This window comes from Schistocerca nitens, chromosome 7 (genome assembly GCF_023898315.1).
Source record: "Schistocerca nitens isolate TAMUIC-IGC-003100 chromosome 7, iqSchNite1.1, whole genome shotgun sequence".
NCBI classification, from domain to species: Eukaryota; Metazoa; Arthropoda; class Insecta; order Orthoptera; family Acrididae; genus Schistocerca; species Schistocerca nitens.
This window is the reverse complement of record NC_064620.1, coordinates 240,017,571-240,305,928: the sequence shown is the minus strand read 5'-3', so window position 1 is coordinate 240,305,928 and position 288,358 is coordinate 240,017,571.

Below are 288,358 nucleotides of genomic sequence, written 5' to 3'. Positions count from 1 at the left end.
AGAAATGTGCAGATGTGGCGATACTCTAACACCAGCAACAGCGTCCCAAGACTCAGGAGAAACGGGTGCAGCGACAGAGGTGCACGAATAGCCTCTTCCGAGAAGACGGCTGTATTAATGGGATTAAACGAATTACAGTGTCGCAGAAAATCAATAAAAGGGGGGAGCCCACCCAACAGCCACAGCGGAGGGAAGGACAGGAGCAGAAATTGAATTCGCGCCGGGTATCGTTTCCGAAGGCATTAAACATTGAAATTATCGCCTCGGAATGCTGCATACTCAAACCGTAGACACTGCTGTTACTTCGCCGTCTACTTTCGCTGTGGCGAGGAGTGCCCCACCCTATTTGTGCTCGTATGCGTGTTCGTCTGTGTCGCTGCCATTAGGCGGCGCTAGAGCTGTCGCCAAGTTGGCTCTCCGCGAAATTTGGTTAGCAGGGGTAATCAGTTTGCCGTCACGTGAACTGAAGTGCAGCAGTATCGCTGGCGGAGGCCCGCGCATGCGCAGTGGCCGTCGTGCCGCTTGGCGCACTGTCGCCGCGCTGGGCTGCGGACAGGGCAATGCGGGAGCATGGCGACGATAACAGACTGTACAGAGCACCTCATTATTACTGCCACTCAGCGGCGTTATAATGTCCCGATATCGTCTAACAAAAATTTCAAATTTCGGCCTTTACAAACACGATTCGGCCGTTAATAATTTATATTAACGGTGCTATGAGAGACTGGAAAACTACATTGAAACATCAAACTATAATTCAGAAACTGTTGCAAGTAATATTAATTCCACCGTTATAGAGCAGCTGATAAACTTCTCATGTCATACCTGGAAAGTGTTTTGTAATAGGAGCTTCACGAATCATGTGATATTATACAAAAGCACAACTGAAGAGATCTATATTTAAAAATCAAAGAAGGGTACTTACCAGTACTACTAAAGCAAATCTTTGACGGCTGTGCTTTCACACTAGTTAAATAACAGGTTGCTATGTATAATACAACCAAGAAGTGGATACTGACCATAAACTGGAAAATTTCAGCTATTTGTTTTAAACTGTTGGCCATTGGGTAGTACAATGATGCAATAGTGAAACTATACCAAACACTGGTTATTACCGAACGAGGTGGCGCAGTGGTTAGACACTGGACTCGCATTTGGGAGGACGACGGTTCAATCCCGCGTCCGGCCATCCTGATTTAGGTTTTCCGTGATTTCCCTAAATCGCTCCAGGCAAATGCCGGGATGGTTCCTTTGAAAGGGCACGGCCGACTTCCTTCCCTAATCCGATGAGACCGATGATCTCGCTATCTGGTCTCCTTCCCCAAACAACACAACGCAACCCAACTGGTTATAACCGGCTACCTAGACAATGTGAGCAAAGCAGTAGTTCAAAAGCAAAATCTAACTTGAAGAAACGAAGTTTCTCAATCTGCTTTGTGCATTTGTGAAAAGAGAGATTGAGCTTAACATGAAAAAATGACTGCAACTTATATAAACGAACTATAGAACAACAAGTATTTGAGATGAAAAAGAAATTTTAGCAAAAGATATAGACAGGATTCGTTTTTTCCTATTTTCAGTTATTTAGTCACAAAAAGAGGAAGTTGAAAATTCAATAAAAGTAAGGAAAACATATAATTAATGTCACGAAATTTAAATTACAATGTAAAGGGAAAGAATTCAAAATGGCTTGTATCGAAACAAAATACGATTCATTTGGGTGATTTTTAGAACACGTGGACATCAAGCAAACGATAGAATACAAAGTGATCAAGACAGTGAACCGAGGTGACAGAGAGAATTATCTTGGATTTTCACAGTGGTTGTTTTTCATGTAGACAACACCATTTTGAAAAATAAGAATCCTCAGAACTAGACTCCATGCCGGTGAAAGAACTAAGAGAAAAGCAGAAGGAAAAAGGAAGTCGTTCACGTAAACGGTACGAATAATTTCTTACCTAAATATGCAGGAATTTTGATTCCTAGACGAGGGGTGCTGGAGTAACTACACAATCCAAGAAGAATGGCGCCAAGCAAAAGTAATACTTATTTTTGAGATCAATCAGTTTAAAGTCTAGTTACGCAAAGGCATAAGCCTTATATACAGGGTGAGTCACCTAACACTACCGCTAGATATATTTCGTAAACCACATCAAATACTGAGGAATCGATTCCACAGACCGAACGTGAGGAGAGGGGCTAGTGTAATTGGTTAATACAAACCATAAAAAAATGCACGGAAGTATGTTTTTTAACACAAACCTACGTTTTTCTAAATGGAACTCCGTTAGTTTTGTTAGCACATCTGAACATACAAACAAATACGTAATCAGTGCCGTTTGTTGCATTGTAAAATGTTAATTACATCCGGAGATATTGTAACCTAAAGTTGACGCTTGAGTACCATTCCTCCGCTGTTCGATCGTGTGTATCGGAGAGCACCGAATTACGTAGGGATCCAAAGGGAACGGTGATGGACCTTAGGTACAGAAGAGACTGGAACAGCACATTACGTCCACATGCTAACACATTTTTATTGGTCTTTTTCACTGACGCACATGTACATAACCATGAGAGGTGAGGTACACGTACACACGTGGTTTCCGTTTTCAATTACGGAGTGGAATAGAGCGTGTCCCGACATGTCAGGCCAATAGATGTTCAATGTGGTGGACATCATTTGCTGCACACAATTGCAATCTCTGGCGTAATGAATGTCGTACACGCCGCAGTACATCTGGTGTAATGTCGCCGCAGGCTGCCACAATACGTTGTTTCATATCCTCTGGGGTTGTAGGCACATCACGGTACACATTCTCCTTTAACGTACCCCACAGAAAGAAGTCCAGAGGTGTAAGATTAGGAGAACGGGCTGGCCAATTTATGCGTCCTCCACGTCCTATGAAACGCCCGTCGAACATCCTGTCAAGGGTTAGCCTAGTGTTAATTGCGGAATGTGCAGGTGCACCATCATGCTGATACCACATACGTCGACGCGTTTCCAGTGGGACATTTTCGATCAACGTTGGCAGATCATTCTGTAGAAACGCGATGTATGTTGCAGCTGTTTGGGCCCCTGCAATGAAGTGTTTGTTACAACACGCAACTGAACGTCAGGGGTTTCCAGCGTCAACTTTAGGTTACAATATCTCCGGATGTAATTAACATTTTACAATGCAACAAACGGCACTGATTACGTATTTGTTTATATGTTCAGATGTGCTAGTAAAACTAACGTGGTTCCATTTAAAAAACGTAGGTTTGTGTTAAAAAACATACTTCCGTGCATTTTTGTATGGTTTGTATTAAAGAATTACACTAACCCCTCTCCTCACGTTCGGTCTGTGGAATCGGTTCGTCAGTATTTGATGTGGTTTACGAAATATATCCAGCGGTAACGTTAGGTGACTCACCCTATATAATACTATAAATTATGTACTAGAATTTAAAATAAAGGGTTAAATTCTGTTACAGATAATTTGGTCCCCGATGAGCGATGCGATTTTATGGAAATGCAGGCGTGAATATTTGCGTTCTTCGTACAGTAAATAACCTTCGAAGAAAGAAGATAGATTCACTATGAAACACATTTAGCATGTATAGCTTCTGAAGAACAAGAAAACTGTTGACAACGTGAGCAGGAAAATTACGAAGGATTAAAAAAGTCGCCTCGTACCGACGTAATGATCTTCGCACGAGAAAGCCACCGTTGTTTTGGATATACTGAAAACCTTGGTAATTCTAGCTATTCCCCACGAAGAAGTAGATCACGAGTGCGGTGTATGATTAACTTTGTTAATGTACACACGTATGATGATATGACACGTTCAGAACATCAAAATTGAAATTTCATCCTGGGATTTGTATAGGAAAAAGTATTTTAGTAAATAACACGGTCTGTGTGGTCAACCTATCCATTATGCTGGATTATAAAGACAAGCTGCCATATGAACTTCTTTCGAACGAGACGTTATCATCAACTTCTAAAGGCTATGATTTATTGATGTAACAATTCTTTGGTATTTTACACTGTCCTCACCATTTATTAATATTTGTGCTGTTTTGTGATAAATTATTTTAAACATTTTTGGAAGGTAACTATCAACAGCCGTCAAGTAATGTAATATTTACAATCCTGATCTTCTCTTCAGCACTGCTCTGTGTACACTTATTATTAGTATGTTTGCTTCCAAAAGTCCTGTGTCGTATATTGATATTCATGTAATGTGGCTTAAACCATTTTAACCTTCATCCGTGAAGATGGCCCATGACTGAAACCGGTCGATACTTGGGTTTAAATCAAAAGCGGCTGATGGTCAAACATGCATTTTAAACATAAACTATTTTCATTCATGGTCTCGTAGATATAATTTGTTAGAAACTTATTGTGTCAAAGGCCCAAAAACAGTGTTTCACTGTTCTCAATACCCGCTATGAGGTTTCTACACGCTATGAGGTTTTTTCGGTCTCAGATTTGTTTCAGAAACATGTTTATTGGATATCCTTTCTGTGCTTGTGGATCTCGTTATCCTTGTCTAAGTCTACATTCTATCGCTTCTTAGCGTTTCCTGTCCGCCTTCAAAAGAGTCCAGCTTTCAGAGCAATAAAGGACTGCACCTGTAATTAATGTTTCGAAGAATTTCCTTTTATTTTTTTTAAGTGTAATAGACTTGTTCATAAATCGTTGTTTCCTTTCATTGACAGCACTTTTTAGTGTTGCAGTTTTTCTCCGATTTCCTTCCCACATCTGTTACAGTCTGTAATATGTCTAAATACCAAGACATAGAATATTATTTTAAAATTTCTGTGGAGATTAAAAATGAAAATAGCTTTTACTATAGGAAATCGCAATAAGAACAAAAAGAACTATTGAAGGTTAGTTTAGAGAAATTTAAAATATTTAACTATTTAGGACGTTATTTCCAACACTTGTCGAATGCAATGAGAAGTTAAACAGTTTAACAGTAGCAGCAAATTATACACAACAATTTACAAAACACAACTGTTAGGAATCCATTCGTTCAGTGCAATTGCACGTCTGTATCTTATGTGACGAAGGGAAAGATGACTTGAAAGACAACTGAAGGCGCAGTAATGGAAGTCTTTAGAAGCTCGTTTGTAAAGATCTTGCTGAAATGATATTGTGAGAAGTACTGCAACTAGCCACAAGTTTTTTTGAAATGATTTTATAGTACCATTATTAGTTCGGGACTGAGCTCATTGTCAGATGGTAGCGTTGGCCTCTTCGGTAGTTTTGCATTTGTATCCTTAGTCAGTTATGCGTTTTTACTGTTGTTCTTGATGTTCACTTCGAAATACTTTGGAATCACTTTTTCAGCAACAACCTTATGTTAAATGCTGTAGCAAGTACTATTTTAATTACATGAAGCTTCCAAATTCTGAAATCTTGTGCAATTCTCTTTTCCTAGCGGAGTAATAACGACATTATTTTATCCATTTTGATCTGAGAACATCGCACAACTTGCAAAGGACCAAATGTAAAACTTGCAAAGAATTCAACGCTACCATCGGACGATTGCCTCAGACCTCAAACTAGTAATTGTACATAAAATCATTTCAAAAAAACTTTTAACTTGTTGCAGTATTTCCTACAGTGTAATTTACGAAGTTTATATGCCAACTAGCTCTGCAGATGACGAAGAAATTGAAGAAATGTATGATGAAATAAAAGAAATTATTCAGATAGTGAAGGGAGACGAAAATTTAATAGTCATGGGTGACTGGAATTCGAGTGTAGCAAAAGGGAGAGAAGGAAACGTAGTAGGTGAATATGGATTGGGGCTAAGAAATGAAAGAGGAAGCCGCCTGGTAGAATTTTGCACAGAGCACAACTTAATCATAGCTAACACTTGGTTTAAGAATCATGACAGAAGGTTGTATACATGGAAGAACCCTGGAGATACTAAAAGGTATCAGATAGATTATATAATGGTAAGACAGAGATTTAGGAACCAGGTTTCAAATTGTAAGACATTTCCAGGGGCTGATGTGAACTCTGACCACAATCTATTGGTTATGACCTGTAGATGAAAACTGAAGAAACTGCAAAAAGGTGGGAATTTAAGGAGATGGGACCTGGATAAACTGAAAGAACCAGAGGTTGTACAGAGTTTCAGGGCGAGCATAAGGGAACAATTGACAGGAATGGGGGAAAGAAATACAGTAGAAGAAGAATGGGTAGCTTTGAGGGATGAAGTAGTGAAGGCAGCAGAGGATCAAGTAGGTAAAAAGACGAGGGCTAGTAGAAATCCTTGGGTAACAGAAGAACTATTGAATTTAATTGATGAAAGGAGAAAATATAAAAATGCAGTAAATGAAGCAGGCAAAAAGGAATACAAACGTCTCAAAAATGAGATCGACAGGAAGTGCAAAATGGCTAAGCATGGATGGCTAGAGGACAAATGTAAGGATGTAGAGGCTTATCTCACTAGGGGTAAGATAGATACTGCCTACAGGAAAATTAAAGAGACCTTTGGAGAGAAGAGAACCACTTGTATGAACATAAAGAGCTCAGATGGAAACCCAGTTCTAAGCAAAGAAGGGAAAGCAGAAAGGTGGAAGGAGTATACAGAGGGTCTATACAAGGGCGATGTACTTGAGGACAATATTATGGAAATGGAAGAGGATGTAGATGAAGATGAAATGGGAGATACGATACTGCGTGAAGAGTTTGACAGAGCACTGAAAGACCTGAGTCAAAACAAGGCCCCCGGAGTAGACAACATTCCATTGGAACTACTGACGGCATTGGGAGAGCCAGTCCTGACAAAACTCTACCATCTGGTGAGCAAGATGTATGAAACAGGGGAAATACCCTCAGACTTCAAGAAGAATATAATAATTCCAATCCCAAAGAAAGGAGGTGTTGACAGATGTGAGAATTACCGAACAATCAGTTTAATAAGCCACAGCTGCAAAATACTAACACGAATTCTTTACAGACGAATGGAAAAACTAGTAGAAGCCGACCTCGGGGAAGATCAGTTTGGATTCCGTAGAAATACTGGAACACGTGAGGCAATACTGACCTTACGACTTATCTTAGAAGAAAGATTAAGGAAAGGCAAACCTACGTTTCTAGCATTTGTAGATTTAGAGAAAGCTTTTGACAATGTTGACTGGAATACTCTCTTTCAAATTCTAAAGGTGGCAGGGGTAAAATACAGGGAGCGAAAGGCTATTTACAATTTGTACAGAAACCAGATGGCAGTTATAAGAGTCGAGGGACATGAAAGGGAAGCAGTGATTGAGAAGGGAGTAAGACAGGGTTGTAGCCTCTCCCCGATGTTATTCAATCTGTATATTGAGCAAGCAGTAAAGGAAACAAAAGAAAAATTCGGAATAGGTATTAAAATCCAGGGAGAAGAAATAAAAACCTTGAGGTTCGCCGATGACATTGTAATTCTGTCAGAGACAGCAAAGGACTTGGAAGAGCAGTTGAACGGAATGGATGGTGTCTTGAAGGGAGGATATAAGATGAACATCAACAAAAGCAAAACGAGGATAATGGAATGTAGTCGAATTAAGTCGGGTGATGTTGAGGGTATTAGATTAGGAAATGAGACACTTAAAGTAGTAAAGGAGTTTTGCTATTTTGGGAGCAAAATAACTGATGATGGTAGAAGTAGAGAGGATATAAAATGTAGACTGGCAATGGCAAGGAAAGCGTTTCTGAAGAAGAGAAATTTGTTAACATCGAATATAGATTGAAGTGTCAGGAAGTCATTTCTGAAAGTATTTGTATGGAGTGTAGCCATGTATGGAAGTGAAACATGGACGGTAAATAGTTTGGACAAGAAGAGAATAGAAGGTTTCGAAATGTGGTGCTACAGAAGAATGCTGAAGATTAGATGGATAGATCACATAACTAATGAGGAGGTACTGAATAGGATTGGGGAGAAGAGGAGTTTGTGGCACAACTTGACCAGAAGAAGGGATCGGTTGGTAGGACATGTTCTGAGGCATCAAGGGATCACCAATTTAGTATTGGAGGGCAGCGTGGAGGGTAAAAATCGTAGGGGGAGACCAAGAGATGAATACACTAAGCAGATTCAGAAGGATGTAGGTTGCAGTAGGTACTGGGAGATGAAGAAGCTTGCACAGGATAGAGTAGCATGGAGAGCTGCATCAAACCAGTCTCAGGACTGAAGACCACAACAACAACAACAATTTACGAAAACGACCAAAATGGATAAAATAATACGTTGCTTGTTACAGCGAAATAAGAAACTTTGTTGGACAAGAATTTAAAACAGAACAACTTACGTTTAAAATACACAGTATATGGTGATGTCAATGCATGAATATGAAGTTTGAAGATTACAAGCACTGGTCAAGTGCTACTCTCCGGAAGGAAAAGCGAATTAGAAGGCAGACAGAAATGGCCATCAGGACTGGTTTCCTCACAGTCTACAATTTGAGGAGGAGGAGGGAAAATGACGACGTCTGCGACGGAAATTTATGTTAGATAATTCAGGTCTTACGTGTGAGCACCTCACACATTTCTGAAAATCAAGTGCTCCAGAGTGTTTTTCCCGCTATTGTTCCTTCAAACACAGAAGACACTATGTCAACTGTATGCAGCCAGATAAACCAATGCGAAGTTGGAAGTAGTAGAACTTCGGGAAAACTGCAGAAGAAAGTAGGATTGTGTGTATTGAGAGGTTTGTCTAAACCGTTGGACATAGGGATAGTCATTACGTGACAGCTCTAACCAATTCGTTTCCTCACGCACCTCCTCTAAACTGTTAGTGTTGACATTAAATCGTAATAACGGGATTTCGTTTCCAGTAGAGGGGTAAAGTGTAACCTTACTAGATTTACAGCTCACACACATTTTCCGTGGTAAACTGTGGAGGAACGCTTTATGCTTGTGAAAGGTGCATTTCACTTAAAGTGAAGCTAGCTTATCTATTTTTAGAACCTTGAACCAGTACAGGTTTGCTTCCACTGTAGGTCCATCGACATTAAATGATAAAGAGGAGCTTGATGAAAACATTTAAAAGTGTTTATGACTAATGCATTCTCGTTATCTGTGAAACAAGGAGCCAAATTGAAGTCGCGCTGACTCGTTGTTCATGTTTCAAGTTTTATTTTGGTCCAGTGTTTAGCAGAAACTGTTACTGTTAGAATGCCGTTGGGAGTTACCAATAATAAAATAAACAGTTGTAATAAGCGAAAAAGCAGGGAGCTATGACTGAATCGAACGCCGGATAAACTTGGTAAAAGGTTAAACGACCCAGTACTTCGAACTTATTGTGTAATCAAACAGAGCAGTTATTCATATACTCGACTCTAGGATAAGCTCATTCAAAACTGTACGACTGAAATCTCATGTGAGTTAAAAGGTGCCTAAATAAACACAAAATAATTTTATCGGTTAGAAACTATCTGGAGGAATAGTAATGAAACAAAAGAAATTTTTTAGTATAGATATAATGAATTCCACATAAAATTTTAATTTATTAACTGATAACCTGTCAGAAAGACCACAGTTCGTAGCAATTGACGGGAAGTCATCTAGTGAAACAGAAGTGATATCTGGAGTTAGCAAAAGCCGGCCGGGGTGGCCGAGCGGTTCTAGGCGCTACAGTCTGGAACCGCGCGACCGCTACGGTCGCAGGTTCGAATCCTGCCTCGGGCATGGATGTGTGTGATGTCCTTAGATTAGTTAGGTTCAAAATGGTTCAAATGGCTCTGAGCACTATGGGACTCAACATCTTAGGTCATAAGTCCCCTAGAACTTAGAACTACTTAAACCTAACTAACCTAAGGACATCACACACACCCATGCCCGAGGCAGGATTCGAACCTGCGACCGTAGCAGACCCGCGGTTCCGGACTGCAGCGCCAGAACCGCACGGCCACCGCGGCCGGCGGTTAGTTAGGTTTAAGTAGTTCTAAGTTCTGGGGGACTGATGACCTCAGCAGTTAAGTCCCATAGTGCTCAGAGCCATTTGAACCATTTTGAAGCAAGTTTAGCAAAATGCTTTAGATAGGAGATCTGTGTTGTGCGACAAATGGCAGTTGAACCTAAAAATAAAAACTGAGAGGTCTTCCAAGTGAGTACTAAAGAAAATCCGCTGAATTTGAGAGTTGCACGATAAATTACAAAAGCACTATGGTATTGCCAACATCAAAATTGCCTATACGCTATATTAGATGTGTGTTCACATTAATGTGCGTATTCATGTGAAAATTCTGTCGTTTCAGTTCCGCTCGGAAATAATGTGCAGGAAAATTGATGATGACATGTCTGATTAACTTCAACAGCAACTGGACACACAGTATGCGGCCACAGTATGAAAACTTCCATTTCTTGCGGCGCACTAAATGGCTTCCGCAGGCGGTAAAAAATCCTGACTTACAACGACTAAGCGTTGTGTGTATCTACTAAGTCGTCTTCCCTGGATCACACAAAAAGTTTCTGTGTAGATACTCTATGTTTGTGTTTATTTATCCTCTCTACAATGAGACTGTTAGGCAAGGGAAATGAGTTTGGGGTCGCCATTAAAACTGTGCGTCGGTTATATGCGTGTCGACATCCTCACTCTGATTTGTCATGCCCGAGTGTGCTCCGTAACTGCCATGATCAGTAAGGAACCGACGCCAAGTGAAGCGCTGCCAACTAAAACACGTGTGAACAAAAATACCTGCGGACGCGCTGTGTCCGCGACTGCCAATTCACGCTGCATTCGGACAACGGTAAATAAATAAGCCGATATTTGCCTGACAAGGCCAACTGTGCTCCCGGACGAGAGGCAGCACCAGCGTGTTTACGAAGGAGATGCGGAACAGGTACGTTCTGATTGTTTTGAAACAGCAGCGCTGTCACCCACTTGTCGGGCAAATTGTGATGCCTGATACAAACTAGATTTGCTTAGCACCACGAAGGCGGCATGCAACAAATGTGAAATTGGCATGATGTGTACTCTGTGCTAGGATATGCAAATGAATTATCAGTTCAGTGCAACCGCGTAGAGTAGGTACGAGGGGGGCCATCTACGTACAGTGTACTAGGAAAAACTGCGGAGCGTATTTTTTGTTCTGTAAGGAGGAGAAACGTCTTACAGCACGTGTCTGAATTAGACAGCGGCATGATTGTATGATTACGGCCCGACGATACTGCTTGTACATCGTTCCGCGATATCGGGAATCGCGTTGGACGGAAACCCTGACTGTCATGCAAATATGGAGTAGATGGATGTAGGGCGGCCATGCTGAGTGCAGTGCAGCATTACGCGATTTTACTCGGACGTGCATGATCTCACAGCAACGTCACGTACTTCGAGCCAGATAGCGGACTTGTTTGCAGCAAGACAGGTTTCCATAGGCAGAGTGGGAAGACGTCTGGAGACTACCGACTTACCAGCGTGACAACAATTGTTGCAGTTTGTGTGACGCAGCAGCAGTGGCGCGTCCAACGACAACACTGTGCATAACTATGGCACCGCGTCATCTCTTCAGACGAGTCCATGATTCGTGTACAGCATGATGACGGACGTGAGACTGTGAAAGAACGGACGTGGCTAGATGCCATTTTTCATTGTTATACGGGTTCAGCGTATGGGGTGCCATTGAGTACACAACACGTCTGGTTCGCATACCCAGTAATTTCGACATCCCTAACGTGTTAGGCATGACCAGTCTTCGAGGTCTACTTGCTGTCCTGACCTACCTCCATACAGAGGCTTTTCGACTGTTTTCCAGACCTGCACGTTCTCCAGTCTCTCACCCGCTGAAAAACTTCTGGTCATGGGTTACTGGGAGACTGACATGCAAAGCGATTGATGAACTCTGGTATAAAGTTAAAGCAGCGTGGAGTGTTGTACTTCTGAAAATGTTTCATCCCAGCTCGACTCGATAGCCAAATGGGTCAGAGCATTGTTGCTGCCGGAGGTGACAGCTCTGTGTAACCTGGACACTCTTTCTACTCTCAAATCACGCATCAATTTAACCACGGATTCTTCCTACTATACTGTATATGCACAGTTAGTAAAATTTTATTGTTTACTATCCTTCCTGGTGTTGCATTTTTAATGACCTGGGCACGCATTAGCTATACCACACGCCCTATTTTACCTTTTGATGAAATTGTGGCTATTGCGTTCAAGAAACTGAACTCCACCTCATGTCTCAGTTTCTGTGTCATGTAGCTAGTACGTCGCTTCTTTGCTTCTTTGTTTGTTTGTTTTCCTTTCTTACAGTTGCGGGGTTAATAGCTTAAATGTTACTCCTGTTGTTGTTGGTGTATTTTGTGTGATACTAGAGATATCAGAAGCAAGTTCGTCAGATGATGTTCAGTAGGCCTACAAATGTTAGACATCGCTCTCTTGGCTAACGGATTGCCGTGAGAGGTCGTCGAGAGAAACGGCTTGCGCGTAACGTTCCTACATCGTCAATAAATGTTCTGATGATGATGGTGATGATGTGATAAGACGCGTAACATGGCAAAGCGAGAGTAGGAGATGATGGGCTACAGCGTCGAAATGTCGAAGTAAGCGGTAGATTTAAAATGATAGAGCTTATAAAGTTAATCTCTCTCCATAAACAACAAATTTTCCATATGTGAAATCGACTAGCTGGCAAAAATGTAAAGGCCTACTTAATAATTCTAATAAAATTACTACGACTGCAGTCTTACCACTCGGCAACGAGCTGTTAGAAAAGTTAGCGCTAAAGATAGCAAGAATGCAGCCAGTAACACGCACGGCATCATGGAGAAAGCATGGCAGAATGAAACTATTTAAAAGGGATTCGCTGTAGGAAATGCTGCGTCATTAAATAACTCGTGCGACTGCGACGAGATTAGCCTAATCTGAAAATTAAAATTGACTTGAGCGTAGCTGCTCTAAATTCTGACCACTGCTTTTTCGCAATGTAATTTTACGATTCTTCAAAGTTTCATTCTGATGAAGAAATCGAAACCTAGGTCGGTTGTACCAAACAGTAATGTGCAACCGACCGGTTGTTAAATTATATGTTTAAAAATTGTTTATGGTTGCTGAGTAACTGCCATGTTCAAAACTGTAGTAAAGCTTTATTACAAAAATTTCATAGTACCCATTGTGGTTAGTTTAGAGATAAATGGAAAGTTTAATCAGAAAACATAATAACAGTTTAAGTACAAACCTAGCGGTCTGCAGGGAGCGATGACCTCACAAGTTTGGTTCCATATAACTTACCACAAATTTCCAATTTTTTCTAGCGGTCTGTCATTGAAATCTAAAGGGTGATCACTGATGAAATGGACGTACTCTTTAAGATTTCATTCACATAATGTTTTGACCTAAATTCTATAAGAAAAGTTTCCCGCGTATTGCCTTCAAAAAATTTTTGGCCATAAATAATACTAAAATGAAACAGAATTGCAGCTCTTCCAGAATGTACTGTTGCCAGTTCCATCACTGTCAATAGAACCATTTGCTAGTCGCAACCATTTGAATGAAATGTAGGATCTCATATTCGGTCTGTATTGCATATGGCAGCTCAGCTCCGCATCTCCACGTATTCCCGCTGAAGTGTCAGGCCTAAAGTAATGTTGAAGAGACTATATAGTCGCAGCCGGATATGGAACACGCTGTGTAATATAGTAGACGGGACCAGAGAGTTGCCCAAAGTAAATTACGACGAGTCTCTACCCGCCCTTTGAAGGGAAGCAGTAGGTTTGTCTTTCAGAGGCAGTATCATATCACAAATGCTTAATACGCTGTTAATGGACGCTGATCACTGGCTGATGATGTAATATATATGAGAGAAGTCGTAACGCTAGAAAATTGTAGGATGCCTTGCAGAGGTTCGATGCACGGTGGGGGGATTGGTAGTTGAGCCTCAACGTAAATAGGCGTAGAGAGAGATGTTTTATATGATTACAAAATTGGTGAATGGTCACTGCGGTCTATCGCATCTACTAAATATCAAGGGATATATTATGTGCTGCGCGATTGAAAGCGAACTATCTACATAAACCTGATCGTAGGAAGTGTGGGTGCCAGACAGGTTCATTGGAAGAATGCTCGGGAAGCAAAGTACACCCACAAAAGAGGTAACTTTAAAAAAACTCACGTTCGACCTATACATTCGAGCAGGGATTCTTATACACTGTTTCACGGAACTGTTCTACGCGAAAAATTGTTAATAACATACTTTTTTCACCTTTTTCTTATTTTTTTTAAAAAAGATTTTGATTTCTGTGTTATCAGTTACGGTTTAAGATTGAAGTAATCAATTAATGAAACAAGTTTTTTTTCATTTTTAAAATTACTTTAATTTTATTAACCTTCAAACTAAACGAGATGTTCCATCAGAGTACCAGGATTTTCGAAGTACTCCGTCAGAGGAAAAGCTTGAGAACCGCTGACTTGCGGTATTGCTCCTCAGTCTGGTGCCGTTACCAGGTAGGGCTGACAGAGAAAACCGAAAAGACCCAAAGATCAAGTACTCCTGTGGCAGATACTGTAAGAGAGCCATTGTGGATAACGGTGTGATTTACTTTTAAAAATTGCGAGATATGAGAGATTAACAAGATACTTTGAAGTGACAAGTCGTGGGACAGCGTTATACACATATATAGATGGCGGTAGTATCGCGTACACTACCTATAAAAGGACGGTGCATTTGTGGTGAGGTGATTAACGTGAAAAGGCATCCGCCTTGATTATGGCCGCACGAGGGGAATTAACAGGCTTTGAACGCGGAATCGTAGTTGGAGTTAAACGCGCGGGATATTCCATTTCGGAAATCGTTAGGAAATTTAGTATTCAGAGATCCATTGTATTAAGAGTACGCCGAAAATAGCAAATTTCAAGCATTACCTCTCACCACGAACAACGAAGTGGCCGACGGCCTTCACTTAAGGGCCGAGAGCAGCGGCGTTTGCATAGAGTTGTCAGTTCTAACAGACAAGCAACACTGTGAGAAATAACTGCAGAATTCAATGTGCGACTTACGACGAACGTATCCGTTAGGACAGTGTGACGAAACTTGGCGTTAATTGGCTATGGCAGCAGACGACCGACTCAAGTGCCTTTACTAACAGAAAGACAGATCCTGCAACGCCTCTCCTGCGCCCGTGATCGTATCGCTTGGATTCTAGACACTGGGAAACCGTGGTCTGATCAGATGAGTCGCGATTTCAGTTGGTAAGGGCTGATGGTAGGGTTCGAGTCTGGTATGCACCGCACAAAGCCCTGGGACCCAAGTTGTCAACAAGGCACTGTACAAACTGATGGTGGCTCTATAATGGAGTGGGCTGTGTTCACATGGAATGGACTGAGTCCTCTGGTCCAACTGAACAGATCATTGACTGGAAATGGTTATGTTCAGCTAGTTGGAGACCATTTGCACCCATTCATGGTCATCAAATTCCCAAACAACGATGGAATTTTTATGGATGTCGGTGCACCATGTCACTGAGACACAATCGATTGCAATTTCTTTGGAGAACATTCTGGCCAATTCGAACGAATGATTTGGTCCCCGATCGAACATTTATGGGACAATCGATAAGTCAGTTCATGCACAAAATCCTGTACTGGCAATACTTACGCAATTATGGATGGCTATAGAGGCAATGTTGCTCAGTATTTCTGCAGGAGACTTCCAAAGACTTGTTGAGTCCATGCCACGTCAAGTTGCTGCACTACGCCGGGCAAAAGGAGTTCCGCTACGCCATTAGGAGGTATGGCAGGATTTTCGTTACCTCAGTGTGTTCATTCCTCCTACGGATATCTTGCGAAAAGACCATGAAGATAAAGTTAAATATATTCCTGCTCACAAGGGAGCTTAGCAACAGTCGTTCTTCCTGAAGACCATTCGCTACTGGAACAGGGAAAGGGGGGGGGGGGGAGGGAGTGATAGTGGTCCACAAAATACCCTCCGCCATACACCATAAGATGGACACCACGATACAGATGTAGACATCACAGTTGTTTGTATTTCAAGTATCTTGTTCAGTTTGTGTGTTCTCCCTTTGTTTACTCAGTAGATCGCTGCTCTTTCCCTAATATAGTAAGGGAGCAGTGGGGATAAAAGCGAAACCGTTCCTGCAAGGAGTCCCCCTACTCACCCCCGCCTCCTGCAGCGTACTCCTTGATCACCTTCGGCCTCGAAACAGCACCCAAGTACAGCGGACGAGACATGCTGTCGCCCGCCGTGCCTCTCTGGGCAGGGCATCCTTCACGGCCGCCCAGTCGTGATTCACGCGCGCGTGCGGCGACAGTTCCACACCGTGGGAAAGGATGCGTGTGCGTGTGTGTGTGTGTGTGTGTCAGAGATTGCGCGCAGCGCGCGGTTCGCCACCTCCTGTCGCTGTGTTCACTCCCAGATCGGGCCGCCGCGGCTAATAAGTGGAGAGGACGTTCCACGCCTCAGGCATTCCAATTCAAGTGCAGCCGATGACAATCAACCCGATTTAAATAAAGAAAGCGCCGAGGTCTTAATACGCGCTTTACAACAGATCTTTCTGGGAACAACATGCTTCCTAATGACGAATTTAACTGATAAATTGATTAGTTCAAAAATTACGTCAGGTTTTTAAGTCCGAGAGCCTCGGTGTTTTTCTTTCGAAACAAAATTAATTATTTCTCTTTTTCATAAAAGTTTCACGTCCATTAGTGCTCTGCTTCACATTTGTATGCATTTAGATATAGTTTTAAGTATGTACCGGACTGATATGCCGTTTCTTATACATGTAACAGCGTCATCTGTGGAAAGCTGCGAGATTGCAGCTATAGTATCCGCCAGCTCCACAATTCGAGTATTATAACGCATTAACGTAACAGCTGTAATATTTCACAGTTCAAGTTACCAAAGCGAGAGTTTCCATTATCTGTACCATGTTTTGTTTTTTGTTGATACTGGTAATACAACACGTAGAAATGGCGGGGAAATGTGCCTAACGTGAGGCCAAAACAGCTCGTTTTGAAGTAAACACTGCTTAACGGGACAGAAAGTGCACTGTGCTGTCAGCTTTCATCAAACATTTACCGCATTTCTGTGCTGTTTCCGGTAATGTTGATTTCAGTAAGAGAGAAAGGATATTTGTTGTATCAGTATACTGGGAGGTAAAACGTACCAATTTTAATCATTAACAGTGAAATAAATTGCATGTTTCAGTACAACCTCAAATCGAAAACATTGTTTCGACATAATGAACTGTAAATTAAATATTAAATGGCTCTCCCGTAGCCGAGGTGGCCGAGCGGTTCTAGGCGCTACAGTCCGGAACCGCGCGACCGCTACGGTCGCAGGTTCGAATCCTGCCTCGGGCATGGGTGTGTGTGATGTCCTTAGGTTAGTTAGGGTTAAGTAGTTCTAAGTTCTAGGGGACTGATGACCTCAGCAGTAAAGTCCCATAGTGCTCATAGCCATTTGAACCAACCTCCAATCTCACATTAAGTTCTCCTCTTTGCGAAATTGGATCTTTCTTTCTGTGATCAGAGCAATGCTCACTGGCATACTGAGTATTATATTCGCTACACAGTCGTGGGATATTTGAAATCCTTTATTTTTAGGATGTGATTATTTTCAACGTCCCATAGTGCTCAGAGCCACCATCTCCCGTATTTATGCGTAACACCCTTAGGCACTTTTGTATTTGTATATCCACTGTATAGGTCAAGAAATTCTCAGTCTAGTCAAAGCTACGGATACATTTCCTGTATGTACATATTGAGGGAGTTCTGAATAAGAACTTTGCCGTAAGCCTGTGTAGACCCAATCCAATCTAGTATAATAAGTTTCGAATATTACTGAGATCACGTGCTCCACAATTTCAACTAAGTTGAATTTCATACTGTTATAATGCTTGTGTCCGCCCTTCGTGGTCTCGCGGTAGCGTTCTCGCTTCCCGAGCACGGGGTCCCGGGTTCGATTCCCGGCGGGGTCAGGTATTGTTCCTCCCTCGAGATGACTGGGTGTTGTTGTGTCGTCTTCATCATCATCATTCATCCCCATTACGGTCGGAGGAAGGCAACGGCAAACCACCTCCATTAGGACCTTGCCTAGTAAGGCGGTGCGGGTTTCCCGCATCGTTCCCCTACGCTCTGTAAAGTAGCATGGGACTTCATTTCCATTTCCATTCCATAATGCTTGTATTGATTAACAGTTTTTCAGATACCATGTGTGAAGAGCCTGAGTTTAGCTCCACTGCTGAATACTTTTGGAAATATGCCTAGTTGAAATGCAAAATACATATTGCTCGAAACGTGTTGATTGTATTTCAAGATTTCGAATCTATTCTTATGTGTTTTATAAAAATCAGTGACACAGTGGAAAAGTTACTGGTGTTATTCCAGGTGGGAATGCCGCGTAATGGATTCTGATTCCTAGAATAACTGTCAGCAAAAGAGCAAAGCAATAAATTGTGGTTTAACGGTAAACATGATAGGAGCCTCAAACTCAGCACATTCTGTGCATACTTTGGCGGAAATACCATCAGGCGCTGGAACTAGTTTTGTTCGGGCGAATTGTTGAGCTGGTCCTCAGTTTCCTCCGTGAAAGTGGTTTTTATTTCCTGATATAAGGTTCTGCTGTAGTCTTGGAGCAGGGGCAGGTTGGTTGTGGTTGGTACTTCTTTTAGTCTTCTCGGTCCGTGACTCCATGACTGCCCCGATTTTTTCCAGTTTTTAGATTTGGTCTCACCTTTTATGCCTTTACTGTGTGTGTTTAATGTTCATTATTTTATAAATTGACTCCCTTGACTAGATACGTCCACTTTCAGCAGACCCTCTTTCTTCTTTAAGTCACTTCAGAATCGCGGAACTGCTGACCTGTCCATTTGGTCCCACAACCCCTCTCAGTCTTTCATTCAATCAATCGTTGGGACGATTTCCAACTCGTCAGTAGCATTGCAGTCTGTGTCACCCAGATTCGCTAGCAGCCTATACAAGAGTGGAGCAGGATTTTTTCAGCGACGGGGAGCCAACAACCTCGCGCTGTTGTTGAAAAGATTGCAAAATTTTTTCCGAAGTCTGCTAGCGATACACAGGATCGTGTCAAATTAGCAATCGCTTCGTGTACGTTCTCTTTCGCCGCGGTACATTTTTTATGTAGCAAGTATCGTTTTGTCTCAATGAACGTACTAAAAATGCAGCAGCGCATCATCATACCTCCCTACAGCTGTTAGTGCGCTTTCAGCACTGTAGTTTCGCATAAACGACTTACTTTTTTCGCCATTTACACCCCACCTATGTACACGTGCTCGTGTATTACAACTAATCAGAAAACTGTGCCACACAAAAGTCTCGTCTCCCTGCCATCTCCATAGTTCGCAACCAACTCTCAGTGTTCTGTTTCTCTTGTTAAGTACGGAAACAAGCTGCCCAAACGCTTCTTCTGAGCCTACAGCCTATCGACATCCTTTCCCTAAAAGTGAGGCCTTTCACGCGGCAAGAGATCGTTCCGCGAAAGATCAGCGGGTAGTCTGAATGTCACTGCTGTTGTCCCGACAGAGCGGACGATAAAGGTCCATGTGGTGTGTCGGCATGTCAGCGCCTGCTGCCGGTGTAGCGAGGCACAGGGCAGGTGCTTGGCGGCGGGTGCTTTCTGCGTAGATGCGGAGGGTAGCGGTTAGTGGTCGTCTGATGCACTGGCGTGTCACTCAGTGTTTGCCGAGTGCATGTATTCTTGCGGAACGGCGAATACCATAAACAGAGGTGCCCGGTATAAGTCCACTCGTTTTATGACAAAAAAAAAAAAAGTCCTGAGGCCTCGGGGAATCGTCAGATTGATGATGGAGAGACGTGCATGAGATAAAAACTGTGGAACGAGACACAGGGTATTACTACTGTGATCAGGTTTAATTGATTTACGTTCCAGTAGCTGTTTTTAGAGGTGATGAGGCTTGCACAAGATAGACTATAGTGCAAGGAGAACTGTGTCTAACCAGTTTTCGCATTGAAGACAACAAAGACGTTGGACACTTCATGCAGGAAATTTCGAAGAGTATTTTTCCATTGCTTGTGTCGTGAAACATCCACCACTATACGAAAATAATTTTGAAAGGTATTGTCAAGGACGGGTGCACGCCTCCCTGCCCCCCTCCTCCCCCTCCCCCTCCCCCCCTTTTACATCCGCCACCAGCCCTACATCATATCCAGAAGACTATACTATGGTAATCATTTATAGTTTTTACTTAATTTGTAAATTTTTTGATAACGTTCGCAGAAAAAGTATCATAAAAGCTTGTATCTCTAAATTGGCAAGGTTTTCTAGAACCCTGCAAGTTACATTTGACACAGGATGCTTTCTAACTGCTTGTCTGAAAGCTAGATTGGTTTGCGACCTTGCCGTCTACAGAAAACATTGGAGCCAGGTAAAGGCTGCCAACAAGAAATGCGACGCGGTAGAACCGGCTAACCACAGGAAGCTGAATTCGGCGAGACGGAAAGAGAAACACCGTTGACAAATTAAAAGAAAAAAAACTAAAAAAGACTGGCCTTTCTAGAAGGAAGGTGGTAACGATGCAAAGAAACACAATTCTGTTTTCATTTACCCACCCACACAGTCATAGTGTACAGGGCTGTGTTAATCTTGCTTGTGCACTGTGAAAAGAGTGGTTATGAACAATTCAGAAGAGAAGGATGAAGCAGAATGATAAAAGTAACACAAGCGGAGGGGAAGAACGAGCAATTAGTAAAATTCGATAATTGTTGTGGAAAGGAAGGAGGAGGGGACCGAGGAAGTGCAATGTAGAAGGAAAGTTATTTGAGAGAAGAAATGAGGAATTTTTGTGCCGTTGAACTGTAATAAGAGAGATTGGTTATCTGCTTTATTCTGACGAAATTGCTAAGACGATAGCACAAGGGGCTTCAGCTTCACGTTAAGTGTACCATGGTGCCGGGATCATACGTAAAGTGCGGGGAAGTTGATTTCAGTGGTGGATAGGACACGGATGGTACCATTTGGAGCTGAACTGCTTATCTTTCACGAACTCGGTTGTGCAGATCAGTACGTCTGCTTTTGTGTGGCCGTTACACATTCCGAAACTATGCAGTAGCACAGTTATCCGCGGCCACAGGTCTGTAAATGTGGAATGACTCGCCGCGACCCGAGCTCAGCTGTCGTCTTAAACGCAGACAGTGCGTCTTCCATCAAGCACCGCCACCATCCTGTGAATCACATGTTTGCGGGTTCCTTTACTCGAATGTTTATTTGCAAGCGCTGCCTTCTGAACTGCTGTGCAGGTTTCTTGCCCTCCGTTCTCGTTGAAGCTCGTGATTATTAGTCGTGTTCTACGCAGTGGGTGTCGGTATTCAGGACATACAAGTGCAAGCAGGTTATCGTTAAGATCTCAGATTACGTTTATTAAATCATGTTGCAGATTAATATTAAAACAAAAATCGTGTTAAGTAAGCAGGCAGCATGGTGCCTTGATTTGACAGAGAAAAGTATGTCTTTTGCAAACCTGACATATTCTACATCATGGCAAATCATAGCGTATGTGACCTACGAAACATGCAGTTAATAAATAACACCTCGGTTTGAGGAATGGTGACATGCCTCAACATTACGAGCCTTTAAAATTCAGTAAATTATGCGTTGCCATAGCTACTTCAGTGTTTGCAATGAACGTGAAGATCCGTGCAGTTAGTCCGACAAGCTATTACACCTTTCGTCCATCAGTCTAAAAGTGTAACTTTATTTATGTCTCCTTGCCGTACATCTTACATTACCAAAGAATATACACAACATGCCTCATGTAAATATTTGCAAAGGAATATCTCGAGAAGTATAATATTGTGTTAAATATTGTTTGAAATAAAACTTGTTGTCGACAGAGAGGTTCACAAAGTATTACAATTTATTTCACCATAGTTTTCTATTTTGTCAAAATGAATTCAATTTCATTTGGTTAATGAGAACTTCCACTTCTTCTTACGTATTAAGATATTTTTGAAAAGTAAGTTACTTTGATCTGGGAGCTTGTTTTCATTGTCCTAGTAAGTGGTGCTGCAATAAGTAAAAATAGTATTCCTTCATTTATTAATAGGCCTCCTGCGGTGTCTGGGGCGAGACTAGACGTGCGGCCATTCCTTACTTGTCGCAAGAGACAACTAATAGGGGTCTCTTTATTTGGAAACTTTTTATCGTTGTATTTTAGCTGTTCTTTCGACTTTGAAGGTTTCACTCTTTTCGCTTTTTTAAACGCTTTTTCCCCTGACCTTTTTTGGATTTTTAAATTCTGGTCCCCATTTTGTGTTTCACCTCCACTTTCGAAATTTTACAGAATTGCGGGCCTTTTAGGGAAGGACGCCTTACTGTGGTGCATTAACTCTCCTTTTGCACCTATCACCGAAGTGGATCTGTCTGTGCACCCGAAATCCAGCGCGGTAGCGAGTCCGTCATGGTGGGGTTCTCGTGTACACTCCCAGTGGTAGCCCCCTAACAATCCAGGGATCGCAGTGCCGATGCCTGAGTCGTAATCTCCCCGTTTCAGCCAAGGAGTAGAAGATACCGATCCAGTTCGGGGTACCAGGACTCCGGGCAACGGGTACTGTGCCAGGTTGGCCTTTGCTTGGCGGGGTGGCGCCCACGGGGAGAGCCGCCGGTCGGAGTAATTGGCCTCAGGGTGGATCATCCACAAGGAAACGGATTGAACTTAATGGCGGCCGTGCCAACACGGCCGTAACAACAGTCGGGAGCAGTGATTTTAATGCAGAGGTTTACAGTTCTATGGCATTTCCCTCTTTGACCATCCTCAAGACGATAGCTTGGTAAGGAGAAATGGAAGTGGTCAGTTTGCCGAGTTCCTGGTTTGTTCCCGAACTGACGGCGAATCTCTCGCTAAAAGGGAACCACTACTTTACGTTGAAGACCTGTTTGGGGAGGTAGCTGCAATAGAGAATATGAGAAATGGATCTTTGCTGATCAAAACATTGCACGCCAACCCATCAAAGGCACTTCAGGCCTGTGTCAAGACAGGAGATGTACCAGTCACCATTTCTCCCCATAACAAGCTCAATAGAATTCAAGGTGTTATGTTCCATTGGGACCTAACACTACAAACTGGTGAAGAACTGCGTACTAATTTGGAGCAGCTTGGAGCCCATTTTGTCTGCTGCATCCAGAGGAGACCAAAGGATAATAGAGTGGACACTGGATATTTTATCCTAGCCTTCGAAGTCAACGTCATGCTCATGGTTTATAGCTGTCATATAGGCCTTATTTTCCTCCTCAAATGAGATGTTTTAGGTGCCAAAGGTCCAGACATATATCATCCTGATTTTCTAATAAGGCTATCTGTATGGCACGCGGACGGACATCTCATGAAGGCAGTATGTGACCAACACCCTCATTCTGTCAACTGTTCAGAACCACACCCTCCACGTTCACCGCAATGCTCAGTGCTCAAGAGGGAGAAGAAAATTCAAGAGTATAGTAGAATGCTTGACCGCCTGTCTTATCAGTATGCAAAGAAAAAGTTCGAAAGACTTCTTCCGAGTGGTATGGTCTCAGATTTTGCAGTTGTTGCGTCACAGTCCATACCTCACGCGATGACAAGGTCTCTGACGACACCTCCTGGTCCTGGTCGTATTCGAGGCTGAGGGAGGGAATGTCAGCTACCTCGTCCCCCTACACCTGTTGCACTGGTGGTTCCCACACCATTGGTGCGGCCAGAGATTCCTAGTCATCCTCTGGCGTCACTCCGGACGAGGACGCCTGTCAAGGTGCCCCCTCTCAAGACAAGGACCAGCAACCACAGGCTACAGGCTGAAGAAAAATATGGTCTGCTTCGCTCCCGGAAGATAAAATGAGGAAATCTTCATAGAAATCAAAGTCTCAGAAGGATAAGAGGAATAATCAGGAAGATAAAATACTTTCTGAGGCTTCGGATGTTCCGCTGCTCATTCCTGCAGAGGTCGAGCCTATGCACACTGACAACGGATCACGCACTCTGGTGGACTACGACCTGCTAGCAGAGTAATCACACCTGTCTTTTCGATTCGCCACGTTCTCAGACCTGACTCCAACGCTCCTTCAATGGAACTTTAACGTATAGTATCGCTATCTGGCAACTCCGTCATTTAATGGCTACTTATTCCGTAATTTGCATACCATTTCAGGAAACACAGTTTACGTCAACACACTTCCCTGCTCTGAAAAATTACAAATCCTTCTGTCCCAATCACGTTAATGTCGAGAGAGCATCTGGAGGGGCCTGTATCCTAATACGCTCTGATACTACAAGTGAGCTGGTACCCCTTTCCACTGTACTAGAAACCATGACCGATAGTGTCTATCTGCTCGGATGACAATATGTAATGTTTAGCTACCCCCAGACGAACCTTTCCAAATCATGAGCTGTTAGGGTTAAGGTACATTTACCTCTGTGCGCCTTGCACCTAGTCGCTGTGCGACTATGCTTGCCCCACACGCAAGCAGAGGCACGCGTGTAGGTTGCGTGCCTCTTCCTCAGTAAGTGCGTGCAAGTGATTCCATTCGTACCTGTTTTCATACGGGCACCTCTACTTCCGTGTGGGGGAAGCTGCAGCCGCGCGGCGGCGACCCAGAAGGCGCACAAATGTAAATGCGCCTTTAGTGGAACAGCTGCTTCCCCTCTTCCTCATATTGGGGACTTTAATGCCCATAATCCTCTGTGGGGCGGACACACTATCTCGTAGAGGCCGAGTACTAGAACACCTCTTTTCAGAATTGGACATCTGCCTACTCAACACCGAGCGAGGTGGCGCAGTGGTTAGACACTGGACTCGCATTCGGGAGGACGACTGTTCAATCCCGCGTCCGGCCATCCTGATTTAGGTTTTCCGTGATTTCCCTAAATCGCTCCAGGCAAATGCCGGGATGGTTCGTTTGAAAGGGCACGCCCGAGTTCCTTCCCTAATCCGATGAGACCGATGACCTCGCTGTCTGGTCCCCTTCCCCAAAAAAACCCAACCCAACCCCAACCTACTCAACACTGGTGCTGCAACACATTCCAGTGCGACTCACGGAACATACCCAACTATTGATCTTACAGTTTGCAGCCCGAGTATCTTCTGGCTGATTCAGTGACACGTTCATGGTGATCCTTGTGACAGCGACCATTTTCGTGTCGTTCTCTCCCACTCCGCTCTGAGACATCTGAGACATGCCCCCCGTTGGTCCCTTCGGAAGCTGAGTGGTAGACTTTCTCCTGTGCAGCCACTTTTGCAGTCAGTCGTGTGACGGATTCGATAAAGTGATACAGAATACTATTCATACAATTATTCAAGTCGTAGCAGCAACGATAACCTCCTCCGGCTCATCTCGAAGACCGCCGGTTCCATGGTGGACGGAAGACATATCCACAGCTATCAGGGAAAACCGCAGGGCACTTCTCCCTCTATGGATAATTTAATAGCATTCAAGAGACTTCTGGCGGGCCGGCCGAAGTGGCCGTGCGGTTAAAGGCGCTGCAGTCTGGAACCGCAAGACCGCTACGGTCGCAGGTTCGAATCCTGCTTCGGGCATGGATGTTTGTGATGTCCTTAGGTTAGTTAGGTTTAACTAGTTCTAAGTTCTAGGGGACTAATGACCTCAGCAGTTGAGTCCCATAGTGCTCAGAGCTATTCGAACTTCTGGCGGAAGCGCTGTTGTTAAAGAAAAGGAAGCAGGAGTTGGGGGCAGTATGTATCATCTCTGCGATCCCGCACCCCATCGTCTCAATTATGGACTAAACTCGCCGCCGCATTTGCCGCCATCCACAACCCAAGGCGGTTCCTGGCATCCTTGTCAACGGTTACATCTTCACTGATCCTGTGGTACTTTCCGAATGTTTTGCGGCACACTTCGCAGAAGTTCGCTTTGGCCGAGTGTCGAGATACGGCCTCTGGACCCGACAAATCCACAACCAAATACTCAAACATCTCTGTGCTGACGGCATAAAACATATCCGTGGACTTTCTAATCGTATTTGGCAGGAAGCAGAATTTCCATCTCAATGGCGGGAAGGTATTATTATTCCAGTCCTAAAACTGGGAAAGGATCCACATACTCTGAGTAACTACCAGCGAATCTCTCTGACGAGTGGGCTCTGAAAGCTAGTCGAACGAATGGTCAGCCACCGTCTTCGTTAGTGCCCTGAAGCCGGAGGACATATATACGAGTCCAAAGTGACTTACGGGCTTTCCGCCTCACCACAGACAGTCTTCGCGCATCGCCAACATCTGATTACTGTGTTCTTTGACCTACCGTAGGCATACGATTCCACTTGGCGACATCACACATATCTACACTGCATGAGCGGGGTTTCCGGGGCAGTTTACCCATCTTTATCCAGAATTTCCTATCTCTCCGAATTTTTCGGGGGCCAGTAGATTCGACACTCAGCAGTCAATATGGACAGGGAAATGGAGTCCCTCAGGGATCGGTTCTGAGCGTAACGCTGTTCGCTATCGCCATCAATGGTATTGTAAATGCAGTGGGCCCCAGTCTCTCCGTCACTGTGTGTAGATGATCTTTGCCTGTACTATGCCTCTGCGTCACGGCGCACTGCTGAGAGCCAACTTCAGGGGGCTGTCTGGATCATGACTGGGCCCTGAATCACAGCTATCAGTTTTCTCCTACAAAATCAAGAGTTGTGCATTTCTGGCGACTCTGGACTGCGCATCTGCACGCAGAAATTTATCTTGGTGACGAGTTACTTGAAGTCGTTGAAACTTTTCAATTCTTAGGTATTTTATTTGACAGCAAACTAGCTTGGCGGCCCAAGGCAACTTGCATAAAGAAGCTAAGTGCTTTTCGTGTTCTTAGTAACTCCTTGTGGGGCATGGATCGCATAGTTCTCCTGAGATTTTACGAAGCGCTGATTTTATCCCGCTAGTACTATCGATGTGTTGTCTATGGGTCGGCAGCACCATCTGTTCTGAGATTGCTGGACTCCGTTTACCACACTAGCGTGTTCGGTCACAGGGTTGGCTACCCTTTGCAATAAAAAAACTGAGTGAACGGATCGACGAACAACCTGAACGGGTGTCATTAGACGTCCGCCCCGAACATATACAACGAACAAAATTGAACAAAATGGGATAAAAAAAAGTCCTTCAGTATGAGCCCTGCTTACTGTCTCCTGGAGGAAGCCGGTGTCCACTGCTGCGAATTAGGCAACAGCAGCTTCTGGTAAATTACGCAGTCACAATCTTCAGATGCCTACTCACCCATGTAACTCAACTCTGTTCCACAACCCACAGTTCAAACGGTCCGCGCATCGCTCAAAACTAGGGTAGATCAGCAGGGATCCGACTTGATACTCTACTGAAGGAACAGCCTCCTTTAGTCTGCGTTCCTAGAGCTCCCTCTCACCCCCCCCCCCCCCCGACCCCCCATCTCCTCCTCCTCAAGCCACCTGCGGCGCTACAGCCCCTGGTTCAGTATTCAGCTAACCAGCTTTTATTTGGTTTAATCTTTCCTGACCTGTTCGGATTTCTGTTACCCAAAGTATAAGACACAATTACATTTTTGAAGTTTTTGGATAAGCAGATTCGAACATGGAGAGTTTATCTTGAGCGAAAACACTTTTAATTGTTCTGATAAAAATGTCAACTTCGCCGAAAATTGTCATTGATAAAGTGCATCTCTGGAATGTGTAGCGCCGTAAAGAATCTGTGGCTGAATGTCAGATTTTCGTAAATCATTAGTTTCGAACGATTTTCAGTAAGCTCTTGCAAAATAAATAATTATTGCATTCTTCTTGAATGAGATCGGACAAAACAGTATAAATTACATCGTAGCAAGTAGTAAGGTGTTATCAGCATACTGATAATATTCTCTTACATGTCAGTCAGTTAAAACGATATTCATTTATTTTTCGTAAGTAATTCTGTTGAGGGCTGCGAGCTGCAACAGTCGTCGTCGGGATCCTCTTCTCCGCGCGGGCCATCGGTTAATTGGTGGGAATGGTCGGCTTATTATCTCTGCCGGCACCGACGAAGATGCGAAGGGGAAACGCAACAAGTCTATAAAGGAGATTGCTTACAAATCACTCGTGTGACCCATTATGGAATACTGCTCAAGTGTGTCGGAACCGTACCAAATAGAACTAACAGGGCATATTGAACGCATACGGAGAAGGGCAGTACGCATGGTCACAAGCTTGTTCCACTCGCTGAAGAGTCTCATAGAAATGGTGAAGAAACTGAACTGGCAGACTCTTGAAGATGGATCTAAACCTCCCCGAGAAAGTTTGCTTTCGGAGTTTCAAGAATCTGCTTTAAATGACGACTACAACCCCTACGTATCACTTACATAGGGACTGTAAGGATATGGTTACATGAATTACAGCACTCACAGAGGCATTCAAACACTCATTCTTGCCGCGCTCAATACGTGAATGAAACGGGAAGAAACCCTAATGACTGGTGCAATGGAACGTACTCTCCGCTAAGCACTTCTCAGTGGTTTGCAGAGTATGTATGGAGATGTAAACAGAAATGCACATGCTGCTGTCAGCGCATTGCGGTACTCTTTCTCACGACAAGAAATAAATAGAAACAAACGTTTAGAACAACATAGATAAATAAGAAAAATTCAGAATTCAGTAACTTAATAGGTGTGGTATCATTATTTTATCTCTTACCAGCACACACTGGGTCGGTAAGAAACCTGGTGTAACTGCCGCTAAATTCTGTCACACAACAAATGCCAAACGTGGAAATTTTTCACGTATTATGAAGATTACTGTATTCTATGTAAATACGTCAGGAGCTTAGTATGGAAGCGAATCATGGACTTTGGAAAAAGTGGAGAAGAATAGAATCGAAGCGTTTGGGGTGTGGGGCTACAGAAGGGTTTTGGAAATTAATTGGGCTGATAAGAAGTGAAGTTCTCCACAGACTCAGTGAGGACAGGATCGTACGGAGGACTCTAACAAGAACAAGGGATAGGATGATAGGACAATTGTTAAGGCATCAGGAAATAACTTCCTTGGTAATGGAGGGAGCTGTACAGGGTAAAAACTGCTGAGGAAGACAGAGATTGGAATGTTTGCAACAAATAATTGTAGATCTTTGCTTGTAAGTGCCGCTCTGAGATGAAGAGGTGTTGGCACCGAAGAGGCAGTCGCGGCGGACTGCAGCAAACCTGTCATAAGAAAGATGATACAAATTTTTTTACGTACAATAGTATCACAGTAACATTTTTTTTTGTCTGGAAACACTTCTTTGTTCATTTTGAAGACTACATCGTATTCGTTGTCAGAAAGGCGACTGAGAATCAGGTCGTTGAGCAACCTGAAACAATCACCACTGTTATCATTAGCACCATCATCACGTTAAGTATGCTATGTTAAGTACCATCAGAACCCATGGTGAATATTTGTCACTGCTTTTGGAAGTAAAGCTTGGATATGGTGATGTTCTATGCACGTCGCTATGAAGGGCTGGATAGTTAACAATGCGCAATGGCGGCTCTTTATCGTTGTTGCTGTGCTACCAGCAGGTAGTTGCAAGCAGCAACGTAGGGGAGCTCAAAGAGGCGATGGCAAGCGGACGTACTGCCACGAAAATCCTGACACAAGGCACGAAGCTGCTCATTGTCATGTATTTTGATTTGGCTGTCGCCGTCATAGAACCTTCAGACCTATATGATTTCTATGGAATAAAACAAATATCTTGAATTTTTACGCAGGTACAGCATGTTTCTGAGTCTGCGGAGCAATATCGTAAATGGCATGCTGCAGTAGGCACTGTAGAGCTAAAAGGGAAAGGAGGGGGTCGAACTGTAGCAGCTTCCACTTCTGACTCTCGTCATGTACAGATGTAATTTTGTAGGGTTCTCAACAGCGAGGCTTTGGTTATTTTATTTAATGAGGTAAAATGTATATCCCTAAAATCCCCAAACTAATTTACAAAATGCCGAAAACCTGAGTAAAATAAACTGAACGTTTTGCGTTCGGTTTAAGCTCGTGACTTTGGGGAAAAAAGTTTTATTATTCACAGTTACCTTTATCGCATTTGGTGGACTTACAGCAGTTTACTTGTTTTCACTCTTTATGTGTCATCATCAGAACCAATGCCTTGTTGCAAAAGTAATACGCCAGTCACCAAGGGCCCATCGTGGCCACCTAAAATTAACAAAACAACAACATCAGATCAGGGCAGGTAACAAAATATTGTTACTAAATGCGTGGAAACATAATAAACCTCAGTGATACGAAAACCTAATGTGTATACTTCTTGTTCTGGGCTTTCGTGCTGTAGTTAAAAAAGGAAGGCCTTTCTAAAGCTCGGCTGTATTTACTTCTCGTTCTTAAATATTCTCGAGATAGTTACTACTTTGCTTAGATTTCATTGACGTGCTTTTAGACGTAATGCATTAAAAACAGCGTAGATATTTCCATGATACATAATTCATATCTCTGGTAAGGATAAACACTACGAGTCATTAGGAAGCGCGTGTGACGTATCTTCCGGTGTGTGTTGTGAACGATTAAGGAATATTCATACTTTGTTGTTTCAGAGGTTCAGCAGCTATCCCGTCCTCATTGACGCTTTCTGTTTCAGACGACTGAGCGCCCTTGGGATGGGTGCGTCTCCTTCGTCTGCCCTCCTGACTCACGGTTGTATTTCTTGCTGTCTGTTGTCTAGTCTACTTGTGCTCTCATTTGCTTCCATCCACAGATTTCTCGATCTGCACCTATTATACATAGATCGTAACGGAATAACCGAAGTACTGGATGCTTTACTGTTCCATTTGTAGTGCGTTGGATACCTATCTTAACATTCCACTCTGCCAGTAATCGTAGGGGTGCAAAAATATTCCCAAATCCGCGTACAGTGTTTGATCACCTGCTTGCAAGGTGCGCCTGTCAGTACAATATGTAAGACCGTAGTTCTATGTCATTTGATTATGTTGACACCGTATGTATAAATTCTATTATTACTTTAGACATTCGACTCTTCGGAATCACTAATTCATTACTTCCGGACTAAATAATGCATTAGCTCTTATACATTAATAGGTAAAATCTTTGCAGCAATTTGGTTACCTTGAAATTCTCACAAACGCTAGAGTGACATAATTTCTGGCGTTTTTACGACGTGATTGATGAGCAGTGTAATTTCGGGAGAAGGACGTAGCCCACAGAAAGAGCACACAAGCTCGATTTCCCACTAAAGTTAAATTTTTTAAAGGAATCAAGCAGGGGGAGGCCACATAATTCCCTGAAACGCGTAGCCTCTTCACTCCTGTTCTTAGATTTTATATATTGCATCCTTACCATTGCTGAAAGGTTCAAAGAAAACTGGAGTCTAATTTCAAACACGTGCCCGACTCACACACGTGGCGACTTCAATTTAGCATCGGTATGTTGGCGAAAATTCATGTTTAAAACTGGAGGTACGCATAAAACATCATCCGAAATTGTGCACTATCTCAAAGTTTTTCCAAGCAATTAGTTCGTGTGAACCCACACGAGTAGTATACAGATACGAAAACACAGTTGATCTTTTAGCACCAAATAATCCTGAGCTAACAACGAGCATCAAAACGGATACAGAGATTTGGTAATACAAAGACTAAATGCCGAACTCCAAAGCCACCAAAAATAAACGAGAAATATATCTATTAAAAAAAAAAACAGATTAAAATTCGCTTGACGCCTTTCTGAGAGATAATCTCCACTCCTTCCAAATTAACAGTATAAATGTAGACCACAGTGGTTTGAATTAAAAGAAATAGTTTCTACAGCAATTGAGAGACAAATACCAAAGAAATTAACAAATGACGGAGCTAATCAACCTTGGGACGTAAGATAGGTCATAAAACTGTTGCAGAAACAGTGAAAAAAACATGACAAATTTAAACGAACGCACAGTCCCCAAGACTAGCGATATTTTACTGCCCTCGAAATTTAGAGCGGACTTCAATGCGAGATGCGTGTAATAGTTTCCACAACGAAACTTTGTCACGGAACCTGACAGAAAATCCAAAGAGAATATGGTCGTACGTAAAGTATGCTAATGGCAAGACAGAATCAGTGCTGTCTGCGCGATAGCAGTCGAAATACTATCGATGACAGTGCTGCTAATGGAAGTGTTACTGAAGACGGCCTTCCAAAATACCTTCACCAATGAAGTAGTAGTTCATATTCCAGAATTCGAATTAAGAACAGCTGACAAGATGAGTAACTTAGAACTATGTATCCTCGGAGTAGTGACGCTACTTAAATCACTTAATAAAAGCAAGTCTTCCTGTACAGCTTGTATCGCAATTACGTTCCTTTCAGAGTATGCTAATGCAGTAGCTGCATCCTGAACAGTCATATATAACTGCTTGCTCGTCGAAAGATCCGTACTCAAAGACTGGAAAGTTGCACAGGTCACATAAGTATTCGAGAGAGGCATGAGGAGTACTTTACCAAATTACGGGCCCAAATCATTAACGTCGATATGCAGCAGGATTTTCGAACATACATTGTGTCCAAACATTACGAATTACCTCGAAGAGAAAGGTTTATTGACACACAGCCAACACGGATTAAGATAACTTATTGTGAAACACAACTAGCTCTTCACTCACACGAAGTATTGAAGGGATTTCAAATTGATTCCGTATTTCTCGATTTACAAAAGGCTTTTGGCACTGTAACACACAAGCGGCTTGTAATGAAATAGTGTGCTTATGGAATATCGTCTCAGTTATGCGATTGGATTCGTGACTTCCTGTCAGAAAGGCCACAGTTCGTAGTAATTGTCGGAAAGTCATCGAGTAAAGCAGAATGATTTCTGACGTTCCCTAAAGTAGTGTTATAGGCCCTATGCTGTTCCTTATTTGTATTAATCTGAGTAGCCGTGTTAAGTTGTTCGGAGATGATGCTGGCGTTTAGCGCCTGTTAGTCGTCAGAAGATCAAGACAATTTGCTTGAACGTGTTAGATAAGGTACCTGTGTGGTCCGAAAATTGACAATTGAAGCTAAATAATGAAAAATGTGAGGTCATTCACACGAGTGCTAAAAGGAATGAGGTAAACTTCGTAGACACAATAAATCAGTCAAATCTAAAGGCCGTAAATTCAACTAAATATTTAGTAATTGCAATTACGAACAACTAATATTGGAAATCAACAAAGACTGTGTTTTATTGACTGAACACTTAGGCGCTGCAACAGATCAACTTAAGAGACTGCCTGTACATGCCGGCTGTGAAAGTCGCTCGAGTTGTCGTCCGATGGTTTCCCATACGTGCTCGACTGGACGCAGATCTGGTGATGAGCAGGCCAAGGTAACACGAGACAATCGGTTGCAACATGTGGACACTCTGTAGAGCTTATTGGGTTACAACAGTGTAAAGTGGGCGAGCGTTATCCAATTGGAAAACACCCTCCCTGGAGTGCTGTTCGTGAATGGCATCACAGCAGGTCGAATCACCACACTGGCGTACAAATTTGCAATCAGGTTGCGTGGGATAACCACGAGAGTGCTCCTTCTGCCATACGAAATCGCAACCCAGACCGTAACTCCATGTGTAGGTCCATTGTGTCTAAGCCACAGATAGATTGGTTGCAGACGCTCACCTGACCTTCTAAGCAACACATGGCCATCATCTGACACCGAGGCATAACCGGCTGTCATCAGACAACACAACAGATTTCCGTCCGGCCCTCCAATGAGCTCTCGCTTGACACCACTGAGGTGAGAAATGGCGGTGGTTTGGGGTCGGTGGATCGTACGCTACAGGGTGTCTGGCTCAAAGCTGTCCTTGAAGTAACCGACTTGTAACAGTTCACTGTGTCACTGTGGTGTCAACTCCTGCTTAAATTGCTGCTGCAGATGAAGTACGACGCGCCAGAGGCATATGACGAACACGATGATGTTCCCTCTCTGTAATGCTACGTAGCCGTCCCGAATCCGGTCTTCTTGCGCCCGTACATTCTCGTGACCACCGCTGCCAGCAATCACGTACAGTGGTTATATTCCTGCCAAGTCTTTCTGCAGCATCGCAGAAGGAACGTCCAACTTGTCGTAGACACATTACACTACCTCATTCAAACTCAGTGAGGTGTTAATAATGGCGTCTTTGTCGCCTTAAAGGCATTCTTGACTAATATGGCTCACCACATCCAGTTGCAAAAGTAACTATCGCTCACGACGGCTACAGTTTGTGTTTAAAGCAAAGCTGGTTTGCTGCCTCATAGTGGCGCTATTAGCACCACTCTTATGCGACTGGCGCGAAATGTGAAGAGGCATCATCTTTCAGATGTAGAAAACACCTGCCAACTTTTTTCTATGTCGCACAACTCGTCCTTGATGATGCGATTTTTTCCGTCAGTGTATTTATGTTAGAAAATAACGGAATGTGTACGGTACTCAGACATCTCAATATTAGGCACCTAAAAAATATGGAAACAATGCCACTGGAATGTGAGGTGGTTGCTGAATGCAGTGACAGTTCTACATCGAAAAAATACATCACTGTATTGTGATGAAATAAACACTTATTCCATTGTGTGTGGTATATTAGAATTTTACAGCATATTATAAACTCATTCTAGTCCAAAATTACAAAACAAACACATATTACCTTTGTTTCTTGAAGATCTGCTGACACTGCCAAAAACAGCCCTTTTTTAAGCAGATGTTGCCGTCTACTGGGAACACGTAGACACGTTACCAAGTGATGACGCACTAAAAGCACATGGTGTTAAGTACGAGTATAAGCTGCAATCAGGCACGACGTTGTTTTCTTTATTCCGTGAGGTAGAGATAAAGAAAGTTTTGAATGTATCATATAGGCTACATAAGGACTGTGAAGGGTAGGTGATTCGTGTAAAATAGTTGTGATGTTTTACAGTTACTTTTTCGTTCCTAGTTACTTGAGCTTTGCCTTTAAGCATGAGTACGTCGAAACTCTGCGAATCACTGTGGCGTGCCTGGCGGAGCGTACGTTTTATTGTTACGTATATGAGGTTTTCTTCAAGTTCCACTCACGGACTGAGCTTGAGGAAGTTGGTTGCTTTAACGTCATTGTATGAACTGTTATCTATGTAATTTTACTTGCACGGTCTCCACGGGACAAACGGTTAGGGGACTGGATAATACTCACCGTTTCCGCTCCGATGTCGTGGAAGGTTTCGCGGGTTGCACACTTTCTTTCTTGGAGTGTCTGGCAGTAGAGATTTGCCAACGCTGTACCGCCGGTCAGATCAGTCTGTTACCCGTCGCACATTCCTTGTTTGTACGCATTCGACGCCCCCTTTTAGAGTGCCATATACATGAACAGTATTCAGGTATTGGCTCACACAAAGTTTTGTACGAAATCTCTTGTATATAAGCTGCTGTTCCTCTGTGTCGCACCAATCAACTCTTTCCCTTATGTACATACTGTTACTCCAAAATATTTGCACGACGTGTCTGGCTGCAGCTGTTGCCTCTAACGCACTAGTTGGAGGATACCGCGCTTTTACGTGTCGTTAAATGAAATTCAGAATTTCACTCAGAGCCAGTTGCACTAATCTGATGTTTTGTTGAGATCAAGCTGGATTTTACAACGACTTTTACAGGATTAAATTTCGTTGTAGGCAGGTCAGTCGCATGCAAGAAGCTTGATATTGCTTCTGATGCTATCCGCCAAGTCATTGATGTGTAATGTGAATGGCAGTGATCCTGGGACACACCAGGTATTAGTCTACTTTAGTGTCTGTAGATCAAGGATAACGTTGCTGCCTCATGTTTCAGCAGAAACACATTTTTGATACGGTTTTACTCGCTTGTGTCATTCAGTCCATCATCTTGAATACCTTTCACTTACAAAAATGTCATATGCGTTGCCTTCTCGGACCCTAAAATTTACACGAATCAATTTAATATTTCCCGTTAGGAATGTATCGTAACGGTTATGATGTTCTTACAGTAGTAATTGCTAGCATTCAGCCGTACTTATGTCCTACATACAGTTTAAACTGCACGTTTCGGGAGACAATGGTCTCGTCATCGGGTTGCAAAAACTTGACTGACGAGTGTAAAACATTTGGCGATCCATCTGTTTGCCATCTTCAGGAGAGACACACATGATACGACATAGACTTTGCGGTTCAAAATGTATTTTAAATTCTCGGGGGTTTAGCCGGAAATACTCGACCATATAGCACCAATCAGATTTAACGACTGCACTTGGCAGAATATCAGACAAGTACTTAAATAACCTTTGGTATTACAAACCATGTGCTGTCTCTCGTAGTTGTGTCACTGATTCTGTACTGATTTTGGGGCTGTGCCACATATAGTTCGAGGCACACAATATTACTCCGCAAGCCACTTTGTGGTGTGCGTGTACTCCACCGTACCTCTCCCATTTTCCTGGTCCAGTTGCTAATGTGCGCGGAAAGAACAATTATTTGTAAGCCTGCGTGTGAGCTCGAATAACTCTAAATTTACATTCATAATCTTTCGGAGAAGTACACGTACGAGGAAGCAGCATGTTTGTTGACTCCTTTAGGAATGTGAGCTCTCGTAATTCTAACGATATGCAACTCCCTCCTGCACAACCACTCTCTTGTAGTCTCTGTCACTTGATAGTACAGTCAACGATGGAAATATAGGGAAAAAAATTTCGTATTGTCGCAAATGTTTGTACAGTGATAGGAGGGAGGACTATGAGCAACATACTAAGAAACCCCACCGGTGGAGTGTGAGCGTGGGGTACTGAGTGGGGGCGTTTAAAGCACATTTTTTCCAAGTTTTTCATTATTAACTCAGAAACTGTGCCTTCTAGCGAAAATGTTTCGCATTACAAAATTAAACTACGTTAAATTTCCTATAAGAGGGGTCCTATTCATTTTTGCTATAAAAATAATAGTTCCCACTTAGCAGGGGATGAAATATTGCAGATAATTAAAAATCTTGTTTTAATGGTATAAAATTAATTTTATTGTTGAATGTAATGAATTAAGAATAAATATTAAGTGTATGTACGACATCTAAGTGCAGTACAACCATATTAAACGATAAATAGTGTTCTGTGGATGTAACAGGGCTGGGGCGCATCCTTCATATGTCTGCACACTGAAGAGCGTGTAGGCGATGCCCCACTCTCTTTACCCCATTACATCACAAGAAGCAAGTATTGTGTGTTTCGCAAAGTTGTACGAACCCTTCCACAGCTCGCCTTTTGAATCACGAGTGTCTTATTTTCCACACAGTGCCTTAACTTTACATAGAATACAGATATGAGTTGCTAACAACACCAATGCAAGAAATGCATGTGGTCAAAATCTAAGTAAATCTCTGCACTCTGTTCTACAACACTAGAGGGGAAATTGATTCTTAGTCATGCTGTACAGTAACTGTTGCGTTTTACAGGGAAAGGCAACTTCACATAATGTGTGCTTGATTTTCAGTTTACAGGCAGATTATATTACCCCACAAATTCTTACCCAGTTCTCTTATGTGAGTGCACAAAATAACTTCACTGAGGTCATAGTTACACAGTGATGTTACTTTAATGAATTCTTATTTGCAGTTGATGAGTGAGCTTTTATGTAAAGAAGCTGAACAGATGAGCTGTCAACTGTCTACCGTACTTATGAGCTTGCTCCAAATAAAATATGCTGTCAATATGTATACGACAGTGTCGATTTCATTGTCTCCACTACCGATGACTGGAATAAATTTCACAGCATGAGGGGTATGAAATGTATCAATCCGGTCTCAGCTCTCCCAATGTCTGAATAGGCTTGGGGCATTAAATTGGCCCACTCTGCTACAGAAGTAGGTCACCTAGGTTGTAAGGAACTTAAGATATTTTAACAATAGTCAAGCATTGCATTACAGCAGATTACTATTCTACGCTTGAACATGATCATTCCCATTCCATCAGACATATTCATACCTACCTTGCAAGATACGCTGTGGATGTATCGTAGGTTGCTCCATTCATTGCAGTCTACTCCACAAGCGCCAGCAATTCCTGAATGGAACAAATTTAATACCGTTTAAGGTGAGAGAAGTTCAGTGCCTTCCTGGTCATTCATTAATTCATCACCAAGCCACCACAGCACAGCAGGAAGGTGCCGCATTTACCAATCCAATCCCTTTTCTATCAATACTACATAGGTCACTGACAACATCACACAAATTAAACATTTCTCAGCCACTGTTTATAGGAACATGCTTTACATAAAAGCTCATTTAAATGCTGCAAATACTCATTTAATAAACTGAAAAAGCTGAAATATGTAAACACGAGTTCAGACAAATTATTTTGCCAACTTACATAAGAGAACTGTACAGGAAATGGAGGGGGAGAGGAGCGAGAAGCAGCTTTACCAAAGAACACTACAACTGCCATACAGGATGACTAAGAATCAATTTTCCCTCTAGCTGTGCAGAACAGTGTGCAGAGATCAAAATAAAATCAGTCCGTATCCGCCTCTTGTGTCATTAGCAACGAAATGTTGTCGCATATTATAAAAAATAAACACACACCCCTCCACCACCCACATGCCAGATCTGTCGGCGCCTTGTGTATCCAGTGATTCATAAGGCAAGCTCCAGAAGCGTCGGTATAACTTCATGAAACAACCTATAGTTGCGTCTTGTGACGTAGTGGGGTGGATAAAGTAGGGACTCGCCTGGTCGCTCTTCAGTTCGCAGACCTACGAAGTAGGCAAGTTCGTGACTGCTATCCGGCTACCCAGCTCCGCTCCTCACACGTCTACCCTCCACCCACCCCGGCCCCATCTAGCCCCACATTCCCCCAGAAAACAACTTATCCCTTAATGCTGTTCTACTGTTCTAAAGGTGGCAGGGGTAAAATACAGGGAGCGAAAGGCTATTTACAATTTGTACAGAAACCAGATGGCAGTTATAAGAGTCGAGGGGCATGAAAGGGAAGCAGTGGTTGGGAAGGGAGTAAGACAGGGTTGTAGCCTCTCCCCGATGTTATTCAATCTGTATATTGAGCAAGCAGTAAAGGAAACAAAAGAAAAATTCGGAGTAGGTACTAAAATCCATGGAGAAGAAATAAAAACTTTGAGGTTCGCCGATGACATTGTAATTCTGTCAGAGACAGCAAAGGACTTGGAAGAGCAGTTGAACGGAATGGACAGTGTCTTGAAAGGAGGGTATAAGATGAACATCAACAAAAGCAAAACGAGGATAATGGAATGTAGTCGAATTAAGTCGGGTGATGTTGAAGGTATTAGATTAGGAAATGAGACACTTAAAGTAGTAAAGGAGTTTTGCTATTTGGGGAGCAAAATAACTGATGATGGTCGAAGTAGAGAGGATATAAAATGTAGACTGGCAATGGCAAGGAAAGCGTTTCTGAATAAGAGAAATTTGTTAACATCGAGTATAGATTTAAGTGTCAGGAAGTCTTTTCTGAAAGTATTTGTGTGGAGTGTAGCCATGTATGGAAGTGAAACATGGACGATAAATAGTTTGGACAAGAAGAGAATAGAAGCTTTCGAAATGTGGTGCTACAGAAGAATGCTGAAGATTAGATGGGTAGATCACATAACTAATGAGGAGGTACTGAATAGGATTGGGGAGAAGAGGAGTTTGTGGCACAACTTGACCAGAAGAAGGGATCGGTTGGTAGGACATGTTCTGAGGCATCAGGGGATCACCAATTTAGTATTGGAGGGCAGCGTGGAAGGTAAAAATCGTAGGGGGAGACCAAGAGATGCATACACTAAGCAGATTCAGAAGGATGTAGGTTGCAGTAGGTACTGGGAGATGAAGAAGCTTGCACAGGATAGAGTAGCATGGAGAGCTGCATCAAACCAGTCTCAGGACTGAAGACCACAACAACAACAACTGTTCTTACACGAAGTACATCTATTTAATATTTATTCTTATCCCACAAAACATTAATTTTGTAACATTAAAACATTTTTTTTAATAATCTAACAGTTTTTCATCCCCTGCAACACGGAAACTATGAGTGGTAGAGAAAAAAAAATGAATATGATCTTTTCGGTAGGAAATTTAATGTAGTTTAATTTTATACTGGGAACATTTTCGAGTTGTTAAAGAAAAACATAAAAAATGTTTAAACACCCACCTCCGCCCCACGCTCACAGCACACAGGTGGAGATTTTTAGTATGCTGTTCATGGGCTCTCCAGTCCGACTACCACTGTACAAAAAATTGGCGACTACATGAATATTTTCCCCTATTCGACCACTTTTGGTCTTCGTTGACTGGGCTATGAATTTTCATGACCATATCGGTGACGCTGTGGCGCTTACTAAATGGTCCTGTGGCGAAATGGGAGGCTTTTCCTTGGATGTTCTTTTCTTCTTCTATCAATCCTATCTGATACCCCAGACTGATAAGCGACACTCACGTATCGGTCGAACGATGATTTGCCTCATACGCATGTGTAGGCGATATTGTAATAGGCTCAGAGGACATCACAAAGCTACAAGAACCAATAAACGATATGGAAGATTGAGTGTCCAAAACAACACGATCCAGACTTGTATACCTACTGGACATAATCCTTCCTCATTGAAGATCTACGGAAAAACCCAACACCATCGCTTCGGAAAGTCTAGTAAAAACATTGGAGTAGAAAAGGGAAGACGTACCTCCAGAATTTTCAGCACAGGCGCCAAGAGTGACCGAACACGGACAAAGGAAATCTTCGAGAAGAGACACGTGATTACCACAATGGCAGTCCATGGTTTCCACCAACTTATTTGCAGCAACACGTCATATCACGAACCAAACGGAATGTGTGAGTTTAAAGTGTCTCATTAAATATGCAAACGTTACCATATAGAACTCTGTACCAAAAGGACATGATCAGTGAGTGACTATGCGAACCACAATACGCAAAATTTCTAATTTAGTGTATTATTATAAGTGTACTTTGAATTTGTATGGCTATTTGGCTGCAGTAAACTTATTATTATAAGCTAACTCGTTCTTGGGTAGACTATGCTGCCATGAGGATTCTTCCAATGAATCGCTGCCGGACATCTGCCCTTTCTACGATTAGTTTTATGTGGTCGCTGCATGCTCATACTGCCAGAAGCTTAATGGATGTGATTACTTCCAGTGATTGTTCTACAGTCGTGTAATTAAGCATTTACTGGTATTTCCGCCTATTTGTAAGCAGTATGTTACATTGGTTTTTAGGACTCAGAGCAATTAAAGTCATAGTCTGCAAGTGGGCATTGATTGAATTCAATGGGGAAAGTATAAAATTTGTGCCGGGCAGGGATTCGAACCAGGGTCTCTTGCTTACTAGGCAGATGCGCTGACCACTAAGTCATCCGGACGCAGTGGTCATTGCAACTGCACGGACTAATCTAGCACGCATCTCGTCAGTCCTAAATTCTCATCTTATCCACACAATACTGATGTAGTGCCCATTGCCCATTCCATTATCCATGCAACACACGTCAATCGTCAGTTCTTCATGCATTACGCAAAAATTTTGAAGCGTTGTAGCTTGTCTATTTTCTACGACATCGTCCGCGGACAGCCTCATTGAAAAAAAATGGCTCTGAGCACTGTGGGACTTAACTGCTGAGGTCATCAGTCCCCTAGAACTTACAACTACTTAAACCTAACTAACCTAAGGACATCGCACACATCCATGCCCCAGGCAGGATTCGAACCTGCGACCGTAGCGGTCGCGCGGTTCCAGACTGTAACGCCTAGAACCGCTCGGCCAGTCCGGCCGGCCGAGCCTCATTGAGCTTCTGTCGTTACCTGTATAAATAGTAATGGTACTTAACACACCCGAGGGGTACAACCGAACTTACTACTACGTTTGAAGGTACGTCTGCGTTAAGACCGAGACGCTGTACTCTGTTTGATAGGAACTCTTGACTCCGGTCGCCAAGCAAAGCAAGTGCTACAGAACCCCGTCGCGTCTGGCTTTCTCTAGGTGTACACGTGTGGATCGGACGTTCTGGGAGAACAGCAGTCGCGATCCGACTCGCGCCTCCCGGCCCACTTCGCTCTCCCTGCAGAGCTAGAACCATCTGTCCAGCTGTCAAACGACACGCGTGCTTCGGCAGGCGCTGCGGCTAGCGAGTTTATAGGTATGGGACTGGCGCGTCTCACAAAGGGATCCCCGGTCCCGGCAGCAAGAGCCGAGCTAAAAGTTACGTCACACGAACCGGTTCTGCGGGGCCAGAAAATAGCAGCGAGCAGCCACCACACGGTATTCCGTGCTCGCTTTGCATTGCATTCTCGCAGCCCGTCTCGTCCCCTTCCACGCTAGTTAGATCCCGTCCTCTGGGACCATCGGCACGGCATTCTTTAGCACTGATACGTAAAAGTAAAGGCGCATATTGTTAAAAAGAACTGAATTACACACACACACACACACACACACACACACACACACACACACACATACATATTAATAGTCTTCATCGGTACACAGTGTGAACCCGAACCCCAGAATGTTCTCCAGGAGCATTTTCTGAGTATTTTGACATTAGGGAACCGGTGCTCTCCGGTTGATCATTAGAGAATAATAATGTAATTGTGATTTGTTCGGTTTGTTAGCCCATTTATCTTAGTTTCTGTCAAAACACCTTCACAACATGAAAAAGCTTACAAGATGCTATCACCAAAACGTTACGGCGTGAAGTCAAGCACCGGCACGCCAGCCGGGAACGAGAGAGCACAGAGGGCTGTGAAGAAGACGTCATCCGATTGCACGCTGACCGATCCCTTTCCAGGACGACAACGCGACAGGAGCGGCCTTTATGCAAATAGAACATCAGCGCCGCGGCCCAGTTCTACAGCAGCGTCAAGACTAGCAACTAAGACAGAAGCGTCAACACTCGTTACTCTGCTTGTACATTCTGTGTAGCTCAAACTTGGAATTGTTATACTGGAGATATTTCTCATTTGTTTGTCGTCCTGTGCTTGCGACACATCTATGTAGTTCTCATTCACTTTTCGTAATAAAACTCATTAATACGATTTGCTTGAATTGTTGCCTAGCAATGCGAAAAGCAGGGTTCCTAGCCACCCCACAATTTGACGGGTACTAGACTGAATTCAACACAAAAATTACAACACAAAACCGAGTAATGGAATAAACCTCAGAGACAAGTGTCTCTGTAAGTCAATTTTTATAAATACGGTTGTAGGACCTCGACTGTTCAGTATCAAATGCCTTCAGCCGTCTAATTTTCCAGTTATTTTATTTGAGTGACCAGTTTCATCGCCACATAACGCCATCTTCAGGCCCCCTGACCGACATCTAGGAAGACTCCCATATCTGGTCGAGTCAAAATAGGGGCCAAAATTCAGTGACCGGTATCCGTAGAGTTGTTCTTGACAGCGATTCCTTGGGTCATCACTTGCCTACTTAGTCAAGAAGAAATCTACGGATACCAGTCACTGCTGGCCCCTAATTTGACTGGACCAGATGTGGGAGTCCTCCTACACGTCTTTCAGGGGGCCTGAATGTTGCGTAATGTAACGCTGAAACTTGTTGGTTAATAAAAAACTGGAAATTTAGACCGTTGAAGGTGTTTTGATTCAACATTTTTTTTATGCCGAGACGGAAGTACGGGCGTCCTTCTCTTCGGAATGTAAAGCCTTATGAAGGTGCCCTAATCGGAGGTAGGGCAGGATCACTTCATCCTGACAACAACATCACATCTGTTTCTTTAGCACTGATACGTAAAAGTAAAGGCGCATATTGTTAAAAAGAACTGAATTACACACACACACACACACACACACACACACACACACACACACACACACACATATTAATAGTCTTCATCGGTACACAGTGTGAACCCGAACCCCAGTGTAGGAGTTTCACCGTGTCAACGGGGTGGCTGTCGCTGCAGGGTTCGGTTCCGCAGGGTGCCATTGTGCGCTCTTCCATTGCATTCAGTGAAACCGTACACGAGTTGCGTATCGGCCAACCCTTCATGAATGAATCGATCCATAGTACTATTGTGTGTCACTATTAGCGTACAACTAACACTGCCCGAAAAACAAATCCGAAACAGAATCGAGCAGTACGTAACGTAAGCTTGAGGGCGAAGAGTAACTTGGGCATTCTTGTTGTCAACAGCAAGTGCCGTGAATGAATGGCTCACGTTTGTTCCAAACGTGACACACAGCGCATACCGCCCACATTAATAACTGTCTTGTATATATTTTCGGTGCAATACTAATACTAGGATAAACAGGGGCAAGAAATCAAGCGAAATGCAGTTAGTCTGTAACGAGCAATCGGAGGCCATGCGTTTCTTGTGCCAAAATACTCAAAAAACATTCCTGAACTACTTTTACCCTGTACACAAACTTTGTTCTTAACAATTTCTTAGACGCTACTCTCAGATGCAGAGTTTGACGAAAAGATAGGACCCAGTTTCCAGGACACATTCGTCGTACATGGAAGAAGAAAATGTTACGTGGACATTTACTGGAAACGCTTAGTTCCCTTGTTGGCAGCGATTTTGTACAATTCTCTCTGGTACCGTTAATTAAGGGAAACACACAGAAACGGGCATACCACATGAAATTATTCCTTACATGAAATAATCGAAATGCTCCATCAGCATCGATACATGCATTACCGCACGTCACATTGAAACCGGGATGCGCTGGTACATTCCTGCAGTATCCTGTATGGTTTCGCAGCCTTCCACACGCGAACACGTGGACGCTGCGTCTCATTCCGGCGTTTGCACCTTCCAAATTCCTCCACAAATGAAAGCCCACTGGGTTTAGGCTAGAGGGAAGTGTAGGTCAGGGCGTTGGTCGGCTCTTCCTGTGCTGACATGACCACACCTAAGTCTGCGCGGCTATGAGATTTCGTTGCTGTGGAAACTATCATTGGTAGAGACACTGAAGGATATGTCCCGCCGTAGCTGTGTACTACCGGTATATAAGCAGTGTCCCAAGAACATGTATTTGGATGTCATCCTCTGCTTTCCATTTTATTTTCAATTTTTTTGCTTCGAGATCATTGCTTTAATAGGTGTTCAGCATTTTAAAAAAGGTGTGTGTATTTGCTTGTTGTCGTAACTGGTATGTTTAGTAAGGCGTGACGGTGTGTTTAAGGCATTGTGCTCTGGTCTGGAAGCTTTGCAGTGCAAATCATGTTCCAGTCATCGTGACTAAGAGGATGAGGCGAAAGTAAGGTTAGCATTAGCGTTCTGTCTGCAACGAGATCATTAGAGACAGAGCACAAAGTCGGATTGGGAAATTGGCCGCGTAATTTTGGAAGGAATCATCCTGGCATTTGCCTTAATCGGTTCCCGTAACCAAGTCTGGCTTGACGGAGAGGCATTTGCGACCAGGCCCTCCCGCATACGATTTCAGTGTCTTTAACAGCCAAGTCATCACGCTTCATATTTCATAATTTGCATTACGCGCGGCTTCCACCGTAAATGAAGAGCTCGACTGTAAACAATGAGAAGTCACAAATTGGTTGTTTTGAGAAATTGCGCAGTAAAGTTGCAATAAAATCTCGTAAATGAGATATTTCAAGTCAGGGTGTATACGACCCGGGACAACCAGGAGATCGGCCGGCCGAAGTGGCCGTGCGGTTAAAGGCGCTGCAGTCTGGAACCGCAAGACCGCTACGGTCGCAGGTTCGAATCCTGCCTCGGGCATGGATGTTTGTGATGTCCTTAGGTTAGTTAGGTTTAACTAGTTCTAAGTTCTAGGGGACTAATGACCTCAGCAGTTGAGTCCCATAGTGCTCAGAGCCATTTGAACCAACCGGGAGATCCGGGAAAAACCCGGGAATTTTTTCATCCGGGAGAAAACCGGGAAAAACCCGGGAATTTTTTAGGATTCCGGGAATTTTTCGCTGTTTAAGTTTTCATTTAAATTTTTGTAATTTTGACTGGTAAGAATCGATACTCTGACAAAGGATATTACTGTATCCTGCTACTGCAGAATAATACTGCAACAATAAAACGTGAACGAGAAAAAAAGGAAAATAAAATATAAATTGCAAAGGAAATGTGCCATATACAACAACTAAGCACAGTGATCATACAAGCTTTTGCCAACAGCAAAATGTGTCAAAGGCTTTAGGAAGACCATGCAATGCTTCATAACAACAAATTGCCTCCGATGAGCGTGACGTCACAACTGTTTACATTAGATTCGTTTTAGCAGTTACTAACGAGCTCATGCGCATGCGCAGTTGAGTGGCGTTGAGTGGTACCTTCTCCCGTTTCTGGCTACATAAATGTGGCTGTTGGCTGTGTAAGTAGTTGCAGCAAGCAGCTAGATGCAACCGGGAAAAATTTTACTGCTGCGCCCAAGCCGCCAGATTCACGCATTCATCTATGAGGGGGGGCGCCAAATTCATATTCTTCAGGAGAACAAACTTTGTTTCACAAAGCGCCTAGCATCCAGCATTGGTTTTTGAACACACTCTGTAAGTTGATTTCTGAATGAATCATAAGCCGCGCCGGCTAGCCGTGCAGTCTGAGGCGACTTCTCACGGCTCCCTCCGTCGGAGGTTCGAATCCTCCCTCGGGCATGGGTGTATGTGTTGTCCTTAGCGTAAGTCAGTTTAAGTTAGATTAAGTAGTGTGTAAGCCTAGGTACCGATGACATCAGCAGTTTGGTCCCATAGTGAAAAAAAAAATCATAAGTCGATTTTTGAATGCGTGCATAGCGTGCGTGATCTCTCTGTCAGGGGAATCCTCGCCGCATCTAGAAATAAAGTTTCTTGCAGGCAAAGGGGACCAGGCTATTCAATCTGAGCGGAGTAAAGCCGAACGAGTGAACACCAATTTCTGTCTGATTATGTTGTTGTTTGGGTTTGCGAATGATCAGCGTTGTTATAATTACTAGGGAAATCCATAGATTCAGACTACTAGAGTGGAAATAAACGACTAACAGGAAGAACAGGTAAGAAAGATTACGTATTATCTTCTCAGTGTATCCAGGAAAATGAAGTTCTGTCAGAAAAGTTTTCGCCAGATCGCTTCACTGGTGAGGGTCACTTGTACAGTCCCCGTCTAGCAGCCGCTTAAGTTCTATTCTGGAAGTAGCGCGGAAAATGGTTTGTTTGAACATAACAACGCCTAACCGGATAATAATCAGTGATAACTTAACCGGTGATTCTGGCTGGGTTAGTGAAGTTAACCGGCGAATATGTTTTGACAAATGCAGGAATAGTTCAAGAATTAGTCATGATAAGATTGATTGTTAGAACGATGTTTTACACGTACGAACATACGGGCTTCCTGTGTTAAAGCAGCTGCCAAAGCACGGTGGCGCCTGTTATCTGACGACTACTGAAACGAACCTCTTTCTAACAGGCCACGGGAAAATATTGCGAATGGTGGTTTGAAAAGCGTTACTCTCAAAGTAAATTTCCTTTTACGCAAATTGAACTATGTGCGAGAATGTAAGATGAATTTCGTAAATCACAGTCTGTTTGACTCTCATTTAAAAATCAACTCTTTGATGGCGAGCCATTTAGAAGTATTTCGAGCCCAGAAGATCAGACGTTCATGTCGTTATTATGAGCAAATTGGTGTAATGCTACGGGAAGCTCTCTCTCCTCTGCGGTAGCTAATTTATTTGTGGAAAACTTTGAGGGCAAGTCACTGGACTCGGCTAAAAATTTAACTCGCACATTTGTGTGATATATCCTGAAGTGTAACACGCGCAAAAAATATCAACATTATATGTGAAAGCTTAGCTTCTCTTGAAGCTTATTAATCTTAGAGACCAATATTATATGTGAACGCTTTGCTTTTCTTGTCGCAACACTATGTATATTAATTTGAAGCATTAACTTTTCCTGTTTGTGTATCCGCGCTACTTAACAATGATGTTGCTATTAGCTGACTACATCACGGGTCCTGTGGTCTGAATATCCGGTGTCATCGGCTGGCGGGATCACGTGACGTGAGCTATGACTGGCTTACAAAAGCGCGTCGCAATCTCGATTACAGTGGTTCAGAAAGTAACATGCGGTGTTTGATGGAATCCGAATTTATACTTTCGTAATACGAAAATATGCAGCGTACATGTTGCTGCACATCAAAAATCTTTCCAAAGGAGTTTCCTTCCCTCACTTTCGTTTTCTAAAGTGCCAGAAAATTCAACGCCCGTGTATAAAAGCATAACCATTCAAAGGATTGATAAGTTTTACAGTTCCGAGGGAAAATATAGTGTCACTTAATAACACGGAAAAAGTGTGTCTTCATCCGGGAGAAAGTGTATTTTTAACCGGGAAATCCGGGAAAAATCCGGGAATTTTGTTTCCTTGTCCACGTATGCACCCTGCAAGTACACGCAGTGTGACCTTTTTTAATTCAGATAAGTCATCGTTTTCAAATATATCAGCAGTAACGAAATTTTATAAATGGTAAATTCTCCTCGAAATTCTATTCTTAGTTGCAAACTGAGTGCATTTAACAAGGGTTAGTAGTGATTTACCATTGTCTACTTTCTGTGCGAATTAACGAAGTTTTACTCCGAAACCTACCAAAAATAGAAACTTAAAAGTTCCGTAATGTTCCATTGTTCAACAGTAAGATTTCCATTAAAAAAATGTTGCGGTAATAAAGTGTAATAATCACAGAGATTGTGTCAGCCAGCTCGATATAAAATTAATTTTATTGTCACCTCACTACAGGACGTAAGCAATGTAAACGATGCTCCTTAACATTTCTGCCATCGCACTTTTACGCAAAATGTAAATAAACTGTGGTAAGGACACAATGTTTACTTCCTTAAATGAATATTCACAATTACCGTATCAGCAACAGCTTTTGAAGCGCAGTTACCTAATGGAAGGTGCTGATGATCTTCATCTGAGGCGTAGCTATACTTAGTTTCTTACAAATCGTCTCCGAAAAGTATTTTCCTGACGCGAATATTGCATGGCTTACTACTACTGGCAGCTATGTTTTTGGTACTTACCACTGTTTTACAAGCACACATCCTGACAAAGCTACCGTTAGCAAGTATCTGAAATTCGACATATAGGTGTCATATCTGAGTTTATTGTGGAACTGTCAGCTAATATGAATAAGACACGTCATCTTCCATGTTTTACCTGCAATAACTGTGTTTCTCATAGACTGTCCCTTACCAGTCTTTACAGCAGAGGTCTCCAAATCACTCGAGGCAAATGCAGGCGTAGCTAGTCTGGTAGTCTGGAAAATGCCTCTGCTCAATCCCTCCGCTACATTTGTACGATCGTAGGTGGTGCTTCGTCTGTATTGACGTTGATGTGGCGTTAAACGATAAATTTCGTTGTAATGCCGTCAGTTGTTCCATGTGCCATTAATTCGTACTGCTATCCCAATTTCTGGTGGATTACTTTGGCGACTTCGTCATGTATTTTCAGACATTCTGCTGGGTGCCAAGGATTTACATCCAGGTGTAATGTGTAGTATCGTCTCCCTTCGATCCTCACTGTTCTTGCAGCGGTCACCTGTCCCTCGCTCCCTCTGGACACACATACGGTACTCCGCGTAGCAACGACCTAGCATTGCATCAGTGTCAGAAATCCCTCAGTTTCTACGTGCAAACATGCGTGCGTTGCCCAATTGTTGGGTGCTTGCAAATATACTTTATCCTGGCTGAGGCCGCTTGCAAGTTCCGCCTGAAGATCGTCTCTAAGCTAGCCTCTTAACTTGATGTAAGTTATTTCTGCCGTAGACTGTGCGTCAGTTCCGGATGCTTCTGCGAGATTGAGTGGTGTGTAATTGATGCCTGCAGCTACTGTTGCTTTACGGATTGATGAGTCGCTATTGTAAGAATGCTGCTTCAGCTTCTCGTGCTGGTGGTCAGTATCTCCTAGCCCCCTGCCTTATTTCTAACCTGGAATAACTACTGATTTAGGATGATGGATGCCATACTTAGTTAAAATTCTCCATGTTTTCCTCTGTTTTCGTGTAGTATATGCGGCGAAAGACTTAGCACTGGACTGCATCTGTGTTAATGCTGCTTGAAGGTGTTTTTTCCATTTATGTTAGATTTCAAAACTGTGGAAATTCTGCTTAGATATGTAGTCTCGATGCGTTGTTTATAATTGTATGCAAACGGTCTTCTTCCTTGAAAGAAGCTGAGATATTTGAACGTGTCGTATTCTTTCATATGTGCTATTATGTTTCAGTCGCTCATCTCAAACGCAGTAGCTTCGATGGTGTCCTTCCTTATGTTCATTCTCCAGCATTTAACCAGGCAAAATGACATGTTAATGTTTCCAGAAAGCATTTCTGCTGCCTTCAGGGAATGGGTCATTTGTGTTTCTTTTGAGTTTGGTCTCATCCATGTACATCAGATGATCTGGCACGTAACTTAAGGCGTTTCTGATTGTGATGGTAAGCCCATAAACGGGTGAATCTAGTATGATTGAAAATGGTTTATTATTTATTATTATTATTATTATTATTATTATTATTATTATTATTATTATTATGCAACACTAAAACAGATACCTAGCAGATAAATGTGCTAAAACAGCCAACAGAAAGAGCAAGATATCAAATTTTGTTTGGGAAAATAAAGACAAATATCAAACCCATCCCTCGTTTCCGGAAGACACGGCGTGGTAATTTAGATATAACTGACAGCTTCAAATCTCTTGATGATGATCGTGCTTCGAAGAACCCAGAACCCTCTGCCAGGCACCTAAGTGTGAATTTCAGAATAGTTATGCAGATGTAGAAACGGTACAGTTGAAAAGTAGTGAAATAGATGCCAACAACATCATGCGATTAAAAGGCAGTTTCTGTATGATACCAATGAATGTCTCGAAATGGTTGCAATATCAGAGAGTCAGAGAGAGAGGGAGAGAGAGAGAGAGAGAGAGAGAGAGAGAGAGAGAGAGAGAGAGAGAGAGATAACGGGTCCACAAATCGTGTTGGACAATATGGGTTGCGAGGAAGTGAAGTTCTGTAGCAGGAAAATGATAAATTAGCCAAGTCAATTAGAAAACTAAGACCAAAATTTTACGAACGTGTGTTTAGGATGAATGAGAGCATTAGCTGAAAAACAGACCGTTAACAGACTTGGAAACACGCTTAAGGATCCTGATAGTTCATTCAAGGAGGTGACAAATAGATCTTGAACGGACTGGATTAAGTGGAGGAGACATCTCAGGCCAGACAAAGTAATCGACAGCTTTAAAAGCTTCCCTGATGAGGAGAAGCCAAACAGGAGATGGACAGAAGAAAAAAGGCTGTCAGTATTGTGTAACTGCCGTCTAAATAATAAAGAAATGCCGTTATCGAATTAAAAAAAAAAGATTATACAGTGCATTCGTGCTGTATAAATACTGCAGTTTAATTAAGTTAATTTATCGTAGATGACTACAGTATTAACCGTAACGAGAAGTACGGAAACCTAATTGTGAAGTATTCTCATGTATCTTTCAGCGGGATGATTGATTTTCGACGATATGTCATGTCAGCCTGAAACTGAGTTCCATTTTATTACTTTCAAATGTAGCAGTGTATCTCTACTTTCCTCTCCGATAGATTCTTACTCGAGTTTCTAATTGAAATGATCGCTGCTGTAATGATATTAATTCGAATGGATGTAGTGTCACAGCTAATTAAGAACGGAGAATAACTAAGTAGGTAGTCTTGTCTTGCAGACTTCTGGAAATGAAGCAAGGAACTACAAAAAAATAAGGGTGGTGGGAGGGGATGCTGTAGATGATGGAAGGAAATCAAGGGAAGGGAAGGAAGGCTATTTGCAGGGGGAGCTGAGTCGATAATCGCTTTTAAAGTCGCCGCTACTGCTCTGCCCCAGTGTTTTTTTGTCGCAGAGCAAGACGGAGAAATATGGGGGCGGTAGAGAGAGAGAGAGAGAGAGAGAGAGAGAGAGAGAGATGGCTTGAGAGGAATCTGTGATTCGTCGCTGAGCAGCCGACGCTGCTGCTGTATCCCTCGGTCTTTGAGAGCCTCAGTAATTAATAGGAAGCAGGTGCGGGCGCCGACTGCGCTAATTCCATTCTCTGCGCTTCTATCGACTTCACTCGGTGATGTAGCTGCTGCTGTGTGTCAAAACACGCGCTGTTAATTGGAAGGTGCATTAAGCCAACTCGCCAGAGCACGGACCACTCGATACGTCAACTACTTTCATGCCTAACGCTGACCAAGTTCACATCTCTGGCTCACACCTTTATTTAGGCGAATGGCGGGATGGCCCGCATAATACGAGCAGATTTCGTTCCTCGTCGCTACTTATCTACATAAGTAAGTTCGCAGGCGGCGACTGCTCGGCGTTCGCTCAGGTTGATTTTATTAGTCGCTAGTAATGAATCATTCAAATCTATCCCATCAGTTAGAAGTAACAGTTTTACATAATTTAAATAATAAAGAAATGCCTCCTTTACGTTTTTTCATTCGCAGCGCGATGCGTTTCAGTAAATTATTACCACTTTGAAGTGCTGTAGGAGTTAAATATTGTGTGTGACATTTGCACGTGTGTTGCTATGTTTCTCTTGATCTGCAGTCGTCTTTTCATGACCTTAACTGGAATCGGAAAATTGCAAAATATAAATATTGGAGGTTTTAGACGATAATGTTAGAAAATAGCATTTTTTGAGTATTTACTTTCAAGTATTTTGCCTCATTCATTACACACACACACACACACACACACACACACACAAACCGCGCGCGCGCGCCTCAAACTGACACCATTATTTACGTGAAACCATAATTAAGATATTGCGACAGTATTGCTCCCCAACGAGTTTGGATACAGTCAGAGGTGTTGTGTTGCAGCAGATTATCTGTTACAGGAAAAACAGTCACTATTTAAATTAAGAGTTGGGCTTAATATGCTATTTTAATACTATTTTATTGCAAATATTCAGAGGTATGTCCATACTGGGTACTCGGAACGCATCAGATGTGAAACGCAGAACTAGTTCACAATTTCAGCCATAGCAAAAAACACATACAGGGTGTTTCAAAAATGACCGGTATATTTGAAACGGCAATAAAAACTAAACGAGCAGCGATAGAAATACACCGTTTGTTGCAATATGCTTGGAACAACAGTACATTTTCAGGCGGACAAACTTTCGAAATTACAGTAGTTACAATTTTCAACAACAGATGGCGCTGCGGTCTGGGAAACTCTATAGTACGATATTTTCCACATATCCACCATGCGTAGCAATAATACGGCGTAGTCTCTGAATGAAATTACCCGAAACCTTTGACAACGTGTCTGGCGGAATGGCTTCACATGCAGATGAGATGTACTCCTTCAGCTGTTCAATTGTTTCTGGATTCTGGCGGTACACCTGGTCTTTCAAGTGTCCCCACAGAAAGAAGTCACAGGGGTTCATGTCTGGCGAATAGGGAGGCCAATCCACGCCACCTCCTGTATGTTTCGGATAGCCCAAAGCAATCACACGATCATCGAAATATTCATTCAGGAAATTAAAGACGTCGGCCGTGCGATGTGGCCGGGCACAATCTTGCATAAACCACGAGGTGTTCGCAATGTTGTCTAAGGCAGTTTGTACCGCCACAAATTCACGAAGAATGTCCAGATAGCGTGATGCAGTAATCGTTTCGGATCTGAAAAATGGGCCAATGATTCCTTTGGAAGAAATGGCGGCCCAGACCAGTACTTTTTGAGGATGCAGGGACGATGGGACTGCAACATGGGGCTTTTCGGTTCCCCATATACGCCAGTTCTGTTTATTGACGAAGCCGTCCAGGTAAAAATAAGCTTCGTCAGTAAACCAAATGCTGCCCACATGCATATCGCCGTCATCAATCCTGTGCACTATATCGTTAGCGAATGTGTCTCGTGCAGCAATGGTAGCGGCGCTGAGGGGTTGCCACGTTTGAATTTTGTATGGATAGAGGTGTAAACTCTGGCGCATGAGACGATACGTGGACGTTGGCGTCATTTGGACCGCAGCTGCAACACGGCGAACGGAAACCCGAGGCCGCTGTTGGATCACCTGCTGCACTAGCTGCGCGTTGCCCTCTGTGGTTGTCGTACGCGGTCGCCCTACCTTTCCAGCATGTTCATCCGTCACGTTCCCAGTCCGTTGAAATTTTTCAAACAGATCCTTTATTGTATCGCTTTTCGGTCCTTTGGTTACATTAAACCTCCGTTGAAAACTTCGTCTTGTTGCAACAACACTGTGTTCTAGGCGGTGGAATTCCAACACCAGAAAAATCCTCTGTTCTAAGGAATAAACCATGTTGTCTACAGCACACTAGCACGTTGTGAACAGCACACGCTTACAGCAGAAAGACGACGTACAGAATGGCGCACCCACAGACTGGTTGTCTTCTATATCTTTCACATCACTTGCAGCGCCATCTGTTGTTGAAAATTGTAACTACTGTAATTTCGAAAGTTTGTCCGCCTGAAAATGTACTGTTGTCCCAAGCATATTGCAACAAACGGTGTATTTCTATCGCTGCTCGTTTAGTTTTTATTGCCGTTTCAAATATACCGGTCATTTTTGAAACACCCTGTACATACACACACACACACACACACACACACACACACACACACACACACACACACACACACACAACAGGTCATTCATTCAGACACAAAGATATCCAATCACTTCCAGAAAGCACATACAATGGATTTAATGGAAGAGTTAGAAACATCTGTACACCAAAAATGGCACGAGATAAAATTCTTAATACCAAGCTCGATCGTTTAACTACTTCAAATGCTCCTCTTGCATATAGCAACTGTTGTGAATCCGTAAATATTTTCAGTCTCATAATTTCTCCCAATATTTTCAACAAAGTAGTACAGAAATCGAATGTAAAACATAACTGTTACTTTAAGTACTCTTTGTTGTTACTGATAGCAATTTTGACAATTTGCTGCCAATGCAGATGTTATCCTTTAAAATAGAACGCCTCTTACACTATACAAACGCTTTGAGGAGCAATGATGTCGTAATATCTTAGTTTTGATTTTACGTAAAGGAAATAATGTAAATCATGATTGGCGCGATAGTGAATTTGTGCTTAATGACGGTGGCACAATACCTATAAATAGCTACCCAAAAGACACTATCTCCTGACATAGGCGTAAAAAAAATTCCAAAGATCTATATTTTCGAGTTTTTCGCTTGCATTAAGACCATAAATGGACGACTGCAGAGCAAGAGAAACAAAACAACACAAACGCAGCTATCACATAACAATATGAAACTACCGCTGTACTTATTGGGAAAATTCCTAAACCGCTTCGTGCCATGGATGAAAAAAAAGGTAACTGGTGCCGTTGTTTTTGGTCGCGCGGTTAGAGGCGCCATGTCACTGATTGCGCGGCCCCTCCCGCCGGAGGTTCGAGTCCTCCCTCGGGCGTGTGTGTGTGTGTGTGTGTGTGTGTGTGTGTGTGTGTGTGTGTTTCGTTCTTAGCGTAAGTTAGTGTAAGTACTGTATAAGTCTAGGGATCGATGACCTTAGCAGTTTGGTCCCATAGGAATTCACAAACACTTGAACATTTTTGCTGTTCTTTCTACATAGTTGCAAGCCTTCGAAAAACACCGTTTATGATACCTGAAATTAATCAGTATTACAGTGCAACAGGCTAGGCATTAACATTTCTACAGCTGCGTGCCTAAAAGACGGGCGTTTCTAGGCACTTGGCGTATCAGACTTCATACGAACTGCTTACAGTACCAAGCTTGCGTTTTCTGCTATAAGGCAAAGGCCTTATGGACCATGCTGCTCCACAGGCCCTTTCTTCCATTTCTGCCTGTCCTGTGCATTGGATACCCATTCGGTGTGGATGTCCCGGTTGCAGTCCTGTCATCTGCCTCTGTGTTTCGTCTTTCCCGCGTCCCATCTGTTGTTATTATAGGAACCTAGATTAAGCGTTCTTATAGTATTATCACCCCAGATCAGCATTTTTTAAGTCGTTTGATGACCTTACGATGTTTGTACCACTCCGCAGCTCATATTTTTATAATCCTACCTGGTATGTTCATTGACTTTTTCTCAATACTTTCAGTGTTAATGGCTATTTCTCATTTTCCCCCAAACGATAAAGCTTAACGGACATCGAATGATGTCGCCTTCATTGTTGATTAAGATAAGCGAATTTTGAAGATGATGCGAAAAGCGAACTTTGAAGACGATGCTAAACATTATTTCCCTTTCAGTAGTAGCTAAGTGTAGAATGTTCTGCTAGCAGCTGCTAGATGTGTAAGAATATATTTCTACGCCTTTTAAATTGTCCTTACTGAAAGGACTGTGAGTACTTGAAGCAGTCAAGTCTGTTGAAAGTTAGTCCGTCTATAGCGATATTCTAAACTCCGACCGTTTCGTTAGCGCATAGGTGACTCAGTGCAGCACCGTGGTTAGTGTTGTTTGATGTGGCAACTGGAGACAGGCTAGATTTGTTACGACCTCTGAAGCGCGGCAGGCTTTTAAAATTGGTTCAAATGGCTCTGAGCACTATGGGACTTAACATCTGAGGTCATCAGTCCCCTAGAACTGCTTAAACCTAACTATCCTAAGGACATCACACACATCCATGCCCGAGGCAGGATTCGAACCTGCGACCGTAGCAGTCGCGCGGTTGCGGACTGAAACGCCTAGAACCGCTCGGCCATCGCGGCCGCCGGCAGGCTTTTATTCGAGTGTGTCTGCGCGGATGAGGATTTATTCTCGGGTATCCGCAGTAGTAAATACTTAGCGGATATATGCAGGCATCCCAAATAACACACAACTCCTGAAGATAGTCGTTGACTGTGGGTATTGTATCACAGACACAGTCCCTTTGAGTTTCAGATATGTCACTAAACCCACCCAAAGATGTAAACAACCATGCATGAGCAGTGCCTATTCGATGGAGGGGGTCCGACAGCCGATCAGTTCCAGTCATCCCACCAGGAAGAAGGTACATGGCTAATGTTGTCTGTAGTTCATCCTTGCCTAGACGGTGAATACCGCGCTTCGATCGCGTCCGCATTGTTACTGTGTGCCAGGAAGGGCTCTCAACAACGGAAGTTTCCAGGCGTCTCTGAAAGAACCAAAGCGATGTTGTTCGGACATGGAGGAGATACAGACAGGAACTACACTCCTGGAAATGGAAAAAAGAACACATTGACACCGGTGTGTCAGACCCACCATACTTGCTCCGGACACTGCGAGAGGGCTGTACAAGCAATGATCACACGCACGGCACAGCGGACACACCAGGAACCGCGGTGTTGGCCGTCGAATGGCGCTAGCTGCGCAGCATTTGTGCACCGCCGCCGTCAGTGTCAGCCAGTTTGCCGTGGCATACGGAGCTTCATCGCAGTCTTTAACACTGGTAGCATGCCGCGACAGCGTGGACGTGAACCGTATGTGCAGTTGACGGACTTTGAGCGAGGGCGTATAGTGGGCATGCGGGAGGCCGGGTGGACGTACCGCCGAATTGCTCAACACGTGGGGCGTGAGGTCTCCACAGTACATCGATGTTGTCGCCAGTGGTCGGCGGAAGGTGCACGTGCCCGTCGACCTGGGACCGGACCGCAGCGACGCACGGATGCACGCCAAGACCGTAGGATCCTACGCAGTGCCGTAGGGGACCGCACCGCCACTTCCCAGCAAATTAGGGACACTGTTGCTCCTGGGGTATCGGCGAGGACCATTCGCAAACGTCTCCATGAAGCTGGGCTACGGTCCCGCACACCGTTAGGCCGTCTTCCGCTCACGCCCCAACATCGTGCAGCCCGCCTCCAGTGGTGTCGCGACAGGCGTGAATGGAGGGACGAATGGAGACGTGTCGTCTTCAGCGATGAGAGTCGCTTCTGCCTTGGTGCCAATGATGGTCGTATGCGTGTTTGGCGCCGTGCAGGTGAGCGCCACAATCAGGACTGCATACGACCGAGGCACACAGGGCCAACACCCGGCATCATGGTGTGGGGAGCGATCTCCTACACTGGCCGTACACCACTGGTGATCGTCGAGGGGACACTGAATAGTGCACGGTACATCCAAACCGTCATCGAACCCATCGTTCTACCATTCCTAGACCGGCAAGGGAACTTGCTGTTCCAACAGGACAATGCACGTCCGCATGTATCCCGTGCCACCCAACGTGCTCTAGAAGGTGTAAGTCAACTACCCTGGCCAGTAAGATCTCCGGATCTGTCCCCCATTGAGCATGTTTGGGACTGGATGAAGCGTCGTCTCACGCGGTCTGCACGTCCAGCACGAACGCTGGTCCAACTGAGGCGCCAGGTGGAAATGGCATGGCAAGCCGTTCCACAGGACTACATCCAGCATCTCTACGATCGTCTCCATGGGAGAATAGCAGCCTGCATTGCTGCGAAAGGTGGATGTACACTGTACTAGTGCCGACATTGTGCATGCTCTGTTGCCTGTGTCTATGTGCCTGTGGTCCTGTCAGTGTGATCATGTGATGTATCTGACCCCAGGAATGTGTCAATAAAGTTTCCCCTTCCTGGGACAATGAATTCACGGTGTTCTTATTTCAATTTCCATGAGTGTATTTACGACAGCAGTTTCCGCTACAGTGACAGTCTCGTATAAAAAATTTCACAGGCCAAGAATTTGCGTTACAAATGTGTAGAAACAAAATCCTGTAAATATAACAGTGTCCAAAAAATTTTCGCCAGCATTGTGATACATTCACGCATATACACACATTTCATAACCCTTAAATTACGATTCTTGGTTTCCAACATCCTTTTTCACAAGTCAGAGTCCCTAAACACTATTCATTATTCCGTACCTTATTATACATATACATATTCGTCGACACTTCTTCAATATTTCATCATATGAAATACGTAGCATAATCAAATTCCTCATATATGGTAGCATCATCTTATTGATCATAAACATACCTCAATAGCATAATACACATCGTCGTCGTAATAATAACATCATAACACCTCAGTCAAATCTTGAAAACGTCGTAGCTTTCTGCAATAATTAAAAAACCTAACAAAAATTCTCTGCTCATTTCAATGGTGTCATCTACCTCAAACGTACTTTAAAAATCATGATCTCATACCCAATACATCATTCAAAGCTCTCATAGTATCACAATGGTTCCGAAAAAATTTGAACAGTTTACAAAGTACATACAAAATACAATTTCATAAATGTGAAGTTACCCAACTGTGTAATTGTGTAAACATGAGTCACTGATGTAGTAAAAAAAAAGTTTATCTCTTAGTTAAATGATCAGATAGCTGTGTAATTTGTGTGTTAGAGAAATATGGTACCGATGTGTAAAGTTGTATAAGCAAATACCATATTAGCTAGGGCTCCTTGTGCTTGCCAAACACATGGTACACAAAGTAGGCGTGTACCCCCCTGAGGATTAATGTAATTATACCCTCAGGTGTTACAGATTACAGCAATGGAATGAAATGTATCACGGAAAACCTTCTTTGCAATTCAAAAATCTTGAAAAATAAATGGCTTAAGTACAAAATTAATCTCTCAAATGCGTGTCCTGTAGTGCTAAATGTGCGTCTTGCTGTAAGATAATTCTGTGGAAGTGTCGTAGATATCGTCCTCCGAAAGCTAAGTTCTGCAGAAGTCAATGTACTTACCTCACAACACACAAAAATGAAATGCTTTGCGAATAGATATCTTAGTTATTACGCTTATTGCCGTGATTAAGAAAGTACTGTGCTGTAACGTATTGTTGTGCTACGGAAAAGGCGGTCTCATTGTAGCTATACCACAAAAGTTACTACTAAAACATATTTTACTTTCCAGAATAATTCAGAAAAAACTGTGCAGATATAAAACAGATACACCGCAAAAGCAACATTGTAAATTGTCACTCATTAGTAGCGTCGTGATAAAATCGTGTAGCTGTCACATAAACTAACCACTGTGTCGTCTGTTCACTATAACAATGCATTCGTAATTTCTGTTTAAAAATGTTCCCTAGGTTCTAGACTGGATATTTAACTTCAACCATTGTTGCATGTTAACAGTTTCGTAAGTCTGACAAAGCATACTAGAAATGTGAAGTGAAAAGTTTTATGGCAAAGACTAAGTTAAAAAGCAGATTATCTTCCAATAAACGGTTTTACATGTGAAATGTGGCGTAAACCTTTACTCTTCCTAGTACGCAGAGTTTCAACTTCAAAGTAATTATCATGTTGTATACGTCGGTAAAGAATACTGGAATTTTTCTCAAGGTTAGCGTCTGTGTTATTTTCCTCTAAGCCAGCCGGCGCACGCGGCAGCCTGCGGTGCGAGTCATTGTCTGTCTCTTTGTTGGCGTGCGTCGTTATTGGGATTAGGAGACCTGTTGTTGTTGTTGTGGTCTTCAGTCCTGAGACTGGTTTGATGCAGCTCTCCATGCTACTCTATCCTGTGCAAGCTTCTTCATCTCCCAGTACCTACTGCAACCTACATCCTTCTGAATCTGCTTAGTGTATTGATCTCTCTCTACGATTTTTACCCTCCACGCTGCCCTCCAATGCTAAATTTGTGATCCCTTGATGCCTCAAAACATGTCCTACCAACCGATCCCTTCTTCTAGTCAAGTTGTGCCACAAACTTCTCTTCTCCCCAATCCTATTCAATACCTCCTCATTAGTTACGTGATCTACCCATCTAATCTTCAGCATTCTTCTGTAGCACCACATTTCGAAAGCTTCTATTCTCTTCTTGTCCAAACTGGTTATCGTCCATGTTTCACTTCCATACATGGCTACACTCCATACAAATACTTTCAGAAACGACTTCCTGACACTTAAATCTGTACTCGATGTTAACAAATTTCTCTTCTTCAGAAACGATTTCCTTGCCATTGCCAGTCTACATTTTATATCCTCTCTACTTCGACCATCATCAGTTATTTTACTCCGTAAATAGCAAAACTCCTTTACTACTTTAAGTGTCTCATTTCCTAATCTAATCCCCTCAGCATCACCCGATTTAATCTGACTACATTCCATTATCCCCATTTTGCTTTTGTTGATGTTCATCTTATATCCTCCTTTCAAGACACTGTCCATTCCGTTCAACTGCTCTTCCAAGTCCTTTGCTGTCTCTGACAGAATTACAATGTCATCGGCGAACCTCAAGGTTTTTATTTCTTCTCCATGAATTTTAATACCTACTCCGAATTTTTCTTTTGTTTCCTTTACTGCTTGCTCAATATACAGATTGAATAACATCGGGGAGAGGCTACAACCCTGTCTCACTCCTTTCCCAACCACTGCTTCCCTTTCATGCCCCTCGACTCTTATAACTGCCATCTGGTTTCTGTACAAATTGTAAATAGCCTTTCGCTCCCTGTATTTTACCCCAGCCACCTTCAAAATTTGAAAGAGAATATTCCAGTTAACGTTGTCAAAAGCTTTCTCTAAGTCTACAAATGCTAGAAACGTAGGTTTGCCTTTTCTTAATCTTTCTTCTAAGATAAGTCGTAAGGTTAGTATTGCCTCACGTGTTCCAACATTTCTACGGAATCCAAACTGATCTTCCCCGAGGTCCGCTTCTACCAGTTTTTCCATTCGTCTCTAAAGAATTCGCGTTAGTATTTTACAGCTGTGACTTATTAAACTGATAGTTCGGTAATTTTCACATCTGTCAACACCTGCTTTCTTTGGTATTGGAATTATTATATTCTTCTTGAAGTCTGTGGGTATTTCGCCTGTCTCATACATCTTGCTCACCAGATGGTAGAGTTTTGTCATGACTGGCTCTCCCAAGGCCATCAGTAGTTCTAATGGAATGTTGTCTACTCCCGGGGCCTTGTTTCGACTCAGGTCTTTCAGTGCTCTGTCAAACTCTTCACGCAGTATCTTATCTCCCATTTCATCTTCATCTACATCCTCTTCCATTTCCATAATATTGTCCTCAAGTACATCGCCCTTGTATAAACCCTCTATATACTCTTTCCACCTTTCTGCCTTCCCTTCTTTGCTTAGAACTGGGTTTCCATCTGAGCTCTTGATATTCATACAAATGGTTCTCTTATCTCCAAAGGTCTCTTTAATTTTCCTGTAGGCAGTATCTATCTTACCCCTAGTGAGACAAGCCTCTACATCCTTACATTTGTCCTCTAGCCATCCCTGCTTAGCCATTTTGCACTTCCTGTCGATCTCATTTTTGAGACGTTTGTATTCCTTTTTGCCTGCTTCATTTACTGCATTTTTATATTTTCTCCTTTCATCAATTAAATTCAATATTTCTTCTGTTACCCAAGGATTTCTATTAGCCCTCGTCTTTTTACCTACTTGATCCTCTGCTGCCTTCACTACTTCATCCCTCAGAGCTACCCATTCTTCTTCTACTGTATTTCTTTCCCCCATTCCTGTCAATTGTTCCCTTATGCTCTCCCTGAAACTCTGTACAACCTCTGGTTCTTTCAGTTTATCCAGGTCCCATCTCCTTAAATTCCCACCTTTTTGCAGTTTCTTCAGTTTTAATCTACAGGTCATAACCAATAGATTGTGGTCAGAGTTCACATCAGCCCCTGGAAATGTCTTAAAATTTAAAACCTGGTTCCTAAATCTCTGTCTTACCATTATATAATCTATCTGATACCTATTAGTATCTCCAGGATTCTTCCAGGTATACAACCTTCTTTTATGATTCTTGAACCAAGTGTTAGCTATGATTAAGTTATGCTCTGTGCAAAATTCTAGAAGGCGGCTTCCTCTTTCATTTCTCTCCCCCACTCCATATTCACCTACTATGTTTCCTTCTCTCCCTTTTCCTACTGACGAATTCCAGTCACCCATGACTATTAAATTTTCGTCTCCCTTCACTACCTGAATAATTTCTTTTATCTCGTCATACATTTCATCAATTTCTTCATCATCTGCAGAGCTAGTTGGCATATAAACTTGTACTACTGTAGTAGGCATGGGCTTTTTGTCTATCTTGGCCACAATAATGCGTTCACTATGCTGTTTGTAGTAGCTAACCCGCACTCCTATTTTTTTATTCATTATTAAACCTACTCCTGCGTTACCCCTATTTGATTTTGTATTTATAACCCTGTAATCACCTGACCAAAAGTCTTGTTCCTCCTGCCACCGAACTTCACTAATTCCCACTATATCTAACTTTAACCTATCCATTTCCCTTTTTAAATTTTCTAACTTACCTGCCCGATTAAGGGATCTGACATTCCACGCTCCGATCCGTAGAATGCCAGTTTTCTTTCTCCTGATAACGACGTCCTCTTGAGTAGTCCCCGCCCGGAGATCCGAATGGGGGACTATTTTACCTCCGGAATATTTTACCCAAGTACCAGCACAGCAAGGCCGTTTTGGTTAATGTTACAAGGCCAGATCAGTCAATCATCCAGACTGTTGCCCCTGCAACTACTGAAAAGGCTGCTGCCCCTCTTCAGGAACCACATGTTTGTCTGGCCTCTCAACAGATACCCCTCCGTTGTGGTTGCACCTACGGTACGGCCATCTGTATCGCTGAGGCACGCAAGCCTCCTCACCAACGGCAAGGTCCATGGTTCATGGGGGAAGACCTAACTTCTACAAATTCGTCTTGTCGAGAGGGCCCCTGCTCTGTTTGAATCCCGCCAGTTCTGATGCAGTTCAGCTCGGTCGTTACGATCATATCGTCTGTCGTCATGTCGGTAGTTGCTGTAGTTTCTTTCTTGTCGGTTAAGTGGTGGAGAATTTCTCCCTGAATTATCACTGCACAGTGGACCGTTGCGTCTGAAGTTATTCTGTCTCCCGTGATAGTAATTATTTTGGTTCCCATATTGTCTGTTTCTCTGATTGTCTATGTGATAACCATTACCGCGGAGAGGTGATCTTTCCCTGTAATTATTACTACTCTGCCAACGGTTGTCGTACGGGTGGTGTCTGTTTCGGTCACGATTTGTGTTGTGAGAATAGCCTTGTCGCGTCCAGTTATTATTTCTTTCATCGCGGAATTGCGACGGATGTGATCTGTAATTGTTGTGCTCCTGCGTTCCGCGATTGTCAGTGTCAATTTCCAGTTCTTGTAACAGTCCCTGAAAAGCTTCAATGTCGTCTTTGCAACGTCCTGCCAAAATAATATGTCGTAAATGTTCCGGTAATTTGATTAAGCAAATGCGGATGAGTTCTGAGGGGCTGTATGGGTTTGACAAGTACTGATTCTTGTGCAACATGTCTTCAAAATCTTTGAGAAGACTGGAAAATTCAGATTGTTCAAAGTGTATCATCATCATGATGCTGTGTTTTACTCGGTCTTATGTAGCTTGAGACCAATATGCTGAGAGGAAGGCATGATAAAAATCTCCTTCACTGTGACAATCGTGAATGACCGATCGCATTCTTACAGCTGGTTCATTCTCCAAGTAGCCACACATAAATTCTAACCTGTGCTCCAATGACCAGTTGGGAGGAAAACAATGAGAGAATTGATGGGGCCACGCTTGTGGATGAATGTCGTTGGCAGAATTCTTAAATGTTTTGAATTTACGTGTAGTAATGAACAGCTTATAGTCAAAATCATCGTGTCGGCGAATAGCATATCGGTCATTGTTACGTCGTTTCGGCGGTTCCATTTCAAAATTCGGTGCACCTTGCCAATTTCTTTCATAGTTTCCGAAATGCCCTGTGTTATTATTTTGTGGCTTTTCCGTATTTCTATGTCCCTCTTCCCGTATTGGGGCGCGAGTGTCCTGTGAAATACGTAACTCTTGTATTACCTGTGTCAGCAGCTGATCTTGTACTTCCCGGATTTCTCTTTGGTGTTGCGTATTTATTTGATTCTGATTTTGTTTGAATTTCCTAATTTGTTCGCTTTCTTCTGTGTCGTTAAAAACTACCGGTCTTGTGTCATTCAGATCATCATCTACCTTTGTAGATAAGTTAGTGAACTGATCCGAAAGTTCGGCTACTTTCTCCGATAGTGTACTTATTTCCTCAGTGTGTTTTTCTGAACCAAGTTTCAGAGAATTTACTGTGTCCTTTAAATTTTCCTGTGTTTTTGCAAGTTGCGTAACCGAATCGGTAGATGCAACTGAGTCAATTTTAGCTTGCAAGGTGTCGTGATTCTCATGAACAATGGTTTGCAGTTCTTTTATGGCTGCTTCGTGATTCTGTAATGCATTTTCATGCCGCGAAAAAATAGGTTGAAAATGCTCACAAATTTGTGTTTTTACGTCATTACAGACTTTTTGACATTTCGATTCGATGTTATGTAACTCAGTAGTTAAATCTTCACGTGTTTGTTCAAGCTTATGTTCCACTGAGTCTAACTTTTGAAGCTTTTGTTCCATTGCGTCTAATTGTTGCTGTGTTTGTCTCTGGTGTTGTTCCATTGTGTCTAAATTTTGAAGATTTTGTTCCATTGTGTCTAACTTTTTAAGATTTTGTTCCACTGTGTCTAACTTTTTAAGATTTTGTCCCATTTGTCTCTGATTTTGTTCCATTTGTTGCATTAATTGCAATAATAATGTATTAGTGTCTGGAATCTGTTTCTCTACGCTTTTCGGCAGTGCATTTGCACCGGCAACATTCACATTTTGACAAGCAGAAAATGTGTCTTGACTTATTTGAGAAAACGGTGATGACCCAAAACCTGAATCTACAGTATTTGCGAAATTGTGTCCTGTCATTTCGGATTCCTGAGGCGAGGTGTTGCCGACCGACCGATCGATAATGCTTCCCTGCTCACTAATTGTTTCACTGTCTACGCCATTGTTTGCCGCCCGCTCCATTTCCCTATGCGCAATTACCAAATTACTACTTTGAACATCAGTTAATTCATTACTCGGTGGCGCTAACACACTGCTTTCGTTTTCACTGTCATTTCTCAGTTTACTTTGGAGCCTAGTATTACGTTTTTCACACGCCATTATTGTCACAGTATTTCACACGACAACACAGAAAAGCACAGTTTGAAGAGCAAAAATAAGAGAACACATTAACATAACACTGAAAATAATATCTAGTTAATTGCAGCTGCGAAATACTTGGTGCAAATCTACATGCATGCCACAACTGTTTTACTGTACAACAATGAAAAACTATAACTACAATGGAAATTCTCTCTATAATTACATGCTGGCAATAAACAAAAGCTACACTAATTACACAAACTACAAGAAATAAATCAGAAGATTCCAGTGAGGTATCCTGGCAGGGTCGCCATATGAAACGTCCCCTTTGAATATTTATACAGGACTGTGCTTAAAGTGACACACAATATTTTTAGCGCAACGCAATCTGACTTTCAAAAAATCCCTACAAAAGAATGGCCCTGACTAACATTAACCTATGCGTTTCACAAATCGCTTACCTCACAAAAATCTTGGTTACTCGAACTACTGCAATATAGCTGGCGCCACTACTGCCAGCTAAATAAAAGATTCAAACTATGGAAGGCACTAACTACTGATAGGGATAGTTAGCAAATGAAAGATATTAATAGAGAACAAACACTGTATTTACCTTAATAGTCATATATATAGCAGTTCATGACAAATTACAAAACTCCGCCATCTCTCTCCCCACATCCACCACTGCTGGCGGCTCACCTCCAACTGCGCAACGCTACGCGCTGTTCAGAGCCAGCTGCCTAACACTACAATGGCGAGTATTACAACAATGCAAAGCAGCCACAGACTGCACACAGCACAGCCAGTGATTTTCATACAGAGGTGACGTTACCAATAAAAAAACCTAAACAGCCTACTCACAACGGGTATAAAAATAAAAAAAATTCAAAGTTTTTATTAATGTAAAAAACTTCAGTTGCAACATAAAATTGACGAGAGAGAATTTTTTACAAATATTATTTAAGCAGTTATTGTTTTCTTTTTATATTCATTTAAAATTTAAATTTTTTATGTTTTTCTGCGTTTCGAGGAAGATGGTCCTGGTGAGGAAATGTCGTCGTCCAATTCTTCATCTTCTTTTGTCATAGGATCTAACTTGCTTTCCTCCTCGACGACGTCAATCTCATCGTCGGTTTACGTCGAATCAAGAAAGATGCCCTCTTGTATTAGAGGGTTAAGGCATGACAGTCTCTTGCAATCGCTTTCCTACAGGAACAAACTGCTTGGCGTCCCTTCTCGCGCGTGCGCAGGATATTGTGTTGAGCAGTTCCTGGGGGCGCTGGTGGTTTGGTGGTTGCAATGGGGATCAGAACGTTTTTTTGATCTTTCAGTCAGTGGACCCAGATGATTGTTCGCTCAGATCTGAAAGTGCAAGTAGATCCTGAGGAAGTGCTGGCGAACGGTGGCTTCGGCGGGAAGTTCTCTGGAACAGCTGCAGACGACTTTAATTTAAAGATTTGGAGCTGCCACCCATGTACAAGCACACAGTGCACTTCACTGCTGCCTCGACAACCTTATCAAGCGTGGTGTCGGCATCCATGAAGTCGGTGCATAGTGTTGGAGGTTCGCGTTCTTTTAAGTAGTTATAAGCTGAAGGGGACTGATGACCTCCGATGTTGAGTCCCATAGTGCTCAGAGGCATTTTGAACGAATGTGAATGATTCGTCTTTCAAAAGTAATTTGACTTCCCAAAAAAAGTCGTAAGAGGAATTAAGCGTTACTAATACTTCCACATTTTTATTTGAATCTTTGCAAAGGAGTGGGTGAATCCTAAAATTTAGGAGCTCTTTTTATGCGGAAATTTATGCTCTACAACTTTAATGGCTCACGCTTCTTATTTGGAGTAGCCCTTTGTGAGTTATAGGCGTTGGGACACGAGTGTAACTGACTTTTTCGCCAAGATGGTAAAATTGCCGGTCTTTGACGATCGTTTACGACTAAACGGCTCAATCAGTTCTAACTTTGTCACTCTACATGACATTTTATGCTCTTTCAATTTTGATATCTTGAGAATTTTATGCAGTACGTAGCGTTTTCGAGTTGTAAGCGAAAAACTGAAAACAAGTAAGATTTCGCAGTTTCTCGGCTCTCAAAAGTTTAGCGTAAGCCAGAAACCGTCGCAAACTCATTTAACTCTTATTTTGGACGCCTAACGTTGATTAAAATTATTTCCAGCTTGTGCAGTAATAATAATAATAATAATAATAATAGCAATAATAATATAATGTTGTTGTTGTTTTTGTTATATAAAGTTCCATTATTAACCATTCTAGACAGTATGCCACAGTATTAATTTCAGTGTGCAGTGTAATGGAAAGGATAGTTGTGTTGGTGGATTCCCGCACAATTACACTTACATTCTGCTTGCGTTGTAGCAGCAGCTGCGTTCGTCTTGAGTCATTCTTTTTCCGTTCGTCGAAATGGAGATCGCATACGCAATTTCCAAGAGGCATCACAAAACTGCCTGAAAGCTCTTCTCACATACTACCTTTATTAGACCATCGTTTCATGGTCTGATTCGCGTTTGTGCATCGCTTACGTCACTTTCAGCATAAAGCCAATGAATGTATCAGAATTCCTCTTAAATGTATTTGCAAGTGCAAAATGCAGCGCTTGTTACATTGACAAGCGTAGCAAGAAAACAGATCTAACATACCGAAGCATTAATGTATATTAATTGATAAAAGAACTATATCACTAAACTTAACAGCGTGCAGTGTGTAACAATAAGTTGCCACACGATTTCATTTGACTTCCAAATGTTCCGCACAGAGTTTCACAAAACCCGTTCCATGAATTATGATAGAAAGTTGTAAGTTATGGAACTTATCAATAACATGAGAGGCCATGTTATATTAAATTGCGGTGTTGATCGACCTCTACGTTGTTAGGTAGTGGAAAGGGACTTACGTGGTCCTTTTAAAGCAGACGAAAATTTAGGCCAAGGGCGGTCGCAGCTTTGGAACTGCGGTGTACCGAGCACGTTGAAAGGTTAAGCAAAGTATTAATTTTCGTACGTCTTGTATCTTTACTCTGTTAGCTGCGTCACGCAATTAATTTAGTTTTTAACAACGCAAAAACGCTTGGAGTCCTCACAACATAATCTTTAATAGTCGTAATTGATAATGTACTCCACCTGTCAGATGTAGCGATGATAATTTTTCTTCAGTTGTTGTGAGTTGGGCAGTTGCTCCTGCATTATCTCCAGTGACGTGGAATGTACGCTCCGGCATTACAGCAGCAGCTTTCCTGAAGGGAAACACTTTCTCTGGCCTCATTTCCAAACTAGAACGAATCAAGGAGCAGCGCGGGTTACCCACCGTGCCAGTTGTTTCCGCACTCACACAAACATCTCCAGCGTCCGAGACCGCGTCCCATTTCCGCGTTATAGGTGGACTACACATCAATCTCGCGCTGTTTCTGTTGCAGTGCTGTTTGCAGTTCTTAAGAGGGCAGTAGTCTTCACACAGCCAGTGCCGTTCCTACCAAGGATTAGGGGAGTTTAGGGTCCTCAGCGGTGTAGTAAAAGTCATTTGCCACTTACATGCTATTGATGAGTTTTGTAATAATCTGTAAGAAGATACGCACTACCGTGCGTGATATAATTACTACGCTGTTGTCACGTGGCATCACCACAAGAAATACTGACTGTGCTGTCTTACAGAGAGTGCATTATTTCACTGTAGACGTGCTGGAGTCCAGATTATATTCCACAACATACGCCCTATGCCTGTTGTTATTAACCAATAAATCATTTAGGCTCATTCTAAACTGCACTACACGATACAAGGTATTGAAATGTGTCTTCCTGAATAACGTACCAGAGAGAGTGACTTTGTCTTCATCAAGATTGTTGTTATTGTTAGTATTGATTCAGTGAACTTAGCTGTCTGTTTGAAAGGGAAAGATATTACCTGTGGTAAACTTCGTTAAAGAAAAAAAAATGCTTGAAGTAGGAGTCACTATACCCAGTTCTTTGAACAGCCTTCTCCAGTACTTTATTGAGTTCCTACCACAAGAAGTTAATTTACAAGCATTTTCAGTCGGTAAATCTAGCTTGACTTGATGAGTTCATTCGGAATATGATATTTTGTTGTATGTTTTCGCCGACAAAGCTTACTATTATTTAGTAATTCCAAGAATTTAACACTATGAATGTCTTCAATCTGAACGTCTTCACATTTTATTCATCTGCTGACTGGAAACCTTTTCCACGTTGTGAAGTACATATAGTGAGTTTATTAAAGTTTAATGTGAAGTAATTGGAGACAAACAGTCTATCCGTAAAAGTTTCGTTATCAGCTCTTTCTAAAAATGCTCTTGATTAACTGTTTCTTGATTTACTGTTTATCACCATATTCCTGTCAACTGCGAATAACCTTCGCATCTGGAAATGTCCAGGGATGAAAGATGATAGCCCTTAGACTGAACCATGCGAAACCGCAATGTTATTAGGTCCCATTCCAAGAAAAACTGGCAGGATTCGTTCTTATTAACGAGCTTTATATTTTGTGAAACCATAATAATCGCCGGCCGGTGTGGCCGTGTGGTTCTAGGCGCTTCAGTCTGGAACCGCGTGACCGCTACGGTCGCAGGTTCGAATCCTGCCTCGGGCATGGATGTGTGTGATGATGTCCTTAGGTTAGTTAGGTTTAAGTAGTTCTAAGTTATAGGGGACTGATGACGACAGATGTTAAGTCCCATAGTGCTCAGAGCCATTTGAACCACAATAATCTAACTTCGTTAGGAGGATGTCGCAGATAATAGAATATATCATTAGCCTGTACTTCAAACCTAATGAGTTAAATACGTTCTGATTGTATATGTAAATACCCTTATCGTTATTGGAACTCTTTAGAAATTCAAATTTTGTCTTTGACAGGCCGTTATTTATACTCCCTCGATTGAGTAGCTGCTGATGTATTACCTTTTCTAAACTTTTGAAGGAAAGTGAAATTTGACGGAATTTTAATGGTATTTATACAGTGTATTGACTTCAGCTTATTTCTGCCATTTAGGAACTTTTCCAGTGATAGATGACTGTTCATACAAATAACGTGAGATGTTAATAAATCCATAAGAATCAACTTTAAATAAATTTCTTGATGTTTTGTTGTCCACAACAGAATTTGTCAGAGGTTTTACGGAGAACACTACTTTTTCTGATGTAGTAAATTGGAAATTTGTGCTAAGTCCTATGGGACCAAACTGATGAGGTCATCGACCCTAAGCTTACACACTACTTAATATAACTTAAACTAAGGACAACACACACACCCATGACCGAGGGAGGACTCGAACCTCCGACGGGGGGAGCCGCACCTCTGTGGTAGTTCAAAATGGCTCTGAGCACTATGGGACTTAACTTCTGAGGTCATCAGTCCCCTAGAACTTAGAACTATGTGACCTAACTATCCTAAGGATATCACACACATCCATGCCCGAGGCAGGATTCGAACCTGCGACCGTAGCGGTCGCGCGCTTCCTGACTGTAGCGCCTAGAACCGCACGGCCACTTCGTCCGGCTCTGATGTAGTGCTGGTCATGTTATTGCTAAGTAAATTACTGATACAGTCCGGTATTATGTATTCCAGGACGTCATTTTGTAAACAACAGATACAAAGTGTTTATTAAAATGTTCTGCCACACTCCAGACATCTGTTACTAAACTGTCATCTGTTCTTAGAGCTGTCTGCTCTACCTCCTCCTCATTTAGTACCGGTTTCCTCCTTTACTGTATTCGATCTATTTGTCGCCTGGTGCAACTTTCTGACTTCCTTCTTCTCATAATACATGCACACCGGTGTCCAGATAAATTTCTTCAATATTCTACACTTCGTTTCATAGTGGCTACAGTATAGGCACGAGAGAGGACTTGCTGACCAAAAGATACAGTTTTGCTTGTGACACAAGACACCTTCGTTCCTTGAGTAACCATAGTTTTCTAGTATAATTTGGTCTAATCTGAGTTACATTTAGGGGAGAGTAATTTTCATTAAATTGAGGATTTTTTTTCCAGTAAATGCGTTGTATTACGTTCTAGTCATATAACTGTAAAAAACCCTGCACTGCTCTAATCAACGTCGCGCATTCCCGATTGTAATCAGTGATTTCTGGAGTTTCAAAACACTGCCGTGATACAGAGTGTTGTGCCAGTCGCTGGATTGCTCTGTTACTGACCATTGTATCACAGTAGCTACCGATGGTCACTCGTTCGTGAAGAACACAGTTGAGTTCAGGACTCCGTACCTGTTAGTTAATGCATTCAGACTTGCTCGTTTCCCTGTTGGTTTTATGTGGTTAATGCAGTATGTGCTCATTTATATGCTGCCTGTGTGAATTATCTTTACCGATGAAAAATACTGGATGTAACTGATAGCGCAGACTGCCAAGGGTGAGGGACTTGAGGTGGGCGTAGTCGTGTAAACCGTTATGGAATGACAGTTCGTGGTAATATGAACAGCACAGTTCATACTACCTCATAGCAGGAAAGTGTTGTACAATGTTCTTCACAGAACTAATGAAGATAAACAGAAATGAATCAGTATGAAGGCGTAGATGTTGGCAGGGTAAACGAACGCATTCCTGTTGACACCGTGAGCAGGATTTTAAAAGAAGTGTGTGTACGTGTTTTCCTGCGATTCTCGCATTACCACAGCGACCCAAATCCAGTTAAACTGATTTGGACTTTTATTAAACAGTAAAATAGCGGCAATAAACATCAACAATATTCCGTGGAAAAACTGAAGTAATTGACGCAGAGCTGCATAAAATGCGTAATTCTATATTAAAATTGGTGTAAAGAGAATATTAAAGAAGAATGCAATGCAGGCGGGACTTCCGTATTGTGAAAAATGAAGTTACCAGGACACGGACATTATTATGTCCAGCGATATCTGAAGTAAACGGAGTACGGTGATAAAGGGATGGACTAAACTATTAACTACGAGTAATAGATTCCAACGTTCCGGCTCCTGTCAGGAAATAAGTTCCAGAAACGTATTGATCATTTAGTGAGGTTCCATGCAGGCCGTGAAGCAGACTGAAACCACCGAAGTAGTTCACATTACTGGAATAATAAATTTTCTTGCTTTCGTCTTATAAGCCCACAAATAGCTACAGCTCTGTCTGTTATTCATTACTGACTACACGCAAAACTGAGTGTAAAATTTCTACAGTTCAGTATCCTATAGCATAACTTTTACAGAATAGGCGAGTACTTCAGTAAACAGCGCCCAACACCCTTGGAACTGTGTAAAAGTGTCACGGTTTCGCGTTGGAAAAGTGGCGCTGTGCGTTTTGGAACTACAGTGTACACCTGTACTGCGCAGTCTGCCCGTGTTACAACTATTACCCATGGAAAGACTGCGTTCTAGTTGCGAGCTACACCATGACTCGGCAGAGCTATTACTGAGTCATGGCTGCTGTACAACGTTCCGAAGGAACCAACCACCCTCGAATAACTCTCTGCGTCAATACGTAAAACATGGCAAGACGGAATTTTAAGGCAGGAACGAATGATATTGATTTAGTAATATAGTCCTCACTTTATATGAAAACTGTTCTCCCCTAAACATAATTCAGATCAGAGCGAAGTCTACTAAAAAACTGCGGGTATTCAGGGAACAAAGGTGTCTTGTGTAACAAGAACGAAACTGTATCTTTCGTTCAGCAACTGTTTAAAAAAATGGCTCTGAGCACTATGGGACTCAACTGCTGAGGTCATTAGTCCCCTAGAACTTAGAACTAGTTAAACCTAACTAACCTAAGGACATCACAAACATCCATGCCCGAGGCAGGATTCGAACCTGCGACCGTAGCGGTCTTGCGGTTCCAGACTGCAGCGCCTTTAACCGCACGGCCACTTCGGCCGGCTCAGCAACTGTTTAGGCCAATACGAAACGAAGTGCAGAATATTAGAGAAATTAATCTAGACATCGAAGCAGATGTTTTGTGAGAAGAGGACAGTCACATCAGGTAACAGAATAGACATCATCGAGTACAGTGAAGGAGGAAATTGATACAAACGGAGGAGGAGGAGCAGACAGCTTTAAGAGTAGATGGTGGTGTAGTTACAGATGCCTGGAGCGTGGAAAAACATTTTAATAAGCACTTCGTATGTACTAGTAATTTACTTGGCAGGAATATGACCCTTACTACACCAGTGAAAGTAATTTGTTTAAAATTACTGACTTTTTAACAAACATGAAAAACTTCCTGATAGGAATTTAAAGGAAGTGAATAATGAATAGTCGGTTCTCTGTTGTGAATCCTATCTTATTTAAAGCGTCGAACGTACTGCGTGCCACTGAATGATAGTGTTACTTCAATTCAATAGTTACGTCAAATATCGTTCGTCTGTACAGCTGGCGGTAGGTTTATAACAGCTTACAGTACTCGACTAGAAGCGCTGTTTATAAGTACCACATTTGAAGAGTGGGGATTGAAAACGTTCTAAGTGTCATTTCTTCACAAAACAAATTTTCAATGCTGCTGTGTTCTCGCTATTCTGTTGCAAGTCCGTAGACATGATCCAGGTGCCAAGTCATGGTGAAAATGTCTCAAACATCCGTCAGTAGACGGCGCATGGTGTATGTACTAATAAGGGATCCTCCCCATCGCACCCCCCTCAGATTTAGTTATAGGTTGGCACAGTGGGTAGGCCTTGAAAAACTGAACATAGATCAATCGAGAAAACAGGAAGAAGTTGTGTGGAACTATGAAAAAAATAAGCAAAATATACGAACTGAGTAGTCCATGCGCCAGATAGATAACATCAAGGGCAGTCTGAGCTCAGAAGCGCCGTGGTCCCGTGGTTAGCGTGAGCAGCTGCAGAACGGAAGGTCCTTGGTTCAAGTATTTCCTCGAGTGAAAAGTTCAGTTTTTATTTTCAGACAATTATGAAAGTGCAGGCACTCACACATAATCAACTTCACTCTCCAAAATTCCAGGACATGTTCAGATTTGCTTGGACATATGCAGGATTTGACGGTCTACACCTGGAAAAATTTGAAAACGTTAAAAACATATGTTTTGACAGAGCACAGGGAAAACTGTGCGACTGTGAAACTGTTGCATTCATTTGTTGCAGTTTATGTGACAAACTCTTATGTTTTCATCACTTTTTTGGGAGTGATTATCACATCCACAAGGAAACCTAAATCGGGCAAAGTAGAAGAATATTTTTACCCATTCGCCAAGTGTACACGTTAGGTGGGTCGACAACATATTCCTGTCATGTGACGCACATGCAGTCACCAGTGTCGTATAGAGTATGTCAGATGTGTTTTCCTGTGGAGGAATCGATTGACCTATGACCTTGCGATCAAATGTTTTCGGTTCCCATTGGAGAGGCACGTCCTTTCGTCTACTAATCGCACGGTTTTGCAGTGCGGTCGCAAAACACAGACACTAAACTTATTACAGTGAACAGAGACGTCAATGAACGAACGGACAGATCATAACTTCGCGAAAATAAACTTTTCACTCGAGGGAAGACTCGTTCTGCAGCTGCTCACGCTATCCACAGGACCACGGCGCTCCTGAGCTCAGACTATCCTTGATGTTGCCTATGTTACGCATGGACTACTCAGTTTGTATATTTTGCTTATTTTTTTCATAGTTCCACACAACTTCTTCCTGTTTTCTCGATTGATCTGTGTTCAGTTTCTCAAGGCCTATCCACTGTGCCAACTTATAACTAAATCTGAGGAGGGGCGGGGGTGCGATGGGGAGGTTCCCTTGTAAGCAGTGCTTCCTTCTGGAGTTGCAAGTGCCATGCGCCAAGGTCTCCTCCATTTAGCCTGCGATGGGTTGAAGAGATGACGCACCACATTTCTGGTGAGCGGGTGCACCTTTTTGAGCTGAAGTACTGCGGTTGCAAAGAAACGCAGATCAGAATAGAAACAAAGGCCCTTGTTTCGCAAGATTTACACAAGATTAGTGAGTCAGCTAGAACTATGAACCCATTTCATGTAATTCCAAGTGCATACAACTGACGTCAGTGCTTTTAAAAATGCTATTGAAACATGGTTGGCCGGCCTGGGTGGCCGAGCGGTTCTAGGCGCTACAGTCTGGAACCGCGCGCCCACTACGGTCGCAGGTTCGAATCCTGCCTCGGGCATGGATGTGTGTGATGTCCTTAGGTTAGTTAGGTTTAAGTAGTTCTAAGTTCTAGAGGACTGATAACCTCAGATGTTAAGTCCCATACTGCTCAGAGCCATTTGAACAATTTTTGGAAACATGGTTGTCAACGCGGTATGAAAGGTCTCCAAACGCAGTACGGTCGAAGTATCGTACAGTAATCCATCTCATAGCTTTTAAAAATTACTATTCCGAAAGAGAAGAGTGGAAAACTGTCAGTATATTCAAAAAAGGGAAGACCCTGGCAGTCTATACCATGCCCTAATTCATCTGAAAGATCAGCCATGTTTATTAGTAGCTAAACAGAAATATCTGTTGACGATGTTGGCAGTTCTTCCTCAATGGCACGGGAGTTTTATACTACACTTTACAACACCTGATCTCAAGAATGGTGTTAAATACAAAACAAAGGTTCATACTGACAGATTTTTTCCTTGAATTTAATTTTGTTCTTATATTGTAATAGATTTAAAAGATCTTAGAAATGTTTTTGAGAGAGAGAGAGAGAGAGAGAGAGAGAGAGAAAGAGAGAGAGAGAGAGAGAGCTGTAATTTGGTGTTGAGATTTTTTTACATCTGTGTGTGTGTGTGTGTGTGTGTGTGTGTGTGTGTGTGTGTGTGTGTAAAAAAATATCGCAACACCAAGGAGGACTAATGCGATACAAAAACGAAAGTTGGTATGCGTGCTTCTACATCTGAAAGATGACTATTGAAATTTCGCGCCATTCGCATAAGATGAGTTTTTTTCACATACACGCTGTAAAGGTGGTGAGCGTTAGTTACCTTTGAGAGTGTACGTGGTGAGTTGACGTTAGTTACGATTGCCTTTAAGGCGACAAAGACGCTGTTATCAACGCCCCACCGAGTCGGAACGAGGTCGTGTAATAGGGCTACGAGAAGCTGGGTCTTCCTTCTGCGATACTGGAATGTAGCCACTGTACACGATTCCTGGCAGTGGTGGTTACGAGAATGCACTATCGCAAGAAGGTCGGGTTCCGGACGGCCACGTGGTACTACCGAGACAGAAGACAGTCCATCATGTGCGGTGAATGGGTCTGGGGTTCGTACTACATCTGCAGCAGCAAGCTGAGCAGCAGTTGGCACCACAGTGATACAACTAACTGTTACAACTCGGTTACCGAAAGGACAGCTGCGAACCAGACACCCTGTAGCGTGCATTCTGCTGACACCAACCACCGCCATTGGCGACTTCAGTGGTGTCAAGTAAGAGCTCTCTGTTGGGCAAGGTGGAAGTCTGTTGTGTTTTCTGATGCAAACTGGTTCTGCTTCTGTGCCAGTAATGACAGGGTGTTGATTAGGTGGAAGGCAGTTGATGGCCTGCAACCAAGCTGTCTGTGTGCTGGGCCTTCATTTGGAGTTGTGGTCTGGAGTGCGATTTCGTGTGACAGCAGGAGCGTTCTCGTGGTTATCCCACGTACCCTGGCGGCAAATTTGTACGTCAGTGTGGTGATTCGACCTGCTGTGCTGCCATTGACGGACAGTATTACAGAGGGTGTTTTCCAGCTGTATAACGCTCGCCCATATACCGCTACATGCTCTACAGCGTGTCGACAGGTCGCTTTGGCGTGTTCGATCACAAGATATGCCTCCAATGAAGCACATACGGGACGTGACCGGACTTGAACTCCAGCATCACCCACCAAGAACATTAACCATCCTTGTTTGGCCAAACAAGTGCAGTAGGTACGAAACTCCATCCCACAAACTTACATCCGGTAACCGTACAACACAATGCATGGAAATTTGCATGCTTGCATTCATCATTCTTGTCATTACAGCGGTTATTGATGTACCAGCATATCACATTTGCAATGGCGTATCTCACGCTTATATTGACCTATGACCCTGCAGTGTCAGTCACTTAAATATGTTACCTAGGCAAATGTATTCCCGTAATTACATTACTCTACATTAATTATTTGCCAGTGTAGCTCTTTTTGTCCGTCGTGACGAGGTGGACACCATTAATATTTTGTATCGGAATAACTTCTCATTTTTTTCATACGAATAAGTTATGTTCAAAGACAGATGAATTACTCTTGATTTCTCCTGACAAAGGTGATATTTGACACTTGGAGCCCCTGCAGTTTCCACTCGTCATTTGTGTGTTACACATTGATATGTACCCTTAATGTGAGTGAGTAATGGTCTGGAACGGAATGTAGCTGCAATCCGCAAGCTGTAGCGCCGATTTCTGTGTGAACAAACTCCAGTGCCCTCGCTTCCCAGCGGTAAAGGTTCTTACGCCTACCTGATTCTCAAACGCAGCGAGTCGAGTTGTTCTGGAGTCTCTGGCCACTTGTGGTGTGCCGCCTGTTGTAAAAGACATTGCAGTAAAGCCTCAGTTGTGGAGGGCAGAATCTCTTGAGTCATCGGACGTTGAGTGATTGTGACTACAAAAAGTATTAAATCGGCTAGACACTGTACTGAGTTTATATCTTTCACACGTTGCTACTTTGGGGTCGTCGTACCATAAATGTTGCAAGAAGGGCCTGTTTTGGTGGGTTCATGAAGTAAAAGGGGCGGAACGGCCGCTGCGGATAATTTACGTTCGTGCGAGACGACATCCTTGAGATACTGGAACGAAGAAATTCCACGTATCGGCTACGGACGGGCTGCAGCATCGTTTTATGGAGAAGTTACGAGCAGTCGGCGTACTGCAGGACACGCAACGGTCGTCGAGACCCCCGAGGCGAAGTGTGAGTACGGCTGCAACCCATTCACAGCTCGCGCTGCGCCGTGGTGCTTGTCGGTCGATTGCGATGCCCGCGGCGTAAAAGTGGCCGCAATTACCGCGGCTGTAGCGGCGTGAGGCGGGCGCAGGTCCCGGCCTGGGCCGGTTCCCGTTGTACAGAGTACGTAGTGAGCAGGCAGCCAGGCGCAAGTGTGCCGTGACCCGGGCAGGCGAGCAACCGCTGCTAGCTTGATACGATACACACACTTCGTCCCGCGGGACTGCACGGCGCGCCGCGGGCGTGCTGCGCTACACGGCTGTTCAGAAACAGTCAACACAGTGTCGCACGAGTCTCTGAACAGCCCGCGGTTGAAGGTTCCGTCACTTAATCCCACCTTTCCCGCTAATATGGGTACCGAGAAATATAGGAACACGCGAGGTAATAATGACCTGCGACCTATCTTAGCAGGTAGGTTTAAGAAAGGCAGACCTACGTTTATAATACTTGTATATTTAGAGAAGAGGTTCCCAAACTTTTCCTCTGACGTTAATCGTTGATGGATCACCTTGTTTATGTCTCTCAGCACTATGGGACTTAACTTCTGAGGTCATCAGTCTCCTAGAACTTAGAACTACTTAAACCTAACTAACCTAAGGACATCACACACATCCATGCCCGGGGCAGGATTCGAACCTGCGATCGTAGCGGTCGCGCGGTTCCAGGCTGTAGCGCCTAGAACCGCTCGGCCACGCCGGCCGGCACCTTGTTTATTTTGAAGGTTAATAAAATTTTTAAAAACCCGAAACATTAATTTTATCCAATGATTACTTCCGTTTTAAGTCACAAGTAACAACACAGAAATTATATTAAAATTTTAAAAAAATAATTACTATCGGCAAAATACTGAAAGAAAGAAAAGTCATGCTATTGACAAATTTTTTTATGGAGAACTTACTCACGATGTGCGGAACACGGTTTTGGAAACCTTGATTTAGAGAAAGCGTTTTGCAGTGTTGACTGGTAGGAAAGATGTTAATAAGATGAAAATCAAAATCATCAAGCATTCTCAGTGTGAAACTGAAAGGGGTTTCATTCACAGCGCATTGTTTTACTTGTTACTACTGCCTGTTGAGCCGGCCTCTGTGGCCGAGCGGTTCTAGGCGCTTCAATCCGAAAACGCGCTGCTGCTACGGTCGCAGGTTCGAATCCTGTCTTGGGCATGGATGTGTGTGTTGTCCTTAGGTTAGTTACGTATAAGTAGTTCTAAGTCTAGGGGACTGATGTCCTCAGATGGTAAGACCCATAGTGCTTAGAGCCATTTGAACCATTTGAGAGGGGTCTATGCACAAATGTTTAAATGCGAATTGCTGTTCCAGCCGAGAGACGTCCCTTGTCAGCCCTTAGGTGGCCAGTTGATGAGATGCTTGACCGAGAAGTAGCGGCTGCTGTCACAATAGCTGACAACGACCAGGAGAGCGGTGTGCTAACCACATACCCACATGCCCCTCGATACCCGCATTCATTGACGCGTATCGCCTGAGGATGACACGGCGGTCGGTCGGTAGCGTTGTACCTCCCGAGTTCTGTTCGGGCAGAGTTACTTCCTGTTGCTTTCTCTTGTCTTCATTTATTTATTGTCTTAGGCAACAGTTGCTTCAAGTAATGAATAAATCCGCACTCAGAGAAAGGAACGAAGCCAAGGAGGAATATAGAAAGAGAATTAAAGTTCGATGAGGTGAAGTAAAATCTTTTAGCTTTGTGATTCTGTCGCAGACGGCAAAAGACATGGAAGAGCTGCTTTGAAAGGAATGAATAGTGTTTGAAAACAGGTTATGAGATGAAAATCAGCAGAACAATAACGAGTGTAATAGAGTGTGCCCGAATTATACGAGGCGATGCCGACGGAAATAAAGTGTGCTACGAGAGAACAAACGAAGAAGACGAATTTTGCTGTTTGGCCAGCAAAGTAACTGACGATGGCAGAACTAATCAACGTAGACAGGTAATTGCAAGAAAAGTTTTTTGTGAAAAAGAGAAATATGTGGCAACCGAGACTATGTATTAAGAAATCTTTCCTGTAAGTATTTATCAGGATTGTAGCCTTATTGGCGATAAACAGTTTAGACAACAAGGGAACAGAAACTTTTGAGATGAGGTGCTACGGAAGAATGCTGAAGATTAGATTCGTAAATTGAATAACAAGTGAAGAGGTAGGGGGGGACGGGTATTATGGGACAACTTGATTAAAAGGTTTCATCCGATAAGACACATGCTGAGACGTTAAGGAATACTTGATTTAGTGAAGGAGTGAAATGTGTCGGGGGGAGGAGGGAGTGGTGGTAAAAGTTGAAGACGGAAACCAGACTTGACTACAGTCGGTTTCATTAATGAAAGGCTTGTGCAGGATAGACAAGTGTGAAGAGCAGCAAAATTACGTCATCACACCTTTAGTACTTCGACTAAAGGGTCACGTGCATGAAATAATTAGAGATATCAGCCGTAGTATTAATGCACTGGCTGCCACCTCACATCAGATTGAAAGCTCTGTGATGACCTGAAACTATGCTTCTAGACTGGTCTGTGTTACTGTCGAGAGCAGGTGCGGTCTCATTACTAGCCTGGCCTCATACGACATTACCGAGTCTACCATGACGTTCCTTAAGATAGCGGCTGCGTTGTTCACTCTTCCGGTGACCCGTAATCGTCGTTTGGTGCTCAGCAGAGCTGTGTCAGATGATGTTGTCTCCACTCGGGCGCTGGCAGCGCATTCGGCGGTTGCTCTGCTCCCTCACTCCACCGTGCTGTAGATTATTCTGGCTCGCGGCCCGCAGCTGTAAGCAAGCAAGACGTCACGTCTTGTTCAGTCAGCGACCTTCGCTGCATTTCTTCGGCGGCTTCGCCACTAGCTTGTACATCTTGTTTATTGGATGACGGCGGAGCGGGGAGGTTCGTGTGCTGCTACTATCGGCTTGTTGCGTAGATATTTGTGTGTGTGTGTGTGTAACATGCTGAAAGGCGTGAATGCAACGCTACAGTGCATAGAGTCTTTAATGTGACGGCTGTTCTATACGATGGTTCCGATGGGTTTTGCAAACAATTTTTCGCATCCTTTTTCTACCTCATACCTGTGCTGTCAGGTAGCCTAGAAATGTGAACTCAGTGTAGAAGAAATTAAACGTCGTACAATGAAATATACATAAAAGAATACTAACAAAAATATGCAAAAAAATAGTCAGTACAATCTACTATCGTTGCTGACATCAGGGGCGGGGCATCGGTGCAGAGTTTTGTCTTCAGCCTCTATAAAGAGCAGCGACCGCATCGCTAATCCAGTGTGCCAGTGATACGCTACTAAACACGCGTTTCAACTGATTAGATGTCGAATAGCTCAGTGGAGTGATCTGTCTTCGAAAATTAGGTAGGCGGGAAGACTTACCAACAGTACGAGGCGAGAAAGCACATTGGTGGAATGCAGATCACATTGGATCGTCAAATGGCGTATTTCCTTTGCTCTTTACGGGTAGAACATAAAATAATACTGACTGCGTAGTTCGTAAATGTGTAGGCTATGAAAGGCTTCTGGACGCAAAAGAGAAACAAGGAAGTTGCCTTCTTTGCTGAGCACGTGAAGATTACAGACTTCTTACAGTAAACTATTAGAGTAACACAATTGTTTAAAAGGGTCTTAACCAGCTCAGAAGCAACTGAAATACTTGTTGTCAATTGCAGTCTCATGTATAATACCACAGGTATTACGTTACGAAACAATATAATTATGTGCTCAACGGAGGAAAGTGCATTCAGAATGGGTTCCTTAGACTTGTCGAAGAGTGAAATGGACTCAAAGTATTAGTAGTGAAATAATAACAAAATTTAAAGTCAGAAAGCCTTTGGTAGCTAGTCGTGGTAGTGGATACTTGGGCGTGCTCGGAAAATTAAATTCCGAAAATGACGATGCAAGAGAAAGGGGTGTGGGCGTGGTAGTGGTATAAGTGACGAACAGAGGTACAATACAGCTGTTAAGAAGTCTGGCACCTAGAAGAAAAGGTAAAAACAATAACAGGAAAAATGAAATCCTTATATAAAGACAGACTCTTCGTTACCGGCATGGTAGTGTACTGTCTCTCTTGATCGTATTAACGCATTTTGATGGTCAGAGGAAGCACAGAGAATGGTATAATCAACCGCAGGAGAAATAGCTTTGTGAGAAAACTCTGTTGTGCTGTAACCATTGCAACGAAGAAAGCATTGAAGATGAGAACCTGGATGATATGGGACAGGATCGCGTGTGGACTCGATCAAATACGCGTCGAACTTTCCCGTCCAAACGATGCGATTCCATGAAGAAACTGACTTACGTCCTGTCTGCTCGGTGAAAGCCGTCGCTGACAGAGGTATTTGTCCACACGTGTGCTGAAAAATGACCAGCACTGTAGGGTAAAGTACTGAAAATACGGTAGTTCAAAATTCACTTCACTTTAGTCACATCATTTCTTACGGAGCGTCCCCACGAACTTCACAACAATTACTGTGCATGTCAGAAGGTAACTGTTCTATGCTATTGAAATCACATGCTTACCCGCTGATACTAATCTGGAGATGGTAGGGACACGAGTTGCACACGAACAAAACAGTGTTATGCATCAGTTCATTACGAGAATCCGCGGTCACGTTATCACCATCAGCGGGATTGCTTTGCGTTACATTAATGACAAACGCACGCGACTTTTTTTACAGCCGATGTTATGAGTGAAAGGCTGGTGACTACTTGTACTGACGTTAAATACGAAACTGTGCCGCTATACACACTTAATAATTATAATACGTGGTATGTGATACCACGGCGCCACTTGCAGCACATGCGAGTCACTGCCAATTGCCAGTACTTATGTTTCAGTTGCATTTAGAAAAACGAATCCTCTAAAAGTATCTTTATTTTGCTTGAATATTGCTTCCATCGAACAAAAACCCATCGTCGCATGGCAGGTTGGTGAAGTGAATAATCGTCACACGTGCGATTAATGAGGAGAAGAAGTCGCGCAGTTCTGGGTGTGTGCTATTAATGGCCCGCAGAGGCTGCGTAACATATATATCACCATGATCACGAATATGTAAACAGTAGAGGTGTCCGTTTACGCAGTCCGTGTTTCCGCCTACGTTCGTTGTCGGAGGCAGATCCAGCCGTCACCGACTGCATTTATAGGGACAGTATAGTAGCATCGAGTTTCCTGCGTTGGGTTCCTCGCGCCAGAAGAAGTCTCAGCAGCTTGATGCCAACAATGCAGTGGTAGATGTTTACCGCAAGGACTTGCTGGCCACTAGCCGTGCGCGTGCCCACAAGGCACTTTCCCTTTTCTCCTCGCCCCTCTGAAAGCGGTCACCTCGTGGAGCGACCACAGTACCTGGCTGGCGGTACTTGAACGATCACAAACGCCGTGCTAATGTTCTAGACTAGATCTAGCAGACAAGAGCATGTATTTACTTTCACTAGCAGGCACAGCGGAAGTTGATTTCGTCTCGTGTACGGAACTCACATATACAATTCCCTGATGATCTCTGCGAAAAGTGGCTCGTGCTCTTACGTATTCGCGCTGTCACCCGGCGACGCATTGTTTTAAAGCGGACAGGAAACGGTGAGATTTTCCGCGCATATGTCCCTTGGTCGCTTCAGCTGCAGTGAAACTGTTCAGTTTACGCTGTTGGTTCCTAATTGGCGCTATCAGACTTAATTATGCGATGCCACGATTGCTGATGGCGGAGTCTTGTGCAACGGGATAGTGCACACCTGTGTTGTGCGCATAGTTCTACAGGTATACAGAGACGACCTGTTGGGCTGTGGCTTGTGGCGACAAGTGGGACATCGGTTACTCTGCAAATTACTTTCGTCTGCCTGCTCTTAAGTTAGTAATATAGATGTAGAACAACATACAGGACAGCTCTGTTAGCTTGCTACAGGTATAGTCTATTACACCCCCCCCCCTCCATCTTCTTTAATTTTTTATTCGACAGTGGAGTTTTTCCCAGAGACAAATTATAGATAGTTCTAATACCCCTGATGTGCTTATGGTTATCATACTTATTGCAGAACTAGCAGTCAAATATTCGCATTTCGGAAGTTCCTGACACAGTACCAGGTTTCAGGAAGTTGACAAAAAAAGAGCGACGCTCACCAGCGTTCCGTCCTGACATCATGCGAGGGGAATGAAAGACGATAAATTCTGAAAAATACTGTAAGTATTATTAATAAAGTCACGAGTCAATCTCCCCCTCAAAAAATAATCGCGAAATCTATATTTTCTAAATGTACGCAAATGATTTCCGCGCTAGAAGCTTCGCTTTAATTCCAAAGACTCCCATTTAACTTGCTTAAATATCTCCGCTCCACTTCTGTGTGCACTTCATCTGCTGTTTACGATTTTAGCAACATGTCTCACGTTTTACATGCTTGCCGCTAAGTGTACGTTTCCGAAGACTATATCGTTAGGAAGATCGGGGAATGTAAGACACCGTGCGCCGGTGGCTACAGAAGCAACAAGGCAACACGTATTAATTAGCAGGGCTACGTGTTCTAGTTCAGCGTCGGCTGAGGAAGCTGTATAGAATGACGCTGATTACTTTGCATTATATAATACATTTGGGAAAAAGTGTATATTTTTTGCAAATGTAAGCTAGATTTGCTAAAAAATGAGTAACTTAGTTAAAGGCATTCTTTGTGGCTGTAGCATTATGGGCAAGGAATTTCGTCATTGATCATACGTCACTGTGCCCAACGATATTTCTCAATTGCATGTCTGAGGCTGATGCTACGAGGTTATCCTCGATAACCTTGATCTGGCTGACGCTTCAAGATAATCGCCATCTGTCCCGCGAAGGCCTGCATGTTTTAAGACCCAGCTTGAAGTGACGGATCTAGAAGTGTACTACGACCTCCTACGTATCTCTCGCACAGGGATCACTAAGACAAGACTATACAATTTACAGAGCGAGCACACGGAGGCGGTTTAAAAATTCTTCCCGCGTTCCGTATGCGGATGGAACGGGAAGACGCCCTAATAAGTGGTACAATCGAAAGTGCCCTCTGACATGAACCTGCCAGTTGTTCACATAGTACGGATATAGATGCAGAAATTCTTAAGTTGACGACTCGTACTGCTTCGATGCTTTCTGTTTAAAGCATAATAAATTGTGCAGACGACCTTGTAAAACACTTTGCTGTTCTCAGCTAGAGGTCTGGAAGTGGGAGTAAACGAGAACCACGCCTTCAGAAGCTGAAATCGCATCATGGTAGGTGGAGGTACTGGGCAGTTACCGCCCACACGAGGTGGTCTGTTTATCACCAGAAGGCTATCTCGCGCGGACCCTTTCCCAAACGCGCCCCTACCTGCTCTTCCGGGTACTGAGGACTTGCTTGCTCGGTATCTCCTTCCGGCTGGAGCGGCAGCTCTGCTATGCCTTGCGTTGCGTATCTCCTCAACGTTCACCCTGTGCTGCTTTTATCTGCGATTGTTCTAAACGTTCCTATCTCTCCGTCTCGTCAGCAGTAACTCTCCCCCCCCCCCCATTCTCTCTCTCTCTCTCTCTCTCTCTCCTCTCTCTCTTTCTCTTTCTCTCTCTCTCTCTCTCTCTCTCTCTGTCGTATCCACTGCGACACAACATGGTCTGGTCTTCGGTAGCTGTTTAGTTCATGGTCAACAATTTCCTTTCCCTGTGTGCTTCAAATTTCAGCCAATCTCCTTCCACAGCATACACGCCAGTCGTCCACATTTATCCACGTTAGGGCACTCACTCTGCTCATTTCCCCCTGGCCTCTTCCACTGCGATGAACGAATATCTTGCTGCTAGTATTATTCACTAAACATTCCTGTATGAATGACTGCTGTTTATGGGAATTTGTGCCCACACGTTATATTAACAACTTCATTACCTTTGTGCCATCATCAGTGGGTACTTGTATTCGGTACTTTTCAGTGTTAAGAAATGCTTATTGGAATGAAAACTAGGCCAAAAAGCATTTCATGTCTGTTATTGTTAACCTGTTTTATAGACTGTCAGGTTCTGTAGGACCTTCAGTAAATTAATATGCTGTATAGCTTGCCGTCTGCAGCGAAATGGTGTTATTGTGGATTTGGTTGGCGAATTTAAAAATCACATTTTTTTATAAACGTAATTTTAGCTTATTTTCTATTGCATTTCGTCTCGAGATATTCGCCCGACGGTTGTTCAGTGGTTTTTCCAACGTTTCGTCAGTATTAGTGGCTGGTATTGCCCAAGGCTCACCCAGTATTGTTGGTAGCGGACTGTCCGCCAACAATAGTGGATGGCTAATCTTACACAGTGCCAAATACTCTTATTGGCGAAACGTCGGAAGAACGATTGAACAAACATCGGTAAATGTTTCTGATATTAGATTACACACTCTCGCAAGCTGCAATTTCGAACTTCTCTAAACACAATGTTCACGATGTTGCTGTGTGTTTGGCTGTTGATGTTCACCTGTTTTCATATGCTCGATCGGGCGCATAATATGGACTTGGTAAAATTTCCTTCTCTGCCCTGCCCGTTTGTGTGTGTGTGTGTGTGTGTGTGTGTGTGTGTGTGTGTGTGTGTGTGTGTGTGTGTCACTTTTCTTCCAAATCTGTTCTGTTGTATTTTTAGTAAAGGTCATTTAATGTGTCGAATACTGTCATAGCGTAATGTGGTGTAGCGTAGTCGGTTATGACCTGTTCTCCTTTTGCTATTGCTTCTCTGTTTGGAAGTTTTTTTCTGTGGCAAGACGCTTTATTTCTTGGTCGTACTAGAAGATTCATCTTTTGTCACATGTGGAGTCGTTCCAAGACATCAGAACAGATGTTCTTCCGACGGTGTTTTTGTTCCTGAGAGAGGTTTGTCGGAACCTGTTTAACACTAACTTTTGCCATATTTGATTTATCATTTAAAATTTCTATTACTGACTCCTTGTTAATGTTCACCCATGTTTGTGATAGCCAGAGTGCTTAGACGTCGGTCGTTCCTCACAATTTCATTAATTTTCTGAACGTTTGCTTTTGAAAGGTATCACGATTTGGTACTCGCTTTGTGCCGTGTCATTAGTTAAAATTCTCGGACTTGTTCGTTGAATGACTCCAGCTTCATGTTGTACAATAAGCGAAAAAGATACATTGAAAATTAGTAACGAAGTCACGTCAATGTGGATCGGTGCCACGTCGAAATGTTGAGTCTCTCCTACCAAAGGTTGAAAAATGACACTATTAATACAATAGTTAGCAGAAATACGTGGCTGGTATGGCATTAAAGTACGCGTAGCCGCGTGGTCAGAGGCGCCTTGCCACAGTTTGCGCGGCTTGTCCCGTCGGAAGTAAAGTGCTCCCTTGGTCATGGGTGTGAGTCTTGTCCTTAGCTTAAGTTAAGTTAGATTAAGTAGTATGTAAGCCTAGGGACCGATGACCTCAGTAGTTTGATTCCATAGGAACCTACAAAAAAATTAAAAAAAAGAATTCGAACACATTTTGATTGAGAATTAGCTTAATGTATTGGACATTATTCAGAGCTACAAAGAGTAATGCTTACAAGGCGAGATGAGGATGGCAAAAGACAAAAGCGAACAGCCAGGCATATCCTACCTGCTCTCGAAAAAATTCAAGGCCGCGCCCCCGTTTATTTGTACAGATAATGTAAATGTTTACATATGGCCTCTTTGGTACGGAATCGTTACACAAAATTTTACAAAAAAAAAGTAAGGGATATTACAACCGGGATTTTCATTATCTTCAACTTCTTTCCGACTACCTTAAAACTGTTTGTGCACTTCAAAAACTCGCGCACATGACATGGCATTATCATCAAAGACCACCTTCAAATATGAAAACATTCCGTCGGCGGCTTGTTTAATTTGGCGAGGAATTCGAGGTTATGCGCTGCTCGTTTTTTAAGTTCGCCATTCTTGCAGTACTACTACAGAAAAATGCCCTCTACGACTAAACTTCAAAAGCAAACTAAACCAGACAGGGAAACGAAACGAGCTGTGGTTTCTCCTGAAGGTCCAGAGTCAACTACATTCTAATATCATCCTCTCCCCATGGCGCTGCGTGATATCTAATTGCCACAACTCGAAGACAACTGCTTTTCCTTCGCTCCTTTTGCGAGTGGAGCTGGAAAGGAAATGACTAGTAGTGGTACATTGCACCCTCTGCCAAGCTGTGTGTGATGGCTTGAGGAATATATACACTGACGGAAAAAAATTGCAGCACCAAGGAGGCGACTTGAACGAAAGTTAGTAGGCGTGTTTCTACATCTGATACATGTGTGTTAAAATTTCACGTCAGTCGTGTAAGAGTGAATTGCGTCACAATGAGGGTGCAAATCCGATTTGCTCTAAATACGCGCTGAAACGGTCGTGAACATTATTTACCTTTGAGGTTGGACATGGTGAGTTGATATTAATCAGGAATGCCTTTAAGGCGACAAAGGTGCCATAACAACACGTCACTGACTTTGAATGAGGTCGTGTAACAGGTTTTCGAGAAGCTGCATTTTCCTTCCGCGATATTGCAAAAGACTTGGCAGGAACATAGCCTCTGTACATGATTCCTGGCAGCGGTGGCCATGAGAATGTACGGTCGAGAAGACCGGGCCTTAGATGGCCACGTGGCACTGCCGGGAGGGAAGACGATCGTGTTCGGCCCATGGCTCTGGCCCATCGTACTGCATATGTAGCAGCAATTTAAGCAGCATTTGGCACCACAGTGACACAACGAGCTGTTACAAACCGGTTACTTAAAGGACAGCTTCGAGCCAGACACCATGTAACGCTCATTCCACCGACCTCAGACCACCTCCATTGCGACATCAGTGTTGTCAATCAAGAGCTCATTGAAGGACAGGGTGGAGGTCTGTTGTGTTTTCTAATGAAAGCTGATTCTGTCTCGGTGTCAGTGATGGCCTTGTGTGGGATAGGAGGGGGTTACTAGAGGGCCTGCAACCAACCTGTCTGTGTGCTAGACACACTGGAGCTACGCATGGAGTTGTGGTCCGGGGTGCTATAGCACTCTTGTGGTAACCCACGCACCATGACTGCAAATGTGAACGTCAGTATAGTGATTGGATCTCTTCTGCTACCATTCATGATCACCATTCCAGGGCGCGTTTTCCAACACGATAAGGGGCGCTCACATACCACTGTTGTAACCCAACATGCTCTACAGTGTGTCCGCATGTTGCCCTGGCGTGCTCCATCACCTAATCTGTCTTCAGTCGAGCACATATGGTACATCGGACGACAACTCCAGCGTCATCCGCAACGAGCATTAACCGCCCCTGTATTAACCGACTAAGTGCAACAGGTATGCAACTCCCAAAAACTGACTTTCGACACCTGTACAAGAAAATGCATGCGCGCTTACATGGTTACAGGCAACATTCTGGTGGTTGCAGTGGTTATTAATATACCAACATTTCACATTTGCATTGGCTTATCTCTGTGCGCTAATTATGTTTAGTATTGCGATTTATTTATTTATTTATTGCTTTACTGTATGTACGAGGGTGGATCAAAACGTAAGGCCCCGTATGTCATAAAAAAATTTAATAATGAACATACAATGGCGGAATTCGTGCATATCTTAGCTTGAACTGTCCTCTGCACAACACAACAGCGTTCAGCATAGTCACCATGCATTTGTACACATTTTCACCGTCGCTGAACTCGGGCAACAAAACCAGTTTTAAAAAAATTCAATGTTTTGTTTCTTGTCCCATATATTTCAAAGCTGTTTTAACCTCATCAGTGAAGAAGGTGTCTGGGGTCGTTGTAATGAACATCACCAATGTTCGGCGTTGTGTGACGACCTTCGGTAACGGAGAAACGGTCATTGCAGATACGCTGCGCAGCGGCCGTCCGACATCGTCTGCCACAGATGCCAGTCGAGGACGTGCTGATGAAGTGATCCGAGAAGAAAGACGCGTAAGAGTCCACAGTCAACAGCGAATCCTTTGTTTTTAAAATCGTGGGTCAAGAAGCAAAACCCTGAATTTTTCTAGACTGGTTTTTGATGGCTTGGTTTAACGATGGCGCATAGGTGTAAAAACGCGTGGTGACTACGTCCAACGATGATGCGGTATAGAGGACAGTCCAGTCTGTGACCTGCACTAATTTCACTATTAAATGTTCATTATTAATTTTTTTAAGATACCGGAGGCGTACCGCTTTGATGCAACTTCGTAGACGTAGAAGTGTGCTAATGTGGTTACGTCTCCAGCCTCTAGTCCAGATCATCCCAGTGTCTGGTAATTCCCTACGTGCGTTTGCTGAGCAGATGTTAAGCCGCACCTTGACGTATCTTTCTTCTTCACTGAGGCCCTGCCTTACGGACCAGGAACCAGCTGCCGCAGTGGTAAAAGGTTCCCGGCGGCGCGGACACAAGCGGCTTCCATTATATGCAGGACGCCCGCCGAGCACAGAATGCATCGATCGCCCTCCGCTCCACGCCGTGCTCTGCTGTGGGACGGGACGAGGAAGCGGATGGCAGGGGGTACTTTATCTGCAGCGGCACACGGCGAGCGGCCGACAAAGTAACTGGTTTAAAAATAGCCGCCTGCTTTGGTTTCTTACTGGTTTACGCCTCAGGTAATTCCTGCACTATGTGAGCAAAACAGGGTCTTCCGAGTCCGAGATTAATACGACTACTTTACGTTGACCAGCTTGTAATATCATACATGTCGTTACGGGTGTATACTAGATGACGGTTGTGTGCCGGAAACGGACCTAATGTAACACAGGTCACACCAAAAAATGGCTCTGAGCACTATGGGACTTAAATTCTGAGGTCATCAGTCCCCTAGAACTTAGAACTACTTAAACCTAACTAACCTAAGGACATCACACACATCCATGCCCGAGGCAGGATTCGAACCTGCGACCGTAGCGGTCGCGCGGCTCCGGACTGAAGCGCCTAGAACCGCTCGGTCACACCGGCCGGCACAGGTCACACCGGTATTCAAGAAAGTCCACAGGAGTAAACCATTAAATTACAGGCCCACATCGTTAACGTTGATATGCAGCAGGATTTTGGAACATATATATTGTGTTCAAACATTACGAATTATCTCGAAGAGAACGGTATAGTGACGCATAGTCAACGTGGATTTAGAAAACCTCGTTCTTGTGAAACACAACTAGGTCTTTAGATACACGAAATGTTGAGTGCTATTGACAAGGGATCTCAAACTGATTGCGTATTTCCAGATTTCGAGAAGGCGTTTGACACCGTAACTCACAAGCGGCTTGTAATCAAATTGGGTGCTTATATGGAGTATCGTCTCAGTTATGCGACATTGGTGACTACCTATCAGAGAGGCCACAGTTCGTAGTAATCGACAGAAAAACATCGAGTAAAACAGAATGATTTCTGGCGTTCCCCAAAGTTGTGTTATAGGCCATCTGCTGTTCCTTATCTGTATTAATCTGAGCAGCCGTCTTAGTTGTTTGGAGATGATGCTGTCAAAGTGATCAGAAGATAAAAACCAATTGCAAAACGATTGAGAATAGATATCTGTATGGTGCGAAAATTGGCAATTGGCCCTAAATAATGAAAAGTGGAAAATTGTGAGGTCATCCACGTGAGTGCTAAAAGGAATCCATTAATTATCGGATACACAATAAATCAATCAAATATAAAGACCGTAAATTCAACTAAATACCTAGGAATTAAAATCACGAACAATTTAAATTTGAAAGAACACGTAGAAAATGTTGTGGGAGAAGCCGAACCAGAGACTGCGTTTTATTTATAGAATGCTTCGAACATGCAGCAGAGCTGTTAGAGATACTGTCTACACTACGCTTGCCGTCCTCTTTGGGAGCCTCTTTGGGAGTACCGTTGCGCGGTGTGGGATCCTTGCCTCATAGGATTAACGAAGTACACCGAGAAAGTATGAAGAAGGTCAGCACGTTTTGTATTGTCGAGAAACAAGGGAGAGAGTGTCACTGAGGTGATACAGGATTAGGGGTGGACATAATTAAAACAAAGGATTGGAGATGGAAAACCCTGATTCAGCCTTTGCAGAAAATTGCCTGGGCAATAACCACAAATTCTCAATAGGTGTAAAAGTCCTACACACACAGGAAAAAGGGGACAAACTCAAACAATTAGAAATTTTAGAAATTAAGACAGATGTTTATATCCCCACACCTATTATTAAACGAGTAAACCCAATACAATTATTCACCTCTTTTAGATGAGATCACAACCCCAGGATAGGAGCAAAACTTTGGGCTCCAGTCCATCGGAGTTATAAAGCTTTTGGCGATGCATAAGATTAGTCCGGTCATTGTAGTGTAATTGCTGAATGTGTTATAATGTAGTTATGTGTGCATTATCTTCTTTGGGAATCAGTAATGTTCTTGAAAATAGGCTTATAACCCGAAACCTAGATCGTGCAATAACATTAACAATAAAATTGTGAAACAAGGCTAAAAACAGTGTTTGTTTAGTTAAAACAAAGGAGTTTCTCATTGCGGCTGGATCTTCTCACGAAATTTCACTCACCAGCTTTCTCGTCCTAATGGGAGAATATTTTGTCGACGACGATCTACAGAGGCAGAAACGATCATTACAGTAATATAACGGGAATCAGATCTCGCACGGAAGGATATAGGAGTTTGAGAGTGGAGTAATAGAGAACTATTGTGAAGGTGGTGCGATGAACTCCTGCCTGGCGCTTGAGTGTGATTTGCAGAGTAGTCATGTAGATGTGGAATTGGTTTCCAGGTTGTGGAGCGAATTAGTAGCCTGTGCTGTAATGTCTCCCAATGGAGCACGTTATCTCCCTCTCATAATGTAAGAGGAAGTATTGAGAAACAAGACCAGTGGTTTCCTCTGTTCAGCTGCATGACGGATTCTGCTGCTTCCGGCAGCTACATATTCACTCCATTATAATGCATATAGTTCGTTTGTCTGCCAGCTGGGAGAAGACTCGATTTGATTGAAAACATTTATAGGAAATTTTACTTTCTCCATTACATTGCTTACTTTTTTCTTTTCGTTCGACCGGTCGGGGACAAGCTGCCAATTTTAGTTCTCCTCATTAGTTTCGTTCTTTTCCTCCAGTGTTCTATTATAGTTTTATATGTCTCCCTCTCATTTCACACCTCTAATCATAACGGCGTTACCACGGATTCCTTATGATTTTATCACTTCACATACGAAAAATCTCTTCATGCTGCTCCATCTTTTTTTAAGCTGTGTATTTCTGGCCAAAAGAAGTCTACTAGTACAAACATCGCCTTTAAAGTGAGGAAGAAATTTCTGAGGATATACGTTTGGCGCACAATATTGTATGGTAGTGAATCATACATTGTGGGAAAAAAGGAGAATAGAATCGAAGCGTTTGAGTTTTGGTGCTATCGAAGGATTTTGAAAATTTTGCGTATGGCGTATATTAAGAGTTCTTGAATCACGAGAATAGCATTACATATACAAACATCGTTAAACTACCACATATCAACGCTTCAATACAGCCGTCCACCATTATATAACACAAATGAAGGAATCATTTTCTAGTAAGGCTTGAAAGAATTTAGTATTATTTGTCTTTCCAAAGGCAATTCATACTCAATAAAAGCAGTGTAAATGTATTAAATTCTCGATATTTCCCTGTGAAAACACAATTTGTGCACGATTTGCATTTTACGAAAACCGTCCTGCGTATTATTTATAATGGCTTTCACCGTTACGCCAACTTTTCTGTTTACTATTTATCACATTTTATATAAGCATATATTAAGTATAACAAAATTTATATGCACTTAATTTGCGGTTGTATTTTTATCTCCCTTCTTACATGTAGGATGCACTGTTGCTGTAATGCATTCCTCTGGCCCATGTCCATTTCCAATAACATTATGAAACATTTAAAAATCTTTTACTTGTTTATACCTACTTAAACAACTGAGAATTTATATGTTTTCATGTCTCGGTGCGTATTATTTCTTACAAGGGGGGACAACGACGTTCGGATCACGGGTTTACTTCAAACTTTGAAAACTTTTAGTAGTCCATTAGGACAACATAATGTGCAAGTAATGAGACGTACTCATTCGGCGATTTCGAGGAAATCGGAAGAGAAATTTTACGCGTCAGTGATGTGCTGGTGCTCTGCGACCGTGCGCACGAGATGACGATGGTCGTGTTGTTAGCGTTCAGACTCCGTAATCGGACTGCTGGATCGAGCCCTGCTTAAGGCTTTTTTTTTAATTTTTATGTTTTCAACACAATTCATGTTATTTAAAACATATGACATTTGAAAGTTAATATGATGAAAATTACAAGAACTGTTATTGACTTTCAATTTTATTTGATTGTTTGGTAACTTTTATTAACACGGCAATTATTATATTTATAACTGTCGACAAGTAAATGACCAAATGCACAAAGTTTTCTGTAAAATGTATGCCTGTTGTGATTTCTGAACTCCTTATACCCCCAATCAGGTAAGGTACTGAGAGCTGCTTTGCACCTAGACGCATCGATCTGTAGAAACAGCTTTCAAGGACGATGGACTGGGTTGGAGAGGCCAAGTGAAACATCGATAGATAAAAGTGTAGACAACTTTATTAAAAAATACAATGAGTTAATGTATGAGGGTAATGTACGAGTATTCGTCGGATTTGCTTTAAACATTTGTGGAATGTTACTTTTCATACGGACATCGGAAACAAAAATTAAAAAGGCATCTATTACATCGAATGAAAGCAATTTCCCCGCACGCACAAGGAATCTTCATAGTATTTAAGGAAAAACAAAGCTCGTTGACATTTTAATAAATTCCTCTTTCTTCCGACAATATAAATCCAAACCATGTGTAATGCAACATTTTGGTACATGTCGATGCCGAAAATTTGCGATGTACGATTGAACGTGTTTTAATAGCATAATACTAAAAATTAGTAAACGAGCCAAGTAACATTGGATATTCAATAAACTTTTATGCAAATACTCCTGCCTTTTCGTCATATTACTTTTCAGATGTAATATGCACGAAATGACATTACTAGTGCTGAAAATATAAATTATAAAAAAAGGTAAGCGGGCTACGATCCAGCGGTCCATCGTTTATGCAGCTTGAACGCTAACCACATGATCACCGCCAGCTCGTGCTCAGGGTCGTGATGCACCGGTACATCAATATGCGTAAAACTTCTCTTGCGATTTTCTCAAAATCGCCTAAGAACTGCCTTCAACCTGCACATTATGTTGTCCTAACGGACCATTAAAAGTGTACAAAGTTTGGAGTAGATCCGTGAACCGAACGTCGTGATCTCTACTTGTTAGTATTGTCTTCTCTTCTGTCATTAAATTATTACAATCGTTTATTGCTGGCAGTGAGAAAAATTGTCCATTTTCTTTGACGACAGAAAATGAGTAATTTAATGTCCTTTTGCTGACAGTAATCAAGGAAAGCCTCAAAGATTTTATCGCAAAACTTGGTGACTGTAGGCTACAGATCGATCAAGCATGTTACAGAAAGCATTACGCATGTTTCTTTTAGTGCGTCCCATTGTTCGGACGTCAGTCAGTCACTCTCAACGTGGAGCAGTTTTCGATTTCTTACCTTTCTGCTGTTTGCACGATTGTTACTTTGAGAGCGACAATGTATGTTTGTTCTCGTAGCAAGCGCTGTAAGACGGAGCGTGGGACACGGGAAGAAACTTGTTTGAAAACAATACGTGACTGCGGGCTTCGGGCAAGCGAGCGAACGGACTCCGAGGCCGCAAGGAAAAGCAGGCGTAGGTGTGCAAAGGAGAGGGGACGCCATAATTAAAATGTCAGGTTTATTTTAGCTGGTGCACGCTGGCCTATAGAGTTTACATATTTACTGAACGCCATGTTTACGCTCAAAGCTGCTGTGTCAGATATGTAATTTGCATTTGAAGACCATAGGGAAAAGGGTTCAGTGTAGGTGAACTATTTTGCAGTACAGCAGTTCGTGAAAATGAAACACAGTGAATCATACATCCACATCGTGTTCCCGAAACCTGCTTTTATTTTTATTGGTACTTACTTGTTCAAGAGACTGTATGTATTTCGGTTGCTAGACGAGCATTTTTATGATTATAAAGAAAACAGTGGAAACAATTTCGATGTTAATCTGCTTGGGGGACGGGGGGGGGGGAGGAAGGTAATACCTAATTTCACATACAAAACATATTTCATTCATTCTGGGACAAAAGATGGGTCCAAAAGAAAATAATTGATTTTCAAGCTTATTGCAAACCGTTTAACCTTATTTTATGTTCTGAATGTAATGATACATCGCTCTTTTGGTATAGAGGGGCAGTCATAGTGGCCTTCAGAAATCTTTGACCATTTTGGTGCGTGAACGGTATTAAATTGCATAAATTTGCAACTGCAGCTTGCTCGTGTGACTGCGACCGGGGCCTTTTTGTTTGCATCTCGACTTGACGTTCTTGAATACGATTTGTGGATGAAAGTATGTCAACATTTTCGCCAGTCAGAAATAAATTGTAGCTTTCTAGCATCTTTCACGGAAAAAAAAAGAAATAACAGGAAAAGTTACCGTCGATCGACAAAACTTACTAATAACAAATCGCGAACAAATACATTCGTCCAAAAGCAGTAAGAAACACCTTGAAACTGAGTTCATCGTTTAAGGTTAGGATATAAGAGCAGAATAAAACAGTTGTATGTTTAAATAAGTGTTGGATGGCTAAATCAAAATAATGTTTCCACTGTGCAACTTTTTCTCTTTTCCCCCCTCCCCCCACCCCCCCTCCAAGAAGCTGATCGACTTGGTTTCTTTTTTATATGTATTTGCTCATTACAAGATGCAAGTTATCTCTTTCTTCTTTTAAGCTTTGTGCACAGATCTTAGGCTACACGACTGGAGCATAAAATGTGTTTGACTTAGTTTATTTTCAATCGCATTGGAAGAGCATCATCTGGCGCAGATAATTTCAGAGAACTAATTTTTCATACAGACTAGGCATTTCCCCTGTCTCGGGGGAAAACCGTGACCGCCTTGTATATTTTCAGTCTCGGGTAAAATAAAGGTTTCGGCTCATTACCAAGTCGTTATCGCTTGATCTGTTTAAAAAAAATGCAAAGAGGAGATAGTAAAACATTAGGACACAAAATGACAAGTCAAACCAACTTCTATAACTGCTATCCGTGTTTGAAAACGTTACACAGCAACTCGCCACAGTACAGATGAAGAGAGCTGCGAAGAAATACCTGCACTTTGAGTTTTGGAACTGAATGCTATCGATCCAACAATCCTTTTTGCTTGGTTTAATTTTTTTAAAAAGTCGTTATGTCGTTTCCCCATTCTTCTTCAAACACTGTTAATCCGTAGTGGATCTTTTTTTTTGTGTTTGTGTAATGATTGGATGGTTGAAAGAATACAAAGTTCTGTTGTTGGCTAAGTAACCGATGGGATCACATTCATTTAATATAAACCTCCTTGAAAAAGGGAAATAGAGTGTGACTTCCTATCGTCGATCAGAGGTAGTGTCGTGAAATTAAAAGAAAAAAATAGCGTGGGGCAAACAAATTACTCTAATACTTCCAAAATGACACCCTTGTTTTTTTTCATTTCGTATTATTTTGCAGAGCTCAAGCCATGATGTGCCCGACTATGTGATACACTTTCCATTCACACTTTCCATTCACACTTTCCATTCGGAATTAAATACCGCTTTAACTGGACTGTTGAATATTTCACAAAAGTTCATTTGCGATTAGTGGGCGCCGCCTAAAGTTAAGAATCATAAACACTTTGTTTTTTGTTGTTGTTTTTTTTCGGCCATCGTTTCACGGAAAATTTAGATTTTGATCCATCTCTAACAACTAAGCAGGCATCGGAATAAAATCGGGGGAAAATGTTCAGAGTGGCAAAAGCAATTTTTATAAGAAAAGTTTTGTACTTTCTGATTCATGTATGTTTTTTAGCATTTGCGGCATTTTAACCGTTTGTTTAGCGTTCTCCCGATGTCTCCATTTTCAAGTTTCGACCGTCCGCAAACGACAAAGCAAAATGTTTCATAGAAAATACTAGACTGCGTTGGACATTTTTATTTCCGATTTTTAACACATAATAGGCGTTGCTGTCGAAATGATATTCATATTCTGTTTGAAGCCTACTATATAGCAGTCTGTAAGAGAAAATTGTTTTGAATTACCGACGTTTCGACATGAAATACCAGCAGCATTATTGTCTGTTGTGTTGGTGATGATGGTTTTAGGCAAATAGGTATATCATCGTACATTCATTGAGCATAGAGTTGGTTAGGTTGCGCTAATTACACACAGCAAGTGCAGATTAAATAATAATCGCAACTGTAGTGTTACATAGCACAGGTGAGCAGAATATTTGAAACTATGTACGACCAAACACCCGTTTCATTTCATTGTATGACTGACCTTGTGGCTTTACAGACAAAACGAAATTATAGACACTCTTTCAAAATTAGAGATGCCATGTTGTTCGGGACGTGCGTGTGGGAGTGCTTGGTTCAGTTTTATGTAACAGTGGTGACTGATTGCCAAGAACAACATATTTCTGTCTCCTTTTTTTTTTCATCTCTGTCTTCCCATACAGTTTCTTGCCCTCACAGCTCCCTCGAGTACCGTGGAAATTATTCTTTGATGTCTTAACACACGTCCTGTCCATTCTTATTGTCAGTGTTTTACAAATGTCCCTCTCCTCACCGATTCTGCGGACAACTTCATTTCTGATCTTGTCAGTCCACCTAATTTCCAACATCCTTTTATAGCACCACATGTTCTTTGCTACTGTTATTTTATGGTTTTCCATACTCCATGGTTCACTTCCATACAATGTTTTACTCCAAATGCCCAGAAATGTCATTCTCAAATTAAGGCTGGTGTTTGGTAACGGTAGACGTCTCTTAGCGAAGAACGCACTCAGTGCCTGCACTAACCCTGCCTCTCATATCCTCTTTTTTCAGGCGTCATTATTACTTTGCTTCCGAGGTAACGTAATTCGTTCACTTACTCTACTTCGTGGTCCCAAATTTTGATAAACTTATGACTTACCTCGTTTCTGCTACTTCTATTTACTTGAATCTTTCTTCGTTTCGCTCTCAGTCCGTACTGTGTGCTCATTAGACTTCATTCCATTCAGCAGATCCAGCAGTTCTTCCACACTGTCACTGATGATTTCAATGTCATCAGCGAATCATTGATATTCTTTCACCTTGTATTTTAATTCCACTCTTGAACCTTCTTTTATTTCCGTCATTGCTTCTTCGATGTACAGATTCACTCTTTCGTTCTTATTTTCTTTCTTGCTTTTTGTACATATTCTTTATTACCAGTCATTTTGCCGCGCGAGGTTAGCCGTGCGCTTTTAGGCCCTGCAGTCATGGACTGTGCGGCTGGTCTCGGCGGAGATTCGAGTCCTCCCTCGGGCATGGGTGTGTGTGTTTGTCCTTTAGTTTAAGTAGTGTGTAAGCTTAGGGACTGGTGACCTTAGCAGTTAAGTCCCATAAGATTTCACACACATTTTTTTAAAAAAGATTTCACACACCAGACATTTCCAGTAGTTTAAAAATATTTTCCTGAGAATTTCGAACAAGTTGTACCATTTTACATTGCAGAAACGCTTTCTCTTGGTCGACAAATCGTGTGAATGCGCCTTGATTTTTCTTAAACGTTGCTTCCATTATTACGCGCATCAGAACTGACTCTGGTGTCTTTACCTTTCCTAAAGCCAAACCGATTATTATCTGCCGTATCCTCAATTTTCGTTTCCATTCTCCCATATATCATTCCTGTCCTCAACTTGGATGAATAAGCTGTTAATCTGATCGTGCTGTAGTCCTCGCAGTTATCTTCCCTTGCAATCTTTAGAGCTTGTGCGGATGATATATTTACGAAAGCCTGAAGGTGTGTCTCTAGACTCGTGGAACCTACAAAAGTACTTGAAAAAGTTGTTTGGTTGCCACTTCCTCCATTACAAAGCTCTCTAATCCGCCTTCAGAAGCGGTCTGCTAACGTACATGACAGTAGCGTCCTCTTGTGAATGTGGTATGCGAATATAAAATTCTCTTGCAAACGAGGTGACGCAATTCCTGTTATACTCGTATTTCATTGTGATTGTAAACATAAAAGGCAGGCAATCCTCGGTGCTTGAATACAATTTCAGAGGTCACCTGCAGAGAGATGAGGTAAAGTCTTGACAATTCCGCCAGGAAGTGTGCGCTGCGTAAGTTCAAATGTTACGGCATGTCGCAATAAATAACTGCTGTAGTCGCTGACAACCGCATCTTCAAGGACGGAGAGATTCTCTCGGCCTGAAAGCCTATTTGTGAGTTACTGTCATGGTCGACACGGTTAAAAACCTGGAGCTCTATTCTGGGGCTGTCCTGATCAAGTTTTCACGTGGTTTTCGTCCACCTCCGCCCCTAACGACGTGATTTTTCCCCGAACTTACACTCGAAGATCAACACTGTCTGCAGTTTTCCTATGTACTTTATTTCTGTGCTTGTATTCTGACAATGTATAACTTTTTTTTTCATTTTGTTTTTAGGTAAGACCTGCCCACTGCAACGTGCAAACTGTTGGTTTCTGTAAGTAGCTTTATCCAAAGCTGAGACATGCGCGTAGTTCCTGTGTGCTAGCACTTCTAGATTTTTAGTTAGTTGGCCACCAGCAGAGTGCAAAGTGTACCCCCAATAGTTTGCGAGCCCTAAAAGGGATAGAAGAGGTCAACGTGTTTCACTAAAGCTTGTAGTTCCGAGAAAATGACTGCGATCCTCGCTAACCCTTCAAAAGTAGCACACGGCTTGTTAAGACAAAACTATACAGCATGTATTTTAGTAATACTTCTATGGGTAATGTAAACGTGCTAATTATCTAGTTATGTATTGTGTGCTTTACATTAGTTTATCTCCTTTTTACTCTTCTTTCTAGCCGACATAACGCAATACCACATAATGTATAATTCTGAACCTTCGTTCTAACTAATTGTATCTCTCCATGTACTTAATCAAAAATGTTGTATCTGATCTACTTAAACCAACTAAAAACATACTACGAAAGTTTAAGAACTGAACTGTAGCAGTAAGAAATTGTTCCTAGATGGTTGCATGGGTATAGACCTAAAAGCCAATGAAAATTATAGAAAAAGACGAACGTTGAGCTGTAACTACTCAAGGAGCCCTTCTGAAGAATCTTGCAACAACATTGCCACTAAGGAAACCTCCCCCTTCTCCCAGGGACAGTAACAACAGCTGCGGCGTTGATATCAGCCTAGTGCTGCAGGAAACGCTGACTTGGTGAGACACTGGGCAACTGTTCCTCGACGATTGCCGTCCCAAGGGGATTAATGCTAGCAAATAGCGAAGGGAACGTCTGATGTATGGCAGGCATGTATACTGTGGCTGTCTTAACCGTAGGAGGACCTGGTCACACACAGTGTAAGTGGTACAAACCAAGCAAATTATTAATACGGAAACTGCTCTCTAAATAGAATATGTATACAAGATAGACAGAATCATGTACGTATATGGGGAGACTCGCGTAGCGCCGAGACTGGATGTATTTCAAAAAACTTATCAAAATGAAGGGTTTCGTGAAAATTACCGTGCAGAGAAGCGAGTGTTTTTTATGTATATTTGTTACTGGTAATTATGCTATTTGCAGATATATTTAAGAAAGTGTCTTTCTTTTAATTGGAGCGGTGGGTTTGGTTTCGCGCACTCGAGAGCTCTTGAGATGCGAAGTACAGAGAAGCTACGAGGGACGTTTCATAAATGATGAAGAAGTTGGTATTACTGTGAATTATTTGATGTAACAACAATGAAAATTACGTCAGATGTAGTTGGGAGCTTGAGGAAGAAGCACGTGTTTTTGTTTTTTCTCTGTGTACTCTGATATAAAATTGGCGATAGGCTGAAATGGCAGGGGTCTCGGGTAATGTGACTGTTGAAGACCAGGGGTCGTACATAAAAATCGAAACTTTACGCGGCAAAAATCCGACAAAAACCCACAGTGCGTTAAGTAAAGTTTGTGGTGAGTCTACAGCGGACCGTAGTATAGTTTCACGTCGGGTTAATCGTTTTCGTGATGGTCGTAAGTGCATAGACGACAATCCAAGACCCGGAGGGCCGGAAACGTCAGCAGATGAACGAAGTGTGAAACTTATGGCAGTGCGACTTGCGTGGAACTCTCTGAAACCACTGGAATTTCCCCAACATCAGTATTCCATATTATGACAAGTGATTTGAATAAAAAAATTTAGCCGCGCGGAGTGGCCGCGCAGTTAGAGGCGCCGTTCACTGATTGTGCGGCCCTTCCCGCCGGAGGTTCGAGTCCTCCCTCGGGCATGGGTGTGTGCGCTGTCTTTAGCGTAAGTTAGTTTAAGTATTAATGACGTTAGCAGTTTGGTCCCTTAGAAATTCACATATTTTACCATTTTCTTAAAAAAAGTCCCACATTGGCTGCTGCAGAGAAGAGGAAATACCTGGACATTGCAACCTTGCTCATACAACGTTTCGACCGTTAAGGTGAAGGATTCTTGAGTCGAATTGTCGCTGTTGATGAAATGTGGGTTAGAAACTTTGAACCGGAGTTGAAACCAATGAGTAAATTTCGACGAACTTAATCAAAGCTGAATCAGATGATGAATTTTACTTATGATCACTAAGGAATCATCACAAGAAAGTCCCATGTGCAACAAATGTCACAGCAGTGTATTATCGTGAACTTCTTGCAAAACCTGCACAGAAAAATCCACAAAATTCGCCCTCAGTTGCTCGAGGCTGGGCCTCTAATTCTCCACAATTGTCGCCCACATATCGGCCGTGTTGTAGCACATAAACTGCGCGAATACGGATGGGAATTGTAGCTGCATCCTCTCAGCAGCAAGGGCATGAGTCCACCAGACTTCTACTTGTTCCCGAAAATGAAAAAAACCTACGTGCGTACGTCGTGTTCTTTCGCCGGAAGAGATTTTTATCACCGTTACCCAATGGATTCGACAGTTGAAGAGAAGTGGTTTTCTGGATGGAGTAATTGAGCTTCCGAGACGTTGGGATTCAGTCATAGAGAAGCGGGGAGACTGTATTGAAGGACTGTAGAAAAGTATTGAAAAAATAAATAAACTTATAAGTAAAAAAGTGTGCATTGTTTATGAAATGTCCCTTGTGGAATGCGTATTGAGGGTTCGAGGTAAGTACCGCGGAAAATATGAAGGCCCAAACGAATAGCGTTTGTGTACCTTCATCACTACTTAAACATTGCACAGAGAGATGGGGACTACCGTGGTCCCAAGCTTTCACATTCGCCGCATTTTGTTGCGATTTCGCACCATTTATTATTGTTCAGCACTTTATCTTGTTAATATTTTTCCAACATAGTAGATAGCGCGATGTCCTGCGCAGTATTTACCACCTGTTGTCGAGGCAAGACACCTTCTTGCAGTTTAATAAAATAAACGTGATTGGCATTGTATTTTCTGCCTCGTGATGACTGGGTGTTGCGTGATGTCCTTAGGTTAGTTAGGTTTAAGTAGTTCTAAGTTCTAGGGGACTGATGACCATAGACGTTAAGTCCCATAGTGCTCAGAGCCATTTGAACCATTTTTTTGATTAGCATTGAAAATATAATACTGTACATAGAATCTGCTGACGTGCGCATGGAAATGGTTCATAGGTGTGCACAAAAGACAGGAGTAAACGTATAAGTAACATTATTCAACGAAACAAGAACAGAATAAGCAAGGGATTAATTAAGGATCTACAATGAAAGATGACGCCATCAGGGCAACCGGGAGTAGAGGCATCCCTGCAGACACGAGATGAAAGAAATCTGTTATTAGAAATTTTAATCTTTGCAATATCAGCCATAGTTTCGCTAAAAAAAAAAAAAATATACGTACAATGTAATGCCTGCGTCTGAAGTCATCTCGCAGCCACAGCTACTGAAATCGAATTCCGCGTCATCATTGGCTCCTTCAGCGGTTTGCTACAGTATTGTGTCGCTGGGATTTCAATGTGTGCCAAGTCAGAAGACGTGCACCTGCAAACAAACAAAAAGTTTAAATAAATTAATTTTTCCGAGGTGGCAATTTAAACTTCATGACTACACTACGTACACGTCCACAAGAACTCGAATGTATCCACTCGAAAAGAATTAAGAAAGAATACTGGGTTAGCACAAAGGCAACACAAGAAATGTCAGATGACGGAACAGAAAGCAAGAGCCGTAAGAGTGCGACCCGCAGCTGATGCTTGACATGACAAGGTATTGTACCGTATGTAACCGTGTATAGTAGACACGCGTGATCGATAAGAATTAATACGGTAAGGTGGTGGAACCCTCTGGGATGTCAGATGCGAGGAATGCGTGCGGCCGTGCTGACAGTCGCTGCGGGCCACGCGCGGCCGCCACGTGTGCACGCACCACGCACACGAGCACACGCAAGGCTGCTGCTGCCTTTGTCTGCGACGCTTCCTCCGCCACGCGCTGCAAAGGCTACCGGCAACGGACAAGTCACGGGACGGGACACAACCATTACCTTTCCACTCTGCACGCATGCAACGTGCATAATTTTCCGTGCTTGCTTATTTATTTATAAAATACTAGCTGAAAAGGAATCACTTCGCTTGGTCTTTTTATCTCCATTTGCTTTCTGAACTCGAAAAAAATGTGCATTTAACATGTAGCACCCAATTTACACAAAGTGTATTCTTTTTAGCTACATTTGATGTTCCACTTTCGACTGCAAAGTTTTGTGGCTGTCCAGCACGCGAACACGCTACGTGTAGTTGTCCGTGCGAGAAACACGATTCTTTTAAATTCGCTCTTCGGTGTTGAAATATCGGCCCTTATGCTTTATATATAGTCATACGGTACGCCAGGGGCTCCCAAACTTTTCCTCTGACGGAAAAATTTGAGAATCCTGGTACTCTGATACTACACATTCTCTTTTCGAGTATTAATAAAATAAAAAAGGGGAAACTTGTTTCACCTGGCTACTATTTCATTTTTAATTGAGCTAATAACGCAGAAATAATAATAAAATATTTAAAAGTAACTAGTATCGTCAAAATGTTCTAATACTTTTTTCGCGAAGCACTTACTCACTTCCCGCGGAGCACAGTAGTGCTCCCGGAACTCAGTTTGGGAAACATTGCCGTACGCTAATCTTACCGGAAACTGGAGGTTTTTAAAGCTGAATGGCAAATTAATTCACATGGGTGGGATCCGTGGCATGAGTACTGACTTGGATATTACTTGTTTGATGTTAATATTTCAGCCCTTGTGATGTTGTTTAGAAACTTTCTTGCAAGAGAATACTGGGAACATGTACCGAATTTAGGAATTCCGTTGAGAAGTTCACGCTTTCGTCTTGATTCATCATTGTATCATGACTTAAATATTCTTTCTTTCCCTGCTGTCATATTGTATGCTCGGTGATTAATTGAACTACCTCATTTTTTGCTGCTCACTCACATGACCTTTTTTTTAGGTAGTTGCTGTAGACAAGCATATGCACTTTCTCATGAGTTGTATCTCTGTCATTACTAAGTTGCCCATTTTATGTTAACAAGTGATTACGGCGGAAGGCGGAACAAAGCGATATATGCTGTCTTGAAGCGGTATTCTCGAACATTCTAGAATAGTTTAGGACATTCGAAAACATTTCTTAAGATTAGAGAATACTTTTAAAAGCTGGAGAACTCTACACTGGATACATTTATGCAAAAGAGGCAGATGATGTTCCGGTGAACAGCACAGTGTAATAGCAACTTCAAACACACACGTCTGCATAACCACAATCAGCTACCACCGCAGAGCCACTATTGTATACAACAGGGATACCAAAGGTAGCACAAAACACAAAAACCAGTCTAATGTATTTCTTTTGTATACTTGGCTACGGCCCTGTCGACCAGACAGCTGTTCCACAAACATCTTCCATTTCTTTCTGTATGATGCCATGGATGTGAGACACTATAAATATGTAACTGAGTTTAAAGCGCTCGAAAGAGGTAGTGGAGCTCACATAATACTTCATTCAGAAAGATAATTAAAACTGGAAATTGATAACAGTGAGATTCTTTCGGGGAAACTGGTGTCTATGGAAAGAATGAGCTAATGGGAAACGGAGTTGGTGTGTGTGTGTGTGTGTGTGTGTGTGTGTGTGTGTGTGTGTGTGTGTGTGTGTGTTTTTGGAAAAGAGTCAACCCCCGTACCCGAAAACTTAGGTGTAAATTTCAGTTCGCTAGTACCCATGCCTCTCAAACATATTGTCATCATCGGAAGAGATTTTAATCGTTCAACAATCAATTAGGAAAATTACAGTTTCCAAAATTGTGGGTGTGACAACATACTCTGCGGATCAATACTAAATTCCTTTCTGAAAATTATATAGAATAGATAGTTCGGAAGCCCACTCATGATGGAAATATATTTTGGATCTAGTGGTATAAACCTGACATATTTGAGGATGTCCACGTTGAAACTAGTATCAGCGAGCATGAGCCAGCTGTAGCAACCCTAATTACCGAAGCACAAATGGCAACCACAACAAATACAAAAATTTATGTGATCAGCAAACTAGATAGAGACTCGGCAATGGTATGCCTTACGCGGTACCAAGCACAATTAGCTCCGGACGTGAGCATGAAGTAGAAGTATGGCCCAAATAAAATAGCTTATTTACTGTTGGGTTTGCAAAATTTCACCGTAATCGTATTTCCATCAGTGGTCGACCAAAATTGGCTGTTGTTCAGAAAACGTAGATGCTGCGCGCGACGCTATTGAAGATGGAAACGTGACTTACCGCGAGACCGCGGCGTCCTTGGGCATCTCGGGGACGACGGCGACATTAAGCTGCGACGAACACCTGTTTCCGTTGTGTTCTGCACGCTATGGTCGAAGCTCAAGGGCCGGCTCTTATCAACTAGAGTGAGGACGTGCTCCAAAAATTCCACCGAGGAAATCGAAAATCCATGTACAGAGTCGTAACAGAAGACAGAAATACATTCGTACGAGCCGGCAGCCCAGTAAAATGGTTCAAATGGCTCTAAGCACTATGGGATTTAACATCTGAGGTCATCAGTCCCCTATACTTAGAAACTACTTTAACCTAACTAACCTAAGTACATCACACACATCCATGCCCGAGGCAGGATTCGAATCTGTGACCGTAGCAGAAGCGCGGTGCCTGACTGAAGCGCCTAGAACCGCTCGACCACAGAGGCGGGCGCAGCTGAGTGGCAGTCAACGGTTTGGACTTTCCGAGTGGTACCGAAACATAACATCCCCAAGGAAATGAGCTACCACAGCTGTGGAGCAGGGGCAGTCAGCCATTTTTACCTACCTCTCACTTCCAAATCTCTGTTAATAATAAAAATTTCTAACTGCCCACTTGTGGTAAGGTAATGGTGATTTATGAAGTAGGCAAGTAACTTTATTAAACGTGTAAAGCAATGTTACAGGACGTTAAGGCATATAATAATAATTACTTACCAAATACCTTACGTTAATCTGATATGAAACCTAATGAAAATGTTTCTGAAATCCCTACCGCATACCGCTCTCCATGAAAGCCGAAACGCCCACTAATGAACGGTAGGGACCAGGTTGACTCCCAGTGCTTTAAAGGTCCCAAGAACGGATAATGCTGAACTGGGTAAACCAATTTGTTTGCCACTGGTCATCGACAAAATTTGAAAAAAAAAAAAAAGTTGCATTGCTTCTCATCGTCACAATGTGCACTGTCACACAGGACGTCATACGGTTCATTGCGCGACGGAACAAAACGTGGAATTAATGTCACAGTGCCCATATACACTTTATTTATCATCCAACAACTTCATTTTGTTCCTTTATGACAAACAAAAACTGTGTTGGCAGCCGTTATAACTAAATAAACAACTGTTTCCGGAATTGATTCGAACGTATGCAAAGGTTGTTTAAAAATTTACTGTCTCCTTCGCCCGACAGACAATAATTTGAATGGGATATCATGTCCAGAGAAGAAAATTCTCATGCTAGAGAGCAAACAAATAAAATCAATACATTCTCATGCCGTGCGTTTGCTGGCTAAAAGAGTAATTGTGACGTAACTTACTGCGAGTGCGCCGTAGATGCACTCCCACTCTCACGTGGAATCGACAATGTCTCTGAAAAGCTACTGCACTTGTGACAATGAGATGACAGTGCTCAGTGTTAGCAACTGTACTGTCCGTAGGAGGAGAAGCGCCTAAAGGTAATGTCAGGCACGAAATATGAACGTTTACTGTGAAGTTCAGCACTGGCCATTAAATACGCGATTACAAATGTTCTAATTATGAAAAGCATAATAAATTATTGCGCTTATTCAGTTAATAGGCGTGAGAGAGGGGAACCTACTGTTTTATAACTATGCGCCTGTTGCGTATAAACTATATTCGACTTCAGATTGCTACCCTAAACACTGTCCACTCAGTTCCCTATGACCATAGCGTAGGATTCACAGGGAGCATTCAGGAATCTCCTGTAAGACTCTGTGACTGGCCATTGTTCTGCCATATTTGCTCAACTGTCACCTGCTGTAATGCTAAACACACATGGACAAGTGCACAGTGTAATGCCACCGTTTACTGTCTCCATATGTTTCCGACTATGAGCTAGGAACGTAAATAGGCTCTGATTACGAACAATTCATTTTAAGCGGAAAAACGTGATAAAATGTTTACAGGCGCGCGACGGCCAAGTAAATAATAAAAAAAGTGGAAACGCCCAGTTGTGTTGACTGAATCGTGGTAAACAGTAATTAACAGCTGGCTGTTGGCGCCGGTTTGTCCTTGTTTCTCTCTGTTTGCAAGTTGATCTGGATGGAGGCGTGTGCGTGCATAACGATTTTCACGTTACAGCTCTTCTGACTGGATGTACACTCCTGGAAATTGAAATAAGAACATTGTGAATTCATTGTCCCAGGAAGGGGAAACTTTATTGACACATTCCTGGGGTCAGATACATCACATGATCACACTGACAGAACCACAGGCACATAGACACAGGCAACAGAGTATGCACAATGTCGGCACTAGTACAGTGTATATCCACCTTTCGCAGCAATGCAGGCTGCTATTCTCCCATGGAGACGATCGTAGAGATGCTGGATGTAGTCCTGTGGAACGGCTTGCCATGCCATTTCCACCTGGCGCCTCAGTTGGACCAGCGTTCGTGCTGGACGTGCAGACCGCGTGAGACGACGCTTCATCCAGTCCCAAACATGCTCAATGGGGGACAGATCCGGAGATCTTGCTGGCCAGGGTAGTTGACTTACACCTTCTAGAGCACGTTGGGTGGCACGGGATACATGCGGACGTGCATTGTCCTGTTGGAACAGCAAGTTCCCTTGCCGGTCTAGGAATGGTAGAACGATGGGTTCGATGACGGTTTGGATGTACCGTGCACTATTCAGTGTCCCCTCGACGATCACCAGTGGTGTACGGCCAGTGTAGGAGATCGCTCCCCACACCATGATGCCGGGTGTTGGCCCTGTGTGCCTCGGTCGTATGCAGTCCTGATTGTGGCGCTCACCTGCACGGCGCCAAACACGCATACGACCATCATTGGCACCAAGGCAGAAGCGACTCTCATCGCTGAAGACGACACGTCTCCATTCGTCCCTCCATTCATGCCTGTCGCGACACCACTGGAGGCGGGCTGCACGATGTTGGGGCGTGAGCGGAAGACGGCCTAACGGTGTGCGGGACCGTAGCCCAGCTTCATGGAGACGGTTGCGAATGGTCCTCGCCGATACCCCAGGAGCAACAGTGTCCCTAATTTGCTGGGAAGTGGCGGTGCGGTCCCCTACGGCACTGCGTAGGATCCTACGGTCTTGGCGTGCATCCGTGCGTCGCTGCGGTCCGGTCCCAGGTCGACGGGCACGTGCACCTTCCGCCGACCACTGGCGACAACATCGATGTACTGTGGAGACCTCACGCCCCACGTGTTGAGCAATTCGGCGGTACGTCCACCCGGCCTCCCGCATGCCCACTATACGCCCTCGCTCAAAGTCCGTCAACTGCACATACGGTTCACGTCCACGCTGTCGCGGCATGCTACCAGTGTTAAAGACTGCGATGGAGCTCCGTATGCCACGGCAAACTGGCTGACACTGACGGCGGCGGTGCACAAATGCTGCACAGCTAGCGCCATTCGACGGCCAACACCGCGGTTCCTGGTGTGTCCGCTGTGCCGTGCGTGTGATCATTGCTTGTACAGCCCTCTCGCAGTGTCCGGAGCAAGTATGGTGGGTCTGACACACCGGTGTCAATGTGTTCTTTTTTCCATTTCCAGGAGTGTATTTTCTCGCACCTGTAAGTATTTAGTAGGTCGAATCCAGCTGCCTCATTAGGCGTGTCGATAAAGTAGACAGGAGCGAGGAATTACGGGCGAAAGCGCCGCAGAAACGCCTTTCTTAGAGCTAGGATGGACATCAAAACCACGTTCACTTCGGATTCCAGACTTGTAGGCCCTTCCACGAAACTATGACAGCTGAAGAAGGCCCAATTTTATTACTGTTCTCTTTTCTCGAGAGTATGTTTGTTAAAAACGAACAGTTAATGTGATGCCTTCCGTTTGGTTCATTCGGAGGCAGGAATCACGGATATTGATTTCGTTGAAGATACCATGACCTGGAAAGTAACGACGACCACAAAACCAGTATCTATTAGTGAAGTGGTCGAGTAGGCAGGTGACACACACACACACACACACACACACACACACACACACACACACACACACACAGACAGAGGGGGGGGGGGAGAGAGAGAGAGAGAGAGAGAGAGAGAGAGAGAGAGAGAGAGAGAGAGAGAGAGAGGGAGGGAGGAGGGGGGGGGGCGGTAAGAGCTAAAACTCTCCGAGGTCACAGTTACGACGAAATTCCAGGCACGTTCTTCAAGAAATTAGAGTGAAGTGTTTTTGTCGTTGATCAAAATTTACCTGAAATGACGGATCACTCCGCTCAAACCATAAGGCAGTAGAACTGGTCCACTCAAATACCGAATTACATCTTGCGCCTCCGCCAACCTTTAATGCGTGGTATGTAACTTCTGACACATCTTAGCACTTTCCAAAGTATACATGTCAACCTAGAAAGATCTAGGAAAACAAGTCTTTATCCCATATTGTCCCTCCTACGTATAATTCCTATTTTAATTTGAACACATTCATCATTGTTCTGTGGGTGATAATTAGACTTTCCTTGTCCCTGTGTTTAGCTTTCTTTGTGTAGTAGTGAACGTATTGTGCGTCTATTTCCACTGCTGCGGAATTAATCCTCAGAATTGTGATTTGTTAAATTTCCTGTTTGCGTGCCAGTCAATATGTTGTGCAGAATACACAGCGTCAGCCATCTAGCGGCCAAGAACAGAACTTTCCTCGAACCCATTGTGCAGCCGTCTCCTGTGTCCTCGATTAAGAGTTAAGTGATTCTAATAGCCTTGTAGAACTACTAACATTCACAGTCTCTTGGCCAAAGTGAGGAGCGGCCAAATTTTAAATACTATCCTTGTACACACAGTTTCCTCAAAATGCGTAACAAAGAGCTGCGAAGCAGTCATACTGCATCGGACCAGATGTTGTAAATGACGTCGTTCGTTCTTTCGTGGCCACGTTGCCCTATTTCAGTACATAATGAGATCCAAACTAAGCGAAGCGGGGAAATCGAAGACAAGTCTCGCATGTCTCATTGTGAATTTGTAAAGCTGTAAGGAAGAAAGCAGGTCAGAAGAGAGAGAGAGAGAGAGAGAGAGAGAGAGAGAGACTACGTAATTGTCTTGCGCCATAATATTTAACGAGCTAACTCTAGTCGAGTTGGTATTCTAACTTTGGACAAGCTGGAAATTCATACATAAATCATATAGTTAAGAAAATACGTAAAAGAGCGAACTGAGTTATTAGTGCGAAACAATTATTCGTCGGCGTAACGGGCAAAATTATAGCAGGGAACAGAGGAGATGATAAACGAGCAGCGTGTAAATTGCGATACTGAACGAGACCCGCGTGAGGCTTCGTCTGCTAACTAACGAAACAGTCAGAAAAACGGAGGCAGTTCAAAGCTATGTATATTTGAATATCATGTTTATTACTTCGCTACGAGTTTCGGGAATCAGCTAATCTTCAGGCGCCCAGTAAGCATGCAATAACTTTTGATGGTATTGTCTTTATAATTCGAATTTAGAAAAATTGTATATGTGTTGCTGGCTGCCATCTGTCGGTGGAATTGCGCTCCTTTATTTTATTCTCAAGCGCCATTGCTATCTGGTGCTGTGCCAGAAAATTATCATTTCTGCAGCTCTCAACTTATTTCCATCTAGATAAAATGATCAGTTACGACATTCAGGCCAAACAGCAACAAATTTCACTAACTGATGCGAAAGAAAAAGGAAGTATAGTGAACATCGCCAGAATATTTCAAGGCTGCAACAAACTAGTATCTGGCACCGATAGATTCAAATTCTTCGCGCAGACCGTCAGTGAACATAAGGATTAGTATACGGAACATGTGTTTTAAACTCTGCGTTTCATATAAATTTATCACAACGGTTAGATGCAATGGCGGAAGCAGTGTTAAGTCTATTTTAACTGATGTCAGATCTGAAAACCAAATGTATATTAATAATCTGTAAAACCATCGTGTCTGTCTGTTTTTAAACACGCTAATCACCAAAAGTACTAGACGTATTTTCGTGGGGTTTTCGCAGGCAACTGGAGGCACCTTATTGCTAGACGTATTTCTCTGGGGTTTTCACTGGTAGCTTCAGCACAGCTAGTGGCACTGTATGGACTATATCTCTTCAAAATCGGATCATGCAAAAAGGAAGATATACACAATACAGTTTTATAATATGTAAGAATGTTTCACATCTCCGCCAAAATCACTGGACCGGCTGCAACCAAACTTGGTACGCGTATCACTTACTGTCTGGAAACAATGCTTGGGCTGCTAAGAACAAGATATTTGATAAAAGTTAGAGCGAAGGTCGTTATTTACATGCCACTTCGCTTGCTTTGGTGCATTTAAGTCATGAAAAGACGAAATATATTTGGTGCATGGCTACCACCACAGTGATCATTGCCAGGTAAGCAGAATTTGAAATTCTCTGTAAAACAAAGCACGCTGGCAATAAAAACCGTAAAAAGCGGTTGGAATCTTACAAAGAAATAGCAGCAGCAATCATCTGCTTTCTAAGTTACTCTACTGTGCATGATGTTAAGCTTACATATAGAAAGAAAAGATGTGGAATTATTTGTACTCTAAATAACTTAACTTCAACCTCATAAATTCCTCATTAGGCGATTTATATACTGGTTCACGCGTTTCTGGAATAATACGTAAAATGGCACGCTGTGGGATTCGAGTACTACATTGAAAGCTAGAATAGCTTCCGCCTGTTGCTAAAAATCTTAAATTAGCCATGAGACGACCTTTAGCGTAGCATTCATGATTTAAATAATGTAACACTGCACCAGTTACGTATTTTTTCACGAATTGCCCAACGCCTAGAATTCATTCTCATGATGTAGTACAAATATTTACATAGGTATTTCATGTGATGTATCTGTCAGATTGCAGTAAACCATAAAAACGCAACTGCAGGGCAAGAGAGGCAGAACAAAACACATACAATCAGCACATGAAATATCTAAGTAAATATGTCCTTTCGATAATGAGAATAATTGCTCGAAAAAGCATCATGTTAAGCATTAAAAAATACGTAACTAGTGCAGTGTTTCATTATTTAAATCATCAATGGCACAGGTGCATGCTTTCCAGAAACATAGATTATGATGAATGAAATCGAGAAATGGCGTTTCTTAAATGAATATTGTACATGCAAATATGGAGGGCCACTTTTACGAGGGAAAACTGAAATGTTTGTTCGCCCATTCTCAAATAATTTCCGTTTTCTTTCTGTCCCCGCACTATAGCCCACGAAGCAAATTCTGGTGAACGAGTTTCTCCTCTCGCTAACCACGGTTTCACCCATAATGCTTTCCATTTCTGTTTCTTTTCACCCAATGCTCTCGCCACCAACATATGCTGCTGTTAACTTTGTAATATCCATTCACGAACAACTATGACGAAAAATTTTACTGTTTTGTAATAGCTTCAATGACGTAGTTTAGTCAAAGAAGTCTGACGAAATCTCTGGCAAAGCAAGCGTTTGTATTGGCTGGCTGTTAACACCACATTGCTGACGTCACAGAGACCTGCGCTCAGGCCTGCATTTATCGTAGGCCACGAGTTCAGGGAATGTCATAAAAACTGAGCCACTTGAAAAAGTGCCGCAAAGCAACTGTTTGAGTTTGTGATCTCTCTGATACTATATTCGCAAAACTTTCAGCACGCAATATCCACTCACGCTGCTGAATGTACGTACAATATTATATTATATGGCACAGAGATTGGGGGAGGAGGTGATGGACAGAGAAAGGGAAGAGGGGGCGACGAACAGAGAAGGGGAAGGGGAAGAGGAAGTGATGGGCAGAGAAATGGAAGAACAAGAGATGGACAGAGAAACGTAGGAGATGGACACAGAAAGGGGCACGAGACAGACAGAGAATTGAGGTTGGATAATAACACTTACGAATTTTTTGTGCAGGTTATACAGGGTGGAGCAGAGGAAACGCATGTTTTTCACTATTCCATTACTGGGACCCGGTTGATTAAAATAATAAAAACAAGCATTAACTGATCGAATTTTTAATGCAGTTTTGAAATATACATACTTCAATTAGGTTCGAAAAATAATGTGTTGTAGATGACGTCCATCTTGCTGGATAGAAATTTGGATCCTCTCCCGAAAGTTATGTATGGCGCTCTGCAACATTTCATTCGGCACGGCTTTAATTTTCTAACGAATAGAATTCTTCAGGTCATGGATTGTGCGAGGCTTGTTCTTGTGGACTTTTGATTTTAAATATTCCCACAAAAAGAAGTCGCATATCGACAAATCGGGTGAGCGAGGGTGCCAGTAAACATCACCATATCTCGAAATAACATGTCCTGGGAACATTTGTCGAACCACTTCCACGGATGCTCTCGCCGTTTGAGCTGTGGCCCGTCCTGCTGAAACCATATTTCTTTCATGTTCACTTGACGCCTTTCAAGTTCTGGACGAAGAAAGTTGTTTAACTTTTAACGTAGCGCGCTGATGTCACAGTAACTGCAGTTCCTTCTTCAAAAAAAAAAAAAAGGTCCAACAATCCCCATCTTTGAAATGCAGCACCACGCTTACTTTTTAAACTGCGGAGAAGTCTTTGGTGTAATTTATGTGAATTCTCCGGCGCCCAATACCGACAATTTTGAACATTGACGTGACATGACGTGACGTGACATGAAAATGTGCTTCATCACTCATGAAGACTGTAGCATCTGCATCTTCCGTAAAAATTTCGTCTATTACGCGACGAAACTCTCTGCGCAGCAAAAAATCCCCTTCAGTAAGCTGCTGGACGATCATTATCTTGTACGGGTGAAACTTAAGATCATCATGTAAGATGCGGTGAAGCGAACGACGTGACACAGCGCTACAGCCTGTCGTCCAGCCGATCGTTTCGGACCAGCAACAACTGCCGTTCTTACTCGGTCTACATTTTCTGGAGTACGAACTGAATGGGGAAGACCAGGTGGTTTCTTTTTCATCACAGATCCAGTACTTCTAAACGCTGCAACCCATCGGAGTACAGTATTTCGATCAGGCACTGTACCTCGACGTCAAACTCTAAAATTTTGACGGAAAAGACGTTGCACTGTGACTACGGAATCATTGTTTCTAAAGTACTGCTCGACAACGAGCACACGATGCTCTGCGCTTCAACGGTCCATAGCGACTGAAACTGCATTGTATGGGCAGTCTGCCAACATTCATTCAATGTCAGTACCCCCTCTCGTCACCTCCTCCTGCGGGTTCGGGGGTAAGAATAGGCCCGCGGTATTCCTGCCTGTCGTAAGAGGCGACTAAAAGGAGTCTCAAACTTATGTGATGGTCCCCTGTCGGGTTTGACCTCCATATCTCAAAATTTTTCCGAAGAGCGAGCCGATTGGGGAAGGGCGCCTTACTTGGTGCATTGTGTCCATCTTGCGTTGAGAACTTTAGCCAGCTTATTCGTCGTTGCGTTGCAGTCCTGCCCGCTCTACATCTCTTGGGCATGGATACGCTCCTGCGTGCACTTTCTGCCAAGCAATGTGCAGGGCCACTTTCTGCACTGACGGCGACCATGGACCACATATCACCTAACATCCAGCACGGTAGCCAGTCCGTTGTGGTGGGGCCGCCATGTACGCTGTTGGTTGTAGCCTCCTGACAATACAGGGATCGCTCTACTGATGCCTGCGCCGTTAACTCCCCATGTATGCCAAGGAGTAGATGCCCATCTCCCTGGGGCATCGGGACTCCCGGCAATGGCCATCCTGCCAGGTGGCTATTGCTGCGGCTGGGTGGCGCCCGTGGAGAGGGCCCTTGGTCGGAGTAGGTGGCATCAGGGTGGATGACACGCAATGAAGCGTGGCACATCTTCTCTTTCTGGTGGCCAGCCACCAGCAGTCTCTAAGCGTTCGAGGGCCCATTTTAAAGGTAACGTTTATGACCCCAAATCGTTCCCCTCCCTCGCCACACCATGGGAGGAACGAAAGGCTATGAATGAGAGCGACAGGTATTCGCCCCGGTATCTCGTCTGTACCAGAGCTGACGGGGAATCGTTTGTGTCTGTGAAGCCTCAGTTCTTTGTCGAACATTTAGAGGACAAGTTCGGGGAGGTGGAGGGATTGTCCAAGATGCGGTCAGGGACAGTCTTAATAAAAACAGCATCCTCTGCCCAGTCACGAGCCTTGCTCGCTTGTACGAAGCTGGGGGATGTTTCTGTTACTATCACCCCACATAAAAGCTTAAATATGGTCCAGGGAATTATTTTTCACCGCGATCTCCTTTTACAGTCCGATGACGAGCTGCGCGCCAACTTAGAGCGACGAGGGGTCCATTTCGTCCGGCGCGTCCACCGGGGTCCGAGGGATCACCAAGTTGCAACCGGTGCCTTCATCTTGGCCTTCGAGGGTGACACGTTACCTGAGAAGGTCAAGGTGATGGTATACCGTTGTGATGTCAGGCCCTATATCCCTCCCCCGATGCGGTGCTTTAAGTGCTGGAAGTTCGGCCAGATGTCTTCTCGCTGTGCTTCCAGCCTCATTTGTCGTGATTGTGGTCGACCGTCCCATCCTGATACTCCATGTGCCCCACCTCCCATCTGTGTCAACTGCGGGGAGCACCATCCCCCTTGCTCGCCGGACTGTAAGGTTCTCCAGAAGGAGCGGAAAATAATGGAATTCAAGACCCTGGATAGGCTGACCTACACTGAGGCTAAGCGTAAGTTTGAACGACGTCATCCAGTACGAATGACGTCCACTTATGCCGCCACTGTCGCTCCTGTTACAGTTCCTATAGCTGCGCCACACACCGTTAGCTCTCAGAGCCAGAGAACCACACCTGCCCCCTTGATGGTGGGGGGCACTCCACTCCCTGTTGCTCCTGCTCCATCTACTTCAGGAGCAACGCCCCCCCAACCATCGGGGACATCAGTTCCCCCTTCCCAGCCGGAGAAGCGTAAGCCTTCTTCGGCTCCTCTCGCCAGGAAGGGCTCCCTTGGGGACCTCCCTTCGCAAGTTCCGACCGGTACCAAAGCCGACAGCCGCAAGTGGCTCAACCGCCGGTCCCTGGTCGTAGGGACACACGGTCGTCGTCTGTCCCTGAGACTGACCCAGTGACGCCCTCCCAGCCTGAACCACCGAAGGCACGGCGAGAGAAGCAGAAGAAGAAGAAAGTCCCCAAGGCTAATGACATTGCGGTGGCACCCATCCCACCGCTTCCTACAAGCTCTGCGTCTGAGGATGAGGTGGCGGTTCTGGCCTCCGCTGAGGACCTCGATCTCGCCGGTCCCTCAGACGCCATGGATAGCACTAGCACAGGTGCTCAATCGGAGGCAGCAGGTGACCCAGCGGCGTAATCTGCCTTCCCTGTCCCGTCACGCCTTTCTCAGCCATGTACAACACCATCCTCCAGTGGAACTACAGCGGTTTCTTCCACCATCTAGCTGAGCTCCGCCAACTTATCAGCCTTCATCCTTTCCTCTGCATTGCTCTGCAGGAAACTTGGTTTCCAGCAATGCGCACCCCCGCTCTCCGTGGCTATCGGGGTTATTATAAGAACCGAGCAGCTTATGAAAGGGTGTCTGGTGGCGTCTGCATCTATGTCCTTAACTCTCTTCACAGCGAGTCTGTCCCTCTACAAACAGCTTTAGAGGCTGTCGCTGTTAGGGTGTGGACGCCGCAGGCTTTTACCGTCTGCAGTCTTTACCTTCCACTGGATGGTGATGTCGCGCTTCATGTCCTGGCTGCACTGATAGCCCAATTGCCGCCACCTTTCTTGTTACTGGGCGACTTCAACGCCCATAACCCTCTGTGGGGTGGGTCAGTGGCAACAGGTCGAGGCGCCACCATTGAGCATTTATTGGCACAGCTCGATCTTTCACTTCTAAATGATGGTTCCTTCACACACTTCAGCGTGGCGCATGGCACGTAGTCCGCCATCGACCTTGCGATCTGTAGCCCTCGCCTCTTACCGTCTGTCCAATGGAGTATGCATGACGACTTGTGTGGCAGTGACCACTTTCCGATACTTCTGTCACTGCCACCATGTCACTCTTCTGGGCGCCCCAGCAGATGGGCTGTGAATAAGGCTGATTGGGACTTGTTTTCCTCCACTGCCGCTATTGAGCGTCTCTCTAGTGATGACATTGATGCGGTGGTTCAATCGGTCACCACCGGCATCGTTACTGCCGCCGAATCTGCCATTCCCCGTTCTTCTGGGTCCCCTCGGCGGAGGGCTGTGCCTTGGTGGTCGCCTGAGATCGCTGAAGCGATTAAAGATCGCCGGCGGGCGCTCCAGCGTCACAAGCGACATGCCTCCATAGACCACCTTATCGCCTTCAAACGGCTGCGTGCGCGGGCCCGCCTCCTTATCCGCCAAGGCAAGCAGGAGTGCTGGGAGCGGTATGTGTCCACCATTGGCCCCCATGTCACTCCATCGCAGGTCTGGGCCAAGATTCGACGCGTCTACGGCTATCGGACACCTGTCAGCGTCCCTGCGCTCTCACTGAATGGAGCAGTTTGTACTGACTCCGACGTCATGCAAACCGCTTAGCAGAGCATTTTGCTATGAGTTCCGGTTCTGCGAATTACCCCCAGGCCTTTCGCTCCATTAAAGAGCGGATGGAACGTCGGAGCCTTTCTTTTCGCACCCACACTTCTGAATCCTACAATGCTCCATTCAGTGAGTGGGAATTTCACAGTGCCCTTGCCGCTTGCCCTGATACCGCTCCCGGGCCAGATCGCGTCCACTGTCAGATGCCTCCTCGACCTTTACAACCGTCTCTGGGTCGAGGGTGAGTTTCCGTCGCAATGGCGGGAAAGCATTGTCATCCCCGTTTTGAAACCGGGCAAGAGCCCTTTGGAGGTGGACAGCTGCCGCCCCATTAGCCTCACCAACGTTCTTTGCAAGCTTCTCGAACGGATGGTGAGCCAGCGCCTGAATTGGGTACTGGAGTCTCGGGGCCTTCTGGCTCCGTCTCAGGGTGGGTTCCGTAAAGGCCGCTCCGCCGCCGACAATCTGGTGAGCCTGGAGTCGGCCATCCGTACTGCCTTTGCCCGCCGTCAGCACCTGGTCGCTGTCTTTTTCGACATGCGGAAGGCGTACGATACGACATGGCGTCATCACATCCTTTCTGCGCTTTATGGATGGGGTCTTCGGGGTCCTCTGCCGATTTTTATCCGCAATTTTCTGTCGTATCGTACCTTCCGCGTGCAAGTCGCGGCCTCGTATAGTTCCTCCCACGTCCAGGAGAACGGTGTGCCACAGGGTTCTGTTTTAAGTGTCTGCCTGTTTTTAATAGCCATTAACGGGCTCGCTACGGCCGTGGGAAATTGTGTCTGCGCTTCCCTGTATGCTGACGACTTCTGCCTTTACTATAGCTCTATTGGCATTGCAGCCGCTGAACGTCAGCTACAGGGCGCAATCCGCAAGGCGCAGTCTTGGGCTGTAGCGCGTGGTTTTCAGTTTTCGGCTGCCAAGACCCGCGTTATGCATTTCTGCCGGCGCCGAACGGTCCATCCTGCGCCGCGGCTTTATCTTGACGGCGAACTACTTGCTGTGGTGGGGACCCACAGGTTTTTGGGTGTACTTTTTGATGCCCGGTTGACTTGGCTGCCTCATATTCGGCAGCTTAAACAGGCGTGTTGGCGGCATCTCAATGCTCTGCGATGCTTGAGCCACACCAGCTGGGGCGCCGACCGATCTACCTTGTTACGGCTCTACCAGGCGTTAATCCAGTCCCGTTTGGATTATGGGAGCCTGGCTTATGGCTCCGCTTCCCCATCTGCGTTGCGGGTACTGGACCCAATACTACACAGCGGGATACGACTTGCCACTGGTGCCTTCCGCACCAGCCCTGTGGACAGCATACTAGTGGAGGCAGGTGTCCCTCCCCTGCGGTTACGGCGCCAACGTTTGCTGGCCGCTTATGCTGCCCCTTTGCGGGTACTGGACCCAATACTACACAGCGGGATACGACTTGCCACTGGTGCCTTCCGCACCAGCCCTGTGGACAGCATACTAGTGGAGGCAGGTGTCCCTCCCCTGCGGTTACGGCGCCAACGTTTGCTGGCCGGTTATGCTGCCCATGTTTTTAGCTTGCCCGGGCATCCAAGCTATCGTCTCCTGTTCCCGCAATCGGTCGTCCATCTGCCAGAACGTCGGCCCCGGTCTGGTTGTACGATCGCGGTCCGCGCCAAAGAGCTTCTCTCCGGGCTTAGGGTTTTCACTGTTCCACCTCCTTTCCGGGCCACTTTGCGTACACCCCAATGGTGTGTTCCTCGCCCTTGTCTTCGGCTCGACTTGGCACAGGGCCCGAAGGACTCAGTCCCTCCAGAGGCCTTCCGCCGCCGCTTTTATTCCATCCTGGCCACGTATTAGGGCTCTGGCATTGTTTACACTGACGGTTCGTTGGTTGCTGGTCGTGTCGGGTATGCGCTAACTCTAGGGGACCATTCCGAACAACGTTCCTTGCAGGATGGCTGCAGCATTTACACTGCTGAGCTGGTCGCCATCTTTCGTGCCCTAGAGGCCACGAGTAAACCATCTCTGGATGTTGGCCTCCCAGAGACTGATTTGCAGGCAGTCCTTCGCCGAAAAGTTTTTGCGCTTTGGGACGCTGAATGGCGCGATCGGATCACGCCCAATAAACTCCATGCCATTAAGGAGACGACGACTGTGTGGCGGTCATCCATGTGAGCCAACCGCAGGGACTCAGTCGTCCTTTGTCGGCTCCGCATTGGCCACACCCGGCTGACACACAGTTATTTACTGCGCCGGGAGGACCCTCCTCTATGTCGCTGCGGGGCGGCTTTGACAGTGGCCCACATTTTGTTGGCCTGCCCCCTTTTGGCTGTGGTCAGGCAGACGTTTGCGCTACCTGATACGCTCCCTGCCCTTTTATCTCATGACCCTGTTATGGCTGGCTTAGTTTTGCGTTTTATTCGGGCAGGGTGTTTTTATCATTTAATCTGAGTGTTTATGTTTTTTAGTGTTGATTCTGGCTTTTGGCCTCCGATTTTAAACTGAGTTTTTAATGTCTTCTCGGTGGTTGGCTTTTCCTTTTTTTTTTCCTCTGTGGTCGGCCATCCACCGTCACACTCTGTGTGATTTTAATTTGTTTTGTCTGATCTCTGTAGGAGTATTTCTTGTCCTGTGTCGTCTGACGTCTTTCCTGCTGTTCGTTTTTATTCTCTTTGGGTGGTTTTAATTTTTTGGAAAAAGGGACCGATGACCGTCGCAGTCTGGTCCCTTTAATCCCCCAAACCAACCAACCAACCTCTCGTCACCGCGCACTAGCGGTTCAAAAAACATGCGTTTCCTCTGCGCCACCCTGTACTTGCTTACGGTGTGCTTCTGTATTCTTTGTGCGACTTGCTAGTCTTCTAATGTGTGACAGTCTAAGCAGTAGGTCGTGAGCGGACGATGGAATTTAACAGCGCAGGAAAAGCCGACATGTTCATGATGTATGGAGAGTGTAGGAAGAATGCAATTCGTTCTTGTATGGTGTATGCGTCGAGATATCCAATAGACGCCAACCATCTCGGCAGTTATTTATCAACTTCTCCAACCAGTTAGTGAAAGTTGTAATGTAACACACAGACAATGTAACACGAGGAAACGAGTGGCGACAGGTGATGGGGAAATTTATGTTCTTGCTGAAATTGCACTTGATCCGCGGGTTAGTTTCCGCGTAATCGTACGAGGAACTGGCCCGAGCCAGGCGAGCGCCCTACGCATTCTCCTTCGACATAGGTTCCATTGCTATCACATCTGTCTTTATCAAGAGCTGCTTGGAGACGATTATGAGAGTCGTGTTAACTTCTGTACATGGGCATTAAGACAAGATACTCCGGATGTATCATATCTCTTGTTTAATGATGAAACGACAGTTACCAGTTAAGGCCAAGCAAACCGCCGAAACATGCAACTATACATCTGTTGACAATCGCCGTTGGTTTCGTCAGGTGGAACGTCAGCGTTCATGGAGTGTAAACGTGTGGTGTGGAATAGTGAATCATCAGCGCATAGGCCGATTTTTCATAGACGGAACACTGAACACACACACAAGTATCGCAGCCTCCTAACAGACCATCTAGAAGAAGTTAGTCTGCAGACTAGGAGGAGGCTGTGGTACCAACATGATGGCTATCTAGCCCATAGTGTACGACGTACTTACAGCATGTCTTCACGAAATGCTTCCAAATTGCAGAGGACTTGTACCCTGGCCTACACGTTCCACGGATTTGAAGTCTGTAGACTTTGTTTGTGTGGGGAAAGCTGAAAGATGCTGTCTACAAGGACACATCAACTACACCCGGTGACATGCAACGATGTATTAGTATAGCCTGCTCGGACATCTCCGCTGAAGTGCTAGCACGTGTGGTGCTGTAGTTCCGTACCGGAGTGGAAGCTTGTACTGCCGCTGCCAGTTGTCGTTTTGAACACAACCTGTGATGGTCACTTGTCTTGTTACTGGTCAGAATCCACGTAACTAGTTTATGCACTTTTGTTCTTATTTGTGTGTGCTACAACAGGTATTGTGAAAGTGTAGGTCTGGAAACTTCTCAAAACACGGTATCTCGTAAACGACTCGCACTAGAAACCTACAACAAACACTACCGGTATTGTAATTTGCCCTACTTTTAGTCTGTTAATGTCAATAGGCATTGTTCCAGCTAAAAAAAGTGTATTTTTGCACAAAAATGCAGACACAAGTGTTTCGGAGCACACCGTTCAAAGGCCATTGTTGATCGTGGAGCTCTACACCACACGACCCCTACGTGTTACCATTGCAGTGGGCCCAGCGCCACAGAGTTTTCACCGTGGATCAATAGAAACTTGTCGCCTACCGGATGAATCGCACTTCTTTTTACACCACGGTGATGGGTAGGTCGTTACACGCCGTCACCCAGGCGAATGGCTGCTTGAAACGTGGATCGCGACACAGATGCAGACCAGTGAGTGCGGAATTGTGCTATGGGGTACATTGAGTTGGGCTTCCGTGGAATCTGTGGTGGTTATCGAAGACACCGTGACAGCAGTGAACTACGTGAACGTTATTGCGCACCACCTGCACCCTGCATTGTTGAAGTCTTCCAGCAGAGTAACTAACATCTTCGAGCAGGATAACTCTCCGCGACACAAGGCCAGAATCGTACTGCAGTGGTTTGAGGAGCATGATAGTGAACTCACAGCGATGTTTTAGCCAGAAAATGCCCCTGATCTGTATCCATTGGAACACACATCTGGCGCCAGCTGCGTGCCGGTCAACCACTGTCCCCATAATTGACGGGAATTGCTTGACCAGTGAGTAGACATCTGGTGCCACAAACTTCTGGAAACATATCAATGACTTGTAGAATCCAAGCCACGGCAGAGTCCTCGCTGTACTGTGTTGGATAAGTGGACCAACACGCTAGTAAACTGGTGTTTATACTGATTTGGTTCATCGGTTTATGTGCATATCGCTATCCCATGGCTTTTATCACCTCGCCGGCCGGGGTGGCCGAGCGGTTCTAGGCGTTAAAGTCTGGAACCGTGCGACCGCTACGGTCACAGGTTCGAATCCTGCCTCGGGCATGGATGTGTGTGATGTCCTTATGTTAGTTAGGTTTAAGTAGTTCTAAGTTCTAGGGAACTGATCACCTCAGCAGTTAAGTCCCATAGTGCTCAGAGCCATTTGAACCATTTTTTTTAAACACCTCAGTGTATAGGCTGCTGCTGGAGGCGGCTGCTCCGCCACGATACGAACAGTACAGCACAGCACAGAACGGCAGTTCCAACCGGTCACCGCTCAAAGGCGAGACGGGCCGCGAAATGCGGGCGGGCCCCCGGAAGGTAGCGGAGAGGTTACCGGAACAGTTTTACACGCTGTCAGTAACAAGCGTGCCGTCAATAAACGGAAGCGCAGATTCGCCGAATAAAACCTGTTCTGTAACGCGAATTAGTCAGCTCAACGACACCGATTTGCATAATAACACTCACTAGTTACTCGTCGCGAGTCTTCGGATGGGGTAAAAATAAACAAATTGCGAGCTTATATTCGCGGCGCAATAAATTATGCAATTTGTAAGTTGATAGGTTCCTGCTTCTAAACTTGGGCTGTGTGTGGAACAGGTACGGCGCTGACAGATTTATGGCTACCCTTGTACCGCAACAACTGCTCCTCGCGTCACCGTTTGCCGTCACGGCTTGTTACCGGTGCTGCCGTCGGCCTGCCTCAACACGGTTTTACGGGCGAAATTTTCTTCAATTAGCGTATCGCCCAGTTCACCGCTCCCACATATTTAGTAGAATATAGACACACCTGTGTTGTGTTTTGACAGTGTGCGGTGGAAGTCAAATGGTAACTGGACGGTTTTTTTGTAAAATTGATGCGTTCGTCGCGGCAGTGGTAGATGTGACATAAACTACTTATGCAGAAGCGTTTCGAGGAAGATCAACACCCGTTAGCCTATTTACGCAGTTACGTGCATACAGCCAGGTTTCATAACCACTTACGGTATTGAATGCAGAGTGTGAAATGTCCGAATCACACCTCTCGAACATCTGTTGATTCAAATGTCTCTAAGCACTATGAGAGTTAACATCTGAGGTCATCAGCCCCCCAGACTTAGAACTACTCAAACCTGACTAACCTAAAGACATCACACACATCCATGCTCGAGGCAGGATTCGAACCTGTGAGCGTAGCAGCAGCGCGGTTCCGGACTGAAGCGCCTAGAACCATTCGGCCACAGCAGCCGGCGAACATCTGTTGAAAGAACTCGTATGATATACGATATTGTGACAACTGTCTGATACGAAGACAAGAGAGATCCTGCCTCTAGAGTACAGTGGAGTAGCTCTACATGTTGTGGATGTCCCCTTCAGTATATAAGACCAGTTTCCTTTGGTATTAGCTATCAGCTGGACGGATTTCTTCCGCGTAGAAAAATGAGAGAAAAAAAACCTCGCTGAAGGCATATAAGGCGCTGATTTGTATAAAACTCAGCTCATTGAATTAGTATGTATATCATGCACAGCATTACAGGGAGGACCTTCCACCGCTTGTAATAAACGCCTCTGTTGTCAGCGAGAACCATTGCAGTTTGAAAAGAAATAAATTAATCTATCAATTGTGTTACCCGAGAAAGTGAAGGCCGCTGACGATGCTCTTGCAAATAAAGGGTGTTGTTGTTTCATTCATCCGTGAATCATTTTTGCAAGGATATTGTACATATCGTGGTATTACTGTTTAAAAACAAACAAAGAAACATAATTCGTATCTACTATTATTTTCATACTTCCAAATATACTGCGACAAGGACGCGACGGGTAGTCGACTGTGACCTTGTAGTAGGAATCATCCCGGCATTTGCCTGAAGTAATTTAGGAAAATCACGGAAAACCTAAATCAGGATGGCAGGATGAAGACTGGAACCTAAATCCTTTCGAAAATAAGAAGTCTGTTTAAAGCAGTGCTACGTCCTTCTGTTTATCCGTATTCTGCAAATAAATTATTTAAGAATGTAAAAGGCTGTTCACTTATTTCTCACTGCCAGTCACAGCGTACACTATACACACGCTATTTCCTAACGTTATTACACTCATCATCAGCTGACACGTGGACTATAGATAACGACGATGTTTGGCTTACACTTTATGTCGACTTCCCATTTGATGGCCTGAAAAACTGAACCAGTATCGCTCCATAATAAGTGATATGTTTGCTCCAGAAAGAGAATAAAGTGTTAGTATTACACATTCCAGAGCTTTACGAGTAAGGTTTTCCTGTAGGGGAAAGAAGGAACGTAATGTGAAACTGTGGTGCGAAATTGACTGGCATAATTTATTATTATTATTATTATTATTATTATTATTGTTGTTGTTGTTGTTATATACACATTCATTTTACCAGATTCCTACTTTGCGTTATCAAAGAAATTCTCCACTGTACAGAATGTATTCCGTGACAGGTACTTCCTGACTGTCTTCTTAAATAAATTTATTTTTGTAATCTCTTTAATCTCCGTCAACAGTGTATTGTACGGTTATATTCCTTACAAGGGAACCTCCCCAACGCACCCCTCTCAGATTTAGTTATAAGTTGGCGCAGTGGATAGGCCTTGAAAAACTGAACACAGATCAATCGAGAAAACAGGAGGAAGTTGTGTGGAACTATGAAAAAAATGAGCAAAATATACAAACTGAGTAGTCCATGCGCAAGATATGCAACATCAAGGATAGTATGAGCGCAGGAGCGCCGTGGTCCTGTGGTTAGCGTGAGCAGCTGCGGAACGAGAGGTCCTTGGTTCAAGTCTTTCCTCGAGTGAAAAGTTTACTTTCTTTATTTTCCCAAAGTTATGTTCTGTCTGTTCGTTCACTGACCTCTCTGTTCACTGTAATAAGCTTAGTGTCTGTGTTTTGCGACCGCTATATTTGCTGGATTCATATTGCCCACGGAATACATCTCACGTATTTAATGCACTCTCGTCCAAAGTAGCGAACAGTCAACTGCCAGCCAGGGAGCCTCATTAGCAGGAATACTCTCTCTTCCGTGCGCTGTAGACGACTGACGTCGTGTGTTTCGATGTTTGTTTACGTGTAGCGTCCCCATACTACGGTGCAGTTACCTCGCATTTGACGGACGGACGGACAGATAATAATTGTCTGAAAATAAAAAATTAAACTTTTTCACTCAAGGGAAGATTTAAACCAAGGACCTCTCGCTCCGCAGCTGCACACGCTGACCACGGCGCTCTTGCGCTCAAGTTGTCCTTGATGTTGCATATCCATGAACTACTCAGTTTGTATATTTTGCTCATTTTTTTCATAGTTCCACACAACTTCTTCGTTTTTTCTCGATTGATCTGTGTTCAGTTTTTCAAGGCCTATCCACTGTGCCAACTTATAACTAAATCTGAGGGGGGTGCGATGGGGAGGTTCCCTTGTTAGTAGGACTTGGTGTTTTCAGTTTTATGTTTATTCTGTCTTGGTAAATGTGATTTCAGTATAGGTCTTTTTCCATGGCCGTGGACACAGCTGTCTGTGCACTAACTATCAATCTTATTTTTGATGTGCATAAATGTTTAAGTGTTATCACATGGTTTGTTAAAATTCCTATTGTTATGAACAAATCTGTACAATGAGCCCCACTATTGTTTTTGTTTATTATTCTTATCGCTCTTGTCTGTATCTTAAAATTTGTGTTTGTATCTTGTAAATTTGTTTCCCACAAAAGAGTTCCATAGCTAAGAAATGAGTGTTGATTCAGTAACTGCTGTATGTAACTGAAAGACACAGTAGCACAACAAATGACTGCGTGCACATTCTTTTCTGATTTTTTAATTCAGTCTCTGTAAACAATAACGAAGATTTTAGAATCCACACACATACCCGAAGCGAGGTCTAAGCTCCCGACCTCCGTATTTCGCGCCAGCGACGGTACCCCGGTGATCGTATGGGCTAAGCAGCGGAGAAAGCGCTGCGCGAAAATGTTGAGGGGACATCGGCGCCTGTGGGCAATGATGTTATCGCGTGAGTAAATCGCTTCGAGCAAGTCGCCGTGTGCGTCCTTGTGTGTGCGCGCGTGCGGCAGATTTTTGTCGTCGGACAGAATACGTTCCCGGGGTTCTAATTATGTGTGATAAGTTTTACCTAGCCTCTCTGGATATAGTCAAAAAAAGGCTCGTGGATGATGGTTAGTCTTTTGCAGCGTATTTTGCAAAGCAGGAAGGTTCTCTGCTGCAGTACTGAAAAGATAACGTCTTTCTTTTTAGGAAGGCATGCAGCTCTTGATTCATTCTCTATGTAATGAGTACTTGTAATTTCTGACATGGTTTTTTGGGACCCTTTTACACCAGTTGTTTCCCAGTACAAAAAAATTGCATACCATGTTATCACCTACCTTCTTAAGGTAGCTTTCAATTAAATGGATCATGGCCCATTCGACAATGGTGCCTCTAAGTTTACCACTGAGCACGTGGACGAAAATTGTTGTTTGGGAACGAGTGAAGGAGACTTGTTAGTTGGTCGCTCGATAGAATTTCAGTTTGCGATTAGTGATTGGCTGCGATAACTATCTCAATAGTAGAGTTTTGAGATTCGTCTCGCAGATCAATTAGACTTGTTTTCCCGTCCTAGCTTTAGTGAAAACGTCTTGATGGAGCCGCCGGTTGATGGGCGAGTTTATTACGACGTTCTAAAACTGTAATTGTTACTTCAAGGCTATTCGAGCACCCTGTAATTTCGAAGCGGACCTAACTTCTTATGACGCGGAGTTGTAAATTCACTATAAGCTAGTAATAGATGAAACTTGACTGATTTCCTGTGTGTAAAACTGCACGTATTAATTTACTTCTCGGTCATTAAAGTAGCAAGTCTTAGTTTCAATTTTATTAGTCGTTACGGAGCGGTTGTGACAAATAGATATCGATTTCCAGCTTTACACGTTTAGATAGCGGATTGACGCCTCTCCCCGTTTAAAACATTGCCCGTTATTAAGACTTTGTCTGTTGATCAGATTTCTTCATTGTGTCCGCTCCAACCTCCAAGTTCACTGCGTGTGAGCGGTACTAATCCTGTACTCTTTGTTCTCAGCTTATACGTCTTAAGAAGTGTTTTATCACTAGGGAGTTTGTTTCTTCGTGTTTCTTTGGCTTCGCCTTCCTTCCGCGATATCGGGAACGAGAAGTTTAATTTTTCTATCTGAAGAATCGAGATAACTTTGGATGATTGTGTTTTTGTCTACACATTTAAATTTAAGTATTTTAGTTCGGTCATATGGTTTCCAATCAGTTAACATCGAGGAGGGTATTAGTCATTATAGGTCTGTAATAGCATCAGTGATTAAGGGTATTGCAAGGAATGTTAAAAAAGTTAGCAGAAGGTTTTTCGTTATCGAGAGTGACAGAATAACGAATTACAGAATGTCTAAATAGTCAACATCAGATATTCAGAACTGAGGACGATGATGTGGAGCACACAAAGCAAAATTCAAAAGCATTGCACAATATGCCGTAGACAAAGTATGTACCGAATAAGATAGTGACGTATGGAAAGGACTTAACGTGATTCAGTAGCCGTGTTAGATAGTAACTACACAATAAAAAATTACTTCAACCCAGATTTAGCCTTGTTGTAAAACAAAAGTTGAATGAAGTCAAAATCCGCGTGAGGGTAGAGATGTAGCCCACGGGTGTACTGAAAGTTCATAACACAATATTTATCAGAACCAAAATACATTAGTACAGATTTCCTCAGCCTACCGTATTAGGATCAGTACTTCTTTCGGACATGCATGCATGCATGGCCGAAGGGACAGACACTGCCAATGGTTGACAGCTGTATCAAATCATGATATGTATGCGCAGATTGCAAGCACGGTACCACAGCAGGTGTACAACTGGCAACATAGGAAACTTTGTGCCTGACCGGGAATTGAACCCGGCTTTCCTGTTTGTCGCGAGCGGTCACCTTAACAACTTCGGTTATCCAAGCAGACTTCTGAAGGAACATTGCGTCGAAATGTAAAGACTCTGTTAAACATAGACACTGCACTAATGTATTTAATGCTACAGCCAAGGCAGCCTGACGAGAAAGCTAATCAAGTCCATCCCTGGGCGGGAAACAGATAATTGTGCGAGCGCTGTGGGAAGCAGACCCGGGGACATACGGGGATTGGGGGCGGTCGTGGAGGCATGCTCGGACGGACGACGTAGATTAGGCGACCGCTCGCGACAAGCAGGGTCTCCAGTTCGAGTCCTGGTCCGTCACAAATTTTCATATGTTGCTGTATGTACAGCTGTTGTGGTACCATATTCGCAATTGGAGGATGCATTGTGTGCTTTCCCAGTATTTTCAGCCTCGAGGAAAAATTCTCTTTGATGGTGACTGCAATATTGTAAGCACTGAGAAAACAACAGAACTGCTCGCAGAAAAAGTAAATGACACGCTCGAGGACGTTTGCAACTGGTCCGTATGCAGTAAACTGACGCTGACCATGAAGAAAACAAATGCCACGAATTTCAGTTCAAAGAGGGGAAAATAACATCGACAAATTAAATGAAGATGGCACCTCTATAGACTACCTGACAAATACAAAATTTCAGAGAATGACTATTGATTCTTAGTGGAAGTGTTGCGAACGCACAAAAATACTTGTAGATAGAATGTCATCAGTATATTATGCCCTTAGAGTCGTGTCAACAGCATGTAAAAGCCAGTGTCTTAGTTACATACTGTTCCTATGTACACTCAATTCTTATCTATGGCATTCTTTGTTGGGAATCAAATGCACAAAATATGAACACAGTTTTCAAACTGTAGATAAGCAAAAGTAGTAGTCGAGCTCATTGGCTGTAAAGATTCTACCTGCACCGTGCGAATACATTTAATTGCACACATCGAAAATAATGTAGGTAATTACTGCACAAACAGCTCTGTCCATGACAATGGAACAAGATCTAGACTGAACTTACTTACGAAGAAAGAATAAACATAAAACTCAAAACAGCATTTCCTACCAAGGAATAAAACTGTACGGTAACCCACCAAAGGAGATCAAAGAAATTGCTAGAACATACTTGCTTAAAAGGGCAGTTAAAAAGTACCTTTTAACCCAAACATTCTATGTATAGGTTTACTTAGATAAGACGGAGTAACCAAATAATAACAACGATAATAAAACATCTATCATTCCACATAATACTTCAGTGTATTTTTTTCCTTCTTTATTCCTTGTTTTGGAAAACGGTACCCGCCAAGCTATGCAACATATAATACCAACACTTTACCCTACTACTGAGCTCAACATTTCACTTTTTAAAGAGGGAGGCTGACCCATTTTTTCATGCAACAAATAGAATTAGAGTTCAGTAAATTTGACGTAATCTGACAAAGGGAGCGAATAATGTCTACGATAATGGAAACACTGTGGCAAATAGTGAAGCTTAACACGAAAGGAAATTAAAAGAAACTCTGTCGAGTACAGCTCGTTCTGTTTCACTGAAAAATTTTAATTTAAAAGATACAGCTTCTTGTGCAACAAAATTATATATTAATTCATGTTACGAAACAAAACTTTTTTATTGTCATATATCCGCATGTGTAAATGATCTGCTAAAATACATAGTTTAACGCTAATTGTATTAAACAGGCTTGAAAGTACACTGTACAGTCCACTTGTTTGTAAAAATTTCGAAATGTTTTACGTATTACTATTCTAGTGAGACTGAACGTCGTTGAATCGACTGTCAGTTTAAGGACTCCGGAACATATTGTTGCCGATGCTTTTTTGCCTGCTATTTTTACTTGTCAGTCCCTTCTTATAGCAGGTAAACCGGCACGTGTGTAATGCTGTCACCATAAACACATCGACTATGGAAATGTGGAGTCACAACCAGTCTTTCCCCTCACTCCCTTTTAAGTTTTCTGGGGTTGTCTTACCGCGTAGTTCTTTTTTTTCCTTATTTTTCACTGGTCGTAAGTGTACTAATTTTGTTCGTAATTATTTCAGGCAGCCCAGAATTACCAGTCAAAAGTACAGACTTACATCCATTTGTACCTGTACTGTAAACTGCGTGGCAGAGAGTACTTCCCATATTACCACTTATTACGGACAGTTTCCCTTCCATTCGCATACGGAGCATGAGGAGAATGATGGATAGAATCCTGTATGCGTGCTGTCATTACTCTGCTCTTGTCTTCGTGCTTTCTGTGGGAGTGTACGTAGGGAGTTTGAGTACTGGTATATGCCTGCATTCCTCACATTAACATTGTAAGTAGGCTCTCACGGAAGAACTGGCGTCTGTCCTCAAGCACCGACCAGTTCGGGTTTTCAGCTTCTCCCGTGGATCAAAGAAACCTACCATCATTCCGTACATCCCTTTTCTGTATCCGTGCCACACATTTGAGCAGTATACTTAACACGAGCTTTTTGTAAGCGATCGCATTTGTTGACTGGTTGTATTTTCCCAGCATGCTACCAATGAACCGAAGTCTGCTGCCTACTTCTCCTATAACTGAACCTGGGCGATCACTCGATTCCATGCCCCACAGATTGTTAGGAGCGGATATTTTGCATGAGTTGACTGAGCGCAGTTGTGACGCATTGATATTGTACGTTAAGAATATTATGTTTCTACTTTTTGTGATCTGCACAATACATAGCGAGACACAGTAATTAACTAGTGATCCCCATGTGTTGAAAGAATGAAAGAAAGACGGAAGGAAGGAAGAAACAGACAAACATAGGTAGCATCCTTACCTATTTGTTATCCTGTCGTCCTCATTATGTTCGTGCGCACATCATCCTGTCAACTTGGAAGAAGCTATGAAAATCATAGGGAGAAACAACCACAACAAATGCCTTACAGAAATGCAGGAACGCTGTCGTATCCTGAACATACATGTGGTAAATGACCAGCGACGCATCAGCACAAACTCTCTGCTAAACTTAATAAAAGTAATGGAAAAGTAATTAAGTAAAAAAAATCCTTTCATACATACCACCACGTTAAAACAGTACATACAACCATATTGAAAAACACACACACACACCTCTAATATTACAAAGACACATTCAACAGTTGGTGACACCACCCGAAACATAACATCAAGTAAAGAGATGTTCATTCATATTTCTGTGAAAACGAAGTTTCGTATGCCAGAAAACAGAACAACAACACATGTAGACCAGCATCTACAAAATTTGTAAGTGCAAATTTAGACTATATCGGGACATCATAGATAAGCAGGAAGTGGCGGAACTGTTAAAAAGCTCTGTATATAATGTCCAAAATGTAAAACAAATAAGTCTTGCAAATGATGAAGGCGAAACGCGTACGATAAGAAAAATGTTTTATTCAGTTGTGATTAGACGGCCATAAAGTAATAATCTCCTACATGAAGTTAGAATGTTTCATCGCCGTCAAGATAAATTGCGACACCGCGCTAGCTCAGACGCAGAAGCCCAGGGGAAGATGTTTGGTGGGTCCTACTTGTGGGAACCATTGTAGCGGCGGCGCTGGTGCTTGCAGGAATCTCGCTTCCACGCCGATCTTGCTACACTAGCACGATTGCTTGGTCGATGACTAACGGAAGTACTGAGAACCGGGGCGCTTCGGCAGCGTTGCGGCAAGGCGACTACGTGACAGATGTGGCGACCGCTTACCGACTGACATACCAGACCCTGCCTCATATAGAAGTACAAGCAGACATCCGGCAGGCACAACAAGCATCGAATCCATGACCGCTGTGGAGCAGGGTACCGCCGTTTGGGCGAGGAAACATCGTCGCTCACCCGCCTTCCGCTGGAGAAGTAGCTTGCGTTCACCATCCTAGGAGACCGCCTGCCCTGGGCGTCCACCCTCCACGCCAATCGAACAGAAACCCTCCCAGCCGCCAAACCGCTGGTCGCCTGCCGGACTTCGAGGTCGTCGTTCGTTCTCCGGACGTCTACGCTTGCACCACTCACCGCGACTAGGGCAGACCCCAGTTAGGAATGTGCAAATTTATAAAATATCGATATTTTATCATATTGACCGATATTTTCAATATTTACAGTAATTTAAAAAACTGGTTGAAGTCACAGAAATGATAAACATTTAAAAAATGACAAAATGCTTTATTATATATAACACTAATCAATAAAAGACACGTTAACTTACTATAAAATCACTTATTTACAAAAAAGTATGTAATGAAACAAAGCCGCGCGGGGTAGCCGCCCGGTCTGAGGCGCCTTGTCACGGTCCGCACGGCTCCCCACCCCCGTCGGAGATTCGAGTCCTCCCTCGGGCATGGCTGTGTGTGTTGTCCTTAGCGTAATTTAGTTTAAGTAGTGTGTAAGCTTAGGGACCGATGACCTCAGCAGTTTGGTCCCATAGGATCTTAGCCCGCATCTCGTGGTCGTGCGGTTGCGTTCTCGCTTCCCACGCCCGGGTTCCCGGGTTCGATTCCCGGCGGGGTCAGGGATTTTCTCTGCCTCGTGATGGCTGGGTGTTGTGTGCTGTCCTTAGGTTAGTTACGTTTAAGTAGTTCTAAGTTCTAGGGGACTTATGACCTCAGCAGTTGAGTCCCATAGTGCTCAGAGCCATTTGAACCATTTTTTTTTAGGATCTTACCACGAATTTCCACAAAGTGAAACCAGTAATCATCACGGATAGACATTAACACAACTTTTTGTGTAATATGTTCCCCTGTCAGTCTGCTTTGTTACCTGGCACAACTAAGTTTACTGAGGAAGCCGCTCTCTCGAACGAAACAGAAGAGGCTTGGCATATTGAGTATTTTTGAGCAATTTCTGACAAAGCAAATGTGAGTTGATGACTAAACACTACAGACAACAGACCCCATTTTCCATTAAATACCAGTGCAGTACTGTGTGAGATTTTTGTGCCGAGTTTACGTTACTTTTTACAGTGCGTCTATCTTTCCTTGATCCAGGCAGTCGGTGGGTAACAGAAGCGCACATTCTGTCTCTTAGTTGCGAGCAGGGAGTAATAATTTCCACTATTCTCGTACAGTGCTGTCACCAACTGTGTGCATTTGGCACATTGTACCTATCATTTGCAATGATAGAAACGAAACACTTAAGTAACAAACTTTCATGAATGTGCAGTATAGATATTGTACATTCATTTTCAAATCTGATGCACATTTGTATTACTGAACGTGAAATTAAATTAAGCCCATTGTGAGACATTTACTGTCAGATGACAAAGATTGGTAGTAGTTGCAATGAACAAGAAATCTACTGATAAGAACTGTAGTGCCTGTTAATCAAGAAAAGACTGACAATAAAAGCATCGATAAATATAAAATATCAATCAACCGATGTATCGATAATTTAAGTATCTGCGGTATATATATAACGATATTATTTTTGAGGAATATAGTAATTTTGATAACGATATTACTTGCCAATATCTACACCCAACCCGCTTCGCTAGCAGGTAGCAGTGCCGGCACCTGACACAGCTCTACCGCCGGCCTGTTACGCCCACCAAACAAGGTAGCTCCGCGCTCGAGGTGCGGTGACCGTGGCGGCCTGAGGCGACCGCACCACTACGCTTCGCCGTGTCCCGTGTGCTCGTCGCCCACCCTCACCGACTGTGGACGTGGCCTCAACGCTTGTATTATAACAATATCGACCAAAATAAATATATCATCTGTTACCAAGCTGGACATGACTGGATTTGCGCGTCTACTCACTAAAAATGTCCGTGTCCGTGCACCGTGACGGCACTACAACAAAATACGAAAAAAGACCGGAAAAACTCAAACAGCCCGCTCATTACGAACTACGACAAGTCCAGTGCAATGGTTTTTACGAACACTGCGCCAGTTCGCCTGGTTCGTTTGTTTGCTCTAGAGACATAGGCATTCACCACTGTTTGCATACAGGCTGAAATTCACTCTCGGCATTAATGTATACTTGTTTCTTGAGAAGGGAACCGTATCTTTACCAGGCATACATGCTCCTTTGTGTTGACTGCAGTGTGGTAGTCTGTAGTGATCGTCATTTAGTGTTCGTCATTTAGTGTTTTGCGATCTTTCTGGTCTCCGCAAATAATACTGTGGGACACGTCCATTAGTAAGCGGAGTGCTTGCTGGTTTCTGCTCGTCGGATATTCACTCAGAAACTGATAGATGGTATGCCGCGGAGCTGTGGCTGAAACTGCGGTTTATTTTGTGCCCGCATAATAAATCACAACAGCAAGTCGTTAGTGCCCCCCCCCCCTCTCTCTCTCTCTCTCTCTCTCTCTCTCTCTCTCTCTCTCTCTCTCTCTCTGTGTGTGTGTGTGTGTGTGTGTGTGTGTGTGTGTGTGTGTGTGTGTGTGTGTGTGTGTGTGTGTGTGCGCGTGTGTGTGCACATCGGTCTTAATTGTGTGTGTGTGTGTGTGTGTGTGTGTGTGTGCGCACATCGGTCTTAATTGTCTAGCCGGTTTGGATATCGTTTTCTTTATGCCGCGTCTGCAAGCAATATTGCAGGGACTGTAACAATGCTCTAACGTTCAGTGTGCGCATTTTTGTCAGGCTTATGCCTATCCGCGGAAGGACAATGTACAATAATGACGCAATATTTTGGAAGAAACAGATTGTACACTAAGTGATAAGTTATAGGATACCTCCTTTTGCCGGGCGCAATGCAGTAACTCGACGTGGCATGGACTCAGGAAGTCGTCCGTAGTTCTTGCAGAAATATAGAGCCGGGTTACCTCTGCAGCCGCCCAGAATTGCGAAATTGTTACCGGTGCAGGATTTTGAGCACGAACTGACCTCACGATTACATTCCATAAATGTTCAGTGGGAATCATGTAGGGCGATGTGGGTGGGCAGATCAGTCGTTCGAATTTCCCAGAATGTTCTTCAAACCAAATGCGAACAATTGTGGCCCGATTACATGGCGCGTTGTCATCCATAAAAATTCCATCGTTATTTGGGAACATGAAGTTAATAAATGACTGCGAATGGTCTCCAAGCAGCGATCATAACAATTTCCAGTCAATGATCGGTTCAGTTGGACCAGAGGGTCCAGTCCATTCCATGTAAACACCGCTCACACCGTAATGGTACCACCACAATCTTGCACTGTGTCTTGTTGACAACTTCAGTCCATGGCTTCGTAGGGTCTGCGCCACACTCGAACCCTACCATCAGTTCTTATCACCTGAAATCTAGATTGATCTAACAAGGCCACGGTTTTCCAGTGGTCTAGGTCCGAACCGATATGGTCACGAGCGCAGGGGCGGCGATGCAAGTGATACCGTGCTGTTAGCAAAGTCACCGGCGTCGATCGTCTGCTACCATGGCCCGTCAACGCCAGATTTCGCCACACTATCCTACGCTTGGCGTATGTCCCACATTGATTTCCGCGGTTATTTCACGCAGTGTTGCTTGTCTGTTAGCCCTGACAACTCTGCAGAAACGCTGTTGCTCTCGGTCGTTAAGTGAAGCCCGTCGGCCACTACTTTGTCCGTGTTAAGAGGTAATGCTTGAAATTGGGTGTTCCCGGCACACTCCTGACACTGCTAATCTCCGAATATTGAATTACCTAACGATTTTCGAAATCAAATGTCCCATCTCTAGCTGGAACTACCGTTCTGCGTTGAAAGTCGGTTAATTCCATCGTGCGACCGTAGTCACGTCGGAAACCATTTCACATGAAACACCTGAAGACATGCATTACTCTTTTATACCTTGCATAAGCAATGCTCTCGCCATCTGTATATGTTATATCGCCATCCCATGACTTATGTCAGCTCAGTGTATCTGTGTAATGTTTTTACTGTTCAGATCATCATCATCTCATTAAACGTTTGAAATCCACTGATGGACGAATGCCACCACTAAAATAAGCATGCAGTACGGTCTCCACCTATGCGCATCCATGTTGCTCTCCCATGTTTTCTAATATCTTCTACCCACCTGCCATTAAGGGCCAGTCCAGGTATCGTCTTGCCTGTAAAAAAGCACCAGAGTTCTTCCTTCTTGCCTCATTTCTATCTACATGTCGCGCCAACCTCCAGTTATTTCATTCCCAGCGTGGCCATAAATACGTCTTACAGTCCAGTCTGTACCCTAATGCATTTGTCTTCCGGTTTCTCTAGTGATTCCCAGCACGCATTTCTCCATTGATCGTAGAGCAGCAGCCTCCAGTTTTTAAAATTCGTTTGAGCATTAAAAGTCCATTTCTCGCTGTCGTCAGTCAAAACTGGTAATATACATTGATTAGGAAATTTCCATTAGAGACGCACTGGAAGCTTCATTTGAAAATTCCTTAGTTGATCAGAAACACTCAGGGTTGCTTTTACTCTTGCGTTTCTTTTGTTCTTAGTCAAATTAACGTGCCCCAAGTATGAAAACTGATTGACTGATGTTATGACTCCATTGTTAGTTTGTAGAATTTTATTTTCCATGTGTGGATTATGCATTATTATAATAGATATTAAAATTTTCTTTTAAACTTGTACTGTTAAGTTATTCCATTCGATTTTGAAATTTCTCGAGTGTAGGCAAAGACTGCATTATCATGTTCCTTTCCTAGTTTAAAGGTTTAATTTCTTCCTCTGTGAAATGCTACCAAAACAATTGAAATCGTAGACGCTCGAGTGGGAATGCCTCTTTTGGGAAGGGAAAGGCGCCCGGTGGGCAGAGGCAGCAGCTCTGGATGACTGGAAACACCAAGAGGAACTTGGGCTGAGGGGGCTAGTCTATACGACGGGTAATGCTAACCCCTTGTCTTCTGAGCGGCCGACCACTTCGTAGGCATAGCTTGTGTGGAGCACACACGAGGACGACGCAACAGATGCACGTGGCCCACAACGCCTCGCCCTCACATATGCCGCCGGACCCCCCCACCCCCCGCCTTTCCACTGCTGTCCTTTACATTGCGGTACATGGCAGTCTACCTTCAACGTGTTCACTGACGCAGACATTGGCACTGATAGCGGTGCTATAACTATGTTGCTGTCAGTTGAACTGAAACATACACAGGAGCTATAATCATTTGGCCGAAATTTGTTTAATTCGAAATAAATTCGCAAGTTCAGTTTCAAATTCGTAGAACCACCAACTTACCATATGTTTCATGAGATGAATTAACGTTTTTTTATTTGACTGTATTGCCCTCACTGTGCCCATTACTGTCTGATGTGCAACAAATGTAACAAATAATAATGAATGCGTGGGATCAGCGTATCTAGTGCATGTGCACTCCATTCAGACATGAATATATTTTTGGCTCGTGCTGCTTTCTGCAGTAGTAGTCGACGAGTAGTGTGCACTGAACAAGTAAACCTGTTAACAATACTACCTTTCGTTCCCTGAAAAAACCAACTTTCTTTGAGCGCATATCCCAGTATTTGTTGTGCTGAGAAATGATCCTAAGGTCGGCTTGCAAATGTAGCCAAATTTTGTATGTCATTTCCTACATCCCTAAGTAACTATAAAAAGTACTCTTATCATCGCGCAACACCCTCAGTTAAATAGTGAAGAATAATTCTTTTACCCTAATAGTCTATAACAAGCCACACCCATGAGATACAAGCATTGCTGTTAATAGTTGTGAACTATACATGAATACTGCGCTGCTGTGTTTTAAACTTGTTCGCTATAACCCACAAGTGCATCATCATATAACAAACTGTCTTTATACAAGGACAACAAACAGAAAAAAAGTACAGCTATCAAAACAAGGACAACAAACAGAAAAAAAGTACAGCTATCACCAAACGCACCCCAAATGCGCCCACTCTGAGTTAGGTATTATTATTATTATTATTATTATTATTGTGATTGTTGTTGTATTTCCACACAAATAATTTCCAAAACTGTTACTACTGTGTGCAATACGAGTAAGCACTTTCAAAAAGACAAAAAAGTTTTACAAAATGAATCGTAATAAATAGAAAGCACAAGCTCGTAGTACGAAAGGATGCGGAAGGAACGACCTTGCCCATGTCAAAGGAGCCATCCCGGCATATGGCTGCAGCGAATTAGTGAAGTTACGGAAAAACTAAATGTGGATGGTTGGACGCGAGTTTGAACCGTCGTTCTCTCGAATAAATTTCCTCTCTACATTTTGTAAGAAATAAAATGTCTCTGCATAAGGGTGCTTCGGCTACAGTTGTCGACCTCGCGTCTGTATACATTTAAAACACAATGACAAAGCACCGAAAGTCGGAGATGACAAAAGATACGATTTTCTGCATTGCCTTTCGGAGGAAGAGTGTACTGATCGAAGTGATCAAGAAGTTGGCCACGAGACAGCACGGCACTTAATTCGCACAGATCCCGTTCGTCAGGACGTATGCACATGTCCGCGAAAGGCAAAGGTCCCGAGTTCTTGTCTCCGTCCGGCACACAGTTATAATCTGCCAGGAAGTATTCTATCAGCGCACAGTCCGCTACAGAGCGCAAATTTCATTCCTGAAAGGATGCACCCAGTTAATCTGAATTTCATCATGGTAAGGATCGTGAAACATGATGGATATTTAAGTTCCTCGAAAAAGGTGCTTACTCCAGCAAATAACGTAATTATTTATATTACTTAAAGAAAAGGTGGGCTCGTTTCGGTCAAAACTCCTGTAGAAGCACTATATTTGCAAGTTGACGGCTACATAATGCAACCTATTATATTTCTGTACTAAAGTATGCACTGAAAACGTTCGTTTAAGATTTGCCAGAGAAAGAGATGCAAGATTGACAGACAGCACAGAAATAAGATCTCTCATTGACACCCTTTATGTCACTGGTGCGATGCGTTTTTAAGAAAGGATTTGAAGCGGTTGTGGGATAAGTCCATGGGCAATGGATTGGAATGTTGTTTTCTTGCTATGAGTGAGAAGAGCTGTCGTTTCCTGTACCGATGTTTGCGTTTTGGAAATGTATAGAAGTGTAATTATTAGCAGATGGATGATCAACGAGCTCCAATCAAATAAATATTTGAACTTACTTACAGTAAGTTTAGTGTCTTTCCTCTCCAAATGGGTATGTAACTATCGATACACACTTTCTGTCTTTTAGGGTAATTGCTCCTTCAGGTAGTATGTACCTAGTAATTTTCTTGTCAGTAATGCTGCTAACAATGTAATTTTGAGATTAGTGGAACCTATATCCGGAAAAAAATAGGAATGTTGCAAGTGACAACTGCTTCAGCAACATGAAATAGGCCGAGAAAACACTGGGGAAAAAAGAAACGCACGCACCTGCGGAGGATCAGTAAAGGAAGAAGAGAGATTCCAAAAGAAATGCTCCCAAATAATAATGGAGACAGGTACTCCTCATTGTTTGCTTTCTGTAACAAATATATTCTTGTGTCGTATTCACCAAAGAAAAATGAAACTGCACTCCCTATATCAGCGATCCATCGTGATGCGTTTGAGACGGTTCTGGTGACTGGAAATTTAAATTATCACATCTTATAATTGCACAAAAATGCAGTCGATATGGTAAACCAAATATATCAAAAATTACGTTGCTAGGACAACGATGACATGGCGAATGGTGATATGTTTCTTATTTTCTGAAAACATGTGCAGTTAATGCAGGTGGCATTCTGAAATTCAGTACCAGTTCACATCAGTTCTCATGAAGGAGATTTTTTGTAGGATATCGCCTGGTAAATGATTGAACTCCAGACACTACGCCGATGTTGTATTCCCCAAGTTCCAGTTGAAAAATAAGGAGAGGTCGACTGTTCCTTGGTGTTGAGGAAGAGGGAGCGATCGATCTTGAGAATCTTTCAGAGTCCCGAGGACGTGGTGATGCCTGTAGAAGAGGAAGCGACGCTTGAAATGTAAGAGATGGGTGTGTGGAGAACATGCCAAACACAGTGATGTAACATGTTTGGAATCACTCTAGTAGTGATGGAAACAAGTCCGTTATACTCAGTAGATCGTTGTGTACAATCAAAAGTATAAACTGTAATTAACATTTTTTTCAAATAAATAAAAGGATTATCATGTAAAAATTATACTTCTTATTCTAGTAGGTGGTGACCCACTTCCCGAATTATGCCGTGCAAAAGCGCGCCCTTAACACAAACAAGGTTAATCCACTATGTGTAGGCGTGGGGCTTTTACGCCACTAGCTGGCAGGCTTCATATGTACCTGCGCTACTAGTACACAGCATTAATGTTACAGGAGAGCATATGCAAATGAAACTGGTTCATACCATAGCATAGAAGACAATAGATACAGTACACCTTTCAAATACACAAATTTAATTTAATTTTTTCATATCAATTTGCGATTACCGAATGCATTAATATCAGAAAATGAAAAAATTATATTTTCAGCAAGAAACTAAAAACACCCAAGGAATGCTTACCTTGTCAGACTAGCTAACTACGTTCCGCGCTTAGCTCTGTACAGTCGGTTCTTACTATCGAAGGTCAGGCTGTCACCACAAAGATTACCTTCAATACAGAATTTATTGTTTTCTTGCATATTGAAATTGAAAGCTAGCAAGGAAAGCTTGTTACACAGTAAATATGGAACAAGAGAAAGAGAGAGAGAGAGAGAGAGAGAGAGAGAGAGAGAGAGATAAAAGAATATAAAGCTAGACCATAGATGCAATATCGTTGAAGACCATTGCACTGTCTAATCAAAATCGTTAGAGCCCCTAGGGGCATCGTAGAAGAGAGATAAACTCATTACGGCGTACTGTCAGTTGTTTACAACGGATATCAAATAAAATGGAAGGAATAACTTCCGTTGCCATCTCTCCTTTCAATAAGAATAGTACCTCCAGCTTCAATATATTTTTCTAAACCTGTGTCAAATTATACCCTCAGTACTACCATGAAAACAAAAAAAATTCTATAGTAACTGCATATGTTTTGACTTGAGCTTTCAGGCGATATTGTTTTCGTATTCAGATGATTAAAACTTTGTCTCATACTGTGTGTGTCACACTACGCGATACTGAAAATTGGCAACAAGAAACAGCTTTTACGGTAACGACTGTAAACGGTTTCGAAATACTAGTTTCCATCGGTAACAACAGCTTCGCCGTGGTCTTTAGCACTGGTTAAATGAAGTGTAGCGGCCACAACGGAATTTACATTGCAGTGAGCTTAGAGACTCCGCTGCCAAGCGGTTAAGTTCAAATGACCTCCACCAGCACGGCTTAAGCAACCACGAACTCCTGTTCTGAGGATGCGGTGCAAGTCTGGATAGAAATTGTGCTCGTTGCAGAACTGAGCTGCCTCTGAAGCTTAAGGTGCGCTGACACGGGCCCGCAGGTATTGCATATAGCCGACCATATAGCTCGTCAGTGTTGCTCGGCAACATTGCATGACTCACGAATTACATCCACGTGAGCGCCAACATTACTGGCCATCGTCGTCCGTCAGTGTTAGCGGCAGTACATTTCCGGGCCAGAAGTGTTCGCTCAGGGCCACACTAGGACTCCGAAATGGACGAAAGCGAGCTAGTGGAAATGAGTGCATCTCTCATGCATTTGCGTTCCAGAAAAGGGTAAGTTGACAAGAAATAGAGAACTCTGACTTTATGAATGCGTTCTTTTTTAAGAAGTTCGAACTGCTTCCGCAATTTTAATTCGTGAACTGACACCTTTTCCATGAGGCTGAATGACGATGTTTGGAATACATCTTTTTAAGTCAATTCGAGAATAGGTAAGATCAGCAGCAATATGAAATACTGTGTATAATTTAAACCAAATGAGAGATCGGCCTTCAGTTTTTGGATACTAGTGATTCATACAAAAGCTGTACCTCGTGAATGTGCCTCTTTGTACCACAAGTTCGCAACACTTCGGTGGAAGGACTCAAGAAATTCATTAAGGGAGTTTGAAATTATAATCAAATATATATGTTAATGTTATGTTGTGACCCACCAGGACGGAGACAGAACTATGAATTTCATAAATGTGATACATCTACAGCCATAATTATGGAGCGTGAAAAGTAATGTCGACAAATACGATAATTATTAGCACATTCGGGAGGACGACGGTTCAAACCCGCGTCCGGCTATTCTGATTTAGGTTTTCCGTGGTTTCCCTAAATCGCTTCAGGTAAATGCCATGATGGTTTCTTTGAAAATGCACGGCCGACTTCCTTCCCCATCCTTCCGTAATCTGATGTAACAGACGGCGTCGCTGTTTTGGTGCCTCCCACCCCCCTCCCTCCCTCCCTCCGCCGCCGAATCAGCCAACCAGCCAAATATGGTTATTAAGATAAGACAGTTGGTAAGTGCTGTCGGTGGACTCACACACACACACACACACACACACACACACACACACACACACACACACACACCTTGCCTTTAACGGGAATAACAGAAACGAAATTGAATATACAGTATTAATTTTACGTGTATAAAGTACACCGCTTACATATATTCTAAATTTATAATTAATCGTGTAGTATTGCGAGAAATAAAGTAAAATGAATAAAGGATGGTAGCAGCACTAGGAATCGAACCCAAGTCGAAGAATTGACAGTCTCTGCGCCCAACTAGTAGGCTATGGAACTGATATGAGAGTCGCTGCTAAAGAATCCCTCATATTCTACGCTTAGGCAACTTAGCTCTTCGCGTGTTTAAGCGTCCTGTTCCATCGACCTTCCTGGTCCGTCGACCTCTCGCTGTTGCGAACGAGTTACATCTGTATCTCGGCGAATAAAAAAGTTCTATCATTTGCAAAATACCACGTTTCAGTATCTTGAACCGTTTGTGAAATGCGACGATTGCTATAACCTCATGCTTCCCGACGTGCACGGACGGAAAGGATGTATTGTGCACAACCGTCCGACGGATATAAAAACAAAATATCTCAACAATGAAATGAGTTATCTTTCTGCTCTCAGTTTTAAATTAAAATTTCGATATCTTATCTACATTTCATGTGAAGTTCGCGCAGTGCTTTTTTACCTTTGCAAACCCTTTAAAATTTCGTGCTGTTTTACGTAATTTGAATCAGCGCAATAACTATGACGAATAATGACAAGAAGTTCAATCCTTTACCGAGCGAAGACATAAAAAGCAAGACGTGCAAAAATTAAATTTTTTCACCTAATAGTTGTCTCAAAATCGGATAAATAAGCGTTTCATAGTGGCCGGAACTCCATTTCGCAGCACAGATAGCAGCATTAGGTGAGCAGTATTGATAAGAAAGCCGCTCTCAGCACGGAATGTAGAGAGCGTGTCTCTCGTATTCAGGTAGTTGAATTTTATAATTAATAATTTGACACCGAGAGGAATAAAAGAAAATGGAAAGAATGATGGTTGCAGCAGGACTCTAACGCACGCCGACGAATTGTAAGTTGTGCGCTAAACCACTAGCCCATGGGGCAGTTACACATACTGTGCCTCTAAAATCCCTCATGCTCTACGACTGCACAATACTTACATGCAGTGCTCGAAGAAAAAGGTAGACCTGGTGCTGTGACCAACGTAGCGCCGGCAGGGAAGTCGTCACATCAGAGCATGCGTAGTCGAATCTGTGTTACTTCTCTGAGTTGATCGTAGCACAGCAACTGTCATTTCAGCACTCGAGACTGGTTTCTAGTTATTGCAGAGAGAGCGTTACAGGGCATCGCATCTCGTGGTCGTGCGGTAGCGTTCTCGCTTCCCACGCCCGGGTTCCCGGGTTCGATTCCCGGCGGGGTCAGGGATTTTCTCTGCCTCGTGATGGCTGGGTGTTGTGTGCTGTCCTTAGGTTAGTTAGGTTTAAGTAGTTCTAAGTTCTAGGGGACTTATGACCACAGCAGTTGAGTCCCATAGTGCTCAGAGCCATTTGAACCATCGTTACAGGGCATGTTTTCTTCCACTTTATTTGCATATCAGCATACTTACGACGAGAATTGTAATTTTAGTGCGATTTCTCGCTCGCATTTAAAAAGAAATGGCATAATTTTAGTGCAGTCTTTACAGTGTGCTGTAACACATTATCAGTGCCGGCAACAGTATGACCATGCATCAGTAACTACCGAGAACAGTCAGCCCCATCAGCAATACTATCCGGTCATAATGCTGTACTGCTGTGTATTGCAGTCACATTGCAACAATATTGACTGCAACACTACTGTGGCCACACATTACCAAAAAATACAGACTGCGTAAAGACATCGGTATACAGTCGTCCATCACACGTGACCTGTACGCGACAGTTCAAATTTGGGATCGTAATACAGAAATGCAGAGAGGCGTTAAGCCCAACTCTCATACTCGCACTCCCATTTATCGTAGATTTTACCCAGAAATTTTGATACTTGAAAAACAAACCGGAAGATGTTGATTAATTAGGAAAGTCTCGAGTTGAATATAAAAACCTTTAAAGAATATGCTGAAACTAAAATAGAGTTAAAACTCAGTTTGAAATATTTGTGCCGGCCGGTGTGGCCGTGCGGTTCTAGGCGCTTCAGTCTGGAACCGCGTGACCGCTACGGCCACAGGTTCGAATCCTGCCTCGGGCATGGATGTGTGTGATGTCCTTAGGTTAGTTAGGTTTAAGTAGTTCTAAGTTCTAGAGGACTGATGACCTCAGATGTTAAGTCCCATAGTGCTCAGAGCCATTTGAAATATTTGTTCCCAGTGTGCTCGTTGCAAAGAGGATGCATGACAAACAACGTCTCCTGATTCAAGAAACCACCTAGAGATGCAGTATCTCCAATTCCCTAGAGATAGTTTCCCATGCCGCAGAGGATCATAATTTGGGCTTCCAGACATTAGAGGCTTTGGGTTCAAATGCCTCTGAGCACTATGCGACTTCTTAGGTCATCAGTCGCCTAGAACTTAGAACTAATTAAACCTAAGGACATCACACACACATCCATGCCCGAGGCAGGATTCGAACCTGCGACCGTAGCGGTCGCTCGGTTCCAGACTGTAGCGCCTGGAACCGCACGGCCACTCCGGCCGGCAGAGGCTTTGGGGAAGGGCTTTCGCGATAAGTGGAAAAACACAGTGACAGATGCAATAGTTTCATACTTAGTAGGTAGCACAACATTGTTTACGATGACTTGACGCACACGATGTGGAACAAAGTGTTACAGGCGTACACTCAGCCTACGAGCCAACTACCTCGAAACCTAAACAGGTGAACGGCGTGTTTATTCCCACAATTACTGTACCATGAGATGTAATGGAGGTTGCTGTACATAGGATAGGTGAAATTTTTTAAAAAACTGAATAAATTATGAAAAACGGTTAATTTAGTAAGGTAACACCTTTGCTTTTTTGTCTCCGTGTATATTAGTGGGAACATAAAATAGGGTGATTGTACGTGATCACTGTGTAAAACTGTTGTTGGACAGTGCCAGGGAAGAGTATCCACGTGCGCATAGGAGTGTGCGAGGTCTCAGTGGGTGGGAAGTTCGGATTAGCAGATCGAGGAGACGTATTGGAGGTGTGGGGGAAGAAAAGGCGTGCGGTAAGAATAGACCTGTAGACTGCGAAAGAACAAAATATAGCCGGCCGCGGTGGTCTCGCGGTTCTAGGCGCGCAGTCCGGAACCGTGGGACTGCTACGGTCGCAGGTTCGAATCCTGCCTCGGGCATGGATGTGTGTGATGTCCTTAGGTTAGTTAGGTTTAAGTAGTTCTAAGTTCTAGGGGACTGATAACCACAGCAGTTGAGACCCATAGTGCTCAGAGCCATTTGAACCATTTGAACAAAATACAAACATTTCCTATAAAGGGAGAGGTTGAGCCCGTTTTTTACATCGTTTCATCTTGATGTAGTAAAATAATTAAGTGATGGTAGGGTTAATATAAAGATCTAGAACAGTATTTTGTATTTGGAGTTGTGTTTGTGCTGAGACTGTATCATTTTGTTTTGAAGGGTTTTTAGATTGCGAAATGTTCACGAGGCAAGACGGTTCGGCTGGTGGAGATGTTGGCCCACTCTAGCGCACATTTATTGTCCGTATTGATTGCATTAATTTTTAAAAATGACTCGATTCACTTCGACATAAACCATCCTCAGATCTGACTGTATATGTTACAAGAGTAATCCATTCAACTATCCGCAAATTTACACGCTACGTCACATAGTAACTTGTAACAGATACAGTCGTATGTGAGTAAGGTTTATGTCGGCCCACCCGGCTAGCCTCGCGGTGCTGCTTCCAGAGCGGGAAGGCGTGCCGGTCCCCGGCACGAATCCGCCCGGCGGGTGTCTTGATCCGGTGTACTGGCCAGCCTGTGGATGGTTTTAAAGGTGGTTTTCCATCTGCCTCGGGGAATGCGGACTGATTTCCCTTATTCCGCCTCAGTTACACTATGTCGGCGATTGCTACGCAAACACTGTTTCTGTACCACACAAACATTTGACGTTACGCTCGTCTGATATGAGACGTTTCCGGGGGGTCCACTGGGGGCCTACCGCACAATAACCCTGAGTTCGGTATGGGGTGGCGGTGGGCCGGGTGGACTGCTGTGGCCTGTTGCGGGGTTGTGTTCCACTGAGCCTCTCCGTCGTTTGTGGGTCCCCGGTTCAATACACACACAATACACAGTACAAGGTTTATGTCGAACTGAAACCGGTCATTTTAAAAAGGAATCAAGACGGATAATAAATCTGTTTTAAAATACAGCGATTGCGGATTTTTTTTCTCCAAGAACATTGTAAATATCTGCAAGTCTAGCGTTGCTCGTTGGCGGGGACCTAGGCAGTAGATCGTGAAGAGGGCAGCAGGGACTGGCGAGTCAGGCGGTCTGATGCCGCGGCCGTCAGATGCGCTGTCGGTCTGTAGAGGGAATGTTGCGCTCGAGGCCTACGAGAAAGACAGGCCGCGGCGCATACGTCACGCGGGTGGTCCTGCGCTCGTTCGCTCGCTCGCTCGCTCAAATCAACAAACTACGTTTCTACACCTGTTAACTCGTATCTAGGCGTGTCCGTACAAAACTAAAACTGAATCTTCTACCGGAATCCTCTATTATGGAATCTTACTGTTATTGGTCCTATAATGATGGGAAGTCCTTGGACCTACTTATAATTTGTTACGGCTGTACTGGCGTACAATAAAAGAAAAATGATTACCAGTTGCATAAGGCACCACTTCCAGCATGTAATGAGTACTTTAAGCAAAAGAGACTAATTGCTATAAACAAGCCGTTATACCATTTGATCTTAAATTAAATTTTGTTTTAGTGCTGTTAACCAGTAAGACTTCATAATAGCAGAGTCCTGTGGAAGAAGCAATTCTCGTTAGTACTTACACGCCCAGCACAGAGTTAACAGGTTCAGAAACGCATTTTGTCTGCTGAGCTGAGTGAGCGAACGAGTTCAGGACTACCTTCGTGACGTACGCGCCGCGGCCTGTCTTTCTCGTGGGCCTCGGTTGCGCTGTGGTGACGTCACGGCCAGGGAGGAGAAAGTGGCGTCTCCCGCGGGGCTCAGCGGGAGACGCCATGCTTATTTCAAAACACTCTGAAAGTGGCTGACATGTCAATTTTTCTAGTCGGGCAGGGGAATAATTGACTTCGGAAATCAAGGAGAAATAAAATGGAGGCTAGCAATAACAAAACAACCTTCCCTTAAAAAATTACACAAACTAGTGGAAAGGCATCGGATTCAATGTTAATAGCTCCTCCACGAGCCCTCAAAATAACTGTAACACGTAGAGGCGTGGAGTCTAGGACGTGCTGCAACAATTCTGGAATGACAGTACTTGCAAAACAGTAAACCTTGTGGCAGGATGCGGTGGTTTTACATCAAAAAAGTGTTTTACACAGAAGAGCTAAAGAAACTAATACACGTGCCTAATATCATGTAGGACCTCCGCGAGCACTCAGAAGTGTCGCAACACGACGACGCATGGACTCTCCTAATGTCTGAAGTAGTGCTGGATGGAATTGACATCATGAATCCTGCAGGGCTGTCCATAAATTCGTAAGAGTACGAGGGGGGGGAGAGCCTTTCTAAGCAGCACGTTTCAAGGCATCCCAGATATACTCAATAATATTCATGTCAGGGGAGTTTGATGGCCAGCGGAAGTGTTTAAACTCAGACGAATTTTCCTGGAGCCACTCAGCAGCAATTCTGGACGTGTGGGGTGTCGCATTGTCCTGCTGGAATGGCCCACGTCCGTCGTAATGCACAACGGACATGAAGCGATGCAGGTGATCACAGTCGTATCTAGACGTATCAGGGGTCTCATATCACTGCAACTGCACACGCCCCACACCATTACAGAGCCCCCACCAGCTTGTACAGTCCCCTGCTGACATGCAGGGTCCATGGATTCATGGGGTTGTCTCCAAACCCGTACACGTCCATCCGCACTATTCAATTTGAAACGAGACTCGTCCGACCATGCAACATGTTACCAATCATCAACAGTCCAGTGTCATTGTTGACGGGCCCAGGCGAGGCATAAAGCCTTGTGTCGTGCAGTCATCAAGAGTACATGAGTGAGCCTACGACTCCGAAGGTCCATATCGATGATGTTTCGTTGAATGGGTCGCACGTTGGCACTTGTTGATGGCCCAGCATTGAAATCTGCAGCAATTTACGGAAGGGTTGCTCTTCTGTCACGTTGAACGATTTTCTTCAGTCGGCGTTGGTCCCGTTCTTACAGGATCTTTTTCCGGCCGCAGCGATGTTGGTTCAAAATGGCTCTGAGCACTATGGGACTCAACTGCTGAGGTCGTTAGTCCCCTAGAACCTAGAGCTAGTTAAACCGAACTAACCTAAGGACATCACAAACATCCATGCCCGAGGCAGGATTCGAACCTGCGACCGTAGCGGTCTTGCGGTTCCAGACTGCAGCGCCTTTAACCGCACGGCCACTTCGCGATGTTGGTGATTTGATGTTTTACCGAATCCCTGGTTTCACGGTTCACTCGTGAAATGGTCGTACGGGAAAATCCCCACTTCATCGCTACCTCGGAAATACTGTGTCGCATCGATGGTGCGCCGACTATAACACCACGATCAAACTGCATTGTAGAAGCCGTAACAGATCTAACAACTGTACGAGACACTTGCTTATATAGGCGTTGGCGACCGCAGTGCCGTATTCTACCTGTTTACAAATCTCTAAATGCTGGGATGAATGAAAATCTGTGGGACCAAGACACGGTCATGAATTCAGTGTGTTCGTGAAACTACTTCCGTGGAAACAAACGTCGGTGGCCTGTTACTGCGTCCTGCTGACACGTGGCGTGTTCATCAGGATATTTTAATGCCAGAAATGGATGCAGGTGGCCTGCGAGAGTGTCTGCCATTGGTCTGAAAACCTTATAATGACACCTAATTGTGCCAATGTGACCACAGCCTTCACAATAATTTGGGCAATCGCCCCCCCCCCCCTTTCCTGCCCGGATGCAACCTTGTTGACACGTGGATACACCATACTCTCAGGCGCCCATCAGCCAGATGCAACTCGGCCGGAATTATTCGGTACACGCTAAACGCCTTGACTGTTTCGTGCTCCCGTGGCGATGCTCGCGAACCGACGGCAGTACTGAGGTCTGTGTCGAGGTTGTTAGCAGATCGACACGTGTCGAGTGTCGTCGGCTGCTGAAGGTTGTGCGACGCCTTTGTCTCCGGAGGGTCCCGGCAGAAATCGTTTCCTGGTCCCCATATGCAAGTCGGCGGCGCTCTTACTCGCAGTAGACCGTCGACAGCCTTGTACGGTCAGATGGTCAGACGCTTCTGGTGGTCCGGTGCGGCGGTTATCATGGTCTCTGCGGTACTGAAGAGCCAGTCTAAGACACCGTTGACCTCGGAAACACAAATTCTTGTCTGGTCTCTGATACGTTGTAAGACTCGTGCGTCTCGTACCAGTTATCAACCCATGTTCGAAGTCTTATTAACTCACAAGATACTGCCTTCTTCACTACACGCTTCTCTGTAGCAAACTGCTGATCCCGTACCTTTTGGCTAGTCAGTTTATTAAAAATCGAAGATAAATGTGTTTGGCAATAAAGTTTTGTAGTTTAGCATTGTGCGGATGTTAAACGTGGATGATAAACGGTACAGAGAAGATCAGAATAGAAGCTATTGAAATAATTGTGGTCTAGAGAACAGTGCTGAAAACTACAAAGGTACATCTGAAAACTACGAAGGTACATCGAATAATGAGATCTAATGAAGTGATGTTGTATAAGAGTCGAGGAGGAAAGAGCATTATAAAGAAACACATGAATTAAAGACATAAGCTGCCAGTGCACATTGATTTGAGTCAATAGGGAAAGTTGAAAATTTGTGCTGGTGGACGGGGTGTAATGCTGACTAGGCAGATGCCAGACATCACATATAATTCTGGCGATGACGGCCAATGATCCCTCCAGTGCGGATGCACACCAGGCTCTAACTATTACGGGAGTCGGTAGGATAACGCTAGTAGTGAGGATAGTGAGCAAGAGGCACTGCAGTAGTAGTATGTGAATAAATTGAAAATTTGGGTGTGCCGGGAGGCGTGCAAGGGTAGTCGGTGGAGTTGCTGTGACCATTGTTCCCGAATATTTTAGTGGTCAGAGCGTCTGCCTAATAGGCAGTAGACCCGGGTTCGAATTCCGGTTCAGCACAGATTTGCAACTTGTTTCACTGATTTAAATCAGTACCCCCCTTGGCAGCTAATGTCTTTAAATTCCTAGTGTCTTGATTCATAGTGGCTGCAATATCAAAATAGTGTCCAAATAAACAGCCACCACATATATAAAGAGCTTTATGCCACAACTTGTCTAAGAAAACGGATCAGTTTAAAGGACACATCTTTTAGGCAACAGTAAATCGCCAATTTGGTAATGGAAGTGTGTGTGTGGGGAGGGGGAGGGAGGAGGATGTAGAGGGAGGCGAAGATTCGAAGACGTTAAACGGATTCAGATGGATGTGAGTTGCAGTAATTATGCAGAGGCGAAGAGCCTTGCCCAAGAGAGATTAGCATGGAGAGGCTTGTAAGCGCAGTCTTTGAGATGAAATGAAGAAGAATAAGAAATAAAAGACGACGAAGACAGTGACAATTCGGGAGGGCCTTGGAGGAGAGAAACGTTCAATGGGTGGCCGTAAATATGGTGACTGAAATTAGCGCATTAGTGACACCAGTGTGCATAAGCGAGAGCGTGGCGGAAGAGATAACTTGGAGACACCATGTGTTTATATGTCTGTGTGGCGGCAGATAGCGACTGAATAACCCCCCCCCCCCTCCAAGCCTCGCTTCGTTAGTCATGGCACTTCCTCCATCCCTGCATCCCCCCACCCCAGATTTGGAATCTACTCCTCGTCCTCTTCCACCACTCTACCCACTGCCCATGCGTTACACTTGGACGACAGCCATCCGCGATCCGCGCCGCGCACTTTTATCGCTTCTGCCGCTGCCGCCCGTCCTTGGGGCGATGTGCGTGTCGCATGTAGCGACGGCGCTGCCTGCTATGCACCACAGACGAGTTCCTGATGGGCCGCCCGACTTCGCTTTCCGGGTAAGCGCCCGCGGCGGACAGCAGCTGTCGCCTCGGTGCCCGCAGAGCTTGTGCCCAGACGCATATGGGTGACAGCTTTGAGTGACGCAGGAGAGATGGAAGATGCGACCGACGAGGTTCGCTGTCCCACAATCAAAACACGGCGTACGTCGGGCGACGTGCAGGTGTATATCTAATTTTATATTCATTTGAAACCCTGTAATAACAGAACCAATCTTCCTATAAAATGAGAATAATTAAACGTGTAAATGTGAAATTCCAGAGTGTCAACAACATACGAAAAGCAACGACAGTATTAATTATAATATTGTTGTTGTGGTCTTCAGTCCTGAGACTGGTTTGATGCAGCTGAAACGTCCACTTAGAAAAACTTAATGAATTACTGTGCTGATAAACCTCTTATATTATTTGATTTTCAAAGAGCTGAGCAGAAGTGAACGTACTCAGACATTTCGCTCTTTACCTATTCTGATCAACACTAAACTGACACACAATATTTTTTAGCGGAACACAATCTGACTTTCAAAAATCCCTACGAAAGAATGGCCCTGACTAACAATACTCTATACCTTTCATCAATCACTTACCTCACAAAAAACTTCGTTACTCAAACTACTGCAATACAGCGTGCGCCAATACTGCCAGCTGAATAAAAGATTCTAACTACTGAAGGCACTAACTACTGATAGGCATAGTTAGCAAATGAAAGATTTTGATAGAGAACAAACAATGTATTTACCTTAATAGTGTTCAAAAGTCATAATATATATATATATATATATATATATATATATATATATATATATATATCAGTTCATGACATCCAGTCTTACAATAAACTCCACCATTTCTCTCCCCACATCCACCACTGCTGGCGGCTCACCTCCAACTGCGCAACGCTACGCGCTGTTAACAGCCAACTGCCCAACACTACAATAGCAAATTCCAACAATGCAAACCAGCCACAGACTGCACACAGCACAGCCAGTGATTTTCATACAGAGCGCTACGTGGCGTTACCAATATAAAAACCTAAACAGCCTACTTACACAGCTCTCCATGCTACTCCATCCTGTGCAAGCTTCTTCATCTCCCAGTACGTACTGCAGCCTACATCCTTCTCACTCTGCTTAGTGTATTCATCTCTTGGTCTCCCTCTACGATTCTTACCCTCCACCGTGCCCTCCAGTACTAAATTGGTGGTGATAGTAATAATAATAATAATAATAATAAATAAATAAATAAATAAATAAATAAAATCCTTAATTTGCTACACTATGTTCACTAGCAAAACTATAATACTATCGAATACGGAACAGCAGGACCTGCACTATTAAGGAGTACGTTCTTAATAACACAGGGACCGCTACTCTGTATTTATTTGCCAATACCAGGCCCTCGACTCTCAATAACTATGGCTTTCCTGGACGGGAGTACAAGTAACGTACGCGTGCGGGTTCTTACATGTGGACGACAACATATGAAAGTATGAGTGTGGCCTTGATTCGTGTTCGGATGGCTCTAGCCGTTACGGCGACCGTTCGCTTAAAGTGGGAAATCCAGGGTAGAGTCCCGGTTCGGCATAAAATTTCATTGCCGCCATTCGAATATGCAGCCGAAGGTGATTCATATTCGCAACTGCGAATACATTTCCATTATAGTACTAAATGTCAAACATTCCAAATCTCACATTGGTCAGGAAATTTGTAAATTTGTGGTAAGTTCCTACGGTACCAAACTGCTGAGGTCTTCGGTCCCTAGGCTTACACACTGCTTAATCTAACTTAAACCAAATTAAGCTAAGCAACACACACACACACACACACACACACACACACACACACACACACACACACGAGTACTCGAACCTCCAACGTCGGGAGCCGCGCGAACCGTGGCAAGGCGCCTAAGACCGCGCGTTCACCCAAGCGGCATACATTGGTCAGAAGAATGAAGAAAACAGTAAATCTCTCTTTGTATATAACTTTCTTGTATCTCAAAAGTTCAGAAGATATTTTGATACCATAGAATTATACTGCCTACCTCGCCACCAGACAAATAGAAAATAAGTAAATTATTAAGCCCGCTGTAAGCGTCATACGAGGAAACTGACCGATTCTAAATGTCAGTACTGAAGTTTTTGTTTCAGGTGCCATTAACATACAGACACTACTTCCTGTCTGTAATGATAGACGTACAGAAATACAGCGGTAATATTTCAAGTACTAGAACTGTAGTCAACAAAAGCATTTCTCATATCTTTTTAATTTATTGCAAGATAATAAAATATTAAATTAAAGAAAAAATCTTCATGTGAACCTCTGCTGCGATCAGATATTGCAGAGCTTACTGTAAAACTCCCTGTGCTGTTGAGGGACAAATGGCAACATCGTCTACATTTATTTCTGTTTTACAACTGATAAACATAGCTGATCTTTCAGAAGAAGTAAAGATTGCCATAAATCGGCGATGGACTTCCCTCTTTTGAATACATTAGCATTTTTCTGTTCTTCTGTTTAGCAGTAAGAATTTTTGGTAGCCATGAGAGGTAGAAGAGTTGTGCGACACTCCCAACTATACTGTATTTGGATATCTTACACGCCTTCATCGACAACAGTGTTTAAGCAGCATTTTTAAAAATCAGAAGTCAGTTGTATGCATAGGAATTACATAGAATGGGTTATTAGGTAACAAAGGCCTTTCTTACCTTTCTTCGTTTTTCTGTATTTGCAAACGCACCCCAAAACACTGTGTACCCACTCACCGAAAACGTATGTGTCACGTTTTGAAACCATTGCAGGCTAAATGGGGGAGTCGTTGCAGCATGTCACTTGAAACTCCGAAGTGAAGCACTGCTTTGTACAAAGGCCGTGGCACCATCTGGTAATGAATCTTTGAAATATTTTCACCATGATTTGCCACTTCGAACTAGTCTAGGGACATCCAACAGAGTCAGTAACAATGACAACGCCCGAAAAAGTGCCACATGCACTATGCAATCAAACGTATCCGGACACTCGGCTTAAAATGACTTACAAATTCGTGGCGTCCTCCATCGGTAATGCTGGAATTCAGTATGGTATTGGTCTATCCTTAACCTTTATGGCAGCTTCCACTCTCGCAGGCATACGTTCAGTCAGATGCTGGACTAAGAAGAGGTATCAATGTCGGTCGGTGAGGCCTGGCACGAAGTCGGCGTTCCAAAACATCCCAAAGGTTTCTATAGGATTCAGGTCAGGAGTCCGTGTAGGCCAGTCCATTACAGAAATTTTATTGTCGTGCAACCATTCTGCCACAGGCCGTGCATTACGAACAGGTGCTAGATCGTGTTGAAAGATGTAATCGCCATCCCCGAATTGCTCTTCGACAGTGGGAAGCAAGGAGGTGCTTAAAAAAATCAATGTAGGCCTGTGTTGTGATAGTGCCACGAAAACAACAAGGGGTGCAAGCCCTCTCCCATGTAAAGCACAACCAAACCATAACACCACCGCCTCCGAATTTTACTATTGGCTTTACATACGCTGGCAGATGACGTTCACCGTGCATTCGCCATACCCACACCCTGCCATTGTATCGCCACATTGTGTACCGTGATTCGTCACTCAGCGCAACGTTTTTCCACTGTTCAATCGTCCAATGTTTACGCTTCTTACACCAAACGAGGTGTCGTTTAGTATTTGCCGGCGATATGTGTGGCTTATGAGCAGCCGCTCGACCATGAAATCCAAGTTTTCTCTCCTCCTGCTTAACTGTCATAGTAGTTGCAGTGGATCCTGAAGCAGTTTGTAATTCCTGTGTGATTACCGGGATAGATGTCTGCCTATTACACATTACGAACCTCTTCAATTGTCGGCTGTCTCTGTCAGTCAACAGACGAGGTCGGCCTATACGCTTTTGTGCTGTACATGCCTCTTCACGTTTCCACTTCACTATCACATCAGAAACAGTGGACCTAAGGAGGTTTGGGAGTGTGGAAATCTCGCGTACAGGTGTCTAATGACTACTGAAGTCGCTGATGATGTGGAGTACCTGGAAGTAGGTGGCAGCACAATGCACCTAATACGAAAAACGTATATTTTTTGGGGTGTCCGGATACTTTTGATCACATAGTGTATAATTTTGATATTTCGACAGTTCATTTGGTTCTGTAGATAGAGAAAATAACAGATAAAATTATTAGAGAACTGGGTGTTGAAAAAAAATTAGCAAACGTAATTCGTGAACTTTTAGAGATATGGCCTCTAAAATGAAGTTTATGGGAGAAATCTGTCACCTATTTGAAATAAACAATGGTCTGAAACTGTTTAAAATTATTTTAGGAAAAAAGGAAAGAATCCTGAATCTCGATCAAAGAAATCGTAATATATAACCAGTAATTCTAGGGAGGAAATCAAATAGAATTAAATGCCCGGACTAGTTTTTGTGGATGAATGGTTCAAATGGCTCTGAGCACTATGGGACTTAACTGCTGAGGTCATCAGTCCCCTAGAACTTAGAACTACTTGAACCTAACTAACCTAAGGACATCACACACATCCATGCCCGAGGCAGGATTCGAACCTGCGACCGTAGCGGTCGCGCGGTTCCAGACTGTAGCACCTAGAACCGCTCGGCCACTCTGGCCGGCTTTTGTGGATGATTTTGCGGTATTTTCAGAAAATCTCCTAGAAAGATTAGCCGATCAAAGTGGTTTTGGAATTACAAGTAAAGAAAAAAAGACAAATATTTAAAAAATGCATCAATACACACCGACAGAAATAGGTAAGATAGGACGAATTAGTAAATTTAAACATCTCTAAGAATTCATTTGAAAGAGAAAAAATGTTAACAGAGCTAAGAGTTAATTAAAATGAAAGAGCATATAGTTTAATTAAAAGTATCTGTAAGAAGAAATGCATCAATAGATATACAAAACTAAAACAATACACAGTGGTAACACCAGAATATTTATATCCATTTATACGGATGTGAATGCTTAGTAATGAGCTGCAAGCGGGACAAAGTACATAGATACGCTGGAAAGACGTATTATTACGAAAGTAGACGGTGTAATACGGATTGCCGGCCGCGGTGGTCTAGCGGTTCTAGGCGCTCAGTCCGGAACCGCGCGACTGCTACGGTCGCAGGTTCGAATCCTGCCTCGGGCATGGATGTGTGTGATGTCCTTAGGTTAGTTAGGTTTAAGTAGTTCTAAGTTCTAGGGGACTGATGACCACAGATGTTAAGTCCCATAGTGCTCAGAGCCATTTGAACCATTTTTGTAATACGGATTACATGTGGTTGGAAAATGAGACGTAATTGAAAGATCCACCAAATGTACAAAAAATGTCACAAGTAATGGCAAAGCAAACGCTAATCTTCTTTGATCACTTCTGCCGAGTGAATGAGAACTGGCAAGCGAAAAAAACAAGTCAACAATAGGAAGGATTGCAGATAAAAAGTAAAGAGTGAAATACTAAATTTAGAAGGCCTACAAGGCAGAAAGAAAGACACCAAGAACAACATGGACAGAAAATGGGGTACTACAAAAATAGGAAAAAATAAGAATGGAAGAGGAAGTTGTTACTTTAACCCACTAGGTCAGCGCGAGTATATAATAATAATGATGATGATGGTGGTGGTGGTGGTGGTGGTGGTGGTGGAATTTATTTATTCTTTGATCATTTCGTATAATGAAATAACACAAGTCACGTTTTAAAAAGGTACACAGCCTGCCACCCACAATGGAGAGTGTCATGTAGAAACAAACGATGTGCGTGTTAAAATGATTTATAAAACATTGAAAATTTTACACGGTATCCTTCCACACACCTAATCTCGTGCGGTAGCGTTCTCGCTTCCCACGCCCGGGTTCCCGGGTTCGATTTCCGGCGGGGTCAGGGATTTTCTCTGCCTCGTGATGACTGGGTGTTGTGTGATGTCCTTAGGTTAGTTAGGTTTAAGTAGTTCTAAGTTCTAGAGGACTGATGACCATAGATGTTAAGTCCCATAGTGCTCAGAGCCATTTTTTTGAACCTAATCCTTTCCACATTCTCCTTTACTCATACACTGATAATTATACGTGTCTCTGTCCATGTTCACCTTGGTAGTTTTCTGTGTACCCGACTGCACTGAAACAGTCCAAACACAGGAGCAGCAGCAGCAGCAGCAGCAGCAGCAGCAGCAGAAATTTTCATTATGTGGAAGACGTAGTACGCATAAGAGACGCCATTTAGAACAAAGTGGCAGATCGGTATAAATGTGAATAATTTATGTATTCTCAGATACTATTTACTAGTTTACATAGCGGTATTTTCAGTTCGTCTTAAACAAAGCTAATGTTTTTGTGTTCTTTATTCCTCCAAACATTGCATTGAAATTTTTAAGTTGTTGTTACAATACTCGTTTCTCAATAGGGCGTTATCATATCTGTGAAAGTCACTTTGCTTCTGGTTTTGTAATTGTAAACTTTGTAATGCGTAATTAATGATCTCATTTCTGTAACAGCTAACGTGTTTAAAGTATGTTGTTACAAACGACGTTTGGGGTTTCGCTTTCCGGTGCCAACACGAGTTTTGTAACACGCGAACGCGTTACCTACTCGCACGTATAGTGTTCACGCGAGAAACAAGATACTTTCAGAATCACTCCAAACCACTGAAATGTTTGCCTTGTTGTATTGTCGGTAGTCACACTGCGCGCTAAACTCACCGGAAATTGGCGCTTATAAAACCAAGCCGCGCGGGATTAGCAGAGCGGTCTGGGAGCTGCAGTCATGGACTGTGCGGCTGGTCTCAGCGGAGGTTCGAGTCCTCCCTCTGGCATGGGTGTGTGTGTTTGTCCTTGGGATAATTTAAGTTAAAGTAGTATGTAAGCTTAGGGACTGATGACCTTAGCAGTTAAGTCCCATAAGATTTCACACACATTTGAACATTTTTTTTATAAAACTAAGTGGTAAGCTAATTGAAATGAGAGGAATTTGTTGTATGAAAACTGACTTGCCTTTAGTTTAGAAGCGTTTTCGCGAGGCCATTCGAGGTACTTGAGAGAATTTGGGGATTCATGTTGGAACATGAAGTTTCCTTCTTGCTTCATGATTATATCAATAGATGTACACTGCTGGCCACCGTAAATGCAACACCCTGAAGGAAGCATCCGAATCAAGTGAAATTTACACCATGAGTTTGCAGCGATGAGATATGCAACTGATCAGAATTTCAGCGCAGACGCACATCACGCGCGCCTGTGGCGCCTCCTCATAGCGCCATTTAAGGCTTGGCGATTTCGACGAGTGTACGTTCGGCACGTGTGTTTACCTTGTGGTTGTTTCACAAGACGATCAGTTATGCCTCGTAGACAACAGCGAACATATTTTGATCAAGTATCCGAGTTCGACAGAGGAAGGATAGTGGCTTACCGAGATTGTGGATTATCATACAGAGAAATCGCTAGTCGTGTTGGACGAAAGCAAACAACTGTAATGCGGATATGTGACCGTTGGATGCAGGAGGGTACGACGGACCGACGTGGTCGATCGCATTCACCTCGGTGCACCACTGCACGTGCTGATAGGCAAATTGTGCGCATGGCAGTGACGGATCACTCAGTGACATCCCGAACCATAGCACAGCACATTGCGTCTGTAACGCATCATCCAGTGTCTGCGCGTACCATTCGACGCCATTTACAGCAGAGTGGTCTGTCCGCAAGTCGTCCATTGCTTCGTCTACCACTGACGCAGAACCACAGACGTCTCCGTCGCCAATGGTGTGATGACAGACGGATGTGGACGGCAGAATGGAATGACGTTGTCTTTACCGACGAGGCACGCTTCTGTCGCCGGCCGAAGTGGCCGTGCGGTTAAAGGCGCTGCAGTCTGGAACCGCAGGACCGCTACGGTCGCAGGTTCGAATCCTGCCTCGGGCATGGATGTTTGTGATGTCCTTAGGTTAGTTAGGTTTAACTAGTTCTAAGTTCTAGGGGACTAATGACCTCAGAAGTTGAGTCCCATAGTGCTCAGAGCCATTTGAACGCTTCTGTCTGCAGCACCACGATGGTCGGATTCGAGTGTGGAGACACCGTGGAGAGAGGATGCTGGACAGCTGCATTATGCACCGCCACACTGGTCTTGCGCCGGGTATTATGGTATGGGGCGGTATTGGATATTACTCTCGCACGCCTCTAGTACGCATTGCCGGTGCTTTAAATAGCCGGCGCTACATATCCGAGGTGCTGGAGCCAGTTGTCCTTCCTTACCTTCAGGGCTCGGCCACAGCCATATTTCAACAGGATAATGCGCGACCACACGTGGCACGCATTGTCCAAAAGTTCTTCGTCAATACCAGATTGAATTGCTTCCCTGGCCGGCTCGCTCTAAGGATCTTTCGCCGATAGAAAACATGTGGTCCATGGTTGCTCAACGAGTGACCCAGATTACATCCCCAGCTGCCACACCAGATGATCTTTGGCAACGTGTGGAAGCTGCTTGGGCTGCTGTACCCCAGGAACACATCCAACGTCTCTTTGACTCAATGCCGAGACGTGTGGCAGCGGTGATCTCCAACAATGGCGGCTACTCTGGCTACTGATTCTGGCGGGAACCACATGTCACAGACGTCTGTAAACGTAATCATTTGATGCTTGGTCAACATGTTATCTACAAAATAAATTTTGTTGTGCTACCTCTTGTCTTTCTTGGTGTTGCATTTACGGTGGCCAGCAGTGTATTTTTTCCTTCCTCTGTTATCGTGTTCCGTGTTCGTTTATTGGTTGAACTGATTCATCTTTTGTTTCACATTCTAGAACATTGGAAAGCACTCGTCATGATGTGAAATTATTTGTAAAAGCTCTAGAACATTATAGAAGAATCTTCAACGTTTTCCTTTGAAAAACGCATTTGTGCGAGAGAGAGTTTCTGGTGACCACTTGGGTATATGTGGTGGTGGTACACTACGAACGATCCAGGCCTATTGCTTGTCACAGCCGGAACGTGTAAAAAAAAAAAAAAAAAAAAAAAAAAAAAAAAAAAAAAAAAAAAAAAAAGCTGCTCCTGTGGTCGAATGTACGTAGGAACTACAAAATGAAGAATTAGCACCCACCTTAAACGGACACAACAGCAGTTACTGTCGTCTGAACAACACGGATAAATTAAAAGTACCAGCACATACACTGGGACCAGGGAACCACCAAATTTGTTCTCAGCTACCGTGGGTGTATCGAAATCGAATCAGTAATATCCTAAGATGTACAGAGGAGCAATAGAAATACAAAACGACAATAACAACATTAACAGAATACAAAAGGTATTGAAATTAGACAAGCTGTTGGCCTTAGTACTAAATTAAAGCACGGGCCCGCGCGAGTTAGGCAGCTTCTGATGACATCAAGGAAACGACCGTTGCTTGGATGCGTATAATGTTCGGATTGATCAGCTTGTTCTACTTCCTGAGTTATGTGTTGTTTGCCTCTGATGATGTCCCCACCATTGAAAGACGAAACGTTAGGCAGAAAAATACGTCTTGGACCATGGCCGAATGCCCATAAAAGAAATATCTCCATCAAGGTGTGTTTCTTATGGTGAACTGATACCTTTTTCTAATTATGAGTCTAAATTTGAACTTGCATTTGGAGGTGTAATGATCTGAATCCATACCGGCACTTTTAGCCGCTGTTCTTTATTATGTATCACACAAAAACTAATGTATACCTTATTGTTTATAGGAGCTACATCATTTTACTTTCAATGTTTTTACACTGTTTATGCAGTTTCTAATTTGATACGATGATACATTTGATTTGTTATGTGCAATGTTTCTCATCGGTGTAGTTGATTTAAGTAATACATTTCATTTTTAGTAAAACTATTTACAAAAATATACAATTTGCCAATTTTACATAGAAAAAATTGCAGGTAGATAGCTTGTGGTGAGAGGGGTAGCTTTGATAGTTCTGCCAGGGGGAAGCACGGTCACTTCGATACTGCTGTGGCACGCCAATGACGGAGAGACGAAGTGGAGACCACGGCGGCAGCGGTCGGGCACGACGAAGAGTGAACGAGCGGTGTTTCCGGACGGCGAGGACGCCGTTTGGCACGGCGCGGGTGTGCGGGGGGAGCGGAGCTGCCGAGTTCTTTGTTCGCTACTCGTGCTAGAGCTGAAGGGAAAGTGTTTGGCGGGGTTGGAGGGGGGGGGGGAAGGAGGCGCGGGAGTCGGCACTGCGACTGGCAGAGCAGGAGTCGGCACTGGTGGGGTGGGAGGAGGGGGAGGGGGGAGGACACCTCAGGGCTCCGCCAGCGGCAGCGATGGGATCTGGCGCGATGTTCACTGCCACTACTCGCGGAACCCACGCGGGACGGGGAAAACTAGGGTTACCACCCATCCCGATATATCGGGACCGTCACCGTTATGAACCTTCTTGTCCCGACAAGACCCAATTTTGCAAAATACTGTTACGAACGTGGCTCAAGTACTGAAAAAACGCCATCTGTTAGTGATACATGTGAATGAAGCCTGAGTTATATTTGTGTTGACGAGTTCGTCTCACAGACGGCGTTTCATGTTGCGTATCATGTATCGACGATGAAAGCACCTTCTAGATCTAGCGCCGTCATTCGAGAAAATATCAGTAGTATGGGGCTGGAACTATTTAAACAGCGCCACGCAGTAGAATCATGCAGTTACAATTTTAATAGCGATCTGATAAGACGATTCTTTCTAAACGTAATATGAGCAATTAGTGCAAATTAGTAATGTTTGAACTTTTTACTGCGGGTATATAGGGCGTGAAGTGTATAGTGACGTGTATTTCGATGACTGTTTAGTTATCGTGGACTCTTTACCATCTAATTAATATATGAAGGTAGTATCTGTTCCCAAGAGAACAGATACATAGATGACCGTGAAGCTTCTCTAGAATGAAATGATAATTAAATCGACGCCCTAGCTACGAACAGGCGTTGATATACATCATTGGGGACATGTTGAAAATGTGTGCCCCGACCGGGACTCGAATCCGGGATCTCCTGCTTACATGGCAGATGCTCCATCCATCCGAGCCACCGAGGGCACAGAGGATAGTGCGCCTGCAGGGAATTATCCCTCTATTTCACCAATAGATCTATTAGGCGCACTACGAATGTAGTGGTGTGCACATGTTGGCAATGTGGGTCTCACGGGGAGCGTGCAAGGGATAATTCTAACTGAGGATATTCGTGTGGTAGTCAGTACGAGATAATTTCCGCTTACAATTTTTGTGCACTCATTCTTTGAATAAGACAAGTGAAGTCATCATACAGTGCCGTCTGCTACTTACGTGACGGAGACTGGCACAACGTTATGTAAATATTAACACAGAAATTTGGATCCACGTTGGGATGATAATCGTATTGTCTGTGTTGGTACCAATATTTCAACGTTCTCTGCAGTTCTTTCTTATTAGACAACTGAGGTTTTTTGCTAGTATGCTCTTTGTGAAGCAGCCACGGTAGGAATGTTGCCAGTGCGTGATAGATTGCGTGTGCACGAATAGTGCAGGTAGGCGGAAGTTGAGCGCCAGAACGCTCGTCTGCCAAGGAAGTGAGCAGGAGAAGTTACTGTGGCGCCATGGTGCTGACAGTCTACTGGTGCACGTTATTCAAGTCCCCCAGTTACCTGAGCAGCACACGCAGCCATTGTGCGGCCAGCTGTTACGTCGTGCAGTGCCGTGCTGTGTTATTCGACAGACACGTGTTAAGCGAGTAGGGGCGCGGTCAGTGAACCGCAGCGCCGCCTTATCTGGCTTTCTTTCTCCGTTCTCTCAATAGACCGGCAGCGGCGGGCCTTCCTCACCATGTGTACGCACACTGACACAACTACTCGGGGCACCAAAGTAGCATTTTGCCGACGGTATGACCTGGCAACCTGTCCGCACGAATTACAGCAGTATTTTCGGAAACGTTGCCGGGCACTGTAGCCCGGCCACAAATGTTTACGCGGACCACATTATTGCCGCGAAATGAATGAAAGCAAGCTGCTGCGGATTTCCACAAGGAATGAAATTAGAAAGCAACAGAACAGTCGGGTTTTGTGGCTGCGTTCTTTTGTTAATTAAGACACTGCTTCCGAAACTTAACTCGTGGATTTATGGTGGATACATACTTTTCCAGAGTGCTGAAACACTATTTAGATTATATTATAAAACCAGTTGGTCCGAGAATTGCGGACTTCTCCCTGATAAATCTCTTGGTACAAGAAGTTGGCAACGCATTGGTTGGTGCATTCAGTTAATCCGTTAAGGTTTGAAGTACTGTCAACGTTTATGTTAATATTTTTTTTTATTCTTACAGAGAGAGAACTCTAGTGTGAAAATTATAAGAAAGGGTCTCAACGCAAGAAGTCAGCACATAAATGACGAAAGTGGAAACATGATTATGGATGCTGAATCTGTCTCAGGGTGATAAAAAGTATATTTCAGCGAGCTGCTCAGTTGCCCTAACACAGATCTACGTTCCAGCGAAAACTGGGAGAGGATCTGGTCTCTGCAGAAATGTTTTAAGTATGGCGGAAGCAGACTACATACTAACAAGTGAGCTGTGTAAATTGACTCAGCTCATTTGGAAGACTGAGAAGTCATCAGACAGCGGGAGACTTAACTCATATGTCCAGTACACAAGGAAGGAAGGAAGATGACTGTTATTAATAGTCAGGAATCATGGTATTTAATGTGGTACACAAGGTCCTTTGTACAATTATTTTAGAAAATCTAAAACCATTTGCATAAAATATTCGAGAATATCAGACTGAACTTCGTCTAATACGTCAGCTGCTTACATTGTGTTGCCTGTAGGCAAATGCTTGAGAAATATTGGAAAAGAGACATACAAACCCAGGTCTCGTTCACAAACTTTCAAAGAGTTTACGACGTATTCATCGAAAGAGCATCTGTAAAAATCTGACCCCAAATAAACTAATTAGAATGGTTAAACACTAAATTAATCATGAGCAAAAGCTCTAACTGGAGGAGCGTACTTCGAACATTTCCTCACACATACTAGATTACGAACATTTCCTCACACAAACTAGATTAAACTGGGAGATGCACTGTCATGTGTACAGTTCAGTCTCACACTGGAGAAAGTCGTAAGACAGAACAAAGTTGAGGAGTGTTAAGGGTTACGAATGGAAGGTGGCAGGTTTCAGATATTTCTTCATGCAGACGACATAGCGCTAGTGAGCGAGACCGAGAAAGACCTCGGTAAGATGTAAAAATTGGTAACCATATCATCAGCTCGAACACGACTACTCATCAACAAATAAAAAAAAAATGGCATATGCAAGTAGGCGAACTAAATGTGCCCTAGAGCACGTGGCCTACACGGGCCAGTGGCGGCTGGATAGGTAAGCATGAATGCCACGAATGTGTTGTCAGAGTTTTTAGTGAGAACATGAACTGAGACTCGGTGACCTGATCTTGATAGTATTGTCGCTGGAAAGGGGTTGTTGCATTACGCGAAATACGTTGGCCGAAGGCTGGCACTTCTTATCGGTAAGTATAACAATCGCTATCTTACATCTTACGAAGACAAGTGTGTTGGTCGGTTCGAGCTCCTGGGAAGTTGGAACAATTGTTATAATCAAATACCCATTGATATAAATGAAAGAATTTCTGCTAGCTACAGATGTCTGTATGCCCTCAGAGATATGTTCAAGTCTAAAGACAAAATAAACTACAATGCCGTTATACGTCGTACGTCCCATTGTCATCGCTAGTTCAGAATACTGAACGCTAAATAAAAGGTAGATGCGAAAGCTTTTAACATTTGAGAGAAAGTAGATAAGAAGAATTTGGGGCCTGCTCAGAGACGTAGATACTTGGAGGGCAAGAAAGAATAACGAAATTTATGAGCCCACGAACTATCCCAACGTTTTACAATATCAAAAGAACAGACGACTCCAGTGGGCAGGTCACGTTATGCGTACGCTAGATACCCGATTTCCGACGCAAGCTTTCATTGTCGTCATAACACCAAAAAGACGCATGCGTGGGTCGAGAAACAGCTGGGAAGACGACGTAAAGAAAGATGAGGAAACTTTGAATGTAGCCAGTTGGGAGGAAACAGCAACGGACAGATTAAACTGGAGACCGTCGACGCAGCACGTGGCCTACACGGGCCAGTGGCGGCTGGATAGGTAAGCATGAATGCCACGAATGTGTTGTCAGAGTTTTTAGTGAGAACATGAACTGAGACTCGGTCACCTGATCTTGATAGTATTGTCGCTGGAAAGGGGTTGTTGCATTACGCGAAATACGTTGGCCGAAGGCTGGCACTTCTTATCGGTAAGTATAACAATCGCTATCTTACATCTGACAAATGGATGATATGAATTCTCCAGACATAAACACGTCCTGTAACAGCAATGAATGTGAATGTAGGCTCGTCCAAGCACATAACTTGCGATCGTAGTCAGTGCACAGTCCTTGCACATTTAAGCGTCTTCGCTGCATCCGCATGCCGTTAAATATGTTTGGGTTGTGTGAACGCGTGCGACGTACAGGAGTTATTTTTACGGCGATGTTCTTCCTACTAGTCTTCTACAATGCCCTCCGATCTGTGTCAGTAGTAGTCAGCACACTGGCCTCACATTCGGAGGACGGCGGTTCAGATTCCCTCCAGGCATCTAGCTTTAGCTTTCCTGCAGTTTCCTGAAATCGCGTAAGGCAAATACCTGGGTAATACATGGGGAAAACATCGACGATTTCTTTCCATGATCCCTTCTCGCTCTCCTTCTCCCCATTCTCTCCATCAACACGTTACATTATTTTTGTGGTAGCATGCATAGAAGAAGTTTTTCCCACCAACTTGGTATGCTTTCCAGTCAGGGCAAATAGAAACCTGGATACAGGTAGCAGGTCAGCGTTTGTCGTCACAAATGTGGATCATGTTCTCACTTTCTAATTCGTGCGATAAGAGCGAATCCAGGCATTGCGACGATACTTCACTTACGTCACACTCACCGCGGCAGTATCAGACAAGGACAGTACGGCAGAAATAATACGACGCTAATTGTCTGAGCACTAATTAACCCTTGCAGCCGGACGGAAACAAGTCTGTTCAATGTAATTAGCGTCCTGTGTATTTCCATTCTGTATTACTACCAATTGCATGCCCCTGTTCACATTTACACTGCGAATGCAGAGCTTGCGAGGGGCCATAGCTGTGCCCTGTCGCATGAGGACACAACACAGAATTTCTAATTGTCCACGAATCTGGTCTCTTCTAATAATGTCCTACAGCAGAAGTAGCTCGCATGCCGTGGTGTTCGGCTCTCTTGGTGTGATGCTGTAATGAAAGTTGCTAGCGAGTGGACTAAGGCTCTGTAGCGCTGCTAATTGGGAAGTCAAATTTAAATTCAGGTGTGCCAGCGTCTTTCAATAAACGAAATCGATATGGCAGGCAAAGTAACAAACTGCTAGCAAATGTTCGATTAGAATATCATACATTCGTAATGCCGTTCAAACAATTAGCAACGTTGATACTTGATAAAAACTTCACATAACTCATATAATGAGATAACTTTCTATTTACACATTCGAGTCTGCATTGCACGCAGAGTCGCATTACATTAATATTCACAAATTTGGTGAGCAAATAAGGTCATACATATGCGGTATTGACTACACCGTACCGAATAGCCAACTCCTAGAACTCGACTCGAGTTATTGTCAGCCCGAAACACTTTGCTCGGACCTCAAAGTTGTCGCGCCGACAGGGCACGAAGTGCTTTGCCAGCGTTGCGTCATAATGCCAAAGTTATTAAATAAAATCGGTAATAAAAGAATTTCAGTGAACTGTATGATTTCTTGCTATTGAGAATATATAGTATAAATATCAGTAAAATCGGAATTATTGAAAATAAGAAATATTCATAAATGAAAGAGCGTCATTACCTCACTCGACCTCTCATATATGAGCTAACATAATCCTTTCTCAGTTACGAAATGCGAGGTTTACGAGTGAATGCTATGACTCCCAGAGCCAGCAACGTCACAACAGGCTCAACGGCGCACAGGACGCGATGTTTTCCGTCCTGACTTACTCTGGCGGAAAAGTGCAAGTATGTTGAAGAGAATGTCTGATGCGACTGCTGGGACCATAGTACTCACGACTCCCCCCCCCCCCCATCGACCACCCTCTCCCTCCCCCCCCCACCCCTCTCTCTTCTTAGAATCGGTACTTACGTAGAAGGTATTTATTAAGAATCACCCCGGAATCTGACCACGTTAAATGCACTGTATTACACCCGCTTGGATAGCTGAGCGCATTAAGGCGCCGCTTCCAGAATTCGAGGTCGTAATCCCGCACCAGATCGAATCTGGCTCGCGGATTAACCACGAGGACTGGTTAGCCGGCCAGCCTGCAAGGTGTTTTTCATAGTTTGCCAGGCCAGCTAAGTAAATACCGGGGCCTCAAATACACGGTTATGCACACATTTAGAACGCGTTCTCGCACTTGAAACGCGACATATACTCTAGACGCAGACAGATGAGGTACATAGATTTTGTCCCGGAGGTAGTGGTGACTTTATGAAAAGGCAAGGTAGGTGCCTTCATCTTCCAGGGAGCGCCGCTCTGTGCACTTCCCGATGTCTGTTGGCAGCCACGTTATCTGTATAGCCTAGATTTCTTCACCACCGGCAGAAGACTCTTTTTCATGGTCCGCACATCCCAGGTATTAAACAAATTCACGAGGGCATGCCTCGGAAATTTTTGTTCTGCTCTCAATATCGGTTGAGGCATTACATGCCATTCATATTACTCTGTCGACTTACCTGCTTCGCCGATGCAATTTGCAACCCTTTGCCACTAGAGGGCTCCGAATTATAGCTTTTAACACGGCTGTGAGTAACGTAACTTGTTAGTGCGTGAGGAGCGTCGTGCTGTAATCGCCGTTTGAATTCTGAGAGTTCGTCCACATATGGAGCATCCTCTCCTTGAGCATAGCAATGCCAGACCAGGTACGAGCTGTACGACATCTGCAACACCCGACGCTTTGGGTTCACTGTCATCGATCATCTTCCATACAGTCCAGACTGACCTGTCTCCATCCAATTTTGATCTATTTACAGAACTCAAAGAACATCTTCTAGGACTTCACTTTGATAGTGATGAAGCGGTACAAGCAGAGACGACGACGTGGCTCCGTCAAAAAAATCAAGATACTCTACTGCAGTGACGGTGTCAATAAACTCGTCTATCATTGTGAGAAACGTGTTCGTCGGCAGGGCGACTGTCTTGAGGGAATAATTATGCAGACATGAAAAATAAAGATACATAATGTTAATAGGGTGTGTTTTATTTAGGGATCCTTGAGTTTCTACATAAAAAATTTGGGGGCATTACTTTTCAGCACGCCCTCATACCTTAGGCGTTCCATCTGGTTCCCTGTGTATCTGTGTCGGATGGTGATGTGGAAAGTATAATTTCATACGAGGTAATGGAGACAGTGTCCGTGGAGGGTGTGATGTGATGAGCAATCATATAACAACTTTGGATTTCCACGTCGGTAATTTGGTTAGACAGTGCCTAAAAGGGAGTATGCTCTTGTCTGCCTGCGTTGGTTCGATACAAGCCATTCGGGGATAGTCATACAGCTTTAATCTTTACGTCGAAGAAATAAAGTTAAACAATTAAATTTGTTGTTTGCTACATTTCTATTGTCTTGGTACTGTTTTTGCTTTATCTATTGCGCTGTGTATGAATGGCCATTAAATAACTTTTTCATTCTTTCCAGGTAAGAACCGATGCGTGCTACATGTCGCTTATTGTTTATCGTAAGTACACGCATTAAACCAAATAAATATGAGCAAACTAGACGTATTGTGAAACGTCCCCTTTGAACAATTATACATGACTGTGCTTAAGCTGACACACAATATTTTTAGCGCAACGCAATCTGACTTTTAATAATCCCTACAAAAGAATGGCCCTGTCTAACATTAACCTATACCTTTCACAAATCGCGTACCTCACAAAAATCTTCGTTACTCGAACTACTGCAATACAGCGAGCGCCACTATTGCCAGCTAAATAAAAGATTCAAACTACGGAAGGCACTAACTACTGATAGGCATAGTTAGCAAATGAAAGATTTTAATAGAGAACAAACAATGTATTTAGCTTGATAGTCATAATATATATAGCAGTTCATGACATCCAGTCTTAAGAATTTCAAAACTCCGCCATCTCTCTCCCCACATCCACCACTGCTGGCGGCTCACCTCCAACTGCGCAACGCTACGCGCTGTTAACATCCAGCAGCCCAACACTGCAATGGCGAATATTACAACAATGCCACCCAGCCACAGACTGCACACAGCACAGCCAGTGATTTTCATATAGAGCGCTACATGGCGTTACCAATATAAAAACCTAAACAGCCTACTTACATAGCCCCCATGGTCCCCCATAAGAATTTTACAAATTGTTTTGGGCACTGGCCAATACATATTTGTTAAAATTTTTGCACAATTACAATAACAGAGAAATCAAATGCACACACTTATTGATACAATGTTGGTCAAAAGCTAAAATTTTCTCACAGTCCATAAAGACAGTCCTGATCGTTCATCACAGTAAAATAGCAGTGTTTTTCTCAAAGTCTGAGCAGTAAAAGAAAATGCACATGGAAGTAGCGGATTTCAATGTAGTCTTGAAGAAGTAGTGTTGTCCTTCTAACGGAAAGACAGTGCTGACTCCTGACATGCAGGCGGGTAATGGGCCACAACAGAGCAAACCCACAGCAGAGTCAGTCGAAGTTTTGAAGAATATTGGTAGGTAGGTCATCACAGAGCAGACCCACTGCAGTCCTGGTAGAGATTATGGTATTGGTGGTCAATCAGAGGTGCAGACCCACTGCGGTCCTTGTAGAAATAATGGTATTGGTGCGCCATCAAAGATGCAGACCCATTGTAGTCCTTGTAGAGACGGCCAGCAGCCATCTGTTGCAACTGTGCAGGTGCACAATCATCACCGAAGAGTCTTGCGGACAATATAGCAAGTCCATAAACCACCACTTGTGTACTCTCAAAACTTTTTGGAATGTCCTTAGAACCAGCAATGCTGTTATCCAGTCCCTTGCTGAATTATCAACACACGTGCAAACACTAACAGTTCCTACTTCTCACATATTGTCCATATACTATGACCAACAGAAACGTGTGCAGTGAAATGTAACTTACAAGTTGCTTAATTTGATGAACTGGTGTCAATTACAATTTTATAACATAAGAATACAATTACAAAGGTGCAAACTACATCATTAAAGAACATAACAATACAGATAACATTTGTGGTAATGCAGGCTTTTCAAAAGAATAGAAATAAACATGTACACCAGTGTTACAAGAATTATGACCTAAGTACATACATAAAAGGTCAGAATAACTTTTGAAACATCTACTTCACACATGAGCAACAAAACAGAAGAGATAAGTAATGTCTAAACATCTTTACAAAGTAAATAACATATTATTAGAAAAATTCTACAACATAACTCATATCAGCTAAACACATAAAGACAGGAAAAACACAAATACACAAGAATACACAAACACATAGCAGAATAAGACAAGAGGAAAGGGCAGGAATTGTTGTCAGTGTAACATTAGGTACTGCAGTCCAACCCAAAACTTCATTCCATAGATCTTTCGTCTTATTTCAACATTTGTTTCCACCAAAAAAAATCCAATCCAAGTATGCTTTCTGTATTTATATGTTCACATATTTCTTACCTCATTATTTATTTTCCATTATCTCACCTCATCATTTATTTTCAAGAAAATCCTACCTAAACCTGTTGTCCCTAAACCCTACTTTTTTGTCCATATCCTCTTTCAAAATACTTTTTTGGCCAAACCATTATCTTATAACTTCTCAAAGCATTTCTTCCAATTCATCACAACTCGTTCTCTCATATAGCCTACCCCATCTTAAGCTAACTTAAATCTACTGAGCTCAGATGCTAAACTAAGGGCGAGGGAATGCAGCAGCACAAAACAATTAACACAAACAGCAATGACAAAGAAATACACATTGGCAAAGCAAACAGCCAGCAGCAAATGCAGTAACTTATATCTAATTATGACAAAGCTCAAGCATAAAAAAATATTACAGTAAAGATGGTCATGTCTAATACCTATGTCACATTTTAACACTAGAGTGATACATCACCGTCACTTACACTACTAAATAAGTTACCCAGTCATTGACAAAAATTATGTATGCAATTCCTGGGAAGGGAAATGTCTTTTTGTGCTCCCTCGTTTTTTTGAAGTAGATTATGAAGTTATTATTTACTGGATCTTTAGGCATAAAATATTTATATTAGTACATCTATAAAATTTTATTTTAACCAATGCTGCAGTGCAGCTAGAAACTATATATAAAACAAAATGAGCAATCTCTCAACTGCAAAGACAATAAATGTAAAATGTTTCTCATCATTTCATTAGGCGTTTTAGTAAATATCATAAATTAAGAGCTCCACAGTGTAATCATATGTTTTCAAGTTTGAGCGTGTCGTATTTGCGATGCTTTCGACAAAGAAATGTCAATAGCGAGGATAATGGTCTCTTTTTTTTTTATCCACCTAATGGCTTTCTTTTGTCAGACGACTGTCTCTCAGGGGCGCCCAAAACGCATTACGTGAAGGTCACTTGCCTTTCTTACTGAAATATTTAGGACAGCAGTTTCCGCTACAGTGACAGCCTCATATAAAAATATTTTCACAGGTTGAGAATTTGCGTTACAAATGTGTAGAAAATAAAATCCTATAAATATAACAGTGTCCAAAAAATTTTCGACAGCATTGTAATACATTCACGCATGTACACACATTTCATAACTCGTAAAGTACGATTCTTGGTTTCCAACATCCTTTTCCACAAATCAGAGTCCCTAACCACTACTCATTATCCCTTACCTTATTATACATATACATATTCGTCGACACTTCTTCAATATTTCATCATAAGAAATACGTAGCATAATCAAATTTCTCATATACGGTAGCATCATCTTATTGATCATAACCATATCTCAACAGCATAATACACATCGTCGTCGTAATAATATCATAACATCTCAGTCAATTCTCAAAATCGTCGTAGCTTCCTCCAATAATATCAAAACCTAAAAAAATTCTCTGCTCATTTCAATAGTGTCATCTACCTCAAACGTACTTTAAAAATCATGATCCCATACCAATTATATCATTCAAAGCTCTCGTAGTATCACAGTGGTCCTGAAAAATATGAAGGGTTTACACAGTACAGACAAAATACAATTTCATAAGGGTAAAGTTATCCAGCTGTGTAATTGTGTAAACATCTGTCACTGACGTAGAAAAAAAAATGTTTGTCTCTCTCAGTTAAATGATCAGATAGCTGTGTAATTTTGTCTTAGAGAAATATGGTACCGATGTGTAAAGTTGTATAAGCAAATACCATATTAGCTAGGGCTCCTTGTGCTTACCAAACACATGATACACAAAGTAAGCATGTAACCCCCCCCCCCCCTTCGAGGATTAATGTAATTATACCCTCAGGTGTTACAGATTACAGCAATGGATTGAAATGTATCACGGAAAACTTTCTTTGTTATTGAAATATCTTGAAAAATAAATGGTTTAAGTACAAAATTAATCACTCAAATGCGTGTCCTGTAGCGCTAAATGTGCATCTTGCTGTAAGATAATTCTGTGGAAGTGTCGTAGTTATCGTCCTCCGAAAGCTAAGTTCTGCAGAAGTCAATGTACTTACCTCATCATAAACAAAAGTGAAATGCTATGCGTATAGATATCTTAGTTATTACGCTTATTGCCGTGATGAAGAAAGTACTGTGCTGTAACATATTGTTGTGCTACGGAAAAGGCTGCCTCCTTGTAGCTATACCACAAAAGTTACTACTAAAACATGTTTTACTTTCCAGAAGAATTCAGAAAAACTGTGCAGATATAAAACAGATACACCGCAAAAGCAACATTGTAAATTGTCACTCATTAGTAGCGTCGTGATAAAATTGTGTAGCTGTCACATAAACTAACCACTGTCTCATCTGGTATCTCACAGAAAGTACTTTAAATCCAGAATGTATTTTCAAGTAAACCATGTTACATTAAAATCTCATTAGCAGTACTTGTAAATGTTCTAAGTATGTGAGCCTTATAGTCATTACGCAATCGTGTAACTAACAAGCAAGAATGTACACACACAATAACACTGTGTCGTCTGTTCACAATAACAATGCATTCTTAATTTCTGTTTAAATAAGTTGTCTTGGTTCTTGACTGGATATTTAACTTGCATGTTAACAGATTCTAAGTCTGACAAAGCATACTAGTAATGTAAAGTGAAAAGTTATATGGCAAAGACAAAGTTAAAAAGCAGATCATCTCTCAATAAACGGTTTTACATGTGAAATGTGGTGCAATCCTTTACTCTTCCTAGTGCGCAGAGGTTCAACTTAAACACAGTTATCATGCAGTATACGTCGGTAAGGAATACTAAAATTTTTCTCAAGGTTGGCGTCTATGTTATTTTTCTCTGAGCCAGCCGGTGCACGTGGCTGCCTGCGGTGCAAGTAATTGTCTGTCTCTTTGTTGGCGCGCGTCGTTATTGGGATTTGGAGATCTAACTTCTACAAATTCACTTTGTCGAGAGGGACCAGCCCTGTATGAATCCCGCCAGTTCTGATGAAATTCAGGTCTGTCGTTATGATTATATCGTCTGTCGTCATTTCGGTAGTTCCTGTAGTTTCTTTCTTGACGGTTAAGTGGTGAAGAATTTCTCCCTGAATTATCACTGCACAGTGGACCGTTGCGTCTGAAGTTATTCTGTCTCCCGTGATAATAATTATTTTGGTTCCCATATTGTCTGTTTCTCTGATTCTCTCTGTCACATTCATTACTACGGAAATACGACCTTTCTCTGTAACTATTATTCTGCCAACGGTTGTCATAAGGGTGGTGTCTGTTTTGGTCGCGATTTACGTTGTAAGAATAGCCTTGTCGTGTCCAGTTATTATTTCTTTCATCGCGGAATTGTAACGGATGTGACCTGTAATTGTTGTGTTCCTGTTTTCACGTTCTGCGATTGTCAGTGTCAATTTCCAATTCTTGTAACAGTCCCTGAAAAGCTTCAATGTCGTCTTTGCAACGTCCTGCGAAAATAATATGTCGTAAATGTTCAGGCAATTTGATTAAGCAAATGCGGATGAGTTCTGAGGGGCTGTATGGGTTTGAAAGATACTGATTCTTATGCAACATGTATTCAAAATATTTCATAAGACTGGAAAATTCAGATTGTTCGAAACGTTTCATCATTATGATGCTATGTTTTACTCGGTCTCGTGTAGCTTGACACCAATACGCTGAGAGGAAGGCATGATAAAATTCTCCTTCACTGTGACAATCGTGAATGACCGTTCGCATTCTTACAGCTGGTTCATTCTCCAAGTAGCCACTCATAAATTCTAACCTGTGCTCCAATGACCAGTTGGGAGGAAAACAATGAGAGAATTGATGGAGCCACGCTTGTGGATGAATGTCGTTGTCAGAATTCTTAAATGTTTTGAATTTACGTGTAGTAATGAACAGCTTATAGTCAAAATCATCGTGTCGGCGAGTCGCACATCGCTCATTGTTACTTCGTTTCGGCGGTTCCATCTCAAAATCCAATGCGCCTTGCCAATTTCTATCTTATTTCCGAAGTGTCCTGTGTTATTATATTGTGGTTGTTCCGTATTTCTATGTCCCTCTTCCCGTACTGGAGCGCGAGTGTCCTCTGAAATATGTAATTCCTGTATAACTTGTGCCAACTGATCTTGTACTTCCCGGATTTCTCCTTTGTACTGTGTATTGATTTGATTTTTATTTTGTTTGAATTTTCTAATTTGTTCATACTCTTTAGTGTCCGTGAAGGCTACAGGTCTTGTGTCATTCAGATCATCATCTACCTTTGTAGATAAGTTAGTGAACTGATCTGAAGTTCGGCTACTTTATCCGTTAGTGAAATTATTTCCTCTGTGTGTTTTTTTGAACCAAGTTTCAGTGTGTCCATTTGTGTTGAAATCATATCTACTGTGTCCTTTAAGTTTTCCTGAGTTTTTGCAAGTTGCGTAACCGAATCGGTAGATGCAACTGAGTCAATTTTAGCTTGCATGGTGTCGTGATTTTCATGAACAGTAGTTTGCAGTTCTTTTATGGCTGCTTCGTGATTCTGTAATACATTTTCATGACGCGAAAAAATAGGTTGGAAATGCTCACAAATTTGTGTTTTTACTTCATTACAGACTTTTTGACATTTCGATTCAATGTTATGTAACTCAGTAGTTAAATCTTCACGTGTTTGTTCAAGTGTGGTGTCTAACTTCCGAAGATTTTGTTCCATTGTGTCTAACTTTTGAAGATTGTGTCCCATTTGTTTCTGATTTTGTTCAAGCGTTGTGTCTAACTTTTGTAGCCTTTGTCCCATTTGTTGCATTAACTGTAATAACAGTGCACTTGTGTCTGAAACATGTACCTCAGTGCTATTCGGCAGTGCATTTGAACCGGCAATATTCGCATTTTGACAAGCGGAAAATGTGTCTTGATTTATTTGAGAAAACGGTGAGGACGCAAAACCTGAATCTACAGTATTTGCAAGATTGTGTCCTGTCATTTCGGAATCCTGAGGCGAGCTGTTGCCGACCGATCGAGCGATAATGCTTCCCGGTTCACTAATTGTTTCACTGCCTACACCATTATTTGCAGCTCGCTCCATTTTCCTATGCACAATTACCAAATTACTACTTTGAACATTAGTTAATTCATTACATGGTGGCGCTAACACACTGCTTTCGTCTTCACTGTCATTTCTCAGTTTACTTTGGAGCCTAGTATTACGTTTTTCACACGCCATTATTGTCACAATATTTCATACGACAACACATAAAAACACAATTTGAAGAGCAAAAATAAGAGAACACATTAACATAGCACTGAAAATAATATCTAGTTAATTGCAAGCGCAGCTGCGAAATACTTGGTGCAAATTTACATGCGTGCCACGCCTGTTTTAATGTACAACAATGAAAGACTGCAACTACAAAGGAGATTCTCTCTACAATTACGCGCTAGCAATAAACAAAATGTACACTAATTACCACAAACTACAAGAAAAAATCAAAGATTCCAGTGAGGTATCCTCGGCTAAGGGTCGACATTTGAAACGTCCCCTTTGAACAATTATACAAGACTGTGCTTAAACTGACGCACAATATTTTTTAGCGCAACGCAATCTGACTTTTAATAATCCCTACAAAAGAATGGCCCTGTCTAACATTAACCTATACCTTTCACAAATCACGTACCTCACAAAAATCTTCGTTACTCGAACTACTACAATACAGCGAGCGCCACTACTGCCAGCTAAATAAAAGATTCAAACTACGGAAGGCACTAACTATTGATAGGCATAATTAGCAAATGAAAGATTTTAATAGAGAACAAACAATGTATTTACCTTAATAGTCACAATATATATAGCAGTTCATGACATCCAGTCTTAAGAATTTCAAAACTCCGCCATCTCTCTCCCCACATCCACCACTGCTGGCGGCTAACCTCCAACTGCGCAACGCTACGCGCTGTTAACATCCAGCTGCCCAACACTACAAAGGCGAATATTACAATGCCACCCAGCCACAGACTGCACACAGCACAGCCAGTGATTTTCATATAGAGCCTAAGCACATCACACACATCCATGCCCGAGGCAGGATTCGAACCTGCGGCCGTAGCGGAACGTCTCACACCAGACGAGTATCACCCCAATGTTTGCATGGTAGAGTAATTATGGTGTATGCGTACGTGGAGACAGAGTTTGCGCAGCAATCGTCGACATACTGTAACAGAGGCAGAATAAGGGAAACCAGCCCGCATTTGCGGAGGCAGATGGAAAACCGCCTTAAAAACCATCCATAGACCGGCCGGCACACCGGACCTCGACACTAATCCGCTGGGCGGCTTCGTGTCTGGTACCGGCACGCCCTCCCGCCCGGAAAGCAGTGCGTTAGAGATCGCACGACTTGCCGGGCGGAATAAACTAGACGTACGTAACAGTGACGCTAAAGTGGATTGTTCAGTGTAACATTGGCATTAAGGGATTGGCTATTACTGTATGTTGTGTGCCCAAAAATTTCGAGATTGGGCTAATAAAAAAACAGAGAAAAGCTAAGGTGGTGGTTTTAATGGTTCAGGTGTTCTAAGTAGTCTTCCTACACTAAAGTAGAACGCATAGAACGTTCAAACAAACATGTGGAGAAGTCGAATAAGTCCTCCTTTCGTAAGTTCCAATCGCGCGTCACAATGCGCGTCTCCTTTGGTCTTGGCGAAGGATCAGAGAGCCATTATGCACTTTGTCGTTATATGGTAGGTTTGTATTCACAACAGCAAGTCTCCTCACCCGTGATTTTTTTTTTTTTTCTCTCCAGAAATGAAGTGTTCGCTTTTAGTCAAGTCGGCGCTGGCGTCCACGCGTCGTAATTTTTGTTTGGGATTCAAGGTGTGGGGGACAAACGTTGTTCAGACTTTTTTTTTTTCTTACAAACATTCTGGAGGATGTATTGAAGAGTTGATTTAGAGATGATCAGTTCGTTGCTCCATTGCTATTTGTGACTCAATAGCAATGAAACACTACGCCCGCATATCCACTACTTAACAGTACCTGCTCGCAAATGATTGGTCGAATGCACGTCTGTTCCTTACAGTAGCTGGTTCAAGATGACACCGAAGTTACTGCGCTGACGTCGCTTATATGCCAGAAATGGAGTCAGTCTCGGTATTTTTTGATGGCAGGTGTGTGTGTGTGTGTGTGTGTGTGTGTGTGTGTGTGTGTGTGTGTGTCATAAGTTCGGCAGCCCATTTGGAACACTCGTGAGATAGGATATCTGGTGTCAATTGGATTGGTTTCGGCAGGCCCCAGTGCTAACCATCTCATACCAGAACATAAAGTTAAAACAGCATTAAGTATTCAGAGACACATGATGATGTCGATTTATGCACACTTACAACAGTTTAGAGGTGAAGTAAATTTTGTGGTCTGTCTGATGAACAGTTTGGCGTTTAGGGATTCAAGAAATTGAGCGTGTGGCCAAAATCTATTGAATCAATGGTAACTTCTCCCAAAGGTCAGATTTGCAACTAGCCGTGGCGGCTTCTGCATCCAATAAATCGGTGTCGTATCGTTGCTATAATTCGAGGAATCTGCAGGATGTCTGTACATCTGACAGCGGTATGTCCCGTCTCAATGGAAATATCACACAAAACTACATTAGACGCACCATTAAGAAGTGCTATTGTAAATATGTAGTGTGACTAGGGCTTTCGATTTGACGCAACTTCGGCGACTTGCACGTCGAATTATTGTAAACGAAGTCTACTCCAATGGCGCCGGGGGGGGGGGGGGGGGGAGGAGTTGCTGCTGATATCAGTGAATACATTTGTCTCTATTGTTTGTGAGTGGCGGTCAATAACTTAAGTGTGGTAACAGCTCTATTTGCGGAATAGTCTTGTGTGTACAGTTTTTTAAAAAATAGGTCAGATGGGTAAGTTCGAATATCGTGCTTTCGTTTAAGTCTTCGTTGTAGACGAAATTCATCTCACTTCGGCGAAAGTACACAGGAAGTAGATTTGCTCATTTTCAAGAGTTTTAAGAAGCGGGTGGTAATTTAAACGTACAATAAATAAATGTCGTACAGTACTTGCCGTTAATATGATCGAAGGAAAACTAGAAGAACAGATAAAATACTAAGAAAATGCACGAATTGGCATTGAACAGTCGGCGTTTGAAGTGCATGATCGATAGTGCGGTGTTGTTAGAGGTCGGACCGATTTTACAGCCCAAATTTTTTCAAAAAAAAAATGGTTCAAATGGCTCTGAGCACTATGGGACTCAACTGCTGAGGTCATTAGTCCCCTAGAACTTAGAACTAGTTAAACCTAACTAACCTAAGGACATCACACACATCCATGCCCGAGGCAGGATTCGAACCTGCGACCGTAGCGGTCTCGCGGTTCCAGACTGTAGCGCCAGAACCGTGCGGCCACTTCGGCCGGCAAATTTTTTTTTTTTTCAGCCTAAAACGTGTTGTGTACCAGAATGAAGTCGATGATTTTCTCCACAAGTGTCGCCGCTGATAGTACATCGGGAGAAACAGTACGTTTACCGTGTAGAACTGAGTGACTGCCGTGAATCTTTACGGGAGACGAGTGCCACATCTGTTCAATATTGACTAATAGAAAATTTGAAATGAGTTATTTGTAACGTGTGGACAGGTTTAACAAGAAATTACCTGATTTTGTGCTGCGATCCAGTACTATGGACGCGGATTACGTGCACCACCTCACTCCAGATAGAAAATAGATCCCATTCACTGAAGTTAGCATCTTTTTAGTTTCACTTGTTTCTACAACAGAATAAATTAGAGAGATAAAACCTTTTTGAGTTGAATGAAACGGTTATGACTGTTGCGGACCAGTATTTTGTGGACCTCGCAGAAGTTCACTTCATGTATGAAATCATTTCGCTGTAATAGCGCAGTGCATTGACCTGAAAGGGGGACTATGTGGAAAATTAAATATATTTTACTTTAAATTTCTACATTGCCCTCGTATTTAAAAACTCTAGGAACCATTCCACTGATCACAAAACGTACTGCAGGGTGGAAAATAATTAGAATTAAGTTTGAACGAACGATTTGCGCAAAAACCTCAAAGAACGATTTATTCTCCCTCGGTACTAGGCTACTTTTCCATCCTCACCTTGTAGGGCTGCGGCTGCTTCTTTGCCGTGCTGGAGGGCCGTCGGCTTTTTACTGTTTTGTTGAGGATGTAACCTGCTGCCCGCGAGGAGCGGTCATTAGAGACGGTGCACGTAGTCTGATACGGCCCGCGGTGAGTTTCATTAAGGAGGCGAGATGTCTGCTGGCGGCCGGAACAATCTACAGCAGCCACCGGGCTCTGGGGGCGTAATCTCAGTGGCCCACAATACTGAGCTGGACTAGGCTACACTCTACTGGTCTGGGATATACACAATTCATGTCCTGATTCCGTATTAAACAAATGAAGCGACGCCATACGCATTTCGGCGGTTTCGATATTTTGGTTTCGTTACAAACTTGCGGTCACTAATAGGCACAGTAATTAGAAAATAACAGCTCTTCCTTGACTACCATAAATCGTTTCCGTACAACTGTTGTGAAAGTAAAAATGCTGGAGTTGTTGCACTAGAGAGAGGAAAAAAAGGCAGAATACAGTCTAGGCACGCTTCTGGCGTTACCTATGCTTGCTGGAGAATAAAGATAAATTTTCCTCAGCACAGTAACGGGTATGGTCCCAGTTTTGATAAAAGAAATCCAGTGCAGACATGGCTGCAATAACAAAATACTTTAAATAAAACGTTAGCTTCACTTTCCTCTTATAAAATGTGCAATGAATAATATCCTTCACCATAAATAAAACATATTTAACCTCTTCTTCACTTTATCATCTCCTTTTGGTTTACTATCACTAACAAATACACCAACATCAAATGGATTATTACTAAATAAAGTATTCTTATCTCCACAGTCTTTTTCAAAACTGTATCAACAGATACTGATTTCTCCGGTTTACTATAAGTTGTGAATATAAAGGTACTCCTCCCTTTATAACGTCGCCAAGGCACGCAAGTGGAATCAATACCTTGACACCTAAATGCTCCCAGCGTATCCCTAACACACAATCACATTTTCTCAATAGCCCCAACTTCGTCAAAAAACTTTTTCTGTGGTTGGCTGTGATTAGTTACACACTCTATTCGACATTTAATCCCACACACTTACGTTACTACGTTATTAATTATTATATTGTCATACTTTTAAAAATATTAGTTCGGCCTTAATATTATACTGCCAGAATATAGGCATCTGAACGGTGTAGGCGCAGACCGATAAATTACCAGGCAGTTTTGATTCCTACGCCGTTCAGATGCCTTCATTCCGGCATTATAATATTGAGGACGAACTAATATTTTTTAAGAATAAGTATGACAGTGTAATAAAGAATGAGAATTGATGTGTAAAGTGACTCGTCTAAAACTAATTTTCATGCTTTAATATTTCCGAAATTATGGAGAGTTAAATGCACTGATAGAAAAAATTAGTACATTCTTTTAGGGATGTCCAATTAATTCAGTATTTATTGTTGCAACAGTGCGTATGCGGTGCATGACATGATGACATTCATAGATCAATAGGACAAGCGATTGCGAAGTACCGGGTATCGACCCATGCTGAATCATCCACATTAGAACCTCGTGTAGCCTCCATCGGCGGCAATGCAGGCGCTGACTCTTACCATCCAGTCGATCGTACAGATGGCGAATACTGTCCTGGGATACGTTACGCTGGCCCTGGTCGATCGACAAGTAGTACGAGTCACTTGTCGTCCCATCACATCCCGCGCGTGCTCAATTAGAGACAAAACCAGAGATCGTGCTGGTTCGATAAGTTGCTGCACGTCTTGCAGAGCATGTTGAGTTTCAGGGGCAATGTGTGGGCGAGCATAATCCTGTTGGAACAACACATCACCTGCCTGTTGCAAGAACGGCAGAAGAATGGGTCTTACAACATTTCTGCACGTACCGAGGATTGGTCCCCTCCAGAAACACCAAAGGCGAACGAGCGTTGTAGCCTATCGAACGCTAGATCATATGGCCTGTGTAAGTAGGTTGTTTATGTTTTCTTATTGGCAACGTTACGTAGCGCTCTGTATGAAAATCACTGGCTGTGCTGTGTGCAGTCTGTGGCTAGTTTGCATTGTTGTCTGCCATTGTAGTGTTGGGCAGCGGCAGCTGGGTGTGAACAGCGCGTAGCGTTGCGCAGTTGGAGGTGAGCCGCCAGCAGTGGTGGATGTGGGGAGAGAGATGGCGAAGTTTGGAAATTTGTAAGATATACAATGGTCTGTTATGTATATTATGAGTTTTCAACATTATTAAGGTGAATACATTGTTTGTTCTCTATTAAAATCTTTAATTTGCTAACTATGCCTATCAGTAGTTAGTGCCTTCAGTAGTTTGAATCTTTTACTTAGCTGCCAGTAGTGGCGCTCGCTGTATTGCAGTAGTTCGAGTAACCAAGATTTTTCTGAGGTAAGTGATTTGTGAAAGGTATAGTTTAATGTTAGTCAGGGCCATTCTTTTGTAGGGAATTTTGAAAGTCAGATTGCGTTGCGCCAAAAATATTGTGTGTCAGTTTAAGCACAGTCCTGTAAAATTGTTCTAAAATGGGACGTTTCATATGCCGACCCTTAGCCGAGGATACCTCAATGGAATCTTCTGATTTTTTTCTTGTAGTTTGTGTAATTAGTGTAGCTTTTGTTTATTGCTAGCGCGTAATTGTAGAGAGAATCTCCTTTGTAGTTGCAGTCTTTCATTGTTGTACAGTAAAACAGTTGTGGCATGCATGTAGATTTGCACCAAGTATTTCGCAGCTGCAATTAACTAGATATTATTTTCAGTGTTAATGTGTTCTCTTATTTTTGCTCTTCAAATTGTGTTTTTCTGTGTTGTCGTGTGAAATACTGTGACAATAATGGCGTGTGAAAAACGTAATACTAGGCTCTAAAGTAAACTGAGAAATGACAGTGAAAACGAAAGCAGTGTGTTAGCGCCACCGAGTAATGAATTAACTGATGTTCAAAGTAGTAATTTGGTAATTGTGCATAGGGAAATGGAGCGGGCGGCAAACAATGGCGTGGACAGTGAAACAATTAGTGAAGAGGGAAGCATTATCGATCGATCGGTCGGCAACAGCTCGCCTCAGGAATCGGGAATGACAGAACACAATATTGCAAATACTGTAGGCTCAGGTTTTGGGTTCTCAACGTTTTCTCAAATGAGTCAAGACACATTTTCCGCTTGTCAAAATGTCAATATTGCCGGTGCAAATTCACTGCCGAAAAGCACTGAGGAACATGTTTCAGACACCAGTGCATTGTTATTACAATTAATGCAACAAATGGGACAAAAGCTTGAAAAGTTAGACACAATGGAACAAAATCAGAGACAAACACAGTAACAGCTTCAAAAGTTAGACTCCTTGGAACAAACTCTTGAAGAAACACGTGAAGATTTAACTATTGAGTTACATAACATTGAATCGAAATGTCAAAAAGCCTGTAATGACGTAAAAACAAATTTGTGAGCATTTTCAACCTATTTTTTCGCGGCATGAAAATGCATTACAGAATCAAGAAGCAGCCATAAAAGAACTGCAAACTATTGTTCATGAAAATCATGAGACCTTGCAAGCTAAATTTGACTCAGTTGCATCTACCGATTCGGTTACGCAACTTGCAAAAACTCAGGAAAACTTAAAGGACATAGTAGATACTCTGAAACTTGGTTCAGAAAAACACACTGAGGAAATAAGTACACTATCGAATAAAGTAGCCGAACTTTCAGATCAGTTCACTAACTTATATACAAAGGTAGATGATGATCTGAATGACACAACACCTGTAGCCTTCACTGACACTGAAGAGTATGAAGAAATTAGAAAATTCAAACAAAATCAAAATCAAATCAATACACAGTACAAAACAGAAATCCGAGAAGTACAAGATCAGCTGACACAGGTAATGCAAGAATTACGTATTTCAGAGGACACTCGCGCCCCAATACAGGAAGAGGGACTTAGAAATACGGAACAACCACAATATAATAACACAGGACACTTCGGAAATTATGAGAGAAATTGGCAAGGCACACCGAATTTTGAGATGGAACCGCCGAAACGACGTAATAATGACCGACATGCGACTCGTCGACATGATGATTTTGACTATAAGCTGTTCATTACTACACGTAAATTCAAAACGTTTAAGAATTCTGGCAACGACGTTCATCCACAAGCGTGGCTCCATCAATTCTCTCATTGTTTTCCTCCCAACTGGTCGTTAGAACACAGATTAGAATTTGTGTGTGGCTACTTAGAGAATGAACCAGCTGTAAGAATGCGATCGGTCATTCACGATTGCCACAGTGAAGGAGAATTTTACCATGCCTTCCTCTCAGCATATTGGTCTCAAGCTACACAAGACCGAGTAAAACATAGCATCATGATGATGAAACACTTTGAACAATCTGAATTTTCCAGTCTTGTCAAATATTTTGAACACATGTTGCATAAGAATCAGTATCTTTCAAACCCATACAGCCCCTCAGAACTCATCCGCATTTGCTTAATAAAATTGCCTGAACATTTACGACATACACTCCTGGAAATGGAAAAAAGAACACATTGACACCGGTGTGTCAGACCCACCATACTTGCTCCGGACACTGCGAGAGGGCTGTACAAGCAATGATCACACGCACGGCACAGCGGACACACCAGGAACCGCGGTGTTGGCCGTCGAATGGCGCTAGCTGCGCAGCATTTGTGCACCGCCGCCGTCAGTGTCAGCCAGTTTGCCGTGGCATACGGAGCTCCATCGCAGTCTTTAACACTGGTAGCATGCCGCGACAGCGTGGACGTGAACCGTATGTGCAGTTGACGGACTTTGAGCGAGGGCGTATAGTGGGCATGCGGGAGGCCGGGTGGACGTACCGCCGAATTGCTCAACACGTGGGGCGTGAGGTCTCCACAGTACATCGATGTTGTCGCCAGTGGTCGGCGGAAGGTGCACGTGCCCGTCGACCTGGGACCGGACCGCAGCGACGCACGGATGCACGCCAAGACCGTAGGATCCTACGCAGTGCCGTAGGGGACCGCACCGCCACTTCCCAGCAAATTAGGGACACTGTTGCTCCTGGGGTATCGGCGACGACCATTCGCAACCGTCTCCATGAAGCTGGGCTACGGTCCCGCACACCGTTAGGCCGTCTTCTGCTCACGCCCCAACATTGTGCAGCCCGCCTCCAGTGGTGTCGCGACAGGCGTGAATGGAGGGACGAATGGAGACGTGTCGTCTTCAGCGATGAGAGTCGCTTCTGTCTTGGTGCCAATGATGGTCGTATGCGTGTTTGGCGCCGTGCAGGTGAGCACCACAATCAGGACTGCATACGACCGAGGCACACAGGGCCAACACCCGGTATCATGGTGTGGGGAGCGATCTCCTACACTGGCCGTACACCACTGGTGATCGTCGAGGGGACACTGAATAGTGCATGGTACATCCAAACCGTCATCGAACCCATCGTTCTACCATTCCTAGACCGGCAAGGGAACCTGCTGTTCCAACAGGACAATGCACGTCCGCATGTATCCCGTGCCACCCAACGTGCTCTAGAAGGTGTAAGTCAACTACCCTAGCCAGCAAGATCTCCGGATCTGTCCCCCATTGAGCTTGTTTGGGACTGGATGAAGCGTCGTCTCACGCGGTCTGCACGTCCAGCACGAACGCTGGTCCAACTGAGGCGCCAGGTGGAAATGGCATGGCAAGCCATTCCACAGGACTACATCCAGCATCTCTACGATCGTCTCCATGGGAGAATAGCAGCCTGCATTGCTGCGAAAGGTGGATATACACTGTACTAGTGCCGACATTGTGCATGCTCTGTTGCCTGTGTCTATGTGCCTGTGGTTCTGTCAGTGTGATCATGTGATGTATCTGACCCCAGGAATGTGTCAATAAAGTTTCCCCTTCCTGGGACAATGAATTCACGGTGTTCTTATTTCAATTTCCAGGAGTGTATCATTTTAGCAGGACGTTGCAAAGATGACATTGAAGCTTTTCAGGGTCTGTTACAAGAATTGGAAATTGACACTGACAATCGCGGAACGCGGAAACAGGAACATAACAATTACAGGTCACATCCGCCACAATTCCGCGATGAAAGAAATATTAACTGGACACGTCAAGGCTATTCTTGCAACGTAAATCGTGACCAAAACAGACACCACCCGTATGACAACCACTGGCAGAGTAATAGTTACAGAGAAAGTTCGCATTTCCGTAGTAATGAATATGACAGAGGCAATCATAGAAACAGACAATATGGTAACCAGAACTATTATTATCAAGGGAGACAGGATAACTTAAGACGCAACAGTTCAGAGCGCAGGTACGATTCAGGAAGAAATTCTCCACCACATGACCGACAAGAAAGAAACTATGTAAACTACCGACATAACGACAGACCTGAATTACATCAGAACTGGCGGGATTCTAACAGAGCTGGGCACTCTCGGCAAGGCGAATTTGTAGAAGTTAGGTCTCCTAATCCCAATAACGACGCGCGCCAACAAAGAGAAAGACAGTGACTCGCACAGCAGGCAGCCACGTGCGCCCGCTGGCTCCGAGAAAAATAACATACGCGCTAACCTTGAGAAAAACTCCAGTATTCTTTACTGATGTATATCACATGATAATTGCGTTGGAGTTGAAACTCTGTGTACTAGGAAGAGTAAAGGTTTACACCACATTTCACATGTAAAACCATTTATTGAGAGATAATCTGCTTTTTAACTTTGTCTTTGCCATAAAATTTTTCACTTCACATTTCTAGTATGCTTTGTCAGACTTAGAATCTGTTAACATGCAACAATGTTTGAAGTTAAACATCCAGTCTAGAACCTAGGGAACATTTTTAAACAGAAATTACGAATGTATTGTTATAGTGAACAGACGACACAGTGTTGTATTTGTACATTCTTGCTTGTTAGTTGCACGATTACGTAACGACTATAAGGCTCACATACTTAGAACATTTACAAGTACTGCTAATGAGATTTTAATGCAACATTTTGGTTTACTTGAAAATACATTCTGGATTTAAAGTACTTTCTGTGAGATACCAGATGAGACAGTGGTTAGTTTATGTGACAGCTACACGATTTTATCACGACGCTACTAATGAGTGACAATTTACAGTGTTGCTTTTGCGGTGTATCTGTTTTATATCTGCACAGTTTTTCTGAATTCTTCTGGAAAGTAAAACATGTTTTAGTAGTAACTTTTGTGGTATAGCTACAAGGAGGCAGCCTTTTCCGTAGCACAACAATATGTTACAGCACAGTACTTTCTTCATCACGGCAATAAGCGTAATAACTAAGATATCTATACGCATAGCATTTCACTTTTGTTTATGATGAGGTAAGTACATTGACTTCAGCGGAACTTAGCTTTCGGAGGACGATAACTACGACACTTCCACAGAATTATCTTACAGCAAGACGCACATTTAGCGCTACAGGAAACGCATTTGAGTGATTAATTTTGTACTTAAAACATTTATTTTTTAAGGATATTTGAAGTACAATGATACATAGGTTTTCCGTGATACATTTCATTCCGTTGCTGTAATCTGTAACACCTAAGGGTATAATTACATTAATCCTCAGGGGGGTACACGTTTACTTTGTGTACCATGTGTTTGGCAAGCACAAGGAGCCCTAGCTAATATGGTATTTGCTTATACAACTTTACACATTGGTACCATATTTCTCCAACACAAAATACACAGCTATCTGATCATTTAACTGAGAGAGACAAACGTTTTTTTTACTACGTCAGTGACAGATGTTTCCGTAATTACACCGTTGGATAACTTCACGTTTACGCAATTTCACAGTTGGGTAACTTCACACTTATGAAATTGTATTTTGTCTGTACTTTGTGAACTGTTCATATTTTTTCGGAACCATTGTGATACTATGAGAGCTTTGAATGATGTATTTGGTAAGGGAGCATGATTTTAAAGTACGTTTGAGGTAGATGACACTATTGAAATGAGCAGAGAATTTTTTTTAGGTTTTGAAATTATTGGAGGAAGCTACGACGATTTTGAGAGTTGACTGAGGTGTTATGATGTTATTATTACGATGACTATGTGTATTATGCTGTTGCGGTATGTTTATGATCAATAAGCTGATGCTATATGAGTTATTTGAGTATGCTACGTATCTGTTATCATAAAATATTGAAGAAGTGTCGACGAATAAGGTAAGGAATAATGAGTAGTGGTTAGGGACTCACTCTGGTTTGTGAAACAGGTTGTTGGAAACCAAGAATCGTACTTTAAAGAGTTATGAAATGTACGTAAATGCGTGACTGTATCACAATGTGTTTCTACACATTTGTAACGCAAATTCTTGGCCTGTGAAATTTTTTATATGAGACTGTCACTGTAGCGGAAACTGCTGTCGTAAATATTTCCGTAAGAAAGTTAAATGACCACCTGCACGTAATGCGTCGTGGGCACCCAGATGGGCGACAGTCGCCTGGAAAGAAGTCATTAGTGTGTGCCAGAGGCGCAGGTGGAGAAGAAAAAAAAAAGGGGGGGCCATTATCCTCACTATTGATGTTCCTTTGTAGAGAGCATCGCAAAAACGACACGGTCGAACTTGAAAACATATGATTATCCTGTGGAGCTCTTAATTTATGATATTTCCTAAAATGCTTAATGAAACGATGAGAAACATTTCACAGCTATTGTCTTGCTAGTTGAGAGAAATGCCATATGGCTTGCTTTATGTATATATTTGCTCATTTCGTTTAATATCTAGCTGCACTGCAGCATTGGTTAAAATAAAATTTTATAGATGTACTAATATAAATATTTTCTGTCTACAGTTCCAGTAAATAATAGTTTTGTGATATATTTCCAAAAAAATGAGGTTTTCTGTCTACAGTTCCAGTAAATAATAGTTTTGTGATATATTTCCAAAAAAATGAGGGAGCACAAAAAGACATTTCCCTTCACAGGAACTGCATACATAATTTTCTTTACAATACTTGGTAATTTATTTCATAGAATAAGTTTTTGTGGTGCACCACTTTAATGACATAGATATTAAGATGTGAATAGACATTTCCCTTTTTCTGCATTGTTGTCTTTAGTGTAATATTTTTTCTGCTTGAGCTATGTCATGTTTTGGTATTTCATTTTCTGCTGCTGTTTGCCAGGCATAATGTTACTGAATTTGACTTTGTATTACGCTGTTAAGCCAGTTTTACTACTGATTTATTTTTCTTGTTTGCTGCTCATTGCCTTATATTAGTTGTAATTTATGCTGCTTGCTTTGCCTTTTGTATTTTTTTTTGTCATTGTTGTTTGTGTTAATTGTTTTGTGCTGCTGCATTGCCTCGTCCCTTAGTTTAGCATCTGAGCTCAGTAGATTTAAGTTAACTTAAGAGGGGGTAGACTACATAAGAAACTGACTATGGACAATAGGGAAAAAATGCATTGAGAAGTTATATGAAAAATATTTGGGCCAAAATGAGTATTGTACACTGAGAAACAATTATTTTGAAAAAAAAATATGAATAGAATACAGAAAGCAGGTATAGATAGGACTTTTTGGGAATAATAATGAATGGTGGGAGATTTCCAAGAAGTAAAGAAAGTTTTGTTTGCAAAATACTGCAGTAAAACAAACCCTGTCCTTTCCCCCTGTGTTATTCTGGTATGTGTTTGTGTACTCTTGTATATTTGTGTTTTTCCTGTCTTTATGTGTTTAGCTAATAAGAGTTATGTTGTAGAATTTTTCTGATAATATGTTATTTTCTTTGTAAAGATGTTTAGACATTATTTATTCTGTTTTGTTTTACTGCTTATGTGTGAAGTTGATGTTTCGAAAGTTATTCTGATCTTTTATGTATTTACTTATGTCATAATTCCTGTAACACTGATGTATATGTTTATTTCTATTCTTTTGTAAAGCCCCTATTACCGCAAATGTTATTTGTATTGTTATGTTCTTTACTGATGTATTTTGTACCTCTGTAATTGTATTCTTATGTTCTAAAATTGTAATTGACACCAGTTCATCATATTATTACCTTGTAAGTTACATTTCACTGCACACGTTTCTGTTGGTCATAGTATATGGACAATATGTGAGAAGTAGGGACTGATAGTGTTTGCACATGTGTTAATAATTCAGCAAGGGACTGGATAACAGCATTGCTGGTTCTAAGGACAATTTCAAAAACTTTGTGAGTGCACAAGTGGTGGTTTATGGACTTGCTATATTGTCCACAAGACTCTTCGATGGTGATTGTGCACCTGCACAGTTGCAACAGATGGCTGCTGGCCGTCTCTACAAGGACTACAGTGGGTCTGCATCTTTGATGACCCAATAATACCATTATTTCTACAAGGACTACAGTGGGTCTACACTTTTGCTGACTCACCAGTACCATTATTTCTACAAGGACTGCAGTGGGTCTGCACCTATGGTGGCCCACCAATACCATACTCTCTACCAGGACTACAGTGGATCTGGTCTGTGATGACCTACCTACCAATATTCTTCAAAACGTCGAATGACTCTGCTGTGGGTTTGCTCTGTTGTGGCCAATTACCTGTCAGCATGTCAAGAGTCAGCACTGTCTTTCCGTTGGAAGGACAGCACTACTTCTTCAAGACTGCATGGAAATCCACTACTTCTGTGTGCAATTTCTTTTACTAATGAGACTTTGTGAAAAAAAACTGTAATTACTATTATGATGAATGATCAGAACTATCTTTATGGACTGTGAGAAAATTTTAGCTTTTGACCAACATTGTATCAATAAGTGAGTGCATTTGATTTCTTTGTTATTGTAATTACGATTATGAAAAATTTGAACAAATATGTATTGCCCAGTGCCCAAAACAATTTGTAAAATTTTTTGTGGGGAGCATGGGGGCTATGTAAGTAGGCTGTTTATGTTTTCTTATTGGCAACGTTACGTAGCGCTCTGTATGAAAATCACTGGCTGTGCTGTGTGCAGCCTGTGGCTAGTTTGCATTGTTGTCTGCCATTGTAGTGTTGGGCAGCGGCAGCTGGGTGTGAACAGCGCGTAGCGTTGCGCAGTTGGAGGTGAGCCGCCAGCAGTGGTGGATGTGGGGAGAGAGATGGCGGAGTTTGGAAATTTGTAAGATATACAATGATCTGTTATGTATATTATGAGTTTTCAACATTATTAAGGTGAATACATTGTTCTCTATTAAAATCTTTAATTTGCTAACTATGCCTATCAGTAGTTAGTGCCTTCAGTAGTTTGAATCTTTTACTTAGCTGCCAGTAGTGGCGCTCGCTGTATTGCAGTAGTTCGAGTAACCAAGATTTTTCTGAGGTAAGTGATTTGTGAAAGGTGTAGTAATGTTAGTCAGGGCCATTCTTTTGTAGGGAATTTTGAAAGTCAGATTGCGTTGCGCCAAAAATATTGTGTGTCAGTTTAAGCACAGTCCTGTAAAATTGTTCTAAAAGGGGACGTTTCACTTGGACGAATGCACTCTACGAGACAGCATTCACCAGTTCTACATCACTTGGGTGCATGCAGAATCCGCTTTCGTCACTGAAGAGCGCGGTGCGCTGTTCCATCTTCCAAGTGATCCTCTAACGACACTAGTCAAGCTGAGCACATCGATGCTGTGGCGTTAGTCGAAGACGGGCTAGAGGTGTGCGTGCCCGTATTCCCACTGCTAGTAACCGGTTCGGAACACTTCGTGTTGACACGTCTGGGCTCATAAGCCCTCCTATCTGTGCTGTGGTAGCTGTACGATCTGCCACTGCTGCCCTTAAAATAAGACGATCAAGGCGAGCCTCTGTGCTGCGTGGACGTCCACAACCTCATCTACGGATGTCGGAATGTTCACGTGACCACTGATAGCAGCATCATTGCACAGCTGACGCAGCACATTCAGCTTGGGTGGTAATTCTGCGAAAGGACCATCCTGCCATTCGTAAGGCCACAATTTGACCCCCTTCATACTCGCTCAGTTAGCTGTAGCATCATAATGAGCCTTCCGGCTGTGAGCATTCCATGTTAAAGGGTAGACGCAGATGGCGCTGTGGTAGCTATACCACTACGCTATCTGCTGGCGGACGACGTTGAAACCATTATCAAGTACATCTTCTACCACCCTGGTGGCATATGCCGTCAGCGGATCAAAATCTACGTCATCTTTCCAGGTGTAGTACTATTTTTTCCCCGCAGTCTATTATGGTTTATATTTCAGTACTATTAATTGAGGTGATGCATTTGGGTTACAAATGTTTGATCTTTTGTTTCCAGCATCTGCTGAATGAATGTTTGTTTTCAGAATAGTTGTTCAATTTAATTTTAATATTTTACAACAGCTTCCTTTATTAATAAGTGATACAGTTTTGGAATTAGCCAAATGAGTAAATGCCCCGTGAAACCTATTCGCCTGTCATGGTCTTTAGTTGTTGTAGATTCTCAGGTCATGGTAGCACAGTATGGAGTAGGGAATTAAACTGTTTTCGACATTCGAAATACGAATTACTTAGGGAATTCTAAAATAAAATTTCGGAAGGATTGTATGCTGTCTATCGAATCAGTAATCAATCACTAGTGCTATGCTGTTGTCATAAATACGTCCTATGTATAAGAAAAAAGCAATTCACTTGATATAAATTTCGGTTAGATTCAAAGAGTTTATTTCTGGATGTCGCGAGTGACTTTGCTCCGATAACCGATTATGAAATTGTATCACACGCTAGACAAGCCGGAAAAAATTTTTCATTGCCTCATAAAATCCCGTAGTGAGAATGTATCTCAATCTTCGAAATGGTGTCAGCTTCATAGCGTGGTGCCGTATCGCGTGTTAAAAGCACGTCGTTCTGGCCGCATGGATCAGACGTGCAAGCATTATTGTACTGTGGACAGCTAGTCCGAAGGCGTGTAACATGGTTGGTACGTAGGGGCAAGCGCGACTTTGCAGTGCCCGTAGCCGAACAATTTTTTTATTTTTTTAATAGTGAGGGGAGGAAAGTCGGCACAAGTGTTTTACAGCCGTGGTGGACTGCTGCGACTGCTGCGACTGCTGTTGCCGACAATACACGGCATCCTTTTACCACTAACGCAGACAGCTGCTCACGGAAGTACGTCCACATTTTCGTTTATCCTTCCGCCCGTTTAAGTTCTTGTGTCATCGCAGTCTCACGCACGACGAGTCACTTGTTCTTCCTCGTGCTTCATAAGAACGTCCAGAAGGCGGCGCATGTGGCACTACCATTAAAGATGGAACATTGTTCCATACTTCAACGAAATGTGGTGTGTATGGTAACAAGAGGGCATTATCTGACTCTAATGGAACGGAGGAGATGATTCGGCGAGTGTACCATGGGTCTTACAATTTTGTGAGCGATCGGTCAACACTCATTCCTAAGTGTTTAGCGAGCAGAGTTTAACTCTTGAGTGGCTGACTTTGTTTTTTAGTCGTCATACAACCACTTGAATCTTGGAAAAAGCGCTGCTGTTTCGATGCATCTACTGTTCATTTAAGGGGGGATAGGACGCCAAACGGGCCGACTTGTAGTAGGAGAGGCACCACAGGAGATTTAAATTTCCACTGTCTATACTTTTACAAATATATTCATAAAACTTTGTCAGCATGTCCAGGAAGGGTTCAGGATTCACACTCATAGTAGTAGAAGTTCAAAAACATAACAAAATAATTTGTTTGTACATGTGAAATTCCGTCATTTTTTTCACTTACTATTGGCTGCATTTGTTGCTATAGGTGCTTCATACGTTTAAGAGAGATTCTTCGATGAATTTTGCACAGCATACAAACCATACTTACAGGTGTATTAAACTCTAGAATTTATTTAATTTATGAAAATATGAATAAGTTGTTACATTGTAAACTTCGTGTATAGAAAAAACTCAAATTTTATAGTTAATTATCTTAGTTTTTACCACAGTTTTTAATACATTTGGAAAATTCTAGAGTTTCATGCACCTGTGAGTCTGGTTTGTATGCTGTGCAAAATTCATCCAAGAACCTCTCTTACTAATGAAGAAAAGTGTACCTATAGCAACAAATGCAGCCCACAGTAAGTGAAAAAAATGATGAAATTTCACATGTAAAAAAAAAAATTATTTTGCTATGTTTTTGAACTTCCACTGCTATGAGTGTGAATCCTGAATCTTTCCTGGTCATTCTCACAAAGTTTTATTATGAATTTATTTGTAAAGTATAGACAGTGGAAATTAAAAATCCTATGACGCCTCTCCTGCTCCAATTCGATACGTTTGACGTCCAACCCACCCACCAGCCTCGCTTTAAGGAAGCACTATTTTATGTCAGTCAGTGTCTTTAGTTTAATTAACTGTGAGGACATGGGCAAAAGCATTCCTCATGGTTTTGCATAATCCGTTCTTTGTCTTATTACACTAGATTAGTTTATTTACAATTTTAATTATTTAATAAGTAACGTTTCATACTTTGCAGGCTCACTCGTCAAATAAAATTCTAATAGAGGAGTACTGCTGTTACGCTCACTAGGAAAAACGAAATAAATTCGTAGTGTTGTATCATGAGTACAAACATTTTAGATGACCTTGTCTGGTCATTTGTTTTCAGTGACACGTTTTAAAATATGAATTCGCAAAATGCATACATTTATATTTGTTTAGCAGGGGCGCATATAACCAAGCATTTGCGCGTTCTAAAACTTACAACATCATCATCATCATCTTCATCATCATCGAGTTAGTTGTTCGCACCAGTGTTTATGGAAGCATGGAATGACAGGGAGAAATGTGCTTCGTTACGTTCCCCAACTCCCGATAATAGCCAGTGGAGCGACGACAGCAGGTGACACTGTTCTGGTGATAACGTCCGACGTCTCTCACAACGCTCTACGAGAAGATAGCTGTTCGTCGTCGGTGGTGCCATTGCCAACATTACTTTTCCTCCATGTCTGTGGACTACAAAAACCAAGTGATAGCAATATGTACATATACAGATAGCCGTAGGTATAACAGGGCAGTGCACTGGCAGGGCTGTCATTTGTACTCAGATGATTTATGTGAAAATGTTTCCGATGTGATTACGTCCGCACGACGGGAATTAACAGACTTTGAACGCGGAATGATAACTGGAGTTGCACGCATGGGACATTCCATCTCGGACTAGTTAGGGAATTCAGTATACCGAGAACCACAGTGTCAAGAGTGTACCGAGAATACCAAATTTCAGGCATTGCTTCTCACCACGTACAACGCAGTGGTCGACGGCCTTCACTTAATGACCGAGAGCAGCGGCGTTTGCGTAGAGTTGTTAGTGCTAATAGACCAGCATTACTGCGTGAAGTAACAGCAGAAATCAGTGTGGGACGTACAACGAACGTATCCGTTACGACAGTGAGCCGAAATTTTTCGTTAATGGGATATGGCAGCGGACGACCGACGCGTTGCCTTTGCTAAAAGCATGACATTGCCAGCAGCGCCTCTCCTGGGCTCGAGACCATATCGGTTGGACCCTAGACGACTGCAAACGCGTGACCTGGTCAGATGAGTCACGATTTCAGTTGGTAAGAGCTGGTGATAGGATTCTAGTGTGGCGGAGACTCCACGATGCCATAGACCCAAGTTGTGAATAAGGCACTGTGCAAGCTCGTGGTGTCTCCGTAAACGTGTGGGCAGCATTTACAGAGAATTAACTGGATACTCTGGTCCAACTGAACCGACCATTCACGGGAAATAGCTATGTTGGGCTGTTTGGAGACCGTTTGCAGCCATTCGTGGACATCATGTTCCCAACAACGATGTCATGTCACGGGGTCACAATTGTTCGCAGTTGGTTTGAAGAACATTGTGGACAATTCGAGCGAATGTTCGACACGAGTCCCATCGTACATAAACACTTACGCAATTATGAACAGCTATAGAGGCACAGTGGCTCAATATTTTTGCAGGGGTCTTCCAACGATTTGAGTCCATGCCACGCCGAATTGATGCACTACGCCGGGCAAAACGAGATCCTACACGATAATGAGAGGTATCCCATGACTTTGATCGCCTTATTGTATACGCACACTCTACGTTACAGTAACATACACTGCACGCACATTCATCTGTACAATGCTGTTAACACACTTGGCACTTCACAAGAGATCGATGGAAGAGAGTGGAGAAGTACCTCGCACATACAGAGCTATATACAGAGAGCGGATGGCCAACGGCTATACGCAGCCATGTGTCGCACAAACTACGGCTGAACGTACCAACAAACGATAGCTGAGAAATGCTTCTGTCACCTACACGAATGCACAAGATGAAATTGCGAAATATTTTCTTATAAGAGTTGCTACATTAACAATACTTTTTGATGTTATTTATGCCTACAGTATCTGAAGTTGATACAGTGAAGGTAAAAGTGTCAGGCACATCGATATTTCTCCTTTCAAGCCTGTTCAGGAAACAAATCATTGAACTAACAAGAACAAAGACCACTAATTTAGGTGTTGTAAGACTTGTGTCCCATGTCACGTTCTAAATGTTAAAAGTGATTATTGTGGATGAGAAGCACCTTTCGTACAGGCTGAAGATGATAGTGAAGCTGACACAGAACGCATGGCGATCGCTTTACACCGTGAGCCACATACGTCTCCCTGCAGCGAGTCCCATGGAGTCAAATTCCTTTGAGCGGCAGTTGAGACGTTCGAAACCCTTGTGTCGATACTAGTTGCGGCTGTTGCGAATCTGATGGAAAGTCACAGAAAATCCAACTTGCTATCGAAATTTTTGAATCTTTAAATGTGAACGACGCTTTCCCAAGCTACGTGACGTTGCGACAATCTACACTTCAAATGAGTCGTCTGATAAGCAAACATAACGCTTGCGTCGGTGTCACAACTGAGCCACATTCCATAAGGGAAATAGAATGCGATAATCCGAAAGTGAATGTGCGATGTTTGATGAGACATTTTTCTAAGAATACTCTCGATTATTTCACTTCCGCGCAGCAGCTGTATGTTTACGTCAATAAGTCCGTCGTCGGTCAACAATGATTTTCCAATAATTTAGGGTACCACCACACTGAATCGAGACTGTATCAGATGTACTGTACAGAGCGTTCACAGAACGTTGGGTTGGCAGAGGTGTCCCTTCTCACTGACCTCGTAGGTCACCCAACATTGCGTCGAGGGATGTTTACTGTACGGCAGTTCGCCAACACTCAGATTTTCCAGAAGAACAGTATTAATGATATAAAGATGTGCATCATAAATAACCTCCCCACAGTTGATGAAAACTTGTTACATCGAGTTTGGCTGGAAGAGAAATTCATACATATTATAAAAATGAACGTATGTCTGTGGGTGTGTTTCACATCTCCTTCCAAACCATTGAACCAATTTCAACCAAACATGGTACACATATCCCATACTGTCAGGCAATAATCGCTGTTGGAGCAAGAACAAACTGCCTGTCATAGTTCAGGGGATATGACGCCATAAACATTGAGATGCGTGAAATCATGCCGCTTCATACATGAAATTCTAATTTATTTATTCTTTACTGGAAAGAAATTCATACAGTCGAGTCAACTTCAAGAAATCCCTGACATCTGGCAGCGATTTTGACAGCTTTCAGCTGCGAAGCGCAAACGGCTGTAGGTGAAAATGGTAACAGTCTACAGGGCTATGAAGAGGCTTTGCCATAGAGATGTTTACAAAACTGCGTTTTAGACACGCGAAGTAGCTGCGCCCAGCGTACAGAAACAATCCAGAATTCTGTACTTATAAATTCGTACATTATGCGTAGTAGATGAGTTTTGCTATTTGGGAAGCAAAATAACTGATGACGGTCGAAGTACAGGGGATATAAAATGTAGACTGGCAATGACAAGGAAAGCGTTTCTGAAGAACAGAGGTTTGTTAACATCGAGTATAGATTTAAGTTTTAGGAAGTCCTTTCTGAAGGTATTTGTATGGAGTACAGTTATGCGTGGAAGTGAAACATGGACGATAACTAGTTTGGACAAGAAGAGAGGCCGGCCGGGGTGGCCGAGCGGTTCTAGGCGCTACAGTCTGGAACCTCGCGACCGCTACGGTCGCAGGTTCGAATCCTACCTCGGGCATGGATGTGTGTGATGTCCTTAGGTTAGTTAGGTTTAAGTAGTTCTAAGTTCTAGGGGACTGATGACCTCAGATGTTGAGTCCCATAGTGCTCAGCGCCATTTGAACCATTTGAACAAGAAGAGAATATAGGCTTTCGAAATGTGGTGCTACAGAAGAATGCCGAAGATTAGATGGGTAGGTCAGCTAACTACTGAGGAGATACTGAATACAATTGGAGAGAAAAGTTTGTGGCACAACTTGACTAGATTAAGTGATCGGTTGGTAGGACATGTCCCGAGGCATCAAGGAATCACCAATCTAGTATTGGAGGGCAACGTAGAGGGTAAAAATCGTAGGAGGAGACCAAGAGATGAATACAGAGATTCAGAAGTACGTCGGTTGCAGTAGTTAATCGGAGATGAAGAGGCTTGCACAGAAGAGAGTAGCATGAAGAGCTGCATCAAACCAGTCTCCGTACAGAAGACCACAACAAGGGACTAAGCACGTCTGTGTGTAGTGCATGGAATATGTGAGGAACCTGTAATCTTCTCCTCATTAATGCTACTAATAGAGAAAAATATTTTATGATAGTGTACTCAGTAATAGAGTCGTAGAAAAATGTTATAGAGTAATGATAGAAGTGATCTTTTGAAAATAATTTAGTTTCGTGACTGAAACAAAATCGAAGCCGGCCGCGGTGGCCAACCGGTTCCAGGCGCTTCAGTCCGGAACCGCGCGACTACTACGGTCGCAGGTTCGAATCCTGCCTCGGGCATGGATGTGTGTGATGTCCTTAGGTTAGTTAGGTTTAAGTAGTTCTAAGTTCTAGGGGACTGATGACCTCAGATGTTAAGTCCTATAGTGCTTAGAGCCATTTGAACCATTTGTTTCAAACCTGATCGAAACTTTTTCTCGCTGACGACCCCCACAAAACGAAGAAAGAAAAAAGTTTGTCGTTTACTTAGTTTTCGCTGTTCATGCAGTAAAACTGCCGCATTTTATTTTCAGTAAATAGTTTTACAGACTTTTCAATCACGTAATGAAGCACGCTGGTTTATACAGTCACTAGATGAGAACTCCGGCGTTGCCCGGGCATTTATTCCAACCTGCTATTAGTCCATCTCCTCTTCCTCCCTGTTCTCTCTAGCCATCTCCTCTCACAGACAGAGCCTTTTAGAGATCACATAAAAAAATAATGCTTCAGGTCTTACACTGGACTGATTTTTTGTAACTTGGAGGCTTTCGTGGCCGCTGTCATTGGTGGTAAAACCTCAAGAGGTGTTAAGCAGCCTTTCTTTCCTCTTGACACATCTAGCATAGTCCCCTGGTGGCCGACAGTTTTGTGATGTTTTGGCCTTCCTGTATACCGTAACGTCGTTCAAAATGGCCCTGAGCACTATGGGACTTGACATCTATGGTCATCAGTCCCCTAGAACATAGAACTACTTAAACCTAACTAACCTAACTAACCTAAGGACATCACACAACACCCAGTCATCACGAGGCAGAGAAAATCCCTGACCCCGCTGGGAATCGAACCCGGGCGCGGGAAGCGAGAACGCAACTGCACGACCACGAGCTGCGGACGTAACGTCGTCCTCGAGCGGCATTCGGAAAGGTGCCAGACTTTACCCGTTAGGCCATTTGGAAACATCCGAGTTCGCGATTACGGGATAGTGGCTCTACTCCTGGGAAAGGTCCAGCTTTCGTTAACAAAACTAAGTGGCTTCCTGGCTAATTGATTTTACACGAACAAGAAAACAGTCTGCGAAGTTAGGATTATTGTTCTAAAGCCTAAAGTGACCGTTGGGCTCACGTGATACGTACGGGCGCACAAACGTGATTATCTTGAACAGCTGACACAGCTAGCTTACATGGACGGTACTTTGAGAAGCGCCGGTAGCGGCCGTGTGTGCTGGCAGTTTCTACACAAGCCGCGTGCTTTCAGTGCTGGTCCCGCTCCCTCACTGCACCTGCCGTTTGCGTACTGGACTGCAATCACTTTGCTGATGCAAGCCCGGCCCAGCCGAACGCGCTATGCAGCACAAAGGGCGGAGCGCCGCGCAGCGCCGAGAAAGCGTTTCAGCAGCGGGCGTTGGCGTTTTCCCGTGGGAATCAGTTAAGAGCCGCAGAATGCGCTGAACACCGTAATGTGGAGCGAATCCAGCCGGCTGACGGGAACACGTCGTGTCGTCAAGCGGCTGGTCAGCAGCCGACGGGGCTTCGCCCGCCTTGTCGTTTGTTGATGAATTTTGTTGAGTGTTACAGCCCGTGGTTCGATTAATTTCAAAAACTAATTACCTATAATACTACGTAATGTTTCTAGATATCTCACAAGAATGTATCTACTAAACAAATGAACCTTGAACGTGGGCCAAATTTCAGCTTATCAGCAATACAATTCTTTCTTAATTTTTTTTAAAAAGATTCCTTGTTATATGGGGTGTCCAAGGAGGGGAAACGGAATGGTCGTTGAGGTCCAGTGTTTTGGCCACCACATTCGCAGGCCTTACTCCACTAGATCTTTATTTGTTGGGACACTTACAGGAATGCATTTACAGTACTCATCCCCTGGATCTACACAACGTAATAGCTTCCGTGCCTGCCTTTTCGGCAATGGTGAATGCAGGTGTGTTGCGTAGGCTCAAAAAAAAAAAATGGCTCTGAGCACTTTGCGACTTAACTTCTGATGTCATCAGTCGCCTAGAACTTAGAACTAATTAAACCTAACTAACTAACCTAAGGACATCACACACCTCCATGCCCGAGGCAGGATTCGAACCTGCGACCGTAGCGGTCGCTCGGTGCCAGACTGTAGCGCCTAGAACCGCACGGCCACTCCGGCCGGCCTGTTGCGTAGGGTCCAGCAAAGTACGATCCAGCGAGAGGTGAAGTGTTGGGCAAATGCAAGGTGGTTGCTTTGAACATCTTCTCCAACTTGAATATTGTTCGTATGTATATGTACCGGCTGTTAAGATAAGCCTGTACGTCAAACTTACAGATCGGAATTACTGTGCGTAACATAAAGAGTAGTCTAGTGTAGCATACCTATTGTGTTTTTTGTACCTCATCGGATACAGACGATGTTACTATATCCACTATTTTCTGTTGGCTTTATTTGCGTCATTAACGAAACAAAGTGGTCGTTTATGTCTACAAGTAGTTCATATTATGCCTTAATGTTTAAATAAAGGTAACAGTGACAAACAAATACACAAGATATGGCATTATGGAGGACTAAATTGAATGAAATTTGATGGTACAACTGAGAAAAAAAGTGTGCCGCGAACGCTACTCTAACATCGGCGAGTACGGACCTCCGTTCCCCACAGCACTGCCTCGTTTCACTGAGACTGAGAGATAGCTGCAGCACACCGCTGAGTTCTTGGTCACACAGCATTCGATTTTTAAATAGCATTTCTATTAAAGCTATTGGCGGGAATAGCTTTTGCCAAGTACACGTTTGTCTCGAATTGGGATGAGGAATCGCATGCCTACCGCCAAGTGTGGCATTTTTCTTCACCCTGTATGTTCTAACCTCATATGATACAAGTGCTATCATTACCGGTTTCAACTTACGTAGCAAGTTATCAGTATCCGAGAATATCTCCGTAAAAATCTTACTACCTAAACTTCATCGTCACCTTCTTTGCACTCGTATGCAACGCTTCCAGAGTGTTTCCCATTGGAAGCAGTGCTGGAAGTCTGCTGGCTGAGTCGTGTTCAAAATGGTCAAAACGTCGCCCTTTCAACTTCATTTTCATTTTCGGGAGGAGGAAGAAACAGGAAAGTGCTAGGTCAGGCAAGCAGGGCCTGTGGGGAACACTTGCGGTTTTTCAGGTACTGCCGCACAATGAACGAGGTCTGTGCTGGTGCGTTATCACTATGCAGCAAGCAGATGTCCAGTCTCTTGGGGCGTTTGATCGACATGGAAGAGATTGCTTATGGTCAGTTTTATTTAAAAAAAAAAAAAAAAAAAAAGCTTAGCATTGATTTGAAGTCGCTACTAGAAACTCAGTGCACTTCTTTGGACCACACACAGGACTCTCTCTTCCACTGCGAAGACTGATGTTGTCATAAGTGTACACCCATCATTCATCGGCAATTATGACCATAGTCAGGAAATTCAAACCATCTCGAATCTTTGTGTGTAGTTTAGTGCACACCTGAACCCGAGGGTCTAGTTGGCTAGGTTTCAAAAGACTAAGAACGAACTTAGTTGCTATGTCTCCCTACTACAATTCATCAGCCAGAATGCGTTGACATGTTCCGTGTGCAGTTCCAACCATCCATTTCCCTAACACTTGACTGTTTGCCTTCTGTCGTTGTGGAGCACTTCACGTGCTTCCGCGATCGTTTTCGAAGTTGTGCATTTAGACAGTTTGCACTAGGGATTGTCGTCCTCGACAGACTCCAGGCCATCTTTAAATCGCCTTAACCAATCGAATAATCTTACTGGACTCGAAGCTTGTTCACGGAAAGCCCCCTAGAGCAAGCGGTGGGTTTCAGCTACAGTTTTGCGAAGATTAAAACAAAACTTAATGAAATTCCTTTATTTATCCAAGTGTGTCGAGGCACACTAAAGACAAACAGCGAGATGGTAGTTAAACTCATTCCACACTTTCACGAATACGCCTGGAGGTACTGCACACACTGTTCTTGCTACAGTGCGTCGCAGTTCACAGAAAGCTGTTGAAAGGAGAGGACATACTACGGAGTCTTCTCTGAAAGAACAAATCACATACCGTGAGGTCATGCGATCTTGGAGGACACTGGTACAAAGCGGGATCGGTAAGCCGCTTCGCGTTTGTTAGAACGGAGAACGCAGAATGCGCCTTTTTAACGTTGTGTCGTCGCCATCTCTTCACTCGGCGCGTTTGTCAATTCATGGAGGTATGTACCGTCTTTGCAACTAAATGAAAGGCTCTTTGTGGTTTGCCACAAGCGTTTCGCTTCTTATACTTATGAAGCATCTCCACTGACCTCAGTGACCTGTAGTACGTGATACATATCATAAATGCATTGTTTCGCTTTCTCACGTTATTCTCTTGTTTTCAGGTCAGAAACAATTTTTGTAGCACGAGTTTCGTCAGGTTAAATTGTCCTTTGGTGGTGTTTACGATTTCCAATGTTGATAGTCGCCGTGTGTGATTCTGGAGAGGTGTTTAGGAGTCGCCATTCTCCAGATGGCCGATTTCCGTTTATATATCGCCGGCCGGTGTGGCCGAGTGGTTCTAGGCGCTTCGGTCTGTAACCGCGCGTCCGCTACGGTCGCGGGTTCGAATCCTGCCTCGGGCATGGATGTTTGTGAAGTTTTTAGGTTAGTTAGGTTTAAGTAGTTCAAAGTTCTAGGGGACTGATGACCTCAGATGTTAAGTTCCATAGTGCTCAGAGCCATTTGAACCATTTTGAACCGGCGTTATTTCACCCACATTTATTACAACACTTCACTTGCGCTTTTCATTACGTGTAGGCTTACTGTGTGCAGTGTAGCCAACTGTCGCTTTGTGTTTATTTTTCGTCATTTGTTTATTTTGTTTTTGATATTTGCTAATTTGTTTTGTGTGTGTGTGTGTGTGTGTGTGTGTGTGTGTGTGTGTGTGTGCTGTCGCTTTGTGTTTATTTTTCGTCATTTGTTTATTTTGTTTTTGATATTTGCTAATTTGTTTTGTGTGTGTGTGTGTGTGTGTGTGTGTGTGTGTGTGTGTGTGTAAGACAGAGAGAGAGAGAGAGAGAGAGAGAGAGAGAGAGAGAGAGGGGGAGGGAGGGAGGCGAGTATTAATTAACTGCTTATTCTGGTTTTGTTTCATATTTCTGTTTTTTATTGTTTCATTAATTTGTTTAACTTATTCTGTAACTCTTTCTCTCTCAGGCACACATCCACCAACACAATACTAACAAAAGATGAAAGATAAACGCACAGTGACGGTTGGCAACACGACACACAACGAAAAGTGCAACTGAAGTGTTCTAATAAATATGGGTGAAATAACGCTGGAAATCGGCCATCTGGGGAATGCGGATCAGGTAAACACATCTCCAGGACCACACACAAGGACTAACAACATTGGAAATAGTATGTAGCGCCATACGATGATTTAATCTGACGAAACTTGTGCTGGAAAAGCTGTTTCTAAGACGAAAAACAAAAGAATAACATTACATAGCGTAACATGCTAATATACTTGTGGCTACTACACAATGGATTTACACAAGCGTGTATTACAAGCCACTGAAGATGCTCGATAAATAAAAGAATCGTAAGACATGTGGCAAAAAGCAAACTACCTTTCTTTTAGTTGCAAAGGCGGTACATACCTACATGAATTTCGAAGCAACTAAGGAACGACGGAAAACGGAAAGAAAGACAATTATTTGTCAAGTTTGCTCTTATCTATCTATTGATTTGTCATTCTAGTCCGTGCACGATTCAGGAAGAGCGTTCTTATTTTAGTTTTTTATTTTGTTTGACGTACCCATGCTCCCATCTCAACACTGAAAATCTTATACAACTGTTTATTTTCACAACACAGAGTATATGTTAATTTAAGTAGTTTCCTGGTACAAAGTTAAATATGCTTAACAAAGGAAGGATTCAGACATAAAACGAACATTACAGCCACAGTACAATGCAAAGAGTAAACCAGACGAAAATGCAACACAGTACCCAGGTATAAAAATCCTGATGCTTACACAATGAGAAGTGATAAATCGGGGATATTCCCAATTCTACGAGGGTGGTTTGAGAAGTTCTCGGAATCACCACGAGAGGTCAACGCCAGCGCAACGAGTTGTTCACGTGATATTCATTGGACTGTAAATACATGCCGCGTCAGTGCTCTTGGAAGAGAGCGCTGTCGGTGACGAGGCTATGTTGTTCCCGCGTAGTGATTTGCGAAGATGGAAAAAATCGAAATTCGAGTAGGGATTAAATACTTCGTAAAGAAAGGTATGAAATCGAAGGACATTCATGCCGATTTTCAGAATACACTGGGCACTCTGCTCGTTCGTATTCAACTGTTGCCAAGTGGATAAACGAACATAAATATGGTCAGGAGGGCTTAGTTGATCATCCGCGCAATGGTCGACCAAGATGTGTCGCTACTCCAGATATCATCGCAAAAGTGCACAAAATGGTCATGGAGGATCGCCGATTAAAAGTACGTGAAATTACTCTCGCTTGCCAGATGTCATCTGAAAGGGTATATCACATTCTGCTCGCGCATACGTGCCGTTCTCCATGGCAAAATTACACGAACTAAGATACAAATTGTTGCCACACCCGCCTTATTCACCTGATATGGCTCCGTCAGACTTCCATCTCTTCCCAAAATTGAAAATTTTTCTTGGTAAGCGAAGATTCATTTCAAACGAAGAATTGATATCCTGAGTTGAGAACTATTTTGCAAGCCTGGAGGAAACTCATTTTCGAGATGGGATCAAGGCACTGATGTTTACATCAATTTTGTTCGCATGGACAGAGATCAATTGTAATAAATTACTTGTAGTTATTTTGCTCACAGATTGAAAAAGAAGAATCAAGTATGCAAAAAATTGTCTTCTACTTGGCCCTCTAATGACAGTTCATTAAAATAAAATACGACAACTTGGGAACAAATAGCCAGCATCATCCGTGGAAGAACCGGAGAACTATTGTTTTGCTTTCCCACTTGTATGTTGTGCTTAGAATGTTGATTTCTCTCTTAATCTCTTCCTATGTAAAATGTCTGGATGGGGAAGATATGACACCTATAGCATTTTAGAAATCACCAGAGCTATGCTGTTTTTATTGTTGATCGTAGTTTCATTAGTTGCGGAAACCCACCATATAGTGTTATAAATTGTAATAAAACTAATTTTATACGGCGCAATATTAACACAAACAACGTCTACAATCAAGTCACTCTCTCACTGAATCAGAATTTCTCTAAAAGCCGTCTGACACGCGGTATGATTGACAAACACGTCAAACAGCACCGTATAGGTCAAATATTGGGCATACATAGTAAAGTTTGCCAAGCTGTTTGATCGTGTACTGGGGCCTTCAGTTGTAACAGGGAGATCGCTACTGCAACCACATGAAGTGACAATGAACATCTGTCGCCGGAGTGAACTTCCAGTTTCGGTGTGTAACTTAAAATTCACCTCAACTGTCTCTTCATTCATGTAGAAGATATGACCTTCTGAAATCGTATGAAGGTTTTTCATGCCCACAAGAGACGAAAGCAAAAAAATTTTGGTGCTCCATGAGTTTAGTTCTCATTTAGAAGCAGTTCGTACGCGCAGTGTTTCATTCTTAATTGCTGCGAAAGACTTTTATGCGTTTTAAAGTAGTTATGTAAATAACATGTGATAAGAATTCCTTGTCATCAGTAGCAACTTGCTACTGTTTTTCACGAATATTTTTGAACCGCTTACCTGATGCAGTGTCATTTGTGAAGTCCTGTACGAAACATTTCTAAAGCCATCAAGAAAAGACAAGAGTTCTGTTCATAAGTTACTAGCGACACTTTTTTTTCAGCGTATTTTATTCTATCCGGCAGATGTGGTACGATAGTCATGTTTTCTGGATCGATAACCGATGCCTGGTTATGATTGACTACAATGTATTCATTCTACAATCAGAAATCCAGCATGTTGTTCAGTAACGTTTTTCTCCGATTTTCTTCTCTGATTAACAAGAATATTCTGACAATCAAGCTAGTGCTCTGTTTGCACAAGCGGTAAAAGAGCAAATGAACAGAATTTCAGTCTAATGACCCCTGAAGTCCGTCTGCTGTAGCTTTTAGAGCGTATCTTGAGCTGCAACATTATGCTGTCTATTGAGGAAAATAATATAAAAATGTAAACAGATCGATTCCGCGTGTCTAGATTTCCGAAAGACACTTCACAATGTGCCACGTTATCGACTAATTGTTAAGTTGCTGTCTGACGGAGTATCTTTTGCGATACTGTGAGCTCGACGATTTTTGATCTAATAGATATTGTCGTTTCTTGAAGGGATTGAGTCAGTCACCGTCGCGGAAGAGGATAAAGAAAGGGTGTGAGAGTGGCAGAGGGTGTTGACATAACAGTGACCGCCGCTCGTCGGTCGTGAGAGAGATGTGATAATCGGCACTCAGCTATGATTACCGCGAGACTTCGCTGCGGGCGACGCGCGTGCCATCTGTAAGCGGGCTCCGGAAACCGGCAGCGGCTGACGGAGGCATCCTGCTGCCGAGGCGGCACGTCACGCCTGGGCCCATTGGCTGAGCTGTGGCGGGCGGGAAACTGGTGGTACGAGTGGTTGTGGTTGCCCGCGCAGTACACGAGTCAGCACAGGGATCAACAGCCGCTGGCGCGCTCTCCAGCACTCGAGAGTGCATCCGACCAGCGTCATAAAAATGACTGGTAATTAGCATATGATCTTTGATGAAGTGCTGATGGCAAGGGCGATTTTCATCTAATGGCTTCTTTTCTGAACATTATTAGTTCAAAACTGTTCAAATGGCTGTGACCACTATGGGACTTAAGTTCTGAGGTCATCAGTCACCTAACCAACCTAAGGACATCACACCATCCATACCCGAGGCAGGATTCGAACCTGTGACCGTAGCGGTCGCGCGGTTCCAGACTGTAGCGCCTAGAACCGCTCGGCCACCATTATTAGTTCACATCAACTGCTCATCCAGGTCGTCTGTCGTTCGTAACACAGTTAAAACTTGTCCCTTTCCAAATTTCTCTTTGGTTCACTTCCCAGCTTGTTCAATGTACAGATTTAATGATCTCGAGGATCGGCTACAACACTGTCTTACTCCTTTTTCAACTGCTACTTCCCATTCATTTACTTCGACTAGCACAAGGAAACATTTAAAGGAGAAAAAAGAGCTTTTGCAAAATTCCAGCCCCAGTTATCGATCTTATGGGAAATTTTGGGCCATAATATTCTGACAATACGCAGTTACAGTATGGTCTTCCAAACTTCGCGCCCACCGGTTGCTGGTCATTCGCTCCGACCCACTGCAGCCACCTAATGCCCGAGCGCGAAATATTTTAGTGTAGTGATAACCATAGCCCTTCTATTGGCGGTATTTTGAAGGCGAGGGAAGAGGAGCGGGATAGGGATCACATTTGCCGAACGTGTATTGAAATCTTTCTAGAGAACACGTGTTACTCGTCGTGAAAAGTAGGTATGCAATATGGTACGTAATGTCAACTTCACCCACAAGTACGTTTAATATTATTGTAATAATATTCTCGCATTGGTATATTGCAACTACATCAAAATGAATAAACCTAAGCAACTGAAGAATTATGGTGAACTGAAATTTGCAATTTAATCATGCCAATCACGTTGAAGTGTCGCGCATCTCCTGCAAATGTACTTTAATAGTGCCAGCTTTAAAATAAAAAAGACCACACACACACACACACACACACACACACACAGTCCAGATAACAGTACCGATAAGCTGAGTAACACTTCTTTCACAACCTTTTCGATAGCAATATGTCTTTCCGCGTGTTACACTGCTTTTTCCATTACCATTTTGTTGTTATTCTGAAATGGTTCCCTCTACAGCATCCTTATTCTTCTAGCAGTCCAACTCTCTTGACTGCCTTGCTGTGTGAGAGACTGCATTATAGACAAGGAACTGTGTGTGTGTGTGTGTGTGTGTGTGTGTGTGTGTGTGTGTGTGTGTGTGTGTGTGGTGGGGGGGGGGGCAGGTGGGCGTAGTAGTGTGGATGATTTTGCGAGAGTGCTCTACTCCTGTTGTCGCATTGGTTAGCATCCTGGAGGAGCAGGGTTAGAATCCCAGTGCAGACTTCGTGGTTTAGATTTTCCGTGTTTTCTTCCTTAATGTAAGACAAATGACAGGATGGCTCGTTTGAATAGGCCATGGCCGTTTTCCTTAACCATTCTTCCTCCATTCCGAGATTGTGCCCCGTGTCTTAACGACCGCGTCAGCAACGGGTGCTAAACTCCTCAGCTAAATTACGCCTGTACACTGATAACACAACTAGCTCTTCATTCGCACGAAGTAATGAGTGCTATCTCAGGTTGATTTCATATTTCTAGATTTCCAGAATGCTTCGGACTATGGTTCTCAAAATCGTCTTACAATCAAATTGCAGGCCTGTGGAGTATCGCTTCAGTTGTGCGACTGGTTTCACGAAATCCTGTCTGAAAGGTCACAGTACATACTAATCGACGGAAAATCATCGAGTATAACAGAACTGATATCTGGCGTTCGCCAACGAAGTGTTGTAGGCCCTCTGCTGCTCACAATTTATATAAACGATTTAGGAGACAATCTGATCAGCCATCTTACATTGTTTGCAGATTATACTGTCATTTATCGTCTAGTAACGTCATCAGATGATCAAAATCTTTGCAAAATGATTTGGAGAAGATATCTGTACAGTGTGAAAAGTGATAATTGTCTCCTAGTAAGGAAAATGGTTCAAATGGCTCTGAGCACATGGGACTTAACATTTGTGGTCATCAGCCCCTAGAACTTAGAACTACTTAAACCTAACTAACCTAAGGATATCACACACATCCATGCCCGAGGCAGGATTCGAACCTGCGACCGTAGCGGTCACGCGGTTTCGGACTGAAGCGCCTAGAACCGCATGGCCACACCGGCCGGCCAGTAAGGAAAAGTATGAGGTCATCCACACGAGTACGAAAAGAAATCCGTTAAATTTCGGTTACACGATAAAGCACACAAATTTAAAGGATGTCAATTCAATCAAATATCTGGGAATTACTGTTACAAATAAATTGGAACTATGATATCGATAAAGTTGTGAGGAAGGCAAAGAAAAGGCTGCGTTTTACTGGCAGAACACTTGGAAAGTACAACATGACTACTAAAGAGACTTCCTGCACTAAGCTCGTCCGTCCTCTGCCGGAGTAGTGCTGCGCGGTGTGGGATGCTTACCGCATAGGACTGACGGAAGACATCGAAAAAGCCCAAAGAAGGGCAGCTCGTTTTTTACCATCGCTATATAGGGGACAGATTGTTACGGATATGGTAACCGAGTGTGAGTGGCAATCATTAATATAAAGGCATTTTTCATTGCGGCGAGATATTTTCACGAAATTTCGATCACCAATTTTCTCCTCAGAATGTGAAGACATTTCACTGTCACCAGCCTACATAGGGAGATATGATCATAGTAATAAAATAAGAGAAATCAGAGCTTGTACAGTAAGAGTTAAGTGTTTTTTCCCACGATCTGTTAAAAGTGTGGGGACGGTAGCGAAATAGTTTGAAGGTGGTTCGAAGAACACAAGAACGTACTGGCAAGCATTTAATTTTGAATTGCAAGAGTAGCTGTAGAGGTAGACAAACTTATGTTATTAGCATTTCTAGCTTTAGAGAAGTTTTGGACAACATTGACTGGAAAACACTCATTGAAAAATAGAAAGGACAAATAAAGGGGCGAAATATTGTATATAGTTTGTACGGATATCAGAATGCAGTTATAGAGTCGGTAGAGATGAAGAGGAAGCAATGGTTGAGAAGGGAGTGAGACAGGAAATTTGGAAATTTGTGGTAAGTTCTTATGGGACTAAACTGCTGCAGCCATGGACTGTGCGGCTGGTCCCGGCAGAGGTTAGAGTCCTCCCTCGGACATGGGTGTGTGTTTGTCCTTAGGATAATTTAGCTTGACTAGTGTGTAAGCTTAGGGACTGATGACCTTAGCAGTTATGTCCAATAAGATTTCACACACACTAAACTGCTGTCAAGGCTTACACACTACTTAATCTAACTTAAACTAACTTACGCTATGGACAACACACACACATGCCCGAGGGAGGACACGAACCTCCGATGGGGAGAGCCGCGCGAACCGCGGCAAGGCGCCTGAGACCCTGCGGCTACCCCGCGCGGCGAAGTGAGTTCAGGGAAGTTTGCCGATGACACTGATTTTGTCACAGACGGCAAAGGGATTGGATCAGCAGTTCGACGGAGTAGTTAAGTTGAAATGAAGTGAGATTATTAGACGGAAATTAACAAAAGCAAGACAAGCGTAATGGAATGTAGGCAGTAGAATCAGGCAGTGCTGAGTGAATTAGATTACGAAATGAGATACTAAAAGTAGTGGATGAGTTTTGCTATTTGGGCAGCAGAATAACTGACGATGGCCGAAGTTGAGAGCATATAAAATACAAACCGGAAACAGCAAGGAAATATTTTCTGAAAAAGATGAGTTGGTTAACATGCAACATAAATTTAAGTATAAGGACGTCTTTTCTGAAGGCATTCGTCTGCAATGTAGGCTTCTGCAGAAATGAAAGAGCGACGGTAAATAATACAGAATAGAGGAGAGTAGAAGCTTCTAAAATTTGGTGCTACGGAAGAATTATGAAGATTGGCTGGTTAGTTCGAGTAACTAATGATGAGACGCTGAATCGAATTGGGGAAAAAAGAAATTAATGGCGCCATTTAATTAGGAGAGTGAATCGGCTGATAAGATGCATCGTGAGGCGTCAAAGACACATCAGCACTGTCTGGTTTATTGACGCCGCGCTCAAACAAAATGCAGTCCTAGTACTGTGTTTAGCAAAACCGGAACGAGGATGCTGGTTGGCACCGTGCTGACAGCTGGCCGGCAGTTGATTGGTTGCGGTGTGCCGACTGTTCCGGTAGCGTGCGGCGGCGGTAATGTTTAGGTGTGAGCCGTGCCGCCCCATCCCGCTGCTGTTCCGCTTTCACTTTCCTGCGCAACCTGTCGCCGGTGGTATCCGCATCGCGTGCATTTCGCCTATGCTCCTATTTAATGTACACTGCGGTCTTCATGCAACCGCCTAAACACGCGTTTCAAGGTGTTATGTTTGGAGATCTTCGAGGCCAAATAATGATAGCCTCACAAACCGTGCACCAATTAGAAATACTACATTTGAGGTATTCCCCGAAAAATGTTGCAGAATGTACTCACAGATAATATGTCGCGTTGCATTAAGCTCGTTTTACACGCGCTATTTTTTGGTGAAAATGGACTACTCGACGTGCGTGTGTCTTTCGTGCCTGCGCGTAAATCAGCATCCGACCACGTCGCGAGTGTATCTGTGACGTAGGTGATCTGTAGATTTTGCGGAGCGTGGAGTTGTAAATTTCTGAATGCACAGAAACGGGACTTCAGCAGGGTTCGTTAACATCGGAAGTTAACCTGTTGCGATGGAGCTCACCTGGAAATTGAAATAAGAACACCGTGAATTCATTGTCCCAGGAAGGGGAAACTTTATTGACACATTCCTGGGGTCAGATACATCACATGATCACACTGACAGAACCACAGGCACATAGACACAGGCAACAGAGCATGCACAATGTCGGCACTAGTACAGTGTATATCCACCTTTCGCAGCAATGCAGGCTGCTATTCTCCCATGGAGACGATCGTAGAGATGCTGGATGTAGTCCTGTGGAACGGCTTGCCATGCCATTTCCACCTGGTGCCTCAGTTGGACCAGCGTTCGTGCTGGACGTGCAGACCGCGTGAGACGACGCTTCATCCAGTCCCAAACATGCTCAATGGGGGACAGATCCGGACATCTTGCTGGCCAGGGTAGTTGACTTACACCTTCTAGAGCACGTTGGGTGGCACGGGATACATGCGGACGTGCATTGTCCTGTTGGAACAGCAAGTTCCCTTGCCGGTCTAGGAATGGTAGAACGATGGGTTCGATGACGGTTTGGATGTACTGTGCACTATTCAGCGTCCCCTCGACGATCACCAGTGGTGTACGGCCAGTGTAGGAGATCGCTTCCCCACACCATGATGCCGGGTGTTGGCCCTGTGTGCCTCGGTCGTATGCAGTCCTGATTGTGGCGCTCACCTGCACGGCGCCAAACACGCATACGACCATCATTGGCACCAAGGCAGAAGCGACTCTCATCGCTGAAGACGACACGTCTCCATTCGTCCCTCCATTCACGCCTGTCGCGACACCACTGGAGGCGGGCTGCACGATGTTGGGGCGTGAGCGGAAGACGGCCTAACGGTGTGCGGGACCGTAGCCCAGCTTCATGGAGACGGTTGCGAATGGTCCTCGCCGATACCCCAGGAGCAACAGTGTCCCTAATTTGCTGGGAAGTGGCGGTGCGGTCCCCTACGGCACTGCGTAGGATCCTACGGTCTTGGCGTGCATCCGTGCGTCGCTGCGGTCCGGTCCCAGGTCGACGGGCACGTGCACCTTCCGCCGACCACTGGCGACAACATCGATGTACTGTGGAGACCTCACGCCCCACGTGTTGAGCAATTCGGCGGTACGTCCACCCGGCCTCCCGCATGCCCACTATACGCCCTCGCTCAAAGTCCGTCAACTGCACATACGGTTCACGTCCACGCTGTCGCGGCATGCTACCAGTGTTACAGACTGTGATGGAGCTCCGTATGTCACGGCAAACTGGCTGACACTGACGGCGGCGGTGCACAAATGCTGCGCAGCTAGCGCCATTCGACGGCCAACACCGCGGTTCCTGGTGTGTCCGCTGTGCCGTGCGTGTGATCATTGCTTGTACAGCCCTCTAGCAGTGTCCGGAGCAAGTATGGTGGGTCTGACACACCGGTGTCAATGTGTTCTTTTTTCCATTTCCAGGAGTGTATATATATATATATATATTGCAATGGTTGCACGAATTCAAAAACACACGAAATATCTGAAAGCAAAAACGTATTTAAGTTTGACAGAAAAAAGTGTGCACTATGCGTAAAGAACAAAAAGAGGTAACGTGTTCTAAAGAAAATCAGTTTGGCAGTGCAGAAGTCAGAATTAATGGACGAGAAAAATAATTTTTTTGTTTTGTTTGGCCTTAACAAGAAAAGGCGATAGATATGAAGTATAGCGTGTAAAGCCGCTATACTACGTTCCAGTTATTGTTCGATCTGTATGCAAGTATATATTTCTCGAGCAGTTAATTGATATGTTTTGAAAAGTTTGGATGACACTTGTCCCATTTTTTTCTATTTTGCAGGAATGTGGAGAATTTATCACCCGACTTTTGACCAAAACGTCCATTGGAAATTATACTTTGGCCATTCAAAAACTCTATTATTATTGCCTTTCCTACATTTTGTTACGATAGTTCTATTTTTTTGTAAAAACCTGACTTTCAGCGTTAAGGCGCCAAACTGCACGGCAGAGAGCTATCACAATAGACGCAATTTTTCCGCCGCCGTGCAAACGAAAACGACCACTCCAGACAGGAGAGAGTCACGCCAGTACAGGAATAAAACGCCAGGGGCACTGCAGGAGAATTACTTGTCTCGAGTAATCAGTTGAGACAAGAAATTTGACCGTGTAAAAGCTACTTTAAATATAGATAAAGTGGCATTAGCGGAAAACTGAGCCACATGATATATGTTGTGGCTGAGGTACCGTTCTCGGTAGAGCGTATGTGGATTGACGTCTTTCTTTCCAGAAATGGCCGCCATCGGGTATCTTCACGCATACTGTGCAAACCAGTGAGAAGTCTATGGTTGAGAGTAATAGCATTCTACCAGATGTTATGGTTTCTTCCCTCTCCGATCGAGTGTGGAGGTCGGGAGGAAGGACTACAAGGTGTAATTACCCTGATTTGGTATCCGCGGCCTCTGCTAGAGCGATATGTTTGGGCGTGTATTAATAGATTCCTCACACAATACTATTTTGTGAAAATCTTTAAGTAGACTTCGTGGGGACAGATTGCATATATCCTCAGGCATCTGCCAGTTCAGTTTCTTCAAGATCTCTGTGACGCTCTCGCGTCGGTCAAACAAACCTGCGACAGTTCGTGCTGTCTTTCATTGTATATGTTCAATCTGTCCTCTTTGCACTGATTGGTTTGGGTCCCGCACAACTGAGCAGTACACTAAGATGGCACGCCCAAATCTCCTTTGTTGATTGCATTATCCCGATTTCATGCCAATGTATGGAAGTCTGGCACCAGTTTTGACAACGGCTGCGTTTGTGACACCTATTCACGAAGGCTACATCTTGACGTTACGGAATTGCTGTAGCGTCTAGTGACGGTCGCCCCTCCCCCTAATCAGCTTGGACAGTAAACACAGCGCGGTCGCGAGCGCACAGTGCGGCAGCGGTGGCGCCGCGCCGCGGCAGCGACCGCAAGCTGCGTCGGGACTGCAAGCGCGCGCTGCGGCCTTTCACCTAGGCCGGCCGGCTCAGCCCGTGTTTCCAAACAAACGGCTAAAAATACGTGCGGCGCTGCGCTTGGAGGCGGGCCAGGGCCAGCGCCGGCACTGTGTCACTGTGTCTGTCCGCCTGCCGGGCACGCGACCGACCGACCAATCACCAGCGGCTGCTGCCTGTCCAACCGCGGGCCGCCTCCGCTCCTCCGTATTGTCCAGCGGTGGCGGGTTAAAACTGTCTGCCCGAGTGGGACTCAGACCCGGAACCTTGCTCTTACTGATGACAGAGTAAAGGCTTTCACGACCGGATGACATTGCTGCTGGTAAACCTTCCGGGTTGTAAGGTCTTGGTCCACGAAGCTCTTCTGTTCCTAACGTTTCGTCCAGAACTGCGCTGGACATGGTCCGAGGCGTTGATTCCTCCGTTGAGTCTTGCCGACTGGTCGGAGGCCTGAGAGCGAGATATATAAAGTAGAAAAAGCCAGAGTTTTACGTGATAAGTAGAAATTATCCTCGTCAAAGATTAAACTTAACTATAGATTATCGTCTTGCCACAGATTTAAAAAAAAAAAAAAAAAAAACTTTTCAACGATTCTGCAGAACTATTGTACCCATGTTTGTATATTTCAGTGGCCTCTATATAGCCGTGGATAATAAGTTCGTTGTGATGGACGAAAGTTTTGTTTCAGAAGATATATAGGGACTTCCTGACTGAAGAGCATGCTCTGCTACAACCGATTTGTCTCTTTTTTCCCTAGTCGGGAAAGACTTTTGTCTTTCTTTCGCCGTGTATTCACGCTTCTCTTGGTTGTTCAATTGTAAATTTTACTACACGTACACGGAAATTTATATACGCCACTTGCTGAAAGAGGAGAGCCTTTACGCTTTACAGATCGGAGTGCTTGACTTATTTTACGTGCTGAGCTGAAACATGTCTGATGTCATGTTTCTGTAAAATCTTTCCTATCTGATCTGTTACTTTCTTAATAAAATAAAAGGGAGAGAACCTATATTCCTCCATCGTTGTTTTTCATGGTTATCCTTCGCCCTTCCGTTATGTGGTCCTAGAATTCTGTTTACTTCTTTCCCCGAGTAGCCAGCCGGCTACTCACTGATACATAATGTTTTTTGGCCAGCTCTTCAATAACAAACTCCTTGTTGCGGCTTTTATATTCGGAAGTAGCTTAACGTCGACTGCTTCGCTCGCGTAGACTATATTGTCTCCACAGATTTTGTATTTGTTTAATTGATTTTTTTATGTTGTTCACCAATTGCAACATCATCTAAACTTTTTACGCTAATTAAGGCCTTAGAAGCATGGTCTCTTCCGATGTACTTGTGATTAAAAAGCGATTCTGTTAGCTGGAGTCGAAGGTCTTTGTTAATCCTGCCTAATGAGCTCTTGTGGTCCTATTTCCATAAAAACTTTCATTCTCTAACACATATTTCTTTAGAAGTCAAATACCAGTTCTCATAGATCTAGCTTCAAAAATGCTTCCATAATTAAATATTTCCATAAAAACTTTAATCTTCTATTTCACCTCCCATGGAAGTTGAACTTCCAAAAACAATGAAACTCTTATTTTTTATTTGTAACCGAGAAGCCAAATTAAAATTTTCGTAGATTTAACTTTAAAAATGCTTTCACGCCGTAATGTAATATTTTAATAAAACATTTCATCCCGCACTTCACCCCTTTATGGGTTACATTTGCACAAACACTGAAGTACATATTTGTGAATTTGCAACTGACAAGTCGAATACCAATTTTGATAGATGTAACTTTAAAATACTTCAGTAGTTTTTTAATAATGAATTATTTAAAAACATTTCGCTCACAATTTTTTCGCCATAGGAGTTAAATTTCATAAGAAATGCTGAAACCCGTATTCCTTTATTTGTGACAGAGTAACCAAATATCAATTTTCGTAGGTCTAGCTTCAATATTGCCTTATATAACGACGAGGACACCTGCAATGGACGAGGCAATTCTTCGTGCAGTTGACGATAACCCTAATGTCAGCGTCAGAGAAGTTGCTGCTGTACAAGATAATGTTGACCACGTCACTGTATGGAGAGTGCTACGGGAGAACCAGTTGTTTCCGTATGATGTACAGCGTGTGCAGGCACTATCAGCAGCTGATTGGCCTCCACGGGTACACTTCTGCGAATGGTTCATCCAACAATGTGTCAATCCTCATTTCAGTGCAAATCTTCTCTTTACGGATGAGGCTTCATTCCAACGTGCTCAAATTGTAAATTTTCACAATCAACATGTGTGGGCTGACGAGAATCCGCACGCAATTGTGCTATCACGTCATCAACACAGATTTTCTGTGAACGTTTGGGCAGGCATTGTTGGTGATGTCTTGATTGGGCCCCATGTTCTTGCACCTACTCTCAATGGAGCACGTTATCATGATTTCATACGGGATACTCTACCTGTGCTGCTAGAACATGTGCCTTTACAAGTACGACACAACATGTGGTTCATGCACGATGGAGCTCCTGCACATTTCAGTCGAAGTGTTCGTACGCTTCTCAACAACAGATTCGGTGACCGATGGATTGGGAGAGGCGGACCAATTCCATGGTCTCCACGCTCTCCTGACCTCAACCCTCTTGACTTTCATTTATGGGGGCATTTGAAAGCTCTTGCCTACGCAACCCCGGTACCAAATGCAGAGACTCTTCGTGCTCGTATTGTGGACGGCTGTGATACAATACGCCATTCTCCAGGGCTGCATCAGGGATTTCATGCGACGGAGGGTGGATGGATGTATCCTCGCTGACGGAGGACATTTTGAACATTTCCTGTAACAAAGTGTTTGAAGTCACGCTGGTACGTTCTGTTGCTGTGTGTTTCCATTCCATGATTAATGTGATTTGAAGAGATGTAATAAAATGAGCTCTAACATGGAAAGTAAGCGGTTCCGGACACATGTCCACATAACATATTTTCTTTCTTTGTGTGTGAGGAATGTTTCCTGAAAGTTTGGCCGTACCTTTTTGTAACACCCTATATATACATATATATATATATATTGCCCACTCCGAATCGCCACGAGGTTGAAATAGCGGTTGAAATGATTTTTGAAATATGTCGCTACTAAGGCAATTTTGCAGCTATATATATGTAGTATAAAATTCCCACAAACACGATCGTGCGGGAATTTCTTCAGTCATTTGCAACACTTTCTCCGTTTTTCCACAGCGCCAACAACTGGAGGCTATGTCTACCAACGTCCACACTGCGAGATGTCGCACAACCTTTTGTAAGAATTGTGCCATGTCTCCCGTTTCAAACGGGAGTCAACAGGTCGTGTCTATAGACAAGAAATCTCCCTCTGTTGTCTCTATACTAAATTGATCGATTGTATATAGACTCTGCCTAGAAACAAAAATCACTCGAGTTCGTATACTAGTGTGTACAAGGCCTAAGCGAGCACCCAGCACGGCAGGGCGTGCGTGGGAGGCGGCCGGAGGAGCAATAGGGCCAGCCGGGGCTTCATTCGATTAATCTGGCCTGCCGAGGGCGCGGGAGGGCGGGCGTCCGTGCTGTGCGATGTGTCCTGTCGGGTCACGCTGCCAGTGTCGACTGCACTTCGCACGCTTACGTGAAACTGGTGTTAAAAAGCGTGAAACAGCTTCATCTGCGAGTGAATTTCTCTTGAAATTAGTGGAACACTCACAGATATTTCAGAAAAGAAAAAGAGACAGTGCTCAAGGTGGGGAAAACTGCTTGGGAAGGCGAATTTTGGCGTAGTCTCGCTGAGACAGACGTGGTTTTTTAAAGTGAAGACGACTAGTAAATATTTGTGTCACGAGCGACTGCGCCTGCACAAAATGCCCCACTCAGTCTTTCAGTGATTTCTTCTACAGCAGACACGCCTGTACTGTAGCGACGACGAATATTTTTCGACTACGCAAGCTACAAGAAACTTAGTGGCATTAATCGTATCAACAGAGTGCAAAATGTTCAAAGTTTCTTGTCTTGCTGACTAGGAGGGGCTCTCAATAAGTAATACAAGACATTTTTTTCTGGGAACAGGTTGGTTTCATTTAGGATTCAAATACACCATATTATTCTCCGAAGTTTAGGCTACAATTTTTCAACATAATCTCCTTGCAATGTGCCGGTCTGACACCACCGTATTGGAAGAGCCTGTATGCCTGCATAGTAGCACTCTACTGGTCGACGTCGGAACCAACATCCTACTGCATCAATAACTTCCCGATCAGCCACGTACTTGTTCTTGCAGAGTGAGTCCTTCATGGTCTTCAGGTAGGCGGTGAGGAACGCAATAGGCACACACATTTGAGTACGCCCACTGGTGGGGGAGTGTGTCAGCACTACCAACAGAGACGTACAGTTGAGCAGCGAGGTGTTTGTTTGTGATCCGTCGGTCGCCTCGAATGAGAGTGTCCGCACGTTCCGACACTGCAGGGGTCACACCTATGTGAGGCCGGCCGGCACACGGGAGATACAACAGGTTTGCGCGACCTTGTTGCGATGATGACAAACGCCCCGCCCAATTACTCATCGTGCTTTTGTTCACTGTCAGGTCTCTGTAGACATCCTGCAAGCGCCTATGGATGTCTGCGATGCTCTGGTTTTCTGTCAAAAGAAACTTGTGATAGCTCTCCACCTGGAACGCACCTGCGTAACAGACGCCACTTCGAAAGTTACATGTAGTGCCGCCACCTATCGGAACTTGATAAAACTATAGGGGCTGAAGCTGGAATATTCCACGATGTCCCACAATAAATTCCGAATTTTTTCAACAGAAACAGGCCCAGAAAACAAAAATGTTGCGCTACTTATGGAACGCCCCCGGTATCAAGTGAGAGGAAGTTAGCACCAAAACTCTGATATTCAGAGTATCCTAGGAGGAATGGTCAATATTCAGGGATACGAGAGGAACGATCATTCGAATAAAAAAAAACTAGTACTCAAGCCCTCTAAAAATGCATACCTTTAGAGCAATGACCACTTCTTCGTCTTCGAAACTGTGAAACAAATCTCCTCTACTGTAAACTCTTAACTTTCCGTACTTTGCGAGGAGATTGTATAGACCAAAACAAGAAAAATGTCCAGTAAACATGGGCTGGAAAGGGTATACTTTACGAGCTTGGAGCGCTTGTTTATCTTCGCTACTGTGAAACAAGTTTCTTCTATTGAACAAGTGCTCATAGCGCTTAAGATATGCATTTTAGAGCCCATGTGCATTAGACTATTTCGCTTCAAATTAGTTTCGTGTGATATTCCTGAGTATTGACCATTCCTCCTGGGACACCCAGTGTTGTCCTTTCAATCAAACATTAACCCGCTGAGACTGTACCATATACAGTTGATATGAGGATTTTCACATGCACAACACAGTAACTCTTAGTAGCCAGTTCAAGGTCTCAACACGGACTTTATATGGAAAGTAGAGACAGATTGTCCGTGGATTGAATACTCGCCTAATATTCTGGGGGTTCACTTAGAACTTAATAAAAACGCAGATACGATCAGTCACTTGAAATAATTGACGTTTCACACAGAATATTCGGAGTTTGCGCAACGCTCGTTTCATCGGTACGTCAACTTTTTTCACATATATTACAATCATTCGACTCTTACGGTTACGCGAAATAAACACATTTTTTTAGAGCTAAGTGCAAACACTGACTCCGTATGTAGACAAGACTGTTAGCTAATACTTAAGGACGTATCAAGATGTTACCGAGTTACGGAGGTTCTAAGTTTGGTGTTTCAAGTGATCTTGCGTACCTCTGTGAGTACCGTGCGTACACACAAGGCTGAAATTAACACAGTTGCTAGTTATTGACACAGTAAACTATTATATGTAGTTTTTTTTTTCAATTTGATATAAGACAGAGTTGTCAGTTTATTGTATTCAACCTGATACCTCATCGTTCATAAGGAACTTTCGCGTGAAGCTGCAGGTTGGCGACGCCCCATCATCTGTTGCGGTAAAGCCGTGACTCATCGCGAATATCGGGCTACTAGCTGTCGTAAGGTTTCTAGAGGCCATGTGTTGTGGTACGCCACACGACGGCTTCTCATTTGGGTTCTAGAAGTTCAGAATCAGAAGTGTGCACCGACCGCTCTCATTTTTCGAGCGTTTTAACTGTGCACTGTGATGTGAGGTGGTCTGATGGTGGTACTTGACAGAAAAAGTGGTACTCACCTGAGAAAACTAAAGCTGTTCATAAACCAAATAAAAATTTTCTGACTGTGTTGATTGCATTTCGAAATGATTCTATGTCGGGAATGCGTAATTTTGAAGTTATTTGCGTTTTCGTGTACAAGTGTAAATTAAAAAAACCGGCTTAATCAAAGGTTTAGACTAGATTGCTATGATAGGAGAATGTGTGTTTCATGTTGTATACGTTAGTATTTATCTGTGAACAGCAGCGAAAAATCTGTTTTGTTATTGCTATTTTTTTTAAGCACTCGCAGATGTTATTAGTTTCTTGTTTCGTTACATGAAAACAATGATCACTTCTGTCTTGTTGCAGGTGAGTGAGGACAAGCTGTTGTTCAAGTTGATATCGACGCAGTAAGTACCATCTAGCTTAGTTGTTTTTGTGCATTTTAATGACGTTTGGCCGCTATAACGGGTTACTCGTCACTGGATAAGAAGCAAAATGGCATATTTTGTCGTTTTTACTGTAAGTTTGTTGGAGAACATCGCATTGTGTGACCTGTATCGACAGTTGGGTTTGAAGCTCGTGTTGTCCAGAGATCGCTGCTACGTGATGAGCGTGTCCGGTGTAGACACACCGCAGCGTGCCCACAGCGCATGCTCGCTCGGTCGGCGAGCCATGAACGCGCGCACGCACTCCACGTCCGTGGAGCTGCCTGTGCGCTTTTTCGTCGTATCAGTCTTCCAGGCAGGTTCTTTTTGCGGTTGCGTCCCGAGTGCATTCCTCCTACACTAAATACTAACTGCCCGTTAGGGCTGCGCGATAAACACAGAGGATTCGAAACTCGGGCTTAGTAATTGCTGCCACGGTCTATGAACTAGAGGGGGAGCGACAAACAGTCACAACTGACTGTCCCTCGCGTACGTCCATTGTGAATTCGTCCCCTGTATTGCTTTTTTTTTTTTTTTTTTTTTTTTTTTTTTTTTGTAAATGGTGTCCAAATACCAACTCAACGAAGCTTGATATTTAATCAGCCGCACTGCATAGCCAAAGACTCCACGGTCATTCTGCTCTAAGACTTTCAGTTGTCTTTCAAACTACAGACGTTGCGAGCGCACTGTTGAGCGCCGCTATATTGTGCATGTTTTGGTTCTGACGTTCGTCCATTGGTTTTTTGTTGTCCTAAGAACAGGCGTATTTGCACAACAAATTGTGAGACTGGGTCTCTGTTGTTTAAGCAAAACTGAAATTCTGATCACGTTAGTTTTCTTGTCCAATATGGTTCAACACACATCTGCCATCCATCGTCTCTGACTACTTATCGTACTGGAATTGCAAAATATAAGATATTTTATGTGTGCGTGAGAACTAGGCCCCCGAGCGGTCTTAAGGCGCTGCAGTCACGGACTGTGCGGCTGGTCCTGGCGGAGGTTCGAGTCCTCCCTCGGGCATGGCTGTGTGTGTTTGTCCTTAGGATAATTTAGTTTAAGTAGAGTGTAAGCTTAGGGACTGATGACCTTATCAGTTAAGTCCCATAAGATTAAAAAAAAAAAACGATGCTCGGCAGACTTAACTGTATACAGATTATGTTAATTTAGCCTAAGAACTGATTTGGTAGCTTTTGTACAATGTTCTGATGTGAAACTATCCAAACAGTTACTGAACGCCCTAAAAAATGTGAATAACGTGTAACTGAGGTTAAAAAAGCATCCTCAAGACAATAAAAAAATTAGACGAGTTTTCGCCCGCTGCTTTTAGCATAAATGTTTTATATGTTGAAATGATGTTTAAAACTATCTTCGGAGTACCCGGCGTCGCCAGAGATTTTGTTTATTTGAATTCTATTAGACATGCTCCTCCTTTCCCCCCCCCCCCCCCCTCTGTCCGTCTACTTCTCCCTCTTTTCTCTGTCCACTTCCTTCACCGCCCACCCCATTCTCCGCCCATCTGCTACTCTCACCCCCCTCCCGTTCATCTCCTCCTCCTTCCCTCTCTGTTCATCTCCTCCTCTTTACTTTCTACGTCTATCTCCTCATCCCTTTCCTCCTCTTCCCTTTCTCAGTACATCATCCTCTCCCCCTCGGTCTGTGCCGTACAATGAAATTTGTAGGTATATTCCGCGTCATATGTGGATACTGGCCGGCTGGTGTGGCCGAGCGGTTCTAGGCGCTTAAGTCTGGAACTGCGCGACCGCTACGGTCGCAGGTTCGAATCCTGCCTCGGGCATGGATGTGTGTGCTGTTATTAGGTTAGTTAGGTTTAAGTAGTTCTAAGTTCTAGGGGACTGATGACCTCAGATGTTAAGTCCCATGTGCTCAGAGCCATTTGAACTATTTGTGGATACTGTGTGCTGTATTTATTGCAAATAGAGTTCGTACCAAAGAAGTGATAAATTCGACCGTCATCCACGATGTGGAAGTTTTTCACGCATCTCAATGTTTATGACGTCCTATCTCCTGAACTAAGATATAACTTTGCAGGTACATTCAGTGCTGTATGTGCAAGTTGTCTGCAACACGTAGTAAGCGAGAAACTTTTTTCCTTTCATCGTTGTGTGGGAATATCAGAGAGAAAAATTTGCAGATCACTAAGTGCTGTTGTTCTCAAATACTGGATGAATGAAATCTGAGTATTCGCGCTTAGTGGCCTACCCTCGTTTTTCACCCCCACCTGTACCCCGTTGATAGGTAGATGGCTCTTACCTTCACAGCTATTCTTTCCAGACAGTAAGTGACATGTGTACCATGTTAGGTTGAAATAGACCCAGTGGTTTCGGAGGAGAAGTGAAATATACGTACATACATTTTTATAATCTATGAAATATCGTTTTTTGTCGTGGTCAGATTTCGATGAAATATAGCCTATATAGTGCCCCTAACTTCGCTGAAGTTACCAGTGAAAACACCATAAAAATCCGTCTGGTTCTTTTTGGCCAAGCTAATCTCCAAAACTAACGGACATACGGTTTTACACATTTATTTTTACTACAAACGAGCAGCCACTGATGATGCACATTTGTGTCTCAGCGGGCAAAAAAATAGCGTGAAAGGAAACTGCGTTTTGTGAAAGGAGCCGGAACCTAATCCTATTACTTGTTTTAGATTTGTGTAGCACAGTCATCCGTACTACAAACGCAAATTTTGTACCAGTCTTAACTTCTGTCGACCTATTGTTTCTTTTTCGTGTTAGAGGAAACCAGAGTATTTGGAATCACATGTGACTCAGAATGTTTCATCCGTAGCGTAAGGACGAGACAACTTGTCTCCAAGATCAAACCGAACAAAACAAACTCGGCAACCAATTAGTGTTTCTACCGTTATTTCGTCAGTAACACCGTACAAGCTTCTTGTCCTCATTTTTCATCCATAATGACGATACAAGCATTCGATACAGACACATTCCGACAGTTCCGATGACGTTCCCGATTGTCATATTTGTAGGTGCAGTCATCCATATCGGTTTCGCTGTGAAACGACTCCCGGAAACATTACAAGGAGTAATTTTGCGTTCACTGCCTTTTTAAATTTTATGCGTTATTAACCGGCGTTTGTATCTTCCTCACTGTTTCGCATTTTTTTTTAATTGGATTTGGCACTGCAGTTGGACTTCCCACTATAATTCACTATTTGTCGCACAGGAATGTTTACGTTAACGAATTAACGAAATAAAAGGTGTGTGACAACCGAGAAAAATAAACGATATAAATTTTTATTCACAAGAGAAAACACGGACAGAAGATGCTCATTTACAACGCTGAGACAGTGACAACGTACCCTTTTTTTTTTTAAAAAAAAAAAAAAGCTTCTCAAGCTTACAAGACGATACACAGTAAGTTTATGATAACCTATTCTTTAATGAGAACATAACTTAACTCCGAATTCAACAAACCGCTTCATTAACAGATAATTTTGCTGAAATATATATTTACAAGTATTTTTGTAATAATCATGTGTTGAAACGAAAAGACTGTAAAGATGTTAACTTTTGTATGCATGTTATCTTTATCTTTTATTCACACTGTAAGAATGCTATTTGATTTACAAGACAGTGTATTTCGACAACTACATAGCTCTGGACTGTTTGTGGTGTTCCGGGCTTGTGTGCTATTTGATGACGAAAAGGTGTATATCGACCCTTGAGGTTCTTTTTGCTGGAATATCTCGCAAGTAACTAAAGTACTGATAAAATTTATAATTTCAATGCCATATCACGACAAGTGACAAATTGTAACTTATTTATAGCGAAATGAAGTCGAAAACGGAGAACTGGCTGCACCAGCAAATGAAATTTTAGTGTAATTCGATGATCACGTTGGAGATAAGGCTGTAAGCCCTCTAAACGCGTCACAGAAGAAAATGAAAGTGACTTGAAACAGGTCATTGCCCTAGTTTATGTGGTATGTCGTAAACAGTCGCGACATGAAGATAAGTAATGAGTGGTTTGTTTTGATCACCTCGCATGCCTTTCTGTTGCTGACTCCCACTTTTTTCAGCAGCTCCTTCCACTGGGCTCCTCAGCAGCTGGATGTGGCACTCTTCCCCCCCCCCCCCTCCCTCCCAGCAATAAGCACGTGGTGTGGGCGGGCGGCGTTGGCCAGGCGTGGTCGGGATGGAGCCGTGCAGGGGCCAGATGGCAGCCGCCGCCCGACGTCACTTCCGGCAGTTGGGCGCCAGTATAGCGTCCGCGGGTCTCCGCCTACGTCTCACTTTCCGCCTCTCGTGCCCTCCGTGCGCCGCTGATGCTGCTGCTGTGTTTACGACCCACTCCACCAGCTACTGCTATGTAGGGGGGCGGCTCGCTCGTCCCACCCAAGACTCCGCGCGCACTGTGCGGTCCACGTGGCGAGAGGTGCTATGCCTCCCAGCTGAGAGTGTCTGACGGCAAAAAGTTGGATCTGCCACGTCTTCAGGCGCGGATCTAGTCGAGGAGGAGGAGGTGGTCAGTTTTGTTACTGCTCTTGTCCACCCTGCCGCCACTCCCAGCGTATATTGCCGTCACCATTTCATTGAACGAGCCACAAATGCGCAAAAATTCAAAATTCATAACAATATATTAGGCTCAGGTGACAAAAGTCATGGATAGCGATATGCATATACACAAATGGCGGCAGTATCGTATACAGAAGGTATAAAATGGCATTGCATTGGCGGATCTGACATTTCTACTCAGGTGATTCATGTGAAAAGGTGTCCGACGTGATTACGGCCGCACGACGGGATTAATACTTTGAACGCGGGGTAGTAGTTGGAGCTAGACGCATGGGACATTCAATTTGGGAAATCGTTAGGGAATTCACTATGCCGAGATCCACTGTGTCAAGAGTGTGCCGTCATCAGAGCCATTTGAACCATTTTGTTTACATTCCATGGACGCTGAGTTCCATCTGACGAAGCCAACGGGGATTTCAACGGATTAATAGCGCGTGTTGCGGCGGTTTACCTGTCCATGATTGGTGAATGTGGCTTCATCAGTAAACAAAATACATGGGACACATGGAGATGCTGTCTTGATGTGCATGTACAGAAGTTAACACGATTCTCAAAATACACTAGACTCTCGCTAATCCGGCACTCAGTAGTCCGGCCTCTCAGTAATTCGGCGCACATCCAAAAACACGTGCACAATGAATTATCGTGTGCAACAATAATTAGTTAAACAATGCTTTATATACTGTATTTGGAATTGTAGCTTTCTTTACAGTTCGGAATAATGTCATCTAAAAGGAAACACGTTACGCCAGACCTCAAACAGAAACTCGAAATTTTAGATAAGTTAAATTGAGGTTCTTCGCAGAAAGACATTGCTGCTGAGTTCAATGTTGGACGAGCAACTATTTATGACATCAAAAAGAAAGAAGATGGTATTCGACAGTCTTCAACACAAGTGGATAGTGAGTTGGGAAAACGGAAGGTTATGCGAAAGAGTGAGTATGAAGAACTGGACGTAGCTGTTTATAGATGGTTCACACAACAACGCAGTAAAGGAATTCCACTCAGTGGCGCGACTATAAAGGAAAAAGCTGCTGCATTTAACAAACAACTTGGCGGCAGTAACTTGTTTGCAGCGAGCGAAGGTTGGCTATCAGGCTGGAAAAAACGCCGTGGCATTCGGCAGTTGACAGTCACCGGGGAAAGTCGCTCAGCTAACGATAAGGATGCTGATGAGTTTGTAAGCAAGATACGGAAAATAATGAAGGAAGAAGAGTTAACTGCTGATACCTTGTATAATGCTGATGAAACAGGGCTCTTTTACAAAATGCTTCCTTTAAAAACATTAGCCGCCAAGAACGAGAAGGAAGCTCGTGTTTACAAGCAACAGAAACAGCGCGTAATATTAATGGCGTGTTGTAATGCAAATGGGAGTCATAAACTACTGCTTATGGTGATTGGAAAATCCCAACATCCACGCTGTTTTCAACACACTGACACAAATACTCTACCACTGTAGTATTGCGCTCAGAAGAAACCGTGGATGGGCAGACATGGTTCCATGAAACATTTGTACCAGCAGTGAGAGAAGAACTAAAGGAGAAAAAGCTTCCACTGAAAGCTATTTTTATAACTGACAATGCTCCCAGTCGTCCTTCAGATGTTTCTCTAAAGTCCGATGGTATACATGTACAAGCACTCTTTCTCCCACCCAATGTGACAGCCCTAATTCAGGCCATGGACCAGTGAATTTTGGAATCAATTAAACGTCATTGTCAATATTCACGTCTCGTCTGCTTGCTGAACGAAAGTGAAAACGACTCTTATCAAGTTTATGCTGAAGGCGTGGAAAGCAATTAACATAGTGATGTTGTTTTCCAAGCAGCCGAAGCATGGGATAAAGTGGAGAGCGCTACCATAATGAATAGCTGGAGAAAATTGTGGCCATCCATTGATGCCGAGTTGGATCCTGTAGTGAGTGACAGCGATGAGCCAGTCAATTCGGAATTCTCAATTACTTTGTACACTGACATCTTCCACAACGTTCCAGGAGGAGAAGAAATTGACGATGAAGATGTTACTAAGTGGCTGAACGAGGAAAACTGTGATACGGACCAAACTTTTAACAGATCAAGAAATAATCAAAAGCGTGCAAGAAAGTAATGATGAAAGTGATGAAGAAGAGGACACAGGAGGAGAGAGCATGAAGATTTCTCACACTGCTGAGTTGAAGCTGCCGAGGTCTTCCTGGAGCACATTATGCAACAACGAGATACATGCCGTACCGAGGTAATGCTTGTAAGCGGTTGCGTGATAAAGCATGCCACCCTCGCGTATCATCATTGCGACAGTCAAAAATTGGGGACATGTTTCATAGTGAGTGTATAATTATGTACAATATACACTCAAGGACTAAGTTTTCTTTGAAAATTAATATATTTTGGATTTAATAAAGTATAATTGTGTTTTAAAAGTGTATCTTTCGGTTTAATAAAGTACAGTACACTATATCCCCTATTTTTTCAAAATAAATAAAGAACAAAATAAATGAATAAAATAAATTTCAGAAACTCAATAATCCGGCACTTCCGCTAATCCAGCGCCCATATGTGCCAGGGCAGGGCGGATTAGCGAGTCTAGTTTCCATGCAGATCTTGATAGAGAGAGATGTGGTAGGGATGGAACCTGTGTCGATGGAGAATGCGTAGGACACTTACCTGACTCATGCCACCGAGCGAAGTAGCACACTGGACGCGCATTTGGGAGGACGAATGTTCAAACCCGCGTTCGGCCATCCTGATTCAGATTATCCGTGATTTCCCAAAATCGCTTAACACAAATGCCGGGATGGTTCCTTTATAAGTACACGGCCGAATTCCTTCAGCCGGCCGGGGTGGCCGAGCGGTTCTAGGCGCTACAGTCTGGAACAGCGCGACCGCTACGGTCGCAGAATTCTGCCTCGGGCATGGATGCCTGTGATGTCCTTAGGTTAGTTAGGTTTAAGTAGTTCTACCTTCTAGGGGACTGATGACCTCAGACGTTAAGTCCCATAGAGCAGAGCCATTTGAAACAATTTGATTTCTTTCCACATCCTTTTCTAATCCGAACTTGTGCTTCGCATCTAATGACCTCGTTGTCGCGGGATGTTAAAGACCAATCTCCTCCTCCTCCTCACTCACTCACGCCACTTCCTCTTGCGATGTCACGGTAGCTAACGTGCGGATCAACTGCAACAGCAGCAGTAACATTAATTTCCCCCTCTTCTGTCGTCACTTGCTTCTTTCCTTTAACGTACTCCAAGTGTTAAACTAAGACTTTCACGTAATTGGTCGAAGACGTTGATAAATAACTGCCGAGATAGCTGCCGTCTATTGGGATATCTTGCTGCATACACCATATAACAACAAACTGCATTCTTCCTGCAGTCTCTATGCACCTTGAGCATAACGGCTGTTTCTGCGTTGGTAAGTCCCATTGTCCACTCTCGACCTAGTACTGCCTGCAGTGTCACTCACTAACTGACTGACAAGTTGCAGTGCACTCAAGCACACCGTAAGCAAACATAACAACATCCTACCTAGTAACTAACAATGTTGAATGGCGCAAACAAGTATCGGTGTGGGAACTATCTCAAAATACGATATCTCGTAAGCGACTCGCACTAGAAATTTTTTGAAAATTTGTGGTAAGTTTCCATGGGACCAAACTGCTGTGGTCATCGGTCTCTAGGCTTACACACTAATTAATCTAACTTAAACTAAATTACGCTAAGAACAACACACACACACACACACACACACACACACACACACACACACACACACGCCCGAGGGAGGACTCGAACCTCTCAAGGGGGGAGCCGCGCGAACCGTGTCAAGACGCCTTAGACCGAGCGGCTCGCACTATAATCCTGCAGCAAACACCACTGCCATTCTAATTTACACTATTTTTAATTTGTTAATATCAATAGGCACTGTTCTATTTAAGAAGCGTGTGTCTGCACAAAAAGCAAACTTTCTGAATATTATTATAATCTGTTGATTGGCTAACAATACGAGGCCCTGACTACCAATCCAAACGGACATCACTAGCACTTTCCATTTCTGCAATATTTGCGATGTAAATGTTAGGAGCCAGTACATTTTTAAACTATATTTGACAATCGTGTAAGTTATAAGCTTTAAAATTGAAATGTCCACACATAGTTGTAAATATTTTACTTAACTGTAATACTGTGAGCACAGGTTTGCAAACTGCTGCTATGCGAGCCTGTGATGGCGTGTGTTTCTGACATTTCTACCTGTGGTCGGCAATGTCGGTAAGCTGTTATTTATATTTTCCTTAGTGGAGCAATTTCCCTTCCCTCAGATTGGAGTCGTTTGCAGATCCAGCCGTTGACTCGGGGAACCTACCCAGTCAATTTTGTTGTCGGCAGCAGGAGCGGTCATCCTCAGGGTGTGCGCCTCTACCTGGGTAGGGCGTGCCCTACAAGCAGTCAGGCCACAAAGCAGCCCACGTGGGCCGATCCTCAGATGATGGATGGATGAATATGTTGGTATGGGCGCGCGACGGCGAGGTCTTTAGCGCCCGCGCGATAACAGCTTGAGACGAGCGTCCGAAAAATACATGAAACAGGAGTGTGAAACAGTACGGAAACGAAAAGTAACAAAATGTGGAAAATTGTGTGTACCTACACGGAAGCACGAAACGAAGTATCATGCCAGAATTAAAACATCGATGAAACAGGAAGCAAATGGTAGAAAGAGTTAAAAAAATATAGCAGATGGACGTGGCTGGCTGACCACAAGAATAAAAAAAGGGGTGAGCGAGCCACTGTGCAACACACTAAAACCTCCAGCCTAAAAGCTTAGGCCAGAGTCCATATACGTAACAAAACTGTAAAACTTTTAGTCACTCTCGTCTTATCATCAGCTAAAATAGAGGTCAGATTCCCACTGATATTTGCTTCTGCCTTTGCATCAAGGTTTAAAATGCACTCGTTTAAAATATGGCGTGCAAAGATGTGCACGCCAGAAGCATCTTAAAACGGGGGATCCTCGCTCCTTAGTAAAAAGTCATGTGTAAGAGCACAGTGCCCAGTGCGAAGACGTGTAGGCCACTTCATCCCGCGCCTGAGCAACCGGCAGGAGGAACCCCACAGCTGCTTACTGGCCGTCACTGCCACCTGTTCTTCGTCCCACAACTGCATGTACTTCCTGCGTAGTGCAGAAACGTCAGCCTGCAGGGGAATAACACACAGTGCCACATCTTGCCCTCTGCAGGCTTTCTTGGCAGCCGATCAGCCTGTTCATTTCCCCGTATCCCCACACGCCCTGGCGCCCAGCAGAATGACACCTGCTTTCCCTGCCGTTGGAGCAATCATAGTTGTTCGTATATCGATCAGCTGAGCCAACTTCTCAGCTGGATACAAGTTCTGTAGCTATTATAAGGGACTAAGGAAATCGGAGCAGACGAGAAACCGTTTGCCCTGAATACGACGCATCCGCCACAGTGCCTTCAGGATCGCGTGGAGCTCCGCTGAGAAAACGGATACTCATCACGAAGGCGAATCCTGGTGACGTGGTCGAGGAACACTACAAGGGAATTCCCTTGTTGCCGATCCTCAGGAACGCAACTCGCAAGGAGAAAATCGACATGAAGTTTTCAGAGCGACTTTATTTTACTCAAACTCAAGAAATTTGTCGATGGTGCAACGGCGCGGTTATTTGTGCTCGTCCTACGGAAAGTGTCTACTCACCATGTGGTGAATTTCTGCTTCTGCATTCCGGTACACATGCCTTCCCTGCTAAAAGCAAATGATGGTCTTTTGCTGAAAAAGCTGTAGTAGTACCTGTAGAATTATACAAATCCAACGGGTGCAACAAATGTTTTTCAGTGTCGGGATAACTGAGCAGTTAATTAAAAGGTAGTTTGCGATTGAAAACTTCGATGTATTGGCCCATGTTTGATTCAAAAAACGTCCAAGCCCGTGCTAATCTTAAGTTCAATCACACTCACTCGTAATAGCTAGCTTACTGTAATTAATCAGGACGTTCCCAAAAGAAGTAACAAACGGATTGTCTGTGACAGAATGCTCGCGAAAACATTACACAATTTGACTATTACGAATGTTCATCTTGCGGTTGCACCTTTATAGCATGCCATACAGATTTTGGTTATTCAAAAGTCACAGTTTATATATTAAAATCGGAATTTCGTTTTTATCTTTTTCACACTTACGCGTCCACTTTGCGGCACGTCACGGTCGAGTTCTAATCATTATTCCGTAAAATTTTCTTATCTGTTCAGAGCTCCTCATATCCACATCCAAACACGATCACAGCTGAGACCCAAACTCCCCTAAGGCTTCACAAAGCAATTCTCTTAGCCCGCAAAATAGGCGCGAACATACTGTCCTCTCATCGGCTGATGTACATCGTAGCCAACCCGATATTAGTTTTAAACCGCGCAGTCTCTCGTCTGTTAGTTTTGATCAATCACAACTTAATAGCTTCTACAAACAATTCATCAAAAGAACAAATTTATAAAATCCACAACTACCAAAACAACTCACTCTCCAAATAACAAAATTATCGTGTTTCTTGTTTTTCTCAGCCCCAGAAACTGGGTAGTAGCGCTGTACAGTTTCCCCCGAGTACGATTCACTCCCTCGGTACACAGTTATCAAGCTAACGTATACTCAGTTAATAGACGTAGCAATATTATTTATTTAGTACTTCGGATTTAAACTATAATTCACACTAAACAAATTACAAATAATTAATGAAAGCTGCAATAAACACAGTCTTGTTTCCCAAATTTACTATTTTAACTACTTGCTAATTTCATAGTCCGTAAGATACTGACGCCTTTCGGCCACAGCTGAATCTGCTTGCAGCTAGCTACTGGATCCGGGTGCATCTGTCATGAAGTAGCCATGACTCATTGTATCTCTCTGCTCGCTTCCGTCTCTGATTCACATAGGCGCGTTGCAAGGCGCTACGCTCCATTGGGTTGTGTGGCTTTATGCCGGAGTGCGTTTATGCCACGCTGTGGCCAGGATTCGATTCACTGCCGATGCAGATTTTTAAATAGTGTTGCATGATGTACGATGATTTCCGTGAACCGTAAAATACGTAAAGATCTCAAAAAAGATGGGTAGCTCTAGAGACTGGTAATCGTTCGATTGCTGATTCGTTTCTGATTTCCGTCATTATGTATTTTTTTCGCTCAGATTATTTAAATATAAAATTTATCAAATATCCTCTAAATAACAGGAACATAATTATAATTTTTATGGAAAATGGACGTTTTCTAATTTGTTGTCTCTTAACTACGGTTGACTCGGTCGGCTGCGCTGAAAAACCTGTTACCATCTGCCGAGATGATATGAAACAGCTATTCCCATTCATAAAGATAACAAGGTAAGGTAATCGTCGTTAACTAATAGTAAAGCGCGTACTGTAAAATCTGTGAACATACACATACAACAAGTACTGTTAACTTTCTCCGAATAGATGCCCTCTTGTAACGCATTTCCTTTCCACTCATGTGTAATTTTCATAACAGTGAAAATTAGATTTGTGTTACTTAACGTCTATTTGATGAATTTTGTATTTAAGTGATGTAGGTATTCAAATTGAACTAAAGACGAACGCAAAAAATGACAAAACACGCACCTCCGTTTCAAAATTTCCGTAGGCTGGGAATCGAACACAGGCCAGCAGGGTGACAGGCAGGCGTTCTGCCACAAGGCCACAGGGGACATTGATAAATTACATTAGCCTTAATGAATTAGACACACACAGAAAACTTTCAAGTTGGTTTTATGGAAAATTTTTGAGAGTTGCATCAAACTCCTTTGTTTGGGTGACTGACATTTCAAGTCTGAACTTCATGTACCATAAATATAAAAACTTAACAAGAATCCAGTTTCCACGTGGTTCATTTTCTGGAATATGCTGTGTTAAACAAAGCTTATTTTTCAGAATTTTTATCTTACTACTTTCGAGGCTCCTAGTTCTGAAGAAAGTTTGCAGAAGAATTTGGAAATTAATCTATGTAAACACTGAAACGTTGGTAATAAAATGGGGGTCATGATATCTCCCCCTGCCCCGCTCTTCTCTTGTCACTGCGGCGACTGCTTGTCTCACTGATTGTGCACTTAGTTCTGTGTAGGTGTTGGCTCAAATGGCTCTGAGCACCATGCGACTTAACTTCTGAGGTCATCAGTCCCCCACAACTTAGAACTAATTAAATCTAACTAACCTAAGGACATCACACACATCCATGCCTGAGGCAGGATTCGAACCTGCGACCGTAGCGGTCGCTCGGCTCCAGACTGTAGCGCCTAGAACCGCACGGCCACACAGGCCGGCGTAGGTGTCGCAGTTGCGACACTCACTCCTCTCATGGCACTGGTTTAGCTTCTCATCTCATGCAGTGGAATCCTCACTCTAAACATTGGCAAGTATGGCATTGTATTAGCCAGGCTGCGCGCCTTATCGTAAACATGCCTGATTATGATAATAATAATAATCACAGTACAAACAGTTTCAGATTCCTTCCGAAATAAGGCCTTTGAAAAGGGACACACATCGATAGGGGATGGTTTTTTGCTTTACATTGTTAACGTTACTCGATCCGATAGTGAATTATTGAGACTTGATGTTTGGTAAATTACATATACAGCTAATTCTCATACATAGTCTTCTAACATTACTGATGGGAATGTGAGTAAATATAATTGTTTAAAACTGCTAACTAGTAAAGTTCACTTCGAAATCTGATTGAGTAGTCTCACCAAGAATAAATAATAAAAAAGGTTCCTCCACCAGGTACAGTCACTATGTGCTTGTACCGAAAATTTAGACTGAAACTAATAAGAATGAAAATGTCAATAAAGTTCTTGGGTGATGACAACTTGCCGGCCGCGGTGGTCTAGCGGTTCTAGGCGCTCAGTCCGGAGCCGCGCGACTGCTACGGTCGCAGGTTCGAATCCTGCCTCGGGCATGGGTGTGTGTGTGATGTCCTTAGGTTAGTTATGTTTAAGTAGTTCTAAGTTCTAGGGGACTGATGACTATAGATGTTAAGTCCCATAGTGCTCAGAGCCATTTGAACCATTTTTTTGATGACAACTCGCCGGTAGAATTTAACATAAATTTTGACACTCTGAAAACTGGCTACAATCTTCGTAAAGTCAGTGCTGCCACGCGTCTGTTTCTACTTTTAGTAACAACCCCTAGTATTGTTTAAGATACAAATTTATAAAATTACAATAGAAAATCAATACACAGAGATGAACTGTGGGCAGCGTAGTTCACGTACATTATTTCGCGATGAGTATGTTTGGTAGTTTGCGAAATAAACAAGCAAGATAATACACGGAAATTAACAATGCGATTTACATTTGATTAATCTGTATGCAGAATACAAGTTGTGTGGTTTTCTTAACATAAAGTGTGTAAGTAGGCCGTTTAGGTTTTTTTATTGGTAACGCCACCTCTGTATGAAAATCACTGGCTGTGCTGTGTGCAGTCCGTGGCTGCTTTGCATTGTTGTAATACTCGCCATTGTAGTGTTGGGCAGCTGGGCTGTTAACAGCGTGTAGCGTTGCGCAGTTGGAGGTGAGCCGCCAGCAGTGGTGGATGTGAGGAGAGAGATGGCGGAGTTTTGAAATTTGTCATGAACTGCTATATATATATATATATATATATATATATATATATATATATATATATATATATATATATATATATATATATATATGATATTAAGGTAAATACATTGTTTGTTCTCTATTAATATCTTTCATTTGCTAGCTGGCAGTAGTGGCGGTTTCTGTATTGCAGTAGTTCGAGTAACCAAGATTTTTGTGAGGTAAGCGATTTGTGAAACGCATAGGTTAATGTTAGTCAGGGCCATTTTTTTTTTGTAGGAATTTTTGAAAGTCAGATTGCGTTGCGCTAAAAAAATATTGTGTATCAGTTTAAGGACAGTCATGTATAATTCTTCAAAGGGGACGTTTCATATGTCGACCCTTAGCCGAGGATACCTCACTGGAATCTTCTGATGTTTTTCTTGTAGTTTGTGTAATTAGTGTAGCTATTGTTTATTGCTAGCGCGTAATTGTGGAGAGAATCTCCTTTATAGTTGCAGCCTTTCATTGTTGTACAGTAAAACAGTTGTGGCATGCATGTAGATTTGCACCAAGTATTTCGCAGCCGCGCTTGCAATTAACTACATATTATTTTCAGTGCTATGTTAATGTGTTCTCTTATTTTTGCTCTTCAAATTGTGCTTCTCTTTGTTATCGTGTGAAATATTGTGACAATAATGGCGTGTGAAAAACGTAATACTAGGCTCCAAAGTAAACTGAGAAATAATAGTGACGACGAGTGTAGCTTGCCAGCACCACTGTGTAATGAATTAACAGACGTTCAAAGTAGTAATTTGGTAACTGTGCATAGGGAAATGGAGCGGGCTGCAAACAATGGCGTAGACAGTGAAACAGGTAGTGAACAGGGAAGCATTATCGATCGATCGCTTGGCAACAGCTCGCCTCAGGAATCCGAAATGACAGGACACAATTTTGCAAATACTGTAGATTCAGGTTTTGCGTCCTCACCGTTTTTTCAAATGAGTCAAGACACATTTTCCGCTTGTCAAAATGTGAATGTTTCCGGTGCAAATTCACTGCCGAAAAGCACTGAGGAACATGTTTCAGACACCAGTGCATTGTTATTACAATTAATGCAACAAATGGGACAAAAGCTTGAAAAGTTAGACACAATGGAACAAAATCAGAGACAAACACAGTAACAGACACAATGGAACAACACCAGAGACAAACACAGCAACAGTTAGACACAGTGGAACAAAATCTTCATAAGTTAGACACCACACTTGAACAAACACGTGAAGATTTAACTACTGAGTTACATAACATTGAATCGAAATGTCAAAAAGTCTGTAATGACGTAAAAACACAAATTTGTGAGCATTTTCAACCTATTTTTTCGCGGCATGAAAATGCATTACAGAATCACGAAGCAGCCATAAAAGAACTGCAAACTGTTGTTCATCAAAATTATGAGACCTTGTGGGCTAAAATTGACTCAGTTGCATCTACCGATTCGGTTATGCAACTTGCAAAAACTCAAGAAAACTTAAAGGACACAGTAGATACTCTGAAAATTGGTTCAGAAAGACACATGGAGGAAATTAGTTCATTATCAGAGAAAGTAGTTGAACTTTCGGATCAGCTAAATAATTTATCTACGAAGGTAGATGATAATCTGAATGACACAAAACCGGTAGTCTTTAATGACACAGAAGAGAGCGAACAAATTAGGAAACTGAAACAAAATCTGAATCAAATTAATACGCAACACCAAAGAGAAATCCGGGAAGTACAAGATCAGCTGACACAGGTAATACAAGAATTACGTATTTCAGAGGACACTCGCGCTCCAACACGGGAAGAGGGACTTAGAAATACGGAAAAGCCGCAAAATAATAACACAGGGCATTTCGGAAGTTATGAAAGAAATTGGCAATGTGCACCGAATTTTGAGATGGAACGGCCGACACGACCTAACAATGACCGATATGCGACTCGCCGACATGATGATTTTGACTATAATCTGTTCATTACTACATGTAAATTCAAAACATTTAAGAATTCCGGCAACGACATTCATCCACAAGCATGACTTCATCAATTCTCTCATTGTTTTCCTCCCAACTGGTCGTTAGAATACAGATTAGAATTTATGTGTGGCTACTTAGAGAATGAACCAGCTGTAAGAATGCGATCGGTCATTCACGATTGCCACAGTGAAGGAGAATTTTACCATGCCTTCCTCTCAGCATATTGGTCGCAAGCCACACAAGACCGAGTAAAACATGGCATCGTAATGATGAAACATTTCGAACAATCTGAATTTTCCAGTCTCGTGAAATATTTTGAAGACATGTTGCACAAGAATCAGTACCTGTCAAACCCATACAGCCCTTGAGAACTCATCCGCATTTGCTTAATGAAATTGCCTGAACATTTAAGAAATATTATTTTAGCAGGACGTTGCAAAGACGACATTGAAGCTTTTCAGGGACTTTTACAAGAATTAGAAATTGACACTGACAATCGCGGAACGCGAAAACAGGAACACAACAATTACAGGTCACATCCGTCGCAATTCTGGGATGAAAGAAATAATAACTGGACACGACAAGGCTATTCTTACAACGTAAATCGTGACCAAAACAGACACCACCCGTATGACAACCGTTGGCAGAGTAATAATAATTACAGGGAAAGATCACCTCTCCGCGGTAGTGACTATCACAGAGACAATCAGAGAAACAGACAATTTGGGAACCAAAATAATTATTATCAAGGGAGACAGAATAACTTTAGACGCAACGGTCCAGCGCGCAGTTACGATTCAGGGAGAAATTCTCCACCACGTGACCGACAAGAAAGAAACTATGGCATCTACCGACATGACGACAGACGATATGATCGTAACGACAGACCTGAATTGCATCAGAACTGGCGGGATTCAAACAGAGCAGGGCCCTCTCGAGGAGGTGAATTTGTAGAAGTTAGGTCTCCAAATCCCAATAACGACGCGCGCCAACAAAGAGACAATAGGCAATGACTCACACCGCTGGCAGCCACAAAACGTACTTATGAAACTGACGACGCAACTGCCGTAGCTAGTAATTACGTAAAAATGGAAGACTTTAGGGACATCTTACTCCAGGAACACGACGTAAAACATAACAACATTGCATATCCTGTGATTCACATTACTGTAAATGACGTAAAATTTACGGCAGTACTTGACTCTGGCAGTCCCATTTCAGTAATTAGTGAAACAGCTTTTAGCAAATGCAACAAATCGAACGATTGCCCCACACTTCCGTTACGTAAGATTAAATTACAAGGTGCAATCTTTGGAAAAAGTGTAGATGTACGCTAACAAACCAATTTAGAATTCTTTTGCCAAAGCCACAGCTTCTCTATGAACTTTCTTATTGGTCCATTATTGTCGACGGAAATTATATTGGCAGTAGACTTTTTGAATGAATACAAAGCAATCTTAAACTTTCACGATGCTGAAATAAGTTTAGAGAAGGAAGGTAAGTCAATAGCTTTGAAATTTGAGGATTGGCTCTCAAACCATGACGAAGAAATTAATCGGCTTTACCTTCTGTTGGACAACAGTTCGGAATTTTCTACGGAACTAGACACTAACAATCACTCTGCAAGTACTGACAGGGGTGATATCGACGGCGCATTTGATACTAATGAGTTAATTCAGAATAAAATTCAAACAATTGAGAATTGTAATGACACTGATAGGCAGGACCTTTTTGAGATTTTACAAGAACATTCCACAGTTTTGACTCACAAAACAGGAACAATCAAGGGATTTCAATACCAATTTCGTGTTCGTGAGCATACTAAATTTTGTGTTTGACCATACGTAATTCCAGCACATTATAGGGACCGTGTTAGAACAGAAATACAATCTATGCTTGACGAGGGCATTATTGAGCCTGCAGTAAGCTCATACAACAATCTATTACATGTTGTTGAGAAGAAAAATGGATCGATCAGGCTTGTCTTAGATTCGAGACAAATCAATACTATCATTATTCCTGAAACAGACAGGCCGCAAACATTGGAAGAACTTCTTCAAAATTTTAATGGTGTAAAAGTGTTGTCTTCCATTGATCTCAGATCCAGCTTTTATCAGATCGAACTTCATCCAGAATGTAGAAAATACACAGCTTTCCTTTGTTTCGGCGTTTGTTATCAGTTTCGGAAACTTCCTTTTGGTTTGAACATTTCTTCGGCAGCATTCATTCGCGGGCTAAATTCCATATTACCTGAGTTCTTAAAACGTCACATCACCTTATATGTGGACGATATTCTAACAGCAGAAGCTTCATGGGAACAACATAATCGCATCCTCAACAGTTTGTTACGTATTTTTGCAGAATCTGGAATTACAGTTAACTTGGAAAAGTCTGAATTCGGTAGGTCAAAGGTGAGGTTTTTGGGACATATTATTTCTTCTGAAGGTATTCAGCCGGATCCTGAAAAGTTAGAAGCAATCAGAGCCATTCCAGTTCCATCCACAAAAAGACAAGTCCGCAGTTTTCTAGGTCTCGTAAATTTTTACCGTCGTTTTCTGAACATGCAAATTCTTGTTACACCAAAACTTTGATCTCTCACAGGAAAAAATACTATTTGGAACTGGGACGAACAAGCACAGTTGGAATTCAATTCTTTGAAAGAATCGCTACTTAACGCACCAATACTAGCTCATCCAGATCTGTCACAAGATTTCTGCCTTAGCACGGATTCTTCTAAAGTCTGTCTTGGTGCCCATTTATTTCAAGAAGCCATAGAAAATCACACTACCATTCAGAAAACCATTGCTTTTGCTAGCCGAGTGCTAACAAAATCTGAAAAAAATTATTCCGTTACTGAATTAGAAGCTTTAGCTATCGTTTGGGCATTTAACAAATTCCGTTTCTTTCTTTCTGGTAAGCACGTAAAAGTATACAGTGATCATCGTGCATTACAATTTCTTATGTCTTCAAAATTAAATCATGACAGGTTAAAACGTTGGGCATTGTTTCTGCAAGAATTCCACTTCACAATAGTCTACATTCCCGGCAAGGAGAACATTGTTGCGGACGCACTGTCACGCGCACCGGCTGGGCTTGAGAAAAGTGACACAGAAGGCAACCTCGAGAAAAATTTCAGTATTCTTTACATTCAGAAAGTCGCCTTTGAAAACTTCATCACCACATCTTTAAAGGACATTGCTCATGAACAAGATAAAGATCCGATTTGGAAAGACATCAAGAGCAAATGGCATGGAAAGACACACACACACAGATTCGGCATTATTATCTGGTTAGAAAGAACATACTGTTCAAACGCTGCACTGTTGATGACAAGCTATGGGTACTTTGCATTCCTGACGATTTTGTTAATAAGCTCATTTGGTACATTCATTTCAGCTATGCACATTTTGGCCCACGAAAATATTATCATATTCTTCGAACGACTTGTTATTTTAACAATATGGAAAAGAGAATTCGAAGAGTCTTGTCTATTTGGAAACTTTTCAAAAGGCGAAACCATCTACTATCTCCCATCGTGCTCCGCTGTTTCCTATCATTCCTTCTAAATTAAAAGAATTTGCTACTGTTGATCTCTTGGGACCGCTTGTCAGAACATCTGATGGATTTTCGTACGTTCTAGTCGCCGTTGAACTTACTTCAAAATTTGTTTCTTTCACACCGTTACGTAAAGCCACTGGACGGTCTGTATCCAACGCCTTTGTTAAAAATTTCTTACGTGAAATTGGACACGTTAGCAAAGTCATTTCAGATAACGGACCTCAATTCAGATCTGCTGTTTGGTCACGCATGCTTCGGAATCATAAAATCAAACCTGTTTTTACACTCCTGGAAATTGAAATAAGAACACCGTGAATTCATTGTCCCAGGAAGGGGAAACTTTATTGACACATTCCTGGGGTCAGATACATCACATGATCACACTGACAGAACCACAGGCACATAGACACAGGCAACAGAGCATGCACAATGTCGGCACTAGTACAGTGTATATCCACCTTTCGCAGCAATGCAGGCTGCTATTCTCCCATAGAGACGATCGTAGAGATGCTGGATGTAGTCCTGTGGAACGGCTTGCCATGCCATTTCCACCTGGCGCCTCAGTTGGACCAGCGTTCGTGCTGGACGTGCAGACCGCGTGAGACGACGCTTCATCCAGTCCCAAACATGCTCAATGGGGGACAGATCCGGAGATCTTGCTGGCCAGGGTAGTTGACTTACACCTTCTAGAGCACTTTGGGTGGCACGGGATACATGCGGACGTGCATTGTCCTGTTGGAACAGCAAGTTCCCTTGCCGGTCTAGGAATGGTAGAACGATGGGTTCGATGACGGTTTGGATGTACCGTGCACTATTCAGTGTCCCCTCGACGATCACCAGTGGTGTACGGCTAGTGTAGGAGATCGCTCCCCACACCATGATGCCGGGTGTTGGCCCTGTGTGCCTCGGTCGTATGCAGTCCTGATTGTGGCGCTCACCTGCACGGCGCCAAACACGCATACGACCATCATTGGCACCAAGGCAAAAGCGACTCTCATCGCTGAAGACGACACGTCTCCATTCGTCCCTCCATTCACGCCTGTCGCGACACCACTGGAGGCGGGCTGCACGATGTTGGGGCGTGAGCGGAAGACGGCCTAACGGTGTGCGGGACCGTAGCCCAGCTTCATGGAGACGGTTGCGAATGGTCCTCGCCGATACCCCAGGAGCAACAGTGTCCCTAATTTGCTGGGAAGTGGCGGTGCGGTCCCCTACGGCACTGCGTAGGATCCTACGGTCTTGGCGTGCATCCGTGCGTCGCTGCGGTCCGGTCCCAGGTCGACGGGCACGTGCACCTTCCGCCGACCACTAGCGACAACATCGATGTACTGTGGAGACCTCACGCCCCACGTGTTGAGCAATTCGGCGGTACGTCCACCCGGCCTCCCGCATGCCCACTATACGCCCTCGCTCAAAGTCCGTCAACTGCACATACGGTTCACGTCCACGCTGTCGCGGCATGCTACCAGTGTTAAAGACTGCGATGGAGCTCCGTATGCCACGGCAAACTGGCTGACACTGACGGCGGCGGTGCACAAATGCTGCGCAGCTAGCGCCATTCGACGGCCAACACCGCGGTTCCTGGTGTGTCCGCTGTGCCGTGCGTGTGATCATTGCTTGTACAGCCCTCTCGCAGTGTCCAGAGCAAGTATGGTGGGTCTGACACACCGGTGTCAATGTGTTCTTTTTTCCATTTCCAGGAGTGTATTTCATTGTACTCACCACATTGTAACCCGTCTGAACGGATTATGAAAGAAATCAATAAGCTTTGCAGACTTTATTGTCACAGAAAGCATCAGCATTGGGACAGATATTTACACTTATTTCAAAACGTGCTGAATGAAATGACTCATGATTCCACTGCTTTACCACCTACTCTTGTACTAAAGAATGAAGAACCACCGAACAGAATCAGAGAGCTTGTACCTTTCCCGAATACACGTAAACTTCGACACAAAGACATAATTGATTTGGCCCTTAAAAATATAAAATCTGCAGCAGACAAAAGGAGAAAACTACACGGTAAAGCAAATGCAAAGAAATTGTATATTGGTCAGAAAGTTCTCATTAAAGCTCATTCATTGTCACATAAGAAGAAACACTTAAGTCACAAATTCTTTCTAGTTTACAATGGACCATACAGAATCCGACGTATACCACATGATAATTGCGTTGAAGTTGAAACTCTGCGTACTAGGAAGAGTAAAGGTTTACACCACATTTCACATGTAAAACCATTTATTGAGAGATAATCTGCTTTTTGACTTAGTCTTTGGTATAAAACTTTTCACTTTACATTGCTAGTATGCTTTGTCAGACTTAAGAAGCTGTTAACATGCAACAATGTTTGAAGTTAAATATCCAGTCTAGAACCTAGGGAACATTTTTAAACAGAAATTACGAATGCATTGTTATAGTGAACAGACGTCACAGTGTTATTGTGTGTGTACATTCTTGCTTGTTAGTTGCACGATTATGTAACGACTATAAGGCTTACATACTTAGAACATTTACCAGTACTGCTAATGAGATTTTAATGCAACATTTTGGTTTACTTGAAAATACATTCTGGATTTAAAGTACTTTGAGATACCAGATGACACAGAGGTTAATTTATGTGACAGCTACACGATTTTATCACGACACTACTAATGAGTGACAATTTACAGTGTTGCTTTTGCGGTGTATCTGTTTTATATCTGCACAGTTTTTCTGTATTATTCTGGAAAGTAAAACATGTTTTAGTAGTAACTTTTGTGGTATAGCTACAAGGAGGCAGCCTTTTCCGTAGCACAACAATATGTTACAGCACAGTACTTTCTTCATCACGGCAATAAGCGTAATAACTAAGATATCTATACGCATAGCATTTCACTTTTGTTTATGATGAGGTAAGTACATTGACTTCAGCGGAACTTAGCTTTCGGAGGACGATAACTACGACACTTCCACAGAATTATCTTACAGCAAGACGCACATTTAGCGCTACAGGAAACGCATTTGAGTGATTAATTTTGTACTTAAAACATTTATTTTTTAAGGATATTTGAAGTACAATGATACATAGGTTTTCCGTGATACATTTCATTCCGTTGCTGTAATCTGTAACACCTAAGGGTATAATTACATTAATCCTCAGGGGGGTACACGTTTACTTTGTGTACCATGTGTTTGGCAAGCACGAGGAGCCCTAGCTAATATGGTATTTGCTTATACAACTTTACACATCGGTACCATATTTTTGTAACACACAAATTACACAGGTATTTGATCATTTAACTGAGAGATAAACATTTTTTTTTACTACATCAGTGACACATGTTTACGCAATTTCACAGTTGGGTAACTTCACACTTATGAAATTGTATTTTGTCTGTACTTTGTGAACTGTTCATATTTTTTCGGACCCATTGTGATATTATGAGAGCTTTGAATGTTGTATTTGGTATGGGATTATGATTTTTTAAGTGTGTTTGAGGCAGATGACACTTTTGACATGAGGAGAGAATTTTTTTAGGTTTTGAAATTATTGGAGGAAGCTACGACGATTTTGAGAGTTGACTGAGGTGTTATGATGTTATTATTACGATGACTCTATGTATTATGCTGTTGCGGTATGTTTATGATCAGTAAGCTGATGCTATATGAGTTATTTGATTATGCTACGTATTTGTTATGATGAAATATTGAAGAAGTGTCGACGAATAAGGTAAGGAATAATGAGTAGTGGTTTGGGACTCTGGTTTGTGAAAAAGGTTGTTGGAAACCAAGAACCGTACTTTAAGAGTTATGAAATGTGTGTATTGCGTGAATGTATCACAATGCTGGCGAAAATTTTTTGGACGCTGTTATATTTATAGGATTTTGTTTCTTCAGATTTGTAACCCAGATTCTTGACCTGTGAAATATTTTTATATGAGACTGTCACTGTAGCGGAAACTGGTGTGGTAAATATTTCGGTAAGAAAGTTAAGTGACCACCTGCACGTAATGCGTCGTTGGCACCCAGCTGGGCGACAGTCGCCATTAGGTGGTAGAAAAAAAAAAGGGGAGGCCATTATCCTCGCTATTGACATTCCTTGTAGAAAGCACCGCATATACGACACGCTCATTACTTGGAAAGATACATCTGCACAGCTGATTATGGCAAGCGTCTTTCTACGAGAGTTGAGAGAATTTCTACTAACTTATGAAATGTCACATGACTATTGAATGATATTTTTATGCTTTGCTTTTCATAGTTGCTTATTTCATTTGATATCTAGTTTCCAGCTGTGTTGCAGCATTGCTTTTATAAACTAAAATGCATTTGCTAATGTGAACACTTTCTGTCAAGAGATCTATTAAATAATAATTTTGTAATCCACATTCTTAAAAAAAGGAGCACTTGGAAAGGAAAGAACAATAAGAAGGGACTAGTAACAGTAACTGCACACACAATTTTCTTTTCAAGTACATGGTAATATTTTTTTTACAATAAGTTGTTGTGGTGCACCACTTTAATTACATAGACATTAAGATCTGATTATACATTTCCCTTGTCTGCATTGTTATCTTTAGTGTACTATTTTTTCTGATTGAGCTTTGTCATGCTTAGGTATACGTTATAGCATTTACTGCTGCTGTTTGCCAGGCATAGTGCTACTGAATTTTAATTTGTGTTACTCTGCTAAGCCAGATTTATTTTTCTTGTTTGCTGCACATTGCCTTATATTAGTTGTAATTTATGCTGCTTGCTTTGCCTTTTGTATTTTTTATCATTGCTGTTTGTGCTAATTGTTTTGTGCTGCTGTATTGCCTTGTCCCTTAGTTTAGCATCTGAGCTCAGTAGATTTAAGTTAGCTTAAGAGGGGGTAGACTGTATAAGAAACTGACTATAGACAATAGGGGAACAATGCATTGAGAAGTTATATGAAAAAGATTTGGGCCAAAATGAGTATTGTACAATCAGAAATAATTTTTTTGAAAGAAATATGAATAGAATACAGGAAGGAGGTATAGATAGGACCTTTTGGGAATAATGATGAATGAAGGGAGATCTCCAAGAACCAAAGAAAGTTTTGTTTGCAAAATACTGCAGTAAAACAAACCCTGTCCTTTCCTCTTGTGTTATTCTGCTATGTGTTTGTGTATTCTTGTATATTTGTGTTTTTCCTGTCTTTATGTGTTTAGCTGATATGAGTTACGTTGTAGAATTTTTCTAATACTATGTTATTTACTTTGTAAAGATGTTTAGATATTATTTATCTGTTCTGTTTTGTTGCTCATATGTGAAGTTGTTGTTTCCAAAGCTATTCTGATCTTTTATGTATTTACTTATGTCATAATTCCTGTAACACTGATGTATATGTTACTTCGATTCTTTTGTAAAGCCTGTACTACAAATGTTATCTGTATTGTTATCTTCTTTAATGATGTATTTTGTACCTTTGTAATTGTATTCTTATGTTATAAAATTGTAATTGACACCAGTTCACCATATTATTAACTTGTAAGTTACATTTCATTACACACATTTCTGTTGGTCATAGTGTATGGACAATATGTGAGAAGTAGGGACTGATAGTGTTTGCACGTGTGTTAATAATTCAGCAAGGGACTGGATAACAGCATTGCTGGTTCTAAGGACAATTCCAAAAACTTTGTGAGTGCACAAGGGGTGGTTATGGACTTGCTATATTATCTGCAAGACTCTTCAATGGTGATTGGGCACCCGCACAGTCACAACAGATGGCTGCTGGCCATCTCTACAAGGTCTACAGTGGGTCTGCATCTCTGATGGCCCACCAATATCATTATTTCTACAAGGACTGCAGTGGGTCTGCATCTCTGGTGGCCCACCAATACCGGAATCTCTACCGGGACTACAGTGGGTCTGCTGTGTGATGACCTACCTACCAATCTTCTTCAAAACGTCGAATGACTCTGCTGTGGGTTTGCTCTGTTGTGGCCCATTACCTGTCAGCATGTCAAGAGTCAGCACTGTCTTTGCGTTCGAAGGACAACACTAGTTCTTCAGGACTGCATGGAAATCCACTACTTCCGTGTGCATTGTCTTTTACTGCTCAGACTTTGAGAAAAGAAATGGCAGTTTTACTGTGATGGATGATCAGGACTGTCTTTATGGACTGTGAGAAAATTTTAGCTTTTGACCAACATTGTATTAAAAAGTGTGTGCATTTGATTTCTTTGTTATTGTAATTATGAAAAATTTTATCAAATCATTATTGGCCACTGCCCAAAACAACTTGTAAAATTTTTTGTGGGGAACATGGGGGCTATGTAAGTAGGCCGTTTAGGTTTTTTTATTGGTAACGCCACCTCTGTATGAAAATCACTGGCTGTGCTGTGTGCAGTCTGTGGCTACTTTGCATTGTTGTAATACTCGCCATTGTAGTTTTGGGCAGCTGGGCTGTTAACAGCGCGTAGCGTTGCGCAGTTGGAGGTGAGCCGCCAGCAGTGGTGGATGTGGGGAGAGAGATGGTGGAGTTTTGAAATTTGTCATGAACTGCTATATATATATATATATATATATATATATATATATATATATATAAGGTAAATACATTGTTTGTTCTCTATTAATATCTTTCATTTGCTAGCTGGCAGTAGTGGCGGTTTCTGTATTGCAGTAGTTCGAGTAACCAAGATTTTTGTGAGGTAAGCGATTTGCGAAACGCATAGGTTAATGTTAGTCAGGGCCATTTTTTTTGTAGGGATTTTTGAAAGTCAGATTGCGTTGCGCTAAAAAAATATTGTGTATCAGTTTAAGGACAGTCATGTATAATTCTTCAAAGGGGACGTTTCAAGTGGAGCTACAAATTAAATATGCTTTGATTTAACAGTAGCCACATAGTTCAATATGATCTCTAGGGCTGAAAAATCAGTATATGTTTACATTTTTAATAAAGAACCGCACAATTTCTTTTTAATTACAAACGATGTTGGAAGTATTTTATATTTCTGACCTATTACACTACAAACTTTGACGAAATAATGCATACAATACGAACAGAATATAAGGCAAATATAAATCCTATTGAACATTGGTAGTCACTAAGGAATTTAGCCAATTAGTGCCTTCAGTGTTAATAAAAAATATTTCTACAAATTACGGAGTCTGGATATTAAGTATACTTGAATCTAACGCAGTCATGAGCTTTTTATTTGACTTCTAACCAGAACTTCCTCAATAATTGCTGTTTAATTCACATAGTAATTAGTAATTAGTGTGAAATTGATGTTTTCGAATGTTTGACGATACTTTATATGCTTATCTGAGGCTTAAATTGCTCTTCTGGGGTGTTCTGTAACGGTCTCCTGTACGTTCCAAAGCAGATGATCCCTTGATAAGAGTAAAAAGGAGTCACACAGTGAAATAACATTAAATGAATACACAGTATGGATACACACTAAATTTCTGTTTTACAATGAAGACTTTGCTTGACTGACACGAAAATTTAGAGCGATTGGTTGAATTTGAATCCGCAGCGAAATATTTATTTGTCGCTTGGGTCACACAACGTGACGAGACAACCGAGTTTTTTTTCTGTGCTATGCGAGGCACGACAGAGACACTACCTGAATTGTGCGTGGCTTATTCTTAGGCACGCGGCGTTGCTACGACAGCACGGCGCGATTTGTATGCAGGGCCCATCAGGGCGGAAAATTAAACTTGCGGCTCCGCCGGCGCCGCGGGCATAATTTCCGGATGATAACGCGCGACCACACGAGTAATTCGCCGGCCCGCACCGCCGTGGTGCGCGTACTATAGTAACGGCTCCTTGCCGCTGCTTCCGGGTCGCCGGTGCTTGTTGCCCGCGCTGGCTGTTAACAACCGCAAGCATCGCCGTTTGTTTTTCGACATACATATAGTATGGATACAAGGAAAGTTATCGATGTTGTCTGGACAATAATTTCGATATATTGATCGATAGTTTTAACATCGAAGACACACAGAAGATTTACAAACAATTTAAAATTGACAGATATATTATTATATCCAACATTAACCAATAAATTACACGTAATGTTCTGTAGGGTCACTTATTTACAAAAACGCTAAAAATTGGTTCAAATGGGCACTATGAGACTTAACTTCTGAGGTCATCAGTCCCCTAGAACTTAGAACTACTTAAACCTAACTAACCTAAGGACATCACACACATCCATGACTGAGGCAGGATTCGAACCTGCGAACGTAGCGGTCTTGCGGTTCCAGACTGAAGCGCCTAGAACCGCTCCACCACAGCGGCCGGCGATATGCCACACTGAGTTGCGCCGTTCTTTCGAATACTATATTTCTTATAGTGTATATTCTGATGATGCTCTTGTTCATTTGATGGGCGAAACCGGTAAATAACAAATACTAAGTACGACCTATCGCTGTTTTCAAAAACTTAATACTTTAGACGGGATAGAGTAGCATGGAGAGCTGCAACAAGCTAGTCTCTGGACTGAAGATTACAACAACAACAACAACAATAAACCAACAGTACTGTTCGCGCCAAATGTGCCCGACATACGAAGATCCATGCAGAAGCGAAATGGATGATGAGAGAGGAGTCTCGGCCTCTTAGGAGTGAAACACGTCTATGTTCGGAGCATTAAAAATGTACTTAACCATAAACAATACAGACAGCAGAGTCAATTTTCCATTAAAGTGACGTGTGTAATTTTTGTGCCGAGTGTACGTTACTTTTACAGGTGTCTATCTGTTCTTGATCCAGGCAATCAGGGGGTAAGAGAAACATAGATGGGAGCAGGAGTGATAATTTCCACCATTCACACACATTTTGCACCTTGAGTCTAACATTTTCAATGCTAGAAATGACGTTAGGAAGCAACAAGCTTTCATGAATATCCAGTATATATGCATACATTCATGTTCAATTCTGGTATCAATTTATAGTACTGAGTAAGAAATTAAATTAAGTCCATTCTAAGACATTTACTGCCATATTGCAAAGACTGGAATGGGCAAGAGATTTGCTGATGAAAACTACACTGCCTATGAATCAAGAAAAGACAGAAAATAAAAATGCCTCTTTCGATATTCAGTATTACGTATAGATTAAACGAAACGTCGATAACTTGAATATCGGAAACATTTATCGGTTTTATTCTGAAGGAATACCGATAGTTTTATATATATATATATATATATATATATATATATATATATATATATATCGATGTTTTACTCCAATCTCTACACTACATAGGCACCGTCTAGTCGCGGTACATTTGATGTAGGTACTAGGTAGCTCTGAGAAGGTATTACAAACTGCTGCTACTCTCATTGTGAACAATGGATAAATAGTAAGGAGAAAATGTGACTAGCTGGCGTCCTCTTCAGAAACTGGAAAATCTCTCTCTTTGTGTGTGTGTGTGTGGGGGGGGGGGAGAGAGAGAGAGAGAGAGAGAGAGAGAGAGAGAGAGAGAGATTATGTAGTGGTAGTCCTGCTCCTCTTATCACCGTGCAGTCTGTCGCAGCAAACTCTCAGTTGAGTACTTGCCGCCACGTTGAAGACACGGATAGTGAGTTTCCTCTCAACGAGCGTATCGATTGAGAGCGCGGCTGCTGTTTGTAAACAGTTCGTGCCCGGCAAAGCATCTTCGTACTCGTCGGGAGTTCGGGCTGATCTTCGGTTAGACAGTGCGTGAGTGAACACATGAATGCCTCTGCGACGACCACCTTCAAGCTGATGTATAACAGTACGAAACCGAAATGAAATGTTCGTTGGAGGATTAGAGAATTCTGTCGCCAAATAATGCAATATGGAAACAGACTTTTGCAATATACTGGGTGATCATTAATAAAGCCGACAAATTGCAGGAATGGATTCCTACCTGGAAATGGAGAAAAAAGGTCCTGTGAGAATTATGTCCGGCAATGCATCGTTGACACGGTAGATGGAACTGACGGATGAAAGTTCCTCTGACCACGTCCCGTGTGTTCCTTGCGTGTTTCAGGCTGCGTCATTGTGAGCAGCAGAATGTCGGGACAAGCCGAAATGGTGTTCGTGTACGGTCGAGAGGCAGAACCCGGTCCTCCAAATCTGATGTACGCACAGCCCGCCGCCTCCCTGCACGTTCTTCTGTCTGAAAGCAGCCATGATCACACAAACGCCCAATAAGAGGTTGAAACGCCGTGTGATGTGATTGTCTTCTGTGAGGGTACTTGATTTGGTATAGGTGTGCTGCCTCTCAATCGGTTCCATCTGTTTGGCCGCACACAAACACTATCTCGGCTTATTCCTGACATGAATACTGGACCGTTCTGCTGCTTGCAGCCACACAGCCTGCAACACACACGGTACGAGGTCAGAGGAACTATCATTCGTCAGCGCCATCTACCGTGACAACGATGCATTTCGGGACACATTTTAGTAGAAACTTTTTCCTCCATTTCCAGGCTGGGATCCGTCCCTGCAGTTTATCGGTTTTAGTAATATTCAATCTGTATAAATTTCGAAGTGTTGGAAGATGTAATTAGAATTTAACTCTAATGTTGTTAGATGATTTCGAACAATTGAAAGGGATAATCGAGCCAAATATAAGAATAATAGACACACAGTTTCGAGAAGTGATTACTATGACGGAGATACTCTTATTTCTTCTGTAGAAAACCAGTAAAGCTGTGAAGTTCTTTTTCAGTTCCTGAATTGGCATCTTTATTTCTCTGCTTACGTCCTTTCACGCGTCGTCATCTGCGTTTTTGTTGCGGTGGTCTCTGTTCTCTGTGTACCTCGCTACATCTTCTGTGTTTTAGAGCTCTATCTGCCAGATGGTGCAGTACCCCTGAACGTATTGGCTGCACTGATTGATCAACTCTCTAAATCTTTCTTACTTTTGGAAGATTTTAACCATAACCCTTTGTGGGGTGGTGCCATGCTTACTGGCCGAGGTAGGGAGGTAGAAAATTTACTGTCACAACTCGACTTGTGCCTCTTAAATACAGGAGCCCCCACACATTTCAGTGTGGGACATGGTACATATTCGGCCATTGATCTCTCGATTTGCAGTCTTGGCCTTCTCACGTCTATCCACTGGAGAGCACATGACGACCTGTGTGGTAGTGACCACGTGCCCATCTTCCTGTCCCTCCCCCAGCGCCATGCCCACGGGCGCCTACCCAGATGGGCTTTTTAAACACGGCAGACTGGGAAGCCTTCACCTCTGCTGTCACTGCTGAATCTCCCCCGCATGGTGCCATCGACGTTGTCGTTGAGCAGGTCACTACAATGATCGTTTCTGTGGCGGAAAACGCGATCCCTCGTTCTTTAGGGTGTCTCGGCGAAAGGTAGTCCCTTGGTGGTCGCCAGAAGTCGCTGCGGCAATTCAAGAGCGTCGGCGAGCTCTACGGTGACATAAGCGGCACCCTTCCCTAGAGCACTTAATAGCCTTCAAGGCTGTTCCGTGCCCGCGTTCGGCAGCTTATAAAACGACGGAAATAGGAGTGTTGGAGTGGTACGTGTCGACCATTGGGTGCCCATACGTCACCTTCCCAAGTCTGGGCGAAGATCAGACGTGCTTTTTTTGGATACCAGACCCCAACAGATGTCCCTGGCATTAACATCAATGGCTTGTTATCTACCGACGCAAACGCGATTGCCGAGCACTTTGCTGAGCACTATGCTCGAGTCTCTGTGTCGGAGAACTAACCCCCCCCCCCCCACACGCCCCCCACCCAACCTTTAGAAACCTCGAACGGCGTTTCAAAATGGTTAAAATGGCTCTGAGCACTATGGAACTTAATATCTGAGGTTATCAGTCCCCTATAACTTAGAACTACTTAAACCTAACTAACCTAAGGACATCACACACATCCATGCCCAAGGCAGGATTCAAACCTGCGACCGTACCAGATGTGCAGTTCCAGACTGAAGCGCCTAGAACCGCTCGGCCACCGCGACCGGCTGGAAATAAAAGTCCTCTCGTTCACTACACGCCACATTGAACCCTATAACGCTCCATTACATAGTGGGAGCTCCTCGACGCTCTTCCACATTTCCCCGACACAGCTCCTGGGCCGGATCGGATCCACAGTCAGATGATTAAACATCTCTCGTATGACTACAAGCGACATCTCCTCGTCCTCTTCAACCGGATCTGGTGCGACGGTATCTTTCCATCGCAATGGCGGGAGAGTATCATCATCCTGGTGCTCAAACCCGGTCAAAACCCACTTGATGTGGATAGCTACCGGCCCATCAGCCTTACAAACTTTCTTTGTAAGCTACTGGAACGTATGGTGTGTCGGCATTTGGGTTAGGTCCTGAAGTCACGTGGCTCGATGTCAGGGCGGCTTCCGCAAGGTCACTCTGCCACTGATAATCTTGCGTCCCTAGAGTCTGCCATCCGAACAGCCTCTAACAGCCGCCATAATCCGGTTGCAGTCTTTTTTGACTTACGTAGAGCATACGACACGACCTGGCCACGTCATATCCTTGCCACATTGTATGAGTGGGGCCTCCGGGGCCCGCTCCCGATTTTTATCCAAAACTTCTTGTCGCTCCGTACTTTCTGTGTCCAAGTTGGTGTCTCCCATAGTTCCCCCTGTATTCAGGAGAATGGCGTTCCACAGGGCTCCGTATTGAGTGTCTCCATGTTTTTAGTGGCTATTCACGGTCTTTCAGCAGCTGTAGGGACATCGGTCTCACCCTCTCTGTATGCGGATGACTTCTGCATTTCGTACTGCTCCTCTAGTACTGGTGTTGCTGAGCGGCGCCTACAGGGAGCCATTCACAAGGCGTAGTCATGGGCTCTAGCTCACGGTTTCCAGTTTTCAGCCGTGAAGTCGTGTGGCGTGCATTTCTGTCGCCTTCGCACCGTTCATCCAGAACGAGAACTTTACCTTAATGACGATGCACTCACTGTAGCGGAGACATATAGATTCTTAGGACTGTTTTCGACGTCCGATTGACTTGGCTACCTCACCTTCGTGAGCTTAAGTGGATGTGCTGGCAGCACCTCGATGCCCTCCGCTGCCTGAGCAACACCAACAGGGGTGCAGATCACTCTACGCTGCTGCAGCTCTACAGAGCCCTTGTTCAATCCCGCCTTGACGAAGGGACTCTGGTTTACGGTTCGGCGGCGCTCTCAGCGTTGCGTTTACTCGACCCAGTGCACCACTGTGGCGTTCGCCTAGCGACGTGAGCTTTTAGAACGAGTCCGGTGACCAGTGTTCTGGTGGAGGCTAGAGTCCCTCCATTGAAGGTTAGGCGTGCACAACTGCTCGCCAGTTACCTTGCACACGTCCGTAGTTCTCTCGCGGATCCGAATTACTGTCTCCTTTTCCCAACCACGACGGTTCATCTCCCGCATCGCCGGCCCAGGTTAGGGCTTACGATTGCGGTTCGCGTCCGGTCGTTTCTGTCTGAACTGGAGTCCTTCCCGTTACCACCTCTCCTCGAGGTCCATTCACGTACATCTCCATGGTTTACACCTAGGCCGCAGATTATTCTGGACCTTTCGCGTGGCCCGAAGGATTCTGTTAACCCTGCGGCTCTCCGCTATCACTTCCCCTCGATTCTCGACATGCCATGAAGTGGTTTACACCAATGGCTCGATGGCTGATGGTCACGTAGGCATTGCGTATGTTCATGGAGGACATATTGAACAGCACTCCTTGCCAGATGGCTGCAGTGTTTTCACTGCAGAGCTGGCAGCCATATGTCGTGCTCTTGAGCACATCCGCTCATGCTCTGGTGAGTCATTTCTCCTGTGTGCTGACTCCTTGAGCAGCCTACAAGCTATCGACCAGTGCCGCACTCACCATCCTTTGGTAACGTCGATTCAGTAGTCCATCTATGCCCTGGAACGGTCCCGTCGTTCAGTGGTGTTTGTGTGGACCCCAGGACAGGTGGGAATCCCAAGCAACGAACTTTCCGACAGGCTGGCCAAACAGGCTACGTGGAAACCGCTTCTGGAGATGGGTATCTGCGAAACTGACCTGTGTTCTGTCTTAACACCGCAGAGTCTTTCGGTTTTGGGAGACGGAATGACATAACAGTACGCACAACAAACTGCGTGCCATTAAGGAGACTACGAATGTGTGGAAGTCTTCCATTCGGTCCTCTCGCAGGGAATCAGTTGTCCTCTGCTGGCTCTGCATTGGCCATATGCGGCTAACGCATGGTTACCTCCTCCGTCGGGAGGACCCTCCTCGGTGTCGCTGTGGCTCACAAGTGACGGTCGTCCATCTCTTGCTGGACTGCCCACTTTTAGCCGCTCTGCGGCAGACTTTTAACTTCCCCAGCTCCCTACCTTCGTTGTTGAGCGACAATGCCTCAACAGCAGCTTTAGTTTTACGTTTTATCGTGAGGGTGGGTTTTATCATTTGATCTAAGTTTTAGCGCATATCCTTTGTCCCTCTGTGTCCTCCACCCTAGTGCTCTTAGGGTGGAGGTTTTAATGTGTTGCAGAGTGGCTGGCTTCTCCTCTTTATTCTCATGGTCAGCTAGCCATGGTAATCTGCTCTCTTGTTTTGATCTCTTCTACATGTTTCTTGCGCCTCTCTGTGGTTATCTTGTTCGATTTTGTCAGTTTTAGTGTTTGTTGACCTTCTGTCATTCTTGTGGTTTTCTCCTTTCTTCCAACTGTGTTTTGTATGTCTCGATTATTTAATCCCATCCTTGTGGAATTATTTTGATCAGAACGATTGACCAATGACCTGGCAGTTGGGTCCTTTCCCTTCTCTTTTAAACCAGCCAACCAACTAACTTACATTTCATTCACTGCAATCATCCGTGCACAAAATTTATGGAAACTGTTTCGCAGTGAATGTGATATATAACGAAAAGAAATATGATCCTTTATCGATTGAAGATACCATACTGTAAGATGTGCAAAAATCCATTTTCTGAGCTAATGGTTTTCGAAAAATCGGATGGTAAGTATTTCATTCGCCGTCTCTCAGCGCAAGCACCAGCATTTGGCGAGCAGTATAACCATAAAAAAGCGCCCTCAGCAGGGAATGCACAGAGCACGTCAGTAGCACGCTCGTCTGTGTAAATGCGGTCGTTTTGTTTCGCTGCGTTGTTTTGAAAGTGCTCACCATTCCGTGAAGCAGGCTTTGGCCATTTTTAACTGTTGCCAATGTGAATGACTGACAGTGCCTTGTTTGCCTTATATTAAAAGCTTCAGTAAATAGGAGACGAATAAAAAGCCGCTTCTCTTCAGGCGTTAGTGTTTCGCCTGAAAGAAGTGACTGTATTTACGGCTTGCGTTCTGCCCGATTGAATGTCGGTGCTACCAGCGCAGAGGGTTTCTGGCTTATATTCCAGAAGGTCAGTTGCCGCGAGTCTTAACCGCAGACCAAACTCGGGCTGTTTCGAGGTGAAGCGCCTCTCGGTGAGGGAACGGCAGCGCCAGCTGTAAAACCGCTCACCAGCTGGCGTGTCGTGACGTGAGAATGCTTCTCTCAGGCGACCGTGAGACTTGTCAACGCTTTGTGGCCGTCTTGTAGGAGTGTGCGACCGTCTTATGAGACGTCTCAAGCACTGGCTGTTCTATAGGTACGTGCCCTTGTGTATTCTGCTTTATCGTAGTTTCTTTGGAGAACAGAATTTTTCATAGCTTCTGTACTACATGAGCTTTTATTTATTTCTTAATTCTTATATTTTACAATTTTTTACACATTTTATGAAGAAAACAACCATTTAATGTCTCTCGTGGACTATCCTACCTTTTCTTCTACTGAATATCGGAGAACATATTTCCGTGCTCCATGTTTAACGATAATTAGCTCGTCCTAACCAACCTGAAGGAAGGTAGGGGCACTGGCGTCACAGGACTGTCATGTGTATCCGGTAGTGTTCCTTCATCTTTCGTTGTACCCCCAAGGGCAAAAATACGTGTTCTTTTACGGAAGTACAGACGCACATCGTCCGGTGAGCTGAACGTCGACATCGCCTCACTGCTTTAGTTATGCTGCGTCCGTGCTCTAGTGGTCAGCGTTGCTGGCTGTTAACGCGGAGGTCCCGCGTTCGATTCCCGGTGGCATACACCGATAAGCCAAAACATTTTTAACACTGCCCACCGAGACGTTGGATGCCGCCGGGTGGCGCTGCGGGAACATGACGAGGTAACAAAAGGATGTAAGTGAAGCAGGCACGGACGGGGAATCGACATAGCGAAGATATGGATTGCAAATGGGGATTCCCGGCGGGGTCAGGGATTTTCTCTGCCTCGTGATGACTGGGTGTTGTGTGCTGTCCTTAGGTTAGTTAGGTTTAAGTAGTTCTAAGTTCTAGGGGACTGATGACCATAGATGTTAAGTCCCATAGTGCTCAGAGCCATTTTTTTTGCAATTGGGAAACCCGTTGAGATAAGAGATTTTGACAAAGGGCAGATTATTACGCAGAGCTGTGAACGAGTATTTCGGAAACGGCCAAGATGGTCGAATGTTCTAGTGCATCTATGAAAAGAGGCAGGAGGACAGTGAAATTACCACCAGGCGGTAAACGGTTGGACGTACACCACTCTTCACAGAACGTGTAAAGTAGGACTGAGGTTGATCTGTGGTGTAAAGTAGGACTGAGGGTGATCTGTGGCATCTCTGCCGAAACAGCACAATGCTGGTATACGCACAAGTGTTTCGGAGCACTCTGTTCACCGTCTGTTGTGTATGGAGCTCCGCAGCAGAACAGTTCTGCGTGTTCACATGTTGACCCATCATCGGCGATTGCAATTGGCATGGGACCATAAAGATTCGACCGTCGATTAATAGAAACGTGTCGGTTCTTCGGCTGAATCAAATTTTTGCTACGCTAGGTCGATGGTCGTCTCCAATAAGGCCGCCTTTGAGGTGAACGGCGGTTCGAAACGTGCAGCGCGCCACGGACGCAGGCTGGTGGGGGCAGTATTACGCTATGGGAGACATTCTCCTGCGCTTGAATGGGACCTGTGCTAGTAATTCAAGACATGTTAAGAGCTGCGAAACACCTGCACCCCGTCATGCTTGGTGTCTTCCCCGGCGGTGGTGTCATCTTTCAGCAGTGTAATTCTCCGTTTCCGGAGCCAGAACCGTGCTACAGTGGTTTGAGGAGCGTTATAGTGAACTCACGTTGTTGTCTGGCGACCGAATTCGCCTGATGTTAACTCCTATGGAAGTGTAGTGAAGTGGCCCGACGTGTGAGGTTGCCACGTCCAAACGCAGAAAATCCGAATTCGGCGCTATACTTCCCCGTATATTTCTCCCTAAACCCGGATTTCCTATCTTAAATAAAAATAAAGTCAGTATTTTCAGTCATAATAATCGTAATCATCAATTACAGTCAGTTTTTTCGAGATAAACCTTAAATGCATTAAAACTAAAAAAAATATGATCAGTAATCATCCTTATAATTTGGCACTTACGATAGTAACTCAGTGCTCTGTCTTCTTAATGGCTTAGTTTTCTTCCTAAGATAGTCTTCTGTCAGAATATTCTTAAAGGTATTCATTAAACAAAATAAACCCTTATTTTTCTTCTAGGACAGAAAACGAAAAGATATTAAATAACTTCGGTCATTTCATTTAGTCTTCGAAAGAAATAACAATAATCTTTAGTCGGGTCACTTTACCAACAACGTAATTCTTCTTGGAAATTGTTTCGTGGAACTCTTGACGGCATTATTTAAAATTATATAACTACATCATTAGCTTGAATCAGACCTTAGTTTTGATTGCAAAAAAGTCTAACAAAAGTCAGACACCTGGCAACCGTAAGCACGTTGCGAGCCAATCGACCCTCGCTCACCGTGGGATGACAGTCGGTACATGAGGCGTGAGTTACAGCATACCGGGGATCAGTCTAGTCAGTGCCGCAGAGACAAGTTCTTCCACACCCATAAACCGCCGTACAGGACGATGAAAGGTACTTGACGAACGAACGTCACGTCGCCTCCACAGTGCCATACGGGACGGTTGAAGGTCAACCGTGTGTCAGATCGACGCCGATTTCAATGTTGGGCTTGAGGAACCCATTTTTACAGGGACTGTACAGAGGTCTGCGCTGCATAGGCTTCAGATTCCGCCGACCGACGTTACAGCCAGTGCCCTCCCATTAGGCCTGGGCAGTCGCTGTAAATGGAAGTTACTGTAAAGGCCGTAACATCTGAAAACAATACGTTTTTACTTTCGAGTCGTGCACTTTCTAACCCGTTCCGTGACATATTTAATATGTGCTGAGGTGGCCCCTGGTCGGTGCAACAACTCCGTCTCAGGTAATGTACACTGATGAGCCAGAATATTACGACCACCTACGTCTACCTTTGGCACGGACAACATCGGCGACGGGTCGTAGCATAGAAGCAGTGAGGCCTTGGTAAGCCGCTGGAGGGAGCTGGCGCCACATCTGCACACACAAGTCACCTAATCCCCGAAAATTCCGGCGAGGGGGGGCGATGAGCTCTGACGTCACGTTCAATCACATCCCAGAAGTGTTCGATCGGACTCAGACCTGATGAGCTGGTGTGGAGGAGGGCGAGGGGCGTCAGCCGATCAATTGGAACTCGCCACTGTGTTTCTCGCACCATCCATCACACTCCTGGCTTGTGACATGGCGCATTATATTACAGAAAAATGCCGCTGCCGTCGGGAAACATGATCGTCATGAAGGTATGTACGAGATCTGCAACCAATGTGCGATGCTCCTTGGCCGTCATGGTGCCTTGCGCTGCACCCATGGACGCCCACATGAATGTTCCCCAGAGCATAATGGAGCCAGCCTGTCTCCGTCCTGCAGTACAGGCCTCAAGGAGCTGCTCACCTGGAAAAGGACAGTTTCGCGCCCTCCCATCGGCATAATGAAGACCACGCAACGCTCCGCCACTGCGCCAACGTCCAGCGCTGAAGGTCACGAACCTATTTCAGTCGTAGTTGCCGATGTCGTGGTATTAACATCTGCACATGCGTGAGACGTCGGCTGCGGAGACTCATCTTTAGGAGTGTTCGGTGCACTGTATGTTCAGACATGCTTGTACTCTGCCCAGCATTGAAGTCTGATGTTAGTTCCGACACAGTTCGCCGCCTGTCCTGTTTTATCGCTCTGCCCAGCCTACGACGTTCGACATCTGCAATGAGGGGTGGCCGCCTAACCTAACGACGGCTGTACGTGGTTTCGCCTTATGTTGAAGGCACACGTCACAGCACTCCTCGAACAAGTCGCGTAGTTTCCGAAATGGTGGAGGCGAGCCTCCGGGCCATCACAATCTGCCGTCGGTAAAACACAGATAGATCGCTCGCCTTCCCCATTGTGCACACCGACAGCACGGTCACTGATGCTACATGCAGCGTGCGTGTGTGACTAGCAGTCATTCCTCGCCAGTTGACGCTGCTGTCACCTAGACGGGTTTATATCGCTAGTAGGTCGGTGGTCATATTGTTCTGGCCGATCATTTTATGTCCTGCGCCGGAGTTACTTCATGACTTGCTGAAGCCTCCCAGAAATTAATAACACGCCATCTCCACTGTTACACGCGTACATTAGAACCTCACGCCTTGCCGTATGTCTACCAGGAGAAATGCACTCTGGGCGCTCCGGTTCCGAATCACGTGGGATTCACCTTAACTGCGGCATCGCGGTTTTGAAACGATCCACTGTGACCGAATGTCCGTTTGCTTCCTTTTCTGTCGTAATGCCCACCTGAGAAATTGTTCGATTTTTTTTCCGTAGGCGATATCGGGAAAATGTGGTCGGACTCGTGTACGATTTTTTTTTTTTTTTTTTTTGTGTCTGCCATGCCGGAATATAAACGTTCGATATATCTGGCAAGCTCCACCAGAAGACAGACTTTCGGTGTGTGTGTGCGCTAGCGCGCGCTCCCGAGGGCATTCAGTCGATAAGAGGGACGCAGATATAGTGCGGCGGCTGCCAAGGGCAGTGTGTCAGTCCTTATCTGACCGGAGATCGCGGCGCTGTGCCACCCCGACCCTGCTCCCCCCCATCCCTGCCCTCCCCTCCTGATCCGTGTTTTTGTGTCCTCCTCCTCCCGCTCCTCCGTGTCTCCTACTGCAAGGGGAGGATGGCTACCGGAGTTTGGTACACAATCAGTCTCAGCCACAGCTTCGCCTTTCCCCCGTGTGCACCGCACTGCCATTCTCTGAAGTACTTTACTACCAAATTATGGGCCCTTAAAACGACTGAAGACGAGCCACGCAGGTCCGCACGCAAGAACGCCCGTGTGAACGCAGAATCAGAAAGCACGCAGGTGTGTAGTTAGACCGCCTTTCTGATTCGACCCGTACCTGCCCGCCATCGACCCGTACCTGCCCGCCAGCGCATGCCGACGTACACGCCAGGCGTGTGGCATTGTTTCGCATACAATTTTGTTCGCTCTCTCGCTGATTATTCTGTAAGTTGTCTACAGTACACGACGGGATAGTTGTGTTCTCTTTCGTAGATTCTTATCAGTACGGTACGCTACACGATCATGGCGAATTCCCGTTGGGGGACTAGGTGCTTTCGACGGAATTCATAAACATGTACATAGAGCAACAGTACTTGTGGGAAGTGAGACCCATCCACTATATACATAGGAATCTATAGACTGAAGCTTATGATAAATTAATTGCCGTTTTGCAAACGAGTTCTCCTCGAAGCAAACCGTGATTTTTTTTCCAAAAAAAAACGAGAAAAAAATAAAAAGGAACAGAAGGAAGTATGTGACCATAAACATAGCGACGTGTCTCTTGATTACTCTTACGCACCAGCTTTGTCGTACCACAACATTCTTTTATTTACTGTTCATCAAATGTCGCCAACGGTTGTTTGAAAACGTTGACAGACTGAATTGTGTGTAAAACCGAACTATCAACAGCACCATTCCATGCTTCAGTACCATTTTCTCCTTCGTCTCCTACATCCCAGGTCAAGCCACTATTCCCCTGAACACATTTTACGACCAATATTGTAATTATTTGACCAGAGTAGTAATACTGGCGAGTCTTTTTACTCGGTTATAACGTTATCTCACTAAAAAATTTACTTTGAGGTCTGTATGAATTTTCTTCATTGCAATTTTCAGCAATTTCTTAAATAAAAAATATTAATACAATAACTAATACTTTTGATTATTTACCTTCATGACCTTCGTCCCTAATGCGTCCGCCTCCGGAATTGGGTGGTCAGCGCCGCAGAATGCCATACGACGGGTCCGGGTTCGATTCCTGACTGGGTCGGAGATTTTCTACGCCCGGGGACTGGGGGTTGTGCTGTTTTCATCATCATATCATCCTCATCGACACTCAAGTCGCTGAAGGCGTGAGCTTTAAGTAGTTCTAAGTTCTAGGGGACTGATGACCTCAGATGTTACGTCCCATAGTGCTTAGAGCCATTTGAACCATTTTTGAACTTTACATGTCTTGAGAAATATATTAGTCAGCGACATTTTGGAAACGGTTGTGGCAAAAAACTCCTTGAGGGAATGCCCCATTACGAAAAATCGGAGAGCAACTGTAACACGTTCCTTTGCATGCGAATCACTCACTCACCATGTGCTGTGGCATAATCGTCCTCAGTGGGCCCGCATGCAGAAAATTTCTTCCTCGTAACTGCATCAGTCCAGCTGATTTTGTCCTTTACGGTGTCCGGCAATATATTGTCTTAAATATTTCGATAATTGGGTAATTGTCCTGCATTTCTTTAATCAAGGATTGTGACGGTAATCGTACTCCCTTTCTATGTTCATAATTGCAACACCTATTGCTGTAGCACCAATAATAATACGTGTTCGATTCGTTTTCGCATGAAACATGGCTGCAACAAATGTACTCGATGCGCACTCGTTGGTTGGTTTGTTGATTTTGGGGGGGGGGGACCAAACAGCGAAGTCTTCGGTACAGTCAGATTAGGGGAGCATGGTGAAGGGAGTCGGCCGTGCCGTTTCACAGGAACAATTCCGGCGCGTACCTAAAGCGATTTATAGATCACGGAAAATCTAAATCGGGTAGGCCGGATGCAGGTTTGAACCGTCGTCCTCTAGACTGCGAGTCTAGTGTGCTAACCGGTGCGCACACGTCGTGCAACATTTTAGAACTGACGAAACTACGGGCGACACGTTTGCGCTCGTACCTTCGCGCGAGTTTCAACGTTTATACGCAGACGCTTAGAGTTGGCACTCCTGAGCGCCGACTTGCGCTTGGGTAAGAACGTGGCCCTAATAAACTTCACTGCCCGCTCGCAGAAGCGCCCCGCTGAGTCGCGCGACGTGACAGCACATGAGAGCGTCCCCCCCCCCCCCCCCCCTATTGTCCGTTGGATGCCAAGCACGAACAGTTCAAATACGAAAACACATACTTGATAGTTGCCAACTTTCGATTATGGATGAGTGACCTGTGTGGTACACTGTGATGGAACTGAATGCGCCATCTACACTGAAAGAAAGCTGTATTTTCCAGCAGAACCTGCTGTAGCGGGCATAGTGAGTTGTAGTGCGAGGAAGGGGAAAGTTGTGCACCGGTGCACTAGCACAAGGATGACAGACAACCCCCCTGCGGGTTCGGGGGTAAGAATAGGCCCGCGGTATTCCTGCCTGTCGTAAGAGGCGACTAAAAGGAGTCTCACATGTTTCGGCCTTATGTGATGGTCCCCTCATGGGTTTGACCTCCACCTTTCTAAATTATTCCGAAGAGCGAGCCAATTGGGGAAGGGCGCCTTACATGGTGCACTGTATCCGTCGTGCAATTAGACCTTTAGCCGGCTTTCTCGTCGTTGCAATGGTGTCCCGCTCGTTTTCGATCTCTTGAGCGATTACCGCGCTGCACTCTGCAGTGTTTCTTTTAACTGCGACGACGACCTTGGACAGTTTTGCACCTAAGATCCAGCACGGTAGCCAGTCCGTTGTGGTGGGGCCGCCATGTACCCTCTTGGTTGTAGCCCCCTGACAACACAGGGATCGCTCTACTGATGCCTGCGCCGTTAACTCCCCACGTATGCCAAGGAGTAGATGCCCATCTCCTTGGGGCATCAGGACTCCCGGCAATGGCCGTCCTGCCAGGTGGCTATTGCTGCGGCTGGGTGGCGCCCGTGGGGAGGGCCCTTGGTCGGAGTAGGTGGCATCAGGGCGGATGACCCGCAATGAAGCGTGGTACATCGTCTCTCGCTGGTGGGCCTCCACCAGCAGTCTCTAAGCGATCGAGGTCTAACCTCAACGGGAAGAAATTTGATCCGAGATCGTTTCCCTCCCTAGCTACTCCATGGGAGGAACGTCTTGCTACAACAGGCAGTGGAGAATATTCACCCCGGTACCTCGTGTGTACGCGGGTTGATGGAGAATCTTTTATGTCAACCAAGCCCCAGTTTTTTGTGGAGCATTTAGAGGACAAGTTCGGGGAGGTGGAGGGCTTGTCAAAGATGCGCTCTGGTTCTGTGCTCATCAAAACGGCATCCTCTGCCCAGTCACGGAGGTTGCTCAATTGTGACAAGTTGGGGGATGTTTCCGTTAGCATCACGCCGCATAAGAGTCTCAACATGGTCCAGGGTATTATATTCCACAGGGATCTTCTTCTGCAGTCCGACGATGAATTACGCGCCAACCTCGAACGACGAGGTGTTCACTTCGTCCGGCGCGTCCATCGGGGTCCGAGGGATAATCAGGTAGCCACCGGTGCCTTCATCTTGGCCTTTGAGGGTGATGTATTACCCGAAAAGGTTAAGGTGATGGTTTACCGTTGTGATGTGAAGCCATATATCCCTCCTCCGATGCGGTGTTTTAAATGCTGGAAGTTCGGGCACATGTCATCTCGCTGTACTTCCAGCATCACGTGTCGGGATTGTGGACGTCCTTCGCATCCTGATACTCCATGTGCCCCGCCTCCTATCTGTGTTAACTGCGGAGAACACCATTCCCCCTGCTCGCCGGACTGTCGGATCTTCCAGAAGGAAAGGAAGATAATGGAATATAAGACCCTGGACCGCCTGACCTACACCGAGGCAAGGCGGAAATATGAGCGGCTACATCCTGTACCCATGACGACTACCTATGCCGCTGCTGCAACACCAGTTCGCTCTCAGCTCTGCCAGGATTCACCGGCCCCCTTGGTTGTGGGGGGCACTTCACTCCCTGTTGCTCCTGCTCCATCTACTTCAGGAGCAACACCTCCCCAACCACCGGGGACATCTGTTCCCCGTTCACAGCCGGAGAAGCGTGGGCCTTCTTCGGCTCCTCTCGCCCGGAAGGGGTCCCTTGGGGCCCTCCCATCCCAGGCTTTGCCCAGTGCCAAAGCGGACACCCGCAAGTTTGCCAAACAACCACCGGTCGCTGGTCGTAGGGCGTCGCGGTCGTCTTCAGTCCCTGAGACTGACCCAGTGGCGCCCTCCCAGCCAGAACCACCAAAGGCACAGCGAGCAAAGCAGTCAAAGAAAAAGGCTCCCAAGAATCCTGAAATTGCGGTGGCACCTGTCCCACCGCAACCTTCTCCCTCTGCGTCCGAAGATGAGGTGGAGATTCTGGCATCCGCTGAGGACCTGGCTCTCGCCAGTCCCTCGGATGCAATGGATGGCCGTAGTGCAGGTGGTGATTCAGTAGCAGCAGGGGCCCCGGAGGCGTAATCTGCCTCCCCAGTCCCTTCACGCCTTTCCCATCCATGGCCAATACCATCCTCCGGTGGAACTGCAGCGGTTTCTTCCACCATCTAGCTGAGCTCCGCCAACTTATCAGCCTTCACCCTTTCTTCTGCATTGCTCTCCAGGAAACTTGGTTTCCAGCAATGCGAACCCCTGCCCTCCGTGGCTATCGGGGTTATTATAAGAACCGAGCAGCTTATGAAAGGGTGTCTGGTGGCGTCTGCATATATGTCCTTCACACTCTGCACAGCGAGTCTGTCCCTCTCCAGACGCCTTTAGAGGCTGTCGCTGTACGGGTGTGGACGCCACAGGCTGTTACCGTCTGCAGTATTTACCTTCCACCGGATGGTGCTGTCACACAGCATGTCCTGGCTGCTCTGATAGCACAGCTGGCGCCACCTTTCTTGTTGCTGGGCGATTTCAATGCCCACAACCCTCTATGGGGTGGGACTGTCTCCGATGACCGCGGTCGTGCCGTGGAGCATTTGTTGGCTCAGCTCGACCTTAGCCTCCTGAACACCGGTGCTCCCACACATTTCAGTGTGGCCCACGGCTCGTTCTCGGCCATCGATCTCTCTCTTTGCAGCCCCGGCCTTGTCCCATCTCTCCACTGGAGAGTGCATCCTGACCTGTGTGGTAGTGACCATTTTCCCATCTATTTGTCACTGCCCCAGTGTCATTCATCTGGGCGCCTGCCCCGCTGGGCTCTCCACAGGGCTGACTGGCCGAGTTTCACTTCCGCGGCAACCGTTGAGTCTCCCCCGCAGGGTGACATTGACGAGGTGGTCCGTGACTTAACCACGTCCATCATTTCGGCGGCCGAGGCTGCCATCCCCCGCTCTTCTGGACTCCCTCGGAGGAAGGCTGTACCCTGGTGGTCGCCGGAGATTGCTGAAGCTATTCGCGGCCGTCGGCGGGCCCTCCAGCGTCATCGGCGGCACCCGTCTCTCGAGACCCTCATCGCCTTTAAGAGGCTCCGTGCCTTCGCCCGTCGTCTTATTACACGGCGTAAGCAGGAGTGCTGGGAGCGGTATGTTTCATCCTTGGGCTCTCGTGTCTCCCCCTCGCTCGTGTGGTCCCGGATACGGCGGATTTATGGACACCAGACCCCTATGGGTGTACCTGGGCTCTCCTTGGACGGCGCTGTTTGCACGGACGCTGCCGCCATTGCTGAACACCTTGCCGCGCACTTTGCGAAGAGCTCTGCGACTGCCTCTTATCCCCCCGCCTTTCGCTCTCTAAAGGAGCGCGCAGAGCGGACGCCGTTATCCTTCCACACGCGTCGTTCTGAACAATACAATGCTCCTTTCAGCGAGAGGGAATTCCTCGCTGCCCTCGCCGATTGCCCTGATACAGCACCAGGACCAGACTGTATACACGCGCAGATGCTGAAGCATCTCTCCAGGGACTGCCAGAGACACGTTCTCGCGGTATTTAACCGCATTTGGAGCGAAGGCGTGTTCCCGTCGCAATGGCGTGAGGGTCTTATTGTCCCCATTTTGAAGCCCGATGCGGACCCACTGGTGGTGGACAGCTATCGTCCCATTACCCTCACCAACGTTTTGTGCAAATTGCTCGAACGTATGGTGGGGCGGCGTTTGTGTTGGGTCCTTGAATCGCGCGGTCTCCTCGCTCCATCCCAGGGTGGCTTCCGTCGGGGCCGGTCTGCAGCGGACAGTTTGGTGCGGCTGGAATCTGCTATCCGTACGGCCTTTGCCCGACGTCAGCATCTCGTTGCTGTATTTTTTGATCTGCGGAAGGCGTATGACACCACATGGAGGCATCACATTCTTGCCACGCTGCATGCGTGGGGTCTTCGTGGTCGGCTCCCGGCTTTTCTTCAAACCTTTCTGTTGCACCGCTCTTTCCGGGTGCTAGTCGGTGCCGCCTCTAGTTCTTCTTATACACAGGAAAATGGGGTCCCGCAGGGCTCGGTGTTGAGCGTCTCGTTATTTCTAGTGGCCATTAATGGTCTGGCTGCAGCCGTGGGGTCGTCGGTGTCTCCTTCTTTGTATGCCGACGACTTCTGCATCTCATTTAGCTCCACGACTACGGGGGTCGCCGAACGCAGGCTGCAAGTAGCCGTACGCAAGGCAGAATCGTGGGCTCTGACTCACGGTTTTCAGTTCTCTGCAGCCAAGACTCGAGTTATGCACTTCTGCAGGCGTCGGACGGTCCACCCTCATCCTGAACTTTACCTTGACGGCCACCTGCTTGAAGTGGTGGACACTTGCCGCTTCTTGGGACTCGTGTTTGATGCCCGGCTCACATGGGTTCCTCATATTACTCAGCTGAAGCAAAAGTGCTGGCGGCATCTCAACGCCCTCCGCTGCCTCAGCCACACCTCTTGGGGTGCGGATCGCTGCACGCTGTTGCGACTGTACAAAGCCCTTGTGCAGTCCAGGCTTGATTATGGGAGCCTGGCCTATGGGTCTGCATCACCCTCAGTGTTGAAGTTGTTAGACCCCATACATCACTGTGGGGTTCGGCTTGCAACTGGCGCATTTCGCACGAGCCCCGTGGATAGTCTACTGGTGGAGGCCGGGGTTCCCCCGCTGCGGATTCGCCGCCATCGACTGCTCGCCGACTATGCTGTCCACGTTCATTGCTCGCCGGGCCATCCTCATCGTCGCCTGCTTTTCCCTGTCTCGGTCCTCCACCTGCCCGAACGGCGACCTCGGTCTGGGCTTTCCATAGCTGTCCGTGTCCAGTCCCTGCTGTCCGAACTGGGATCATTCCCTCTTCTGCCTCCCTTCCGGGTCCGTGCACCTACGCCTCCCTGGTGCTTGTCCCGTCCGTCCGTCCGTCTGGACTTGGCACAGGGACCCAAGGACTCGGTTCCGCCTGTGGCCCTCCGTCGCCGTTTTCTTGCGCTCCTCGCCTCATTTTCGGACTGTGAGCCTGTCTACACCGATGGTTCCCTGGTTGATGGTCGCACTGCCTACGCTTTTGCTCATGCTGCCCACGTTGAACAGCGCTCCTTGCCGGCTGGCTGCAGTATTTTTACTGCAGAGCTGGTGGCCATATTGCGCGCTCTTGAGCATATGCGTTCCTGCTCAGGTACGTCACTTGTCATCTGCAGTGACTCCCTGAGCAGCCTCCAGGCCATCGACCGCTGCTATCCCTCATGTCCTCTGGTGTCCTCTATTCGGGAGTCTGTTTCCACCATTACCCGCTCTGGACGTTCGGTGGTCTTTGTTTGGACGCCGGGTCACGTTGGCATCCCAGGGAACGAACGTGTCGACAGGTTGGCCAAAGGGGCGATCGACGCCCCAGTTTTGGAGATCGGCCTTACGGCTCGCGACCAGCAGCTGGTGTTGCGCCGTAAGGTGCTTGGGATGTGGGCTGCTGAGTGGCGTGGCATGACAGCCCCGAATAAACTGCGGGCTGTCAAGGAGACGACCGATGTGTGGCGTTCCTCCCTGCGGGCTTCTCGCAGGGACTCGGTGGTCCTGTGTCGGCTGCGCATCGGCCATACATACCTGACGCACGGCCATCTGTTGCGTCAGGAGGATCCTCCCTTGTGTCGGTGTGGCTCCCGGCTGACGGTCGGCCACATTTTGCTGGAGTGTCCTCGACTGCGCCCACTCCGGCAATCTTTTAATCTCCCTGGCACTTTGGCTTTAGTTTTATCTGACGATGCCTCCATGGCTGACAATGTTTTACATTTTATCCGTGGTAGTTCTTTTTATGGTTCGATTTAGGGAGGTCCTGCACCTTCCCATTCTGTGTCTTTTGTCCTCGCGTCTCTTTACATTTGTTGCTGTTTTGGTGTATAGTCTGCTGGTTGACTCTTTCCCTTTTTTTTTGTCTCGCGGTCAGTCAACCAGTTTCCAGCCATCTTCTTTTCTTCTGTATGTTCGTGTCTGGTGTTTGTCTGTCCTCTTCTTGTCTGTAGTGTTCGTTGTTGCATTTGTGTTCTTGTAGTGCCTGGGGGGAGTCTCCTTCCCTCTAGGGTTTTACCTGCTTCGTGACCCTGTCTCGCCTGTTTTTGGAATGGGGGACTGATGACCTTAGCTGTTTAGTCCCCCTTAAACATCCCAACAACCAACCAACCAATGACAGACAATGCCTGCTGCAGCCGTCAACACAAGCCGGCGGTCGCGCTTTGTCATTGCGAGAGGACGCTCTGGCGTCAGCGCTTGCCAGCGCCGGACTGCGCGGCGCTGCGCTCTGATTTACGGCGGCGATAACATAGCAGAGCAGAGCAGTCGCGTCGACCGCCACGCCCCCAGCCCCACATTCCCGGGCGTGACACTGGAGCCAGCTGCCTCCTGCCTCCCGCCTCCAGTTCAGAAAGCGCCTGTGGCTCATTGGTCTTCCGTGGTACGGCACACAGGCGGCAGCAGCAGCGCAGCACTGCCGTCTAGAATGAAGACTCTCTCTCTCTCTCTCTCTCTCTCTCTCTCTGTGTGTGTGTGTGTGTGTGTGTGTGTGTGTGTGTGTGTGTGTGTGTAACCGCAGTAATAGACTCGTATGGCACACGTCGTTCGATGCTGATATCTTGACTGCTGTTCGTTGTACTGCCTCAGGCACGACTGTATTTATTTTATTAAAGATGACGTGTTTTACTGCCGTATCATGCACTTCCTCTCCTTCCATACTGCGTTGTTTTAATGTTCTGACTTTCATTACTACTTTCACCACAGGTATGAATGGCTCTTGTGCTACAGACAGCTGCATCACACCAGTATTTGGAGTAACGACAAGAACAACTACAATATTCTGTCGGGTGTGTATTTTTCACAAACGTCATTGTATATGCCACACGCGTCTTTAGTTCGGTTACAACCTAGCAGTCTTTAGTGTGAAGACATTTCGTAGACGACGCGTCGTTACCTATACAACTATCAACAACACCTCACCTGAAATAAAACACGAGACCTTTGCTTTGCGTTTTGGGAAGGTCTCTCCACTCCAGTTGGTTCACTTTTACCATTCGAACTCCCCATATTTTTAACACTTCCTGCTACGCGAATTGCGCACCCACAGAAGAAGGGCGCTGAGTTACCTGGATGCTGTTGCACCCGCTCCATTAACATCTCTGCAGTTAATTGGAAACTTTTCGCTATGTCATGACCATAAGGAAGTACCTGGAAGAAAAATTGATGCTCTGTTTCTTCACGTTAACGTTTGCAGGTCTGTTGGTCGCCGAGGGGATGGTGTGTCATCGGTTGTAGTAGGCGAGAAGCGCACAGGAAGCTGGGATCGACATTGGCATGTTGAGGAAAAGGGAGCAGCTGACGACCGATCAGGGGAGAAGGGTGACGAAAGTTATGGAAGGAAGGGAAGGGAAGGGAAGAGGAGACAAGCTCATATGTCGGGCAGTGGGACGCGGCGGCTGAGTCATCGCGACCAGCTGTAGGGATAGCGGTTGGAGAGAGAGGGGTGGGGGGGGGGGTCCTGTGATGGTTGCAGCTGGCTTAGCGCCCACCCGGCGATGAGCAGATCTTGTCTAACTCAGCGTTAGTTGCTAAAATATGCCTGACAGGTCAGGACATCGCACTCAGCAGTCCTTAACATACAGACTGAGGACGGAGAGAAAGGGGAGAGTCGGTTGTATTCTCGAACATCGTTTATGCCCGCGTATTAAGACAATCCTGGAGATCGAAAATCGTATCTGCGAAACCTAGCTCGCTCTGCCCGTCCTCGATACACAGAAAGCAGTAAATACAGCCGCACATGTAGATGCCATGTTGCTCGACTTTTTCGGGAGGCATTCAATAACACTTCCGTACTGCCGCCTAATAAACAGAATACGAGCGTACGGAATATCAGACCAACTTGTGATTTGATTGAAGGGTTTCTAGCAAACAGAACACTGCCTGTCATTCTGAACGGAGAGAGGTCGTTCAGACTTAAAAGTAACTTAGCCCTTTCGCAAGAATGTGTTACAGCACCATCACGCTTCGCAATATGCTAAGGGGCGATAAAGTTTCCGTTTGAGTGCAGTGCATATGCAATATGCAACCCAGCGCAGCTCCGATGTGGGCAAAAAGTTAGTGTAGCCTTCGAACAGAAACTTCTTGATTACCTCCGTATGGCGTGAGCCCTGCTGCAGTGTACAACTTGAGAAGTTCTATGAGAATTTTCGCGGATGATGCTGTTATGTGTAGAGAAGTCAAACGCTAGAAAATTATCGCAGGATGTGGGATGACGTGCAGAGGATCGACGCTAAGTATTGGGGGTGGCATTTGAACCTGAACATAAACAAATGTAACGTATTGCGAATACACAGATGGAAAGATCCGTTATTGAACGATAACAAGATTGCAGAACAATAATCGGAAGCAATGACATCCATTAAATATTTCACTGTACGCTTTCAGAGCGATTGGAAGTGGAACTACCTCATGAGACTAATCGAAGAAAACGCAAATGCAAAGCTGAGATTCATTTGAAGAATCCTTTACGCATGGAGGAGGTACCTTTACAAAACCTTGAATAATGGTCGTCAGTTTGGGATCTGTACCAGTTGAGATTGATACGGAAAACAGAGAAAATCGAAAGAAGAGCAGCGCATTTCGTTACAGGTTCATTTAGTAAGCACGAAAGCGTCACAGACATGTACAGCCAACTCCAGTCGCAGATGCTGCAACAGCGTTCTGCAACACGGTGTGGTTTGCTGTTAAAATTCCAAGAACGCAAGTTCCTGGAAGACAGCCAGTATGTCGTTTTGCTATTACGTATATCTCGCGGAAAAGATATGTTGGAAAGTTAGAGAGATTCGGGCTCGCACGGAGGCTTACGAACAATATTGTTCTTCCCGCGAACCATTAGCGACCAGAACAGAAAATGACATAGTAGCAGTGCAACAAAAAGTACCCTCCGCCACACACCGTAAGGTGGCTGGGAGGGAAGGGAGGAGGGTGTAGATGTAGAGGTAGAGGGAGCTAGGCGAGGACTCAGCAAAGAAGGAATCCAGATGTATGACGAACAGAGAGGCCTTGGGGATACTGAAAACAGAGAAGAAAATTACAGAGTACATCGACAAAAATATTTGCGGTTTAACAGTAGCATCTAATATTACCTTTTTAGTGCTTCGCGCTTTGTTCGGTTTCGTGCTTAGATTTCTAACTTTTTGAGACACCAAAATATATTTTAGCGGAGACACTGGGACGGACAATTTTTTTTTTTTTATCTTTAGAAATTTGTATACAGCAGACAAAATTTAATACTAGTCAATGAGTATTACTGGTTTCAGCTATTAACGGTACTCATCTTGAGGTAAATGTTGGCTCCTCTACAAGAACTTACCGTCATCATTATGGCTCTTCAGAAAAGTCACTCCAGCTCCGATGTGTTTTATTATGTGTTGGGTGTCATGCACTTCGTGAAAATTTCGTGCAGCCAGGATCGGGAGGTGAGGTGTAGAGAGGTGGGTATCTGATTAGGGGCCTAACGGTGGAGTGTTTCTGTAATGGTGAGGTTCGAGAACTGCACAGTTACGTAGACAGCGTCAGGGTGGGTAACGGTCGTGGTAAGTGTGAAGTTCCTTATACTATTGGTGTCCGACTGTGTCGATTCATTTCCCAAATCAGCTAGTGTCTGGTGAGGGAACAATCTGTCTGCCAGAAGAGTCCACTGACTGCTAGTAGGTTTGGGGATGCCGGCCAGTCGAGTGATGTGAGTTTGTTTATTTACACGCCTAGTTCCGTAGAACCAAATTATGGAGCAAATCTCCAAAGTCATGGAACGTCCCAGTACATGAAATTACAACATAAAAGTAATAACAGATAAAAATAAAATGTTTATGAACCCGAAAAAAGTCAGTCCATAAGTTTAAGTAAACGCAATCGGCAATACAACAAGAATCAGAGTAATTTTTCAGGGAACTCCTCGACAGAATAGAAGGCGTGACCCATGAGGAAACTCTTCAGTTTCGATTTGAAAGCGCGTGGATTACTGCTAGGATTTTTGATTTGAGTGGTAGTCTTATTGAAAATTGATGAAGTATACTACACTCTTTCCTGCACAAGAGTTAAGGAAGTCCGATCCAAATGCAGGTTTGATTTCGGCCGAGTATTAACTGGGTGAAAGCTGCCTTATTCTTGGGAATAAGCTAATATTGTTAACAAGAAATGACAGTAAGGAATATATATATTGAGAGGCCAATGTCAAAATACCCAGACTCGTGAACAGGGGTCGACAAGATGGTCGCGAACTTAACAACACTTATTGCCCGAAACGCCCGTTTCTGAGCCAAAAATATCCTTTTAGAATGGGAAGAGTTACCCCAAAATATAATACCATACGACATAAGCGAATGAAAATAAGCAAAGTAGACTAATTTTCGTGTCGAACGGTCACTTACTTCAGATACCGTTCGAATAGTGAAAATGGCAGCATTAAGTCTTTGAACAAGATCCTGAACGTGGGCTTTCCACTACAGTTTACTCTCTATATGAACACCTAGAAATTGGGACTGTTCAGTTTCACTAATCATATGTCCATTCTGTGAAATTAAAACGTCGGGTTTTATAGAATTGTGTGTTAGAAATGGTAAAAACTGAGTCTCACTGTGATTTAGCGTTAGTTTATTTTCTATAAGCCCTGAACTTAGGTCATGAACTGCACTATTTGAAACCGAGCCAGTGTTGAACACAGCATCCCTTACTACGAAGCTAGTATCATCAGCAAACAGAAATATTTTAGAGTTATCCATAATATTAGAGGGCGTACCATTTATATACATAAGGAACAGGAATGGCCCCAACACTGATCCCTGGGGCAATTTCCCACTCCCCCCCCCCCCCCCCCCCCCCCGTCTTGACTGTACCCCACTCAGACCCCACATCACAGCCATTCTCAGCATTGTGAATAATGACCTTTTGCTGTCTGTTGCTAAAGTAAAAGGTGAACTAATTGTCAGCTACTCCCCATACTCTGTAATGGTCCAACTTCTGAGCAATATTTTTGATCAACACAATCAAACGCCTTAGTTAAATCAAAAAAATGTGTCTAGCGTTCGAAATCTTTTGTTTAACCAATCCAGTACCTTACAGAGAAAATAGAATATAGCATTTTCAGTTGTTAAACGACTTCTGAAGCCGAACTGTACATTTGATATCAAATCGTGTGATATAAAATTATCAATTATCCTTACATATACAGCCTTTTCAATAACTTAAGCAAACACTGATGACACAGAAATAGGTCTAAAATTCTCTACATTATCCCTTTCTCCCTTTTTACAAAACCGGCTTTACTACTGAGTACTTTAATCGTTCAGGAAACTGACCACTCCTAAAGGAAAAATTACAAATATGGCTAAATACTAACATGTGCAGCACAGTACTGTAATATTCTGCTAGGCACTCCATCATATCCATGAGAGACCTTCGTCTTCAGTGATTTAATTATTGGCTCAATCTCCCCCTTGTGTGTATCACAGAGGTGTATTTCAGACATCAATCTCGGAAAGGCATTTGCCAAGGAAGTTATGATTCCCTGTAGAAACTAAAATTTTATTTAATTCAACAGCAATGCTCAGAAAATGATTGTTAAATACTGTACATATATCTGATTTATCAGTAACATAAATATTTTTACTAGGAACTGACTTTATATCGTCGACCTTGTGCTGCTGACGAGACACTTCTTTCACTACTGACCATACGGTTTTAATTTTATCATGCGAAATGGCTATTCTATTTGCATACCTCATACTCTTTGCCTTCCTAATAACATTTTTAAGCACATTACAATACTGTTTGTAATTGGCTACTGTAGCTTGATTGTGGCTTTGTTCTACATGATATCCTTATCCCGTTAGTCAGCTACCCAGGCTGCCTATTCCTGCTAGTACTCCGTTAAGAACGTTCTAATGGAAAGCAACTCTCAAAGAACATAATAAATGTGTTAAGGAAAGCATTATATTTGTCATCTATGTTATCAGTACTATAAGCATCGTGCCACTCTTTTTCCTTGACAAGGTTTGAAAAACTTACTATTGCTGTTGGATTAACTTTCCTACATAGTTTGTAATTGTATGTGACATTTGTTTTAGTAGAAAAGCCTTTTAGTGTTAAAATTTGCTAATCATGGTCTGAAGCCGGCCGCTGGTGGCCGAGCGGTTCTGGCGCTACAGTCTGGAACCGCGCGACCGCTACGGTCGCAGGTTCGAATCCTGCCTCGGGCATGGATGTGTGTGTTGTCCTTAGGTTAGTTAGGTTTAAGTAGTTCTAAGTTCTAGGGGACTTATGACCTCAGCAGTTGAGTCCCATAGTGCTCAGAGCCATTTGAACCATTTTTTCATGGTCTGAAAGGCCTTTCATTCTTTTACTAACAGAATGCCCATCTAATAATGAAGAATGAATAAAAATATTGTCTATGGCTGCAGTACTATTCCCCTGCACCCAAGTTGAAAAAAAAAAGACAGTCTGCATCAGATCATATGAATTTAGGAGATCACCAACATCCTTTTTCTTGTACCATCATATACAAAATTTATATTGAAGTCACCACATATAACTAATTTCTGGTACTTCCTACAAAATGAATCCAGAACCCTCCGTAGCTTGAGCAGAAATGCTCTGAAGTCAGAGTTAGGGGACCTATAAACAACAACAATTAGAAGTTTAGGTTCACTAAATTCAACTGCCCCTGCATAACTTTCAAATATCTGTTCACTGCAGTGTCGTGATACTCAAATGGAATACTGTTTTTTAAACATAGCTACTCCCCCACGCCGCAAGAACTCCTTGAAAAACAGCAAGCTAATCTGTATCCTGGTAAAGGAAGCCTCTGGATTATCAAATTATTTAAGTGGTGCTCCGACGTACGAATAATTTCAGGGTCAACATCTATAAGCAGTTCTCTGACTTTATCTGTAATATCTCTTACATTCTGATGAAATATGCTAATTCCTTCTTTAGTTGGAAACATGGCATCCCTTTAAGGTGAGCCCTTTGTTGGACTTCCTTTAAGCAGGTATACCTATCAGTTGATTTCAGTCTGAAAAAGGTGCGGCTCTAGCACCAACTACTACAGGAATTTTTCATGAGTGATCCCACCCAGTACACTGTCACACATAAGCTTTGCCAGTCTCCCTTTCCCATACCTATTGAGGGGCGTACGTGTAGTAACGGCTGTGGAAACACTTGCATTAGCCACTTGTACTTGTTTCTATTTCGTAATTTTTAAAAAGCTTTGTTACAACCTTACATGTAGTGCCATACGTGAAAGCCTTCAGGGTTGTAAGGTGCTCTATGGAGGGAATCAACACTTCGAGGATACTCATGCGTCATTAACGTATAAGTGGGACACAAGAAATCCACCTCTACCATACTACACTGTGCCATGCTATATTACACTACACAATGCAAGCCATCTTACGGTGTGTGGCGGAGGGTACTTTGTGTGCCACTGTCACTTATTCCCTCGCCCCCCATTCCTGTTCCAGTCGCGAATGGTGCGCAGGACGAACAATTGTTGGCAAGCGTCCGTGTGTGTCGAACCTCGTTAGTTTTGCCTTCAAGGTTTTCCCGCGGGATAGTCGTACGAGGAAGCAATACAGTGGTTGAACCTTGTAAGAACGCACGCTTTCAAGCCTTTTGATCATTTCCTTCCTCTTAACAATCCAATTAGAATTTTCTTTCCTCTGTCATCAGTGAGACGTTGAATCCCTCCCCCCTCTCTCTCCCCCTCTCCCTCCCCCTCCCCCTCTCCCTCTCCCTCCCCCTCCACCCCTCTCTCTCTCTCTCTCTCTCTCTCTCTCTCTCTCTCTCTCTCTCTCTGTTTCTCTCCCTCCCTCTCCCTCTCTCTCTCTCTCTCTCCAGTGAGCCTGATGCCACTTGTGGACTCCACGGCGTGGCCTCATTGCCCGCTGGACAGCACAGCACTGAGCTGAACTGCGCAGGCCGTAAATCTGACGGAATTGGTTTACGACCGACGATGTTTCTCCACAGCGCATTGCAGCGCCGCGCCAAGTGCCACTTGCTGGTTGCGAAGCTTGCCGTGTTGTGGTCAGATACGGCGTTCCCTTCCATCGCCTGCAGGAAACGAACAGGTGTCGTAACCCGCAACGTCGCGACATGTCTTCTCAGTAGCTCAATTTCATGTACAGGATCTCCAGAAGGGTAACAGTCTCCTTCGGGTGTAGGTCGGTAGTCGCTGAGGTGACGTTGGAAGAGCCTGAAGAGTTCCGTCACTTTCAGTATCCACGCTAGGCGGCGGTTGACCGTGCTCTCCAGGTTCCTCCTGTTTGGACGCCCTCCAATACAGACAGCGCCAATATCGATACGGTCACCCACCTTCCAGCCGTCCCGGCGCTGCGCCTGTAACTTTACCAACCTGTTTTTTTACTCAAGTCTCTTAGATTGCTTGTCGTGATTGGCAGGTGATCCGAGCAGTTAATAATAATAATAATAATAATAATAATAATAATAATAATAATAGTATTTCATCAGAACACTGTGGAGTTGCTTTTCAGTTCATTTGCATTTATTGTTACCAAATACACGATGATCAGCTTGCTTGGGCAACGCGTCTATAAAGATGTGCGTAGTGTAGATATGACAGAATGGTAAAATATATAACTATTACATCTTTAGATATTAATATAAAACACCAAGAGTAAAAAATACAAAAACATTAAAACTGTGTGCCCGACCGAGACTCGAACTCGGGACCTTTGCCTTTCGCGGGCAAGTGCTCTACCAACTGAGCTACCGAAGCACGACTCACGGCCGGTACTCACAGCTTTACTTCTGCCAGTACCTCGTCTCCTACCTTCCAAACTTTACTGAAGCTCTCCTGCGAACCTTGCAGAACTAGCACTCCTGAAAGAAAGGATATTGCGGAGACATGGCTTAGCCACAGCCTGGGGAATGTTTCCAGAATGAGATTTTCACTCTGCAGCGGAGTGTGCGCTGATATGAAACTTCCTGGCAGATTAAAACTATGTGCCCGACCGAGACTCGAATTCGGGACCTTTGCCTTTCGCGGGCAAGTGCTCTACCGGCCGTGAGTCGTGCTTCGGTAGCTCAGTTGGTAAAGCACTTGCCCGCGAAAGGCAAAGGTCCCGAGTTCGAGTCTCGGTCGGGCACACAGTTTTAATCTGCCAGGAAGTTTCATATCAGCGCACACTACGCTGTAGAGTGAAAATCTCATTCTGGAAACATTCCCCAGGCTGTGGCTAAGCCATGTCTCCGCAATATCCTTTCTTTCAGGAGTGCTAGTTCTGCAAGGTTCGCAGGAGAGCTTCTGTAAAGTATGGAAGGTAGGAGACGAGGTACTGGCAGAAGTAAAGCTGTGAGTACCGGCCGTGAGTCGTGCTTCGGTAGCTCAGTTGGTAAAGCACTTGCCCGCGAAAGGCAAAGGTCCCGAGTTCGAGTCTCGGTCGGGCACACAGTTTTAATCTGCCAGGAAGTTTCATATCAGCGCACACTACGCTGCAGAGTGAAAATCTCATTCTGAATACAAAAACAGTTTAGGCAGTGAAGTTATCTTCATAAAGTATAAGATAGTCTGGATTACTGAAAATTATGGACACACTTTCAAGTGACGGTAAAAAAATGTTTGTATTGCGCTTACGTACTATATAATTATATGTGTGAAACCAGCACCTCAAGTTTTTTATGCTATATTGACAAATGTCAGTCTGTCATCTATTAGTAACACGTCCTGTCTGTAGTCGAGTTCGGCCTACACGCCCCCTAAATTGTCTGCATCGATATCTGCGCCCTCGTAAGTCACCAGTGTTGTGAGGAAGTGTAGAACAGTGTCTTTGACCTAATCCCATAGGTGAAAACGTTGTCGAGTCCGGAGAACGTGGTGGCAATGCTAGCAGCTGGAGATTGCCAGCTGATGCAACCGATCCGTCGTCGTAGTAGCTCGGTATCAAAGAACTCACGAACATCAATGTGCAAGTGCAGTGGAGCACAGTCATGTTGACAAAATGAAGTTCTCAATGTCCTCGTACAATAGCGTCACGAACCACGCAAAACGATATCTCCGTTAGTCTGGCAACCATTTTACTGGCGATCAATATACACTGCTGGCCACCGTAAATGCAACACCCTGAAGGAAGCATCCGAATCAAGTGAAATTTATGTGGTGTCACCGCCAGACACCACACTTGCTAGGTGGTAGCCTTTAAATCGGCCGCGGTCCATTAGTATACGTCGGACCCGCGTGTCGCCACTGTCAGTGGTAGCAGACCGAGCGCCACCACACGGCAGGTCTAGAGAGACGTACTGGCACTCGCCCCAGTTGTACAGCCGACTTTGCAAGGAAAGGTTCACTGACAAATACGCTCTCATTTGCCGAGACGATAGTTAGCATAGCCTTCAGCTACATTTGCTACGACCTAGCAAGGCGCCGTATTCAATTGATAATTAATATTATGAAGCATGTACCGTAACGAGAGATGTTCTACAAATGTGGATTAAAGTTAAGTATTACAAGATTTTCGTACTTTATTGCAATTCTCAAGACATTGTCCTGTTCCAGACCTCACGCCAATCTGCGTGAGCTGAACGCGTGCCTTTCGGCTTCCTCTCGTTGTGACTTGGCTGTCTTGCATAGTCACAACAATTTACACCATGGGTTTGCAGCGATGAGATATGCAACTGATTAGAATTTCAGCGCAGACGCACATCACGCGCGCCTGTGGCGCCACCTCATAGCGCCATTTAAGGCTTGGCGATTTCGACGAGTGTACGTTCGGCACGTGTGTTTACCTTGTGGTTGTTTCACAAGACGATCAGTTATGCCTCGTAGACAACAGCGAACATCTTTTGATCAAGTATCCGAGTTCGACAGAGGAAGGATAGTGGCTTACTGAGATTGTGGATTATCATACAGAGAAATCGCTAGTCGTGTTGGACGAAACCAAACATCTGTATTGCGGATATGTGACCGTTGGATGCAGGAGGGTACGACGGACCGACGTGGTCGATCGCATTCACCTCGGTGCACCACTGCACATGCTGATAGGCAAATTGTGCGCATGGCAGTGACGGATCGCTCAGTGACATCCCGAACCATAACACAGCACATTGCGTCTGTAACGCGTCATCCAGTGTCTGCGCGTACCATTCGACGCCGTTTATAGCAGAGTGGTCTGTCCGCAAGACGTCCATTGCTTCGTCTACCATTGACGCAGAACCACAGACGTCTCCGTCGCTAATGGTGTGATGACAGACGGATGTGGACGGCAGAATGGAATGACCTTGTCTTTACTGACGAGGCACGCTTCTGTCTGCAGCACCACGATGGTCGGATTCGAGTGTGTAGACACCGTGGAGAGAGGATGCTGGACAGCTGCATTATGCACCGCCACACTGGTCTTGCACCGGGTATTATGGTATGGGGCGGTATTGGATATTATTCTCGCACGCCTCTAGTACGCATTGCCGGTACTTTAAATAGCCGGCGCTGCATATCCGAGGTGCTGGAGCCAGTTGTCCTTCCTTACCTTCAGGGCTCGGCCACAGCCATATTTCAACAGGATAATGCGCGACCACACGTGGCACGCATTGTCCAAAGGTTCTTCGTCAATAACCAGATTGAATTGCTTCCCTGGCCGGCTCGCTCTCCGGATCTTTCGCCGATAGAAAACGTGTGGTCCATGGTTGCTCAACGAGTGACCCAGATTACATCCCCAGCTGCCACACCAGATGATCTTTGGCAACGTGTGGAAGCTGCTTGGGCTGCTGTACCCCAGGAACACATCCAACGTCTCTTTGACTCAATGCCGAGACGTGTGGCAGCGGTTATCTCCAACAATGGCGGCTACTCTGGCTACTGATTCTGCCAGGAACCACATGTCACAGACGTCTGTAAACGTAATCATTTGATACTTGGTCAACATGTTATCTACAAAATAAATCTTGTTGTGCTACCTCTTGTCTTTCTTGGTGTTGCATTCACGGTGGCCAGCAGTGTAAATAGTTGCCGTTTCCATACATATCATCACTTAATACCTTGCCTCAATACAAATATTTTTTGCAATCACTTGAAAGTGTCTAGATTAGTTTGAATGAACCTGTATAATCAGAAAATAGTAAAGTGACAGGTACTATTTGACGATATCGAAATTTCAGTGTGCGCTGGGAAGCCCGATACGAATTATTTGGGCAGTTCATTTTTCTAATATGAAGTACTTACAACAAAAGATGTTATTCAAGGAAGCTACAGATTTGTATAATCGGAGAAAATCTGGGATAGAAAAATTTATAGTAGATTATGATAGGTTGAGATTTTAAGTTACGAATCGTCTGGAATATGATAATTTTGATTACTAATAACTTTTGAAGCACACATTTTCTTTTGGAAGAGTAAAACGTTTATCTAACTAAGGAGAATGAGGACTTTCAGTTAAGCAGTTATTAGCGTCGTCGAATTTTGAAGAGCACTTGGTTTTAGTGAATCATAAACTTAGAATATTTCATCAAAGAAAATGCTAGACAAATTAATTGTATTGCTCTCATCAGCAACTTGTGAAACATGTCGTGAATAGTAAAATTTAGGGACGTGTAGCATGGATAAGATTTTAGATACCTCATATATTCAAGATACATGTATTAAGTGTAGAACAGAAATGAAAATATTCAGCGAGTGGATTTCTAGTAGGTTGCACTATTCCACCTTGCTACGTTTCATCTTCTGCAATAACCAGCAGATACTTTGAGTGAATTAGCGTCATGTCGGGAGCAAGTGTCCTATAAGGTCGGTCAATTATGGTCATAAAGCCAGCCTGCTGCTCCACCTAGGCGACCAGGGAGTCACTCTTAAGTCGACTGCTGCTGCGGATGTGTTTGAGGGTTGAATATTTATTCTGTCAGCATACTCTGTTTTATTTTTTCCTCCATTCATTAAGCTTTATTACACAGCCATTTCCACAACACTTCCCTGCCGTGGCGACTGCAACACTGCGAGATTTCTGCAGGTACATTCCTTTCCTCCGTTAGAATGACACCGATCTCCCTTTTAATCATTCAGACTATGGAGCCATTGAGACTATGAAGCCATTTTTTTACGGACGGTTCACATGACTACCACGTTAGCGGTACCTAAAGGTAGGATAATTATTATTCTCCTTGTTCTGGTGACAGAAAGTGTCGTTGTTAACGGATATAAATCGTCACGCGTAAAGATAACTAAAAGTATTCACAGGGAAATACTATAGCGCCATTACTGTTCGTAAAATGTTACGTGATCTATCATATAACGCTAGAGGCTGCACGATGTTGATCGCAAATGATGCTGTTGAGTATGATTGACATGTCGCAAGGCTAGCAAATTGTAGCGAAGCAACGAAATGAAGAAAGACCTGCGGACGGTTGACGCTTGATCCAGAGAGTGGCAGTTGACCTCCAACATAAACAAATGCAACGTAAAAGTAAAGTTGTCCATCCAGATGGTTGATTTGAAGTCGCAGCGCTTTATTAGACATTGTCCTGATGGACTTGGTATGACGATGACAACCTCCCGCCTTTGAACTGACTTATCCAGTCAGCTACAGGAGGCTCTGCAATTCAACGTGGATTACAAACAACGGCGCAACTTGGCATTTTTCGCTTCCAAGAAACACTGTCCGAGGAGAAAGAAGTGATACGTGACGTAAAAATCCTAGGAATGATCGGGGATCGTACCCGAGACATTTGGATTTCGAGTCTGGCACTTTAGCCACCGAGTAATGTATTGCTCGTGAATAGACAGAAAGAGTCTTTATTGTATGATTATATGATTAGCTCAATATTCACTAGAACCAGCATTTTACATTAAATATATAGGAGTATGCGTACAGAGCCATTTAAAGCTGAATGAGTATACAAAATGACTCGTGTGAAAGGCTGTCGACAGATTGCGATTCAGGATGTGTAGTTTACCTATGATGGGGATAGCTAACAAAACCCACGTTCGCCCAGTACTTGAATGGTGCTCGTCAGTCTGGAACCCTCATCAGATAGGATTGACTGAGGGAATAGAGAAGGTCCAAAGAAGAGCAGCAAATTTCGTGACTGGTTCTCTCAGTAAGCCCGAAAGCGTCACGGAGTGCACAGCCAACTCCAGTGGCAGGCCTCTGTGCATCACACTGTGGTTTACTGTTAAAATACTGAGCTTTTACGGTCCTAGAGAAGTCAGCTGATATATTCCTTCCTCCTGCGTACATCTCGAGGAATGTCTTTGATTTTACCCTCCGATAAAATTAAAGTCATTGGAGTTGACGCGAACGCTTCCCAACAATCGTTCTTACCGGGCTCCATTCCTGAGTGGAACAGGAAAGAGGAGGAAGTGACTGTTGTACGCAAAGTACCCTCTGTCACACAACGTAAGATGGTTACGACAATAGATGTGGATCTAAGGGAGTGATACGCCATAAACATCACTTCAAATTTTCTCCAGAGCACAAGTGATCTCTTCATGTTCCACTATGCGTCATTCACGACCATGCGAGGAGACCCTTTCCAGCACTGATACGACACTGAACGCTGCAAAATACCCATGTGGTAGTACCTGACGTGCGGTGGACGCAGTCAAAGTCTGCTGTATTTGTAAAAAGCGTTCATTTGTCCTGCTTAAATTTCGCGACCAGTCGCGGTCGAGTGTCCTGTCTGAATATGCCACACTGGCCACGAAGGCCCGTGGGACAGTCCCGTCCCTGGCCCCTGTGCCACAGTTGGTAGCTCGCCTCTAACCCTCGTCACCCGCTCCTAACTCAGCGACACGCATTCACAATCGAAATTGGCCCTGAAGGCTAAGGCTAACGTCTTCAGAATCGTTGCTCACGGACCACAACAACAATTATCCTCGAACTGTGTGTGAACCACAGAGCGTTCATGGATCTGCGAGGAATAGATTACGCTAGCAGAGCCAACTTAAATCTAAAGTAGAGGTATGAAATTTTCACTCTGCAGTGGAATATGGACTGATACGAAACTTCCTGATAGATTAAAACTGTGTGCCGGACTGAGACTGGAACTCGGTTGCCTTTTGCGGGCAAGTGCCCTACCAACCGAGCTACCCAAGCACGACTGACGATCCGTTCTCACAGCTCGACTTCCGTCAGTACCTCGTCTCCTACCTTTCAAACTTCACAGAAGCTCTCCTGCGAACTTCGCAGAACTAGCACTCCTGGAAGGAAAGATATCGTGGAGACATGGCTTAGCCACAGTTTAGAGGATGTTTCCAGAATGAAATTTTTACTCTACAGCGGAGTGTGCGCTGATATGAAACTAATTGGCAGAGGTCCCGAGCTCGAGTCTTGGTCCGGTACACAATTTTAATCTGCCACGAAGTTAAACTAGTGGAATACAACAAAGGTATAAAACTAGTTTTGCCTGTCTGTCTCCTGTTGGTGTATTTTTAACAGCGATGTTGCCGTTTGGCAGTTGACACTGATGGCATAAAACAAGTTGATTTAGTTGCTGTTTTGTGTTTTCACCAGGTAAAATATAAAGGATTCGCGTATCATCACACCTTAAACTTTTTGATGCGCAAA